At 42.4% G+C, this 288,358-nt stretch overlaps 2 protein-coding genes across 3 annotated transcripts; both read left to right on the forward strand.

Moving 5' to 3' along the window:
- Positions 1-7,185: 7,185 nt before the first annotated feature.
- LOC126236368 (lipopolysaccharide-induced tumor necrosis factor-alpha factor homolog) lies at positions 7,186-19,127 on the forward strand. 2 transcript variants are annotated; one of them, XM_049945614.1, is made up of 4 exons: positions 7,186-7,227; positions 9,362-9,513; positions 14,598-14,742; positions 18,531-19,127. In XM_049945614.1, the coding sequence occupies exons 2-4, from the start codon at positions 9,363-9,365 to the stop codon at positions 18,631-18,633; spliced, it is 399 nt and encodes a 132-aa protein (XP_049801571.1). In that variant the 5' UTR covers positions 7,186-7,227; position 9,362; the 3' UTR covers positions 18,634-19,127. The 2 variants fall into 2 exon arrangements, with proteins under 2 accessions (XP_049801571.1, XP_049801581.1); XM_049945624.1 differs by having other exon boundaries at positions 14,601-14,742.
- A 21,701-nt stretch (positions 19,128-40,828) lies between these two features.
- Positions 40,829-195,100, forward strand: LOC126254498 (lipopolysaccharide-induced tumor necrosis factor-alpha factor homolog). The gene is made up of 6 exons (XM_049955316.1): positions 40,829-40,934; positions 95,928-96,073; positions 99,274-99,418; positions 183,251-183,387; positions 186,442-186,586; positions 194,390-195,100. The coding sequence occupies exons 2-6, from the start codon at positions 95,929-95,931 to the stop codon at positions 194,499-194,501; spliced, it is 684 nt and encodes a 227-aa protein (XP_049811273.1). The 5' UTR covers positions 40,829-40,934; position 95,928; the 3' UTR covers positions 194,502-195,100.
- The last annotated feature ends 93,258 nt before the right edge of the window (positions 195,101-288,358 follow it).

Here is a 288,358-nt window from a genome sequence, read left to right on the forward strand (position 1 = left end):
ACCTTTTTGACCACCCCACGTAATACTATATGGGGGCTTAAGGATACCCATACGTAAGTGTGCTGCCACTCCTATGCAATGTAGAAATTTTTCCCCCAAGTAAAACATTCCCTGTTACCTGCTTGTGCATGTGTTATGGACATTTTCGTCCTTCATTAACTCACGAATTTTCAACACTTTCGTGACAGTCACTATAGAACTTTATGGGTCCCTGCGGAATTGATTTATTTCTGTAATTTTGCATACCATTCTTAACTCTTGTTTCAACAGTAACCTGCCTATCCAATCTTCGTCTTGATCATATTACTGAATTTATTTACGATTCTTGACATACAACAGGCACAATTTTTTATTGTATGCTTCTGGTAGTCTACACTGTTTCTCTACTTACCGTTACATTGGATAACGTCCAATTGGAACGATGGTCTGCATGGAGTCACTTGTTCTACACCGCTTCACTTGACCCTTCTATGAGGCAGTATTTAGCTATCTGAGCTGGTCTGACCATGAAAATTACCATGCCCTTTACCTCTTCTGTAACACGCAAATCGACCCCTTTGTGTCTCCATGGTTCAAATGGCTCTGAGCACTATGGGACTCAACTTCTGTGGTCATTAGTCCCCTAGAACTTAGAACTAGTTAAACCTAAGGACATCACAAACATCCATGCCCGAGGCAGGATTCGAACCTGCGACCGTAGCGGTCTTGCGGTTCCAGACTGCAGCGCCTTTAACCGCACGGCCACTTCGGCCGGCTGTGTCTCCATGGTTTGCATACTTTAGCTGTTTTGCTGGAATCGTTGACGTGTTTGATTATGAAACCTTTATGATTCATTTGTTTTGAATCGAAATGAATCGTCCGCTTAATCTACTTGACTTGAAAACGTCTCTAAGTTAGTACCAAATATACTCTTGGTTTTCTGAACTTCCCTGGGTAATTTGTGGCATAATTCATCAAGAACTCTCCCGTACATTGAGTGGCTCTAAGTATTCTAATTTATGAATATACGTTCAAAAAAGCCTTCATTTTCTCTCGAGAATTATAAGCATAGTTTGGGGCACCTGTGAATTCCCACTTTGCCATTGTTTTGACCAACGTCTGGCCATCATTTTAGCGAAAAATTCTTCAATGGTTTTACACTCGTCTAAGAATTGGTAACCTATTACCGATTATCCCCTGAAAGCAGTTCTAAGACGATCTTTTCTGACATTATCTTCTTTATTTCTTTATCATTTTCTTATAAACAAAAGTAAACACTACAGCATGCAATTCATCTGTCGGATAGATATTTTTATCGGCAGAAACCCGAATACTGCAGCGTGAAATTGCGCTGAATGTACCGGGCCCTTCGTTAATTCTTTGTCCGAGATTTTTACGCTATTCTTGTGTGGCCTCCTCAATTATTGACATACTTTCACATTCTTCTTATGTTTGAACTTTGTTAGATGCATACTTCCTAATTTGTAAATTAACTTTGCCACTAATTTTAATAACTTCCTCACTTCCTTTGCTTTTAAACCGTTGATATTTCTCCCTCATTATCAACCAGTCTTATATAGTTTTCTTTTAAACTATTTGAATTGTTTGACCATCTTATAAAATTTCTTGATGAACTCCACTAATCCTGCTTTCGATAAGCTTTCTATACGTTCTTTTAAACCTTTATACAATAGTTCCATACTTTGTAGTATTTCACCAGAGCGTGCTGAAAAGTAATTCCTCCGAATGACTATTCTTAAAGCCTTTTAAATGAAACAAACTTCATTAACATTCTGTATCTTTATTCTTCATGTCTTCATAGTTATTCATCAACATAGTCATCCTGGCGACGAACAAATTTCTCCCAACGAGATACCAGTTTGTTGATATCTTCACTGTGGACTGTCTGAGTTCATTGATGGAGCCACAACCTCACTTCTAGTTGCACCGCTTCATCATTATCAAAGTGAAGTCCTCGAAGTTATTCTGTAACTTTTGGCAATAGATGAATAGCGGATGGATTCGAGATGGGACTGTATGGAGGACGATCGATGACAGTGCACCCAAGGCGTCGGATAGTTGCAGATGTGGCAGCGTACGTGTCTGGTCTGGCACTGTTATGTATGATGGTGCTCCATGCGAGGAGGAAATCTTCGAATTCGGGCTTTCATTTTGCCGAGAGCCTCGCAGTACTTTGCAGAGTTTATGGTGCAGCCCTTAGGCGTGTATTCCGAGTGAACTTCTTGAACATCTGAGGAAACTGTATGACTTCGCCTGCTGATGGCATGGTGTTGAACTACTTTGGCGTCGGTGATACTTTGTGGCGGAACTCCATCGATGCTCTCTTGTTTTCATGCCAGGAGAGAACATTCGAGACATTCGTTTATACTGTTTTCTGTACTGCATGTACGGGCGTGTTCATACTCTCGTGATATGCCACACTTCGTTGAGAGCTGTTTCTGTGTTACCCGACGATTTTCTCTGATGACTTGATGAACCCGATCCCGATGTGTCTTGTCGGTTGCCGTACGCGGTCGTCCACTCGGAGCTCTGCCACACACCATCTCCTGCATTACGAGCATGAAAAGTCCAATACCGCACTGATGTTGATACAACCATCACAGTACAGATCTTTATTCTCCTACGGATTTCGATTGGAGGTACGTTTTCTGCGGTTAGAAAATCGACTACAGCAAGTTGTTTCTCATCAACGATTTAGTTATGCTACACACCGCCATGTTACACACTACAACTCTGAGACCTGTAGCAGTGGATGGTTGAAACCTGCTTCAGCGAAGAGGAAAAGTCGACCGAGTATTACGCATGGCATTTAGTGTCTCAACCAGCATTGAGAACAGAATAAAAAAACTAGGAGACACTACTTTCGGCACGTCCTCGTATTTGAAATTGAATTTTTCCTTTAACTAAGGAAATACTTTGGCCAGTTACTAAATGCTTGTCCTTATTCGTTGCACTCATATCCTCCTTCATGTTTATCAATAAATTCATTAAATGACTCAATGTATCATAATTAATAATTAACATTCTAGCACCAAATTATTACAGTGACAAAGTTAGTCGCGCAAAGGGTAACTGAGGTAGTGATGTTTGTTGTTTGAAAGTGTACTCGTCTCAGTTCTACATAGCCCAAAACTTTCACTTACTAACTCGTCCTAAACGAACTTTATGCTCGCTTTGGCACTGAACTTACAGTTCTATGTCGACAGTTTATTCCGTTAAGTGTAACAGATGATCTGAAGATGGGCAATTGGCCTGAAAACTGTTGTCTGAAAATAAAGAAGTTGAACAGTTTTGTGTAAATAAGGATCACGGACACTACCTAATGATGAATATGTCTAGTTTTGATTTCGAACATTAGTAATAAATCAACCACTGGTGTGATCTAATCGCTTGACTTACAGAATGAAAGCTGATAACGTCAGTAAACACCACAACAAGCTGCTTTTCAAATCAGTTATGTGTATAAAGATTCAAATGGTTCAAATGGCTCTAAGCACTATGGGGCTTAATATCTGAGGTCATCAGTCCCCTGAACTTAAAAATACTTAAACCTAACTAACCTAAGGACATCACACACATCCATGCCCGCGGCAGGATTCGAACCTGTGACCGTAGCGGTCGCGCGGTCCCAGAATTAAGCGTCTAGAACCGCTCGGCCACACCGGCTGGCTGTATATAAAGAATTACAGATGAGTTTATTAGAAGTTCCTATGCAAAGGAGCCAACATCGTCATATGGTCCACAGGACACTGGAATGATGACAACATGTGTTTGTTACGCCTTTATCTAACCTTCTTACTGGATGAACGTGGACAGTATATTATTTGAAATGCATTTATTGTTTGGTTTTGTAAATAGCCATAAATATAATTGTATTAAACCGCCATTACGTGAGAATTGTGGTGATTAAAAATGGTTCAAATGGCGCTGAGCACTATGGGACTTAACATCTATGATCATCAGTCCCCTAGAACTTAGAACTACTTAAACCTAACTAACCTAAGGACATCACACAACACCCAGTCATCACGAGGCAGAGAAAATCCCTGACCCCGTCGGGAACCGAACCCGGTTGGTGATTAAAATTTGAAGGTGAAAGACACTCCCAGTAAATAACAGAAGCAAACTCAATAAGTTTCCTTTAATTTACGTCTATGGTCACAAACATTTTGTTAACAGATTACCGGTTTCGGTCTATATTGACCATCATCAGATTTGTTTTATAAAAACGAAGTCCTAATGTACTGCAGCCATAGTGCCATGGTCAAATGTTAAATGAACATTAGGACTTTGTTTTTATAAAACAGATCTGATGATGGTCATTATGGACCGAAACCGGTAATCTGTTAAAAAAAGGTTTGTGACCATAGACGTAAATTAAAGGAAACTTATTGTATATACGGGTACTGTTTTATTACACCAGCATCATAAATCAAAAGCCCATCTCCTTTCTCAAATATATTCTGACAGTTGCAACTTCTTTCATCTATACATTACACTAACCGAACAGCGTGTACTCTCTCGCCCAACAGAACAACAGCAGCCCTCGACATCGTCTGGACTACTACTGCACCAGTGGAGGCGGCGGAATCTCTGGCGCTGTGACTCAGTGTAGCCACCTTTCACCTATCTCCCACACATTCTAAACGTTTCTGTGAAAATAGGAATATTTAAACTGTGCTTTCTTTCTGCATCAAAAAACTTGGCGCTTCTAGGATCAGTCAACGACAGAGCTGCTCTAGGCAGGTGTTTATAAGGCTCCGTGTTAGTGCAGCGAATCATACACTGATAAGCCAAAATGTCATGACCACTGTCCACCGCGGCGTCGAATGCCGCCTTGTCGTGGTGAGGGGAAGTGACTGGGTAGCATGTGTATGTAAACGGAGCAGACGGGGATGGGGGATCACCCTAGCGAAAATACGGGCTGCAAATGGAGAAATCCATTGAGATAAGCGACTTTAAGAAAGGGCAGATGATTTTTACGCAGAGCCTGTGAACGAGTATCTCGAAAACGGCGAATCTGGTAGAATGTTCACGTGCTACTGACGTGAGTATCTACGGAACAAGGTTGAAGGACAGTGAAACTACTACTAGTTGTTAAGTGGTTGGATATCCACGACTCTTCGCAGAACGTGAGCTTCGGAGGCTTCTCTGCTCTGTAAATTAGGATAGATGGCGATCTGTGGCATCTCCGCCAAAAGAGCACAATGCTGGTGCACGCACAAGTGTGTCGCAGTACACCATTTTTCGTACATTGTGGAATATGGAGCTCCTCAGCAGACCACATAGTGACCCAAAGATATCCTCACTATTGCAGTGAACACAGGGCCGTGGAGATTCGACCGTCGATCAACGGAAACGTGTCGGCTCTTCGGGTGAATCATAGTGTTGTACAGTAGGTCTATGGTGGTCCCTACAAACGCCATAATCGAAGTGAACGGCGGCTCGAAACGTGCCGCACGCCACGGACGCTGGCTGGTGGGAACAGTATTATTCTATAGGATACACTCTTGCGCTTGCATGGGGCCTTTGATAGTGACCGAAGACACGCTGATAGCTGCGAACCACCTGCATCCCTTCAAGCTTGTTGTCTTCCACGATGGCGATATCATCCTTCAGCGGTATAATTATGCGTGTCTCGGAGTCGGATCCGTGCTATAGCTATTTGAGGATCGTTGTAGTGAACTCACCTTCATGTATCGGCGGCCAAATTTGCCTGATGTAAGTCATATGGAATCTATGTGGGTCGCTATGGCGCGACATCAACATGTACACAAATCAACGGCCCGGTATTTAAGCGAATCACATGACCTGTGCGTAGACATCTAATGCTACACACCTCCACAAATCTACCAACAAACTGGCAGTTCCCTCATAAGCAGAATCAGTGATGTATTTTGTTCCAAAGACGGACAAGCAAGCTATGAAGCAGGTGATCATAATGTTTTGGCTACTCAGTGTATTTGGGGAAAACTACGCGCAGTGTTCAGGAGCGTATTGTGGAACACCAGTGGCATATTCGCCTCCTACAAGCCAGAAAATCCCCTATCGTAGAGTGCTATTTCTACTGTCAGTTCGATAAACTACAATGAAACCAAATATGTGGTCCATACTTCAAACTTTTGGAACTGGAATTAATGAAAATAAGATTGATGTCGTTACAGTCGAGAAGACCGTTGCCAGATAATGCATGGCATCCTGTCGTAGAAAGACTTCGTGCTCTGCGTATCCGGTGACGTTATGTGATTTTCCTGTGTGAAGACGATCGACCTGATGTCGATGAGGCCAGCTTTCGTATCACGGAGTGCGCTCACAACAGTGCAAAAAAAAAATGGTTCAAATGGCTCTGAGCACTATGCGACTCAACTTCTGAGGTCATTAGTCGCCTAGAACTTAGAACTAATTAAACCTAACTAACCTAAGGACATCACACACATCCATGCCCGAGGCAGGATTCGAACCTGCGACCGTAGCAGTCGCGCGGTTCCAGACTGTAATGCCCAGAACCGCACGGCCACTCCGGCCGGCCAACAGTGCACAGACTTGCAACAGGAGTGCACGCGCTCTAGCAACGCATGCGCAGTGTCAACTGCGAACAACCAGTGTGCGCCGGAGAGGTCTTAAATAGGAAGAGCTCGGTGTACTGTCCCTAGAGTATACCTGAAAATTTCCAAAACATTATGCACCGAAATACCGTGGCAACACGTTATTAACGTGGAACAAAATTCCGGTGCATCGATTAGAAATGGGGCTGATACTAGGTAACAGTAGTTCTGAAATGTTGATGATAGTCCTTTCATGATAAGATCACTGAACTTTGTGAATGAAACTGTCTAAATTTACCTGATTCTTAGAAATAATAACATACAACGCCACTAGAGGACCGGATGTTCTTTCTTCGTTATCATTTTTCCACGTGAATTTGACGTTGGTGACAGGTAAGCTATTCAAGATTGCGAAACTCATTGAGATATATCGTCTCAGTGTCATACAACGCCACTAGAGGACCGGATGTCCTTTCTTCGTTATCATTTTTCCACGTGAATTTGACGTTGGTGACAGGTAAGCTATTCAAGATTGCGAAACTCATTGAGATATATCGTCTCAGTGTCAAGAACGATAACTTATCGAGCCGATAATAATCCATTTATATCAAGACTGAAAAATAAGGGACACTAGTGTAAAATCTGAAACAACTGCGAAGCACTGTTGGTCACGTGTATGAAAGTAAGTAAATGAATTGTTGGCAATAGTTTAGAATAGCTGCCAAATAAGTAAATAATCTAGACAGTTTTTTTACATTTTACTCGTGCGAGGTTGAGTATTTGCAAAGAGTGAGGACTGAGCTATTTTCATGTCGTTATATATTTTGCTATTGTAACGAGAACCGTAGTGTTTGACGTCATCCTTCATTTTCCTTCATAATGAGTCATCACCCAAAACCCTTTTTCAAAATTATAAATTGTTTCTGTCTTTCCAACAAAAAGTAGGATCCAAGGGCTAAGGTATTCGTTTTTTTAGGCGTTGTTCTTTTATACAGTAAACATTTTTCACTTAAAAGTGTATTTGGTTATCAGTTTATATCGTTAGTGTTGTGTATCGAACCGGGGACCTAGTAACGACGGAGAGGCTTCGTCCCGCCGTAGCCTTCAGTGGTTCTCAACCCCACAACAGGCCACAGCAGTCCACCACCCACAAACGCCCCACCGAACCCAGAGTTATTGTGTGGTTCGGCTCCCAGGGGACACCCCCCGGACCCCCCCAGAGAACGTCTCATACTAGACGAGTGTTACCCAAATGTTTGAACGGTAGACTAATTATGGTGTAAGCGTACGGGGAGACTGTTTGCGCAGCAGACGCTGACATAGTGTAACTGAGGCGTAGTAAGGGGAACCAGCCCGCATTCGCCGAGGCAGATGGAAAACCGCCTTAAAAACCATCCACAGGCTGCCCGGCACACCGGACCTCGACACTAATCCGCCAGGTGGACTCGTGCCGAGGACCGGCATGCCTTCCCGCTAGGGAAGCAGCGCGTTGGACCGCGCGGCTAGCTGGGTGGGCATCGTTCTAATAACTCGTAAATACTTCGGTATTCCGGAGGAGAATTACGGAATCTGTGTGACTGGCTAAATGCTTAATAATTGGGCTACAAAGGCCGTTCCACGATATAAAATCTTAGCGGCTTCTGTACCATGAGGGAATATAAGTAAAGGAAAAAAGTGACAGCTAAATAGATGACTTGTTAGTCAGTGAATAGGAATTGATGTCGAGAAACTCCCACAGCGTAAATATCCGAGCAGAGATGGGCAAACGCCACAGTGATTCGATTTACCCGATAATGAATTATTAGAATCTATTCGTGTGGTCAGTCACGAAGTATACGTTCTTTAATATACGTGCACTGTTGAACTTGACAGAGAAAGCGTTAATATTGACGAAACAAAAGATAACATCACACTTTTGGCGTACAACGTCAGCATCATTTAAAACGATTCTTTGGTGTATAAATACATCTAGACGATAATACAGTAAAGCCAATGAGGCGTGTGATCGTGGCACTTCACAAATGCCAAGTACTGTGATTTGAGACCTAATTCTGTAACTCCCTATAACTTCTCGTTATCTTGTCAAGATGAACACATGGCAACAGTGCATCAACCAAGTTCAGATGCCTTAAATCCAGCCGTCTCGGTGTATCCTGCGACATCTATATCTTCACTCTCCATTACTCAAGTTATAAATTAATTTTTGACCTGACAGTGTCACTGACTTGCCGACAATGTAACACTTTTGAGATCTGTTGGGAACATCAGACACCTGATGAAGCGCCGAATAATTTATATAAATGTTAGTGGGACGCGTCTCAGAACTTCCGAGTCCCCTTCGACAAGGAGCTAACAATAAAAAAACTCGTCATCTGTGCCATTAGCATGAGTAATTCACGGTAAGGACCTGTCAGTGAAATTCTTTTAATCATCTAAATAATCCCGCTGCTATGGGGAGAGAGGTGACCAACTGGAGAAAGTGAGAAGGGTTTGTGTGGTTAGCAGCCCTGGGTAATGTCGCTGTTTAGTCAGAACACCTCCGAAGCGTACAGTAACTGCCACGAATAATGAGTCGTACGAAACTAATGCACGATCATGCCTCTGTAGTACCCACCATGGTCAGTCGGCAGACTATACATATGTCTAAATCCCGTCAACACTGTTCCTTTCGTATTCTTAATTCATGATAGCTCCACAATTCATTTTCATGTGTGTCATCATTTTCATATATTCTACTGGAACTACACATTGATATATAAGTTTTTTTCTACAATTACACACCGCAATACATAGTGATAAGCATGCTTATGTTACAGAATGGAAAAGTGTAAAGACAGCGTGCCACAGCCAGAAAAGAACGGAGCAGCACCAACTGACAAAACCTCGTCAGGGTATCCAGCACAAGCTGGACATCCGTATGGTGGGGTACCAGCTGGAAACGTCACTGCAGGATATCCTGCACAGCCTGGTATGTACGAGCATCTGTATTTCACGAAAATAATCTTACTATCCTGTACTAACATAGCGATTTAAATCCAAAATTATCGGTTTCGGACGTCATCTGACAATAAATTATTTTCAAATCAAATAATTACCGGAGTCTCCATTACGAATGGAATGTCGTTCTTTCCAAAACTTGTATGTCTGTTTAACTGTATGTACCTGTCAGTAGTGAGCGAAAGGTTGACATTTCGCTGTGAAGATACGTTTTATCACATTACTGCTACGTTATGTCCAAGGCTCTGTCACATATATACATATTATTTTGAAATGCTGTGAACTGTTTGGCTCTGATGAATAATATATGTAGTCTAACATTCGTATACCTGACGGTATGTAGTGTGTGGTGTCACCGCTAGACACCACACTTGCTAGATGGTAACTTAAATCGGCCGCGGTCCTTAGTACATGTCGGACCCGCGTGTCGCCACTGTGTGATCGCAAACCTAGCGCCACCACAAGGCAGGTCTCGAGAGACTGAGGAGACCTCGCCCCAGTTGTACGGACGACCTAGCAAGGCGCAGTTAATCCATATCTGGAGAGAGATTCATTTGTATTACCATAAGATGTACAAGAACAAGACAGTAAAGTTAAGTATTATTCCAGCTCCGTTCTTGTCTTCATAGCATTAATTACTTATCCTGTTCCAGTACTTCAAGCCCGTCTGCGTTAGTTTAGCGTGCATTTACCACCTCTATCTACAAGGTGTTGGCCCAGCTGCCGACACATCATAGTGTATTGATAGACAGTATTGAGGTATGATTGTAATGAATATCTTATTCCTCAGGCGTCTTTCAACATTTATCATTTGTATGAGATTTCACAGTGATATTTATTTGTTCTGTTACAAACTCTTGAATCTTAATTTCCATTTTTGTTATTATTCCTGGTGGTACACATTAATTTTATTAGTTAATACCAATTTTTATCATCGTTAAAAATATCTAGCCTTACATCCAGAGGGGAAATACAATACAGTCCCAAACGAGATGTAATTGCAGATAATTTCCACTCACCTGGTATTATTTCTGTCCCAGATTACGGCTAATAAGTAGTCTGGATATTGTTAGGGGAGGTATGTATAACATTAACTTGTTGGCAATGAGGCGAGACGGGTTAGGCCTGTGGTGTAAATGTTTGATCACTGTCTCTCGTCGTACTGTGCACTACGCAGGTCCCACGTACCTCAGTCCGGCGTCTGATCGCCAGTCCGTTTCCCTGCATACTTAGATACTGTCCAGACGATGTTAGAAGCAGCGTTGAAGAGAAACACTGTCAATACTTACGTTTGCAAAGTCCACGTAAACTCTGGTTTCATACTATTCTGTAATATCTTATAACAATTATCGGATGGAGGGCGATTGCTTCATCTCTTTAGAAAAATGTCAAAATTCTGCAACAAGTTCTTTTATTTCTTTAAGTTCAAAATAAAACTTGCCATCAGCTCGTATTTAATTAACGAATAATATCACTGTCCTCAGCTCACAGTTCATACAACCCAGTACACACACAAGGCAGCCGCGAATGTACTTAAGTCCAACCGGAATTATAACGCTATTTACAGTCATTACTCTGCTACACTATACGAGTTCTACATTTGGTCCTTTCTCAGTGTATATCTAATAAAGAAATTGCTCGCCAAATATTCCATAGATGAACATGAAACATGCTACGTGGAATTGTACAAAGGCTGAAAGTTCACATGCGGTTCTCTTTCCAACAGCCAGCATCTCGTGGTCGTGCGGTAGCGTTCTCGCTTCCCACGCCCGGGTTCCCGGGTTCGATTCCCGGCGGGGTCAGGAATTTTCTCTGCATCGTGATGGCTGGGTGTTGTGTGATGTCCTTAGGTTAGTTAGGTTTAAGTAGTTCTAAGTTGTAGGGGACTGATGACCATAGCTGTTAAGTCCCATAGTGCTCAGAGCCATTTGAACCGTTTTCTCTTTCCAACAAAACAATCCAAAAACTTCCAAACTTCACAAAACTATCTGTAAATGCAACTGCTATTACGGCCACACAATATGGACGCAAGAAACGAATTATTTCTTCATTTTACACATAATAAAGACAGAAGCGTTCAACATGACCTGCACGTCCGATAGCTGACTAACGACTCCTCTTCAGTCTCCTTCTCTCCCAGTATAACTACTCAGCAGTGCGTGGGAACTGCTTAACTCTGATTGATTGATCAAAATGACCAGCCAATCAGAACTATCCTTAGAGATTATCCTCGCACCAAAACTGAACTACGCCAGTCACTATTCCCAGATGCATTTACGTTATTTCAATATGCAAATGTTAATATACTGTTTAACAAAACCAAACGAAAGGAAAACGAAACTTGAAATAAATTTAAAAACTAATTACTCTGCAAACGGCCATTCTGGCTGTCTCCTTACAACAGCAAGTACACTTAGACATACGTCATCAGCAATGTGGGTAAAACACAACTTTCCCACGATACAGTTACGTAATGGTGTAACATGAGGTAATATTGAATTTTTTCGTTTGTTCCACAAACACACTATCACTCATTCTCATTTACTCACACAACAACATATTAAATAAATACTGATCTTTTCTGAATTTTATATTACGAAAAATGCCAAATAGTTAAAACTTCTAATTATGAAACTCTAAACAAATTTAATATTTTTTTTCCTAATGCAGGGCCACAGTCATAATATATTTCTTTAAAGTAACTACCACAATTAGACTGTTTTTTATTTGCAGTGTTACATTTACACGATCATGATTTCGGCTTCAAAGTTCCATTATCAAGTGTCTTCTGAAAGCATATTAGACAATAACAGTGAAATACATAACCAAATACATAAACAAATTTACCTAATGTGCTGTGAGCTTCAGAAATGATTCCACATGATACTGAAAGACAAAATCTTATGAATACTAACTAACGTTAATCTTACAAGTGTCGGTTTGAGGTGTTTTAGGTAACTCTGAAAGTATGCCAGGTAGAAAGATGAGATTTTTACACAATCTTCTTTTGAAAAACAAAGGGCAGTATATTGACTTTTAACTAAACTGAGTAATATTTAATATAGTTTATTTAGATTCTTAGGGGCGTGAATATTCTGTCGCTCGCATTGACACAGGTACCGCTTCTCACGGATAGGCTAGCGACAGGTGCGAATGAGTCACGCTAAGATACAAGCAGGCTGTTTCCATCACCGCCAACGGCTCCAAAGCTGCGAGCCATACTGCAAAGTAGTGCAATAAATGCTATTGCGTATTGACTCGCGACGTTACAGCACTATATCTTTCTTCTGTTCCCTAGCTTATCATCTGAAGCACGTGATATAATACCATGGCTACGTTCTAAAAGTACTTCTTTCTGTTTGCTAGATACTGCAGTTTGCACATCAGAGTTTGCAGCTCTTTCATGCTGTTATGTCCAAAGAGGGACAGTGAAATGAAAACCCAACATCCGCGAAAACAGGTCCGTGGAAGGTTTCCATTCAAAAGTAGCCAGCGCATGCGTTAAGACATTCATCCTTCTGGAAGCTGAAGATTATCAGTTCTTATTTTGTAGAAAGCGGTCGGCTGCTGACGGATCCACAACCGTACCCACTCCTGCACTTCCTCGTCCCACTAAAACTGACGTCCCATGCACGACTTCCTTCTCGTCGTCAAGTATGTGAAGACCACACAGTGAAATATGCGGGTACTACGGAGGAACCGCAGTGTTTCCCAACCAAATCGCTGAAGCACAGGCTTCATCCATTTGTCAGTGTGGGGGCGGTAGTCATTGTGTAATGGAATGATTCCGTTCGACGGCTTTCCTGGGCGTTTTGGCTTTATAGCGCGTAGCAGTTTCTGCAACGTGTCTTCGAAGCGTTGCGTATTGATTGTGGTTCCACGCTCGAGCCTCTGCAGTCGGAGGAGGTTGCGATAACGCCCACCCCCACACCGCCCATCGGACGAAGGCTACACTTCAGCGATTTGGTTGGGAAACACTGCAACATCCTCCGTACTGCCCGTATCTTTCACTGTGAGATTTTAACATTTTTGGCGACCTGAAGAAGGACATGCGTGGACATTGGTTTCAGTCGGACAGAAAGTGAAAGAGGGTGTCCGGTTGTGGATCCGTCAGTGGCCGATCTACTTATACAAAATAGAAAGTAATCGTCTTGTCTCCCAGTGGGATAAATGTCTTAACGAGTATGGTGATTACTTTTGAATGGAACCATTCCATGGTCGCGTTGTCGCGTATGTTCGGTTTCCATTTGACTGCCCCTTATAGTATTCTCTTTACAGTATACAGTTCATAATATCTACACTCAAGTAACTATAAATTTAAAAACTTAGATTGATCATGGAGATAAGCATCTATTGTGAGGTGTTCTTTCTAGTTCTCCTGTTATCATTCTCTCAGAATTCATTAATTTTTGTCAGTTACTTTTTCCGCTTGATTGGCCTTTCTATATTGTTGCTCTACTATTATCTTAGTATCGACTCGAACTGCAATAAAGTTGCTTTTGTTTATATGCTTTTCTTGGAATGTTAGTGGGTCTCATATCTTTCAGTCTTCTTTGGAATATTTAAGAATTATACTTAGGTACAATATTTACACTCAAAACATTAATAAAGACACACTCTGATAATAGAAGATTTCGAGAAAGTGACACAAAAAATCAACCAGTGACAGTCATTACAAAGCAATGGTATCTGTAGCATATAGAAGATTCAACACGAGCTGTAAGATCAATGAGTGAAAAATTGAAAACTAATTACAGTGGTACATGCAGCAAAGTAAAGGAATAATGACGATTGTAGAGACTTACTCCAAATGTGCAAACTCCCCAAAGTTGAATGAGGGAAAATGTAATCCATTAGACACAGTAATAAAGTTACGAATTGTTGCGATACCTCGGAATTGTTGACCGTCGTTCAGCGTTTAAAGTGTGCCTGTGCGTCTAACGCAAGAAGTATTTCTTCATTGCGTATCTCATTTCTTATTTTCTTCCTTAATTTACGCCCCTTTGACAGTAAGTTGGGAGACCACTGACTGATTTCCTCTGTGTTCCTGTCCAGCAGGCGTGGTGATACTGCCACTGACAGTGGGTCCAGACTCGTGCACTGTTGTATGTCCTACGTGTCACCAAACCGTACAGACAGACGTCAGGGTCGTGTCAACTACCAAGACGCACCTATCGGCCGTCCTACTAGCCGCCTTTGGGTGAGTATGAGTTACCTGAAGGTAACATAGAAATAAAGTGTGTATGTAGCATGTGATTTAGTTTCTGCTTAATGAGTGTAATAGTAGATCTAAGTGAACCCGGACGAAGATCCCTCATGTTTTCTGTGTGCCTCTATGTACCTGTTACCTCTTAGATGATTTAATATTGGTTTTCCCGTGTGTCTCAAAAATGGTTCAAATGGTTCAAATGGCTCTGAGCACTATGGGACATAACATCTGAGGTCATCAGTGCCATAGAACATTGAACTACTTAAACCTAACTACCCTAAGGACGTCACACACATCCATGCCCGAGGCAGGATTCGAACCTGCGACCGTAGCGGTCGCGTGGCTCCAGACTGAAGCTTCTAGAACCGCTCGGCCACAGCGGCCGGCTCTGTGTGTCCCAGATAATAAGAATAACCACATGATAAATTTGTGACTTGTTATTTTCAGAACGTATATTGCTTCCAGCAAGAGCGTTGACATCTTTCATCCCTATTTTTATAGTCTGGTATTATACATCCCTCATATTATTTCAAACTTCATATCTGAAATCACTTCAAGTGAGTGTTTACTGTAGAACACACTTATTACTCTGAACAAAATTTTAACATAAAATTTCCACTGTAATATCTTTCTTTCCAATGATTTGTGCTTCCAATACACTGTTGGACTGGATTGATTTGGTGGGAGAGACCAAACAGCGAGGTCATCGGTCTCATCGGATTAAGGATGGATGGGGAAGGAAGTCGGCCGTGCCCTTTCAAAGGAACCATCCCGGCATTTGCCTGAAGCGATTTAGGGATATCACGAAACCTATATCAGGATGACCAGACGCGGGACTGAACCGTCGTCCTCCCGAATGCGAGTCCATTATGCTAAGAACTGAGCCACCACGCTCGGTCCCAATATGCTGTCTTTGATACTGGGCACTGATAATGGGTGAGGATTTGTACATCAACCATAGATATACAGGATATCCCAGGAGGAATGGTCGATATCCAGGTATACGACTGGAACGAGGATTCGAAGCAAAAATGTCTAGTATACATGGGCTGTAAAATGCATACCTTAAGAGCTGAGAGCACTTCTTCATCTTCGATATTGTGAAACAAAGCTTTTCTTCTGCAAACTCTTTGCTTTCCATATTTTAGCCGGGCGGGGTAGCCGCGCGGTCGGGCATGCGTGCGTGTGTGTGTGTGTGTGTGTGTGTGTGTGTGTGTGTGTGTGTGTGTGTGTGTGTGTGTAAGTTAGTTAGAGTTAGATTAAGTAGTGGGACCGATGACCTCAGCAGTTTGGTCTCATAAAACCTTACCACAAATTTCCAAATTTTTTCTATATTTTAGGAGGAAGTAGCATGGACCAGGAAAGAGCTGTGAGCACTTATTGAGTAGGAGAGATATATTAAAAAACTAGAAACCCGCCTCGGTTGCGAAAAAAGCACCTAGTGTTAACCTAGGTTTCGGCGTAGATAACTACACCTTCTTCAGAACAATAAAACCCACAAGTGCCTAAGAAGACCTTTGTCAATGATTAAAAAAACACCATAGCTATACATTTATAAACGAAAAACAGGGGACACAAACAGTACATATGTACAAAGTCTAAACCACTACTTAACTTAATGGTGTACGCTCCACCTCACACCGGCTTATGTTCGATGGGCCATGACCCGCCATAAACTGCAGCTACGTTTATAAATGTATAGCTATGGTGTTTTTTTAATAATTGACAAAGGTCTTCTTAGGCACTTGTGGGTTTTATTGTTCTGAAGAAGGTGTAGTTATCTACGCCGAAACCTAGGCTAACACTAGGTGCTTCTTTCGCAATCGAGGCGGGTTTCTAGTTTTTTAATATATTAAACAACGATTGCTGTCGCGCTGCGATGTTGAAGGTTCTAGGAGAGATATGTTTGCAGTAGCGAAGATGAACAAATGCTCATTGCTCTTAAGGGCATTATAGAATCCTTGTTTGTCAGATTCCGTGCTTCGAATGATCGTTCCCGAGATTTCTCAGTATATTGACCATTCCTCCTGGGACAACCAGTATGGCATAAAAAATGCTGGCAAATATCCACGTGTTTATCTTTGCATTCTAATATTAATTCTCAATACAATTAGGTCGTATTCTGAAAGAGTTACTCTGTCATCACGGTTCAAGGTGGCCTTAGACAGTCATTTTAACACACAGTTTTCGGAATATGTGCATGTTAGTTGAAGTAAATGTGAAAATGCTGCAACAGATTCCGACATAAGGGTAAAACAAAACGGTAGGTAGACGTTAAAGCTGTTCACATATTTTATTTGTCGTGATCAGAAAAATATACAAATCACCATTTTCAGACACGCAAGGGAGAGATGCAGTTTAGTTCCGTCACCAACGCCCAAGATTAAGTACCCAGCAGTTCTCGTGATTCGACTATGTGCTACTCTACAGGAACTACAGTATACAGAGTGCTGTTGTCATACAATAGTTCGGACTATGTCTATGTTTAGTTCCTCTTACTCGTTGCTGTTGGCCGAAAACAGTACGATAAGCTACTGTGGTGGACCCCACCTTAATCCTCCCTTCTTATCTACATTTAATCAAACAATACAAAGACAACAGACAACTGTAGAAGCCTCTACAGAGTCATCCACACGCCACACACACACACACACACACACACACACACACACACACACACACACTAACTTAAACACGCCCAGGCGTAAGCGACACACTCCGCTGAAGTAAAGGAGGGACACTTCCTTAGAACTGCTGTTAAGTCGAATCGCCCATAAAAATAACTCAAATGTTTGTTAATAACCACAGTCCAGCAGAGTGACAGCAGCTCTCAATTTTCCAAATTGAGGATACCGATGGATTGTTAGTTCTTATGTTAATGTATTAATGTAAAGGATAATTGAGTCAAAGACAGTCACTGTATAGAATTAAAAAATTATTAAGGTTGTTGTTATACAAAAGTTGTTGATGATAGCATCCTTCGCTTTTGATGTAAGAAGAGAGTATCAAAATGTAACACCTGCTTCATCGGCAGGGATCTCTGCAAATTCGATTTTTCTTAGCGTAACAAAGTTTTGGTAAAAGAAAAAAAAGGTGAATAATGCTTATCAGAAGCATGTGTTGGGCTTACACCATTCCTTTCAAATGTTCAAATGTGCGTGAATTCCTAAGGGTCCAAATTGCTGAGGTCATCGGTCCCTAGACTGACACACTACTTAAACTAACTTATGCTAAGAGCGACACGCGCGCGCGCGCACACACACACACACACACACACATACACACACACACATGCCCGAGGGAGGACTCAAACCTCCGGCGGGAGGGTCCGCGCAATCAGTGACATGGCGCCTCTAACCATTCCTTTATTGTGGAACTTACATGAAACATTTACACTCAGGAAACCAAAGTGTAGGCCATATAGTACTACTTTATAACGGAAATCCAACTAACGCAGAGAGTAAAAGAAGGAAAAGGATTAGCTATTCCATTTCATTTGCCGCCAATGAAATTAGAAAATCAAAGTGCCTTTATATAAACCAAGGAGGGCCAACCAGCTATGTACACATATTTCCGTGTGTTCTCAATTTATTTATTTAATTTCGTGTGTTTCTATCTCATGTGTACATATCTTTCATAACAAACGCGGTACTGTCTGATGGTAGAACGGTTGTTGAAGACAACTGTTTGTAAAGTTAGAAATTTTGTGTGGATTAGGCGATCTTGCCTGACGACGTTTCCCCTCCATCTTATATTAAGAAATTTCTTTTCTGTTTCAGATGCTGCTTATGCTGCTGGGTCCCGTACTATGTGGACAGCTTGAGAGCGAAGCACCACTACTGTCCGAACTGTAAGGCTTTCATAGCCGCTTACGACAGATAGCTGCCCTGTGAATCTAATTATTATATGCTTTGTTACCAGGAGACGATCTGATAATTTATGACTTCATGCACAAACTACCTCATAATGTCATCGTTAGGAAACGCTGTTATGTTAGGTAGAGACAGCAAAACACTGTATCACTTCAAAACATATCGAAGTAACGATGTGGAGAAAAAATCTCAATGGAACTATCATGACAAAGTTCATCTCTGTTGAGGTACTTACTTAGTAACTGGTGACTGCTGATGTTTACCTGTAGGTCATTTCAATGGCTACTTTCAGCAACGTGTGACCACCAGCAGTTGCTTCAGGTGTCATTCGCAGCGTAATAAAGTTTTTTCACAAATTTCTTATATTTCTTATGTGATCAACGCTACAGTTTTTGATCTTTTTCAGATGTTTATCACAAATAACGTAAAGCTGAATTACTAAACGGAATCAATTGATTGTTAATATTGTTATACATTTATCATTAAGGATAAAAGCTATTTGATACAGACATAAAATATGCTGATGTATTTATTATTATTGTTATTAAATATTGTGAAATACATTGAAAAAGATCTGCACCTTTGAACGTATTTCATTGTACTTTAGAAAATAGGAAATCAGAAATGCCTTACCAGCGATTTTAAACCTCAGCTGTTGTTGTCGAAAATGGTCGGCCATTCTGTGCGCCATTCTTCTTAACGTAATACCATTGTCAGTTATCTGCAAGTACACACGAGACTGGGTTCGCTGCTCTGAGCAAACGTCGGCAGTGGCCTAGTTGGCAGCAGGTCAGCAGCGATGTAGGGGGGGATGTGATTTAACTAGCGAAACATTCACATTATTTTCATTATATTTCCAGTGATTCCATGCTCATTAATTAATATGAATATACATACAGGTGTACGGCAAAAATGTGGAAACACCGCGAGAAATGCGTGTTTCAACATAAATTCAGATGCTAGCCAGGCCTACGGGTGGCGCTGTTGTATTTGACCTCGAACGGCACCTGTGCAATGTCCTTAATACACTACTGGCCATTAAAATTGCTACACCAAGAAGAAATGCAGATTATAAACGGGTATTCATTGGACAAATATATTATACTAGAACTGATATGTGATTACATTTTCACGCAATTTGGGTGCATAGATCCTGAGAAATCAGTACCCAGAACAACCACGTCTGGCCGTAAAAACGGTCTTGATACGCCTCGGCATTGAGTCAAACAGTGCTTGGATGGTGTGTACAGGTACAGCTGCCCATGCAGCGTCAACACGATACCACAGTTCATCAAGAGTACCGACTGGCGTATTGTGACGAGCCAGTTGCTCGGCCACCATTGACCAGACGTTTTCAATTGGTGAGAGATCTGGAGAATGTGCTGGCCAGGGCAGCAGTCGAACATTTTCTGTATCCAGAAAGGCCCCTACAGGACCTGCAACATGCGGTCGTGCATTATCCTGTTTAAATGTAGGGTTTCGCATGGATCAAAAAATGGCTCTGAGCACTATGGGACTTAACTTCTAAGATCATCAGTCCCTTAGTTCTTAGAACTACTTAAACTTAACTAACCTAAGGTCACATGGTTCCAGACTGTAGCGGCTAGAACCCGTCGGCCACACCGGCCAGCTCGCAGTGATCCAATGAAGGTTAGAGCCACGAGTTGTAACACGTCTGAAATGTAACGTCCACTGTTCAAAGTGCCGTCAATGCGAACAAGAGGTGACCGAGACGTGTACCCAATGGAATCCCATACCATCACACCAGGTGATACGCCAGTATGGCGATGACGAATACACGCTTCCAATGTGTCGCCAAACACGGATGCGACCATCATGATGCTGTAAACAGAACCTGGATTCATCCGAAAAAATGACGTTTTGCCATTCGTGCACCCACGTTCGTCGTTGAGTACACCATCGCAGGCGCTCCTGTATGTGATGCAGAGTCAATGGTAACCGCAGCCATGGTCTCCGAGCTGATAGTCCATGCTCCTGCAAACGTCGTCGAACCGTTCGTGAAGATGGTTGTTGTCTTGCAAACGTCCCCATCTGTTGACTCAGAGATCGAGATGTGGCTGCACGATCCGTAACTGCCATGTGGATAAGATGCCTGTCATCACGACTGCTAGTGATACGAGGCCATTGGGATCCAGCACGGCGTTCAGTATTACCCTCCTGAACCCACCGATTCCATATTCTGTTAACAGTCATTGGATCTCGGCCAACGCGAGCAGTAATGTCGCGATACGATAAACCGCAATCGCGGTAGGCTACAATTCGACCTTTATCAAAGTCGGAAACGTGATGGTACGTATTTCTCCTCCTTACACGAGGCATCACAACGTTTCACCAGGCAACGCCGGTCAACTGCTGTTTGTGTATGAGAAATCGTTGGAAACTTTCCTCATTTCAGCACGTTGTAAGTGTCACCACGGGCGCCAACTTTGTGTGAATGCTCTAAAAAGCTAATCATTTGCATATCACAGCATCTTCTTCCTGTCGGTAAAGGCCTATAGTGTATTTTCAAGACATTTACATGAAGACTACAATACACTGACAGAAAAAAGTCGCAGTATCAAGATGGAGTTTCGTGACTTGAAAAAAAGTTGGTGGGCGTGTTTCTAAATCTGAAATATGTTGTCTGTTCAAATTTCGCGACAGTCGCATAAGTGTGGTGTTAGTAGCGCCATTATGAAGATGCTAATCAGCTTTGCTTTAAATACACGCTGTAAGGGTCTTGAGCGTTAGTTACCTTTCAGACTGGACGTGGTGATTTCAGGTGTGCCGCAGGGGAGTGTCGTAGGTCCGTTGCTATTCACAATATATATATATATATATATATATATATATATATATATATATATATATATATATATATATATATATATGACCTTGTGGCCCGTGTGAGGTTGATAGATCCTCCATCGGGCGCCTCCCCAGGTGGCGGATAGGGGAAAGCCTCCCAGATATGGGTGGCACCGAGGAAATCAAATACTCGGGGCGGACCAAAACTATCACATCCTCGAGGATAAGTACCCGGAGTAAAAACCGGCGAAACGAAGAAAACTAACACAAAAGCCCAGACACGTCTGTTTGGTAACCACCGGTACTCTGGCCAGCGTCTGTCACCAATGGTGCGGCTGATACGAGCTCCAGGAACGGAAAATCCCTGGTTCTACCAAACTGGCGCAAGCCAGACGAATTACAAGCATAATGGCAAGTACACCTAAAAACAACATTACCCCAGGTGGACGATCCACCCGTCGCAAGACGGCAACCAGGTACTCGGATTCTGGGGGACCTGGAGATGTACTAAAGGGCGAGTCGGAGCGCTCTGGCAAACTACCCAAGAAAACACACACATACTTTGGCACCTTCAACATACAGACACTAATACAAATGGGAAAATTACACAATCTAACAACGGAATTCACCAGTCAAAAGATCTCGATCCTAGCGCTACAAGAAACAAGATACACGGATTCAGACACAATAGACTACGGAAACTACAGATTCTTCAAGAGTGGAACCAACAGGAAAATCGGCAAAGGAGGAGCACTCCTCGGCATGGCCTTCGCAGTAAACAAAAACATCCTAGACTCAGTAAAAGAAGTCAACGCGATCAACAACAGGCTCATGACCATGCGAATCAAACACGCCAACAAGAACTACACCCTCATCAACGTACATGCCCCCACGAACGCAGACAACAAGGACAAACCGGAAGAAACAGACAAATTCTGGGACAAACTCGAAACCACCCTGGCAAAAATACCCCAAGACAACGCGAAAATTCTACTAGGCGATTTCAACGCACAAATCGGTAGAGAAAAACGCTATAGAAAAACAGTAGGAAATTTCCCTGCACACAAATTCACCAACAAAAACGGCACCAGACTGATCGAACTCTGCCAGCAAAACAACCTCAAAATCATGTCAACCTCCCTGATGAAAAAGCCCAAGAAACAAAAGACGTGGCGATCACCAGTCCACTCACTAGGCGAATTCCAGATAGATCACGTGGCAATCTCCTATGAATACCAGAAAGAAATCCACGACGTCCAAGTGAGAAAAGGCGCCAACATAGATTCGGACCACTACCTAACAAGAATCAAAATCAAACTCACACCAAGAAGACAACACAAAAAGAAATTGACCTCACCGAAATTTGATACAAGAAAGATCAGAGAATCGAACATCACAGAACACTGGTAAAAACAAGAGGCGAAAGATTGGACCAGCTTTAAACAAAAAATTGTGAACACAGCCAAAGAACTGATCCCGCTGACTAGAAAACCCAGGCACCCTTGGTGGAACACTACCTGCGAAATCGCCCTACAAAATCGAAGAACAGCTTTAACAAACTACAACAGCAACAAAACACAAGAAACACAGGACAACTTCTATGAAATTCGAAGACAAACATCGAAAACAATAAGACAAGAGAAACGCAAATACATAAACGATCAGCTAAACTCCATCGAAGAAGACTTCAGAAATTTCAACACACGGGATTTCTACAGGACGTTCGCCAACCAAGTCAAAGGATACTCACCACAGAACCTCTGCTTCAGAAAAGAAGACGGAAAACTGGCACTTACCAACAAAGAAAACTGTGAAGAGCTCGCGAAGTACTTTTCAAAATTACTAAATTGCCCGGAACCTAACTCAACCTTCGAACCCCGAGAACCGGCCAACGCACCGGAAGACTCACCATCACCAACAAAAGAAGAAATCCTCCACTGCATAAAGAAACTGAAAAACAACAAGGCAGCCGGTGAAGACGGAATAACGGCAGAACTGCTGAAGAACCTGGGACCAAACTCGCTAAACGAAATCACACAAATCATACAGAACACCTGGACAACCGAAATCATACCTGACGACTGGAAGACCGCACTCATTCACCCGCTACACAAGAAAGGTGACAGGACAGACACAAACAATTATAGAGGAATTTCCCTGCTACCGGTCATCTACAAAATTCTATCAACCTGCCTTCTCACAGGAACGCAAGGACAACTGGAACCCGCCATCTCGGAATACCAAGCGGGTTTCAGACCCAACAGAGCCTGCCCCGAACAAATCTTCAACCTGAAATCAATCATAAAATCCCACATGACAAGCCCCAAAAAAGTCATCTGCACTTTCGTCGACTTCAAAAAGGCTTACGACTCGATCGACAGAAAGTCCCTCATCCAAATCCTCAGAGAAAAAGGCCTAGACCAAAAGACCCGAAGAATAATCGAACAGACACTAACCAATACAAAATCCAAAGTCAAATTCATGGGCGAAATCTCGGACCCCTTTGAAATCCACACTGGCCTAAGACAAGGAGATGGACTATCCCCGCTATTGTTCAACATCGTCCTGGACAAAGTAATGAGCGAATGGGAAGCTGAAGTCAGGAGACAAAACACCTGGAGACCAGTCACATTAGGAAGGAAAAGACTGGAAATCCCTTACCTAGCATTCGCAGACGACCTAGCGATACTGACCTATGACCCAACATCAGCAAAAACACAGATCGAAATCCTGAAAGAATGCGCCGAGAAAGTCGGCCTACAAATCTCTTTTGAAAAAACGCAAGTCCTAACAAGAGAAGGCGACGACATCACAACCAAGTACGGCAAAATTAAAGGGGTCACACACTTCAGATACCTAGGCGAAATCATCGAACCGACCGGAACAGAGAAACTGGCTTACGAAGACAGACAACAGAAGACACGGAAATCACTAGGCATGGTACGAAACGTCTACAACAAACAATGCATTTCCAGAAACACCAAGATCAGACACTATAACACAGCGATGAAACCCGCCGTACTGTATGCCAGCGAAACACTAGCACTCAACAGGAAAATCAAAATTGAAGAAATCAAAAAAGAAGAACGCAAAATCATGAGGAAAATTTTAGGAGGAAGACCCACACCAGATGGCTACAGACTACAGAAGAACTCAACAGTAGAAGCATATTCGAACATCGAGAACGATATGAGAAAAAGGCGCCTTAAATTCTACGGACATTTAGATAGACTCCCTGAAACAAGACTCACCAAGAAAATTCTAGAACACATCAAGACACTTAAAGTCTCGACACCCTGGATGGAAGGAGTCCGAAAAGACCTACAAGCAATTGGCACCACAAACACCACAGACAGAAGCACCTTCCGAAAACACATAGACAATTGGGAAGTAAAGTCAGAAGCGCTAAAACAGCGGACCAAACAAGAATGGTCTGAGGAGAGAAAAGAGGCCCTCTCCAAGAGAATGAAGGAGTACTGGAAGGACAAGAAGAACAAGCCTTCAAAGTCATAAGCTTAACGATTTCCTTTTAGGGAAAATCCGCCAACAATAAACAATAATAAAAGACCTTGTGGATAACATCGGAAGTTCTCTGAGGCTGTTTGCAGATGATTCTGTTGTTATCGAGAGGTTGTAACAATGGAAAATTGTGCTGAAATGCAGGACGATCTGCAACGAATTGACGCATGGTGCAGGGAATGGCAATTGACTCTCAATGTAGACAAGTGTAATGTGCTGCAAATACATCGAAAGAAAGAGCCTACAATATAGCAGGTCAGCAACTGGAAGCAGTTAATTCCATAAATTATCTGGGAGTATGCATTAGGAGTGATTTAAAATGAAATGACCATATAAAATTAATCGTCGGTAAAGCAGATACCAGACTGAGATTCATTGGAAGAATCCTAAGGAAATGCAGTCCGAAAACAAAGGAAATAGGTTACAGTACACTTGTTCGCCCACTGCTTGAATACTGCTCACCGGTGTGTGATATGTACCAGATAGAGTTGATAGAAGAGATAGAGAAGATCCAACGAAGAGCAGCGCGCTTCGTTACAGGATCATTTAGTAATCGCGAAAGCGTTACGCTGATGATAGATACAGGGTGTTTCAAAAATGACTGGTATATTTGAAACGGCAATAAAAACAAAACGAGCAGCGATAGAAATACATCGTTTGTTGCAATATGCTTGGGACAACAGTACATTTTCAGGCAGACAAACTTTCGAAATTACAGTAGTTACAATTTTCAACAACACATGGCGCTGCAAGTGATGTGAAAGATATAGAAGACAACGCAGTCTGTGGGTGCGCCATTCTGTGCGTCGTCTTTCTGCTGTAAGCGTGTGCTGTTCACAACGTGCAAGTGTGCTGTACACAACATGGTTTATTCCTTAGAACAGAGGATTTTTCTGGTGTTGGAATTCCACCGCCTGGAACACAGTGTTGTTGCAACAAGACGAAGTTTTCAACGGAGGTTTAATGTAACCAAAGGACCGAAAAGCGATACAATAAAGGATCTGTTTGAAAAATTTCAACGGACTGGGAACGTGACGGATGAACGTGCTGGAAAGGTAGGGCGACCGCGTACAGCAACCACAGAGGGCAACGCGCAGCTAGTGTAGCAGGTGATCCAAGAGCGGCCTCGGGTTTCCGTTCGCCGTGTTGCAGCTGCGGTCCAAATGACGCCAACGTCCACGTATCGTCTCATGCGCCAGAGTTTACACCTCTATCCATACGAAATTCAAACGCGGCAACCCCTCAGCGCCGCTACCATTGCTGCACGAGAGACATTCGCTAACGATATAGTGCACAGGATTGATGACGGCGATATGCATGTGGGCAGCATTTGGTTTACTGACGAAGCTTATTTTTACCTGGACGGCTTCGTCAATAAACAGAACTGGCGCATATGGGGAACCGAAAAGCCCCATGTTGCAGTCCCATCGTCCCTGCATCCTCAAAAAGTACTGGTCTGGGCCGCCATTTCTTCCAAAGGAATCATTGGCCCATTTTTCAGATCCGAAACGATTACTGCATCACGCTATCTGGACATTCTTCGTGAATTTGTGGCGGTACAAACTGCCTTAGACGACACTGCGAACACCTCGTGGTTTATGCAAGATGGTGCCCGGCCACATCGCACGGCCGACGTATTTAATTTCCTGAATGAATATTTCGATGATCGTGTGATTGCTTTGGGCTATCCGAAACATACAGGAGGCGGCGTGGATTGGCCTCCCTATTCGCCAGACATGAACCCCTGTGACTTCTTTCTGTGGGGACACTTGAAAGACCAGGTGTACCGCCAGAATCCAGAAACAATTGAACAGCTGAAGCAGTACATCTCATCTGCATGTGAAGCCATTCCGCCGGACACGTTGTCAAAGGTTTCGGGTAATTTCATTCAGAGACTACGCCATATTATTGCTACGCATTGTGGATATGTGGAAAATATCGTACTATAGAGTTTCCCAGACCGCAGCGCCATCTGTTGTTGAAAATTGTAACTACTGTAATTTCGAAAGTTTGTCTGCCTGAAAATGTACTGTTGTCCCAAGCATATTGCAACAAACGGTGTATTTCTATCTCTGCTCGTTTAGTTTTTATTGCCGTTTCAAATATACCGGTCATTTTTGAAACACCCTGTAAATTCCAGTGGAAGACTCTGCAAGAGAGATGCTCAGTAGCTCGGTACGGGCTTTTGTTGAAGTTTCGAGAACATACCTTCACCGAGGATTCAAGCAGTATATTGCTCCCTCCTACGTACATCTCGCGAAGAGTCCATGAGGATAAAATCAGAGAGATTAGAGCCCACACAGAGGCATACCGACAATCTTTGTTTCCACGAACAATACGAGACTGGAACAGAAGGGAGAACCGGCAGGGGTACTCAAGGTACCCTCCGCCACACACCGTCAGGTGGCTTGCGGAGTATGGATGTAGATGTAGATGCTAGTCAAGTACGCCTTTAAGAGGACGAAGACCCTACTATGTACACCTCACTTTGTTTCAACTAGGTCGTGTAATAGGGCTACGAAAATCCGGACGTTTCTCTCGCGATACTGCAGAAAGACTTGGCAGGCAGCGGAGATCACGAGAATGTATGGTCAGAAGAAGGCCGAGCTTCTGACGGTGACGTGGCACTACCGAGAGGGGTGACCATCGCGTTCGTTGTATACCTCTGGTGCATGGTACTGCAACTGAAGCAGCAATTTGAGCAGCAGTTGGCACCAAAATGACACAAAGCAGTGTTGCAGGTCGGTAACTTCATGGACAGCTCCTGAGCCAGACGCCCTGTAGCATGCATTCCACTGATCCAAAACCACAGCCATTTGCGAAGTCAGGGGTGTCATTGAAGGGCAGGGTAGAGGTTTGTTCTGTCTGTTGATGGAAGCTGATTCTGCCTCTGCGCCAGTGATGGCTGTGTGTTGGTTATGAGGAGACTAGCTTAGGGTATTCAACCAACCCGTTTTCGTATGACAGCAAGAGCGCTCTTGCGGCTGTCTCACGCGCCCTGACTTTACAACTTAATGATTCGATCTGTTGTCCTGACATTCATGAGCAGCATTCCATGGGGTGTTTTCCAACAGGATAACGCTCGCCCACATACCGCTGTTGTAACTGAACGTGCTCCACTGAGCATCGACATGTTTCCTCGGCCTGCTCGATCACCAGATCTGTCTCCAATCGAGCACATATGGGACATCAGACGGCTCCAGCGTCATCTACAACCAGCATTAACCGTCCCTGCATTGACCGACCAAGAGCAACAGGAATGGAACTCCATCCCACAATCTGACATCCGTCACCTTCACAACACAATGTACGCACATTTGCGGGCTTGCATTCCAATATTCTGGAGGTTACACAGTTATTAATGTGCCAGTATTGCAATTTTTTATCTCGCGCGTACATCACCAAGTGATCATTCAAATGTGTTACCTAGACAAATGTCTTCCCGAAGCTTCATTACTCTACCTTAATTAATTTTTGGTGTTGCAATTTTTTCTGTTAGTGTACATTGTAACGCCTCGTGAAAAAATCCCTGAAGGTTATTTATAGCCCCTATCGCAGGTTCTCTTTGGTAAAATGTTTTTAATGGAACTGGTTCAAAAATGGTTGAAATGGCTCTAAGCACCATGCTCATGCGCTGCCTGCAATAGGCAAGGTATAGGAGAATCTCTGACCAGAGAGCAGTGTTGACTGCTGTAGGAACTGTGTAGCTGTAAAGGTACGTTTACACTGGGATACATGTATCGCGACATGTATGAGCGACATGTCAATTTGACATGTCGCGATACATCACCTCATACAAAAATTCACGGAACTTGTATGCGGACCCTCGAGCTCATACATGTCGCGTATACATTTTGTATATCGCTTTTTGGCCATATACGCGACATGTATGAGCGACATTTGAAGAACTCGCGCATGCGCAGTACTATCATTTCCTGTCGTCTTGTCGACTGCCGCTTATTTCGACGATTAGCGCATGCGTAGTACCAAGCTCTTCGGCGGCTGTTTGAGTTTTGAAGGTGCCGACTGTCGTTTCGACGTTAATGTATCTGCATAGAATATCAAAGAGTGCCATATGCAACATTATTCTTCGTGTTTGCGAGGCCATTGTGCAAGTTTTATCCCAAGAAGTGAAGGTAAAAGTTTTATATATATATCAGAGTATGTAATACATTATATAATTTTTTCATGCATCTGGCACGTATATCAATGTTTTGCTATTATTCCGGCGGCCTCACGTGATAATGTTGACAACGGATGCCGACAATCGTGTGTGAGACGTTGGCATTAGCAATCGCGCGACAATGCAAATGTTTTGTCATGAAATCTTCGTTTTACGAGGAATCCCCAGTGGCTAAAAAACGGAGTGTTACTGCCAACTGATCCTCTGGTGGAATCGCTTCCCGAAAGTTTGTGTTGGTTTTGGACACAAGAGGAGCCACAAGTGATAACAAACCGCGGAAATCCTCCATACTCATCCTAACATAATTTCTAAAATATGCGCCATCCTCTAGCGTTAATTCGCGAGAAACTCTCTGTGCCACCATCTAATCTTCCTCCGCCTTTTCTTCCTATCATCTTCCAAAAGAGCAAGTGTATCAGCACATAAAAATGTGAAATCTTCCAAATCGTCGTCGGAAGCTATCGCACAGTGATCATATCAAACAGTGTAAACGCACGCTCATACATGTATGAGGTTGATACTTGTCAACTCATACAAGTCGCGATACATGCCGCAAAGTCGCATATACATGTATCTCATACATGTGCCGATACAAATCGCAGTGTAAACGCACCTTAACAGTAAGTTGTTGCTAGTCTGGAGTCTGCTCTGGTCTGGTCTGGTGTATCGTGTTGGCTGGCCCGGTCGCGGTGCAGCGATGCCGGAGCCTGAGTATTATTGTATAAGGTAAAAAGCAGCCTCGCGCATATGTAGTAATGTTATCTCAAGTCGCATGTAAATGTTTTAAAACTCTCGTAATAATAATCTTCCTCGTAAAAAGTAACTTTTAACAACCATTCATTTCAATTTAAAGAATTTACTAATTTCTCCCATCCATGATCATCCCGATTATTGCAATAGAAAAATCAGTTGCTTCCTTTCATAAATGACAGATAGGTCGGCCAGCATTGCAGAGAGCTGTGCCGGAAAAATTTATTGTAAGAGCAGATATATCCGGCGACTTCATTGAGGTAAGAATTTTTCCTTTTTTATTCAGAATGATCTTTCAGGGCCATGACGCAGCACTGCTGTCGTCCAAAATTTACCAGGTTAAATTCACAGTGAATTATTGAAAAGTCATAAGTGAGCGACAATTTAATTGAGAGGTTAGTTACATTGTTTTATTACCAGGTTACTGAATTTTTTTTTATTGGCACGTTACATTGAATGTGAACGACATAATTATAATTTTTACTGTTGAGAGGTTTAGGAATTTTTCTGTTTTGAGGTTACGCTAAATGTGAATGAATTTTGAGCTTAGATTAAATCAGAAAGAATTTTGTGTGGAGGTTAATGTGAAAAGAATTTTTTAGGGAGGTTATAAATGTAAATGAATTTTGTTTTGAGGTTACACTAAATTACAATCATATTCATATTATTTATTTTATTTCGTGGGGAGGTCACACTTGGCGACAACCGGCCAGGAATGTATTTCTTTGTGAATCTCTGAGAAGTAGTCATATATCTGCTCTTATTTACTTAAATGTAGTTTGCATCTGGCGCAACGCATTTACTAATTTGTCACTCTTTCTTTCACAGATCATCGACAATTTATTGGTCTTTGTTGTATTTGTTCCATTTTTGCTTTGACTTTGTTTCATTTTGTGCTTAATTTTGATTTGTGAAAAATGCCGCGAGAAACTGTTAACAGTACATCGCGATGTGCAATGAGTGAAATAGCCGACTCGAATAGTTTGACCGACAATATTTGCGACACTCAGTGTAATAGTGACAGTCCCCTAATTAGAGATAATCAGTGCGTGCCGATCACTAGTAATGATTTTGACCCTAATGATGAACAAACAAAATCAATTATGTCCACAGTAAATGTAACAAATGATGACGCGGCACGTTCCGATACAATGAACGCTGCCCAATTTGACACACCCGGTTTGCAAAATTTGAATAGTGAACAGATAAATTTTTCTCACGAAGATAAACAATGTAGTCAGAATACGTCAGATTTATTTGATTCCAGTGTAGTGACCAAAAGTGCACATCCGATGGGCAAACCTTTTTGTGAATCAGAGAATGACCAAATGGCTACACAAAACGTGACAAATACAGATACGTCATCAAATAGCACAGAGAATAGAGTAGGTAATATTGGCTGGGATCAAGTTATGGCAGTATTGCTACAAATTAATGAATCGTACAAACACCTTAATGAATCGTACAAACAACTTAATGAATGTTTCAAACAGCGGAATGAAAAATTCGACAACCATTTCAAACAACTTAATGAAAAAAACTAGACAACAATTCCAAAGAGTTGGATGAAAAACACGACAACCTTAACGAACAGAACAAACAACTTAACAGATTACAGCCGTTACCGTGCAACGTCATGATAATAAAGAACAATTACGTGAGGAAATTAAGGCTTGTGCTAGGAACAGTAGTGAAGAAATTAGATCTGTAGCACAAGAATTAAGTAGTACACATGTAGCCACAACGAAATTACTTAGAGGTGAAAGTAGTGCAGTCACTGAACAATGTTCTGCAAAAGCAACACAGTTACGCGACGAGTTTAAATTAATGTCAGCAGAACTTTCACATACGCTGGATGCGAAAGTCGATAAGAAATTTGAACCACAGATCAGCCAAATTGACGAACGTTTTAAAGTGACAGAAATGAAAAATGTTTCAGTCACTAACACGTCACAGCATACGCCAGTTTCCGAACATTTGTCAGACTCACACAGCCAGTATAATTTAGGTAATTCACAGAGACTACGTGACGTAGAATCCGAACAGACACAGATAAATAGATTCTCATGCAATCCTGAACCTGTTCACACATTCAGAGACGATAACGTTGATTATAAGCAGAACACAAATACATCCTTTGGACTGGGTACGACAATTTGCTTTTGTATTTTTATCAGCTTGGCCTGTAATGCAGAAACTAGAATTGGACTGGATACAGCAACTTGCTTTTGAATTTTCACCGCCATTGCCTGTAACGCAGACACTAAAATTTATTTGCAGCGCGTAATAGACCTCAGGGGATTCATTACGCTTCGATGAATATGTGCCGTAGCGTGCACAGGGCCCCGAGCCATAGTAGTGCTATTTCATCTTTAGTTTTCTGCGCTGCTGCCTTCTCTTTTACTATCCTTTATATCTGTCAAAACAGCTCTTCAACTATCACCGAGCGAGGTGGCGCAGTGGTTAGCACACTGGACTCGCATTCGGGAGGACGATGGTTCAATCCCGCGTCTGGCCATCCTGATTTAGGTTTTCCGTGATTTCCCTAGATCGCTCCAGGCAAATGCCGGGATGGTTCCTCTGAAAGGGCACGGCCGACTTCCTTCCCCATCCTTCCCTAATCCGATGAGACCGATGACCTCGCTGTTTGGTCTCTTTCTCCCAAACAACCCCAACCCAACCCCTCTTCAACTATCGATCTATCTAGAATTAAGAATGAGTAAAGAAAACCTGATACGACAAGTTTTACCTGAAAGTGACAGTTATTATACGCTCCAGAAATACCAGCATAATTTTAATAACAGACAAAATTTTAATCATCAGTATGTACAAAATTATCAGCAACAGCAGACACATTTTGATAACAATAGAGGTTTTTGCCCGCAACAGCATCAAAGCCAGCCGCGTATAGCGTCGGCTCCGCCAAATAGTAACGCACAGCTACAAGGAAATCAGTACATACAGAAAACACACCATTTCAAATCATATCGCAATGCACCGTATAGAAATGACCATCACGACAGGCGTAAAAGTAATGAGCACAATTTTCAGCGTACGTTTAATAACAGTCGGTCTTACCAGCAGCAAAATCATCAGCAACAACAGATTATCATGAATGAACCAGACAGTCGGTATCATCCCGAACATAATGCGTCAGGACGAAATAACAGAACAGTACAAATAGTTGAAATGCCACAGCATCCTCCCGCAAATAATAGCACGTCAGATAGAATTTGACTAGATACAGTACAGGTTGCATCTTCCAGCAACGCAAGCAATACTTTTGACACACAGAATCTTATTCACGAAAATGTTGTGACTTTTGACGACATCCGAGACACTCTTTTGCAGGAAAAACAAGTTATTGAAAAAACCATTTCACACCCTGTCATTGAAGTAAAGATTGGATCATTCAAATTTTCAGCAGTTACCGATTCCGGATCACCTATGTCAGTTATAAATGAGGAAACTTTCAACGAATGTAACAAAGAGAATACCTATCCTACATTACCATTAGGCAAAACTAAAGTAAAAGGAGCAGTATCTGGTAAAGGAGTAGATGTAAAGTTATAGACACACTTATCGTTCTATATTGCAGGCGATACGTTTCACTCAAATTTTTGGATTGTTCCCTTATTGACAACAGACGTTATTTTAGGTACGAATTTTCTGGTACAACATGACGAAATTATTGACTTTCAAAATTCCTATTTAAAGTTAAAGGATGAAAATGTATAACTGGCATTAGAATTTCAGCACTCTTTATATGCAGAAGAACAAACAATTAATCGGACAGAGGTCATTTCTGCATCACGTAACACGGACTGTCATTCCACATTGTTCACAGATACGTATGTTCACAACTATTATACACCAGACGAAGCCGACTATGACGTTATACAGATGATTTCTGATAAAATTAAACAGAGCAGTGCAAATACAGACGTCGAACGTTCAGAGTTACGCAAAATTATTTTACAGCAAGCTCCAGTTTTTGACAACGTCCCTGGTACTATGTCCGGTTTTATGTATGAATTTCAAGTTAAACAGAACGATACATTTAAAGCCAAACATTATCCCATTCCATACATTCACAGAGATCAAGTTAAGAAAGAATTGCAAGCTATGCTTGACCAAGTAATTATTGAACCGACAGTTAGTCCGTGCATAAACCCGCTCCATATTGTTAAGAAAAAGGAGCAGAGCAAAGACAACGTATGGAAAGAAATTAAACACCTTTGCAAGATAGGAATAATGTTACCATTAGAAACTATTACACTGTACGCAATAATATTCTGTTTCGCCGCTCTCACCCTGACAGCAACAATTGGTTACTATGTATTCCTGACGAGCTTGTTAACAAATTAATTTGGTATACTCATTTAAGTTACGCACGTTATGGAGCCAGAAAATATTTTCTTATACTGAGACAGAACTGTTACTTTGCCAACATGGAGAAACGTATTCGACGACTTTTTGCGTCATGTAAAATCTGCCAGAAAGCTAAGTCAGACACGACTTCACATGTTCCTCCGTTACATCCCATAATACCCGTTAAATTGAGACACATGGCCGCTGTAGACATTTTTGGTCCGATTCCCAGAACTAATAGAGGTTTTTGTTACATCTTTGTCACTGTTGAACTCACTTCGAAATTTGTTACCTTCACTCCGTTACGCAAAGCTACTGCTAAATCTGTTTCGAAAGCATTTGTAAAACATTTTCTATTTCATGTAGGGCATGTATTGAAAGAAATTTCCGACAATGGACAACAGTTTCGATCTGCTATATGGACACGTATGTTACAAACAAGAAACATTTCTCCGATCTATATATCCAAGTATCACGCTTCTTCGAACCCTTGTAAACGACTAATGAAAGAAACTGGTAAACTATGTAGAATATACTGCTATAAAAAACACACTGATTGGGATACACACATACTGTCATTCCAGGATGTAATTAACTCAATACCAAATGAATCTACTATGTTATCTCCGACTTTTATACTGAAAAATGTTGAACCACCTAACAAAATTAAAGAATTAGTATCCTTTCCTACATCTCGTCGACTGCGACACCATGAAATAATTGACATTGCGCTGAACAACATCAAACGTGCCGCAGAGCGACGGAGAAGACAGCAAAAACAGGTTTGTACACGCAGTGACTTTCACGTTGGACAGAAGATATTAATTCGCAGCATTCCTCACCCCAATGTAGTATACGTCGAAACTTTGAGAAACAGAAAAAGTAAAGGCAATCACCATGTCTCCAATATTAAACCCTTTATTGAATGAACATACTTTATGATTTGTCGCACTGTAATGCCATTTGCAGATATTTATATGAACACTTACTGATGATTATCATATTTTTTTCTTGGCAAGTGCCCGTCAAGGTAAGGTTAGTAGGTCGCTTTTCTTGTCGTTATATATCAGACCGTGCACATTTTCCATTTTTTGTGTATGTATGATTGTTTTCCTGTTTAGTTTGTATGCACTACGAAATCTTTAAGATATAACAAACACCAGTTGACTTTAACATTTTTCCTTATGATATCTCAATATCTTGACTATTCTACACTTTTGGCTACTGCATTATGAGACTGTGTGTACATTTTTGTACTTGAAAACTGTCTATGTTTTTGACATAATACGTTTTCTGTCATGCTATGCTGTATGCTTAATTGTATCACTAGAAACCAGTTTTTATTTAATGGGTATATGATTTAAATGCAAGATATTAATCCTTATTCATCATTTTCAGAAAGCAATAACGCGTAAAAAAAATAACTTAAATAAACCACAGTGGATTACTATGAAATGGGAATTTCACCTTCGGAATGAACGAAAGAAAATGCAATACCTCGTCATGAAGAGTATATGGATCAGAATTAACAAGCATTAACAAGAATATACTATACACATCGTATGATAGCAGTCTTAAATAATTATTTTTCTTTCAGAATACGAGGCGATTGATGCAGGCTGTCAGACAGAATTACACATCTTAGTTTTAGTGATGAAATATGCTAGAAATAAGAAACTCTATACTATGAATAGTTGTATGAAGTAAATGGTAATATGAATAATGAATAATGAATTGTCTTTTTTGCAGATGATAATGATTGATGATGAATAGTTACATGAAGAATATCCTAATATGAATAATGAAGTTATTCTTTGCAGCTGATGATAGTGATGAAGTTATGGTAATATGAATAATGAAGTTTTTCTTTGCAGATGAGGATAATGATGAAGTTTATATATTTACTGTTAGTTAAGAAATGCTATGTAGTTATTTAAGTATTTGTTGCAGTTCGTTTTGACAGTATGTCTTATATCGCATAGTATAATGACTGAATGTTTTGGAAAGGACAGCTAGAGTATGTACATATTGAGTACACGTTTCATTACCTGTTAATTCGAAGTTCACTACTTTTCAGAATAATATGCGTTTCTTCTTTCAGCTTAATAATCCATTTTGTATTTTTTCCAGGTGAAGCTATTCATGAAATTAATGTGCTATAAGCAGTTAGTTATTAAACCTGTTCTAGTACTTGCATTTTTTTTACCCATTTGTGTGTGTCATTCATGAATGTGATCACATATACTCTACTTGTTTCATAACCTTGCTACAGCTGACTCATGACAAATGACGTTACTAATCCTTTTTTGCAGCAATAAGTCAAAAGCAAATATTTTCATGCCCCAGCAATTAATTATCGATCCCAACGCAATGCATTGCTAGCACAAAAAAATGTATTACCAGTCCCAAATAATGCTACTAGTTTAAGAGATATTTATAGTACTAAATATAATGCAGATTTCTCAGATGTATTGAATCCATTATATCTATGTATTATTGGAACACAGACCTTGAGTAATAGTTACAGTGTGTTACATTTTAAATATGTCTTATGTCACTTGAATGATGAGTTCTGAGTAATACTGAATGATGTTTTCTAGCCACAGACCTTGAGTAATAGTTATAGTGTGTTACATTTTAAATATGTCTTATGTCACTTGAATGATGAGTACTGGGTAATACTGAATGATGTTTGTAATAATGCATAAATTCTATGCCAATAATTTCTGTAAATAATATTTTTGTTATACTCTATAAATGCTATGCCAATAATTAACTCTTGTTTTGAATGATGACTTCTGAATAATGCATAAAAATGGTTGTAACTGGCCAATGAGTGCCAATGATTACTATAATTAGATGAATTATGTAAATACTATGCCATTAATTAACTCTTGTTTTGAGTGATGACTTCTGAACAATGCATAAAAATGGTTTGTAACTGGCCAATGAGTGCCAATGATTACTATAATTAGATGAATTATGTAAATACTATGCCATTAATTAACACTTGTTTTGAATGATGACTTCTGAACAACGCATAAAAATTGTTTGCAACTGGCCAATGAGTGCCAATATTTAGTGTAATCAGATGACTTATGAATAATGTTCTGTAATACTCCATACACAGTACAGAAATGTTTAGTAACTAGGCAATGAGTGCCAACAATTACTCAAATCGGTTGATAGACTAGTGTAGTTCTCAATGATGACTAGCATAAGACTTAATGTCCTTCACCTTCTGACCTAATTACCAGAAATTACTGCAATATCCGTTTGTCCTGTCCATCCTCATGATCATGGAGCACTATATTTGGTTTTTGCACTAATTCTACGTTGATGAAAGAGTATGGATTGTGCAAGAATGTGGTGTTGACACATCATGCTGTCCACCACCTTGAACGATGGAGATGTTATTATGGTCCCACTGTTTGGTGTACCTAATATACTACCAAAATGATAATATTGGCTACACTGATTAATACTTCAGGGAAGATAACTTCAGATTGTTTCACTTGGTGTTGTGCTTCTGTAGAAAGATATGGACTTTCAGTGCAGCTACGTGGAACCTACAGTGCTACAACCATGATGCAATCCTTCCCTTTCCTTTCCTAGTTCTTATAAAATGGTATATATATATATATATATATATATATATATAGTGCATGTGCACTTTATGTCATTTATTAATATCTTTTGTACTCATTGCGTATCCTAGTTCTTGTAAAATGGTAAAAAACATATGCAGTGTGTGTGCACTTTATGTCATTTGTTAATGTGTTTTGTACTCATTGCGTATACATTTTGTCATTGCTTGATATGTTCTGTACTCAGTGCATGTGCACTCTATTTCATTTCATGTGCTGCACTTATATATATATATATATATATATATATATATATATATATATATATATATATATACTCTGTGACTGTAAACTTAGTTAATTAAGTAGATTTTAGAAAAAAATTGTTGCTCATGGCAAGTCCAATTGACTCACCATCGCTGCCAAATTTTTGCCCCCCCCCCCCCCCCCCCCAGTTGAGGGTTATGTAAGAGGTCCGAGCAGATGTAATTTCGATGTATTGCTCATGTGCTGCCTGCAATAGGCAAGGTATAAGAGAATCTCTGATCAGAGAGCAGTGTTGACTGCAGTAGGAACTGTGTAGCTGTAGCAGTAAGTTGTTGCTAGTCTGGAGTCTGCTCTGGTCTGGTATGGTGTATCGTGTTGGCTGGCCCGGTCGCGGTGCAGCGATGCCGGAGCCTGAGTGTTATTGTATAAGGTAAAAAGCAGCCTCGCGCATATGTAGTAATGTTATCTCAAGTCACATGTAAATGTTTTAAAACTCTCGTAATAATAATCTTCCTCATAAAAAGTAACTTTTAACAACCATTCATTTCAATTTAAAGAATTTACTAATTTCTCCCATCCATGATCATCCCGATTATTGCAATAGAAAAATCAGTTGCTTCCTTTCATAAATGACAGATAGGTCGGCCAGCATTGCAGAGAGCTGTGCCGGAAAAATTTATTGTAAGAGCAGATATATCCGGCGACGTCATTGAGGTAAGAATTTTTCCTTTTTTATTGAGAATGATCTTTCAGGGCCATGACGCAGCACTGCTGTCGTCCAAAATTTACCAGGTTAAATTCACAGTGAATTATTGAAAAGTCATAAGTGGGCGACAATTTAATTGAGAGGTTAGTTACATTGTTTTATTACCAGGTTACTGAAATTTTTTTTTAATTGGCGCGTTACACTGAATGTGAGCGACATAATTATAATTTTTACTGTTGAGAGGTTTAGGAATTTTTCTGCTTTGAGGTTACGCTAAATGTGAATGATTTTGAGCTTAGATTAAATCAGAATTTTGTAGGGAGGCTACAAATGGGAACGAATTTTGTGGGGACGTTACACTGTGAAAGAATTTTGTTTTGAGGTTACACTAAATTAGAATCATATTCATATTATTTAAATGTATTTTGTGGTGAGGTTACACCGCTTTTTTTTTAATCCATTTTGTTCGGTATTGTTCGTTGCGTTTCGTCTGGGCGGACTCACATGACACCCGTTCATGTTGATCGTTGATTCCTTTACTCATTTTTTTTTTTTTTTACAGATGGCAGCGCCTCTGGGACCCAACACGCTGAGCTACCGTGCCGGTAAACCGCTCGGTCACAGCGGCCGGCATGGAACTGCTGTTATATACCACAGCAACTGTTATTGCTTCTGAAATTCATAAGTTTATGAAGTGTTCAAAAGAAGAACAGGCTAATCGTGATATTAGGCAACGGCTGTGCCTCGATGTTTACACCGGCTCCCGCCTCATCATCGGAGCTAACAAGGAACCTCCCCATCGCACCCCCCTCAGATTTAGTTATAAGTTGGCACAGTGGATAGGCCTTGATAAACTGAACACAGATCATTCGAGAAAACAGGAACAAGTTGTGTGGAACTATGAAAAAAATAAGCAAAGTATACAAACTGAGTAGTCCATGTGTAACATAGGCAACATTAAGAGTGATTTCAGCACAGGAGCGCCGTGGTCCCGTGGTTAGCGTGAGCAGCTGCGGAGCGAGAGGTCCTTGGTTTCAAGTCTTCCCTCGAGCGGAAGTTTTATTTACTTTATTTTTGCCAAGTTATGATCTGTCCTTTCGTTCATTGATGTCTCTGTTCACTGTAATAAGTTTAGCGTCTGTGTGCTGCGACCGCACCGCAAAACCGTGCGATTAGTAGACAAAAGGACGTGCCTCTCCAATGGGAACCGAAAATATTTGATCGCAAGGTCATAGGTCAACCGATTCCTCCACAGGAAAACACGTCTGATGTATTCTATACGACACTGGTGACGGCATGTGCGTCACATGACAGGAATATGTTGTCGACCCACCTAACTCGCACACTTGGTGAATGGGTAAAAAGATTCTTCCACCTTGCCCGATTTAGGTTTTCTTGTGGATGTGATAATCATTTTCAAAAAAGTGATGAAAACATAAGAGTGTATCACATAAACTGCAACAAATGAATGCAACAGTTTCACAGTCGCACAGTTTTCTCTGTGCTCTTTCAAAACATATGTTTTTAACGTTTTCAAATTTTTGCGTGTGTAGACCGTCAAATCCTGCATATGTCCAAGCAAATCTGAACATGTCCTAGAATTTCGGAGAGCGAAGTTGATTATGTATGAGTGCCTGAACTTTGATAATTGTCTGAAAATAAAAAATTAAAATTTCTTCTCGAAGGTAGATTTGAACCAAGGACCTCTCGGTCCGCAGCTGCTCACGCTAACCACGGGACCACAACGCTCCTGTGCTTCCGTCCTTCTTAATGTTGCCTATCTTACGCATGGACTACTCAGTTTGTATATTTTGCTTATTTTTTCATAGTTTCACACAACTTCTTCCTGTTTTCTCGATTGATCTGTGTTCAGTTTTTCAAGGCCTATCCACTGTGCCAACTTATAACTAAATCTGAGGGGGGTGCGATGGGGAGGTTCCCTTGTAAGCAACGTTGGACGCAGTTACTAGTTGGCTAGCAGCCCGCCTCTGCACACTGCGGCGCAGCCGTCGCCAGGCCATTTTGTTTTTGTTGTGGACCGGCAGTCGCCTTCGGCGGAGCGCACCGTGTACGTAGCGGAGCTTGCGACGCTGTTCTTGTGTTCGTGTATTCCAGTAACTGTAAGTAAACATGGAAGGCAATAACCGTTCCAACACCGTGCGCATGGTGTTCGCTTCAGTAGGGATGCTGTGCTTTCATCGGTTGACGAGATTTCTGACTGGATAATAAATGGCCTTGGATTAACTGATAATGATACTTACGCTGTGTGGTGGTATTATTTATGAAATTGCTAGATTCTGATTCTTGCGAAAGGACTATGTCTGAAAGCGGACGCTGTCGAAAATTTAAGTATTGTGACGGGGGAGTGTGTGATTTATGAGGCTGTGCTGAAAAGTAATGGTTCCGAATTTTTATGTGAAAACTCTTAACGGTCTTAAAATAAATCAGTTAGTATTCTACATCTTTAGTCTTCATGTCTACATATTTATTTCTCAACTTAGCCACCCTGGCGCCCAACGCATTTCTCTAAACGAGAGACCAGTTTTTTTTATACTGTCATTGTTGAACGTTTGACTTATTTTAATTGAGTCAAACTGTGGGTTCCTGATTCGTGCTTAACAAAACTGTTTTTTGCCTTGTTTCACAAACCTATACACAATCTATTTTTAGGGTTATAAGCCCATTTTCAAATACATGCTTTGCCTGTTTTGCTTTATCACCTTTGGAATCAGTAATGTATTTGAAAAAGAGCTTATAGCCCGAAACCTAGGTTGTGCGGTAACCATAATAAAATTTGCGAAACAAGGCAAAAACTGCGTTTGTTTAGTTAATGTTTGGCATAGTTGACAGAGCCGCAACTTCATGGCTGCTTCCACCACTTCATCATTATCAAAGGTGTTCTTTAACTATTGAAAACAGATGTAGAAAATCGGACGGTCGCCAATTCGGGACTGCATGGAGGATGATCGGTGACAGAGATGTCGCAACGCTCGTGTGAGTTCTTGTGTTGTCATGCTGAAGGGGAAAGTGCTTATATGTCCATGTGACGAATAACTCTTCGGATTCTTGCTTTCAGTTTTCTAAGTGTCTCGCAGTACACCGACAGATTTACGTTACCAACGACCACGTTACACGCTAGAATTCGGAGCCCTTTCGCAGCAGAGGGTTGCAACTTGCGTCACCGAGGCGGGAAAGACGACTGAGTAATATGAGTGACGTGTAATATCTTAACCGACCTTGAGAACAGAATAAAAAATTCGGAGGAATTACTTTTCAGGACGCCCTCGTATCTATTAAGAGCATGGTCAACTATTTTTCTAAACCAGAACCAAAGTTCTTTTACATGCATCTGTCCACAGCTGAATGTCCTAGTTCTTTATAGAAATACTGAAATACTACACTATTGCCTCTTTATCCAATTAACTGTACATATAACTCCTTCCATTTGTTCTAGTCACCCTTGTGTGGACGGTTCGAAACTCTATTACAATTTGCTGTTTCTCACTTACTATCACGGTTACGTGATCGTGCTAGTAGCGCCCCAGGAGACTTTGATATTAATTGAGGATATTTGGTGTTTTGCCTTTTTGCTGCACGTTGTTGGTCGCTTGAGCACTAGAAATCAATTGTCAACTATCTGACTGCGAGTTTTAAAATATTCTCCCACGTCTTCTAACAACTGTTCCGCAATGTTCCTGTATGCAACAGACAACTTACCTCGTGTTGCCACTACAACTGCGTGATCAGCAACATGCTAAAATATTTCAAAAGCAATACTACGATCGATGCAAAGTGCAATGTATGGACTAATTGCAGCAACTACTGCCATATTTGTATACATAGAAATTCACTTTCGATTCCCTTATACAACTGTTCGCTCTCTATTAATCGCGACAATAATATCTCAGACTCAGAGTTTTCACATGTACACAGCAGAATCATAGACGTCCAACTTTCAACTACTCTAGGAATTCCGAATGGAATGAATACTCGCGCCCTGGTTTCTTATGGAACAGTATTTTGTATTTCAAATGAAACGTCGGTTAGTGGCTTTAAACTGCAAGTTTACAACACGGAAGTGTTACCCTCGAGTTGAAATGACATATTCCTTCCCTTGTCATTGGCGGTTACAGTGCATTTGTTTCGTACCACGGCCAACCTGAGACATGCTCTTTCTGCAAAGCGAGGGACAATTTGAGGAAAAATTATCCGAAATGACGGTGCCCTGTGCGGCTTATTCTTGGAGTTGCGTCACGTCATCAGCACACCGGCGTTGTGTGACCCCGAGGCACAATCGCGGCACGCGGCAGCTGCCGCAGTCGAGGAAGCTTAAACAGCGGTCTCCAGGGCAAAGGGTGAACGCCCTGAAACCGCTGTCTCCGCTGAAATTGCAACAACCGCTCCTCTGCGAGATGAAGTATAATAGCACGGTACTGTAGATGCAGAAAATGTCGCCGTAGTTCAGTCGGGGTCCCGCAACCGGCTTGCAATCAGACCTAACACCTCACGCAGTCCGTGAGGTTGGCACCGTGCCAGTGGCTCGATTGTTTCAGCTTCCTCCCAGCTTTCTCAGAAATCGCTGTCCGCCACGTTGTCAGACACTGACACAACGTTCTTTGAAAACATTGGTGTCGGAGTGCTGGCGCGCAGTGCCGGAGAGAACAACCAAGCTCCTCGGCTACTGCTTTCGTGGAGAAGTACATGATTGATTGACAGTTCACACAGTACACAGTTTTTTTTACAGGTGTTAAAATTATTGAATACAGAACTTAATGAATAGTCCATTAGTCACCTGTAGCTGTATTTATTCAAATCAGTTATAGACCACACAACTGGTTTCTTAACTTTTAAGTTGCATCTTCTGGCGTTTATCTGTAGAGAAAAGTTTTTTAAATTAACCCTTTCCTAATGAGGAATTGAAGTTATCTGAGATATCTTAATGTACCAAATGAGTAGACTTAATCATGGAAGAAAATATTACGCATCAAGTTCGGATATTACAAATCGTGTTTATTAGATATGTATAAGCCCGTGCTTTGTGGGGCGTAAGTGATCCACACCTAATTTCCGAACTTGATGCATAAAATTTTCTTCCATGTTTAAGTCTAGTCATCCAGTATTTTAAGATATTTCAGATAACTTCAGTTCCTCATTATCAAAGGATTAATTTAAAAAAAAATTCTCTACAGATATACATCAGAAGGTGCAACTTAAAAATTGAGAAACCGGTTGTGTGGTCTAAAATTGATTTGAATAAATACAGCTACAGGTGACTACTGGACTTTTCATTCAGTTTTATATTTAATAATTTTAACTCCTCTATTAAAAAATTGTTTACTGCATGAATTTTCAATCAGTCATGCATACTATTATAGCTGTGGTTTCACCAGTTTGAAATTATCTGTAGAGAAAGACTCAGCAACTGCATTGCCCCGAAGCACCGCAATGGAGCGAAAGCTGAAGGAAGTCCTGGGTCAACAGGAAAAGGAACAGCTTCCAAAATCACTCGTTCGTGAAAAAAAAAAAGAAGATGATTAATGGAACCACGTTGAACAAGTAAGGACCTAGGATCTGGTAATAGTAACGTGCTGAGCGTGAATAAAGTAATTCCAAGAAATACATAGGACTATCTTGCAAGCACCAAAACAGGTAAATCTGATTCGCTGCTACGGGAAAAATTATGTTTACAACGAACAGCAAACTGAAAACAAATTTTTAGATTCTGGTAAATGCACAAAACTTTATCAGAGATTTTAACACTAGTACCTGTAATAAACAGTGACAGGTAGCTGACACCATTGTGAAGCAGAGAGTGAAACATTAATTCAAAGTTTTTAAAAGAGAACATTTTGTACACGTCTGTGAAAGAGACAAGGTAGGATGTTGTACGATCAGTACTGAAACGAATTGGTAAAGCAATCAAACGTTTAAAAAAGAAACAAACGAAACACGTTTGTTAAGAAGAGAGTGGAGGATGTTAAAAAAATATTTTAAACTAAAGTAAATGAGGCCTGCCCGTGAAGCGACGGAGCAGAATTCTGTAATAGCACTTAAACTTTTCGATTACTAACAACAGCTTTCCTTTTAGGATCTCAAGCGGTTGCTAGATTCACAACAGATTGTAGAACATAAAGAATACAAATTATATCCACACACCATGCGACCAGTCTCTTAAACACAACACTGACATGAGAACGTGTAACACATGTCATTTTTGAGCCAGAAATAGTGAACCAAAGGAAGTACTTTAACCGAGTGAAGCTTTTTCTAGATTAGAAAATAAACGCGCTAGTAGCCCAAATTACAATTTTTTAAAAAAATGGACTTGCTGCAAGTAGCCAGAAGAGACCGTTACGCTAGACGACGAACTAGCAAATTACGAAAAGTCGTTACTGCCTGATTTCGTGAACACAGTAAGGGACCAGTATGTGTACTAAAACACTCGGAACGCATATCAGCAAGAGAAAGACCGTTCAGCCTCCGCGCCCCCCCCCCCCCCCCCCCCAACCCACCCAAAAAAAAAAAAAGGAAAACACCACGGAAAAATGAACACAAGTGTTAAATTTGAGTGGAAGTGTTTAACTTGAGGAATGCAAAATACTTAACTTTAAAAATCCACGCCCCATAACTGCAACGCGAGAATTGCAATTAAATGAGCATTACGCTAAATGACGTTCAGCCTGCTGATCCACGGCCACTAGAATGATCGGGAAAGAACAGCAAACGACACTTAATGGTTACAGAGTTGAAGTTATTCTCGCTAACCGTCCAAATATGGAGCAAATCGCACCATGGCTCCTGCAGAAGTTAGTCTCGCTAACCGTCAAAAAACAAGAGAACGCCCGCCAAATATGGAACACACCATACCACAGCTCCTGTACTAGATCGAAGTAAATCATATATGAGGTACGCTACCACGCCCACCAGCCAAGGCAGCAGGGAACTCCCCAAAACGAACTGAAGCGTGTGGCCTCGTCATGTCGCAGACAGAGTAAGGCGTCAGTTCTCCAGAAGGTGAAGGCGCGGATCGTGAGGTAAACACTAGCGATTCCAACCAATGGAGTAGCCCACTACGACACTTCGGCACAAGTCACGATTCTAGGGTCGAGTCCGTCCAACGGCCAACCCCCGCCGACCTCCTACCAACGGCCTCACGAGCAGACCCTCCCCCATGCAGCGAGATGTGCGCCAACTTACGCGTACATCGTCCTCGCGTTGCTGCAAAAACTTCACCACAGGAGATACCCGATAATCCGTAACTTATCAACGCAGTCCGAGAGGTTCAACGAGTACCAGAATTGATATCAGGCCGCACCGGCGGCTCACACATGAACACACCGCTCACCTCATGATCCAAGCACCGGAAACTGGCACTTCCCTCATCCCTCCCCCCTACTCACCGCTGACTGTGAAATTCAGGTGGACGCACAGTCGGTTACATAGACAGACACAAGGATGGAAGAACGGACGCTACAGACCATCCCATCGAGCGATTGGCCGTAGGATGTGAAAACGTAAAATGACTTCGTTCAAATTTTTGATGTCAGTGCACCATTCTCTCCAATTGCGGGCAGGCGCCCAGTGTCTCACTAACAACGATTAATATAAATAGGATCACTTCGAGGATAAAAGTTACTGTTTTGATTTTTTTACACTATGTTCAGTCTGATACTGTTTCTCCAAGAGGTTTCTACTAAGGATGTGCAATATACCGGGTGATCAAAAAGTCAGTATAAATTTGAAAACTTAATAAACCACGGAATAATGTAGAGAGAGAGGTAAAAATTGACATACATGCTTGGAATGACATGGGGTTTTATTAGAACCAAAAAAAAAAAAGTTCACAAAATGTCCGACAGATGCGCGTCATGCTTGGCCTCCCAGATCCCCAGACCTCAGTCCATGCGATTATTGGCTTTGGGGTTACCTGAAGTCTCAAGTGTATCGTGATGGACCGACATCTCTAGGGATGCTGAAAGACAACATCCGACGCCAATGCCTCACCATAACTCCGGACATGCTTTACAGTGCTGCTCACAACATTATTCCTCGACTACAGCTATTGTTGAGGAATGATGGTGGACATATTGAGCATTTCCTGCAAAGAACATCATCTTTGCTTTGTCTTTCTTTGTTATGCTAATTATTGCTATTCTGATCAGATGAAGAGCCATCTGTCGGACATTTTTTGAACTTTTGTATTCTTTTGGTTCTAATAAAAGCCCATGTTATTCTAATCATGTGTGTCAATTTGTACCTCTCTATCTACATTATTCCGTGATTTATTCAGTTTTCAAATTTATACTGACTTTTTGATCACCCGGTTCATCAGGCACTGTCAATTTTAAACGTCGATGTAGAATTCAAGGGTGGCACATCTGTTTCAATTGAAACTCCTTTGAAAAATTAATAATGACTGTGCTGGAAAACTTCGACGTTATTTGTTTTTCAAACAGCTGAGCAAAACTCAACGCAGTCAGATAGTTTTCTCTTTACTTATTCTGATCATCACAAATCTGACACACAATATTTTAGCGCAACGCAATCTGACTTTCAGTAATCTCTACAAAAGAATGGCCCTGACTAACAATAACTTATACCTTTCATGAATCACTTACCTCACAAAAATCTTCGTGACTCGAACTACTACAATATAGCGAGCGCCAATACTGCCAGCTAAATAAAAGTTTCTAACTACGGAAGGCACTAACTACTGATAGGCATAGTTAGCAAATGAAAGATTTTGATAGAGAACAACCTTAACAGCGTTCAAAAGTCATAATATATATATAATTTTGTGACATCGAAGTAAACAAATTTCCTTTTTCTGACGGACACGCGTCCAATCGTCTGCTCATAGCAACCTCTCAAAACTCTGGCATATCTCTTCCCACTGCTGGCGGCTCACCTCGAACTGCCCAACGCTACGCGCTGTTCACATCCAACTGCCCAACACTACACAAGCGAATATTCCAACAGTGAGTCCAAGCAGCCACAGACTGCACACAGAGCAGTCAGCGATTTTCATACAAAGCACTACGTGGCGTTACCAACATAAAAACCTAAACAGCCTACTTACACAATTAAGAAGAAATAAGAGATTTGTTACGTCTCTACCACACCAAGTGGGAGCGGCGTGGCATGCACTGTGAACGATCGGTTTATCAATGTCTACTCTTCATCTGACACTCCTGAAAAGCGCTTTAGAAGCGTTTCTTTTCACTGTGAACTTTGTCACGTGCTTCATGGACACAATCTACCTCTTATCCTTGGTGAGGATTTAAATCATCTCGCACAAAGTAGGACGCCAGTTTGAAATTAATGAAGACGTCAGTCTGTAACCGGTGTTTGCATTAAATTTGCTGGAATGCGAACACCGAGTGTCTTCCGTTCGTCCTTCTTGGTGAGCCAAGGATCATCCTATGTCGATTTCTGATGTGCGCTGATGACTGGAAAGAGCACCGTTTTCCGAGGATTGATGGAGGCACCCGATGGTGGATGAGTGTGGACAAGAAAATGGCGAGGTCGTCAGCATATGCCCGACAGAAGCGTCGTGTCTCTCCGATTTGCAAACAACCCATGCTTATATGAGAGGTTCCATGGGGGTGAGAGAAAGCGTCATGGAGAGAGGAACGCTTTTAAGAGGTATCGGTTCAGAGAAGAGGCTGCTAATTGATGCGCGCGAGCTTGAGTTGCGCAATATATTGAAGATTGTACCCGGAAATTTTGTAGGAAAACCCAATTTTTGCATAAATTCCCGTAGATAAATACGGTTCAGCCCGTCAAACGCCTTTTCTAAGTCAATGGAAAAGATGCTCAGTGCCGTTTTGATGTCTGTGGCAAAACTAGTAGTCACGACATGACAAGGCATTACGAATATTTCGAGGAGAACAGCGCAACGTTCCAGATCATTAATGATTCTTTTCTATTATTCGGAGGAGGACGCGAAATAGGAGGGCTGGAATAGCATAAGCGTCCCTTGCTGCTTCTGATCACGCTCAAATTTCGCCGAATGGTTTTGAACGATCTCTAGTGGTTCCAGCCCGTGCACGAAATTGCAATCATGTTGCACCAGAGGGGTGCGATGACTTTCAATGGGGATGGAGCCACGCAATGTCCTTAGGGTATTGAAACGTGCGAGTGTGGCAGGAGTGTCAAAAGTTGTCAAGAGCATCGCCCTGTTGCTCATCGCACTGCCAACTGTCGTTTTCGTCCGCGAAATGTGTGGGAATCAATGCACGAGAGAAAAGGGTAGTTTCATTGACGCGCTTTATGCCATCCCATGAGATCTTTCCGTGCCGGTTCCCAGCGGCAGTTTTTCTGGACTGTTTTCCTCGGCCTCTCGTAAGAAAACACACCGAGCGAGGTGGCGCAGTGGTTAGACACTGGACTCGCATTCGGGAGGACGACGGTTCAATCCCGCGTGCGGCCATCCTGATTTAGGTTTTCCGTGATTTCCCTAAATCACTCCAGGCAAATGCCGGGATGGTTCCTCTGAAAGGGCACAGCCGACTTCCTTTCCCATCCTTCCCTAATCCGATGGGACCGATGACCACGCTGTCTGGTCTCCTTCCCCAAAACCAACCAACCAACCGTAAGAAAACAGCGTTATTGTTCACAGAGGAACCAAAAGAAGAGGTGAAATGTGGGTAAGAGGAACTGTGCTGACCTTTCCATAGGGTAACATGAACACGGTGGCGTTTGTACATAATTGTGTTGAAATTTGGTGGCAATGCGACATAATATTCCGCTTTATACGTCATAAGAACTCCTGAGGAGTGGCCTTTTTTCACCAGTATCGACGTCTTGCTCATTGAAACGTCGTCGAGTCTGAGAGTGGCGTCGCAGGGCGTCACGCTTTTGCATCAAAATGGTGCAAATGGCTCTGAGCACTATGGGACTCAACTGCTGTGGTCATCAGTCCCCTAGAACTTAGAACTACTTAAACCTAACTAACCTAAGGACATCACACAACACCCAGCCATCATGAGGCAGAGAAAATCCCCGACCCCGCCGGGAATCAAACCCGCTTTTGCATCATTACAGAGGAATGTCCTAGGCACATTTGAGTGAAATTCAAAACTTATTCGTCCGAATGGGAGACAATAACTGGGTTTCGAAAAAATTATCCCTTCTCATCCGCAGTGTACTATAAAGAGAGTAAGAGCGATCCTATCACACCTCTCCGGACATTCCCGACGATATATATTTTCCTGATGATCACTCGTTGATACTACTTTAAAAGTCTTCGAGGCAATCACACATCTGGAAAAGTAAACTGTTTGCTGGGACCCACATCAACAGTCTGCAGTGGGGCACAGTGTAGAACGGTTGCCGGAAATCGAAGAATATGGAATCTGCCTGTTGCCCTGCAAACGTGGTTTGTAGGCTACCATATGAGAAAACGGGAAGCTGAATTTCGCAAGAGCGATGCTTTCTAAATCCATGATGATTTGTGGACAGAAACTTCTCCGTCTCAACGAAATTTATTATATTCGAACTCAGAATGTGTTCAAGAGTTCTGCAGCAAACCGATATGAAGAATATTGATCTGTGATTCTGCAGGTCCCTTCTTTTACCTTCCTTATACAGGGTGTTACAAAAAGGTACGGCCAAACTTTCAGGAAACATTCCTCACACACAAATAAAGAAAAGATGTTATGTGGACATGTGTCCGGAAACGCTTAATTTCCATGTTAGGATGTACTGTACTTCCTCGATTCACCGCCAGTTGGCCCAGTTGAAGGAAGGTAATTGACTTCGGTGCTTGTGTTGACATGCGACTCATTGCTCTACAGTACTAGCATCAAGCACATCAGTACGTAGCATCAACAGGTTAGTGTTCATCACGAACGTGGTTTTGCAGTCAGTGCAATGTTTACAAATGCGGAGTTGGCAGATGCCCATTTGATGTATGGATTAGCACAGGGCAATAGCCGTGGCGCGGTACGTTTGTATCGAGACAGATTTCCAGAACGAAGGTGTCCCGACAGGAAGACGTTCTAAGCAATTGATCGGCGTCTTAGGGAGCACGGAATATTCCAGCCTATGACACGCGACTGGGGAAGACCTAGAACGACGAGGACACCTGCAATGGACGAGGCAATTCTTCGTGCAGTTGACGATAACCCTAATGTCAGCGTCAGAGAAGTTGCTGCTGTACAAGTTAACGTTGACCATGTCACTGTATGGAGAGTGCTACGGGAGAACCAGTTGTTTCCGTACCATGTACAGCGTGTGCAGGCACTATCAGCAGCTGATTGGCCTCCACGGGTACACTTCTGCGAATGGTTCTTCCAACAATGTGTCAATCCTCATTTCAATGCAAATGTTCTCTTTACGGATGAGGCTTCATTCCAACGTGATCAAATTGTAAATTTCACAATCAACATGTGTGGGCTGACGAGAATCCGTACGCAATAGTGCAATCACATCATCAACACAGATTTTCTGCGAACGTTTGGGCAGGCATTGTTGGTGATTTCTTGATTGGGCCCCATGTTCTTCCACCTACGCTCAATGGAGCACGTTATCATGATTTCATACGGGATACTCTACCTGTGCTGCTAGAACATGTGCCTTTACAAGTACGACACAACATGTGGTTCATGCACGATGGAGCTCCTGCACATTTCAGTCGAAGTGTTCGTACGCTTCTCAACAACAGATTCGGTGACCGTTGGATTGGTAGATGCAGACCAATTCCATGGCCTCTACGCTCTCCTGACCTCAACCCTCTTGACTTTTATTTATGGGGGCATTTGAAAGCTCTTGTCTACGCAACCCAGGCACCAAATGTAGAGACTCTTCGTGCTCGTATTGTGGACGGCTGTGATACAATCCGCCATTCACCAGGGCTGCATCAGCGCATCAGGGATTCCATGCGACGGAGGGTGGATGCATGTATCCTCGCTAACGGAGGACATTTTGAACATTTCCTGTAACAAAGTGTTTGAAGTCACGCTGGTACGTTCTGTTGCTGTGTGTTTCCATTCCATGATTAATGTGATTTGAAGAGAAGTAATAAAATGAACTCTAACATGGAAAGTAAGCGTTTCCGGACACATGTCCACATAACATATTTTCTTTCTTTGTGTGTGAGGAATGTTTCCTGAAAGTTTGGCCGTACCTTTTTGTAACATCCTGTATACAGGAGTCACCTGCGCTTTTTTCCAGTCGCTTGCGACTTTGCACTGGGTGAGAGATTCGCTATAAATTCAAGCTAAATAAGAAGCCGCAGGGACTCCCTGTAAAACCGAAGTGGGATTCCACCTGTACCTCGCGACTTATTTACTTTTATGCAGATGCCAAGAGAAGAAGAGATTGGATCTATGTCATTAAATATTACAAGAACTGGATTAGCACGACTGATGTCTACCTAGTAGTTTTCTCTGATCATTTTGCCAATGCCTCTCATTTCAATTTGGCTTAGGAAACAGCAGTAACACGATTTCGTGGAAAAATAATTCGCATCAGCTTTGCGACCTCACCTTAAAATCGCTGGTAATTAACTTTGCAGAAATGGGGTCAGTGTACGACGACGTTGTCTTGATGGACAGAATAGGCGTAGTCTGTGCTGCGCGAAACACTGCAAGATTACAGCAACCAGACACATTCTGGGCAAGCTCTGTGCAAAATATTGACCAGCGTTGTTTGGAGGATTCAGTCACGTCACAGCTAGACGCTCTACCCAACTTCTTCAAATCAAAAAAGTGAAAAGTAGCCTACTGGCAATAAGAAGAGCAGAATTAGGAAGGTATATCGAGGGCGGTCAGACCTTTGGTCACATGGCAGGTGAGGAACCTTCCCTGTTACATCAGATGCGGGAGTGCAAAAGATGGATGGGAAAAACCTGCGGCTAAAACCGACACCAGTGTTTTAGTTTTGAATAACCGGTAATATTCGATATTAGTTTGGTGTCAGTTATAACAGTTTTTTTTTTAAATACAGGGCTATTACAAATGATTGAAGCGATTTCATAAATTCACTGTAGCTCCATTCATTGACATAGGGTCACGACACACTACAGATACGTGGAAAAACTCATAAAGTTTTGTTCGGCTGAAGCCGCACTTCAGGTTTCTGCCGACAGAGCGCCCGAGAGCGCAGTGAGACAAAATGGCGACAGGAGTCGAGAAAGCGTATGTCATGCTTGAAATGCACTCACATCAGTCAGTCGTAACAGTGTAACGACACTTCAGGACGGAGTTCAACAAAGATCCACCAACTGCTAACTCCATTCGACGATGGTATGCGCAGTTTAAAGCTTCTGGATGCCTCTGTAAGGGGAAATCAACGGGTCGGCCTGCAGTGAGCGAAGAAACGGTTGAACGCGTGCGGGCAAGTTTCACGCGTAGCCCGCGGAAGTCGACGAATAAAGCAAGCAGGGAGCTTAACGTACCACAGCCGACGGTTTGGAAAATCTTACGGAAAAGGCTAAAGCAGAAGCCTTACCGTTTACAATTGCTACAAGCCCTGACACCCGATTACAAAGTCAAACGCTTTGAATTTTCGGCGCGGTTGCAACAGCTCATGGAAGAGGATGCGTTCAGTGCGAAACTTGTTTTCAGTGATGAAGCAACATTTTTTCTTAATGGTGAAGTGAACAGACACAATGTGCCAATCTGGGCGGTAGAGAATCCTCACGCATTCGTGCAGCAAATTTGCAATTCACCAAAAGTTAACGTGTTTTGTGCAGTCTCGCGGTTTAAAGTTTATGGCTCCTTTTTCTTCTGCGAAAGAAACGTTACAGGACACGTGTATCTGGACAAGCTGGAAAATTGGCTCATGCCACAACTGGAGACCGACAGTGCCGACTTCATCTTTCAACAGGATGGTGCTCCACCGCACTTTCATCATGATGTTCGGCATTTCTTAAACAGGAGATTGGAAAACCGATGGATCGGTCGTGGTGGAGATCATGATCAGCAATTCATGTCATGGCCTCCACGCTCTCCCAACTTAACCCCATGCGATTTCTTTCTGTGGGGTTATGTGAAAGATTCAGTGTTTAAACCTCCTCTACCAAGAAACGTGCCAGAACTGCGAGCTCGCATCAACGATGCTTTCGAACTCATTGATGGGGACATGCTGCGCCGAGTGTGGGAGGAACTTGATTATCGGCTTGATGTCTGCCGAATCACTAAAGGGCACATATCGAACATTTGTGAATGCCTAAAAAAACTTTTTGAGTTTTTGTATGTGTGTGCAAAGCATTGTGAAAATATCTCAAATAATAAAGTTATTGTAGAGCTGTGAAATCGCTTCAATCATTTGTAATAACCCTGTATTTGTGGAATATTCCCTCGGTTCTTGGAGGATCGTAGACGTATTAATAACTAGAATATACCATATTAGTGTTCCACAGTTATTTATATAACAGTTCGTTATAAACTGGCTTTCGGCTTCTTGTGCCATCGTCAGATTACTTAAACAGATAGTCCACACGACTTAAGTGAAAATCCATAGCTGTAGAAAGATTGTTGAACAAAAATATTGATGTTCTATGACTATATCGATACAAAACACAAGCGTAACGTAATACCTGAAGAGACTCTGATGAAATAGATCTCACATTACTGTATATTCAAGCTGAAAATTTTATACAAGTGAGTAATGGCCCAGGCTACTATGTCATACGGATAAACTGGTGGATGTGAGGAACAGACCGAAGAAAGGAAGGTGGGGGTTGAGGGGCGAGAAAGAAGTCTATAGAATGTGTGTGTGGAAGTTATAACAAGCTTATTGTCTAATGGGGAGAGTAATAACAACTGGCTGGTGCTACTTTGATGAGGGTGAGTAACGGAACCGTGTTTGGTCTTTAACGATCAGGTCAGGATTCTTTGACTGGCGTTTATTAATGGCTATAATTTCTAATAATTAAGTTTTCTGCATTTAGTTCCTTTATGGGGAACATCACCTTTCACATTATATGATTGACGTTCGTTCTAAACATGTTCAGCAAAGGTAGAATCCTTCTTTTTCAGTCTGCAACTCCTTTCATTCTCAGTCAGTTTAGTAGTTAATGCCCTTCCTGACTGAGCTACATATAATTTGTCACACAGATTACAGGAAATTATATAAATTCCACTCTGTTCCAAAGGTGGGAACATTATTCCTAGCGTAAAAAGCTGCCAAGAACCTATGAAGTCCTACCCCCATATAATATACGGGCCCATTGGTTATCATTGTGGTTTTTTGCTGTCTACGGTGGATAAAGGAGTGCTGTCTCTTCTGTCTCTTCTCTTTGCGAAGTATGTTGTCCGTTAGGGTAGGCCTATAACCATTGCTGTATGCTATTTCTTTAATTATTTCAACTGTTTTTTTCTAAATCTGGTTTGGTTTGTTGTGTAGATAGTAAGTGGTGCACCATGGAGTGGAAGGCTGTAGGTTTGTGTTATGGGATTCTGGGAACTGGCTGTTATTACGGTGTCTGTTGAAGTTACTTTTCTGTACATCTTAAATAAATGCTGTTACTTAATGATTTCAATGGTGGGTTCTGAAAAGTTGATAGAATATCCTCCCAACCCCATGGTAAATTTGATTTTTACTGTGGTGTGAATTCAAATGTTGAAAAAATTTACTTAATTGTCTTTTGGTACATGTCCACAAGCACCACACATCATTCACATACCCCTTAGTACTGTATTTTAGAGCTTAGAACCTCTTCATATAGAAATGTTTGCTCAAAATTATCCATAAACGATTCAGCTTATAAGGGGCTTAATGGGGGCAACACATCTGGCTGATTGTACAGAGACTGTTGAAATTGGAAATAATTTTGCTTTATCATGTTTCTGTTGCCGTCCTTATATCTTATGTCTCCAATGGATTTGTTCTGGTTTTATGTAACATATTCTGCAGAAAGAAGAGACAGAAGATAACAGCATTCCTACATCCACCTCAGACAGCACAAAATGATGCCGATAACAAATGGGCCCCCACCCTAAATGTGGGAAGGACTTCACAGATTCTCGCCAGGAAACTAAAATCCAGGAAATATACTCCGGTTTTTTACACTAGGAATACGGTTGCCCACTTGCTGGTAGAATTTATAGAATTTTCTGCGATCTGTGAGGCAAATTACGTGTAGCTCAGTCAGGTAGAGCTATAACTACTAGACTGACTGAGTATGAAAGTAGTTGGAGACTGAAAAAGAAAGATTCCACCTTCACTGAACATGTTCAAAATGAATGTCGTTCACATGATGTGAAATGCGATGTTCTCCATAAACCAGTTAAAGGCGGAAAACGTATATTATTAGAAATTATGGCCATTAATAAACATCAATCAAAGAATCCTGACCTGGTTGTTAACGACCAAAGACCATTCCATCACTCACCCTCATTAGAGTGGCAGCAGCCAGTAATTATTTCTCTCAACATTAGGTAACAAGCTTGTTATAACTGTTCCACACCCACATTCCATAAAGATATTTCTCCATCCCCCACCCCTTTTTTCGGTCTGTTCATCACATCCACCAGTTTGTCCATATGACATAGTAATCTGGGTCATTACTCACTTGCACAACATTTTTGGCTTGTTCATTCATGTAGTTTTAATACTTGAATACACAGCAATATAAGATTTATTTGTTCAGAGTCTCTTTTGGTATTACATTATGCTCTTGTTTTCTATCGATGTAGTCATAAAATGTCACGTATCTATGGAAAAAAATCTTTGTACAGCTGTGAATTTCCACTCAAGTCGATCTCTTTAGCATTAAGTTGTCTGACGACGGCCTAAGAAGCCACAGCAGATTTGTAACTATTAAATATATAATTGTGGAACGTTAAATCTGTGTATTCAAGTTTTTAACAGTGTTTTTCATTTTTTATTAATAACTGGGTAGTAAACATGTATATTAACTCATCATAGCAGTACTGCCAAAAAATTTTTTTTAAACTTTTTTAAAAAAACGAGTAATGTTTACTTGTAATATTTTCATTACTTTGAGTTGCTAATGAAAATGGGAAAAGCGATGCGTCCTGTTTTAGAGGCAATGTCGATAGCCAGATACGGGCCACAGTTACATGACGTATGAATCGGTACAGCATTGCTGAGACGATAATGTTCCTTTTGCCATGTGGGCTGGGCTATTAGACGGTACGCACCATCCTTGGCCTAGAAGCATTTTGCGATGTGCAGTAGCAATGAAGAACATTTGCTTTAAAAGATTAAAAACGGGAAGCTGCACATCAAACGTGCGACATATAAGAAGCAAACATCCCCAATGTTTTTTGGGAGAGAAGATAAATTTGGTTGATGTTGATATACATATAAACTTGGAATAGTTACTGAAACCTTAGTTCTTGTGTTCTTGACGTTGAGAAACTGATAGCGTTCGAAAGTGACGATGCAGGAACATCAACTTGTGGCCTTTACTTCTTGCCATCACCGCACGCCTCTCCTTCACCTATGTCATTTTTCTGCAGATACCAAAACCGATTTTAGTTCATTAATTAATTCATTAAAGTAAAAACAAAAAAATAAAAAATAAAGTAGCTGATCTGTTGGATGCTTCTACACAATATGCCTTTATTTGCTGATAGCCTTTGGAAACGGGCGAAGTATCACGATAGATACGTTTCTCATCTCAGTTTTCACGCGTCAGCATTGACTATTCGTAATGCCCAAATAGTGGTACGATCCTCGATTACAACATGATTTTTGAGCGGTTTCAAAAAGTAGAATCAATGGGAGAACAATGGCGATTTTGTATAGTATTCAACTCTTCATTACTTTTGAGAAAGTAGCGAAGCATGGAAAGAGTAAGCCTTTCTTTATTTAACTACTTTATTCGATATTTTGATGGTACGTATCTTGAAACGTATAACGTAAAAGTAAGAGGGGAGTCCTAGAACTTTTCAGTCTTTGATCGATGCGTATATTTGTTCCTGGGAATACCAATAATAAAAATCGAGAACCGCTTATATCAGAAATCGGTTATTTTGGGCGGTTTTAACAGTAAGTTTAAAATGGAAATGAAAAAATATCTATGTTAACGGAAATTGGTTGCTTTGGCGACAACCCCTGTCCCTAGTACAAAACAGCCCAGCAGAGGACTATTGTCGATGCTGAACCGGGTGCTGGTATGTGTGGGAGATTCAGGCCGAGATGCGCCGCCATTTTTCACAATTATACCAGAAGGCTGACGCTGACTACATCGCGATATCAGAGTTTTCACAAATGATCTCCCAGCTTCTTACGAGAAACGACCGACAGCATGTTAGTGATCTCTTTACTCCAGGTGACTGAAAGACATCTTAAAAACTTTTTCAAGGGACAAATCGCCGGGTAATGAGGGTTGCCAGTCGAATTTTATCACACCTACTTGGATGTTACAGGCAATATAACACGACATATCAAACGTAATTAAAATTGATAGCGCAATCCCTCCTGCCTTTTGTTTTAGTTCCGAAACGACGGGAGCACTTACGTAACATACGAGTCATTACACTCCTAAACGGTGACTGTAAAATAACTGCTAAACGTATTTCGAGAGCAGAGTCTTTAATTCAACGATGAAACATCTCATTGTCAGATCATTAGTCTATCAACCAAAAGATAGAAATGGCTTACAACACATTTTTGACAAAGAAACTTGTCTAGATGAGCAAGATCGGGTTATAGGATTTATTTGTAGGCATACTATGGTGTCTGTTCGCAAGCCAGAAATTACATCTGGTTCACGAGCGACGAGAGTCGATAAAGTAGCAGTAACATTAATTGCATATTAAGTATTAAAATTAATTGCACATTTTCCAAAATGGCATTAAAATATTTTCTTTTCGTTAATGATATTTTTGGAGGGAGAAGAGGAGTAGGCGATTCGAGTTTAACGTCCCGTAGACAGTGAGATCATTAGAGACGGAACAGTAGCTTGAATTACGGGTGGTTAGGAAAGGGTTTTCAAAGGAACCATCCCGAAAGTTGCCTGGAGACATTTAGCAAAATCACGGAAAACTTAAGTGTGGGTGCCCGGACGGGGATTTGAACCGTCATCCTCTAGAATGCGGGTCCAGTGTGCTAACCACTGCACCACCTCGCTCGGTATGATTTTGATGAAGATTTCATATTAATTAATTCTTTGTTTTAAGAGGATATCCCTAATAATTTCAACGTTTATTCAATAATTTCACGAAAGGTACCTTAACGCATTCCGCTCCGTGTGTAGGGCAGAACGGGAAATATGTAAGCATTTCTTTGAAAAAACGTAAAAAAGACGCAACATACATTTTTTGTGATTTTCAAGTAAGTTACTTTAGGTTACAGCACGCAGTGATTTTTCATACCTTTGACAATGTTTTCTTATGTTCACTAGCTTACAAAAAAATGGTTTAACGTTAAATGTCGCCCCCTCCCGTGAGTTCCTCTACCAATGGTTAAGGGGAATAGAAAAGAAATTTCCGACTCGAGGACACAATAAACATCCCCGTTTTTACCTTTCGACATAAGGACGACCTGGTATAGAAGTATCTATCAAACCAAACCAACGAAAGCGAAGTTGCACCGAGTCAGTCTCACATCTACCAGGTCGTGGGATTTACGCCAGGAGGACAACACTTAGGAGCAGAAGCTGGTGTTGGACACCACACACTGGGCGTGTTTGTTATGATTAATCAGACGATTCCCGGACGTTTCAGCTCGGATGCAGCCCTACTAACAGATTACTGGTGTCCACCCACAAAACATCTGGCGACTACGTACATTATCGCCCACATGGTGCATGCCTTGGTCGAGCTATGCATCAGAGCATCAGCAGTATCTAGTGCGCATATGGACTGGAAACTCCATCGCTCAACAACATCGTAACTGTGCAGATATTAGCGAACTTTCTGTATTTCACTCAGTAATGGGCGTATTCTAATAGTGGCAACTAAATCCCAATGATTAAACCAGCAACCAGCACGAATTTAATTTTGTTCTGTGTGCCTCAAGGTTTGTTGTTATAGTTGTAATTCAGAAACCTTTTTAATTTCATTGTACTTCAGAAACATAACTCACTAGATAGCCACTGAAGAAGTGACACTTAATTTGATTATTCTCTTTCTGTAATTTTCTCTACGAGCAGAGATAGTTTTTTTCTGTTTTCATTATTCATTTTTTGGAATAATTATCTCCACATGAAAACATAGACACTTATTCTTCGTGCAGAGGAGAAGAAATACCAATTAATTTTCGAAGATGCTTGAAACACCGTACTTCATTTCTTCAGAAGGATTCAATTTCCCATCTCAAAACTCAAGATATTTCTTCTTGTTATCGAAAAAAAAGTCTTCTAATTTTATTTTTATTTAATACAGCGTTCTCCAGTTTCCAACGACAGTAATAACTGCCTTACACTACCACCAAACCAGAACTTTTTATCAGTTCCTTACATTTAGAAACGAGTGCTTATTGACTGCGTTTACAATAACTCTTTACGACGTAACGGTTTCTTAGTTTCAAAGAAAAATTGTGTAGCATATACTGGCGAGAATGAGAAGTGTGTCTCAGTGAGAATTTGCATAGTGGAAAGAGAGAGGTATAGTCTGGAACGTCTAGAATGAGAGGGAGTGAGAAAGAAAGAACGTACAAAAAGAGACCAGAGCCTAAGAAAGAAAGAAAACGCCTGTCTCAGACAATTTTTCACTGGGAATCAGGATAGTGTTGGTCGTCAGTCCTGTACAACGGTTTATCCCAGCTTCTTAGTACTGGCTCCCAAAAATTAACCCTGATCCCTCACTATTGTTATATCCACTAACAACTGAATACCAGGCAAAGTACGTAACTACATTCCAACTCAGACTATAGCCCAACTCTTCGGTTTTTGCATTCAAATGTGTATCAAACCGATATATCTTTGAATATGCAGGGTGTTGGGGAATAAGTGCAGATATTTCTACTGATGACTGAGGACAGTGTACTGAAAAATCCATTTGCGTACTAATAATTGCAACTACTACGAGTAGTATGTTTTTAGCGTCGTTAATACTTCTAATTATAAATGGCACAAGCAAGCCATTAATGTTTATTTTCCCCTTAGCAGCAGGTCAGGACCTGGCGTGTGGGTACGTGGACGCAAAATGGATAGTCCACGCTGACAGGTGTAGCCCACTTTGCGTCGCAGTTGCAACTGCGCAAAAAATATCAGGTAACAAATTATGCAGTATGTTTTCGAAAGGACATAGACCCACAGAAAAACAACTAACACACTGACTTGGGTACATATTTAAGGTACCAATTATAACAATATCTGTCCCTGTACTTGTAACGACCTGCATCTTTATAATAGTCCTAACTTTTCACACTCCATAACCTTACGGAATTTATGAATAAACACCATTATCAGTAAATAAGTACTCTCCGAACCTTCGACAGATTAAATCCGGAATTGCCGCTTTGAAAATCTAAACCAGGGTAAAAATTATGGAAAAAGCTTACTCTACTAGGACGGGCATTTTAATTGCGCTTCATTGAGTCCCTGGCTTCAGTAATATCAGTAGCCACTTACTGACCCAAAATAAAATCTACAATTTTTTGTAGGCCTTTGGTCTCCTTCCTTCTATTTCAAATTCCTCCGATTTTCGTCTCTGTATTCTAATCACAAGTAACACAACGAGATCTGTCATTTCCATAGCAGCACAGTAATTAATTTTGTATTTTGTAAAATCTACTAATCTCATCTCTAAGTTATTTCTGTCTCTGTCCACATAAAATAAACATATTTTACTAAAAAGCTATACACACAGTCCTCAAATACATTCGGTACACTTTCTGTTTCTGTCTCTTTATTATCATAATCAATATTACTACACTCAATATTGGTTCTATCTCTGCACATATTTCTTTCGGTTTATAATGCACATCAAAGGTGTTCAGAGAGTAGTCTATCCTTCCACATTTAGTTACACTTTGGACTTCCTCATCTAAGGACTGAGTTTGAAAACGAACAGTTACATAGTTTCCTAAAGGATGGAAATGCAACTTCCCTATCATGATATTTGAAAGCACTTCCTTTAACGTGAATGTAGTAGGATGTGGAACATATTGTGTTACAAATGGACCTACATAAAGATAGAATAATTTTTGTATGTGCTGCCTCTAGAACTTCTAACATTATCTCTAACCAAAACATGATCCTCTGTCTGAAGCTTAGGATAAGCAATTTTCTGGTCAGACTTAACCACAGCCTATTCTTCAGAATTTCTATTCTCCACTTCTGCCTCACATAAAAATACTTCATAGCTACCAGTTTCACATACCATGATAGCCTCGTCCTCTGCTACTTTTTCATCTTCACTTGTTAATACCTTCTTGCTAACAGCTTCCTCTAATGCTATATTGTGACCCACCGATCCACACACTTTGCAACATACATGAGTTATCCGTCTCTGCTACTACTAAGTCAGCACTAACATTAACGCCTGATAAGGCTTCTCCAGAACGGATTATTTCTTGCTCCTGTCCCGCATCCTCCACTTCGATTATTAGATTTTTATCATCTTTCTCCTTTTGAACAGAGTAAGTATCTCCTTCTTTAAATTTTCTTTACCATCTGTAAATTCTTTCTTTATCTAAATCATCCTACCCCTTTCTTATGTCTTTTCGTCCCTCTAATAGCTGGGCCAAATAAGGCTTTTACAGTTTCATCCATTTTGTAGCTCACTATACAGGGTGTTACAAATAGGCACGACCAAAGTTTCAGGAAACATTCCTCACACACAAAGAAAGAAAATATGTTATGTGGACATGTGTCCGGAAGCGCTTACTTTCCATGTTAGAGCTCATTGTACACTCCTGGAAATGGAAAAAAGAACACATTGACACCGGTGTGTCAGACCCACCATACTTGCTCCGGACACTGCGAGAGGGCTGTACAAGCAATGATCACACGCACGGCACAGCGGACACACCAGGAACCGCGGTGTTGGCCGTCGAATGGCGCTAGCTGCGCAGCATTTGTGCACCGCCGCCGTCAGTGTCAGCCAGTTTGCCGTGGCATACGGAGCTCCATCGCAGTCTTTAACACTGGTAGCATGCCGCGACAGCGTGGACGTGAACCGTATGTGCAGTTGACGGACTTTGAGCGAGGGCGTATAGTGGGCATGCGGGAGGCCGGGTGGACGTACCGCCGAATTGCTCAACACGTGGGGCGTGAGGTCTCCACAGTACATCGATGTTGTCGCCAGTGGTCGGCGGAAGGTGCACGTGCCCGTCGACCTGGGACCGGACCGCAGCGACACACGGATGCACGCCAAGACCGTAGGATCCTACGCAGTGCCGTAGGGGACCGCACCGCCACTTCCCAGCAAATTAGGGACACTGTTGCTCCTGGGGTATCGGCGAGGACCATTCGCAACCGTCTCCATGAAGCTGGGCTACGGTCCCGCACACCGTTAGGCCGTCTTCCGCTCACGCCCCAACATCGTGCAGCCCGCCTCCAGTGGTGTCGCGACAGGCGTGAATGGAGGGACGAATGGAGACGTGTCGTCTTCAGCGATGAGGTGGATATACACTGTACTAGTGCCGACATTGTGCATGCTCTGTTGCCTGCGTCTATGTGCCTGTGGTTCTGTCAGTGTGATCATGTGATGTATCTGACCCCAGGAATGTGTCAATAAAGTTTCCCCTTCCTGGGACAATGAATTCACGGTGTTCTTATTTCAATTTCCAGGAGTGTATATCCTTGTAGAAAGAGATCTACAGATCAATAAAGCTGCTGCTGCTACTACTACTACTACTACTACTACTACTGCTACTAACATTCGCTGGGGTTCTGTGGATTAGCTGTGTTGGCACATCTCGGTTCTTCCACCATTGAAGACATTGAAATAATGTTTGCTATTGAGTATTGCCTGTTATTAGTTTTCTTCTGACATTTCACACGTTTTTTGAACACCTTTCCACTAGCCCCTGCCATCTTCACACAAAAATTCAAACAATACTCGAGCATTTTCTTCGTGTATTCACGACACGTAAACAAACACTGAAGTCAAATACATAAGCAGAAAACAAGGGAGCATCTTTTCCACACCGGCAAATAGTGAAGCTGCGAATACGCCACGTAACACAAATTAATCACTAGAAACTAGCAGTCTTAAAATCACAGTGGAAGACTGACAGATCGGTAGTCGGCCATGACTGGGAAAAAAACTGAGCGCACCACTTCGGAAAAATGGTGAATTGGTTAGAGTTTTAGTACAACAACGTGCAATACATCAATTTGAGGAGGAAGTCCCGTAGAATATTTTAAGACAGTAAAAAATCGATATTTTCATGAAAATACGATTCTACGGTCCCTTAACTGGCTAGAATATACGCCACTCAAAATTCACAATTACAGCTTCAGGACATGCTTATATTTGAACATAATCTGGAAACCCTGGGTCGGCCCTTCTTGCACTGTGAGGAAGAATACTTACGTAATTACGTTCCAGATGATTGCTATTTTATGCACTGGAAACTAAGGATCACCACATTTTGAAATGTGGCTAATTGCACAATCCAGGCCGCAGTCAACAGTTCTTGCAGTGCTTTACAGCAAGTATATCCCGGTAGCGAACGATGATTCACAAGCTGAAACGAAAGCAACGCTTTATTATATATATATATATATATATATATATATATATATATATATATATATGCTCGCAAATTTGATGTTATTCCATTCTAACACAAGTTTAGTTTTTATTTAATTTAAATTTTGTACAAGCAACTGTGCGTAATATTGCTTTTGGACATTTGAACATCTGAACCGTCTATTAATCATTAGCACAAGGTATCGTTAGGTAGCTGCAAGTAGTCTACGTAGTTGTAGGTGGACGTTTAAATAACGAGTAGATGACATTCATTACTATTAAGTGCTATACTGAATGACGTGAAACCTTTGATTTCTTGTTCTACGAAACAGCATACAGTGATAAGCAATCTGCATATATAATAGGATGCAACACAATACATGGCTGTGTTTTAGAATTATTTGTACTCAACATAATTATTCATGAATGATTTCTATTCTGCAGTAATAATACGTAGCCTTACGTTATTCATTTAGAGTAATAACTGATTAAAATTTATTATAATTAATACTGAATTTTTTCTTTGAATCAAACTTTAATAAAAACGTGGCTCTTAATCCACAGTTCAACAGTCCTTGTAACTTTGCCTTTCGTGAACCTCACATCACGAACGTAGATATCTCTCTAATTAAATACAAAATCCAGCAAACATCTATCACTCAAAGTTTATTAATCCTGAGCTGACCTACCGCTTAACGAATTTCCTTTACTTGCGATGCACTATAATATATAATGGCACAGTTTGTTCTTAGCTTGAGAATTAATAGCGACCACTTTAAACTTAAGAAATAGCTGAAAACTAAGCAAGCGATGCAGTTTTTATCGACAACGTTTATCTCTGTTTCGTTTCGGTATAAAATAATTGTTTTCTTTCTTTTTTATTTTCTATTAGATTTTTCTATGAAATATTTTTTGAGATACTACTCACCTATAAGGATAATGTTTCTTTCTTCAGTTTTTTATTTTTTATGAAATTTTATTCAAATAATATCATCAAGTCAGTCGTAATACTAAATCATTGCACCTCTGAACTTTGTTTCTCTCGGGTAACGTTCGTTCCACAACACTTCCTGCAAACGTGACGACACTTTGACGTCACGCGCAATATCGACGACCGCATGATCGGCTATCGACTTTGTTACAAGGAAGAATGTGAATTTTAATTCTCCTCGTTTCACTCGCAGCAATTTAAGCTGTCCTCTTAGGTTCCTGCTAAACCATCCATTCGGATAACGCTAAATATTTATTTCATTCTTCGTTCTCAAATCAGACGGCATGTGAATAACATCGTTTACTGTAGAAGATACTTGTATTACGTTCACAAGAAATTTCCAGAACGTGTTAACAACGCCAATATGAAAATAAAAAATATTTCCATGTGACAGGACGCGAACCCACAACTTTTGAATCTCAAAACCACGACATTATCCATTACCATAGAATTTAATTATATGGTGGTAGCCTCATGTCTTGATTATAACATTCTCTATTGAAGGTCTATATCGTTGATGCCTTATTAAGTGACATTTAGCGATTACGGTGACGTATTTGTAATAAATTTTCAATGTTCCGTCTCCTTGAAACTGTGTACTGCAGATTATAAAACAAGCGTGTTTCGTGCTTAATTTGTAAAGTACTGACAATAATAATTCACTTCTGAGAGACCACTCTTACATGAAGGCATTAACCGTCGATAAATCATTATGTGGCATGTTATTATAACAATAATTATAATAAATCATTTCAAGAATGACGTGTTTTCGTAAATTTCTGGTACGCGCGCATGAACACTTGTGAGAGGCCCATATCGAACGCTGACGAAAGGTGATCATGCGGTCGTCGATATTGAGTGTGATGTCAAAATGACGTTACGCTTGCGGGAAGTTTGTTAAACGTGCATTACCCGTTTCTTTAGTTCCAGAACTAGTAGCAAACCAATAATATCCTAGTATTTAAATCTCTTTTACGAACTTCAGAAAATTTCCTCCTATTAAATTAATTCTACTAATGTTTTATTTTTTAGTTCAACTCATGTAACTTCTGTGGAGAATTCATTTATTTTAAAATATTATTGGGGACATCTTTATTTTTGGTTGACGTACCGAACTTTACTTGTTTTGCAAATGAAACTGCCTTTTCCTGCTGCTATTTATTTTATTTAATCCATACTCGTTTCGCCTTCTACTGTTTTAAGGCATCATCAGTGGCATCTATAATGACACGGTTTGTTAGTTATAGATTATCAAACAGTTCACTTCGCGATTTTTTGTAAAATATGTAATTACTTACGATTTGTTGATCTGCGTTTGGTCTTTGGTATGTTTACCTATGTGTCGCCAACCTAACGAAGTGTATGTCCGTTAATAACTTCTGTTTATGCTGTTTATACCGTCTGTGTGCGTATGAGTGCGAGAGAGAGGGGGGGATAGAGCCGTTTTTGTGTGTGTGTGTGGGGGGGGGGGGGGGGGGGGGGGTTGTACAAGCTGTTAGTGAGTGGCTGAAACTTTGGTGACAGCTGTTTTGACTTTCCGTTTCAATATTCTGGGGAGGGGTCATGGATGAGTGAGTGTAAAGATGTTGGATTCTATTACTATCACATTGAACACTGCTTTTATATTTATCCTTTTTGCGTACATTATTCTATTATTTTATCTATTAGTGTAAATAATGAATTGTTTGGCATGTGTACTTGGTCATTCAACAGGATTTTCCCCTCTGCTTTGGTTTTATGTATGTGGTAATTTTCTTGAATGGTCAGAAGGTGCTTTTCATTGTTGATTCTAATTATTCTCATGTCATCTTCTCTAGTCGTTGGCTTGTGGTCATTTTCTCTCAGGTGTTCTGCAAATGTGGAGTGGTTTGTCACATATTTCCATGCCCTCATGTGTTCCTTGTATCTGACATAAAATGTTCTCCCTGTTAGCCGTATGTATGTGCCTTCACATGTGTTACATTGTAACTGGTCTATACCCGCTTTCTGGTATTTGTCTCTGTTTTTTTGTCAATTTTGGGGTGTATGTTTGTATAGAATTGTCTGTTGTGTATGCTATGTTTATTCCCTGTCTTTTGAAAATGTTGGTGATTTTATGGGCGAGTTTGTGTTTGTATGTCATTGTGTACCATCTTGTGTTTTCTTTCATTTTTTTCTGATTATCCCGTGTAGTTGTTATGGGACTGTGTGTTTGTGATTGGTTCTGTTGTGTTGTTATCTGTGGTTTGGAGCTTTCTGCTTTTATTTTACTTTTAATTTTGTTGTTTAGTTTTGTGACTGTGTTATTATTGTAACCATTATTTTGTGCTATCTGCATTATTATGTCCAGTTCTTTTTGGTGGCTTTCTTTGGTGAGTGGTACTGTGTTGAGTCTATGGAGCATGTGTTGAAATGCTGATTGCTTTTGTGCATGTGGGTGGTTCGAGGATTGGGGAATGATAATAGCCATTGCTGTGGGTTTACGGTAAATTTCAAACATATGCTTATTGTTTTCTTTTTTGATTGTTATATCCAGAAAGTTAATTTGGTTGTTCTGTTCTCTTTCAGTTGTGAATTTTATATTTTTATGTATCTTGTTGATGCCAGTATGTAGTTTTTCAATTTTTGTTTGTGGTTCATCTATTAAGCAAAGGATGTCATCCATATACCGGAACCAATATAATATATTGTATTGTTTTGCTACTATTTCTGTGAAAATGATCTGTTCAATGTGGTTTACAAAAATATTTGCTAAGGCTCCTGAAACTGGGGAACCCATTGGCAATCCATCTTCTTGTAAATAAAATTCATTATTGAACCGGAAGTAATTTTGTTCTGTTATGAGCTTTATTAGCGTGCATATTTCCTTAATCTGTTCATCATGGAGTTGACTATAGGTTTTCAGATTCTTATGTATAATTTCTATTGTTTCTGGTACTGCTATTTTGGAATACATGTTTTCTATATCAAATGAGAGGAGTGTTACTGTGTGTGGGATTTTTATGTCCTTTATTTGTTGTATTAGCTGTGTAGTGTTTTTAATGGTTCTGTCTTCTTGTACTTTGATACTTTCAAATGGCTCTGAGCACTATGGGACTTAATTCTGAGGTCATCAGTCCCCTAGAACTTAGAACTACTTAAACCTAACTAACCTAAGGACATCAGACACATCCATGCCTGAAGCAGGATTCGAACCTGCGACCGTAGCGGTCACGCGGCTCCAGACTGTAGTGCCTAGAACTGCACGGCCACTCCGGCCGCCTTTGAAACTTTCAGACAGTACTTTTAACATGTATCCTGCCAGCTTGTAAGTGGGGGATTTTCTGAAATCCAGTATTGGCCTTACAGGAAGGTTTGGTTTGTGGATTTTTGGTTGGCTTTGGAGGACTGGTGCAGTGGGACTGATCTGTGTCAATTTCCTTTTCTCTGTGTTATCCAGTATGATGTCAATATTTTTCAGAGTGTTTTTCACTTTGTCTAGAATCTGTCTGTTGGGTCTGATATTAGTTTTGTAATGTTATTCTGTGGGATGACTTCTTGTGTTTTTCAATGTGTTGTTCTTGTCTTTCAGTACTATTGTGTTCCTCTTGTCTGCTTTTGAAAGCATAACATTTTCATTTTGAAGTTTTCTCATAAATTTTCTGAGTGTTGCACCCTGTGTGTTTTTGTTGTTGTTGTGTTTTCATACTGGTTTCTATATTCTTGATTTCTTTTTTTACTAGCTCTCTAGTTAATCCAATGTTGACACTACTGTTTTCATTCTTATCTTCCCGTGTCAAAACACTTTCTACTTCTGTAATTATATTTTGTAAGAAATCTTCATCTGTTTCTGAATTTACGTTGTATTTTAATCCATTCTCCAACAGCTGTCTTTCTTTATCGATTAACTGTATGTCTGTAAGGTTCATAAATCTTGGGTAGAATTTGTGTGTGTGTCTTTCATGGCTGTGTGCAAAGGTACTATGTTGTGAGTGGAGTTTTTTGAGTTGGTTGATTTTTCTTCTATGAACTGTTTGCATTCTTTGTACAGCAGTTTTTGTGTGCTTTTCGACCTTGTTGACCAGATGGGAGAAAACTGTCATATTATTTATGGTGTCTGCGAATTGTAAATCTGTCTTATACAACTCGCAATTTAAGTCTTGTTTTTTAGAGTATAGGGATTTGATCCTGTATTTTAACCATATTTTCTGAACAGCATGCATTGCTTTTTGGGGGCTGGGTGAACTGTTTTTAATCTTTACATTGATATATTTGGTTACAAGATCGTTACATTTGCATGTGGTGTTGAATTTTATGTGTTGTATGGTTTTATGGATGTTCAGATGATGTCTTCTGAATTTCTGGTGTAGGACACCTGGAAATGCCTGGCATGGCGTGAATAACACGTTTGTTTGTGTGGATTTTTGTTCTATATTCACCCCTTCGTGTTTTCGCCATCCACACACAGTTCAGCTTGTTTGTCACTCTTTTTTGTGGTGGACTGTCGTTCTTCTGTCACTCGATACAACTATTTCGCAAAAGAATACAATATATTATATTGGTTCGGGTATATGGATGACATCCTTTGCTTAATAGATGAACCACAAACAAAAATTGAAAAACTACATACTGGCATCAACAAGATACATAAAAATATAAAATTCACAACTGAAAGAGAACAGAACAACCAAATTAACTTTCTGGATATAACAATCAAAAAAGAAAACAATAAGCATATGTTTGAAATTTACCGTAAACCCACAGCAATGGCTATTATCATTCCCCAATCCTCGAACCACCCACATGCACAAAAGCAAGCAGCATTTCAACACATGCTCCATAGACTCAACACAGTACCATTCACCAAAGAAAGCCACCAAAAAGAACTGGACATAATAATGCTGATAGCACAAAATAATGGTTACAATAATAACACAGTCACAAAGCTAAACAACAAAATTAAAAGTAAAATAAAAGCAGAAAGCTCCAAACCACAGATAACAACACAACAGAACCAATCACAAACACACAGTCCCATAACAACTACACGGGATAATCAGAAAAAAATGAAAGAAAACACAAGATGGTACACAATGACATACAAACACAAACTCGCCCATAAAATCACCAACATTTTCAAAAGACAGGGAATAAACATAGCATACACAACAGACAATTCTATACAAACATACACCCCAAAATTGACAAAAAAACAGAGACAAATACCAGAAAGCGGGTATAGACCAGTTACAATGTAACACATGTGAAGGCACATACATACAGCTAACAGGGAGAACATTTTATGTCAGATACAAGGAACACATGAGGGCATGGAAATATGTGACAAACCACTCCACATTTGCAGAACACCTGAGAGAAAATGACCACAAGCCAACGACTAGAGAAGATGACATGAGAATAATTAGAATCAACAATAAAAAGCACCTTCTGACCATTCAAGAAAATTACCACATACATAAAACCAAAGCAGAGGGGGAAATCCTGTTGAATGACCAAGTACACATGCCAAACAATTCATTATTTACACTAATAGATAAAATAATAGAATAATGTTCGCAAAAAGGATAAATATAAAAACAGTGTTCAATGTGATAGTAAAAGAATCCAACATCTTTACACTCACTCATCCATGACCCCTCCCCAGAATATTGAAACGGAAAGTCAAAACAGCTGTCACCAAAGTTTCAGCCACTCACTAACAGCTTGTACAACCCCCCCCCCCCCCACACACACACACCCAAAAAAACGGCTCTATCCCCCCCTCTCTCTCGCACTCATACGCACACAGACGGTCTAAACAGCATAAACAGAAGTTATTAACGGACATACACTTCGTTAGGTTGGCGACACATAGGTAAACATACCAAAGACCATGACACACGTAATGGAGTTGCAATATTTACGCTGTGAAAAGAAGTGTACGACGAAATACTTGTATCGAGTGACAGAAGAACGATAGTCCACCACAAAGAAGTGTGACAAACATGCTGAACAGTGTGTGGATGGCGAAAACATAAAGAGGTGAATATAGATCAGTGATGAAAGTGGTAGTGCGACCTCCAGACCAGATGTGAGGAAACGCAAATCAACAAATCGCAAGTAATTACATTTTTTTACAAAAAATCGCGTAGTGAACTGTTTGATAATATATAACTAACAAACCGTGTCATTATAGATGCCACTGATAATGTCTTAAAACAGTAGAAGGCGGAACGAGTATGGATTGAATAAAATAAATAGCAGCAGGAAAAGGCAGTTTGGTTTTCAAAACAAGTATTTATATGCTTGCTGCGGAGGATGGGCACACAAGCAAACGTGTTACCGAACTTTAGTTTATCCTTTCTTGCACATCAGAAGTCGACGGCAGTGAACGAGAGCCAATATTCTCTATTCCCCAGTATAACGACGGAAGATCCATAAAGAAAAATGCAAACAAAAAACCAACGTGCCACCAACACTTTGAGCCCCGAAGTTATGCAATTCAAACAAAATTTAAATCTCTTCTGGTGTTCGCAAATCACGGCCAACTATCTTCACCTGTTTTAATGGTCACTCACCACTACAACGCTGTAACGAATGCTAATACTGTGACGTGCCTTTAAGTGTTTTAAATGGCTTACTGCTTAACACTACGGGGAAGATGCTGGCAGTTCAAGGGCGATCAACACTATACGACCAATGTGTAGCTTCGTTCAGAAATTCCCAGTGACTGTTAAACAAAGTACGTTACAAATTCAGTCACTGTTGGCCAATGCAACCACTCATCCGTTCTCTACAACAGCGTGATACAAAATTGCAGCAATACTCAGTTGCATCTGAACTTGCCAAACATGAACACTAGCTAGAAAACATATATATAACAAGTGATTTTTCTTAGTGGAGCACTCGCTAAGAAATATTTATATCTTCCAAAAAACCAATAAAGTCCATTCTTTACCGTTAAACACCCAGATGTCCGTTACTAGTCGTTTAGTGATTCACAATGGGAACCACTAGACAGTATTTCACTAGTGGAAACTTACGCAGTTAAACCGGTCAATTATTTTGAGTCAGTAATTATTCTGGTCTTTAAGTATTCAGACTATACTACCACTACAAGTTCCACTACTCCTCTACAGCAGTATTGTAACTGTCAGCTTCTCATCAATTCTGAGAATGCCCTTGTGTGAACTTCACTGTCCAATGCAATTCGGGCAGGATAAATGCCGTAAGACCAAAGTTAAACCATTTACGCACCAGTTGCACAAACAAACGTAAAGCGATACCATTACTTTTAACAATTAAGTCATTATTTCAGATGTCGTCGATTCTTCTTCTCGCGGCCGGTTGCTACTATTGCGAGATATTTGCTGCTCAAACTGCTACTGCTGTCGCGCCACCTGTTCATATCTTTGTTGCTCGAAGCATGATTATAGTTCATCTCTTCTCCATTGCTGCTCTGCAGTATTTTTGAATAATCCTTTATAAGCAGCATTACAATAATCAACCATGAATATTCAACCTATTTATCTTAAATTGAACTACTGCACCAATGGATTAAGACGACAAAAATACTACGACGACGACGACGACAACAAAACTTCCTTTGACCAGTCAAACAGTCTCCTGCCGAAGCGGGGATTTTGCCTTTTCAGTTTCGACGGTACCAATACTTGCTGTCATATGTGATCGTCATTCGACAATTCTCTGATCATCCAACGTATCCTATCCTTTCTGCATATGATGGGCGCTGACCTACTGACACGCACCCTCGGGCGGGATTACCAGCTGCAATGTGCCTCGTAGCCCTCTGCCAGGACCTCCGCCTGGGTTGGTAACCATGCCACAAATTAGTACCGATCTATTTAAAGGACCTAAGGCAGCGGTGGTCAAACTGCGGACCGAGGGCCGCAGGCGACCCGAATCAATTATTCGTCCAGTTCGCGGTTCTCAACCGCATTTCACAGCGTCAGCCTGAAAAGTTCGTTGAATGGTCACGGAAAATCAAGAAACAAAAATGTGTGGTCAAATGTGTGTGAAATCTTATGGGACTTAACTGCTAACGTCAACAGTCCCTAAGCTTACACAGTACTTAACCTAAATTATCCTAAGGACAAACACACACACCCATGCCCGAGGGAGGACTCGAACCTCCGCCGGGAGCAGCCGCACAGTCCACGAGTGCAGCCCCTCAGACCGCCTGGCTAAACCCGCACGGCAAATCAAGAAACAAGAGTTACAAACAAGATACCTTTACAGGCCGTCAGAGTTATCACCATTAGCTGGAACACAGCTCTGGCATCGGCTGTGAAGCTCTTGGAAACCGTTAGGAAACACTAATTGTGGAATCGCTCGAAATACCGTGGTAACGGACAACATCTGGGAAGTGTAAGGCTTTCAGAGCTAATTTAAGGCGTAGAAATGAAAAGAAGTCTACCGGCGCCAAATCTGGAGATTTGTGAGGCTGTTAAAGAACAGCCACATTTCGTTGAGCGAGAAAGTTGAGCACACAGACGTGGTGACCATGGTGCTACACGCGATTCCACGAAAGGGTGTTTGCTGACAGTTTCCAACAGCTTTACAACTGATACCAGAAGTTTGTTCTGGTGGTCGCTTTGAAGGCTAGTAAGGTTATTTTTTTGTAATTGTTTCGTTTATTTTCCGAGATCATTTAACCGAACTCTTCAGATGCTCCTCGTATTGTAATATGTACCTAGCAACCGGCAGACTTTCGTCTACTAACGTTAGGCCGGCCGTAATGACCGAGCGGTTCTAGGCGCTACAGTCTGGAACCGCGCGACCGCTACGGTCGCAGGTTCGAATCCTGCCTCGAGCATGGATGTGTGTGATGTCCTTAGGTTAGTTAGGTTTAAGTAGTTTAAGTCCCATAGTGCCCAGACCCATTTGAACCATTTTTTTTACTAACGTTAAGAGATTCTTAAGAGCTTGGATTTCCTGCTCAGTAACAAACAAATACAGACACAGTAATATATTAAGATGTGCTCAGTTGTAGTTGACGGGGGCAGAGGAGACAGTAGTGCGCCCAGTGCAGGGTTGGAGTACGTGGCAATGGGAATGTTTTGCTGTTTGTTCTCCTGTACTGATGACTCACAGGCGTGCGTACCTCGTACTGATCAACTGCCATGGAATAAATTTCAAATGAAACTAACATGGATTCGTGAAAGCGCGTTGCAGAGACGGTCATCTTCAAATGCGGTTCGTATTTCTGGCAAGGAATATGAAGTTAAATTACGTCTTTTGTAATACAATGTAATTAGCAGAAGACAAATGACATTCTAAACGTTTAGTAAAATTTTGTGATATGTCTCATATTGCACAAAGCACTGAAATGTAAATACAATTACTGTTATTAATCATTCATCCGCTCACACAGACAACGCTTCGTCAAGCTTATAGCGTCAAAACTTTGGGATCGCCGGTGGCAGCAGTAATCTGGAACACAGAACAGTCGATAGGAAGTGTTGTGAATAGTGCAGATTTTTAACGATCAGTACTTGGGGACCGGCGGCCAACTTTTTGCGTCCTTACTATAGCCAGTCTGTTCGAAGCTCATAACATACTGTTTTATGTAGGTTACCAATCAAAAATAAGATCGGTAGGTCGGTAGATACGCGGCCCGAAATGCCGCCCCACAGTGTCAATATTCGCTCTTGAGCAAAAAAGTTTGACGACCATTGACCTAAAAGTCTCTGTATGTTCACGTTTTTTTGCGATGATGGCGGGACTCGTCTGTTCGATTGAGCATGTCAAATGAAATACCTTTCAGCCGTCAATTTGCAACCTTATTTTATTAGGCAACCAGTTTCAGCGGTTTATGATGTTTGAAGTGGTCGCTGTAGCAAGTAGACTTCTACTAAGACCAGTGTTGCTGGCCGCTGCTTCGATCACAAGCGAGGTAGATTATTCCTACACGTCGATCAGAGGCCTGAAGATGGCGTAATAAAGCGCTGAAACTGGTTGTCTAGTAAAATAAGGTCGAAAATAGACGGCTGAAAGGTGTTTAATTTGACATTGACCTAAGATGTCAGTAGTCGCATGACCTTTCGGCGTCTGTTCCTCTCATTTATTTCGGAGTTCCAGTATACTGCCGTCTTTTACACTGACGTCTCTAAAACCACTGGCGGACTATGCTTTTACATCCGCCAGGCAGAACCACTATTCATAGCCAGCGGCATTAGTGCCTTTACGGCAGAGCTGACGGCCATTAAGAGCCCTCCGTCGTATTAAACAGGCCTGTACTGACCGCATTTTAATATGTAGTTATTGTTTGAGCACTCTCCAGGTCACTGACCGATGTTTCTCTTCACCCTGTGACATCTACTATTCGCGACCCTCTCGCTGAAAGACTGACTGCTCGGTTGTCTTTCTCAGGTCCCAAGTCGCCAAGTCATGTAGATATCCCAGGCAATGAAATGGCCAACCATTTGGCTAGAGTAGCGATTACGCGCGCCCCTGGTGCGGATTTGCGGGTGCATCTAAGGCCAACTACACTCGTATCCAAAATTAAAGCAACATACTGCTATTTCCCTATCCTTTGTCTAATTAACGATATAATCATACCAACTGTCAACCAGATGTCAGTACGAATGTGTCATGCATGGAAGATGCCATTCTCGTCAACGGACAACCAAGCCAATGATGACGTCAGGGCACCTATGAAACAGATACTGCTTGCCTGGTAGCTCGAAATCCGCAATCATTGTGTACATAGACGCAGACGGTGCAATATGGCGCAGAGAAGATACCTGCCAGATTCTCTGCAGTGGAGGGCAATAGAAAGAAAGGAAGCAGAACAGTCGCAAACTGATTAGCCCCGATGGCTTAATGTGGATCGTTCTGTTGTTTCCCGGCTGTGGCGAGAGTTTATAGAAACCGAAGCTGTATCCCAAAGCCGGCCGGAGTGGCCGTGCGGTTCTAGGCGCTACAGTCTGGAACCGAGCGACCGCTACGTTCGCAGGTTCTAATCCTGCCTCGGGCATGGATGTGTGTGATGTCCTTCGGTTAGGTTTAATTAGTTCTAAGTCCTAGGCGACTGATGACCTCAGAAGTCGCATAGTGCTCAGAGCCATTTGAACCATTTTGTATCCCAAAGACCAGGCCATGTCCTACCATATGTGACTTCAGAAGTGAGACCGTTATTCGGCTGTACCGACACGACAATACCGCCTTAGTACTGCACGACAACTGGCATGTGAGATCGCAGCATCCACTGGACGGGTTGTATCGAGACAAATGGTGTCCAGAAGGCTTTGTCAGAGTGACCTTCATTGTCGGAGCCCTGCTGTATGTCTATCTCTGTCGCGTCTTCACACAAGGGAAGGTCTAGATTGAAGTCATCGACGTGCTACCTGGATGGTCGGAGAGTAGACCAATGTTGTTCTCACACATGAGTCCCGATTTACTCTGGAGAGTGATTCTCGATGAATGGAAAGTGCAACATGATCCCGGTACACAAACATTGTGGAAAGAAACCGAAATAGAGGAGGATCCCGAATGGTGTCGACAGGGATTAGGCTTACCAGTCGAACCCCTCTTCATGAAACTCTACGGGTGAATCAGCAAGGTTTAACTGCTGTCAGGTACAAGATGAGATCTTGGGACCTCATTTGCGGTTGTTGTGAGGTGCTGTGAGTCCAGACTTCGTACTGATGGACGATAATGCTGGACCTCTTAGAGCACGGGTGATTGTTATTTTCTTGGAAGATATAGACGGATGGCGTGACCTGCTCGTTCTACCGATTTGAATCCCATAGAGCTTCTTTGTAAAGCATTAGGGAGACGGTTTGCATCACGTCAGAACCCACTAGCCCCTCTCCAAGACTGCGAGCAGCTCTGTAGGAAGAATGGGCGTTGTTGCCTTAACAAGAGGTTGATGACATCATTCACAGCGTGGCCCGTTGTTGTCAGGTCTGGTTCAAATGGCTCTGAGCACTATGGGACTTAACTTCTGAGGTCATCAGCCCCCTAGAACATAGAACTACTTAAAAGCTAACTAACCAAGGACATCACACACACCCATGCCCGAGGCAGGATTCGAACCTGCAACCGTAGCGGGTTGTCGGACTGAGTGTGCAAATCCATGACGTTAGAAAAAACGTAATGCATGTTGCAGTTGTTTACGTTCTGTATGCTTTACATTATTTCTAGTTCACTATCGGCTGTTTATACTGTTTTATGGCAAAATAAACACAACCTACACAACCTTGCAAAATTTCCGTTTGTTGCTTAGATTTGGACACCAGTGTAGTTCCGGGGCGGGGAACGGCCTGGTTAGGTTTTTGGGACATCTCCTGCAACGTACCGGGTCAGAGGGACCCCTCTGTCCTGAATCCTTTGCCTTTTCCTCTGTGTTCCCTTCTTTCCTTGTTTTAATTGTTTTAAGTGCAGTGCCTCTATTATTGGCACACCCTGCTTTCCCTTTTAGGAGTAGCACTCTGTTGATTAGTGGGCGCTATCCACTTGAGCAAGCAGTAAAGGAAACAAAAGAAAAATTCGGAGTAGGAATTAAAATCCATGGAGAAGAAATAAAAACTTTGAGGTAATTCTGTCAGAGACAGAAAAGGACCTGGAAGAGCAGTTGAACGGAATGGACAGTGTCTTGAAAGGAGGGTATAAGATGAACATCAACAAAAGCAAAACGAGGATAATGGAATGTAGTAGAATTAAGTCGGGTGATGCTGAGGGAATTAGATCAGGAAATGAGACACTTAAAGTAGTAAAGGAGTTTTGCTATTTGGGGAGCAAAATAACTGATGATGGTCGAAGTAGATAGGATATAAAATGTAGAGTGGCAATGGCAAGAAAAGCGTTTCTGAAGAAGAAAAATTTATTAACATCGAGTATAGATTTAAATATCAGGAAGTCGTTTCTGAAAGTATTTGTATGGAGTGTAGCCATGTATGGAAGTGAAACATGGACGATAAATAATCTGGACAAGAAGAGAATAGAAGCTTTCGAAATGTGGTGCTACAGAAGAATGCTGAAGATTAGATGGGTAGATCACATAACTAATGAGGAGGTATTGAGTAGAATTGGGGAGAAGAGGAGTTTGTGGCACAACTTGACCAGAAGAAGGGATCGGTTGGTAGGACATGTTCTGAGGCATCAAGGGATCACCAATTTAGTATTGGAGGGCAGCGTGGAGGGTAAAAATCGTAGAGGGAGACCAAAAGATGAATACACTAAGCAGATTCAGAAGTATGTAGGTTGCAGTAGGTACTGGGAGATGAAGAAGCTTGCACAGAATAGAGTAGCATGGAGAGCCGCATCAAACCAGTCTCAGGACTGAAGACCACAACAACAACATCGCCTCTTTAACGCTTTGCCTGTGATGGATCGTGGATGGGACGGTTATAGGAGGGCTTGCCCCCCTTCACATGGTTCAAATGGCTCTGAGCACTATGGGATGGAACATCTGAGGTATCAGTCCCCTAGACTTAGAACTACCTAAACCTAACTAACCTAAGGACATCACCCGCAGCCATACCCGAGGCAGGATTCGAACCTGCGACCGTAGCAGCAGCGCGGTTCCGGACTGAAGCGCCTAGAACCGCTTGGCCACAGCGGCCGCCTCCCTTCAAATGCATAGCCTCGAGGACGCCCATGTGCAGGCTCAACTACCTCATGTACCTAGTTTCATTACTGACGGTCCAACTAATTTCCATTACGTGTTTAGCCTTTTACTTTCTTCCATCTCTTGACTAGAATGCATTCTTTATTCTGTAGTTTCTTCGCCCTTAATCGGGTTGGCGGCCATCAGATGCAGGTGGAACTGAGCCCTGAGAGAGCACTTGTCTGCTCTAACCTATTCATATACAAGGTTAGTAAAATAAAAGAACGAATTTCAGTTGTTTATTGCAGACAAACTACTGGACAAAGAAAAGTTCAATGTTTTATTATGTTCGCATAGACACTACACCATACACTCAACATGTGCACCATGCTTTTTTCGAGAACATGGAAACGATAGTCCTCTTCATTCCACATACGAATCAACAGGTCCTTGTTTACCGAATTGACAGCTGCAACAGTTCGATTTCTCAGCTCTTGAAGAGTACCTGCCATAGGTGAGACAAAGAATCTGTCTTTTATTCACCCCACAGAAAAAAATCGCATGGTATTAAGACTGGTGACCAGAGAGGCTAAAAGTTACTAACAAGCTCTTGCTGTCCACTTTTTCCAACCGATCGTCGTAGGCTGGTGTTGTTAAGATAACGCCGCACATCATGGTGAAATGGAGGCGGGGCGCCGTTGTGCAGAAAATTGAAATAATTGGAGGCTTTGTGAACTTAACATTCTTGGTGGACGTCACCACCTCCAGATGAACGAACCCTTGAGCGAGGGATTAACGACCTAACTGTTTAGTCACTTAAACCTAACCAACTGACACGCTCATGAATCATCAGCTTCCATTGAATAGATAAAAATAGAGAAAAGGTAGTGAACGGCATAACAGGCTACAGCTACCATTCAGCAGAAATTTAACGTCACTGCAGTAGGTAGCGCAGTCTAAAGTCGTTGTCGATACTCTACGTTGCACGAATGAAAGTGTAAGATAACGTAAATGGGCTTGTGGAAACTAGCTAAATCCGCAATAGAGTCAGTGATATCAGGATTGCGTATCCTTTTTTGCGTTAGTGATAGGTGCTCCACTCAAAGTTCAGCGAATCTTTGAGATATACATCTTCAACAAGCAAGTGTACGGTATATAATGTACAATTGTGGTTTAGAGGGTTTCCGGGTGTGTGGTTGCTTTTAAGTTATCTGGATTCGTAGATCAGCTAGGGAAAAACGAACGCATCTGTCGCAACACCCTATCAAGTGTTAAATAGTTTATATAAATGCAGGCCGGATTTAAAGTGCGTTGTTAAAAATGCAAGTAACATAATCATTAATTTGGTTTACTGATTGCCTCTTATAGTTGAATTATCACAATGATTTTATAGATCTGAGCAACTCAACGCATCATTACGATTCAGTAGTTCCAGTAACCTAACAATCATTATTATAAGGCCAAGCGCTTGGGTTCAGAATCAACTTTCCACACCAGATAACCAGCAAGGAATTGTTACAAGACCGAGCACTTACTAAAATATTCTACGAATTTTCTCCAAACATCTTGTAAACCTTTCGCCACGAGCTAACGAGATTTTCTGAAGTAACCTAACGCGTACATAAAAAAATTTCCGAACACTTCAGACTGCGGCTTTCTCGCACCTCATAGATACGTTCGTCTTCTCTGCTCCAGCCCTTGAGACCACGACTGCCCGCCACTATATATGCCCTCGGTCTGTCGTTGCCAAAATTCTCATACAATATTTCCTATACTTCTTGACACACTTGTTGTATTACAATTGTATAGAACAAACCACCACGACTGCCCGCCACTATATATGCCCTCGGTCTGTCGTTGCCAAAATTCTCATACAATATTTCCTATACTTCTTGACACACTTGTTGTATTACAATTGTATAGAACAAACCAAATCAGACAGAAATTTTCACTGTTTTCTGTAGCGTCCTCAGTTTTCTGCTGAGTTTTTTTAGTTTTCTTGTAAATTGTGATTTTGTCAGTACAAAAGTTCATTTAAGGTATTACGCTGTTTAACAATAACAAACATGTAGAAATCTTTATTGTTGTAGAGAAATATCTTAACTTCATTAATTATGCTGCCGCTACTGCTTGTATCAATTCATTTTTATTTTTGTGAGTACTTTACGTTTTTATAGCTCCGAATACGTTTTTCGGCATGCAGTTAAAATTATACACTGATGAGCCAAACATGATGACCACCTGCTTAATAGCTTATTTGTCCGTCCTTGGGGAACGAAATACATCACTGATTCTGCGTGTCAGGGATCTGAGAGTTTGTTGGTAGATCTATGTCTATGCACAGGTCATGTAACGGGCCGCTGATTTGCGTAATCGGTGATAGAGCCCGATTTTGGGTTCAGTAGGATTTACACCAGGCGAATTTGGTCGCTGAGACATTAGCGCGAGTTCACTATAATGCTGCTCAAACCTCTGGAGCACAGTTCTGGCTCCAAGACACGGAAGATGACGTCGCCCTCGGGGAAGGCATCAAGCATGAAGGGATGCAGGTGGTTCGCAGCTTTTAGAGTGTCTTCGATTACTACCACAGGTCCCATGCAAGCGCAGGAGAATGTCTCCCATGGCAAAATATTGCTCCCACCAGCCTGCGCCCGTGGCGTGCTACATGTTTCGAGCCACTGTTCCCCTCGATGACGGCGTTTGTGGAGGCGACCATCGACCTATAATAGCTAAAATGTGATTCACTCCACGTTTCCACTGGTAGACGGTCGAATCCCGATGGCCCCGTGCCCACTGCGAACGTAACTGATGATGATGTTGTGTCAATAAGTGAAAACGTAGGGGTGGTTTGCTGCTGAGCTCAGTGATGTACGATGAACGATGTGCTCCTCCGACACATTTGTGCGTGGACCAGCATTGTGCTCTTTCGGTAGAGATGCCACAGATTACTAGATAGTGATCCTACTTTACAGAGCAGATAAGCCTCCGAACTTCCATGTTCTATGAAGAGTCGTGGGCGTCCAATCATTTACAGCCTAATGGTAGTTTGTAACGTCCCTTTAGAAAAATTGTAATTGACTGTGCTGGTAAACTTCTTACGTTATTTGATTTTCAAACAGCTGAGCAAAACTGAACGTACTCAGACATTTCTCTCTTTACTTATTCTGATTATCACTAAACTGACACACAATATTTTTTTATTTTTTTTATTTTTAGCGCAACGCAATCTGACTTTGAATAATCCCTACAAAAGAATGGACCTGACTAACAATACCCTATACCTTTCATGAATCACCTACCTCACAAAAATCTTCGTTACTGTAACTACTGCAATACAGCGAGCGCCAATACTACCAGCTAAATAAAAGATTCTAACTACTGAAGGCACTAACTACTAATAGGCATAGTTAGCAAATGAAAGATTTTGATAGAGAACAAACAATGTATTTACCTTAATAGTGTTCAAATGTTATAATATATATATCAGTTCATGACATCCAGTCTTACAAGTTTCCTTTTTCTGACGGACACACGTCCAAATCGTCCGTTCTCAAAACTCTACTATCTCTATCCCCACATCCACCACTGTTGGCGGCTCACCTCCAACTGCGCAACGCTACGCGCTGTTCACATCCAACTGCCCAACACTACACAAGCGAATATTCCAACAATGAGTCCAACCAGCCACAGACTGCACACAGCACAGTCAGTGATTTTCATGTTGGCGTTACCAACATAAAACCTAAACAGCCTACTTACAAGTTTAATTGTTCTTTTGTCTCTTTCCGTAAATATTCACGACAGTAGCTCGTGAACATTCGATCATATTCGCCGGTTTCGAGATCGTCGTTCATAGGATCTGCGTAATAATAATCTGCCTTTTGTCAAAGTCACTTATCTCCATGGATTGCACCAGCCCAGATCTTCGCTAGTGTGGTTCCCCGTCCGTGTCTGCTCCGCTTACATATTATTGCTACCGCTTCACGTGACCCCAGCGCCACCAGGGGGCAACCAACACGTTGTCGGCGGTGGTCATAATATTTTTGGCTGATCAATGTACACTCCTGGAAATGGAAAAAAGAACACATTGACACCGGTGTGTCAGACCCACCATACTTGCTCCGGACACTGCGAGAGGGCTGTACAAGCAATGATCACACGCACGGCACAGCGGACACACCAGAAACCGCGGTGTTGGCCGTCGAATGGCGCTAGCTGCGCAGCATTTGTGCACCGCCGCCGTCAGTGTCAGCCAGTTTGCCGTGGCATACGGAGCTCCATCGCAGTCTTTAACACTGGTAGCATGCCGCGACAGCGTGGACGTGAACCGTATGTGCAGTTGACGGACTTTGAGCGAGGGCGTATAGTGGGCATGCGGGAGGCCGGGTGGACGTACCGCCGAAATGCTCAACACGTGGGGCGTGAGGTCTCCACAGTACATCGATGTTGTCACCAGTGGTCGGCGGAAGGTGCACGTGCCCGGCGACCTGGGACCGGACCGCAGCGACGCACTGATGCACGCCAAGACCGTAGGATCCTACGCAGTGCCGTAGGGGATCGCACCGCCACTTCCCAGCAAATTAGGGACACTGTTGCTCCTGGGGTATCGGCGAGGACCATTCGCAACCGTCTCCATGAAGCTGGGCTACGGTCCCGGACACCGTTAGGCCGTCTTCCGCTCACGCCCCAACATCGTGCAGCCCGCCTCCAGTGGTGTCGCGACAGGCGTGAATGGAGGGACGAATGGAGACGTGTCGTCTTCAGCGATGAGAGTCGCTTCTGCCTTGGTGCCAATGATGGTCGTATGCGTGTTTGGCGCCGTGCAGGTGAGCGCCACAATCAGGACTGCATACGACCAAGGCACACAGGGCCAACACCCGGCATCATGGTGTGGGGAGCGATCTCCTACACTGGCCGTACACCACTGGTGATCGTCGAGGGGACACTGAATAGTGCACGGTACATCCAAACCGTCATCGAACCCATCGTTCTACCATTCCTAGACCGGCAAGGGAACTTGCTGTTCCAACAGGACAATGCACGTCCGCATGTATCCCGTGCCACCCAACGTGCTCTAGAAGGTGTAAGTCAACTACCCTGGCCAGCAATATCTCCGGATCTGTCCCCCATTGAGCATGTTTGGGACTGGATGAAGCGTCGTCTCACGCGGTCTGCACGTCCAGCACGAACGCTGGTCCAACTGAGGCGCCAGGTGGAAATGGCATGGCAAGCCATTCCACAGGACTACATCCAGAATCTCTACGATAGTCTCCATGGGAGAATAGCAGCCTGCATTGCTGCGAAAGGTGGATATACACTGTACTAGTGCCGACATTGTGCATGCTCTGTTGCCTGTGTCTATGTCAGTGTGATCATGTGATGTATCTGACCCCAGGAATGTGTCAATAAAGTTTCCCCTTCCTGGGACAATGAATTCACGGTGTTCTTATTTCAATTTCCAGGAGTGTATAACATTTACAAACCTCTATTTCTATGTTCCGATGAGGTTCCCCGACCTCTATTTGTTGACACATAGTTTACCATAACTACCCAAGAAGATCGAAATATATTCATTTTTAAAACTCCGTTTTATTTACAAAACTTAGATAAGAAATAACTCAGAAACTACTGGTCTGTTGGAGGGCACTTTTACATATACCGATTCGTATTATATCCCCTTCCTGTGAATGTACTTGGTTATTTTATACCGTTCTTCGATAGGGTTTTACAGGATATTAGTCTATTAAGTGAATGTAGTAGGGGGGTATGTGAGTCAAACCAGATACCTTCAGATCACTGTGACTAGCTATGACATTGATCTGATAACGGTCCGAACTGCTAGCAACCACCATTTCATGGAGTTGTAGATAATCGTCATTAGCGGATCCCTGTTTGTTTACCTTCTAGACTTTTTTAATGTTTTTGTTGAAATTTTCTTTGATATTGACGTTTCTTGGAGCAGTGTTTTACTAAAAAACATTACCCTATAAGATATAGGTAAGTAATTTAGTCTGTTAAGCAAGCTTGTCAGCGTATTTCAATGTTTGTGTGATAAACATAATGTGAATGCTAACTTTCCAACGCCAAGGTTTTTTCACTTTTGCACTGTGTGACAAACTGGGTGCACAAGGAAGGCCAAATATGGGTCGACCAAGAAAAGAAAAGAACCGCAAGGCAGAACACCACAAGAGGAAGTACCACTGCAAGATGGCGTACCTCAAGCCATTGTGCTCCAGGACAAAGTTTATCAATCTTCTACAACAGAAAAATTTCAAGAACCACAAGATTAATTGGTTGCTGGTCTTGGGATTTTGGAAATGACATCAGACGTATTGGTTGCGATTGATTTAACTTCTGGTAGTCCACCGCCATTGTATGTATCACCATAACTTCTAATGCCTGCTCCAAAGATTGATTTCATAGAAAGTACAAAGGAAATCACCAATACCGGAAGGACAAAACAGTAAAACTGATCTCCTCTCCATAAAAAGAAATTATTTGGAAGCTGAAGAGAAAGCAGAAAATAAGAAGAAGAAAAGTGAAACTCAGTGCTATTAATAACGTTTATTGTTATTATTATTATTATTACTATTATTATTAGGAATAATTACTGAAACTTTGCATGTATTAGTCTAATATTTTGAAAATTTGGACATTTTTGTCAAAAATCAGTTTTGGTACTAAAAATAGATTTATGGTATCCCTTGGTAGTATTTTTAAGGGTTAATGTACGCTTTCATGTATTTTTTGCAGTAGCATAAAACTTTTTTCTTTTTTGTTTTCATGTTTTTCTATTCGTTTAAATGGGTATCCATTTTAACCCTCGGGTGTCGTTACTCGTCTGCTCAAATAACTTATGCGGGTTTCGACACCAGCTCATGGCGATTGCTCCTACCATGGCGCAGTCCGTCTCTGAGTGTAACCTATCACTAACTTTGTTACACCTTACGCGTTCCAGTGTTACGTCATCCTCAAAGGATTAGATACGTAACACAGTGTCTTTCTGAGCAACATATAGCAAACATGAATCTGTCCAACGTATATACATACAGCGTCTTGTCGCTCTTAATGTTGTGACATGCAGATACAGGCTTTGCACTTGTATCGCTTAACATTGTTGGGTAGATTCAATTTAGATACTGTTTGGTCCATAAGACATTGTATGTTACATATTTGATCCTTTTAAAATGACTTAACGCCGAAACGTGTAAGGTGTAACAAAGTCAACAAAAACCCTCGTAAGACAAAAGTCTTATTATATTAGAACTAAATGACAAAACATATCATAAAGCAACTGCGCAACTTACATCATTACATTAAGTTTCTGTTAAATGATTCCCTAAGTTTAAAAGTTTGTTTTCGTACAGATTTTCTTTCATAATACCTTTATTTATTATTTCTGCTTTCATAAAAGGTTAAAGATTCGAGGATCAATGAGTACAATATTTGGGGGATGCTGAGCTATTTAGAATTATAAAAAATGTATTTTTACTTAAAAAAACTAAATTGTTTTGTATTAAATTTTATCATTTAAGCATGGTGATAATTGGTTTGCTCAAAGGACCAAAGACATGGTTTGAGGATTATAATAATTCATGAATACTTCACAATACTAGTGTGTCATAAGAGAGCATGTCTGACTGGTAAAATGTCTGACTGCACAAACTACAATGTAGTATACTACGATTAGGGAAAGAAACTACTTCTGGTGCTATGAAATATTGTAGGATAAGAAACAATATAATGATAGACAGCTGAACATTTCGTCCATAAGAGACGGCAGTATGAGGGCAACGGCTGTTTATCAATACAAATAAAACAGTTTCTGCGTCAGTCACTTGTTTATTTTGCCACCACGCGTTTCGAATGTTCACACTATTAGCTTCAGGTGGAGAATTTTTTACTTACGTGGCTGGTGTTGGATGAAGAGTACAGACGTCTTTGCACAGCCGCAGATCAAGGGCAATGTAGGTTGTTTTGCGTCCTTTGCTAACGATAAAAATTGTTGATTTAGAAAAAGGCACTTTAGAAGTTTAATAAAAATGAATTTGTGACAGTCAATTGTGCTTACCAGTCCGGTAAGGCTGCCAGTTGCCTGTCCTCTCCACTGCACACCACCCTGGGTATAAAATTCTACAGAAACTCAACAAGATCTTACAGGATACCTTTATGTTTGAAAATAACTTCTCAATAAGAAATAGCCTCTCATTTGCCAGCGATCTCAAAGGCGTACACGGTATTAACAAACGCCAAATGATCTCTCTAAATGTAACAAACCTGCATACTAACATCCCATTCATGATAATTTAGCTGTTATTAAACAAAACCTAATAAATTACAAGGAATTCTCCCCAGCAAAAATCACAGAATTCATAAACCTTCTGGAACTGGAACTGAAATATAATTACTTCTTCTTCAATGAAAAAATCTACAAACAAACGAATAGGCTAGCTATGGATGCCAGCATATCAGGAACTATAGCTGAAATATTCCTCCACCACCCTTTCACAAAAAAAGACAACATGCATTCAATAACTTCAGCTCTGCAGAAGATATGCAGTCGATACATTTTTGATCATTGGTGAGGAAAACAAAGATGATGTCCTAGACATGCATAAGAATATTAAATTCATCTGTGAACAAGAAGTAAATAACAACGTTAACTTCCTCGATTTAAGCATCTGCACACAAGATAACAAATATGTCTTCCAAATTTACAGGAAACCAACCGCCACAGACATAAACATAGATGCTTCCTCCTGCCACCCCAACATGCACAAATTAGCAGCGTCCGCTCAATGATCAATAGAGCTCTAAAAATTCACTGAATGAAGAGAGCCTCCAGAATGAAATACAAATCACAGATGTAGCTAACCGTTATAAACCCACGCTAGTAGACAATGTAGTTAAAAAATAAAAAAGTGAACAAAATAACCACCAAGAACCAAGAAAATACACCAGTAACATGTATCCCCTTCCTCACTAACATCTCCCAGAAAATATCTTGAAGTGACACAAAATATGAATTGCATTCCAAACAAACAGTAAAACATACCAAAGAATTCTTCACAATTTAAAAAACAGTCAAGATAAATTTTCGTCCTCTGGCATATATAAAATGACACGTGGTAAATGCCGTAATTTTCACATCAGATTCAAAGAACAAGTCAACGCCGTCTGATGCAACACACCACACAAATCTCCGATAGCCTGCCATACAAAAGATTCAGGACATCCATTGACAAAGTAGAAAGTAACCTTGAAATACTACTTACACTGAACAAAGGACACAGAATGTCTCTATATCAAGAACTAGAAATCTATACACACAGAAAAAATCTTGGGAACAACTACTCAATGATAATAGTGAAACAGGCTCAATCAACTTTCTCAAAAGCTCTGACTAAATATTTAAAGCATTCTCATAATTTACAGTTTCAGTGCACAGTAATTAATGTTGTCATTCTCTTTCATCCCTCAGTAAGTTCAACCTACAATATATATGTATGATCTGTTGTAATCTTTTTATATACAAGAAATTAATATAATAATCTTTAATATAATAATCTTTTCAGAATGAGATTTTCACTCTGCAGCGGAGTGTGCGCTGATATGAAACTTCCTGGCAGATTAAAACTGTGTGCCCGACCGAGACTCGAACTCGGGACCTTTGCCTTTCGCGGGCAAGTGCTCTACCATCTGAGCTACCGAAGCACGACTTACGCCCGGTACTCACAGCTCCGCTGCAGAGTGAAAATCTCATTCTGGAAACATCCCCCACGCTGTGGCTAAGCCATGTCTCCGCAGTATCCTTTCTTTCAGGAGTGCTAGTTCTGCAAGGTTCGCAGGAGAGCTTCTGTAAAGTTTGGAAGGTAGGAGACGAGATACTGGCAGAAGTTAGGCTGTGAGTACCGGGCGTGAGTCGTGCTTCGGTAGCTCAGATGGTAGAGCACTTGCCCGCGAAAGGCAAAGGTCCCGAGTTCGAGTCTCGGTCGGGCACACAGTTTTAATCTGCCAGGAAGTTTCATATCAGCGCACACTCCGCTGCAGAGTGCAAATCTCATTCTGGAAGCATCCCCCAGGCTGTGGCTAAGCCATGTCTCCGCAGTATCCTTTCTTTCAGGAGTGCTAGTTCTGCAAGGTTCGAAGGAGAGCTTCTGTAAAGTTTGGAAGGTAGGAGACGAGATACTGGCAGAAGTAAAGCTGTGAGTACCGGGCGTGAGTCGTGCTTCGGTAGCTTAGATGGTAGAGCACTTGCCCGCGAAAGGCGAAGGTCCCGAGTTCGAGTCTCGGTCGGGCACACAGTTTTAATCTGCCAGGAAGTTTCATAATAATCTTTATTCAAGAGCAGACATTAACACATTTTAAAACAAAAGGAAAACATATTTATGAACATAATTGTAACGGAATTCCGAACATGTGAGTATTCTAATGTAGCCCATACATATATTTGAAAAAGAAAAACGTATCCAATGTAAATAAACATATCTGTAACATGTACAACTTCTTTAAAACGACAGTGTAAATGTGATTTTCATTGGAGAGGACATACATCAGACAACAGTATGCAGACGTTTTATATCTCTGCCGTCCCTGTAAGTACAATTCACTGTCAGAAATTCATGTTTTTAAGGTCTAAAGTGCCTTTTCTGAAACAACAGTTTTTATCATTAGCAAAAGACGGAAAATAACCTACACTGCCCTTGGTCTGCGATTGTTAAAAGACGTCTGTACTCTTCCCCAACACCAGCCATGTAAATAAACAACTCTCCACCTAAAGATGATGGTGAGAACCATCGAAACGCGTAGTGGTAAAATAAATAAGTTACTGGCTCAAAAGCTGTTTTATTTGCGATGCTAGACAGCTTATTATTTACTTGCGGGTAAATGCAGTAGCAGCCGGTGATAATTTGCAAATGTGCTACAGCACACTGTAAATGTCACACTAAATCATGCCATTTCTCTTTGACTGCAAACCATAAATTGCACTAAAATTACGCTATTCCTCTTTGAATGCGAGCTGGTAATCACACCTAAATTTCACCAGATCGCTTCGAATGAATGATGGTATTCAAATAACACGGACAAAAACAAGTTTTGTAGCGCTCTCAGTGATAAATAGAGTCCAGTATCGAGAGCTGAAATTATCACCGTGCTACGATGGCCTCAGAGACGGGATACAGCATTATGTTTCCGACTGCGTTTGCTCTCATGTGACATCATCCTTGCTGGCATTGAGGATGCTATATTGCTCACAGCACCAATGAATACATTTCTTTGAATGTTGGATGTGCAGTATTGTGCAAGTATAAAGTATAAGGGATTTTAGTGGCTTAGCTGATATGTCGATAGCATAGGCCAGTGGCTAAGTACAGCGAATGGCAATTTGACAGGTCGAGCTCGATTCCCACTGCTATTATTTTTGTTTTTCCTTTTTTTTTAGTCCTCGTAATGTTAAACTATTAACTATAAAACTTAAACCTTGGACTGCTACAAACATCTTACTTACATTTCGTGCTGACAGCAACTTTGTTGTCACTTACTGCTCACCTAATGCTGCTGATTGTACCGGGAGGTGGTGTTCTATTGAGCGAAAGAACTTTATTTTTGCACATCTTACAGTACGATATCTTCGCACGATAAAGGACTGCATTTCTTTTTGTTATCCATCATACACTGCTCATCATTAGAATAAACCATATGTAAGCAGTTACGCCATGTATTCTTCTGCGTTTGCTTGAATCTCGGATTTCGTCTCACGTGGAGCGGAAGCCAAGCTGTGACCAGTACAGTCAAGTACGATCATAAGGATACGTTTATGCTGTGTTACATGCACATAGACTGGGCGATAATGGCCGGCCGAAGTGGCCGTGCGGTTAAAGGCGCTGCAGTCTGGAACCGCAAGACCGCTACGGTCGCAGGTTCGAATCCTGCCTCGGGCATGGATGTTTGTGATGTCCTTAGGTTAGTTAGGTTTAACTAGTTCTAAGTTCTAGGGGACTAATGACCTCAGCAGTTGAGTCCCATAGTGCTCAGAGCCATTTGAACCATTTTTTTGGGCGATAATGCGAGACAACAGCTTTACCGGCGCATTAAACTTGGACAACACTAACGGGCTGGCCAGCGGTCCAAAGCCGGCAAGGTAGTTGTAACAGTTCGGTCAGAGTTCTGGCTGCCCTCTGTAATTAAAAAAACTGAGAGAAGCGATCAACAACAAACTTCAGGGGATGTCATGTGACGTCCACTACGAGCAAATATGACGAACGAAATAAAAAAAAATTACCTGCAATGATGTGAGTAGTTGCAGTTCAGAAGTAAGAAGAGACGAACAATGAAACGCTATAATCTCAAATGGCACTTAATTTTTAAAGAGAATGAAATAATAATCGGCAAAACTCCAGCACTACTGTGCGCTTCTTAGGTGACCAGGCGTAAAGTATAAAATGATCTCGTTCTCACCTGACACAGTATTCCAATTACAAACAAGAGTGATGAAAGTTCCTAACTTAAACACAGGATAATTTTTCTGAGCGAGCTATGTCTGATGCAAAAGTATACTGCAGGGATTTCACCGTACTGTTGAATACTGAAGCCAGTGAAGGTATTAATTACAGTCAGCTGTCTGGTAATCTCTTAGCTCCTTCCTTCTCCGAATCCGAGAAATACATTTCAGTTCTGGAACTGTCATCTGTTACGTTGATAGTGAATCGACCAACAACAGAATCCACGAAGCCATCCAGGAGCCGCATTTGCTATTCTTCTTTTATGATGTGCCGTTCTAAATTCCACCAGCGTTGGGCAGTGACATTTGAAAAAGCTGCGTGCGTTATTTCCAGTACGTATGGAAACAAAAGAAAAATTCGGAGTAGGAATTAAAATCCATGGAGAAGAAATAAAAACATTGAGGTTGGCCGACGATACTGTAATTCTGTCAGAGACAGCAAAGGACCTGGAATAGCAGCTGAACGGAATGGATAGTGTCATGAAAGGAGGATATAAGATGAACATCAACTAAAGCAAAACGAGGATAATGGAATGTAGTCGAATTAAATCACGTGATGCTGCGGGAATTAGATTAGGAAATGAGACACTTAAAGTAGTAAATGAGTTTTGCAATTTGGGGAGCAAAATAACTGATGATGGTCGAAGTAGAGAGGATATAAAATGTAGACTGGCAATGGCAAGAAAAGCGTTTCTGAAGAAGAAAAATTTATTAACATCGAGTATAGATTTAAATATCAGGAAGTCGTTTCTGAAAGTATTTGTATGGAGTGTAGCCTTGTATGGAAGTGAAACGTGGACGATAAATAGTTCGGACAAGAAGAGAACAGAAGCTTTCGAAATGTGGTGTTACAGAAGAATGCTGAAGATTGGGTAGATGACATAACTAATGAGGAGGTATTGAAGAGAATTGGAGAGTAGAGGAGTTTGTGCCACAACTTGACTAGAAGAAGGGATCGGTTGGTAGGGCATATTCCGAGACGTCAAGGGATCACCAATTTAGCTTAGGAGGGATGCGTGGAGGGTAAATATCGTAGAGGGAGACCAAGAGATGAATACACTAAATAGATTCAGAAGGATGTAGGTTGCAGTAGGTACTGGAAGATGAAGAAGCTTGCACAGAATAGAGTAGCATGGAGAACTGCATCAGACCTGTCTCTGGATTGAAGACCACAACAGCAACATGACAGCTTAACTGTCTTGTCATTTCTCGGGCCAAATCCCTTAACTTGGCTCCCGATAAGTTCTGTTGGGTTCATATTGTAACGGTACAGTGGCAAATGTAAACATGTAGCATTTTTGTGGTGTGCTCGATGCTGTGAAAATGATGGTTTTTCATGTTTCTACTACACTTACATTCATGTATGGTATAAAACAATGGACGTAGTCCTCTTTGCCTTGGAAAATTAAACTGTTACGTTTTCTTAAGTCAAGCAACATTTGTTAACAGCCTTTCGTAAAATGTCTCTCATTAAGAATTTATATTTGAAATGAAAAAAGGAATTTCGCGTGCGATATGTTATTAGAGACAAGATTTGCATTATTCATACAAAATGATGATGAATTTTATAATTGCGAGCGGTAGGTATTTCAAGTTGAAGGAGGAAAAAAGTGAAGCTGGCGAAATTTGAACCAGCGAATCAAAAATTGCAGATTGTTGTCAGTCAACTACGTTACCATTTCTGCTGGACACATGATTCGCATTAATATGTCAAATTTATGTTATACAGCACGTCGGAAAACTTCAAAGTCGATTATCTCAATAAATTTATGAAAAACATTGAGAACAACGTATTTCTCTGCACTTTCTAACCGTGTTTCACATTCCTGTTTCACTACGGAGCAGGAAGTAAACTCATCCATTTTCATACAGCATATTAACAGTGCGACAACAGGAGCACAACAGTGCAGAGGCTGTGACTGGACACGATTTTTGAAATAAAAACTACATAGCTAAAGCGCGATTAAGAAAAACGTTGATGGCTGTTAATACATTTGAATTCTTCAAGTTGCATTTAATGTAACTTAGTAATAATATATCTAATAAGTAGGACCTACTCCCAAGAGCGTAACAACACCAGTGTAAGTGTACTATGGCTTCTGACCAATCACCGCGTTTGTGATTGTTTGCATCACGGTTACTCTTATGATGAACGGAGTATAGTTACTGTGCTGCGTAAGATTAAGTGGAGTATTTCAAGAAATTTTCAAGGCTTTACAGAGGTGAAAACGCATTGTGTAATCTTTTCTTATGGTTGAATTTAGCCCACACATTGCTGTGTATGGAATTTAGATAAGATATCGAAATTTTATTTAACACTGAGAACAGAACGGCATCTCATTTCGTTCTCCAGCTATTGGGCTTTATGCCCGACAGTCGACTGTGCACTTCCATCCCTGTACATCGGGAATCATGTGGTCAAACAATCGTCATAGTTCATAAACGGTTCAAGATATCGAAACGAGGTATTTACAAATGATAATACGCAAATAATATGATAAACACTCGAAACTTTTATATTCAGTGAGATATGGAAGTAACTCGTCCGCAGCAGTGAAAGGGTCAGCACAATCAATACCACATAAGTTCTCTAAAGATCTCCGAATGGAGTGTGTAGGATCTTCTAGCAGCCGTTCACGTATGAGTCCCATAGACCAGTGGCCAAGTGCACCAACCGCCAGTTCATTAGCTCGGGTCTGATACCTGCGCCTTTGTTGTCTTCATCTTACTTCGTTCCTCATAATGTTAAACGATTTAGTGCAAAATTTAAATATATTTAAACCGTTAACTTAAATAAATAAAATTTATATAATCAATTCAGTTAGTTAGTCAAATGGCTATAAGCCACCACATTATAGCATTTTGGTACAAATCTACATGGCCGGCTGGAGTGACCGAGCGGTTATAGGCGCTTCAGTCTGGAACCGCGCGACCGCTACGGTCGCAGGTTCGAATCCTGCCTCGGTCATGGATGTGTGTGATGTCCTTAGGTTAGTTAGGTTTACGTAGTTCTAAGTTCTAGGGGACTGATGACCTCAGATGTTGAGTCCCTTAGTGCTCAGAGCCATTTGAACCATTTGAAATCTACATGAGTGCCACTGAGTAAATGCTTACACGTAAGAGCTGAGATTCCAGAAGCATCCAACGTACAGTGAATATGACTACTTAGATACCAGTGTGCGAGTACAAGAAGCAATGCTACAGTGAGGTCATTTATTTGAAACTGAGGCTGTGCAAGCTATTCTTACGATGTAATGTAGTTAATCATATAGTGCTATTTTTCTGACAAATATTTATTCAGTATTGAACTTGACGGGCAAAGCGTTAATACTGGTGGAGTAGAAAACAACCCTACTCTTTCGTTGTGTAATAATCTAGTGGTGGATAACTGATGTGGTGCGCAGGTATACGAGAACGAGGCTGACCTCCACATTATCCAACGTGACGACGTGCAGTGAAGAATACAATAATACGGAAGAGACCTGCAAGCACCCCGATTCGCAATTGCTGCGTACTATGACTTGAGGATCAGGGTTTGTGACTACCCACAATCTCTTATGTTATGGTCATCATAAACACATCACAATAAGATTTCATCGAAGTTCTGCAGCCAGCCGGTGTGGCCGAGCGGTTCTAGGCGCTGCAGTCTGGAACCGCGCGACCGCTACGGTTGCAGGTTCGAATCCTGCCTCGGGCATGGATGTGTGTGATGTCCTTAGGGTAGTTAGGTTCAAGTAGTAGTTCTAAGTTCTAGGGGACTGATGACCTCAGATGTTAAGTCCCATAGTGCTCAGAGCCATTTGAACCGTTTTTGAAGTTGTGCAGCTCCAACTTCTGCCGTTACCATGTGCCCTGAAACGTATATATCATTATTCACTCGCCTCTATTCAAGTGGCTAAATTACGGTACAATATATGAGGGATATTCTTTTTTGTTATTTGGCACAGCTGGACGTATACATATATATTATGACGCGTTGAGGAGTCTGATGTGATTAAGAACACGAACCGAATAACGTAGACAGACTGTTCAACGTATGGTCGTCATAAACCATGCGACAGGGGCCTACTGCTATAGATGTTTTGTGCCATGCAGTGGTATCACAGAGACGTTCCTTTCTATATATACGCATTGGTGTGGCACATGAACTTGAACTGTGTATGAAAAGGCATCAGCCCTCATGTGTATATTTAGCATGTATATTTAGCACTTCGTACAGAAACAACCGTTCAGTCACTGTAGCTGCCTTTAGTAATGTGGTGGCAGTAATATAAGATTGCGTCGCTGCAGCACATACCTGCATCTTACACGAGCCCAAACCAACTTGAAGGTAACTTCTAAGACCCATCGATATTGTTCCCATATGTTCTTATGCTGGCTCCAGAACTGTTTCTTTGGTAATACCATACTAAGTTTGTTTCTGCAATTCGTTTTCAAATGTCGCGATTTTCAAGTGGTGTTGTAACTGTGAAGTGAGCAAGTGTTAAATATCACACTGGGTTCATAAGCAAACTTGTGTTTCAGAATGGGAAAATCCGAGGACAGTATGCCACAGCCAGCACCAAAGGACACAGTAGTAACTGGTTATGATGCGGAAAGGGATCCAGTTAGAAAGCCATACGGTGGGGCACCAACTGGAAACGTCACTGCAGAAGATCCTCTAATGCCCGGTACGACTGAGCAACTCTGTACTTGTCGCTATTAGGCCAAGTCTGTTTGGTATTCTAACGCAAATAGATGCACATTACTCATTCCCAATGCAATTGTCACATTATGTTAAAAATTCTGTGTCATCCATATCCTTGGTTCTGAAATTCTTTGGATTGTCACAAGAACTGTAGTTTTTTGACTACCACTCAAAGCCATCGGCTCTGGTGAATAATGTACGTGTTGCGAGATTGATATATGTGATGATCGGTGCTCTTATAATTCAAAGCCTTGCTCCCCTCAATGTAAAGACTTTCGATGAGCAGTAACTGAGATGACGAACTTCGTGTGCTGTAGACTTTTACTCCCAGACATCATATTTACCATTTGCCTACAAACTCAAACTGGCATTTCTTCACTTTCTTACGCATCTATCTAGCGTCTTTTCATCTTATTTTTATAGGCTGTCATAGTATGAGATACTTTATACAATTGATACTAATCTTCAGAATGAACCTTTCACTCTGCAGCGGGGTGTGCGCTGATATTAAACTTCCTAGCAGTTTAAAACTGTGTGCCGGACCGAGACTCGATTTCGGGACCTTTGCCTTTCGCGGGCAAGTGCTCTACCATCTCAGCTACCCAAGCACGACTCACGACCCGCCTCACAGATTTAATTCCGCCAGAACACTTGCCCGCTAAATGCAAAAGTCCCGAGTTCGAGTCTCGGACCGGCACACAGTTTTAAACTGCCAGGAAGTTTGATTCTAATCTTTATTACCATTTCAAAAAAATATGATATTTTATTCAATACTTAACCAGCGAGACTGGCCAATGAATCCTTCAGTGCAGATGCACATGACGCTCGAACTCTTGCGGCATCTAGCGAAACGCCGCGAGCAGTGAGGATAAAGGGAAAGGGGCACTATGTCAGTAGTGTGCGAATAAGTTGAGAATTTGGGTCTGACGGGAGGTGTGCTAGGGTAGTCCGTGCATTTGCGATGACAGATGTGTCCGGATGGCCCATTGGTCAGAGCGTCTGCAAAGTCAGTGAGAGACCGGGATTCGAACCCTGGTCCGGCACAAGTTTTCATTTTTTTCCCATTGATATAAATCGATGCCCACTAACAGCTGCATGTCGTCATTCCGTTGTGTTTTCCACTGTATTCTTTACATCACCGCAAACGGCGCTGCAAGGTCTTTTCTTTAAACAATTTTCGCAGAAGATATTTGCGGTTCATTTCTTTGAGCTTTTGGGGTACACTAAAAAAAGGAAAAAAAAACCTTAGCTAATATCGTTTCTCGTGAAGCATTAAGGTCACAAAGCTTTCGTTTCCATTGCACTCCCTTACTTGTAACAACATTTTGCTTTCCAGGTTTCAATTTTACTTTCCAACGAAGACTCTAAAATCTAGAAAACCGAGTTACATTGTAATCAGAAGATTTCGTGGAACTGAAACAGTCTGTAAATCCTTGACACTCCTAAGAAATGTGACATTTCAAAGACAGTAAAATTCTCCATAAAAATAGCAAGTCCGGCAATAAGAGAATCAAAAGGATAGTTATATTTGTATAAGTGGACAGCTGAGGGGATAATGATGATTAGACTTACATTAAAAGTCCACACTCGTCAAAGGCATATTAGGGTAAATATTCGGGCGATTATAAACAGTGCTGAAGTTGTAAATCACCCGCAAAAGCTTAGAAATGTAGAACATGTAGTGGCGTTCCGAGTACATTGTGGGGGGCTGTAAAGAAAGAGGTATTCTACACTCATGCTCATAAATTAAGGATAATTGCAGAATGTGGTGCCACACAACGTGGCACTACACAAAACTGGCGCTAATAGCATAGGCACATAGGGAACACACACGACACAGATCTGTAAGTCCACGGTATTGGTGATAAGTTGAGAAAACCGTCCCGAAACACGCCACTGTTTCCTGCGCATGTACCCTGATCAGGTGGTCGAGCGGCTGCTGGGGTATAGCCTCCCATTATTGCACCAGTGCCTGTCGGAGCTCCTGAAGTGTCGTAGGGGTTTGAAGACGTTCAGCGATACGTCGACCGAGAGCATCCCAGACGTGCTTGATGGGATTTAGTCTGGAGAACAGGCAGGCCACTCCATTCCCTTGATATCTTCTGTATCAAGATACTCCTCCACGATGGCAGCTCGGTGGGGCCGTGCGTTATCATCCGTGAAAAAGCGGATATAGTGGCGCAAAATGACGTCCCGATACATCTGACCTGTTACAGTTCCTCTGTCAAAGACGAGCAGGGGTGTACGTGCACCAATCATAATCCCACCCCACACCATCAAACCACGACCTCCATACAGGTCCCTTTCAAGGAAATTAAGGGGTTCGTACCTGGTTCCTGGTTCACGCCAGATGAAACCCCGGCGAGAATCACTGTTCAGACTATACCTGGACTCGTCCGTGAACATAACCTGAGACCACTGTTCCAATGACGATGTAATGTGTTCTTGACAACAGGCTTTACGGTCTCTCCTGTGACCAGGGGTCAGTGGAATGCACCTTGTAGGTCTCCGGCAGAATAAACCATGTCAGTCGTCTGCAGACTGTGTGCCCGGAGACAACGGTTCCAGTGGCTGCGTTAAGGTCCCGAGCAAGGGTACCTGCAGTACTCCGTGGCCCTTTGCGGGCACTGATGGTGAGATATCGGTCTTCTTGTGGTGTTATACAGTGTGGACGTCCCGTACTGTACCGCCTGGACACGTTTCCTATCTGCTGGAATCGTTGCCATAATCTTGAGATCACACTTTGTGGCACACGGAGGGCCCTTGCTATGACCTGCTGTGTTTGACCAGCCTCCAGTCGCCGTAGTACTCTTCCCCTCGTAACGTCATCAATATGTGTTCTTTGAGCCATTTTCAACACACAGTCACCATTATCACGACTGAAAACGTCTGCACACTTACTCGCTGCAACGTACTCTGACATGCACCAACACACCTCTGCGTATGTGGACTGCTGCCAGCGCCACCGTGCGACGACCACAGGTCAAATGCACCGCATGGGCATACCTCGAGGTGATTTAAACCCTCAAACCGCCCACCAGAGCATTGTTTCACCATATATCAGCATTATCCTTAATTTATGAGCATGAGTGTATGATGGAATTTTGTTTACTACGCCCTTGGAATACCATTTACGTCAGTTTTGGGAGACCACAGAGTGACTGTTCTGTACTCCTTGTGCAGGCGGCATGATGAAGGTGCCACTGACGCTGGGGCCGGAGTCGTGCACCGTCGTATGTCCAGCGTGTTACCAAACCATCCAGACAGACGTGGAGGTCAAAACAACATCCGAGCCAAACGTGCTTTCTATCCTATGCGATCTCCTTTCGTAAGTATGATTTAAATCTCATTAACATGTAAATAAGCTGTAGATGTAGACGTGATTCAGTTAATGTATGGTCTAAGTACAATGCTGGATCCAAACGATCCCATTTCAACATCCGTTCTCGACATTTCTGTCTAGAGTATTCCGTATCTTCTACCTACTGAGTAATGTAATACTGAGTTTGCATCTGTTTCTGTCAACAAGATCAACTGTACTCAATTACCAATCTCGTTAGTACTTTATTTCTTGCCGTGATGTCTTTTGCTGTTTGGGACTCCCTACTTCTCTCTTAGTACGGCATTAATTAAAACTTTCATATCTTCTGGTGACCGTATTGGTGTAAAAAATTTTGAAACTGCTCCCCAGTTTCTCATGAAGTCATCACGAGCAACAGCCATAGAACCCATCCTATACTGTACTATAGTCATTATCTTAAGCTGGGCGGTTTCCTTGACATCACCCTAAAATAACCGATACATTGCGGCACTGGCCTCCCCCTCCTTTGTTTCTGCTTTCTCAGGACACGGACAACACGAAGACATCGCAATACTAATTAAGAAGCTAGATGGTGCCTTAGAGTCGTTGGACGTCATAAAAACTCCAGAAATTAAGTATGAACTGCAGTGCATAACTACTACAATGTTGACTACTTGAGCATATCCAGCGACTCCTCTTTCATTTGAGCGTGCTAAATAAAATTTTTTTTTAGTCATCAGTCTTCTGAGTGGCGACCCACAGTGAGTTCCTCTCCTGCGTTAACCTTTTCATCTCAGAGGAGTACCTGCACCGTGAGTCCTCAGTTATTTTCTGGATGTATCCCAATCTCTGGCCTCCACTACAATTTTTACTCTCTACAGTTCTCTCTAGTACCATAGAAATTATTCCCTGACGCCGTAATACATGTCCTATCAACCTGTCCTTTTTTCTTGTCCATGTTTTCCATATGTTCCTGAACCGTGAATTTACTTTCGAAACTTTCTCTTAAGAATTTACTTTATTTCTAGCGATTCATCAACAACATTAACACATTTAATCACACTATGTGAGCGTGGAAGTAGTTGCCAGGGAGTAACTGATGAAATCAAAATGAAATTGCTTTTAACAAATGGGAATTTTATTCCTAAAAGTTTTTTTTTTTTTTTTAAGAAACAGATTTAAAATTATAAGCAGAAAGCACTCTCTAAATATCAACTTACAATTTATTCAGAGGCAGAAAGAAACAAATTTTTGAGTGTATGAGCTTTTGGGCTGAGAACCTTGCCACTCCATTTTGACACGGCCATAGTCACGACCGCTGACAACCTCTGAATGACTACGCAGGTGCAAATCTGCAACGCACCGGATTACCTTAAAGTAAAAGTTTTAACAATTCACACAAGCAAACAAACTATGCACCCCGTAGGAGGGATGGAAATGGTACAAAACACTAAAATTAAAAGAGTAACTTGCCACCGAAGGTGCAACTCGATTTTAACTTGTAAGAAAAGTCTTACGGTGGAAGGATGGCAACTTTATATACTAAAATGACCATTTAAGTAAAAGCCCATGAAATGCAATCTTACATAAAATTATACAAGGTTAGCCAAACATGCTCTACAGAACACATATACCGCCTCTCAAGATGATAGGCAAGATAAAGTATATTTCAGGAATTAGGCCGTTACACTTCAAGCAATAAATTCGTTAACACACCGAACCCGACAAACATGGCAGAAGCAGCTATTAACATACGGCAGATTGATAGGGAGATTACCGAACAACCCGAACCGCAGGTTGCTCTAACACGCCCCTACTCCTCAAGGGAAAAAACGGACCACTCAATTCATAAATAACCACCTTCCCACGGGTGGGCAAACGGAGAAGAATGGTGGGACACCTCAAAACAAAGCGGCTGGAGACCTCACCAAGAAAACAAGTAGAATTTAACAAGTAAATGAAACAACATATCACCAATCACTTAACTTCTAACAAACAGCGATTTCTAACAAACTCCCAAAACGCTCTCCCGAACCGTCCTTTGCCAGCCGCTTTAACGGACGCAGGAAGGCGCGCCGATCTGCCGTCTCATGGTGTCGCAGCTCGCCCCGGCCAGACCGATGTCGTGGGTTGACTCCTGTTGCTCTCGTGTCGGCCGCGAAGCCACTACCCCTCGCTATACGGCGCGGCCCAGTGGACTCACGTGGCAACCTCAAATGCGCCGACGCTCAAGGCGGACAAGTCATCTTATGTCTCAGTGCGCGACCGACCCATCGATCAATCCAACCGCCAATGACCGTTGCCTGAGCAACTCGAGCAGACTGGCGGCCTAACGCGCAGACTCAGATGCGACCTGGCGACCACTTGTTGAGTTCTCTCACTGCGCCACAAATTCGGACGATAGACAGACTAGCAAGCTGGGGACGAGAGACTGACCCCAGACTCGCCCAGACTGACCAACTGGCGAGCTCATAGCGCCCCTTAAATGCATGTGAACAGGAAACCTTTCCCACCAGAGGTAGACACCAAAGCTTCGATTGCCACAGCGGCGCCACCGCCAGAAATGGAGGACGACTGCTTCACACAACGCGCTGCGACGCTCTCTTCAAAACAGCAATTTTTACGGCTCAGTTCCTTTCTTCGTTGATTCTGCGGAGAACCTCTCCATTCCTTATCTTGTAAGTTCACCTGATTTTCAATATCTTCTGGAGCACCACATCCAAAACGCGTCGATTCTCTCGTGTTCCCACTGTCCACGATTCACTACCATAAAATTCTTTGCTCCAAACATAGATTCACAGAAATTTCTTCCTAAAATATGTTTGATACCAGTGAAGTTCTTTTGGCCATAAATGCCCTCTTTGCCTGTTCTAGTCTGCTTTTTATGTCATCCTCGTTTCGTCTGTAATGGCCTCTATTGCTTACAAGGTAGCAGAATTCCTGTTTCGTCGACTTCACGATCACTAATGTTGGTGTTACGTTTATCACTGTTCTCTTTCCTCAACTTCTCATTACTTTCGACTTGCTTTGATTTACTCTCAATCCACATTCTGTACTCATTAGACTGTTCATTCCATTCAATATTTCTTGTAATTCTTCTTCATATTCACTTCACTGCCTCTCTGGCGCCTTTGCCTTTGCTAAAGCCATTGTAATCATCATCTAACAGGCCCTCGATTTTCTTTTCCATTAATCTGTACATTTTTCTCCTCAACATTTTAAGTGAATGAGTTGTTAATCTGATTATGTGATAGTTTTCATGTCTATCTGCCTTCGGAATGTTCGAAATTGTGTGCCTGATATTTTCGGAAAGTCTCTCTCTTATATTCTGCAGGCTATCATTTCCCCCCATGCTTTTAGAAATTACAATGGGACATCATCTGTCCATTCTGCTTTCCCATGTCTTCCATAGACATTTAAATTCTAATACTGTCTGCCCTATGTCTTCCTTATCGACTCCAATTTCTTTTCCTATCAGAGTTATCAGACAAATCCTCCCCGTCATAGAGGCCTTTAATGTACTCTTTGCACCTATCTGCTCTCTCCTTTGCGCATAAAAATGGAACTCCCATTTCATTCTTAATGTTAGCAATCTAGCTTTTAGCTTTACCGAAGATTGTTTTGCTTTTTTATGTGCTGAGTCATTCCTCCCAATGATCATTCCTTTTTCGATTTCGTAACATTTTCCCTGCAACTATTTCGCCTTTGCTGCCCTGAACTTATTTATTTCATTCCTAGGGAATTGATATTGCTGTATTCCAATCTTGCCCTGATCATTTTCGTACTTCCTCCTTTCGACGATCATTTGGAGTATTTCTTCCGTTACCTACGGTTTCTTCGCAGTTACCTTTCTTGTACCCATATCAGACTGCCCAGCATCAGTGATTGCTCTTTTTAGAGTCGTTCACTTTTCTTCAACTCTACTGCGTACTGAGCTATTCATTATCGCAGTATCCACATCTTTAGCGAATTTCAGAAGAGTCTCACCATTCCTCTGTAGTTTAGTCTCCCACGGTAGTGAACCAGTGTATGTAGGGGCCCTGATAACGACCTTATCGCGTCCAGTGTCACGTCAGAAATCCAGTACCGGGTTACACATTTGGGCTCCTTGCTTCCCACACCCGCTTTCCCCCAGGCAACCACCGGAAACTGATCAAGGTTACCCAGGGGAATCACGCAGGCAATTGTGCTACTTATATCCAAGATCACGTAACATAAAAATGTTGGCAACCACCTCTCCTCCCCTCTGGACCAGTGAGGTTCATGTATACCCTCCACATCTTTATCTTTTGTAACTGGGACATTTGTTTGATAGGGGTTAATCAAACTCGTGCTGCTAGGTAATTTCGGCCGTGTGCCAATATCAAGTTCATTTTCTATATTACATATCTTGCTCGTCACGTTCTTTTATGTCAGGCTGCTGCACATAGGGCATGTTACGATGGAATACGACTTCTGATTTTATTTATGTTAGATAAAAGAATGTGATGAGCACGATACATTACACAGGAAATGTCCTCAATAATGTCTCACGGCCGTAATTAACTATAACACGACTTTAATAAGACACAATACAGCCGTATTTGTAAATACAAGTATTACATGACACCACCAGAGACCACGTCCAGACACAGACGTGTATGTAAGTACTCTCATTTTTGTGTATTTTCTCATATTTTTCGTAGTTTCCCCAGTTTTAAGTATTTTTCGCCCATTTTCCTATTTTATAACCGGATACACTCTGGAGCATAGGGAGAGGTTATCTCTATGTTTTTATAACAAATTACCTCATTCCAGGTCTGTTCGTTAAAAGATACATTATGAGGTACCCGTGGTCTATGGATACAGTCTTTCGTTAAAAATCAAAATGAGCTTGGTCGAGGGTTCGAACTCTCTGTGCTTAAATTTTGAATAAAAATCATCAGTAATGGCAGAAGAGTGTCGGCTTAAGAATTCACCCTCATCCCGCCAACGGTCTTGTCAGAGACGGCGGATAGAAGTTCAGGACACTCGGCTATCCTTGGGGTAGGAAACTTCACCTACAGGTGGAAGTATCAGCAATGATCAACTGCGTGAGGATGAAGAAAGCAATGGGAACCACTGAATTAAAGACACATAATGTGTATCCGCAGGACTTGTGGTCTGTAACTGAGAAAGATGTCATGATAATCTTTACATTGGCAAAAGATTCTGGAATAGCCCCCTTTCGCTTCTCCGGGAGGGAACTGCCATGGGGGAGGCGACCACAAGAAAATGACTGAGTAACCAACGAAAGGATAACGTTCTACGTGTCGGCTATGTAACGTCAGAAGTTAGAACGGGATAGGGAAGCTCTAACATCTGAAACGGGGAATGCTGGATATAGTAGGCGACAGTGACGTTAAATGGAAAGAAGACAAGGATTTCCGTGCAGATGAGTATGAGGTAAAATCAACAATAGCTGAAAATGGTATACCGACAATAGGATTCGTTATTAATAGGAAGATAGGACAGAGAGTGAGTTACTGTGAACAGTTCAGTGATACGGTTGTTCTTGTCAGAATCGATAGCGAACCAACACCAACAACAAAAGTTCGAGCGGAGGATGAGGAGGTAGAGAATGTATATGACGATATTGAATGGGTAATTCAGTAGGTAAAGGTAGATGAAAATCTAATCGTCACAGGGGACTGGAATGCGGTTGTAAGGGAAGGAGTAGAAGAAAGGTTTACGGGAGAACATTGGGCTTGCTAGTAAGACTGAGAGAGGAGAAATACTAATAGAGTTCTGCAATAAATTTCAGCTACTAATAGTGAATACTCTGTTCAAGAATCACACACACCATGAGCCTCTTGCACAGACCTACTACCCTGACTTCCACTGCGTCATGTATTCTACTTCAGGGCCTCTGAACCTCTTCTCTGTAGCCAAGTGTGTACCGAAATCACCCAAGAGAACAGTTACTGCTCTTTTATCTCCTTCTGTCACTACATAATCCAGCGTGTTCCAGAATTGGTTCATTTCCGCTTTGTCTGTTCTGCTTTAATTGTTTGTGGGTGCATTTGCAGTTATCTCTGTATCGGTATTGTCTCCTGTCTTCGTCGTCATCTCCTTCTCACCCTCCCACTCAGTAACATTAGCCAAGCTGTATATGTCTACCAAAAGTGCTGTGTCAGATATAAAAGCCTGTAGCTTAACCCTATAATATGGTGTTATCTTTAATATTGTACATTTTTCTGACTCCAGTGTGTTCCCATCCTTGAATCTTGTTTCTGGCAATGTCAGGACACCAATTTCATACTCCTTTATGCCGTCCAGGACTTTCATGCTTTGCCATTTCGATATGAAAAATTCTGTTTGTGTGTACCAATCATTTTTCAGCTATTCATGCTTTGCATATTCAGTGGTCTATAATACAAAGAAAATAATTTACATATATATTTTTGATATGAGATCTGTAGTGAGACTGAGTAGCCCAATTTGATCTATTGCTGTTTGCAACTCTGTGGCTATGTTTTTTATAGTTACATTTGTTTGTGTCACATTCATGCCTCAATTTATTGTCCTTCATGTGCTCTCTGTCTCTCTCTCTCTCTCTCTCTCTCTCTCTCTCTTATACCGGTTCTAGGCGCTCAGTCCGGAGCCGCCCGACTGCTACGGTCGCAGGTTCGAATCCTGCCTCAGGCATGGATGTGTGTGATGTCCTTAGGTTAGTTAGGTTTAAGTAGTAGTTCTAAGTTCTAGGGGACTGATGACCTCAGCTGTTAAGTCCCATAATGCTCAGAGCCATTTGAACCATTTGAATCTCTCTTATACCATAAGATTGCCGTGACTCTTTTATCCCAGTGTGTTGGTTATTTTCCTTTATTAGATGCTCTGAATATGTGGAGTGGCTACATTTGGCTTCAGTGCCCTTGTATGTTCTTTGTGCAGCCCAATATATTTAGAGTTGCAGCTGTTACATATTAATTCATATAGTTCTGAACTGTTGAATTTATCTTTCTCTATTTTCACAGTGTTTACTTTCTTTTGTATTGTTGTATTTATCTCTAAAGATGGATTAATTTAATGTTTTTTGAAGATGCTACTAATCTTCACAGTGAGATGGTTGTGGTATGTGTCTTTTGTGTTGAGGGACCTGTTTTCTGGTGTGAAAGTGCATTCTGTTATTGTTATGTATTGGCATATCTGTACTGTTTTCAGTTCTGCTGTCTTCTGTCTGTACTTTCCTTTTAATGGCATTACATAGTTTGTCTACTATGATTCTGTTGTATCCATTGTTTTGTGCTATGTTGATGAATATTATTAGTTGTTCTTGATTGTTCGTTTTGCTCAGAGGTATTCTGCCCAGTTTGCATCCTTTTTGAAGCTGTGTCTGCTGTTATATTTAGTAATTTTGAGGTCAAGGAACTATATTGTCCATTGTGTTTCCAGAATGGTGTATGTTATTTAGTTTTGTAGTTAGTTCATTTGTCAAATTCTGTGATGCGAAACGTGGGAATACTCTTGAAATTATAATAGATCTCCCACGAATATTGTCCCTACGTATTTTCTGGCTGGTTCTCAGCACCTTTTGTACAAAGTTTTTTCTGGTTATTGTATGTTTTTGACATCTTTCAATATGTTTTTCATTCTTGTTTCAAGATTTCAATCAGATATTCATTCCCCAGTACTTTTTTTGTAATAGCTCTTTTTGTTATTCATGTATTCCTGTTTATCCATGAACACTGCAGTATTACTTTTGTAGGAAATTCTCCCGTATCCTGAGTGTTTTCATTTATTGACTTAAATGTGAGTGCTTATTTGTTATCTTTCTTTTTGTTTCTATGAGTTTTCCTTGTTTTTTGATGATACCATTTACTTGTTTTGCTATCAGTTTGCATTAATCCTGGTTTCATCACCTTGTGCTACAATATGTTCTTTTTCTATTATGGTGTCCTAATGTCTGCATTTTTTAATTCAGTCTCATTAATAGTGTATTTGTGATTGGTGTGTGTGTGTGTGTGTGTGTGTGTGTGTGTGTGTGTGTGTGTGTTTTCTCCTGCAGTTGTTTCCTCATGACTGTATTTAATTTTCTATTTTGTATATTCAGTTGTTCTGTTGATACTTTCTGAGCTATCTGTTCTCCTTTATCTATCATCTGTCACACGACTATTCACGTAAATTTCTACCTACAGGTGCAAATGTAACAGGTTTTTGTTTAGCTCAAGTTTTTTTGCATATTGCTGCCAAATTTCATTATTTAATAAAGATCGTTGTGCTGTTAACTTGGATTTTTGTCCTGCTTGAAAATCACGACATTAATGTAATTTGAAAGCACTTGCTATTGTTCAAAACTTCTGTTGAATTTCATATTATTTCTTGTCTTGTGGAACTGGATGAGGGCCATCTTATATGTGATGTAGGCCTGTAAATTTTAAGTGTTATGTCAAGGACTTGTTTTAGTTTGCTAGCCTTCGTCATGGTATGTAAATGGTTTTTAATTTAAAGATCCCTTTTTAGGCTTATCTCTAATGTCTGATTCATTCTGGATGCTGTGCTACTCAGGAATTCTGTCTCTCCCTTCCATGGTGATGCTGGCTCCCTAGAATCAGATAGCCTGTTTGTGCCAGCCAGAGTCTATGCAGGGTTAAGTACCCTTGGGGTAAATTACTGTTTATTATGTGCTCCATGGCTACCTCCCAAGTAAAAGCATTAATTGAGCTACTACAGTTGCAGTAGTGGGATTACAACTGAGGTAGTGAGCTCTATAGGATATATAGAGGACAGTCCTGCAAAGGTGAACTTACCACCTTACCAAGCACTTTTCTGAAGCTCAGACAGGACACGTTTGTTCCTTTCACAGCCTCGACACTAGGTACCATGTATGGATTAATTTCAGTTTCAATCTGAAGACAAAGCCTCTACCTCCTCTGCCTTTGGGATTCTCACCTCCTTCCGCGATAGAAGGCGTTGATTTCCTTCACCTGTCACCCTCCTAGACATGGCTCTTTACTGAGCATTATCGTCCAGAGCCGGGACAAACTCAGGTTTTTCAGCAAAGTATTATTCTTCCAAAGACTGGCTAAACGGTATATATGTTTGTAGTTACCTGTATGTACCTTATTTTGTTTGATAAAAAATTTGGAAAAGACTTCGATGCACATTTGCACATACACAGGTCAGCCAGAACAACATGACAACCTGCATAATAACCATTATTTCCACCTTTCGCATGGATAACAGCAGCGTCACTTCATGGAAGCAATGAGGCCTTGGTAGGTCGCTGGAGCGAACTGGCACCATATCTACACGCAAAACTTACCTAATTCCAGTAAATTCCTGTGGGGGGGGGGGGGGGGACGATAAGATCTCATACCACGTTCAGTCGCTTTTCGTATGTGTTCGTATTTGATCCAGTTCAATTCGGGTGATTTGGGGGGTCAGCACATCTATTGAAACTCTCCAATGCGTTCCTCGAACCACTCCATCACACTCCTGATCTTGTGACATAACGCATTATCTTGCTGAAAAATGTCACTGCCTTTGGCAAATGTGATCCAGATGAGGAGGTGTACGTAGTCTGCAAACAGTGTACGATAGTGTTTGGCCATCATGGTGCCTTGCATGAGCTCCACTGGATCCATGGATGCCCATATGAATGTTCCTCAGAGCATAATGAAGCAGCCAAAAGTAATATGACGAGGTACGTGACATTGCTGCCAAATTTATTCAAGATGGTGGATCCAAGATGGCAGTGATAGATGCAGCAACGTCGTAATGGCGATAAGTTCAAATATTGGCGGGAAAATAGGTCAACTGGGCCACCTCCACTAACCTAACTCCCTCCTCCCCTCCCATCACCTCCCCAAGAAAATGGTGGGAAAATTTTGAGCTGAAATAACGGCGGGAAAAAAGGTCAGTTGGGCTACCTCCACTAACCTAAGTCATCCAACGACCATCTCTTCCTAGGAATTGGTGGGAAAAGGACTGTCTATGCTGGACTGCTGGATTTTGCATGCATTGTTTATTTATACAATTTGGGGACGCTGATGTACAGACACGTTCACTTCGCGTAAAACTGGCAAAATAATGCATGTGTAACGCTCTGCAAACACGTTAACAACGCTTAAACAGCCGAAATAATGCAGTGCACAAACACTCATTGCATATAAAAATGTAATAAAGATCTATTCCCTACAGGGGTCCTTGATTACGTGACGCGCTGATAATGGACTTTGACTCTGCAGGCAGCAGCGGACTGGTGTTATAACGAATGCGTGCTGTAGTACTTGGTGTACTTGCTGAGAAAGTAACTGGAGACATTGCTTTGTACTATAATTATTAATAAAGTGTGATCCTTGACGTCTGCAACCGCTAGACGTACATCCCGAACCGGGGGCTCAAGGATGCATCAGTTTGAAAAAATTCGAAAACATAGTGCTGCTCTACCCGCTGAGCGCCTAGCGAGTTGGTGACTCACGGGATAACTCCCGCCTGCAGAGTCTAAGTCCGTTATCAGCGCGTTACGTAATCAAGGGCACCCACTCTCTATATAAGCAGGCAGTGCACGCCAGCGGAACCATTCCGCTGGGAGCTCTGTCTGCAACAGCATTGAAGCACTATGCCTCGTCGACGTGTGTATCGTCAACGCCGCCACTGCATTCCAGTCTACAAACATATTATAAGCCTCGAAAATAAACTTGGAGGCAACGGAATAGCTCAAGCAGTAATCTTAAATGGACATATATTCTTCAGAGGCTGCAGGGTTAATTTTACTCTGGATGTCGCTACTGGAAATTCTGGTAGTGGTTGGTTTACCCTAGCCATTGTTCGTTGTGAAAACGCCTCACTTCCTGGACTCGAATCCTTCGCGTAATGATGACCAGATGTGTCGGGCGCGCATGCCGGTCCAACATGTCCCACATGCGAAACGCCTCTGGGCATGCATGTGTTTACCTAGCCACTGTCACTGGTGTGCTGGCACGTCGCCTTTTTACCTGTAGGTCCAGCGCCAGTCTAATTGCCAAGCGGAATGTTTGCCTAGTGACCCACCCTCGCACGCACAGCTAAAAGGTTTTCACTGTTGTACTGACGTCTCAAGTCTATGTAAGTCTCCCTCTAGACGCACCATAGAAATCTATTGCAATGCTTCCAGAAAATGTTTATGAAAATATCCCAGATTAACACAGGATGTATTCTTCCTAGCAATCCTAATGGGACAGCCCATTTGTCATGTGTAACTCCTCCTCGAAATTGTAAAGTGCTGCTTTCAACATATACACTCCTGGAAATTGAAATAAGAACACCGTGAATTCATTGTCCCAGGAAGGGGAAACTTTATTGACACATTCCTGGGGTCAGATACATCACATGATCACACTGACAGAACCACAGGCACATAGACACAGGCAACAGAGCATGCACAATGTCGGCACTAGTACAGTGTATATCCACCTTTCGCAGCAATGCAGGCTGCTATTCTCCCATGGAGACGATCGTAGAGATGCTGGATGTAGTCCTGTGGAACGGCTTGCCATGCCATTTCCACCTGGCGCCTCAGTTGGACCAGCGTTCGTGCTGGAAGTGCAGACCGCGTGAGACGACGCTTCATCCAGTCCCAAACATGCTCAATGGGGGGCAGATCCGGTGATCTTGCTGGCCAGGGTAGTTGACTTACACCTTCTAGAGCACGTTGGGTGGCACGGGATACATGCGGACGTGCATTGTCCTATTGGAACAGCAAGTTCCCTTGCCGGTCTAGGAATGGTAGAACGATGGGTTCGATGACGGTTTGGATGTACCGTGCACTATTCAGTGTCCCCTCGACGATCACCAGTGGTGTACGGCCAGTGTAGGAGATCGCTCCCCACACCATGATGCCGGGTGTTGGCCCTGTGTGCCTCGGTCGTATGCAGTCCTGATTGTGGCGCTCACCTGCACGGCGCCAAACACGCATACGACCATCATTGGCACCAAGGCAGAAGCGACTCTCATCGCTGAAGACGACACGTCTCCATTCGTCCCTCCATTCACGCCTGTCGCGACACCACTGGAGGCGGGCTGCACGATGTTGGGGCGTGAGCGGAAGACGGCCTAACGGTGTGCGGGACCGTAGCCCAGCTTCATGGAGACGGTTGCGAATGGTCCTCGCCGATACCCCAGGAGCAACAGTGTCCCTAATTTGCTGGGAAGTGGCGGTGCGGTCCCCTACGGCACTGCGTAGGATCCTACGGTCTTGGCGTGCATCCGTGCGTCGCTGCGGTCCGGTCCCAGGTCGACGGGCACGTGCACCTTCCGCCGACCACTGGCGACAACATCGATGTACTGTGGGGTCCTCACGCCCCACGTGTTGAGCAATTCGGCGGTACGTCCACCCGGCCTCCCGCATGCCCACTATACGCCCTCGCTCAAAGTCCGTCAACTGCACATACGGTTCACGTCCACGCTGTCGCGGCATGCTACCAGTGTTAAAGACTGCGATGGAGCTGCGTATGCCACGGCAAACTGGCTGACACTGACGGCGGCGGTGCACAAATGCTGCGCAGCTAGCGCCATTCGACGGCCAACACCGCGGTTCCTGGTGTGTCCGCTGTGCCGTGCGTGTGATCATTGCTTGTACAGCCCTCTCGCAGTGTCCGGAGCAAGTATGGTGGGTCTGACACACCGGTGTCAATGTGTTCTTTTTTCCATTTCCAGGAGTGTATATCTGAAACGATAAACGTTCGCTCCTGTTTTTACTAGAGATGGGCAAAACTGTTCTTTTCAGAGATTGGATCAGAACTGTTCACTCCCTGAAATGAATTAGCTCTTTTTCATGACTCACCACTCATTTACAATAGAAAATAAATGGAAGGCACATTGCCCTTTAAACTTGGTTTATTCCAGTACTATACCTGTATTTTGATCTTATTTGATCCTATTTTGAAGTAACACAGATAATGAGTAAAAATTTTGTATTGTTTATTGAAATTTCCACGATATGACAAAGTTTTTGATTATTGATTTATTTTGCACTATCGTGGTTTTTTGGGTGATCGGAAAATGTTGTAACTTGAGATTTACAGTAACAATATATTTGGCTATAATGTATTAAAATTTCATTAACCTCATACAAATACATCGGAAGCCATATATTTTTAAAGTGAACGTTTCCTTCCGAAGACGCCTAAAATCGCAAAATCCGTACCAGAATAAGAAAAAAATATATAAATTTGACTGTAAAACGAAAGTGCTGCATATAGCCTTACGCAGAATAAAACAAGGAAAATATTGGTGTATCACATTTTGCGATACGTTTATCGGTTCGCTCGTAATTAAAGCGTAAATTCGAGTGTGCATAATAAAAATCCTATGGTAAGAGGAGTCATCAGGAACCTAATCTAATCAGTTTAAACAAATAAAAATAAAATAAAAACGATTGATGTATACATAACATAATAATGTAATATACATAGCGGTATTACTACGAAGAACAATATCCAGTGGGGACAAACTCCGATGCAGAGGCGCTGAGTCGAGCAGGTCGAGCCGCGAGCTGTATTGCTGCGTGAGCTGAGACCGCAGAGACCAGAGTGACACCTGAGTCGCTTTGCTCAACGCTCTGGCTAGAGTCGAGACGGTGGGGTGAGCGTTGAGCGGGCGAGTTCCGAGGGTGGGGGGAGCGGTGAACTCACCCGCTCCGAGACAAATCGTCCGTTCCCTTGCGTGCAGGTTTTTGCAAGTAGTTCCTATTTTATCCGCTAGGTGGCTCTCTGTCCTGTTGCTCGCATCAACTGCCCAGAGGACAGGACGTGCGACTGAAACGAACGCCGACAGAGTGCGATGCGAAGTTAAGCTGCGCCAGACACTGCACATGGCAGACGACGCACAGAGACGGCACGGCATATGTGAAACACAAAATCCAATGGGGCACTGCACAATGCAGGCAGCCAAGGTAGAAGCAGGGCAGAGGCCGGCGCTGGCTGTGTTGTGTGGCGTGCACTGTGCACTGACCAGCAGAGGCGCTGCTGATATGCTCCGTCTCTCTCTCTCTCTCTCTCTCTCTCTCTCTCTCTCTCTCTCTCTGCCGTGGGAAACGTTTGGAGCTACCGTTCTTTTTTTCTGAATCACTGATTGTTCACTCCTTTGAAAGATTCAACTCTATGAATTAGTTCAAGAGCGGATCCCCCATCTCTAGTTTTTACCGTTAAAAGACTTCGTTATGTCTGTGTATGCATGTGAAAACACTGTTAATCATAAAAGCATTTTTGTTGTTTGGAAAGAGAGCAGTTTCTAGGCACAGACAAAAAAATCGGGACAATAATGCAAACAGAATGCGTAAAGAAAAAAAAAAAGGAATTTTTGGTGTCCTGCAGGTGCTGGTCTGGAGATATCCTAATGCCACAGTGGCAGACGAGGGACAGCATCCCACCAGAGATGAATAGTCTGTTTCAACTTGTCACTGAATACTTGAACAAAGATGATATCTGGTTAGTCTCAGAACTTTCCATAGCTATCTTTCTTCCATCTTGTTGAACCAATCTCTGAAAGATCCTTTGTCCCAGCACAAAGAATGTCTTGTGAACTAATGGATCATACTGATAGACTATTACTGAATTTACCCACCAAACTGCTGCTACTGCTGCTGCTGCCAGTATAGGAGCACTGTCTGCAATTTTTTTTCTTGAGACAAGACTTTCAGCAGCAAAACTATTTTGTGCTGATCGCCATATTGCACCGACAGTTAAAGGCTGCGAAAGTGGTCTACAGATCATTAAATATGGAAAGACTCTTCGTCAATTACACTACTCTGCTACTGCCGAGGAAAGCTTGAATATTTCAGCTTGAAGCTGATCTGCAACCTGGCGGTATCACCACATGTAATATCGATGCAGTACACACAAAAAACGGTTCAAATGGCTCTGAGCACTATGGGACTTCTGACGTCATCAGTCCCCTAGAACTTAGAACTGCTTAAACCTGACTAACCTAAGGACATCACACACATCCATGCCCGAGGCAGGATTCGAACCTGCGACCGTAGCAGTCCCGCGGTTCCGGACTGCAGCGCCAGAACCGCTAGACCACCGCGGCCGGCCCTAGTACACACACAATTCTTATCTAGCTCCATACCAAATCACCATTTCTGCATCCTGCGTATAGCTATCGACCTCCAGCCAGTCGTATATATACCATGAAGACAGACAGCATAAGCACAAGCACCATATATACTCTTCGCAGCAGTATATATTTCCCGCGAGGTTGGATGGTCATCCAGTGCAGCCAACGGTCCCAAATCATCTGTCCCCAAACAATGTCCAGTGCATGACCAGTGCACCCTCAGCAGACCAAGGTTACTCTCCGAACTGTTGTACAAAGGCTGGGTCAGTTCTCGTTGGCACAAAGGCGTTTCTGACCCGTACCTGCTTACTTGCTTGCTTTTTATACCCATCTCCAGACTCTGGGATTATAAGAACATATGTATTTTCATGTAGTTTACCACAATATCATACCATTTACGCGATACTTCTCGATATCCAGCACATATAAATATCCATTGCACAGCAGTATCGCTTTCACAGTATAATTCCGAAGTTACAGACTGCAAATTATTTCTCTAGAAACCTGAAACCTTAGCGAGGTGTAGCAAGGTGGGACGTGTTGTAAAACATGGAGAACGAGAACATATCTCCTCTGCGAAGACCTTTACGTGAAAACTTGAAAAAAATTGTGAAAACTGATAATTCCTCTCACGAATACCGATGACGGTGATATAACAGATTCCAAGCCATCCTCATAATGTACAAAGTCAACCAAGGTGTTTCTCATGCCTATAGAACCAGCAAACGTGTCTCTCACCCGTCCTTCACCTGCTAGATGCACACAACACACACCACAGTTGATGTTCTTCAACCAAATAAAGACGGGAAACGTGCAGTAGCAGCCAGCTGGACAATTTACATTGGAGGGAATAATGATCCAGCGCAAACAGACGTCCATATTGAATCTTCTCAAATTTCCATGGAGTGCACACGCAACAGCGAAGGCTCTCCAACACAAACTGAGTATTAATTCGTCTAGAGGGCGACATGGTTAGGTCAGCTACATTCCAGTACCCCACCCGCCCTCTCCATTTGGCCTGCTCCTGCCGTAAGCCAGGAACGTGATTCGTTATCGTCACAGCCACCGCCGCTGCGTGCCTAGCACCCCCAGACAGAATCGTCCTAGGAAACTGCCGAAATATACACTACTGGCCATTAAAATTGCTACACCATGAAGATGTCCTACAAACGCGAATTTAACCGACAGGAAGAAGATGCTGTGATATGCAAATGATTAGCTTTTCAGAGCATTCACACAAGGTTGGCGCCGGTGGCGACACCTACAACGTGCTGACATGAGGAAAGTTTCCAACCGATTTCTCATACACAAACAGCAGTTTACCGGCGTTGCCTGGTGAAACGTTGTTGTGATGCCTCGTGTAAGGAGGAGAAATGTGTACCATCACGTTTCCGACTTTGATAAAGGTCGGGTTGTAGCCTATCGCGATTGCGGTTTATCGTATCGCGACATTGCTGCTCGCGATGGTCGAGATCCAATGACTGTTAGCAGAATACGGAATCGGTGGGTTTAGGAGGGTAATACGGAACGCCGTGCTGGATCCCAACGGCCTCGTATCACTAGCACTCGAGATGACAGGCATCTTATCTGCATGGCTGTAACGGATCGTGCAGCCACGTCTCGATCCCTGAGTCAACAGATGGGAACGTTTGCAAGACAATAACCATCTGCACGAACAGTTCGACGACGTTTGCAGCAGCATGGACTATCAGCTCGGAGACCATGGCTGCTGTTACCCTTGACGCTGCATCACAGACAGGAGCGCCTGCGATGTTGTACTCAACGACGAACCTGGAAGCACGAACGGTAAAACGTCATTTTTTCGGATGAATCCAGGTTCTGTTTACAGCATCATGATGGTCGCCTCCGTGTTTGGTGACATCGCGGTGAACGCACACTGGAAGCGTGTATTCGTCATCGCCATACTGGCGTATCACCCGGGGCGATGGTATGGGGTGCCACTGGTTACACGTCTCGGCCACCTCTTGTTCGCACCGCGGCACTTTGAACAGTGGACGTTACATTTCAGATGTGTTACGACCCGTGGCTCTACCGTTCATTCGATCCCTGCGAAACCCTACATTTCAGCAGCATAATGCACGACCGCATGTTGCAGGTCCTGTACGGGCCTTTCTGGATACAGAAAATGTTCTACTGCTGCCCTGGCCAGCACATTCTCCAGATCTCTCACCAATTGAAAACGTCTGGTTAATGGTGGCCGAGCAACTGGCTCATCACAATACGCCAGTCACTACTCCTGATGAACTGTGGTGTCGTGTTGAAGCTGCATGGGCAGCTGTACCTGTACACGCCATCCAAGCTCTGTTTGACTCAATGCCGAGGCGTATCAAGGCCGTTATTACGGCTAGAGGTGGTTGTTCTGGGTACTGATTTCTCAGGATCTGTGCAGCCAAATTTGCTTGAAAATGTAATCACATGTCACTTCTAGTATAATATATTTGACCAGTGAATACCCGTTTATCATCTGCATTTCCTCATGATGTAACAATTTTAATGACCAGTAGTGGATATTTGATCGCTGTACTTACAATTAAATATTGCGATTGCAGTCTCAATCGGATGACTTTCAACAACGCGTGAAGTATTGGAAATACCCCCTCTAGACGACTGTGGGTCTGGAAACAGAAATATCTGCACCAGTCATATGACTTGACATAATTTTCCAAGTAAAAAAACAAAACCTTCATTCCCTTTGCGGCTATCTCAGTATTCAACGTCAAATCCATACCTTCCCTTACGACAGGGTATATCCATTTCCTTTGCACAGGTCGGAACACACAGACATATATCATAAGCCTGATGGTATGTATTTTCCGTCGGAACGAAAAGTGATGTCATGATCGCGTGTTTAGAAGTGACATAAAATCGACAGAATTACGAAAAAGTACGGAAAATATGCGTAAATTGACGAAAAACACATTAAAATGCGGGAAGTTGAGGAAGTACTTGCATGTCTTTCTGTTGGCGCAGAACAACTCTTGTACATGGGAACGCGTATGCGACAGAAAAAGGAAAACGAGAAAACGTTGACATGGAAGCACCGGGAACGAGAGAAAGAGTCATTTTTTTCGTTTTGGCAGCATTCTGTTGTATGTATTTTGAGGTAATAGTGGTACACACGAGTTGATTGCTGTCTCTGATGCTTTGCTGGGAAAAAATGACAATAGCAGAGCAGTGTAATTGAGGAAGTGTTTTTCTATATTTAATGATCTGTAGACCACTTTTGCAGACTTTAACTGCCAGTGCAGTATGGTGATCAGCACAAAATAGTTTTGCTGCTGAAAGTCTTGTCTCAAGAAAGAAAACTGCAGACAGTGCTCTCATACCGGTAGCAACAGCAGTTTGCTGGGTAAATTCAGTAAGAGTCAATCAGAATACTCCATTTGTTCGCTACACATCCTTTATGCAAAGCCATCGGAGCCTCTGCAGGCTGGTTAAAACAAGATGGGGGAACAGTATCTATGGAACGTTTTGAAAGTATCGTGATGTCTTCTTTGTACAAGTGTTCTAAAACAAGTTGAAACAGACTTTCCATCTCTGGTGGGATGCTGTCCCTCATCCGCATTAGGACATCTCCAGACCAGCAGCTGTAGGACACCGAAAATTCCAGCTATTTTTTTTCTCTTCTGTAGGACAGTGCTTCGAATTCTGTTTGCGTAATTGTTCTGATTTTTTCCATCTGTGCTTAGACAGTGCTCTCTTTCCAAATAACAATAATGCTTTTTTGTTTAACGGTGTTTTCGCAAGCATGCACAGATGTGATGAAGGCTTTTAGCGGTGAGAATAGGTGCGAATGTTTATCGTTTCTGAGACGTATGTTGAAAGCAGGACTTTACAAGTTCCAGGAAGAGTAACATGTCACGGATGGGCTGTCCCATTAGAATTACTAAGAAGAACGCATTCTGTTATTCAGGGATATTTTCGTAAACATTTTCTGAATGCATTGTAGCAGATTTCTATAGGATGTCCAGAGGGAGATTTACATAGACGTGAGACGTCAGTATAAAAGTGACAATCTTTTTAACTGCTCCTGTGAGGATGGGTCGCTAGGCAAACTTCTCACTGTTTCGCTGATAGCAACCCCCAGAAGGTGTCACCCATCCACAAAACTCAACCCCAACTCAAAAAAGCATTGTCAATCAATCATTATGTGGTAACAAACAGCGCACCAATGCACGGATGGGATGGAAAAGACACCACCAATGTACTGTAATAATAAGCAACACAACTGATAGCTCAAACAATCTTAGCAGTTTTACAATAACGTCATCAATGGCCAGTGATGTGACAGCATGTTTCGCCAGTTTCATTATCATAGCTAAACCGCCCCTTCTCTATTTTGCGAGTATCACTGCGAATGTAGATAGATGACTGCTCAGTATGTCCATTCGCTTTTATTTCTCTAACACACAAACCATCAAAGTATACCAGAAAGCACTCTACATATTTCTAACACCTCGAGCATAGTGCTTAATTTACGATCTATCTCTCCACGTATGAGAGTCAGAGAGCATCCTCACTGTCTAAGGTTAAAATTAGAGAATGAAAGACCCTCCTCACACTGTCATTGACCAACCCGCCCTGCAACAGCGTTACTAAATTAATATGCAACCGATCACAAGAAGACCGCTACACTCCACGTCTCACGAATGAATCGAGCTTTCTGAGTCCTAACCCATCCCAGTGCACGAGATTTATCGAAATGCGCCCATGTCGAGGACCTTAGCACTCCTTATCGATGTATAGTAACAGATTTCAAAGTGTTGTGATGTAACAGCAGACGGTTAAGAAGAATATGAAATGAATAATTTTTATGCACAATGGACCCTCAGACAGATGGAGTTCGATGCATTTTTACGTAAATCAACCAAGCTATCAATTCTAAAGTATTGTTCTAGAGCAGGGCTTAACAACTGGCCGGTTTTGAGCGCGAGTACTCGCGTCTGCTCAGGCACGTGCTCGCTAGCAGCTGCAAGGTCGCGGAGTAGGAGGGAGTGGAGGGAGGGTAAATGCGCGCGCACGTTTGAATAGGGCCGCAGCGTGCCTATTGAATTCACGCCAACTGTGTAACGTTTAAAGTTCTACGATCAGCTCTTAACAGTCACTTCGCTGGTTAAGAATCATGTGAAGTCGCCGTTGTGTAACCCCAACCATGCTTTCGCAGTTCAACCCACATTGGGGGTAATTGTATCTGTTTACAGAAAAAGATGGTGTTGCAAAATGTTTAGTACGTCACAAAACGCTGAATTCTGTTACGAAATTTAATTTGCAGCGACATTATATGTCGTACCATGCGAAGGACTACGGACATGGAAAATGTGATTGACCAGATCGTGCACAGGAAGTTATTAAACTTAAAAGGAAGCTATCCGAAGCAGCTCTGGACGACGAAGAAAAATCAACTGAGGCAGCTCTCAGAGTGGGTTACAAAATTGCTTTGCTTTTAGCAAAATCCCTGCGCCCCTCAACTGATGGCGATTTAATAAAGGAATGTTTGGTAGTTGCAGCGGAACATTTGTGTCCATCTCAAGTTGAACAGTTTCGGATTGTGCCATTATCTAACATGACCATTATGCGTTGCATACAGGACATGGCAGACGACGTCCAGAGCCAGCTTGCAAATATCTGTAAAGATTTTATGGCGTATTCTCTAGCTCTGGACGAAAGTGTTGATATCACTGGAACAGCGCAGCTTGCCATATTTATAAGAGGTGTTAATAGAGATCTTCAGGTGAGGGAGGAGCTCCTCAATGTAGTAGCCATGAAGAACACTACAACCAGAGGTGATATTTTAAGTAGTGTTGAAGAAAGTGTTGAAAATATAGGATTGTCTTGGAATTCTTTAGTTTCAGTGTCTACAGATGGTAGAGGCATACACTAAGCTAATAAAATTATGTGGCACATGTACATTCTCCTTTATTTGTTTCATTTGTCGCAGTAATAATTCGTGAGTGATATCCCTGCAGGTGGCCGCGCATTTACATCGACTGGCGGCAGCTGTTGTGTACCCCACGTGACTCCCCCCACTCTCCGCTCTGGTCCGGTAGTGGGGGTAGCGTGCTCGCGCTGCTCCGTGCTCGCGCCTTACTGCTCACACCTTGCTCCGCGAGCACGTATGTTGTGAAGCCCTGTTCTAGTGTCTAGGATCGGTACCTGAAAGGTATTTAAGAGTTAACACACGCTCCTAAGGCTACAACATTCTGCCGGTTCTCTAGACACAAGAAACATTTTAGTTGACCTTGTACATTATGGCGATGATTTGGAATCTACTACATCACCAACATCGGTATTCGAGAGTGGAAATATCAGTTTCCTCTATTTGTTTCGAGTTGGCGAATAAATGTCTTTGCAGACATGACAAGTTTCTAGTTATGCAATGGTTTATAGCGTGCCCCACCTAGCTAAGGTTTTGGGTTTGTAGAGAACTAATTTCCAGTCTATATCTTGGGATTTACGTTGCACTAGCGATCGGTAGGATGCTGCCTAGTGGTTGATATCGAGAAGTACCGAGAAAATGAGATAATTTTATGGTGAACCAAGCGAAAAAATACATGTGTTCTTGTAATCCCCGAGTTTGGCGATGTGTGTAGAAAATCGAGCAAGCAAGGAAGCAGGTTTGGAGCAGAAACAGTAACATGTTTGTGCCGAGGGGAAACAATCCCGAATTTGTAGAACAGTTCTGAGAGCGACTTCAGTCTGCTGTGCGTGTGCTGGTCGCACATGGGGGGGTGGATGACTTGTGATCATCGGCTGCGGCAAAATATGTAGTGCTGAGAGGAGTATATATATTGTACTGTCCATCTTCGTGGCATATGTAAGAATGCTGTAAAAGGTATGATGTTGTTTGGTGCAGGATACGAATTGTATGATTACTACACCGACATGGTATACGGTGATATATTGTTGGGTTGGAGATATGTTTCACGTTCTAATATTCAAGCTCATCTCCTCAGTGGGAGAGCAGTGTAAACAAGTAAGAGTCTTTCTGTATTTGACAATATGTCTGGTAGTTTGTAAGATTTAATTGCCAGTGCAATATGACGATCTGTGTTAAATAACCGCTGAAAGTCTCGTCTGCAGAAGGAAAAAAGGCAGATGGTGCTTCCAAACCAGCAGCATCAGTAATTCGGCGGGTAAATTCGATAAGAGCCAATCATAATGCTCGATTCATTCACATCCTTTGTGCTGGGATATAGGAGCCTCTACTTAGCAGAGGGAGCGTTTGTGTGTGTTGAAAGCGGGAAGGGTAACATGTGATGGATAGGATACCACATTAGGTCCATGACAAAGACTGCATTCGAAGTTATTCTGCGCTATTTTTGTTAACAGTTTCTGTTAGGGCAAGAATTTCCGTGCATACAATCTAAGCCATCAAGAAAGCGAGTGTTAACTATTTCTGGGCCACTATACAGTTTCCATGAGGTCGACTCGATTCTTATTTTTACATAGTCATGTGATATCGCCGGCCGAAGTGGCCGTGCGGTTAAAGGCGCTGCAGTCTGGAACCGCAAGACCGCTACGGTCGCAGGTTCGAATCCTGCCTCGGGCATGGATGTTTGTGATGTCCTTAGGTTAGTTAGGTTTAACTAGTTCTAAGTTCTAGGGGACTAATGACCTCAGAAGTTGAGTCCCATAGTGCTCAGAGCCAGCCATGTGATATCAGTATAAGATTGAGAACCTTGTTAGATGCACTTTCGAGGGTTTGTAGCTACACGCGCGCACTTCGTGGCATTGCATTAGTCACACAGGGCAGTTAAGCATGGTTAGATGCACCTCTCATGTTGCGCTAGTAACGATGCACTCTGTGCTACTCTGTCATCAATGGTAAAGACACTTGCTGCCCAGAGGCATCTCGCGTATGAGACTGGCATGACCGTGCCTTGGAGTTCCATGACATTGGTATAACACTGACTGTATACTTGAAAACAGAAATAACTGTCACCTGCATCTGCTGGGCGCGTCGCGACTGTCTGACGGCGCGCTCGCCCCTGGAGCGTCTGCGCTCCCGCCAGCTCACGTCAGCAACGGTGCCTATGTGAACACATTTTGAGAGGAAATTCTCCAGTATCAAGTATGAAAGGGATGTCACCGCCTCATGCTTGAGGGCAACTCTGCGTGGTTTAACAGCTGACAGGCGCGTCAATTTAATGGGGCTGCCTGTAGCTTCCTGTGTGGTCTAGTGTACTGGGGGTGGCGGAGGGTGCTTGTGCGTGTTGATTGTGTGTCTGTTGCATTATTTTGCGAGCGGATCTGTAGGCTGTACTATGCATTATTTGGACAGTTCACGAGCTGATTTCGTTTCTGCACATCAGTGTACTGCATTATTTAGCAGTAGTTTGCATGTCTGTGCTGAGATTATTTCGGTAAATTAGGCGTTGTTTACGTGTCTGATGACCGTTATTTAGAAGTAGGTTACAGGTCTGCAGACTGTGTATTATGACACCAAGAACATCAGGGTGAGTGTTTTGCGTCAGTGTGATAAATATACTCCATCCCTAAATAAAATGTTCCAAAATAAATAGAGTACACTCCTTCCTTACTCTACCCAGCAGCCCAGCGCAGGCTGCATCATTTTAGCGCCATTTTCCCCCTTCAGACCACTATCTTGGATTACGTCATGGGAGGGATGACAGTTCACTTCCGGTGGGCAATACTGTATACTAGGTTAGTTGGACTCTAGATTTCGTGGTGGAGAGGCTGCCTGCAAAATAAAGACTCATGTCCAGCACAGGCAGAGTCCTTTTTCCCGCCATCCCCCCCCCCACCATCTTGGATTACATCACGAAACGGACGACAGCGCTCTCTGGTGGTGGTACTGTTTACTAGGTGTAGATCTCGTGGTGAACACATTGTTTGTCGCCATCTTGGATAGTGGTACTTGTGTCATCAGCTGACGACATGGCTGCCATCGTTAATTACGTCACGGAATGGACGACAGTGCCCTCTTGTGGCGGTACTGCCTCTAATTGTTTAAATAACGACTGGTGCATGATTTTGACAGTTGCTGCACAGGATTAGCCGAGAACGGCTAAGGTGCTGCAGATGTGGACTGTGTAGCTGGTCCCGGCGGAGGTTCGAGTCCTCCCTCGGGCATTGGTGTGTGTGTTTGTCCTTAGGATAATTTAGGTTAAGTAGTGTGTAAGCTTAGGGACTGATGACCTTAGCAGTTTACAATTAGCAAGCACGTGTGTAGAGCATTATACATGAGTTGTTTAGGAGTAGTTTGCAGGTCTGTGTGCTGTGTGGCATGTCAGAGCAGGTGTTCTGTATCACTGTGATAAATATACTCCATCCCTAAATAAGTTGTTCCAAATAAATAAAGTACACTCCTTCCTCTCTCCAGCAGCCCAGTGCAGGCTGAGTCCTTTTCTCACCAATCCCTAGGAAAAGGTGGCAGTTGGGTGACTTGGTTAGTGGAGGTGAGCTTTGTTTCCTGCAATATTCTTAGGTTGGTAGAGAAACCTCAAGTGACCTTTCTTTGCCACCAAAACTCAAACTTGGCGCCAGTTCCTAGGACAAGGTGGCAGTCAGGAGACATAGGTTAGTGGAGGTAGTCCAAGTGTCCTATATTTCGCACTATTTTCTTAGCTTAGTAGAAATACATTAATTGACCTTTCTTTTCCACCAAAATTCGAACTTGGTGTCAGCTCCTAGGAGGAGGTGGCGGTCGGGTGGCTTAGGTTAGTGGGGGTAGTAGCCCATATGACCTATCTTCTTGCGATTTTCTTAGGTTAGTAGAGGTAACCATAGTGTGATGCATTATCCTGTTGGAATTTGAACTTTCCGCCATTTTTCTGGGGGAGGAGATGGAAGGGGGAGGGGTTAGGTTAGTGGAGGTAGCCGCAGTGAGCTATCTTCCCACCAAAATTCAAACTTCCCGCCAAAAGCCGCCATCTTGGATGACGTCATCTCCGCCATCTTGGATAACGATACTTTGCCGTAGAATCACCCTTGCCCCAATAGTGTCATGTACGAGGGTCAGTCAAAAAGTAATGCCTCCTATTTTTTTTTCTACGTTTAATTGTCAGGAAATTTAAATGCAATTACATAGGTTGAAAACCACAACATTGAGGATCATTTTGTCATTTTTCAATGTAATCTCCACCCATCTCTACAGTTTTGGTCCATCTTTGAACAAGGGCATGTATCCCAGCACGGTAAAAATCACAGCTCTGCTTCCTAAGCCATTGACGCACGGATGTTTTGACGGCCTCCTCATCTTCAAAATGAATCCCACGATGAGCTTCTTTTAGTGGCCCGAACAGATGGAAGTCTGATGGTGCCAGGTCAGGGCTGTATGGGGGATGAGGCAAAACTTCCCATCCAATTTTGACAATCTCGTCAGAGGTGTGACGACTGGTGTGTGGTCTTGCATTGTCATGCAAAAGAAGAACATCTGCCATTGATTTTGTTGGGCGAACTCGCTGAAGACGTGCTTTAAGTTTTTTGAGGGTTGTGACGTATTGAACAGAATTTATTTTGCATCCCTGCTCCAAAAAATCAACCAGAATCACACCCTCTGTATCCCAGAAAACTGTTGCCATAACTTTCCCTGCCGATCGCACAGTTTTGAATTTTTTCTTCCTCGGCGAGCTTGTGTGACGCCACTCCATTGACTGCCTCTTTGATTCGGGTTCAAAAAAATGCACCCATGTTTCGTCCCCGGTCACAATTTTTTTCAGAAACTCATCTCCCTCCAAACGGAAGCGCTGCAAGTGTTGGGAGGCTATTGTTTTCCTTGCCTCTTTATTCTGATCGGTTATTCTTGGAACCCACCGTGCACAAACTTTTGAGTACCCCAATTGTTTAATAATCGTGATCACACTGCCTTTACTAAGAGAAATAATGCGACACACTTCATCTGCAGTCACCCGACGGTCACCACAAATGATGTCATCAACTTGCTGAATGTTGTGTGGAGTCACTGCACTCACCGGCCTGCCGCTCCGCTTTTCGTCAGTCAACGGTGTTTGCCCTTCAGCTTCCTTACAACGACGAACCCATCGTCTAACAGTGCTGACATCCACTGACACAACACCATACACCTTCTTCAGTCTTTCATGAATGCGTATGGGCGTTTCACCTTCTGCATTCAAGAATTCAATCACACAACGCTGTCTCAAACGAACATCGATGTCGGCCATCTTACAAACTTCTGCTGTGCTGCCACCTGTTGACACAGAAAGTTACTACTGCAGTGGATTGCAGAAGAAGGTTTGAGGAATGGCGCCAAATTCAAATTTTTCACTTAACTTAATTTCTTTAAGTAGAAAAAAAATGGGAGGCATTACTTTTTGACCGACCCTCGTAATAATCGCTGTATATCCTGGGGACTGACTGCTTAATCAGAATGCATGCCACAAACAGCAGGCAGTTACCCCTCATGACATTTCACCTCACAATTTAAGATTTTTCTTTTATCTTAGGTGCTGCTGCTGTTGCTTTATGCTGTTTCTGTGGTTTGAAAACTACAATCATGACCACTCCGTCGACTCCTGCTGTTGCCCCGACTGTGAGGGCAGCTATGAGGATACCCATGAAGTGATGCAACACTACTGCCCCAGCTGTAAAGCTTTCATTGGGGCTTACGAGAAATAGCTGTCCAATGAGTCCACTTGTTCAATACTCTGTTGCTACGAGCTGAACTAACCAGCTCGAGTATGAACTCCGTCGACGGCACCCACAAAAAAATACACTCCACCTATGTGATGGTTTGAACTAACAGTGAAGATTAACTTCATTTTAACCATCAAATCACCGAAGTACCAAAAATGTTACGTTAGTACAGTTGCAGATTTTCTTTTTCTAAGTTTACCAATACGAGTTCCACTGTGTAATGCAAGACAAGAAATAAGAGACTGAAAAATGTCATTTGAATTATTATGTTTGAATATTTACGTACTTTTCTCTCGCTTGGTGAGCTGTGGGATGCAGAGACTGCCTTAAACCTGCTGGCCTACTTAAGGCTTCACCAGTGGAGCCAAGAAGCTGTTCGCCATCTGCTGTCACGACGGGGAGCCACTGTTACTGCTTGCCCAATTGCTGCAGTGGACACTGATGCCGCCGGCCCCCGTCGCCTAATTGGGGACCACAGGTCGACATCTGCACGACAACGAATACCTCAGACTGGGCTGGAGGGCGAGTCACCTGGGTGCATGTGTTCGCCGTCAAGCAGAGGACATCGCAGGACAGCCTGCAGAGCTACTGGCTGGCTATAGGCCGCGCCGTCCACGACACCTGGAGGCCACCGACCGGTCATGAGATGAAGGCTGTCATACGAGTCGTCCTCTGTGCAGCAGTAGTGCTGGGTAGGCGTGTGCCTGCTGCTACTGCTCACAGGGCCCACACTCCACAAGGCTGACTGAGCAACCAGCGCCCTGCGAAGGCAATTCTGTGTTTGTGAATAGTAAATATGTCTCTGTGAATATTTTCTTGACGCATATGAGCGTGAACAGATCGTCCTCACTGCACCTTGCTTGGTACAGTTCGAACGACAGTCTGTTTCAAGACTGTGATATGTTTTGCAAATTTTGTAAACAGCTGCTCAGGTTTAAGTAAAATGCTAAATTTTAGGTGAATTTATTGATTTTATTAATCATTTTCTCATACAATACGTTTCGGTTTTCGTAATCGTCATTCATCAAAAGAAAATGGTATCTGTTGCACATACCCCTTGGAAATGTTTTTACACTACTGGCATTAAAATTGCTACACCACGAAGATGACGTGCTACAGACGCGAAATTTAACCGACAGGAAGAAGATGCCGTGATATGCAAATGATTAGCTTTTCAGAGGATTCACACAAGGTTGGCGCCGGTGGCGACACCTACAACGTGCTGACATGAGGAAATTTTCCAATCGATATCTCATACACAAACAGCAGTTGACCGGCGTTGCCTGGTGAAACGTTGTTGTGATGCCTCGTGTAAGGAGGGCGTACCATCATGTTTCCGACTTTGATAAAGGTCGGGTTGTAGCCTATCGCGATTGCGGTTTGTCGTATCGCGACATTTCTGTTCGCGTTGGTCGAGATCCAATGACTGTTAGCAGAATACAGAATCGGTGGGTTTAGGAGGGTAATACGGAACGCCGTGCTGGATCCCAACGGCCTCGTATCACTAGCACTCGAGATGACAGGCATCTTATCTGCATGGCTGTAACGGATCGTGTAGCCACGTCTCGATCCCTGAGTCAACAGATGGGGACGTTTGCAAGACAACAACCATCTGCACGAACAGTTCGACGACGTTTGCAGCAGCATGGACTATCAACTCAGAGACCATGGCTGCGGTTACCCTTCAAGCTGCATCACACACAAGAGCTCCTGCGATGGTGTACTCAACGACGAACCTGGGTGCACGAATGGTAAAACGTCATTTTTTCGGATGAATCCAGGTTCTGTTTACAGCATCATGACGGTCGCCTCCGTGTTTGGTGACATCGCGGTGAACGCACATTGGAAGAGTGTATTCGTCATCACTATACTGGCGTATCACCTGGGGTGATGGTATGGGGTGTTATTGGTTACACGTCACGGTCAACTCTTGTTCCCATTGACGGCATTTTGAACAGTGGACGTTACATTTCAGATGTGTTACGACCTGTGCCTCTAACATTCATTTGATTCCTGCGAAACCCTACACTTCAGCAGGATAATGCACGACCGCATGTTGCAGGTCCTGTACGGGCCTTTCTGGATACAGAAAATGTTCTACTGCTGCCCTGGCCAGCACATTCTCCAGACCTCTCACCAATTCAAAACGTCTGGTCAATTGTGGCCGAGCAACTGGCTCGTCACAATACGCCAATCACTACTCTTGATGAACTGTGGTATCGTGTTAAAGCTGCATGGGCAGCTGTACCTGTACACGCCATCCAAGCTCTGTTTGACTCAATGCGCAGGCGTATCAAGGCCGTTATTACGGCCAGAGTTGGTTCTTGTGGGTACTGATTTCTCTGGATCTATGCAGCCAAATTTGCTTGAAAATGTAATAACATGTCACTTCTAGTATAATATATTTGTCCATTGAATACCCGTTTATTATCTGCATTTCTTCTTGGTGTAGCAATTTTAATCGTCAGTAGTGTAATTATCCCAGCTACAAATCAAGTACCAAGTGAATGTATTGAAAGCTATCCCTGAAACTCTGTTCCATTCCTCCTTCGCCAGGCTACGTCATGTGCAGCAGGCCGGCAGCGAGTCGTCATCAAACGTCACCCAGCAGCTCCAGAACAACAACTCATCGAGACTGCTCCATCAAAGCAGGCTGCAGTTCCTGGACAAGCTGCATGGGTCAACGGTCGTGTGATCTTTGCATGCTTTTAACAGAACCAAGTATTTTGCGTCATTTTGTGAACTGTAATTTGCAGATCGCGTTTTACAACAAAATACGTGATAAATTCTCTGCGTGATCCCTACAGTTGTTTCTTAACTGAGGTACACTTCTTTATTGGTATTATCTACAAAGATTAACACTATTGTCCTAAAATATTTTCGTTGCACATAGAATAAATACACACGTGCACACACACACACACACACACACACACACACACACACACACACACACACACATATATATATATATATATATATATATATATATATATATATATATATATATATATATATATATACAGGGTGAGTCACCTAACGTTACCACATCAAATACTGATGAACCGATTCCACAGACCGAACGTGAGGAGAGGGGCTAGTGTAATTGTGTAATACGAACCATACAAAAATGCACGGAAGTATGTTTTTTAACACAAACCTACGTTTTTTTTAAATGGAACCACGTTAGTTTTGTTAGCACATCTGAACATATAAACAAATACGTAATCAGTGCCGTTTGTTGCATTGTAAAATGTTAATTACATCCGGAGATATTGTAACCTAAAGTTGACGCTTGAAACCTCCGACGTTCAGTTGCGTGTTGTAACAAACACGGGCCACGGTCGGCGAGCAGCACCTGCAGGGACATGTTTACGATGACGACCGTGTTTACGAGTGTGGCTGAAGTGCACTGTTGTGGTTTGGTCTAGCTGTCGCAGTGTCCGCATGTAGCGCTTGCTGCTATTGTTACTCTGCATTCATCTCCGCACGCAGACCAACTGTAGTACACCGTGTTACCAGACGTCTGTGATAGTGTAGTGTTGTAGGAACTGTGACCATCGTGTATTCGAACTCTGAAAAGGCGGAGATGATACTCATCTATGGCGAGTGTCGACGAAATGCAGCTGAAGCCTGCAGGTTGTATGCAGAACGGTACCCGGACAGAGAGCATCCAACGTGCCGCACATTGCAAAACATCTACCGCCAACTGTATGCAGCAGGTATGGTCGTAGCACGCAAACGGGTCCATAACAGGCCCGTCACAGGAGAAGCGGGTACAGTTGGTGTGTTAGCTGATGTTGCCATGAACCCACACATGAGTACACGGGACATTGCGAGAGCCGGTGGACTGAGTCAAAGTAGTGTCATGTGCATACTGCATCGTCACCGCTTTCACCCGTTTCATGTGTCGCTACATCAGCAATTTCATGGTGATGACTTAAATCATCGAGTGCAATTCTGTCAATGGGCATTAACAGAGAATGCGTTGCAGTTCTACCTGTTTACCGATAAAGCGGGTTTCGCAAACCACGGGGCAGTGAATCTACGGAACATTACTGGTCCGTGGACAATCCTCGCTGGCTCAGACAGGTAGAGCGACAGCGACCGTGGACAGTAAATGTATGGTGCGAAATCATTGACGACCACCTCGTTGGTCCTCACTTCATTGCAGGGGCCAAAACAGCTGCAACATACATCGCGTTTCTACTGAATGATCTGCGAATGTTGCTCGAAAATGTCCCACTGGAAACGCGTCGACGTATGTGGTATCAGCATGATGGTGCACCTGCATATTCCGCAATTAACACTAGGCTGACCCTTGACAGGATGTTCGACGGGCGTTTCATAGGACGTGGAGGACGCATAAATTGGCCAGCCCGTTCTCCTGATCTCACACCTCTGGACTTCTTTCTGTGGGGTACGTTAATGGAGAATGTGTACCGTTATGTGCCTACAACCCCAGAGGATATGAAACAACGTATTGTGGCAGCCTGCGGCGACATTATACCAGATGTACTGCGGCGTGTACGACATTGATTACGCCAGAGATTGCAATTGTGTGCAGCAAATGATGGCCACCACATTGAACATCTATTGGCCTGACATGTCGGGACACACTCTATTCCACTCCGTAATTGAAAACGGAAACCACGTGTGTACGTGTACCTCACCCCTCATGGTAATGTATACGTGCATCAGTGAAAAAGACCAATAAAAAGGTGTTAGCATGTGGACGTAATGTGCTGTTCCAGTCTCTTCTGTACCTTAGGTCCATCACCGTTCCCTTTGGATCCCTACGTAATTCGGTGCTCTCCGATACACACGATCGAACAGCGGAGGAGTGGTACTCAAGCGTCAACTTTAGGTTACAATATCTCCGGATGTAATTAACATTTTACAATGCAACCAACGGCACTGATTACGTATTTGTTTATATGTTCAGATGTGCTAACAAAACTAATGGGGTTCCGTTTAAAAAAACGTAGGTTTGTGTTAAAAAACATACTTCCGTGCATTTTTTTATGGTTTGTATTAACCAATTACACTAGCCCGTATCCTCACGTTCTGTCTGTGGAATCGATTCGTCAGTATTTGATGTGGTTTACGAAATATATCCAGCGGTAATGTTAGGTGACCCACCCTGTATATAGGGTTGGCCATTGATCACGACCGGGCCAAATATCTCACGAAATAAGCGTCAAACGAAAAAACTATAAAAAACGAAACTTGTCTAGCTTGAAGGAGGAACCAGATGGCGCTATGGTTGGCCCGCTAGATGGCGCTGCCATAGGTCAAACTGATATCAATTGCGTTTTTAAAAATAGGAACCCCCATTTTTTATTACGTATTCGTGTAGTACGTAAAGAAATATGAATGTTTTATTTGGACCACTTTTTTCGCTTTGTGATAGATGGCGCTGTAATAGTCACAAACACATGGCTCACAATTTTAGACGAACAGTTGGTAACAGGTAGGTATTTAAATTAAAATACAGAACGTAGGTACGTTTGAACATTTTATTTCGGTTGTTCCAATATGATACATGTACCTTTGTAAACTTATCATATCTGAGAACGCATACTGTTACAGCGTCATTACCTGTAAATACCACATTAATGCAATAAATGCTCAAAATGATGTCCGTCAACCTCAGTGTATTTGGCAATACGTGTAACGACATTCATCTCAACAGCGAGTAGTTCGCCTTCCGTAATGTCCGCTCATGCACTGACAAAGCGCTGACACGTGTTGTCAGGCGTTGTCGGTACATCACGATAGCAAATATCCTTCAACTTTCCCCACAGAAAGAAACCCGGGGACGTCAGATCCGGTGAATGTGCGGGCCATGGTATGGTGCTTCGACGACCAATCCACCTGCCATGAAATACGCTATTCAATACCGCTTCAACCGCACGCGAGCGCCAGCTATGTGCCGGACATCCATCATGTTGGAAGTACATCGCCATTCTGTCATGCAGTGAAACATCTTGTAGTAACATCGGTGGAACATTACGTAGGAAATCAGCATACATTGCACCATTTAGATTGCCATCGATAAAATCCTTCCTCCCATAATGCCGCAACATACATTGACAGGCCAAGGTCGCTGATGTTCCGCTTGTCGCAGCCATCGTGGATTTTCCGTTGCCCAGTAGTGCATATTATGCCGGTTTACGTTACCGCTGCTGGTGAATGACGTTTCGTCGCTAAATAGAACGCGTGCAAAAAATTTGTCATCGTCCCGTAATTTCTCTTGTGCCCAGTGGCAGAATTGTACACGAGGTTTTAAGTCGTCGCCATGCAATTACTGGTGCATAGAAATATGGTACGGGTGCAATCGATGTTGATGTAGCATTCTCAACACCGACGTTTTTGAGATTCCTGATTCTCGCGCAATTTGTCTGCTGCTGGTGTGCGGTTTAGCCGCGACAGGAGCTAAAATACGTACTTGGGCATCATCATTTGTTGCAGGTGGTGGTTGACGTTTGACATGTAGCTGAACACTTCCTGTTTCCTCAACTAACGTAACTATCCGGCGAACGGTCCGAACACTTGGATGATGTCGTCCAGGATACCGAGCAGCATACGTAGCACACGCCCGTTGGGCATTTTGATCACAATAGCCATACATCAACACGATATCGACCTTTCCACAATTGGTAAACGGTTCATTTTAACACGGGTAATGTATCACGAAGCAGATACCATCCGCACTGGCGGAATGTTACGTGATACCACGTACTTACACATTTGTAACTATTACAGCGCCATCTATCACAAAGCGAAAAAGTGGTCCAACTAAAACATTCATATTTCTTTACGTACTACACGAATATGTAATAAAAATGGGGGTTCCTATTTTAGAAAACGCAGTTGATATCCGTTTGACCTATGACAGCGCCATCTACCGGGCCAACCAAAGCGGCATCTTGTTTCCCCCTTCAAGCTAGACAACTTTCGTTCTTTGTGATTTTTTTCGTTTGATGGTTATTTCGTGAGATATTTGGCTCGGTCACTATTAATGGACCACCCTGTATATACCGGGTGATCAAAAAGTCAGTATAAATTTGAAAACTTAATAAAGCACGGAATAATGTAGATAGAGAGGTAAAAATTGACACACATTCTTGGAATGACATGGGGTTTTATTAGAACCAAAATGCAGGATGGCGCTCCACCCCATCATTTAGAGGGTTGGATCCCCTCCTTCGAAAGCGTCAGATTGCAAAGCCTGGGCTACTCTCAGGGTGGAATCTCCGTCTTCGAAGATTGTGTTTGTCTGTCTGTCTGTCTATCTGCCCGCCGCTTGCTGCTGTCGCTGTTCGTCCGTCCGTCCGCCTGCCTGTTCGCTGTCCATAGCCGTCGTCGTAACCGCTGCCGCTGCCGCTGCCGCCGACGCCGCCGCTGCTGCCACCGCCGCCTCCTGCAGCTGCACGTCCGTCTGTCCGTCGCCGTTCGTCTGCAATGAGTACTCCCACCTCCACCGTCATCTACACCTCCCCCTCCCCCTCTCCCACAGTCACTTCCTGGAGTGCCGCCCCTGGCCTCCCACCTTACACCTCCCCTTCCCTTCCCCCACTCACTCATCCCCCTATCTTCTCCCCTGCTGTATACCCACACCTCTACACCCTCCCTCCGGCCTCCACACCCTCAACAGCTCTCACTACTACTCCCGCCCTCACGTACGCCTATGTTGCCGCCTCTGCTGCCGCCCCTCAGGTGGTTGGCTTCCCCTCTCTCACCGACCCCGTCGCTTCGTCATCTGCATCTCCCGCACGCATCACGTCGCGCCGAGCCACCATCGCCACCACTGAACCAGCTGCTTCTCCCGGTGCTTCCACTATGCCGCAGGGATCTGCCACCCGCCACCTCCCTCTCCTCCCCTCCCAGCCTCCAGTCTCCAAAAAACCCCAAAAGCGCGTCCTTACCGACTCTGCTCCCGCCACTTGCCACAAAAAATCAACACCACCTCCCCTTCCCCCTGCCGTCACCATGGACACCACCCCTCCTCCTGCCATCCATACCTTGGCCCCCACCCTCCACACCTTTGTCCTGTCAACTCCCGATCCTATGTTCCTCGACGCTCGTACCCTCACCAAGGAAATACGAAAGTACTTACCTGGTGCTCCCAACTCATTCTCCGCAGGGACTCAGTCCTTATCAAGTCCCCATCCCCATCCTTTCACACAGATCTCCTGCGAAAACTCCCACGAGTTATGTTTGGCCCCCACGCCTCTCTGACACCCTTCCTTTCCGCTTCCACTCCTCGTCAGCCCCAGCCTCCCTGTCGCCCCCCCCACCTACACCGCTGTGATCACCAAGCTTAGCCCGGTGATCACAGAGGATGAAGTGTTGGTAGAACTGAACTCACACCCAGACTTGGAAATCCGCTCTGCCCGCCGTATCCACAATGCCTCTGGTCCCACCTACCTCATGCGGGTATTCTCTGAGTCCGCCCCATTCATAGACCATCTCCTCACCCAGGGTGCCCTGATATACCACCATCGCCACCCTGTTGAATCCTCCAAATCCCCTCCCCAATCCTACCGTTGCCAGCGGTGTCTTATGTACAATGACCACCTGACTCCCAACTGCAAACCCCCCCCCCCCCGCATCTGTCCCCATTGCAAGGCCTCCCACTTTCTTAAGAACTGCCCCAACCTCGCTGCTCCTCCTTCCTGTAACACCTGTAATGGCCCCCACCTCACATACTCCTAAAAGTGTAAAGCTAAACCCCCTCCAGCCACCCCTGAACTTACAGTCCCAGTTCGTCCTGTTGATCCCCCTGTCCATCCCAACAATTCCCTCCATCCACCCCCCACGGCCGAGGACATCATCCGGTTCATTACCGTTGTACTCCAAAACATTCACCCTTTTCAGCACCCCCACACCTTCCAACAAATCTCCCTTGTTGCTCGCTCTGTTTTCCACCTGCACACCTTCGCCACTTACTCCCACAAACAAGCCCACTTCACGTTCACCCGCCTCGACACCCTAGTTTAAGTCTCTTCCCTCTCTTCCCCCCCCCCTCCTTCCCGTCATGGCGCGGCACGAGTCTCGCATCCTCTTCCAGAACATACGCTCCTTCCGCTCCAACAAATACCTCCTCACATACACCCTCTCCCACCACCAGGTCGACACCTTCCTCTTGAACGATACCTTTCTCCAGCCCCACCATTCTATCCACACCTCCCCCTATATCCTCCACCGCACCGACGCTCCTGGTCCTTGTGCGCAGGGTGGAGTCGCGATTGGCCACCTTAAGCATATCCCCGTCCGGCCACAACCTCTCCTCAATGACCCCACTGAACACTTTATTCTTAGTGTCTTCTTCCTCTCCCTCACCATTACCTGTGCTACCATCTATGTCCGCTCCACTGCTCCTCTTCCTTACGACTTCATCTCACACATTGACCACACCTTCTCCACCTATGTGATTGCCACCGACCTCAACATCCATAGCCGCACTCCTGCTGCCCTTCGGCGGTGGCATCAGTTCCTCTCCACAATCCAAGGTGACCTTGTTCCCCTTCCCGAGCACACCCAACCCGAAAGTGACACCACCCCCGATGTTGTCATTGCCTCCGCCAACCTCCTTGGGCGTATCGCTGTCGCCGTCCTTGACCCAACAGGTAGCGATCACCTCCTTGTCCTTCTCACCATAACGTCTGCTCACCGCCCCCCTCCGGCTCCGCACCCTGCACCCCCTCCCAAGGTCTTCCATGACTATCGCCATGCCAACTGGGATGCCTACCGGGACTCCATCTCCACCCAGGTCGAAAGCCACCCTCTTACCTATCGCCATCCTGGCGACATCATCGACGCCTCGTCCTTTCTTCAGAAGGTAATTACTGACGCCGTGGAGGCCCATGTTCCTACTAAAACCATCCACCCACACCGTCCCACTCTCCCTCTGCGGGCTGTCCTCCTCCTACGTGAATCCCGCCGCCTCTATCGATCCTTCCTGCGCACTCGTGACAGGGATACACTCCAACGCCACCGGCAAATACAGTGACACGTACGGAACCTTATTACAGCAACGAAACGCCGAGACTGGAGCCAGACCTGCACACGACTCAACGCCACCATCCCTATCAACTCCTCCAAGTACTGGTCCGCCTTCCATCGTCTTACTGGTTCCCTTTCCGCTCCCCACTACCCCCTTCTCCATAAAGATCACCCCATTCCCAACAACTTCAGTAAGGCCAACCACTTCGCTTCCCACCTTTCTGAGGTCTTCTCCATCCCTGATGATCCCCACTTTGATTATTCTCTTTTCCCCACCGTCATGGAACGTGCCGATACCTCAGTCGCTCCACTTGCTCCTAGTCTCCAGTACTTGGGGCAGTTGCCCCCCTCTGACGTCAACACTCCCATCACAGCGCAAGACATTAAACTTATCCTCCAGACTGTGTCACCTACCATAACCTTCGAGAAAGCCCCTATTCCTTCCTGACTGTCCTCGCCCATCTCTATAACGTCGTCCTCTCTACTGGCTTCTACCCTGACCTGTGGAAGACCTCCCGCGTCCTCTTATTCCTCAAACCCAACAAACCCCCTTCTGCCACCTCTTCCTATCGTCCCATCTGCCTCACCTCCGTCTGCAGTAAGGTCTTTGAATCCATCCTCTCCCACCGTATCCATCAGCACCTTGCTCAACACCACCTCCTCCCCCTTACCCAGTGTCGCTTCCGACCCTCCTTCTCTGCTGAAGACCAACTCCTCAACCTTGTTCACCTTCTGTCCCTCCACCTCAACTCCCGTCGCTCCGCCATTTTTTTCCCTTGACCTCCAAAATGCCTATGACCGTGTACGGCATCCCGGTCTCCTCTTTAAACTCCAAACCTACACCCTGCCTATCAATTTTGTCCGTCTGGTCGCTTCCTTCCTCTCACACTGTCCTTCCTATGTCACCCTCCACAACACCAACTCCCGTATCTTTTATCCCACGGCTGGCGTCCCCCAGGGTTCTGTCCTCTCCCCTCTCCTTTATCTCTTGTATACAGCTGATATGCCCAAGCCACCCCCACCAGTCCACCTTCTCCAGTATGCTGATGACACCGCCTTCCTGGCTCTCTATCCCACCCTTCAATGGTCTCAACGTACTCTCCAAACACACCTTAACCAGTTCACCACTTGGTGTAACCAGTGGTTCCTCCATCTCAACCCCTCCAAAACCCAGGCAATCATCATAGGCCGCACCACTCGCTCCTTTCGCCTCCATGATTTCTACCTCACCCTTTATGGTCGTCCTATCCAACTCACCCCCACCCTGAAATACCTTGGCCTCACCCTCAACCGACACCTCACCTGGACCCCTCATCTCCAGACCATCCAGCAGAAAGCCCATTCCCACCTCCGCCTTCTGAAACTCCTGTCTGACCGGACATGGGGATTGCATCCTTCTACCATCCTCCACACCTACAAATCCGTCATCCGTCCTATCCTCCGTTATGCCAGCGTTGCCTGGATCTCCGCTCCCACCCACTTTTACAAGGCCCTCCAAATCCTTGAACGCCATGCGCTCCGCCTTGCCTTCCGTATCCGCCTTCCTTCCCCCACACGGCTCCTGTATGAACTGATCCCTTTCCCCCACCTCCTCCTGTTCCTCCAACATCTCCGTATCCTTTACATTGTTCGCAGGCTTGATCCCCCCCACCCTCTGGTTTCCTCCTTCCTCTCCACCCCCCGCCCGTTGCCGCGCCTCTATTGCTGGATTCCTCCCTCTCTCCACCTCCACACCCTCCATCTCCTTCATGAGGGCAATTTCCAGCGCCTCCCCCTCCCGGATGACGAACTTCGCAGTGACATCTACCCTTCCATCCAACTGTAACCTGGCCTAGTTCCCCCCCCCCTCCCCAGGGCCCCCTTTTTCCTCTCCTTCCTCCTTCTCCCAGAGCGGATTTTCCTCCATCCCACCCTCCCCTGAGACCCTGCACCCCATACTTGCCTCTTTCCTTCCCACATCCCTCCCTACCTGGCCCTCTTCAGCGCGCCCCCCGCTCATCTCCCCCATCTCTTCCCCTCCCTCCCTTCTTCAGGTCTCCCTCATCTCCTAGCGCCTGGCAGATCCTCTGTATTGATTATCATCAGTATGCCACATCAGTGTTGTGCTTAGTGCTGTTTCTCCTGTGCGTCAAGAGGTGTGATCTTAATTGTGTACTGCCTTGAGGTTCGCCGTCAGTGTTACGTTATGTGCTATTCCATCCATCGATACCTTTTATGCTCCAGTCATACTGTGCCTTGTGTTCTTTTAATCTTAGCAGTGTGTGGCTTTTTGTGTGTGCTACTTTTAAACAGTTTTTTATCTCCATTTTACAGTCACCCCGTTTTTTGTCTATTGCCTTCCATGATGTTCCCCCTTTTTTATATCTATGTTCACCTTATTCTCTCCTTTGCTGTTTTTAAATGTCTTCTATTGTTTTGTTCTATGTCTTTCGGCTGAAGAGCAGCGCATGTGCTGCTGCCAGCCCGCCCCGATGGGGAATTGAAATACAATAAAGAAAAAAAAATCCACCCCATATTGCTAGACGCGTGAAAGATCTCTTGCGCGCGTCGTTTGGTGATGATCGTGTGCTCAGCCGCCACTTTCGTCATGTTTGGCCTCCCAGACCTCAGTCCGTGCTATTATTGGCTTTGGGGTTACCTGAAGTCGCAAGTGTATCGTGGTCGACCGACATCTCTAGGGAAGCTGAAAGACAACATCCGACGCCAATGCCTCACCATAACTCCGGACATGCTTTACAGTGCTGTTCACGACATTATTCCTCGACTAAAGCTATTGTTGAGGAATGATGGTGGACCTATTGAGCACTTCCTGTGAAGAACATCATCTGTGCTTTGTCTTATTTTGTTATGCTAATTATTGCTATTCTGATCAGATGAAGCGGCATCTGTCGGACATTTTTTTGAATTTTTGTATTTTTTGGTTCTAGTAAAACCCCATGTCATTGCAAGCATGTGTGGCAGTTTGTACCTCTCTATCTACATTATTCCGTTATTTATTCAATTTTTAAATTTATACTGACTTTTCGATCACCCGGTATATATATATATATATATATATATATATATATATATATATATATATATATAATGCTACTATATTGAGTTTATCGGTTTGTGGCTACTTCACGTCGTTAAAAGGTGAAACTGGTTTCCTTTCCGTGCAGCTTGGAGACAAGGGCCCGTTACACAAGTCACTGCCTGATGTTGCCTAAAGCATCAAAGTCAGCTCCTACTACAGATATGTTATGACCTTGTGTTCACAATAACGGTGGAGAGGATCAAATTTGATGATCAAGTAAGGACAGAAGGCAGTAGCACAACTCTACTTAAGTAATAGTCTACTGCAAACTCAGTTACAGACACAAAACTACATTAATAACGAAGCTCAGATGATTGAACAATGAGGCGAAGAACTACATGGCAAAATTATTTGGATAGAACACAATTATTACTGGATAGGAAGACACTTCTCAGACAATGATGAAAACCACACATACAAATAATCAGAATACGCTTTCAAAATGAAGAAATGAAACACACGACTGAGCGCGGAAAAAAGGGAAATGTCTTCTGTTGGAATATGGTTTGCCTATTACCTTAGCGCTGCACGGGGGTGGGGGGGTCAGTGCTCCAAATGCTATCTCAGCTACGAATAGCCATCGTAACTCCGGATGATGTCATTTTCCCAACTAGCCAGCAACAAGATTATAGTTTTAAGCAACTGACGCGGTTGGAAACCCGAGAACATTTTATTCAAGATTAATTTTGTTCGTCCAGTTAACTGCCAATCTTTTACTGATCTCGTGTTGCCTGTAGCAATCAATTTAACAGTCTCAACACCGAGGCAGAAGTCTTTGTCGCGGCGGCTAGTTGAAACTTCAGGTTTCGAAGAAAACAGCCAACTGAATACAGAGTCCTATTTCTCGTAGCCAACGTAACTGTGCTCATTTTCACAGTTTTGGGCAGTCTACTTAGTTACGTTAGGTTGCCAGAGACTGACTTGCTGTAATGACCAGTACCGCTTTTCTGGCTCTTCCTTGATGTTTCAGTTTGCAAATAACTGTTCAAATTTAGCATAAAGGGCTCCCCAGTATAACGCCACTTCCATTTTATTGGCAGGTCTGTGAGAAAATGTGGAGGAGTATGGCAACAGCTGCTGCTAGGTGGCGAGTGTACGGTTTCATTATTTCAGTTACAGCAACAGAGGTGGGAGCTGGTGAATTAGTGCGAGACTGCTCAACCTCGCCGCTCGTAACCTCCCAGCACTGGTAAGGAAATTTCTCCACCAATAGGTATCAGTGATGTTGCTGTGAACATGACTAGGGGGTGGCGGAGTGGCATAACAGGTGCGCTGCTAGCGAGTATAAATAGCTGTCATTTTCCTAGCAGATTCATTTTCGCCCAAGTAGTCTACCAGAAGTGGAGGGCCATGCCAGACTAGAGAACCACGCAGAATCGCCAGCAGCAGTCACGAGTTGGAATTTCCGTCGCAGTATCAGCTTGCAGTACTAAGTCAACCCTCCGGACTTAGTGCCACAGTGCAGCGGGTCTTCTGGGATCACTGCAGTAGCAGCTACAGTCTTGCCCAGGAGACGGCTTGTCGCATCCGATGCACTGCAGCCGTCTTCTACCAGCAAGATGGGCGCGCTCTCGCGCTTCGCACTACGGACCACTGGGACGCTGTCATCCACAGCAGAGGTGGCCACCACAGCAAGGCGGCCGATCGTCTTCACGCTAAGGCTGTTGATAAAATATCGGTATATCGACAGTTTTTCCAAAAAAGTATCTATATATATATCCGCAATATCTTTCCCCTGATAATATCAATACATCGATATGAAAATGGCAATATCGAGTGCCGATATTTTTAGTTTATATTTTTCCACAGTTTTCGTAAATAAAACCTCTGACAATACAGTTCGGTGAAAAGTCCTGTAACATTAACGTAGATGAACGATTAACTTCAGTTACCTTACTCTAATTCGAAATAGTCACCTCCCATAACTATGCGATACATGTCCTGGAAACTTGTACGAAGGCTTCCTTTGGGATGGTGTTCAAAAGGCGCATCATGGTTCGTTGGATGTCAGGAACATCCTCAAATCTCTTTCCTTTCAAAGCGAGTTTGAGTCGAGGGAATACAAGTAAGAAGAAGTCTGGAGGATTGAGATCCGGCGAGTATGGTGGATGTTCAAGTTGCACCACACCCTATTTTGCCAGGAACTGTTTGTCGATATTGGCTGTGTGTGGGCGAGGTTGTCGTGAACTAACAACCAGGAACCTTGTTGAGCATACGGGGGTCGTACCCTGCGTAGACATTGCATGAAACGGGTCAAAATTTCAACGTACCGCGCAGCGTTCAGCGTCGTTCCCGCAGGTAGAAATTCCTCGTGGATAATGCCTTGACTATCAAAAAAGGTGATGAGCATCGTTTCGATGCGTGATTTTGTGTTGGAGAACGCCATTCCATGCTTCGCCATTTCGTTTCAGGGTCGTACCGTAGACACCAGGTTTCATACTCAGTCACAAAATTCAAGAAGTTGGGTGTCGCTTCCATCGTTTCGACAAAATCCTCTGAAGCGTCTAAAAATGTGCCTGTTTCTGATCGTCAGTCAGGTGATGTGGCACAAGACGACCACACATTTACCTCTCCCCTAACTCCTGGGTAAGGATTTGTCGCACGGATTTACGTTTCATCTGCAGTTCATCCGCTGTCATGCGCACAGTTAATCGACTGTAGTTTGTGATTAATGTCCTCATTCTCCCAATGTTTTCGTCACTGACGGCGGTCGCCGGTCGTCCGCTACAGGGATTGCGAGAACCGCTTTCCCGGTCTCCTAGAAAACGGGCCAACAACTCATACACCCACTTGATGGACAGTGCTTTATCCCCATAAACACGTACCAGCATTGCATGCGTTTCTTTTGGTGGCTTGCCAAGCTCAAAACAAAAGTTTAAATTGATCCTTTGCTCGTTCATTGTCCCGTTCTCAGTTCAGAACCAACGCACTAAACAAGCACTTCGTCCAACAGGTCTAACATGGAACACACACGATGCTCAAGTGAGCTACGGTGGGCCGCGCGGGGTAGTCGCGCGGTCTCAGGAGCCTTGTCACGGTCCCTGCGGCTCCCCTCGTCGGAGGTTCGAGTCCTCCCTCGAGCATGGATGTGTGTGTGGTCCATAGTGTAAGTTAGATTAAGTAATGTGTAAACTTAGGGACCATGACCTAAGTAGTTTGGTCCCATAAGATCTTACCGCAAATTTCCAACTACGGTAGCGGCAGGTTGTCAACACGGCCGCTTTGCAAGTGCAGCGTTGTCAGTCGCCAGCGTTGCCCGATTGACCAAATGGTTCAAATGGCTCTGAGCACTATGGGACTTAACTCTTGAGGTCATCAGTCCTCTAGAACTTAGAACTACTTAAACCCAACTAACCTAAGGACATCACGCACACCCATGCCCGAGGTAGGATTCGAACATGCGACCATAGCGGTGGCGCGATTCTAGACTGTAGCGCCTAGAACCGCCCGGCCACCCCGGCTGCCCCCGATCGACCGTTCTGACTTCATTCAGTGTATTTCATTGTCAGAGGTTGTATTTGAAGTTGTCCTTTTGGAATTGCAATGGAACATAATTTTACAATGTAATGAATACCCTTAGCTGCATACAGGCGTTGATATGAGTCAACGGGGACAGTTGAAAATGTGTGCCCCGATCGAGACTCGAAGCCGGGATCTCCTGCTAACATGGCAGACGCTCTATCCATCTGAGCCACCGAGGACACAGAGAATAGTGCGACTGCAGGGACTTATCTCTGGCATGCCTCCCGTGGGACCCACATTCACGATTTATCGTCCCGCACTATATTCATAGTGCCCTGCCCATCATACTCATTACTCGCGGCTTTACCACCGATTCCCGTAAGAGTTCGGGCACTGCTTGTGCATCCACGCAGAAGAAGATGGTCAAATGGTCGGTGAGCCTTAAATACATATATATGAACATAATTTCACTTCCTATTTTTTTGAAATTTCATCACGTCCAATCTTTCACATCGACTATGTGAAGTAAGTATATGTGGCACAAAAGAAGAAAGAAGAAGTAGTCAGACTGCACCTGGGGGAATGGGGGGGGGGGGCGGGGGGTTTAATGCAATAACAAGATTTCCGATATGAAGAAGCAGCACACCAGTGGCGTTAAGAATCGTTTTTTAAAGTAACTAGCGTGCTGTTTCTTCACTTAAACTGCAACGTTTAGCTTCACCATGTGATTTTGGCGCAACAACTGGTAGGTCACCGTTTTATTTAATTGCACGACGCGTTTCAAATGTTTAAACCTCCATCTTCGGGTGGATTAACATAAGTTAGTATGACATTTGTGTGTGTGTTGTGTTACGCTTTTTTGGAGGAACTTGTGACACTGGCTAGTGGAGAAACAAGACACTATTTCAGAACATGGTTTTGGATAACTTGTGACAAAAAATTAAGCTGATGTCTAATGGTAAACATAAAATAAGTAAACTAGAGTACCTCCAGTGGTCACAGATTCCTTTCGCTGTCGTAACACATCACATGTATACTGTCACATTTGTAAACAAATGTGGCGTGTGGAATCTACTGGGTGCAAAGTTCGTATAGCAGAAGAGAAGACATAATCGCAAAGTGCAAGGAATATACATCGTAACAACATTACTATAGAATAATTGTTTAAAGCATTTGGAGGTGTTTGTTTTGAGGTGTCGAATATATGTGTGTGTACTTCAGGTGGCATATAAATCCAATTTTGACAAGTTAAAACAGCTTAACATTCGTACTCGTTTATACAATCACGTGAAATGTTAAAATGGCTTAAACGTCACACCATGTTAAAAACACAAGTATTAGCATCCTACACATCCAACCAAAAGGCAGAAAACTATACATCCTCGAAACACTCCAAATATACAAACACCAAACGAGACAACTGGAATCCATCTAAAATGCCAAAAATGACAATATTTACAATAGTATCATCTCTGTTTTCAGCAACTGCCTACGTTCTTAAAATGCGCGCGCGCACACACACACACACACACACACATACACACACACACACACACGCACACACACACACACACACACACACACACACACACACACACACACGCACACGCAAACCTTAATATTTACCATAAATTCTGACAGCCACTAAGAGTACAAGAGATTGACATCATTTACAGATAAATCATCACACCAACAACTTGTACCCCTTGTCAGCTTGAAACCGTATGTACACCAAATACTGGCACAAATTGTATATCTGTCTGCATATTTTATAGCATTAACCAATGTATTGCCCCAACCTTTAGGCAGCTAATATATGTAACATGTAATCTTAGGACCCCTTGCCATGTAAATGTTTGCTCTCATATAATCACTCCTTCCACCCTCTCTCTCTCCCTCCCTCCCTCCCTCTCTCTCTCTCTCTCTCTCACTCTCTCTCACACACACACTTTCTCTTCCTCTCATTCTGCCTCCAGCCTCTCACATCTGTCTATTAATCCCAATCGTATAGTGTCATCTATGCATGTTCGTATGATTTTACTGCTGTAACCAATATGATTATTGTACTTCAAGTCTGTAACATTTCACCTGATTGTTATTAACAAGTATGAAGTTTAAGCCATTTCAACATTTCACGTGATTGTATAAACGAGTACGAATGTTAAGCTGTTTTAACTTGTCAAAATTGGATTTATATACCAACTGAAGTACACACACATATATTCGACACCTCAAACCAACACCTCCAAATGCTTTAAACAATTATTCTGTAATAATGTTGTTACGATGTATATCCCTTGCACTTTGCGATTGTGTCTTCTCTTCTGATATACGAATCTTGCACCCAGCAGATTCCAGACGCCACATTTGTTTACAAATGTGACAGTATACATGTGATGTGTTACGACAGCGAAAGGAACCTGTGACCACTGGAGGTACGCTAGTTTACATATTTTATGTTTACCATTAGACATCAGCTTAATATTTTGTCAGAAGTTATCCAAAACCATGTTCTGAAACAGTGTCTTGTTTCTCCACTAGGCAGTGCCACAAGTTCCTCCAAAAAAGCGTAACACAACACACACACAAATTTCATACTAAATAATGTTAATCCACCCGACGATGGAGGTTTAAAACTTTGAAACGCGTCGTGGAAATAAATAAAACGGTCACTGGTAACAGAAAACTTGTTGTTTTATTTAATGTCAATAACAGTCACGGAAAGCCTAACCTAAAATGTCTGCATTTAAAGTAAAACTGCTAGGTCACTGGCGTTGACAGAAATGAAAAAAAAAAAAAATAAAATAAAAGGGAAGTCGACATTAAGTGTTCCGGAGAAATCCGATATGTGACGAAACCGAACGATGGACCCATCGAACACCTCTTACTGTGCTACATACTTACATTTACCATTGTTAGCAAAGTGGTTATCGCCAAGCGTGAACGTGCATCGTTTTCCTTTCAGTTCTTGCTCTAAGGGGGACAGGCAGGCTGCTAGCTTGTTGATGCACAGAATATTTAATAATAAAACAATACTTAAATATACAGCTCTAGAGCTGGCAGTATATTTAGAATGTGCAGCCGATATTTTTATAGGCAGGCACGTCAATATTTTTTCCGTCAGTGTACTAATACACTCCTGGAAATTGAAATAAGAACACCGTGAATTCATTGTCCCAGGAAGGGGAAACTTTATTGACACATTCCTGGGGTCAGATACATCACATGATCACACTGACAGAACCACAGGCACATAGACACAGGCAACAGAGCATGCACAATGTCGGCACTAGTACAGTGTATATCCACCTTTCGCAGCAATGCAGGCTGCTATTCTCCCATGGAGACGATCGTAGAGATGCTGGATGTAGTCCTGTGGAACGGCTTGCCATGCCATTTCCACCTGGCGCCTCAGTTGGACCAGCGTTCGTGCTGGACGTGCAGACCGCGTGAGACGACGCTTCATCCAGTCCCAAACATGCTCAATGGGGGACAGATCCGGAGATCTTGCTGGCCAGGGTAGTTGACTTACACCTTCTAGAGCACGTTGGGTGGCACGGGATACATGCGGACGTGCATTGTCCTGTTGGAACAGCAAGTTCCCTTGCCGGTCTAGGAATGGTAGAACGATGGGTTCGATGACGGTTTGGATGTACCGTGCACTATTCAGTGTCCCCTCGACGATCACCAGTGGTGTACGGCCAGTGTAGGAGATCGCTCCCCACACCATGATGCCGGGTGTTGGCCCTGTGTGCCTCGGTCGTATGCAGTCCTGATTGTGGCGCTCACCTGCACGGCGCCAAACACGCATACGACCATCATTGGCACCAAGGCAGAAGCGACTCTCATCGCTGAAGACGACACGTCTCCATTCGTCCCTCCATTCACGCCTGTCGCGACACCACTGGAGGCGGGCTGCACGATGTTGGGGCGTGAGCGGAAGACGGCCTAACGGTGTGCGGGACCGTAGCCCAGCTTCATGGAGACGGTTGCGAATGGTCCTCGCCGATACCCCAGGAGCAACAGTGTCCCTAATTTGCTGGGAAGTGGCGGTGCGGTCCCCTACGGCACTGCGTAGGATCCTACGGTCTTGGCGTGCATCCGTGCGTCGCTGCGGTCCGGTCCCAGGTCGACGGGCACGTGCACCTTCCGCCGACCACTGGCGACAACATCGATGTACTGTGGAGACCTCACGCCCCACGTGTTGAGCAATTCGGCGGTACGTCCACCCGGCCTCCCGCATGCCCACTATACGCCCTCGCTCAAAGTCCGTCAACTGCACATACGGTTCACGTCCACGCTGTCGCGGCATGCTACCAGTGTTAAAGACTGCGATGGAGCTCCGTATGCCACGGCAAACTGGCTGACACTGACGGCGGCGGTGCACAAATGCTGCGCAGCTAGCGCCATTCGACGGCCAACACCGCGTTTCCTGGTGTGTCCGCTGTGCCGTGCGTGTGATCATTGCTTGTACAAGCCCTCTCGCAGTGTCCGGAGCAAGTATGGTAGGTCTGACACACCGATGTCAATGTGTTCTTTTTTCCATTTCCAGGAGTGTATATCGATTATATCGATACTTAGTTTCGATATATCGATGGCCGATAATGATACTTTCGTGTATTTTTAAAAATATCAACAGTCCTACTTCATGCTCCTCTGACGCCAAATGTTAGTGGCGCAATTCAGGCAACAAGGACGAGTGCTTCAAGCCCTCACCCCCGTAATTTCAATATGTCTGACTGTGTTCCTAGTGGTTTGTAATGATTATGAGGAGAGAGAGAGACTCACTTTAGCCGTGATCGCATAAAAAAATTAAACTGTGTGGCGTAACTGTAATTATTCACTAATAATCAAAAAGGGTGAAGTCGATCTTAAATTAAAAAAATTACATCCTTTAACTTAATCATAGTATCCTTGCATCCCCACAGTTAATAGTTTTACAAAATGCAAATTTTGGGAAAGTAACAGCTCAAAAATCGCATTACTATTACAAACTCTCTACGTATAAGCTGTAGTCAAATGAAAACAAGACAAATGGAAAAAAATGTATCTAAGCTGTTTATTATTTCAAAAGTAATTGTCATAGCTGTTACTACATTTGTCCCACTGTGGGACAACACGATCTGTGCCTTCATGTAAAAATGTTTGCATTTGCCTGCGGAACCATGACTGTATCCACGCGTGCATCTATACACTCGAAGTAAATCGACAGCCATGCATTTTTCCTTCAGGTCTCCAAAACGATGAGGAGACATAGGTAATGTATGTAGGATGTGCAAAGGATTCCTGGCGAAAGATCTACAGCGTAGTCGAAACAAACTTGGTAAGATGTAGATGGGCTATTTATTGACAGGTTGTATCGACTACTTTTCAGAAGATTCGCTGCGAAGTCATTACACATCCTGCATACAGTTTGGATCTCTTCAGTGCGATTTCCCTATTTCTGGAGCACTGAAGGAAGAAATTCGTGGCCGTCGATTTGCTTCGGACGACGGCCTGCATGCTTACTTCTGTAGGCACCTGCAGAGACTTTTCCATTCTCGAAAAGCGGATAGGACGAGATAACCCACTGAAGAAAATCTGTAAATATAGTGTATGAGTAAATAATGAAAGGTATATTTTTGCATGATTGTCTTCAGAAAGATGAATAGACCGACATTGATCCAAGCCCTAACACAAAGTCTAAGGCTCGAATAAATTGAGCTACAGAAATATTTGATCCAAAAGGAATAATTCTTCGGCGGTAGCATCTACCACTATAGAGGAACCCAATGTACTTCCTAGAACCAACAGCCAGTGGCACTTGACAGAATCCACATATAAGATCGACGATAGCATGAACCAAGTACTCTCAGTAAGAGTCACTTTTGCCGGAAAATGACCTCCATGGTGCCGAAAAATTAAATTTACTGTCTCTGTTTGACTTACTGAGTATTAGACAGTTTCAGTGATACTAACAGTCTGACAGTCTTTTGCAGTGAATTAGGTTTGCAAGCGCACCGGCCTGGTATGGCAACAGAAGCCAGCAAAACTAAAGCTCAAGACCAAAGCTCCAGTCTTAAATAGTTTAAGAAAGAGAATCAGCTGAAAAAGGTGAAATCAAATAAGTCGCCAGAACCCGACAGAAAACCCAGTTTGGCTTTACAGACAGTACTCTACAGCATTGGCCCTTATTTAGCTTGCATTTATCGCGAATCCCTCGCCTAGCGCAAAGTCGTATACGACTGGAAAAACACACAGATGACTCCTGTATAAAAGAAGGGCAAAAGAACGTAGCCCAAAATTACAGATCCATATCCTTAACATGGATGTGCTACACAACACGATCTACGAGTGCGTGATGAAAAGTAATGCCTCCGAATTTTTTATGTGAAAACTCTTTAAGCTTTTGAAATAAAACAAGTCTAATTAACATTCTACATATTTATTTTTCGTATTTACATATTTGCAGCCTCCTGCTACTAGAGGACTTCGAACTGAGCCCTGTATCATGGCGGTGTGAAACGTAGTTATTTAGGAGCGTGAGAAACAGAGTGCTGCAATCGAGTTTCGAATTAGAAGACTTCGTCCACACTTGAAACAGCCTCTCCTTCAGAATGACAATGCCAGACCACACACGAGTGCTGCGACATCCACAACAATCCTACGCCTTGAATTCACTGTCATCGATCATCTTCCATACTGTCCCGACTTGGCCCCATCTGATTTTCATCTGTTTTCAGAACTTAAAGAACGCCTTCGAGGACTCCAATTTGATAATGATAAAGCGTTGCAAGCAGAGGTGAGTTTGTGGCTCCATCAACAAAGTCAAACATTCTACAGTGACGGTATCAACAAAGTGATCTCTCATCATACTTTGACTAAAGTTCAGTCTTGATCACACCATTTATGTTTCAATGATATAGGTAACCGGTTTCGGTTATTTTCACATAACCATACGAAGTCAACTTCGTAGCAGTTGAGGAGAGCTCCGCCTACCATCCTAAGGGAGCCATGGGTCTGATGATGGTTATGTGAAAATAGCCGAAACCGGTTACCTATATCATTGAAACATAAATGGTGTGATCAAGACTGAACTTTAGTCAAAATATAATAATCTATTGATCACTGTATTCCAAAAATGTTTACCAAAATTGTACAAAGTGCTCTCTCGTTGGGAGAAATGGGTTCGTCGCCAGGTCGACTACGTTGAGAAATAAATATGTAGACGTGAGAAATAAAAATGTAAAATGTGAATAGTATTAGTTTTGTTTGAAAAACTTCAAGAGTTTTCATACAAAAAATTGGAAGCCTTACTTTTCAGCACGCTGGCGTAAGATAGAATATAATAAATTTTCGTGAGACAAAAACCTTATTCCCACATTTGCGGAAAGCGTTTCTGTGCCCTAGTGCTGACTGCTAACGGTGGTCAGAGCACACGAATAGTTCTCAGACTTGCGATTGGCTAGATGCCCCAGTCAGCGGCACTATAAGACTCCGTCTGTTGCCCTCAGCAAGGCTCGACAACCAGAGTGATGGTCTGGGGTGCCATTTCTTTTCATAGCAGAATTCCTTTGGTTGTCATCTGTGGCGTCTAAGGGAGCACAACGGTACGTCGACGATATTCTACGCCCCGTTTTGTTGCCCTTCTTGGCAAGCCATCCTAGGCTTGCATTTCAGCAAGATAACGCCCACCCGGACACGGCGAAAGTTTCTACTGCTTGTCTTCGTGCTTCCAAACTTTATCTTGGCTAGCTACCTCTTTACAGTTGAGAGCGTTTGGAGTATTATGGGTACTGGGTAGGGCCTTCAAACCACCTCGGGATTTTGACGATCTAGCGCGCCAATTGGACAGAATTTATCACGATGTCCTTCAGGAGGACATCCGACAACTCTGTCAATCAAAGCCAAGCCAAATAACTGTTTGCATAAGGGCCAGAGGTTTCTCTCTACATGTACATCACACCTACCTATTTCCGTCCCGTTTAGATATTTCCTTCTTGATGCGTCGGCCTTTTTTGTGATAGAGTGTACATAAATTATCTGATGAACAGGATGAGCAGCAATCTGCGACTTTTGGTACACGGGAAAGAATCGTCTTTGAGTGATTGTAGTATGATATGGATTACTTACAAATTCTGTTTGGTACGAATAATGTCGTGTTGCTCTAAATATAAAAATTCTGATGAGTTTAAAAAAATAAATCTGTATTGTACAAATACAGTACCAGTGATGTATTGTTTGACACATTCACGTTGATGAAATATCTATGCATAACATTGCAAAGCAATTTAAAATGGTTCGAGCACGTAAGTACGGTAGTGGGGAAGGTGAATATTCGACTTCGTTTTATTGGTAGAGTTTTAGCCCTTCTACAAAAGAGAATGTGCATAAAAGACTTCCCCTCCCCATTTTTCAGTACTGTTTGTGTGTCTGGGATCCCCACTAAGTCGCATTAAAGGAAGACACCGAAGCAGTTCAGAAGCGTGTTATTAGATTTGTTACCCTTATGTTTGATCAACAAATGAGCACAGACCAAGGTGGAGCAGTGGGTAGTACACTGGACTCGCATTCGGGAGGACGACGGTTCGAACCCGCTTCGGGCGCTCCTGATTTAGTTTTTCCGCGATTACCCTAAATCGCTTCAGGCAAATTCCGGGATGGTTCTTTTGAAAGGGCACCGCCGACTTCCTTTCCCATCCTTCCCTCATCTGATGGGCCCGATGACCTCGCTGTCTGGTCCCTTGCCCCAAATGAACCAACCAACCAACAAACGAGTTTTACAGAGATGCTCCGTACATAATACCCTTCGCCTTACACCGTAAGATTGCTTGTTTACTATGTGTGTAGATGTAGATGTAGACTCATTCTATAATACGAGGGCTATTCAGAAAGTAAGGAACTATAGATGGCGAAATGGAAACAACAGTGAAAATCAAAACTGTTTTATTTACAAAGGTTAGCTACATCTTCCAGTTACTTCTCTACACAGTCGCCGCTCGACTTGGGCCGACCGTTGTGGCCGAGCGGTTCTAGGCGCTTCAGTCCGGAACCGCGCTGCTGCTACGGTCGCAGGTTCTAATCCTGCCTCGGGCATGGATGTGTGTGATGTCCTTAGCTTAGTTAGGTTTAAGTAGTTCCAAGTTCTAGGGGACTGATGACCTCAGATGTTAAGTCCCATAGTGCTCAGAGCCATTTGAGCCGCTCGACTTAGACATCTGTCGTAGCGTTGTACTAACTTTTCAATTCCCTTGTTATACAAGACAGCTGCCGCGCGGGATTAGCCGAGTGGTCTAGGGCGCTGCAGTCATGGACTGTGCGGCTGGTCCCGGCGGAGGTTCGAGTCCTCCCTGGGGCATGGGTGTGTGTGTTTGTCCTTAGCATAATTTAGGTTAAGTAGTGTGTAAACTTAGGAACTGATGACCTTAGCAGTTATGTCCCGTAAGATTTCACACACATTTGAACAAATAGAAAACAGCTGCCAGTGCTTTTCGACAATTTTCTACTGTGGACTGCAGCTCGTTGTCTGTGTCAAAATATTGTCTTCATAACGAGTGGTTCATTTGAGCAGAGATGAACCTCAGGGGTAGCCAATTACAGGCTGTATTGTGGGTGATCAAACGCTGCATGAGCATCTTCATTGCCCCTGCAGAGTGCGGCTGAGAATTGTAGTGTAGAACAAACCGCATGACAGTTATGCTATGTGGATTGCATAGCTTCAGGTGAAATCTTTCGCCAGGCCCTCATACTTGGCGGGTGACGCTAATTTCTAGCCATCTTTACGTTCTCACTGTGACCTCAGAACTGAAAAGAGCGACATGATGGGATCGACGGGCGTACTAGACACATTGCCCAACGCATCTGTGCAAAGCTTCATCAGATTTTCACTGTATTTTCCATTTCGCTGCCGACCGTTCCTTACTTTCCGAATAACCCTCGTAGCCAATGTCAGGACACGTGCAAAGCCGAATTCCTGTGCCTTGTCACATCGTCAACAGGCAATACGTACTCGCGTAATTGCTCTTGTGGAGAAAGGGAATTTTATGGGCCAGAGGCCGGAACACGACGTGGCATTACTGAGTCCGCTGCACAACGATGGATAAAATGTTATCGAGTTGGTGCAGAATCCAGTAGGCATGCGGGAACTGGACTTCGCCGTGTAGCAACATCTGCTCAAAATTATTAACTCGACGTCCTGTCGCACCAAAGCATTGCAACTGAAACGTACTTCTACGTTTCCGGTTCGATGGATACGGCTCGTCACCGGTTTTAGGGAGGCCGGACTACTTAGCAGACGGAATTATAAATCAAACACCTTTCAGCCGTCTAGATTAGGCGGCTGAACTGCCGAGGTCCCGCAACCATCTCTGAAATAATAAACAGACAGAGACTTAGCAGACAGATGCTCTTCAGAAAGAGGATCCCTGGTGATCATCGACTCTGCTGATAAGCGTTTACAGAGGACAATGTCAGTCGTCACGGCGGAACGTGATATTCTCTGACGAATCGGTATCGGCGTCAGCGAATGATGGTACAGTACGAGTATATAAGCCACAAAGTGCCGCTTCGACCCCAAATGAATTCATTAGTTATCTTGCAGTGGCCGTCCGTTGTCGGGCAGTTTATGGCTAGACGTGTTCCCGTGGACTTGGAATGCTTCACTATTGAGATGCTCGACTTGTTGCTGCCTAGGATACTCATATTATCAGTAATATTTTGGTCCGCTATATACTGAGGGAGTAATCTTGTACGTCAGCAACGGTGCAGCAGTGATTTGAAGAACAAAATTTTATTTCTCTCCTCGAATGGTCTCCTTCTGCACAAGATCTAAACCCTATTGAAAAAAGAATGGGCAGAGACGAAACGGACCGTGTGAGAAAATTGGCCTGATCCGCGCCAAGAACACGTGACGAATTTTGGAACATCACCCTAGCTGGGTGGGAGGTGGTGGCAGAAAATGAGATTTATTTCCCACCTCATAGACTTTCTTGCTCGCAGAGTGCAAACAGCCATTGAAGGCCTTTGGACGGGATGTTAAGGTATAAAGAAGGCTCACGCTATACCCTTTTGAGGGCCGATAATATCTTAATAAGAACCATGAACTGATGTATTAATTTCGTGATCTCTATTGGTTAAATAAATTAACGGAGTAACGCAAAAAACTTGCACTAAACCGGAAAAGAACCAGACCTTGTCGCCAGGTAGTTCTCCACTAACTGCCGAGTATGGCGAAGAGCTATGAATGCGTTAAGCTACGGCTGCTGTCATTTAGATACTTCTTACCGCGCCAATTCGCAAAATGATGTGTCTTTTAGGTCTGCTAACAACGACACCACGCTGTTTTCTTGCATGTTTTTAGAAATGCGTTCTAACGCTAAATGTCAAAAAGATATTAATATTTCTGCTGCTCTCACAGGTGCAAGAGTTATTTGCTTTTATGAGCAGTGCCGTACACACCGTAGTGTAATTGGCTTCTGCGTAATATTGCACCTAATTCAAACTTCAGTCATGCTCATTTTTGTGCTGTCAAGTGTACGTTTCTGAGGTGTATACAGTTGAAGGAGTTGGAATGATTCTCGTGGGAGCAGCACTCCTGCGTAACGTCTATGTGTCGTTTTTGTGGTCTGCAGCTCGAAAACGAGTTTCATGCTAGTCTGCTCTATGCAGGCTCCTTCATCTCTCCATAACACCTGCACTTCCTTTGATCCTGCTTGTAGTTGTTTTGCTTTGGTATACGTGTACAATTTTTATCTCCCCCCCCCCCTTCCCAGTCACCATGTTTCCCACCATTACCAAATTGCCGATTCTTTGATGCCTTAAGATGTGTTGTATCACTTCTTTTAGTCAGGTTGTTCCATAAATTTCTTTTTTCTCCAGTTCTTCATTAGGTATTCGATGTACCCATCTAATCATCAGCATTTTCTATAGCGGAAATTTCGAATGTATCTGTACTCTTCTTACCTGATCTGTCTGCAATCCTCACCGTCCAGACACATACCATCAGAAACGACTGTCTAAAATTTAAATTTATATTCCACGTTAACAGATTTGTCTCTCCATACGTGTCGTGATTTAGCCCTTTGCATTTTTCATTAGTCTAGAGGTTAATGAGTTAATAATCGACGTTAAGTGTAGTGCTCCATAACTTCGTTACATTCACATTACCGCGTGGCGTACGAAGTTCTGTGAATGCTCGAGATTAAGATTTTCTCACTATGACGGTACTGAGGTGCGATCTGTTTTAATTGTTGATAACCATTCAAAAGTCAAGATCGCACGAAACATTTTTTTTTTATTCAAGACAACCGGTTTCAACAGTCTTAGCTGTCATCTTCAGGCCTTAAACATTCTTGGCAGTAAAACTTGTTCATTTTACGCTGAAACTCACTGCAAAAGGTTTCAAGTGGATAAAACTCAGCACGTTGTGTGTTTTTAAATATTTTAGCGATGACAAACTTTTACAATGTGTTGAGTTTTATCCAGCGTAAAATGAATGCGTTTTACAAGAAAAAATGTTTAATACCTGAAGATAACAGCTAAGAGTGTTGAAACCGGTTGTCCTGAATAAAAAAAATATTTTTTGCAATATTGCCTTTTGAATGGTTTTTAACAATTAAGAGTTTTATTTTTCTAGTAAGGGACCATACTGTGTTACTTCCAAATATTACCGAGCTCCTCATCCAGGCCTTAGACGCCTAAAGAACGTTGACCGGCCGTAATGTTATCGGCGCGATTCGGCATCATGCAGATGCGATATGGAGGATCGTGTTGTAAGGACGCCGTTCCCCCGGGCGTTTTGCCAACTTTCCAGACCTTGGAGCCGCTACTTACCATTCAAGCAGCTCCTCAATTGGCATGGCGAGGCTGATTGTACCCCGTACCTGTGCTCCCAACAAGGGAAAATACTTGGCGGTACCGGGAATCGAACTTGGGTCCGCTACCTGGCAACCGTCTACACTGACCGTTAGCTACGCAGAGGGACTCCAAATATTACGAGTACTGTATCTCTGTAAATAAATTTTCACACGCTATTACTGAAAACATTATTTTATGGCAGCATGCCTTAGTGCGATGACGATGTGGTGATGCAGGCGGTATTAGGCCTCCGTATATCAGAAGATTTTCTCTTTTCGTTCTTAACTGTTTAGTATCTCATTAGCGAATTCGAGACAGTTTGGCTCAGTTTCGTATGGTGACGCGTTTTTGGAATGTTAATATGGCGTTGAAATCCCCTGCTTTTGTTTGCCACAAAATGAGAAATGTGGATATAACTGTAAAATAAGGAGTAGATTCAGTTTAAGTCAAGTAAATAACACGAACATGTGCGATTCCTCGAAAATATTGTAGTGTATCTGAAGATAAATGCCATATTTCGAGGTCAAACCAGACTGTTGGGACGGAAGACGATACACAGTAGCTGTTGTTGTTGTTGTTGGTTTTGGGGAAAGAGACCGGACAGCGACGTCATCGGTCTCGTCGGATTACGGAAGGATGGGGAAGGAAGTCGGCCGTGCCCTTTCAGAGGAACCATCCCGGCATTTGCCTGGAGTGATTTAGGGAAATCACGGAAAACCTAAATCAGGATGGCCGGACGCGGGATTGAACCGTCGTCCTCCCGAATGCGAGTCCAGTACACAGTAGCGTCGCAGCTATTACGCGACTGCAGATTTTTGCAATAAGTTTTGTTACGTTATGGCCAGTTGTTTTGGAAGCCTGCAATATAGTAGCATTCGGCTGCGGACAACTTGAGGCCTACCGTATGCCTCATAGCCACACCTATCACTAAAGCCGACTGTGGGAATGCTCACTGTGGCACATACTAAAATCACGCACTCCCCTCACTTAAGAAACTAAATAACTATGTTAAATATTATCTGTTTTATTCCAAATATGGTACATGACCTTTTGTTATTCAGTTGAACTTTGTGTCAAAATTTGAAACCGCTACGTATAACACTTTCGGAGATATATAAAATCCATTAAAAAAGTACATAACCGACACTTAAGAAAATAAATTCAGATAGGAACAATAAAAGTTTGTATTTCTTTTGTTATTTGAAAACAGTAAAAGCACTCTCATTGTGCTGATTTATTTTATAAAGATTTTTCTTTCGTAATGAAAATAACAGTTTAAAAGTTAATATTTATATTTTATGTTAGGGTGAGAGTAAATGAGAGTGAATGTGAGTGTGTATGTGGGACATACGTCAAATTTCAATTCTATATTGTATTACACCTTACATAACTAGCAAGTGTTACACCACTAGGGTGTCATGAAAACTGTAAATCCCCGTAACTGGCAGATGATGTATGCCTACGAGTGTTTTCTTTTGTAATAAGGCAGTCAGAAAGGTAATGAGAGGATAATCAGTTCTGAAATATATTTAAAGCATACTTTTCCCTTAGTTTTCGTTTGGTTTGGTTTGGTGGAACATTTTGTTAAACCTTGCAACATGAATGACGTAAATGCATCCGCGAATGTTGATAGGAGTAAAACAGTTTAAGCGTGAATATTATCTTGAAATATTGGTCTGATTGGCTGTTCATTTTCATCAACCAATCAGAGTAAAGTCTTTCCTACGCATTGGAATGAGTAATATACCCTGAAAGCAACAGCGTTCTGAGAGTCGTGGATTATCTGCCAGACGAGAAGGTCATGTTACACGTGTCCGAAAAATTGTTTCTAAAATGAAGAAGTGACTGTTATTTCACGTTAGGTTTATATCGCCATGCAAGCAGCTGCATTTACGGACAATTCTGTGAAGTTTGGGAGATTTTGGTGTGTTCGTTGTAGAGAAAACCGCGTGTGATACTATCGGCCATTGTGAATAATTCTGCTTGGCGTGTTCAGTATCATTTACAGAACATTTTTGGCGAGCATTTTACTTTGAAGAATCCACTGAAAAGGACCGAGTGTGAAACTCATTTCGTAGCAGAGTATTGACTGTATTAATCTCGTAATATGTCGGGTTCGACTTAGTACATTTCTGGCTGTTTTGCTTATGATATAAGCTGCATGAACTAGTAGTAGATGTGCTATCGACGTAAATGTGGGCTCGTTGCCACCATAACTAAAAATCAATAAAAAAAACATTAGTATTGGGAAGCGGACATTTTCAATGAAGGGAGGGAGCATCCACTTTTGCCCATTATTACTAGAGATCTACAGGTTTATTTTGTAACCTAAGTTACGCGGACTATGTAATCGTAAGCATGGGCGATGGTTTTCTTCAACACTGCTTTTAACATCGTAGCCGGCCGCGGTGTCCGAGCGGTTCTAGGCGCTTCAGTCTGGAACCGCGTGACTGCTACGGTAGCAGGTTCGAATCCTGCCTCGGGCATGGATGTGTGTGATGTCCTTAGGTTAGTTAGGTTTAAGTAGTTCTAAGTTCTGGGGGACTGATGACCTCAGATGATAAGTCCCATAGTGCTCAGAGCCATTTTTTAACATCGTCTACATAGTACCTACGAATGCAGAGCAACGAATGGTGAACGAATGCTGTACTGAGGTAGGTGTACATTTATTTGCAGCTTGCTTCATTCAGTGTTAGCGGACCTTTTATCACCGCTCCGTCTCAATTGGTGCTTTATTGGCCCGGAATTGTCAATGTAGATTTCGGAAGAGTAGGAACTGTATACAAAAAAGTAGCAGTGTTTAATTCAACTCGTAAAGTGTTCACTGGCACGTGAAAAAAAAAGGAACTGGAATGTAGGTCCAAAGACACGTGTGCAATTGAACGTGCATCGAAAATACGACAACGAGAGGAACGAGGTGATGAGTGGAACGCGGCGGCAGACTTCGTCAGCGTTAGCGGAGCTACGGAAGGTAAAGTCGCACTACGGCAGACAACCAGCCGCTGGGGCGGCTGCAGCCGGAATGGAAACGGTGGCCCGTAAACTGGCGTAGGCGAAGTTTGGGGGACGGGCCTGCTGTATCGCCTCGCCGTGCAGATCGCAAGGAAGGAAAGATAAGTATTGTTCTACTTTATTGCCTGTGTGCGTGTGCTAAGAAAGTGTGCAGAATGGCTGAAAACAATCAGGAAATTGTAGATGAGAAACTGGAGGTAGATTTGGGGAGAGTTAAAGCTGAAAATGATTCCATAAGCAGTGGTTTCAGTTTTGATATGTCACAAGGTAATACGAGTAACAGTTTGACAGATTCAATGTTTGCTGATTATGGAACGGATAGTGAACACAATGTATCAGAACCTAGTGTCCCATTTACAATTGGTAATGTTAGAGAAATAAATCAGGAGCCAATGTCAGCTGTTAGGGATCAGAAGGGTAATGCGTCAAATATGTTGGCAAACGTCGTGCAACATATGGGACAAATAAATGCTAATACGTGTAAAATGGGATCGGATATTGATGGTAATATGAATAGTTTGCGTTCTGAAATTAAAATGTCGTTAAGTTCTGATATTGAGGATAAAAGTAATTAAATGGGTACTAACCTTGGTGCTAAAATGAATAAATTAGGGTTGGAAATAAACAATGTACACACTGAAGTTGTCAAAATGGAATCCAAAATCGAAATTAAAATTTCGAATTTGAGGGATTCGTGGAAAAATGACCTGACTTCGTTTGGTAATAATATTAAAGGAGAAATTAATCAAGTAAAATTCGAATTACTGCTATTGTAACAGTGAAAAGTGAACTAACTCCACACATTCAGCAAGTTACTGAGAACAACCTGCGGGTAGAGCTACAATTAAATTCAGAAATAAGTAAAGTTCAGGAACAGATACACTAGGTAGAAAAATGCTGTGAGGAAAGTTACACTGTATTAGCAAATAAAATCGAAGAAGGAAAAGATGTGTGTGATAAGTTTGATATGCAAGCTGCTAGTAAGATTACTAACATTGAAACTAACGCTAATGTGAATGAGCAACTGTGTAACCATGAAAGTAGACTAACAAAAGTTGAGCAAAATGGTAGTAACAATAACGTTTGTTCAGTGTCTAATTGTGATATGGAATCTTCAGAAATTGCCTATGTTATGTATCGCCAGTTTTTGAAATTCGATCCAAATAAGAATATTCACCCTGCAAGTAGGCTATTTAGGTTTTCTTATTGGTAACGCCACGTAGCACTCTGTATCAAAATCACTGGCTGTGCTGTGTGCAGTCTGTGGCTAGTTTGCATTGTTGTCTGCCATTGTAGTGTTGGGCAGCTGGATGTTAACAGCGTGTAGCGTTGCGCAGTTGGAGGTGAGCCGCCAGCAGTGGTGGATGTGGGGAAGTGAGATGGCGGATTTTTGAGAATGGATAATCTGGAGGTGTGTCCATCAGAAACAGTAGATTTGTAAGAATGGATGTCATGAACTGCTATATATATATTATGACTATTAAGGTAAATACATTGTTTGTTCTCTATTAAAATCTTTCATTTGCTAACTATGCCTATCAGTAGTTAGTGCCTTCCGTAGTTTGAATCTTTTATTTAGCTGGCAGTAGTGGCGCTCGCTCTATTGCAGTAGTTTGAGTAACGAAGATTTTTGTGAGGTAAGTGATTCATGAAAGGTATAGGTTAATGTTAGTCAGGGCCACTCTTTTGTAGGGATTATTGAAAGTCAGATTGCGTTGCGCTAAAAATATTTTGTGTCAGTTTAAGCACAGTCTTGTATAATTTTTCTAAGGGGACGTTTCAACCCTAAACAGTTTTGGAGTGATTTCGAAGATATGTTACCTAAAGTGGGGAACGACAAGCAAAAGATTGGCTTCATCATTTCTAATCTAATGGGAGAAGCTGGAATCTGGGGTAATTTAGCTTCAGAAAAATACGGTAGACTACTAGATTTCAAACAGGCCTTTTTCGAAGAGTACTGGGGAAAGAGGAAGCAGATGGAAGTTTTGAACAAATTTTGGTCGGGGGAAAAATATGACCTAAAGAAAGACAACATTAAGAGATTTGTACAAAAGTTGATTATGCGTTTGTCATATTTAAATGCAAAAGTAGAATCATAGCAGATCATTATGGGGATTGAGAACAAGTTGCCGTTATACTGACGAAATAAAATCATTTCTGTTCCCAGGGATGACATTGACCGTTTTGTTCATTATTTGGAAAGAGTTGAGAACCTTTTAAAAGAAGAAGAGAAAAGAATATAGGCCTCCCACTAGATCCAGTGAAAACTGAGCGGACGTCAATATAAACATGGTTTCAGTGCTGCAGGCAAACAGTTATAGAGGAAGGGGAAGTGCCGACCGAAGTGGCCGTGCGGTTAATGGCGCTGCAGTCTGGAGCCGCAAGACCGCTACGGTCGCAGGTTCGAATCCTGCCTCGGGCATGGATGTTTGTGATGTCCTTAGGTTAGTTAGGTTTAACTAGTTCTAAGTTCTAGGGGACTAATGACCTCGGCAGTTGAGTCCCATAGTGCTCAGAGCCATTTGAACCATTTTTGAAGAAGGGGAAGTGCCTGTAGGGCAGGTTCATTAACCCGGACCGGCATACCAACTGCAGTCAGCTGAGAGACAGTGATGTAATGGATACGCGACATCTGTCAGGTGGTAGCTACGTCACAGGCATTAATATCACACGTCAGGGAAACACTTAATACCAGAGGTCTGTGAGGAGGCTGGCGTTTACAGACTGCAACCGTATGGACTAAACCGGCTAGCAACGCCCTTTGTAAAGAAGGCACCTCCTAAGCAGTGTTTTGCAAATAATATTAACCAAAACAGGAGGGCTAAGGAGAGTGACAACAATTTGTTTCTTTAGAAAAGGAAGTAGCATTTAGTGAGAGTGAGAGTTAAGACATATATCAGCAGAACCATTTTAAAGATGAACTTATTTCAGAAAGTAAATATGTAGGTCAGGAGGTGGGAGTGGAACAGCACTGCAGAACAGATGAAAGGCTACCTGGAGACTGTGGAATTAATATTATGGAAACTCAGGAGGAAGAGGATGACAATTTTGAGGAGTTTTTGAATAAAGTAAGTGGAATTATTCCAGAAAGTGAAGATGAGGAATCAGGAGAGGAAGAAGAAGTGGGTAATATAGATAATTCTGTCAGTTTTTCATAATTTTATTTTATCCAGTAACTCCAAGTAAAACAGCCTGCTCAGAGATGTGAGTAACAAAGGCCACCAAAAATGAACAATATTTCCTGAAAACATGTACAGTCTAAACTTAAATTTGATAGCAATTCCTTTGCGGGTGCAACTTGTTCCAACATCTCCTAAAGAGTAACCGTCGCGCCTGGAATTAACATATTAGATATCAGTCATTGTGCACAGGGGACCTCACTCTTCAATGAAAAAGTAGTTATAATAACTGTCTTAAAATAGAGTCAGCTGTTAAAACCTCTTGGATTCTAAAACAAGGGAACATCTTACACATAATCCCTTTTGTAACAGACAGTAAACCTTCACTCTTGAATATTGCAAGGAACTGTGCAACTTTCCAGTCCATAGGTACGGATCTTTCGTCGAGGAAGAGTTTCTATTTGATTATTAAAGACAGAGCTATTATATTAGCACACTCTGAAGCGAAACTAATTGGAATACGATATGGACTGGAGGACTTGTCTCTAGTGATTCAAGTTGCTTCGCTACACCGAGGATGTCTACTTCTAAGTTACCCATGTTAGCCGGAGTTCTTGATTCGAATTCTGTAGTAGGGTACACCAGGGAGCTAATCCGCCTGAAATAAGCAATGTTGCAACAGTGCACTAGTTGCCCACAGAGTGAAGGGCGTTTTGCCTTCAGTGTGTGCCAATCAATATCTGTGCGTCACCGCATGTGGGTGTAGTAAGAGTGTCTTCTGTTACATAATTGACAAGAGAGAGGAACAAACTCTAGAGATAAGTGAATTGCCATAGTTAAGAAATACACTCTAACAAATTGAGGTGTACCATGCACAATAACGTGAAATTTTAGACTCTTATTACCACTTGTACAAGAACACAGGTATACAGTGCTTGTATCAACAAATATTGCTGGCTTTTTCCACGAAAGTCTGCACATGGCGCTATTGCGCCTCGTAAAAGTGGGGCCTTTTCCGCTCAGTCATATTAGTAGTTTCATTGGTGATAAAATCTTCTCGGGTTGACAGCCGAGTGGGTAGATGGCAATACTAGATGGCAATACCTTCGCCTCCAGTGAACTGTGCAAGCGGAAGGCCACCACGAAAGAACAAAACAATTTCTAACGACTACCAGGGGCACAAATACAGGAGGCCGACATCGAGGATTCGAGGATCGTCGTCAACTTGCCCGGCAAGTAATTGGATGAGGCGACAACTTCCGTGTTATCCAAAGGATTAAACTCCGTAATTCTCCTGCATATGGTATAGCCAAACACCTGGAACAACTACTCAAGCCTCTTGTGGGAAAACGTCCCCACCACATCAAGAAGCTTGTTAACACTCAAGCAGTGGCGTCTGGAGAAAAATGATATTATGGTCAGCTCTGACGTCACGTCCCTCTTCAGGAGGGTACCGGAATCATTTCGACAAAGACTCAGCGGAATTATTCCGCCATGTACTTATTTCCAGTGTGGGGGCTTTACCAACAGGTGGATGGAGACGCTATGGGATCCCCACTGACAACATGTATCGCCAGTCTGTGCTTGGAATACTTTGAGGATATCGCCTTGGAAACAGCACGCCTTAAACCCAAGGTCTTTTATCGGTACGCGGACGATACTTTCGCTGTCTGGCCGCACGGCGAGCACACCCTAAAAGAATTTCTCAATCATCTAAACAGCATACGTAAGAACATCAAGTTCACAATGAAATGCCTACCCTTCCTCGATATCCTAATAAAGAAGAAAACGGACGGCACACTGAGACACTCTGTCTGCCGAAAGAAAACACACACAGACCTTTACCTCAACGCCAACACTTGCCATCACCCAGCACAACGGAAATCCGTGCTCACTACCTGAGCTGTGCTGCGGCTTGTGTTGGTGCTGTTTGTAGTTTCCGTCCTCTGTTGGAGGCCAGAATGTATCGTTTAGTTGACATAGTTGCGATTCCAGAATGAGATTTTCACTCTGCAGCGGAGTGTGCGCTGATACGAAACTTCCTGGCAGATTAAAACTGTGTGCCGGACCGAGACTCGAACTCGGGACCTTTGCCTTTCGCGGGCAAGTGCTCTACCAACTGAGCTATCCGTGGACGACTCACGCCCCGTCCTCACAGCTTTACTTCTGCCAGTATCTCATCTCCTCTCTCACGGTCCGGCACACAGTTTTAATCTGCCATGAAGTTTCGTAGTAGCGCACACTCCGCTGCAGAGTGAAAATCTCATTCTGGAAACATCCCCCAGGCTGTGGCTAAGCCATGTCTCCGCAATATCCTTTCTTTCAGGAGTGCTAGTTCTGCAGGGTTAGCAGGAGAGCTTCTGTAAAGTTTGGAAGGTGGGAGACGAGATACTGGCAGAAGTAAAGCTGTGAGGACGGGGCGTGAGTCGTGCACGGGTAGCTCAGTTGGTAGAGCACTTGCCCGCGAAAGGCAAAGGTCCCGAGTTCGAGTCTCGGTCCAGCACACAGTTTTAATCTGCCAGGAAGTTTAGTTGCGGTTGTTTGTATTCTTCTTGTGTTGACTGACGCCACTTGGTTTCGAAAGCGTTGCCTATCCGCTAGTGGCAGCAGCGTCGTTATCGATATGTAGTAACTGTGGCCCTATCTTTAGAGTGAGGTCATTGTTCTTCAGGGTCGTGGGAGTGAGGAGTTCTATGGGAAATCCAGAGGAGCCAAGAGGGCAGTGAGAGAACACACCGGGACTGCTGGTGGCACGTATGCACTGCTGGATCGAAGGGATGTGGCCGACGAACTAGTCGTCAACAGGATCCAACAAACTTTAAGTTGAGCCGATTTTACTCCTAGCAGTGAAACCTCCACCATTGTGAGATCTCGCGATTCGCCAGTAAGTTAGATCTGTATTGCTGCTCGCAGACGAAGAGCAGCGAGTGGAGTGCTTGAGGAAGGCGGATCTAATTAGCTTTCCTCGACCTCTTGTTACTAATTGCTGCATTCTATGTGTTACTATTTGTTAAGTTCAACCAGCAGTATTTTCCTGCCTGGTGGCCGCTAACGCCCCAGTGACCTGAGCTGGAGGTTAGTGTATGTAACGGCAGTGTACGTTTCCTCGCCTTGCCGCTGCTGTCCGGTAAGGCGTGTAGTTTTGACAGTTTCCTTTATTTGTAGATCGGTTGGTTTCTTCTACTCTGGTAGTTGTGGTTCCTTTCTCCTTTCGGACTCTCTAAACACAAAATTCTGAGGATGTAGTGCTGACCACCAGTTCCGGCTTTGGCGTGGTGTTCCATTGCTGCATTTTTTATCGGACGTTAGGTAGCTTTAGCAGATTATCATTAGTCATTCGTTAGACTGCCACTAGTCTGAGTTACCATCGTGTGAAGTGAATGCAACTCTTGGCTGCCTTTCTCATCGCTCGCGAAGATGTTTTTGGCCGCACCTACTCAGAGGTCGATTCCTGGAGCACCATCTGGGACTAGCCCTTGTGTTATATTATTGTGTCATTAATTAATTAATGTATTACAAAGTTACCATCATTTGTCTCACCTGTTTGGTGATCAGTTGTTTGTCGTTTTGAACTAACCTTGTTAATATATTTGCTGTTTTATTGTATGTTTCCAAATTGTTTGAATATAATTGCCATTGTTGGCGTTACAGCAAGTTTAAACGGTTGTGCTACCAAGTTTACTATCATTTTGTCTCACCTGTTTGGTGATCAGTTGCCTGTCTTTTAAATTAACTTTTGCTACTGCCTTGCTGTTTGACAGTATGTTTGTTAAATTTTCTTAATAATTGCCATTCTTGGCGCTAAAGGCCTTCTGCCGTGACTGTCGCTACTTGTCTTAAAATTCTAATGTGGTAATTGTATTTTAGCAGTTAACCTTTAAGACCTTGGTGATTTGTTTTCAATATTTTAGTAATTGTAGTTTGTAAGTTGCAACAAGTTAAACAGTTTTTAATTTATTGTCATTAAGGCCTTCAGCCGTGAGTGTCGTTACTTGTCTTAAAATTTTAATTTGGTAATTGTATTTTTGCAGCGAGCTTTAAGACCTTGTCACTTGTGTTTTATATTTCAATAACTGTAATTATAAGTTGCAGTAAGTTTAATCAATTCTCAATTTATTGCCATTAAGGCCTTCTTCAGTAGTGAAACAATTCTTAAATTATTGCCATTGTTTTCATTAGTTGTTGATTTTAAATAAATTGTGTGTGATTAAAAGAAAATCCAACCAATAGTAACTGATTACGGCCCCGGCTACAATCGTTGCCGAGTCCTGCCTTCTTTGACCGTCAGATCTCACTACCCTTGTCTGCAGAACTCACGACATACGCGACAAGGACAGTCTACCTACGGAGATGCAGCACCTGAAGAAAACCTGCCAGAATACTGGCTACACTGAAACGCAGAGTAGACGCGCTCTCCAGATGAGCAAGAATAAGAAGGAGGACCTTTAGGAATAATAAGACAACAAGGGCATGGCCTTCCTCCCGTATGCGGGGCCACTCATGGCGAAGATTGCCACGACACTGGAGAAGAACAAAATAAAAACCATCTTCCGGTCCTCCAGTAAAAATCAGGAATATGATGTGCTCAATGAAGGACAACTTGGGTCTGAGAACACCGGGTGTCTGCTGCATTTCCTGTGAATGTGGACAACAATATATCGGACAAACGCTGCATTGCACCACACAGCCCATCTCTGAACATGTGAGAAGCATTCGGCTCGGACAAAAGCAAAAATTCACGTTATCGGAGCACAGCCTCAATGAAGAACACACGTTTCAATTTGAACAAACCTAGGTGCTGTGTAGAGCGAAAGGTTTCTGGAACTCTGTTATTAAAGAGGAAGTGGAGATACGAGTCAATGGTAACCTGGTAAACTGGGATAGCGGCTTCCAACTCAGCATCGCGTGGGACACAACATTAGCAAGAATACGACGAGATCGCGCCGATGAAGGCAGGTCGGTGGCGGCGGATGGAATAAACAGGCCGCACTGAGACGAGACGCCGGCACCCGGAGCCCGCGGCTCGCCATCCTCCCCCCCCCCCCCCCACCGCACCCCACCGCTGCTGCTCTCATCTTTTGCTTTCCCCTCTTTGGGGAAGTGTGAGGGGGGAGTTTGTAGCCTTTCGGCTTTTACTCCCCTGTGAACGTGTGTGTGTGATTTTTCTATAGTTTTTTGGTGTCTGTGATATGTGATGATTGTTCTGTCTGTGTCTGGTACTTGCCTGAGGTAGGCGAGTTGATTGGTGTTATATAGGAAGGAACAGGATTAGGGATTGGGTGTTGGGATTTTCTCTTCGACTTAACCCACCGCACCCTCTACCACCACGCCCACCCACGCGCAGCCGCGCCGATTCCGATCGCGCGTGATTGGTCCCTACGGCGGTGAGATGCACAAAAGCCCGTGGTCCAGCTGCTACAAGGGCCTGAGCGAGACGTGAACCCGACTCTTGGCCTGAAGATTGCAAGTATGAAACTTGCTTAAACGTTGCCGCAGAACTACGCATTGACTCGGCTGTCAACCCGAGAAGATTTTATCATCGAGATTCGCCGAGAAAGCCTGCACTCTCATGTAGTTTCAGTGACCTTTTACTACGAAATTCTGGAGAACACGATGGCTTGGTTACTTTTCAGATTATCCTTACATGCAAAAGGAAAAGCCAAGTGCTTCATAGTCCGAGGAAGATATGAAACAAGCAGTGACAAGTGCTATAGGGAACTTCTCTGGATAAAGTGCCACGAAATGTGAGTGGGTGCAAAAGGACGAAAACAATTACTTGTGGCCGGCCGGCGTGGCCGTGCGGTTCTACGCGCTTCAGTCTGGAACCGCGTGACCGCTACGGTTGCAGGTTCGAATCCTGCCTCGGGTATGGATGTGTGTGATGTCCTTACGTTAGTTAGGTTTAAGTAGTTCTAAGTTCTAGGGTACTGATGACCACAGATGTTAAGTCCCATAGTGCTCAGAGACGATTAATTGTGATTTTGACAGTGAATACCCTCTTGACTGGGTGGAATAGCCCCACAATTTTAAATATTGCCTTCAGATGTTTAATAATTTGTTCGTGTAAAAGAATTACGAACTTTCATGTACTGTAATGTATTCACAATTAACGTACCATAATTGTATCACATTGATCGTTTTTTTTAAAGCTTCATATCATATTAAATAGGGCTTACAGTTAAAATTGGCGAAATAGTCCCTCTGTACCCTACTTACTTCGTCTTCTTCGGTTTAGATGAACTGTCAACGGCAACAATCAGACTTTGTTAGTCTGTGATCTTCAAAACACTAGATCAATGATGCACACGGAAACACAAATCATGTTTTGTTCTTATAAAGCGAGTTAGATTGAAGCCCGCACAGAAGGCCCTTCGCTTAATCAACTAACACGTCATTTATGGCGCTATTACCCTCTTTCCATGTTTCTTACGAAAATTTAATAGTCATGGGTGACTGGAATTCGAGAGTAGGAAAAGGGAGAGAAGGATACATAGTAGGTGAATATGGATTGGGGGAAAGAAATGAAAGAGGAAGCCGTCTGGTAGAATTTTGCACAGAGCATAACTTAATCATAGCTAACACTTGGTTCAAGAATCATAAAAGAAGGTTGTACACATGAAAGAATCCTGGAAATACTAGAAGGTATGAGATAGATTATATAATGGTAAGACAGAGATTTAGGAACCAGGTATTAAATTGTAAGACATTTCCAGGGGCAGATGTGGACTCTGACCACAATCTATTGGTTATGAGCTGTAGATTAAAACTGAAGAAACTGCAAAAAGGTGGGAATTTAAGGAGATGGGATCTGGACAAACTGATTAAACCCGAGGTTGTACAGAGTTTCAGGGAGACCATAAGGGAACAATTGTCACAAATGGGGGAAAGAAATACAGTAGAAGAAGAATGGGTAGCTTTGTGAGATGAAATACTGAAAGTAACAGAGGATCAAGTAGGTAAAAAGACTAGGGCTAGTAGAAATCCTTGGATAACAGAAGAAATATTGAATTTAATTGATGACAGGAGAAAATGTAAAAATGAAGTAAATGAAGCAGGCAAAAAGGAATACAAATGTCTCAAAAATGAGATCGACAGGAAATGCAAAATGGCTAAGCAGGGATGGCTAGAGAACAAATGTAAGGATGTAAAGGCTTATCTCACTAGGGGTAAGATAGATACTGCCTACAGTAAAAGAGACCTTTGGAGAAAAGAGAACCACTTGTATGCATATCAAGAGTTCAGATGGAAACCCAGTTCTAAGCAAAGAAGGGAAAGCAGAAAGGTGGAAGGAGTATATAGAGGGTCTATACAAGGGCGATGTACTTGAGGACAATATTCTGGAAATGGAAGAGAATGTAGATGAAGACGAAATGGAAGATACAATACTGCGTGAAGAGGTTGACAGAGCACTGAAAGACATGATTCGAAACAAGGCCCAGCGAGTATACAACATTCCATTAGAACTACTGACGGCCTTGGGAGGGCCTGTCCTGACAAAACTCTACCATCTGGTGAGCAAGATGTATGAGACAGGCGAAATACCCTCAGACTTCAAGAAGAATATAATAATTCCAATCCCAAAGAAAGCAGGTGTTGACAGCTGTGAAAATTACCGCACAATCAGTTTAATAAGCCACAGCTGCAAAATACTAACGCGAATTCTTTACAGACGAATGGAAAAACTGGTAGAAGCCGACCTCGGGGAAGATCAGTTTGGATTCCGTAGAAATGTTGGAACACTTGAGGCAATACTGACCCTACGACTTATCTTAGAAGAAAGATTAAGGAAAGGAAAACCTACGTTTCTAGCATTTGTAGACTTAGAGAAAGCGTCTGACAATGTTGACTGGAATACTCTGTTTCAAATCTGAAGGTGTCAGGGGTAAAATACAGGGAGCGAAAGGGTATTTACAATTTGTATGGAAACCAGATGGCAGTTATAAGAGTCGAGGGACATGAAAGCGAAGCAGCGGTTGGGAAGGGAGTGAGACAGGGCTGTAGCCTCTCCACGATGTTATTCAATCTGTACATTGAGCAAGCAGTAAAGGAAACAAAAGAAAAATTCGGAGTAGGTATTAAAATCCATGGAGAAGAAATAAAAACTTTGAGGTTCGCCGATGACATTGTAATTCTGTCCATCGGGCCCCACGGCAGAACGTAGTAAATCTCTTCGTGGAAGAGCAGTTGAATGGAATGGACAGTGTCTTGAAAGGAGGATATAAGATGAAATTCAACAAAAGCAAAACGAGGACAATGGAATGCAGTCGAATTAAGTCGGGTGATGCTGAGGGAATTATATTAGGAAATGAGACACTTAAAGTATTAAAGGAGTTTTGCTATTTGGGGAGCAAAATAACTGATGATGGTCGAAGTAGAGAGGATATAAAATGTAGACTGGCAATGGCAAGAAAAACGTTTCTGAAGAAGAGAAATTTGTTAACATCGAGTATAGATTTAAATGTAAGGAAGTCGTTTCTGAAAGTATTTGTAAGGAGTGTAGCCATGTATGGAAGTGAAACATGGACGATAAATAGTTTGGACAAGAAGAAAATAGAAGCTTTCGAGATGTGGTGCTACAGAAGAATGCTGAAGATTAGATGGGTAGATCACAAAACTAATGAGGAGGTATTGAATAGAATTGGGGAGAAGAGGAGTTTCTGGCAGAACTTGACAAGAAGAAGGGACCGGTTGGTAGGACTTTTTCTGAGGCATCAAGGGATCACAAATTTAGCCTTGGAGGGCAGTGTGGAAGGTAAAAATCATAGAGGGAGACCAAGAGATGAATACACTAAGTAGATTCAAAAGGACGTAGGTTGCAGTAAGTACTGGGAGATGAAGAAGCTTGCACGGGATAGAGTAGCATGGAGAGCTGCATCAAACCAGTCTCAGGACTGAAGACCACAACAACGTTGTTGACATATGCAATAGCCACCGCCCCCTCCCCAGCCGGCCGTTGTGGCCGAGCGGTTCTAGGCGCTTCAGTCCGGAACCGCGCTGCTGCTACGGTCGCAGGTTCCAATCCTACCTCAGTCATGGATGTGTGTGATTTCTTACGTTGTTGTCATATGCAATAGCCCCTCCCCCCCCCCCCCCACCCCCAGCGAGCCGATGTGGCCGAGCGGTTCTAGGCGCTTCAGTCCAGAACCGTGCTGTTGCTACGGTCGCAGGTTCCAATCCTGCCTCAGGCATGTATGTGTGTGATGTCCTTAGGTTAGTTAGGTTGAAGTAGTTCTTAGTCTAGGGGACTGATGACCTCAGATGTTGAGTCCCATAGTGCTTAGAGCCACTTGAACCCCCTCCCCACAATCTTACCTAACAACGATTAACATCTTTTCAGTAACGTTTAGGGAGTTCTCTGTTCAAAGTCAAGGGATATTTGACTCTCCGTGAAGCAGTATGTAGCAGGCTTGCTCCTATTATTAACTGAGAAGTTGTGCAACGGTTTCTTCGACCTTTAAGTGGGCGAAGTGATACGTGCTGGTAAACCAACATTCCATCATTTTGCTAATGAAAACAAAGTGCGAGGAGAATGACTGTACAATGAGCTTATACGTTATACTACAAGATCTACTGAACGAACTTTGGTGAAATTCCTATTCTTTTATGCACATTATGTGGTGTCCATCGGGCCCCACGGCAGAACGTAGTAAATCTCTTCGTGGAATGTGTTCAGAACGAACCCTCGACGTCGGTATGAAGAACAGGGGGTTAAACACGCTGCTTTCTTGTTGTCTTGTTGCGTAGATACCGTTGATAGCTTTCGAGGGCAAAGAGACATTGGAAATAGTGGTTCACTTCAGTCACAAACATTTAAATTAATACACCCTTTAGTAGGAAATTTCAGGGAGTTAGAAAGTTAGTGTCCCCTCTCTTCCCACAATGACACTTGTTGTTGTTGTGGTCTTCAGTCCAGAGACTGGTTTCTGCAGCACTCCATGCTACTCTGTCTTGTGCAAGTTTCTTCATCTCCAAGTAACTACTGCAACCTACAACCTCTCTGAATCTGCTTAGTGTATTCATCTCTTGGTCTCCCTCTACGATTATTACCCTCCACGCTGCCCTCCAATACTAAATTTGTGATAGCTTGATGCCTCAGAACATGCCCTACCAACCAATCCCTTCTTCTAGTCAAGTTGTGTCACAAATTCCTCTTCTCCCCAATTCTGTTCAGTACCTCCTCATTAGTTACGTGATCTACCCATCTAATCTTCAGAATCCTTCTGTAGCACCACATTTCGAAGGCTTCTATTCTATTCTTGTCTAAACTATTTATCGTCCATGTTTCACTTCCATACATGGCTACACTTCACACAAATACATACAGAATAGACTTTCTGACACTTAAATCGATACTCGATGTTAACAAATTTCTCTTCTTCAGAGACGCTTTCCATGCCATTGCCAGTCTACATTTTATATCCTCTCCACTTAAACCATCATCAGTTGTTTAGCTCCCCAAATAGCATAACTCATTTATTACTTTAAGTGTCTCATTTCCTAATCTAATTCCCACAGGTCACCTGATTTAATTTGACTACATTCCAATATCCTCGTTTTTCTTTTGTTGATGTTCATCTTATATCCTCCATTCAAGACACTGCCCATATCATCCAACTGCTCTACCACGTCCTTTGTCGCCTCCGACAGAATCACAATGTTTATTTCTTCTCCGTGGATTTTAATTCCTTCTCCAAATTATTCATTTGTTTCCTTTACTGCTTGCTCAATATACAGATTGAATAACGTCGGGGATAAGCTACAACCCCGTCTCACTCCCTTCCGAACAACAGCTTCCCTTTCATGCTCTTCCTCTCTCTTAACTGCCATCTGGTGTCTTTCGCTCCCTATATTTTACCCCTGCCACCTTCAGAATCTGAAAGAGAGTATTCAAGTCAACATTGTCAAAAGCTTTCTCTAAGTACCAACTGCTAGAAACGTAGGTTTGCCTTTCCTTACTCTATCTTCTAAGATAATTCGTAGCGTCAGTATTGCCTCACGTGTTCCAACATTTCTCCGGAATCCAAACTGATCTTCCTCGAGGTCGGCTTCTACCAGTTTTTCCATTCGTCTCTAAGGAATTCGTGTTAGTATTTTGCAGACGTGACTTATTAAAATGATAGTTCGGTAATTTTTACACCTGTCAACACCTGCTTTCTTCGGGATTGGAATTATTATATTGTTTTTGAAGTCTGAAAGTGTTCTTGCCTGTCTAATGCATCTTGCTCACAAGATGGTAGAGTTTTGTCAGGACTGGCTTTCCCAAGGCTATCAGTAGTTCTAATGGAATGTTCTCTACACCTGATTCCTTTTTTCGACTTCGGTCTTCCAGTACTCTGTCAAATTCTTCACGCAGTATTATATCTCCCATCTCATCTTCCTCTACGTCCTGTTCCATTTCCATAATACCGCCCTCAAGTACATCGCTCTTGTACAGACACTCTACATACTCCTTCCACCTTTCTGCTTTCCCTTCTTTGCTTAGAACTGGTTTTCCATCTGAGCTCTTGATATTCATACAAGGGGTTCTGTTCTCCAAAGGTCTCTTTAAGTTTTCTGTAGGCAGTATCTATCCTACCCCTACTGATATACGCCTCTACATCCTTACATTTGTGCTCTAGCTAACCCTGTTTAGCCATTTTGTACTTCCTGTCTATCTCATTTTTTTAGACGTTTGTATTCCACTTTGCCTGATTAATTTACTGCATTTTTATATTTTCTCCTTTCATCAATTAAATTCAATATTTCTTCTGTTACCCAAGGATTTCTACTACCCCTCATCTTTTTACCTACTTGATCCACTGCTGCCTTCACTATTTCATCTCTCAAAGCTACCCATTCTTCTTCTACTGTATTTCCTACCCCCATTCTTGTCAATCGTTCCCTAATGCTCTCTCTGAAACTCTACAATCTTTGGTTCTGTCTGTTTATCCAGGTCCCATCTCCTTACATTCCCACCTTTTTGCAGTTTCTTCAGCTTTAATCTACAGTTCACAACCAATAGATTATAGTCAGAGTCGACATCTGCCCCTGGAAATGTCCTGCAATTTGAAACCTGGTTCCTACATCTCTGTCTTACCATAATATAATCAATCTGATACCTTTCGGTGTCTCCAGGTCTCTCCCACGTATACAACTTTCCCTCATGATTCTTAAACCAAGTGTTAGCTATGATTAAATTATGCTCTGTGCAAAATTCTACCAGACGGTTTCCTCTTTCATTCCTTACCCGCATTCCATATTCATCTACAACATTTCCTTCTCTTCCTTTTCCTACTATCGAATTCCAGTCCCCATGACTCTTAAGTTTTCGTCTCCCTTCACTATCTCAATAATTTATTTTATCTCAACATGCATTTCTGCAATCGGTTCATCATCTGCGGAGCTAGTTGGCATATATACCTGTACTACTGTGGTAAGCGTGGGCTTCGTGTCTATATTGGCTACAATAATGCGTTTACTATGCTGTTCGTAGTAGCTTACCAACACTCCTATTTTTTTATTCATTATTATACCTACGCCTCGATTACTATTTGATTTTGTGTTATAGCCCTGTATTCACCTGACCAGAAGTCTTGTTCCTCCTGCCACCAAACTTCATTAATTCCCACTACATCTAACTTTAACCTATCCATTTCCCTTCTTAAATTTTCTAACCTACGTACCCGATTAAGGGATCTGACATTCCACACTCCGATCCGTAGATCGCCAGTTTTGTTTTTCCTGATGACGACGTTCTCCTGAGTAGTCCCCGCCCGGAGATCCGAAGGGGGGGGGGACTATTTTACTTCTGGAATATTTTACCCAAGAGAACAACATCATCATTTAACCATACAGTAAAGCTGCATGCCCTCGGCAAAAATTACGGCTGTACTTTCCCCTTTCTTTCAGCTGCGCGCAGTACCAGCACAGCAAGGTGATTGTGGTTAATATTACAAGGCCAGATCAGTCAATCATCCAGACTGTTGACCGTGCAACTACTGAAGATGTTGCTACCCCTTTTCAGGAACCACACGTATGTCTGGCCTCTCATTAGATACCCCTCCGCTGTGGTTGCACCTGCGGTACGACTATCTGTGTCGCTGAGGCACGCAAGCCTCCCCACCAGCGGCACAGTTGACGAGATGGTGGTGGTGGTGGTGGGGGGGGGGGCAATGACACTTATTACTCACTATTTTCAATTAAAGAGAAAAACTATTCACTTGCTCTAATATGTTAAAATGAATTAAGGGTATTACGATATCGAATAAAACAGCAAGTTTTTTGTTACCAGGCTCTATTTATTTAGATGCAAAGCGCGTTTGAGGTTTAAACCTCAATCATAAATTGGGTTTATACATGTTAATATGACATGTGTGTGACTTTGGTGTATCCTGTGGCACTGTCTATTGGAGAAACATAGCACTATTTCAGAAAATAGCACCGTAGAAGTTTTTGACTAAAAACTGAACGTATATGTGAGTTTGAAATTAAACAACTAAAATAAACTGAAGAGCCAAAGAAACTGGAACACCTGCCTAATATCGTGAAGGGCCCCCACGAGCACGAAGAAGTGCCGCAGCACGACGTGGCATGAATTCGACTACTGTCTGAAGTAGTGCTGGAAGGAACTGACGCCATGAATCCTGCTCAGCTGTCCGTAAATCCCTAAGAGTACGAGGGGCTGAAGATCTCTTCTGAACAGCAGGCTGCAAGGCATCCCAGGTGTGCTCGATAATGTTCATGTGTGGGGAGTTTGGTTGCCAGTGGAAGTGTTTAAACTCAGAAGAGTGTTCTTGGAGCCACTGTGTAGCAATTCTGGGCGATTGGGGTGTCGCATTGTCCTGCTGGAATTGCCCAAGTCGGTCGTAATGTATAATGGACACGAATGGATGCAGATGATCAGGCAGGATGCTTACGTACATGTCACCTGACAGAGTCGTATCTAGACGTATCAGTGGTCCCATGTTTCCAACTGCTCACGCCCCACACACCATTACAGAACCTCCACCAGCTTGAACAGTCCCTTGCTGACATGTAAGGTCCATGGATTCATGAAGTTGTCTCGATACCTGTACACACCCATCTACTCGATTCAATTTTAAACGAGACTCGTCCGACCAGACATCATGTTTCCAGTCATCAACACACCAATGTCGGTGTTGACGGGCCCAGGCGAGGCGTAAAGCTTTATGTCGTGCAGTCATCATGGGTACAAGAGTGGGCCTTCGTCTCAGAAAGCCCATATCAGTGACATTTCGTTGAATGGTTCGCACGCTGACACTTGTTGATGGCCGAGCACTGAAGTCTGCAGCAGTTTGCGGAAGGTTTGCGCTTCTGTCACGTTGAACGATTCTCTTCAGTCGTCGTTGGTCCCGTTCTTGCAGGTTCTTTTTCCGACCGCAGCGATGACGGAGATTTTATGTTTTAACGAATTCCTGATATTCCTGGTACACGCGTGAAATTGTCGTACGGGATAATCTCCATCGCTACCTCGGAGATGCTGTGTCCCACCGCTCGTGCGCCGACTATAGCATCACGTTCAAACCCACTTAAATCTTGATAACCTACCATTGTAGCAGTAGTAACCGATCTATCAACTGCAACAGACACTTGTTGTCTTATATAGGCGATGCCGACCGCTGCGCCTTATTCTGCCTCTTTATATAGCTCTGTATTTCAACACGCATGCCAACACCAGTTTCCTTGGCGCTTCAGTATAGAATACCTCCAGTGGCCAGGGGCTCATTTCTCTGCCGTAAGCTAAGATGTTGTTTGGAAACTAGGCCTACATCGGTACATATACCCCTGTTCCCTTGTACCGATTGAAACCCATCTATGTCTACACTAGATGCACAAGTTTTGAGGTATCAAAAAAAAGGCCGGTACAATATTTTTCTTTTTAAGCTGTTTGCCTACGTTTCCTGATTATATACCGTAATAGATCATCTGTAGGCATCTAACTTTATTGATGTTAGTGTTTGCCGGTGTCAAAGTCGTGGAGAAGCTAGAGGGGTTATTGTACTTCTTAATATTTCGTTGTTGATATTATTGACATAGTTGTCGTTGTAACAGTGTGACTCGGATGAAGTTATATTCGCGCTCGAAAGTGGTAGACGATGTTGGCGTGCTGTGCATTCAGTGTAAAACTGAACCAAACGCCACTTTTTTTGTATTTTTCGGGTGACTGGGAGCTTAACGTATTTCCGTGTGGCACTAACAGCAGGCTACGCTTTGGACGGTAATTCCCTAGTCTGGCTACTGCGATTCTCCGAGCAATGGTGCAGGAAGACTCAGCGTATTGCAGGATAGATGAGAGCAGATGTGAAGGGGTTACGATGTACTTGGTGCGCAATACGGCGAGCCTCTCTTGTGGTTGTCGAGCCTAGTCGGCCGGAACGTCTACGAGACGTGTGTTAATGCACGTCCTAAGCACGTTCCTAAGCTCTCCAACATCTGACTACTGTCACTTCTGAATGCGCCACATAATTCGATCAGCTGGCCATGTGGGTGCTTTACTTTTGCTGTCAGGTGATGTGTAATACTGATTACATGGACTAACAGTCGCCATTGTGAATATTGCACAACGTTTATCTGAACTCTGTTTTGAGATAGGATGGCAGACATCTCATCAACGTGTTAATCTGCTTTAACGCAATTGTGAACGTGTACTCACTCGAAAAAATCCTTGTGATCTCCCTTAAAAGAGCACATCTGTCCCTTTGTAAATTGTTGTTTATATTGTGGTTGCCTCTAAGAACGGAGGTATTGACGTTCGTAACATTTCCTGCATTCTTCCATAAAACAGTTCAAACAGCAATTTTAAAAATAATTGAAGATGTAAAATAAAATTTAAAAAAAGAAATTATGAAAAGCAGAAATACACGAAACGCTCAGAAGCGAGTAATTTGGTATTTTGAAATCATTCCGGTATCACGTCTCAGATATATTAGAGTTCATCCACGACATGAGAGCCACAGTATCAGGTTTATGTCTGAAGGGAGTGAAATGTTCCATTTCCATCAATTTCAGTTATTAATCTGTTTTATGCTACATAGTGTTACGCAACATAGGGGCTACCGGTAAAAAAAGAGGAATGGATTTGGATCCAACCGTGGATTTTGCAAAAAGCACCGCCCTCTGTTCGCCATAAACGTTTACGTTGAAACGAAATAAAATTAAACGAGGATGAGAGGCCGTGGATTTGAGCTTCGCTTCTCCGGAATGTCTATCGTCAGTCGGATGTTCCCTAAAGCGTTAAAGGTGGCATAGTCAGAGGGAATCGGTTTATGCCCTTAACGTGCTCCTAAAACTTACCCCAAGCTCTAATCGACCATATATTGGATGGAATGTCGAAAGATTATAACAACAAATATCGATTTTCTAGTACCTGACTCGTAGATTTTATGTCTTGACTTGTGTAACTGATGTCTTGACCTCATGGTGGCAACGTAAATGACGCATTTTTTACGCACACAGAAACTCCTTGTGCTTACTTTTGGCGCCATTACTCACACATGGTATTTTACCGAGAATGGTAAAAGACGTGTTAAAATTTTGTTTGAACCGTATAGAAAAATAAAGAACACACTGCCACTTAATGTGTCTTCCACGTCGACCAATGCTTTTCAATGCATCGGACAAATAAAAGCGTCCCGGAGAGCAGAGTTCCAGAGTACAAAGAAACACAGCAAGGAAAGGAAATGCAGTATTAAACTGACTATTGAAGATGTTGATAGTGACTACCATTAACCTGTTAGGACTTTAGGACCCTGTTCAGCAGGTTGTTGAAGGTGGATCGAAGATGGACTACTTGATTTGCTGCAGTCTCATCCCAAATGTTTTGCTGCAGTTCTTGAAGACTATGAAAGTTGTTGTGATACACCTTAGACTTGACGACTCCGCACGCAAAACAGTCGCAAACCGACAGATCGGGTGTCCTGGGTGGCCAGCTAGGGCGACGACCAGACTGACCTCTGCTAACAACTGTCAGGCATGACTATTATGTAAACGTTCTCCAAGTTTCGGCCGGCCGTATGGGCAGTTGCTCCACCCTGTTGGAAACAACTGTAGATCTTTTCCTCCTCCGTTAATGCTGCCATAAATACAGGGTGTTTCAAAAATGACCGGTATATTTGAAACGGCAATAAAAACTAAACGAGCAGCGATAGAAATACACCGTTTGTTGCAATATGCTTGGGACAACAGTACATTTTCAGGCGGACAAACTTTCGAAATTACAGTAGTTACAATTTTCAACAACAGGTGGCGCTGCAAGTGATGTGAAAGATATAGAAGACAACGCAGTCTGTGGGTGCGCCATTCTGTACGTCGTCTTTCTGCTGTAAGCGTGTGCTGTTCACAACGTGCAAGTGTGCTGTAGACAACATGGTTTATTCCTTAGAACAGAGGATTTTTCTGGTGTTGGAATTCCACCGCCTAGAACACAGTGTTGTTGCAACAAGACGAAGTTTTCAACGGAGGTTTAATGTAACCAAAGGACCGAAAAGCGATACAATAAAGGATCTGTTTGAAAAATTTCAACGGACTGGGAACGTGACGGATGAACGTGCTGGTAAGGTAGGGCGACCGCGTACGGCTACCACAGAGGGCAACGCGCAGCTAGTGCAGCAGGTGATCCAACAGCGGCCTCGGGTTTCCGTTCGCCGTGTTGCAGCTGCGGTCCAAATGACGCCAACGTCCACGTATCGTCTCATGCGCCAGAGTTTACACCTCTATCCATACACAATTCAAACGCAGCAACCCCTCAGCGCCGCTACCATTGCTGCACGAGAGACATTCGCTAACGATATAGTGCACAGGATTGATGACGGCGATATGCATGTGGGCGGCATTTGGTTTACTGACGAAGCTTATTTTTACCTGGACGGCTTCGTCAATAAACAGAACTGGCGCATATGGGGAACCGAAAGGCCCCATGTTGCAGTCCCATCGTCCCTGCATCCTCAAAAAGTACTGGTCTGGGCCGCCATTTCTTCCAAAGGAATCATTGGCCCATTTTTCAGATCCGAAACGATTACTGCATCACGCTATCTGGACATTCTTCGTGAATCTGTGGCGGTACAAACTGCCTTAGACGACACTGCGAACACCTCGTGGTTTATGCAAGATGGTGCCCGGCCACATCGCACGGCCGACGTCTTTAATTTCCTGAATGAATATTTCGATGATCGTGTGATTGCTTTGGGCTATCCGAAACATACAGGAGGCGGCGTGGATTGGCCTCCCTATTCGCCAGACATGAACCCCTGTGACTTCTTTCTGTGGGGACACGTGAAAGACCAGGTGTACCGCCAGAATCCAGAAACAATTGAACAGCTGAAGCAGTACATCTCATCTGCATGTGAAGCCATTCCGCCAGACACGTTGTCAAAGGTTTCGGGTAATTTCATTCAGAGACTACGCCATATTATTGCTACGCATGGTGGATATGTGGAAAATATCGTACTATAGAGTTTCCCAGACCGCAGCGCCATCTGTTGTTGAAAATTGTAACTACTGTAATTTCGAAAGTTTGTCTGCCTGAAAATATACTGTTGTCCCAAGCATATTGCAACAAACGGTGTATTTCTATCGCTGCTCGTTTAGTTTTTATTGCCGTTTCAAATATACCGGTCATTTTTGAAACACCCTGTAGTTTCAAAATGTAGACAATGTAAAGCGTCGAAGTCAGCATCTGACGAAAGAAGACAGGACCAATGATGCGGCGTGCAGACACTGCACACGAAACCCCAACCTTCTGATCATGTAATGGTGTTTTGTGGAAGTTATGCGGATTCTCCGCTGTCCAGAACCTGTGATTCCTTGAGCTGACGCTCAAGTGAAACCAGGTTTCACCAGACAAAAGAAAAGATCCGTGTCCAAGCGATTCAGCGTTATTTCAGTGAACAGCCACTCACAAAACTGCAGGCTCTGAGGAGCATCTGCTGGTTTTAATGCATGAACAACAGATACTAGGTTGGGAAGCACGTATAGGTCCAGGTGTGGAGTATTCGTCCGGATGATCGATGTGATATGCCGGTCTCTTGTGACAGGCGTCAGATTGATTTGGTAGGACTCTGAAGTATTTTCTAGTGAACTGCAGCCACATTTTCTGCTGCGTGGGCACGTTTCCGAATGTTTTTTGACTTGTTCGAGTCGGATCCTGCCTGACGCCATTTTCGGACGAAGCGTTGCATGGCACTCTCTGCTGTTACTCTGACACCATTAAACTTCTCAACTAACAACCAACCTCACCGTTTCCATCACTTTGTTATAGCGTAATTTTCGTCAACGAACACCTGCTCCTCCACTGTGAGTACCATCGCCCCCTTTCGATTGCAGCGCTCACACTGACAGGGCTCGCGCTACGCTCTCAACGGTCGTGGTTCCCAAGGCGAGCGTACACGTGGTGGGCGCGTCACAGGGTGTGGTTATATGCATGCATTCACGTCCAGCCGTATCCACTCATGCGGGCCACTTTTATTTGCCCCACGCTGCACCAGACTCACAAGGAGAACTCTAAGGTTACCGAAAATTATGAATGAAAAATGTGACTGACCTTTTGGAAACTAGTTAAATCCTTGTAGTTCTTGGAAATAATAATTCGCTATCTACGTTGCTGTTATAGAAGTAACGATAACAGGATCGTATGTTCATTCATCAGTATCGTTTCTCCGCGTTAATGACAGGTACTCCATCAAAACTTGCGCAAATCGTTGAGATATACAGCTTCAGCGTCAATAATGATAAGCTATCGCGGCGATAGCTGCACATTTATATGAAGGGCGAGAAACAGGGTACAGCAGTTAACAGTCCACATCCACTGCGGAATACTGCTGATCAGGCAAACCAAAGTAAGTGAATTATTTATTGGGTACGAGGAATGACATACGAAGTATCTGTTAGTATTATTTTACTACAGCAAAATGAGAGAACGATCTCGTCAGTCTTTGATATTCTTCCGAGCGAGGTAGATTACGCGCAATGGATGAACACTGGACTGTATAGCACCGTAATATTAAGTTATAACATGTGTCTATTAAATTATTCTCGAAGTATAAAGTTTGACTTTCGCCTTATTTTCTTTAAAAGTCCTTATATTTCAGTCTTCAGACTGAAAAATTAAGGATTCAAGAATAAATAGATACATTTTTTTCAGGTGATATTCGTTTTTTGTACACTGGTAAACATGTGTTTTGATTTAAAAACTAAACTTCTAAGAATTTAAGTTAATCTCTTTTGTACGGTGGTAAATGGTTTACTCAAAAGGGTGAAAACATGGTTTGAGGATTGTAATAAATCCTGATTACTTCATAACACTAGTGTTTCATAACAGGGCCTGTCCAACTGGCGACTTGCCTCATTATACAATCTACAATGCAGTGCATTACCAAAAGAAACTAAAACTTCCTCTGGGGAAATGAAGTGCTATAGGATGAGAAACAGAGTACTGCTAAACAGATTACTTACTTGTAGATAAATGTATGAGACTTAAGATGCAGAATAATCCAATACACGATGTAAATGTCAATTTCGGTACGAGTGCACGACGCAACGCTATGGTGGTATAGTTAGTCGCAGTGTTATTTTTCTGACAAATATTTTTTCAGTGTTGAATATGACAGCCAAGTACTGATGGACTAGCCGACTACCCTACTATTTTGGTGAGCAACAGAGTACAGTGGTGGATAACTGGTATGGGACGCATGTATGGTCAAACGAAACAGACCTCCACACCACCCCAAACGATTTTTTGGTGAATAACGACATGCGGAGGAGAATACAACAATACGGAAGTACGTGAATGCAATGCTCTACACATATGATTCATACTGTGATTTGAAAATCAGTTATGACTTTAGTTTTCTTGTCACCATGAATATATGACAGTAATATTTCAAAGAAGTTGTGCAGTGCCATCTTCTGCTGTTTCCTTGTGCCCTGAGACCTCTTTATCGTTATGCACACGCCCATACACAGGTAAACAAATTACACTACAATATACGGGAGATGTTGCGTGTCCTCAAAACACACTCTTGATGACAACTGAACACTTTCGTGCTGGGAACATTAGATACAAGGTCAGACACGTAATGTCGTAAACATATATTCTATCAGGCTGAGGACTCGGATGGGCGTCAGGATACAGTGGAATAACTTGGATAAACTGTCTTTTCGCATGATTGCCAAAAATATTTCAATACGTAACGTGTCTTCATGGAGCTCTATTTTCGGCCATATAGTAATGCCACACAGAAGTTCCTTTATATATTAACGTATGGCGTGGCACGTGATTATGAGCTGGGTGTGAAATAGTATGAGCCCTTGTGTATGTGTTAAGCACTTCGAATTGAAGCTACAGGCAGTAACGACATCTCCCAAACTTACTGTAGATGCCATTAATAATGGGGCGACGATATTACACGGCTACGCCTGTGAGGTGCTTATCTTCATCCTTCGCCATTCCAAACCAACAAGCGGGTAACTTCGTTCTAAGACCCTCCGATATTGTTCCACACATCTTCTTAACCCAGGCTTGTTCCTGCATTGTTTCTATGCTCGTACCTTACTACCTTTATTTCTGCAATTCGTTTTTAAGTGTGTCATGATTTTCAAAGTGAGCAATAACGAAACATCTCATTGAATCAAGCACGAAACGTGTTTCAGAATAGGAGAACCCAAGGACAGTATGCCACAACCAGCACCACACGTCGCAGCGCCAGTTGACCACAAATCTGCAGGGTATCCAGCACAACATGGAGCACCAACTGCGAACGTCCCTGGAGTATATACTACACGACCAGGTACGTGTGAGCTTTTCTACGTTTGAGGCTGTCGTTTGTTGCCCAAAAGCTGAGGATTCACATTTTCTATTCCCAACAATTTTCTCACATTATGTTCAAAACTCTTTACCATGTACATCTTTGACCTGAAATTCTTTCGATTGCCACAAGACCTGTAGTTTATGACAATTGCCAAGGCCTTTGGCTCTGATCAGTAGAAACTAAACAAGTGTCTTTTTATAAATAGTAATGTGGGCCAACAAGAATAGGACAGGATGTAGTTAAAAGCGACATCGAGAGCGAACCATAACGTAAACCATAATCTCGCAAGATACGGGTAATAAAGAATAAAAATGGCCATTTGCGCAACTGTCCTGCGTAATTTGTCAAGAATTATGTAAAATTTCCAAATATAAACTCCCCAACTAGGATAGCTAATTACTCAAACACAGTAACTGATAATGTCTTTAGAGAAAATTCTAATGAACAAAATAGTTTTGGAAAAGCAATAATCACTGGTCTCTCACACAGTCCCTTTCGTTAAATGTTAATACTGAAAAGGATATAACAGCCACCAAATCTCAGTTAAAGGGAGTAGTCAGTAAGACAAAAATTAATTATCTTAGAACTCCTCAAAGACAAGAACAAGAGTGATGTATACAGCGCTCAGAGCAATAATCGGTAAGTACAGTACTTTCATTAACAATGTCCTTACCTTCTCTGAATACTGTTTGCTTCCAAAATTAATCCAGATTAGACCAAAGTCCACAAAGAAACCATGGAGTACTCAGGGAATATATCTATCTTATAAAACACAAACGAAACTGATTCCGGCGGAGGTTCGAGTCCTCCCTCGGGCATGGGTGTGTGTGTTTGTCCTTAGGATAATTTAGGTTAAGTAGTGTGTAAGCTTAGGGACTGATGACCTTAGCAGTTAAGTCCCCTAAGATTTCACATACATTTGAATATTTTTGAAAATGATTTTATAAACCAGAAGCTCTGATGCTGATGCTATTGCTCATTAAAAGTTGTACTCTGAAATATTAAATGATATCAAACGAAGTTAGTTACAAGAAAACGATAATCGCATCAGATAACAAAATAAAGACAATATGGGATTAGTGAAGGAGGAGATCGGTAGAAACAGAAATGGAGAAGAGCAGATAGCATTAAGAGTGGATGATAAATTGCTAACAGATGTATGAGTGTTGCAAAATTTTTTGACAAGCATTTCACAACTATTAGTCAAACGATTGCGTTGTTAGGTACAGTAGGTACTGCCTTTGAATATCTCAAACCAGTCATTAGAATTAAGTTCAGTAATATGAATATGACGCTTACTCAATGGAACATTTCATGAATGGTTGAAATATGTTGAAGTTAAGCATTTGTTGACGAAAGGAGACAAACAAATATCGTCAAAATTCCGCCCAATTTCACTTTTTCCACCATTCTAGGAAGTTTTAGAAGAAAGTAAGATACTGTTAACTTCTCAACCATCTGACGAAAAATTGTAATTTATTATCAAAAACACAGTTCGTATTTCAAAAGCGTTCCGATATTGAGAACGTACAATAAATTATAGACTACTAGTATATTTTGTGATCTGACAAAGCCATCTGACTGTGAAAATCACAGTATCCCTTTGAGTAAATTACATTGTTATGGCGTAACAGGAAATACTGCAATATGGTTCAAATCCTGTATCTCGTATAGGAAACAAAGGGTGTCAACAGACTGAGACGTGCATTAAGCTATCAGGCACCATCAGAGTGGGAACTAGTTACATCTGGTCTCCCACAAGGCCCATTTCAGGGCACTCAACTTTTCTTGTGTATGTAAATGACATTCCATCAGTAACTTTACCAAATATCAATATTGTTATGTTTACAGATGATACAGACATAGCGATAAATGGTCAGGTAGTAGAAAGATCGCTTAGTGAAATTGTCATGGACATTAACAAATTGTTCCTAGCCAATTCTTCGTCACTGAACTTCGAAAAAAAAACACACTATATCCATTTCAGACGTTGTAAGTGGTTTCCCGCTGTTATATGCCTAATATTAGGCGAAAAGAGATAGAAGAAGTTTACGGTGTTGGAGTCTTTGGATTACAGCTTGATAATAAATTCAGTACAAGCTTGTACTGACATTATCTTACATATTTTCTACCTTTTTGATCGGAGCACCACAACAACCTTGAGTATCAGGCGTTGTCTATCGTGAAAGGTCTATTTCCACAGTGCAGATTATTTAGCACAGTTTGTTAATAAAACATGTTCACAATAAGAAAGTTGTCTGAACCACGGAAAGTCTTACATTAAGTTTACTGTTGTTCATGGAAATGGGATTATAATATTTCCAATTTCCGGAAACAGCATATTTTAGGATAATTTCCACTACGTTGTTAACAACAGCACGAACTGCATTCCAGTTGGTGTACTTTAAATTACTTCATAGAAGGTTGTTGCGGCAGTTTTTTTGGAATACTTACAAAAACACTTACGTATTATCTTAGGAAGTGTAACATTAACATTACTATGCTGTCGATGGCTCACATTCCTTTACATATAACAAAATTTTTAAATTCAGTTTTCAGTCTTATTGTCCATCAAAGACTGGTTTTTTAAGAATTTAGATACATTTTAATCGTATAATATACTGTGCACTATCTGGCGATCTAAGCTATTCCTAAAAATATTGTGGTATTCATAAGATGATCCTCTAAAGGAATGGCAACTTCAACGATAAAAAATATCAGTAGACGAGATATATTCGAAAATAAGCCAACTGAGGAAACAATGATGATTAGACATACATTAAAACTGCGTACTCCTCAAAGAGAATATTACAGAAAGTATGTGGGCAAATCTGAACTGAAATAAAATCGTAAAGTTACACCTCAGAAAAATAAAACGTCTGCTGGGGTTACGAGCACTTTTTCTGGGCTTGTAACGAAAGAGGTATTTTGTGTTAGTACATTATTTACTTCCTAAGTAATTTGCTCTCCCTGACTGGCATTCACTTCAGATGCTGGTGAGCACTGAGTGATTTCTCTGTATTCGCTGTCTAGGCGGTATGGTGGCGCTGCCACTGACCCTCGGCCCTCAACCGTGCAACGTCGTGTGCCCAGCGTGTCACCAAACCATACAGACGGCTGTGCAGACCAAGGCGACCACGAAGACGCACTTAATGGCCCTCCTATTGCTCGTCGTTGGGTAAGTAAGAGTTGTTGTTGTTGTTGTTGTCTTCAGTCCTGAGACTGGTTTGATGCAGCTCTCCATGCTACTCTATCCTGTGCAAGCTTCTTCATTTCCCAGTACCTACTACAACCTACATCCTTCTGCATCTGTTTATTGTATTCATCTGTTGGTCTCCCTCTACGATTTTTAACCTCCACGCTGTCCTCCAATACTAAATTGGTGATCCCTTGATGCCTCAGAAAATGCCCTACCAACCGATCCCTTCTCCTAGTCAAGTTGTGCCACATATTCCTCTTCTCCCCAATTCTGTTCAGTACCTCCTCATTACTTATGTGATCTACCCACCTAATCTTCAGCATTCTTCTGTAGCACCACATTTCGAAAGCTTCTATTCTCTTCTTGTCCAAACTATTTATCGTCCATGTTTCACTTCCATACATGGCTACACTTCATACAAATACATTCAAAAAAATTTTTCAGACACTTAAACCTATATTCGATGCTAACAAATTTATCTTCTTCAGAAACGCTTTCCTTGCCATTGCCAGTCTACATTTTATATCCTCTTTACTTCGACCGTCATCAGTTGTTTTGCTCCCCAAATAGCAAAACTCATTTACTACTTTAAGTGTCTCATTTCCTAATCCAATTCCCTCAGCATCACCCGACTTAATTCGACTACATTCCATTATTCTCGTTTTGCTTTTGTTGGTGTCCATCTTATATCCTCCTTTCAAGACTGTCCATTCCGTTCAGCTGTTCTTCCAAGTCCTTTGCTGTCTCTGACAGAATTACAATGTCATCGGCCAATCTAAAAGTTTTTATTTCTTCTCCATGGATCTTAACTCCTACTCCGAATTTTCCTTTACTGTTTGCTCGATATACAGATTGAATAACATCTGGAATAGGCTACAACCCTGTCTCACTCCCTTCGCAACCACTGCTTCCCTTTCATGCCCCTCGAGTCTTATAACTGCTATCTGGTTTCCATACAAATTGTAAATACCCTTTCGCTCCCTGTATTTTACCCCTGACACCTTCAGATTTGAAACAGAGTATTCCAGTCAACATTGTCAGACGCTTTCTCTAAGTCTACAAATGCTAGAAACGTAGGTTTGCCTTTCCTTAATCTTTCTTCTAAGATAAGTCGTAGGGTCAGTATTGCCTCACGTGTTCCAACATTTCTACGGAATCCAAACTGATCTTCCCCGAGGTCGGCTTCTACCAGTTTTTCCATTCGTCTATAAAGAATTCGCGTTAGTATTTTGCAGCCGTGGCTTATTAAACTGATAGTTCGGTAATTTTCACATCTGTCAATACCTGTTTTCTTTGGGATTGGAATTATTATATTCTTCTTGAAGTCTGAGGGTATTTCGCCTGTCTCAGACATCTTGCTCACTAGATGGTAGAGTTAGAGTTTTGTTAGGTCTGGCTCTCCCAAGACTGTCAGTAGTTCTAATGGAATGTTGTCTACTCCTGGGGCCTTGTTTCGACTTAGGTCTTCCAGTGCTCTGTCAAACTCTTCACACAGTATCATATCTCCTATTTTATCTTCATCTACATCCTCTTGCATTTCTATAATATTGTCCTCAAGAACATAGCCCTTGTATAGACCCTCTATATACTCCCTCCACCTTTCTGCTTTCCCTTCTTTGCTTAGAACTGGGTTTCCATCTGAGCACTTGATATTCATGCAAGTGGTTCTCTTTTCTCCAAAGGTCTCTTTAATTTTTCTGTACGCAGTATCTATCTTACCCCCAGTGATATGCACCTCTACATCCATACATTTGTCCTCTGCACTTCCTGTCGATCTCATTTCTGAGACGTTTGTAATCCTTTTTGCCTGTTTCATTTACTGCATTTTTATATTTCCTCCTTTCATCAATTAAATTCAATATCTCTTCTGTTACCCAAGGATTTCTATTAGCCCTCGTCGTTTTACCTACTTGATCCTCTGCTACTTTCAGTATTTCATCTCTCTAAGCTACCCATTCTTCTTCTACTGTACTTCTTTCCCCCATTCTTGTCAATCGTTCCCTAATGCTCTCCCTGAAGCTCTCTACAACCTCTGGTTATCCAGGTCCCATCTCCTCAAATTCCCACCTTTTTGCAGTTTCTTCAGTTTTAATCTACAGTTCATAACCAATAGATTGTGATCAGAGTCCACATCTGCCCCTGGAAATGTCTTACAATTTAAAACCTGGTTCCTGAATCTCTGCCTTACCATTATATAATCTACCTGAGACCTTCCAGTATCTCCAGGCTTCTTCCACGTATACAACCTTCTTTTATGATTCTTGAACCAAGTGTTAGCTATGACTAAGTTATGCTCTGTCCAATATTCTACCAGGCGGCTTCCTCTTTCATTCCTTAATCCCATTCCATATTCACCTACTACGTTTCCCTCTCTTCCTTTTCCTACAATCGAGTTCCAGTCACAGTGAGAGTTGCATGTCATTAACATGTAAGAAAAATGAGTTACAATGTAATTCACATGCTGCGAAATCTTAGTGCAATGCTGGACCTAAGTACCCCCAGTCCAACATCCGTTCTCAGGTTTTCTGTCTAGATTATTATGTGTCTCTCACCTACTGAGTGCGTCAATATTGGGTTTTGTTGTGTTCTGTTCAACAAGAATAGTTGCACCAGATTAACAGCAGCTTGGTTTCTGCAGTAGTGTCTTTTTACTGTCCGACAACTCACGTCTCTCTTAGCAGGTCAATATTTAATGCTACTTTCTCTTCCGGTCATCGTAAAACGTCTGAAATCATTCTCCGTTTCTCGTTAAGAGATGAAATGTGGCCATAGAAGCTATACTGACGCCACTGAAGTTAAACTGCGCTGTAGTTTCTGTGGTGGCTAATTTGGCGTCTTCCCTGACGTTACCCGAAAATAATGAGATGCTGTGACATTGGACTCCACTCTCTCCAGGAGGACATAAATTCAAAGGAGCGACACTGCTTTGAGTCCCTGTACCTCACACGAAGAACCAAAAAATTAACTAGCAAAACTAGGGAACTAACAAATGACTATAGTAATAATTGCAGAGAAATAGCTGCTCTAATGGTCACTAACTGAGCAAATCCTTTAACTATTCTTTTTTGTGATAATGATAAGTGAAGATACATTATAATGTGTTGAAGGTAGAACCCTGAGCTTTGATGAGTGTGAGGAGTGTGTGGAAATGTAACCTTTATTGAACGGATAGTGATTAGTCTTGGCTTTACAGAAATTTATCAAGGTTATGATTATGAACTGCAAGATTAGAACTGAAGAAATTTGATAAAAGTAGAAAAGAAGCAGTGGATGTTGGAAGAGTCAACGGGAATACTGATAACAACTTACTGATGCAGTGGAAACAAATACAATAGCAACAAACGGATAGCTTCGATAGATGAAACAATTCAGGTGACAGACGACCAAAATGCAAAAGGCAAGGCCCAGTAGAAAACCGTGAAAACGCACGACATATTTAATTTTGTTGATGAAAGGACAAAATATGAAAGTGCAAGAAATAAGATATGCAAATGGGAAAATACAAGTCTGCGGCCGCGGCGGCAGAGCGGTTCTGGACGCTTCAGTCCGGAACCACGCGGCTGCTACGGTCGTAGGTTCGAATCCTGCCTCGGGCATGGATGTATGTGATCTCCTTAGGTTAGTTAGGTTTACGTAGTTCTAAGTCTAGGGGACTCATGACCTCAGATGTTAAGTCCCATAGTACTTAGAGCCATCTGAACCATTTGAAAATTCAAGTCTAAATATGGAAAACAGGGAAAACCGAAATGGCTAGTGAAGAAACGCCAAACTGCAGAAGTACGCGTGATTATGGGCAAGATCTAATCCACTTATATTAAAATTGAAGAATCTTTAATGAAAAACTGGCGAAATATGAAGAGCTCAGTTGGCAAGCCAGTACTGTGGAAAAAAGGGAAGGCTTAATTCGGTAAGTAACGTTGACAAAACAGATAAAAGTTTTTTTTTTAAAAACATGGTGTTACAGAAGAATGCTGTGGATTAGATGGGTAGACTGCATAATTAATGAAAAGTAATGAACCAGATTATGGTGAAAAGAAACTTGTGGAACGACTTGCTTTAAAAGAAGAAATCGGTTATAGGACTCATCCTAAAGACATTAAGTAAAGGGCAAATTGGCAGTGGAAGGAATTGTGTGTGTGTATTAAGAGGGGGGGGGGGGGAGCTATAAAGGGGAAACAAGACTGCTTGCTCGGTCTCGAATACATGTAGATTGCAGCAGTTATGAAGATATGGAGAGCTGCATCAAACCAGACGTTAAGCTGAAGAGCTCAACAACAGCCCAAGGGAAAAGGAGGACAGGGAATGAAAATCGCAAATTTTTAAAATGCCGTTTTTTCTCTAAGAATATAATTTTACAAGAGATTAAAAACATCTTATATCCAAAAAGACTAATACTATTTACACAGTATTTTCTGTAAGTTGGATACTTTGATGTCCAAAAGGTAGACACTATGTTCATAGTACACACAATATACGTATTTTTATAATACCAATCATTGTAATCAACTGTAAGGAGTTTCTTGTCAGATAATGGAACGATAATTTCAATACAAATTACCCTTTAATTGGGACTTCGATGGTTATGTGCTCCTGTCAAGATTTTTGTAATTGACGTTAGTGTACATTTGAGATTAGTAACCCGTGAACGTTGCGCATTTGTACTTGTAACGAGTTGTCTTATAACCGTCACGCTTAACGAAGGGAGAATATTAATTTCGTGAGCAGGCAGATGAGATTGGTAATGGACGCTTTTTCGAAACGTGTTTCCTGTGAGGTGAATGCCGAGTTGCCCAAGCTCTGCTTCTGTTTGTCGTTGCGCTGCTAAGACACTATCCGTAGCATCACAAATCCAGGATCAAGATAGACTAAGATTTGCTCGTACACCAGGCCAGGAAGAATGACTTCAATACAGCGCCCAGGCCAGGAAGAATGAGTTCAATAGAGCGCCGTAGAAGATCTAGATTCAACATAAGGAGGATAATTCAGTTGGAGATTACGTATCCGTATTCTGTTCCACAGGTGTGGAATCTTTCACTTGATCTTAACCGATCGTTAGAAAACTTTTGCAAACTTCCAATGTGTTATTTTTATCTCCAGCGTTGTTTACATTTGGAAGCGATAAAACACAGCCACTTCCTGCAGACAAATGAAAATTATCATGGTTCAACTAGGCTAGGATTCAGTAGCAGTTTTAGATTAATATTTGGTCTAGAATCACAGGTGACTTTTCGTAGTTCCATATATTCTTCCACCACGTCATATAGGCTCTCTCTAGAAGGAATTTATTTATAACACTCATCCAGACAAGCTACTGGATGATAGGTGGAGCGTGTGGTTCATGCGTGAAAATGTTATAATACATTTCTGATGACATATGGATAAGTAGCGGTGGATCTGTAACATGGTTTTGAAACCGTCCCGACCTCAGAACTTTGGAGTGTTATCTGTGAGGCCATCTAAGACAACCGATTCATTCAGCTGTTATTCCGTACGCAGAAACAATCATAGAGTCGCGGAAGCCAGGGACATATAGTCAATAAACTTTTATATATTTTTTTGGATTTTTCTTTAGTTTCAGGAATGTACCATATTTCTCAGAGGCTGTAAAATCATTTCGTCCACATCCTGCCTAACATTTCGTTTACTTCCATGTCTTTGTTTTTATAACGAGATTGTAATTAATTAAGGTTGCAAAATGTGTATTGAAAACTACATGTTTTGAGTTGATCTTGTGAAGTCTAACCCAGAACTAGCATTAGTATAGAATGACGAAGTAAACCTAATGAAATTACAGTATGATTAGTCGGTATAACCAGCTCTTCACGACTTGTAGTCCTCTTGTCCCCAGTTTGACGAGCTGTTATACGGCCATGACAGTGAGTTACGTGCTCAAAGATGTAGCCGTGCTATCGGAATCGAGCAACTGTGGATGACAGTTGTTTGAATTTTAAGAAAAGTACACGCTGTTTTTTGTTTTCTCTTTTCTCCTTTGGCGCAGAAAATTGTGTGTTACATTTCGAGATGACGTATTTGATTTTACTGTATATCATGACCATGTTGCCCAACGTCTTCTGCAATCACTATGGTCCCTAAGGCTGAATATAGTTTCCGCAAGCTGGCAGAAGTCAAGATCACGTACAGACAGAGGGTTGGTATTAGAATCATCACGTTGAGTGCACATAAAAAGAGGCATGTCTGGCCAAAACACATGTCCTTTGCTTGAGGACGAAATTTCTGAGAATGTACGACTGGAGCATAGAATTGTATGGTAGTGAATCATGGATTGATGGTGTGGTGTCACAGCCAGACACCACACGTGCTAGGTGGTAGCTTAAATCGGCCGCGGTCCTGTAGTACATGTCGGACCCGCGTGTCGCCACTGTGTGATCGCAAACCTAGCGCCACCACAAGGCAGGTCTCGAGAGACTGACTCGAACTCAGCCCAGTTGTACGGACGACAGAGCTAGCGACTAGACGTACGAAGCCTTTCTCTCTCATTAGCCGAGAGACAGAATAGCCTTCAGCTAAGTTAATGGCTACGAACTAGCAAGGCGCCATTAGCCTTACAGTGATTGTAATTAAAGTCTCCTTTGTGCGATGTACCACAATGCTTGAGTAAAGATAAGTATTATACCAGCTACGTACTTTTCTTCATAGCATTAATTACGTATCCTGTTCCAGTACTTCACGCCGTCTGCGTTAGTCTAGCGTGCCTTTTAAGCCACCTCTATCTACAAGGTGTTGGCCCAGCTGCCGACACATCAGATGGCAAACCTCAAAAGGAGAGAATCGAAGGGCTTGAAATGTGGTGCTATAGAGAGATTTTGCAAATTAGGTAGACCCATAAGAAATAAGGAGGATATCTGTAGAATTGGCGAGGTAAAAGATATGAGGAGTACACAAACATAAAGCGAGACAGGGAGGGGATGCTAAAACATGTCTTACGACACAGGGCAATAACTTCCATAATACTGGAGTGAGCTGTAGAGGGAGGCTGGCACAGGAAAGAGAGATAAAGGGAGGGAGCAGGGAGTGCTCCTCTGGGCATTGGGGACGAACCAGTGCTAGATATAATGCAGCTATATTTATGATGTGTACGTCAGGAGGAGCCAGTGAATAGCCAGCAGACAGCGTGGAATGCAGAGAGAGATCTGCAATGTTCCGCGGATCGAACGATCCTTGTAGAATCGAAGCCAGATGTATCCTGTCTTCATTGTAGAACGACGCCAAAACACCGCCGAGTCGTAGGAAACTGTATGGTTTAGTGCAAAGATATGTAGAGACGGCTAAAAGCTACAGTGTTTCCAATGGCACTGAGAACTGTAATTCAAAACAAGGCTACCCACGAACTTCAGTAAAATCACTTGTTACAGCTACTGTAATAGCACAAGAATTCTGCAGCATGGATAAATTCTGCACTCGGGTGATGTCAAGTGGTTCCTCTTCCACGACCCCCACTCCCCCCTCCCTTAGTGGATGCCTACGACTGCAGTATCAGTTCTACCAAGAAGGATAAGAGGTGGCTGAAGTCTCCTTAGAAGTTTTCATATAATTCTGAATACGCATTTTACTTGCCTTGACTTTTTAATTTTATTTATTTGTATCTCATTCCATCATCATCACTGATCTTTCCTAGTAATAGCTGTATATCTTGATGACTGAATACTTCACCAGAACACGCATCGTAAACAAAGATGAGGGATTTTTTTTTTTTTTTTTTTTGTCAGTAGGTGGGTATGCTTTGTGATACGTCACCGCACATGTATTTAGACTTGCACAAAGATTTTTTCCCTGTTTCAGGTGCTGCTGCATCCCGTACTGTGTAGACAGCTGCCAGGGGAAACACCACTATTGCCCCAACTGTAAAGCTTTCATTGGAGCTTACGATCGATAGTTGTCTCGTGACTCTCCGTATTCAGCACTTTGTTCTGCAAGCCGAGGTGATAATCACCAGTTCCAGTACAGACTCCATACATGTCACCTGTAAGAAAATACACTCTGCCTGAGTGATGTTGTGAACTGGTACCAAATCACAGCTGCTCTTTTAAACTACCGATGGTGCGAAGTGCTGAAAACATAACGTGAGTGCAGTTACAACGTTCTCTTTCCATCCATACCAACACATGTTCTTCGACGTAACGCAAATTATCGGTAAATTTAAGAAAAATCTCGTTGGTATCATGAAGTCTACGGATATTTACGTGATTTTCTACTGTTTAGTGAGAGATTGTATCGGTATATCAGCCACTGCACTGGTTTCACTGTGTGAAATGTGACAGTGAGCACTTCTACCAAACTTCATAAGAGGCAAGATCACCTTTTTTCACAAACTTATTGGCCACTTCATTGATTTCATTATGTGAAATGTGAAAGTGACCAGTTCCTCCAGGCTTCATTAGCGGCGAGATTTTTCAGTGATTTCTTACAATGTGCATCAACTGTACTGTTTTAACGATTCTGGCAGAAAATAAAAAGCCATGTGACTGAAAAACATCAGCCTGCTTTTAAAACTGTGATATGTCTCATAACTTTTGTAAACAAATGTTCAGGTATTACAGAGAAATGCTAAACTTCAGATGCATTTATTGCTGCTGTTAAAGGCCTTGCCATACAATACCGTTGGATATTGGTGACTGTCGTTAATGAAAAAAGTATATTTCCGTTGGAGATGTCCTTTCACAGCCATTTTTCAGTGCTCCACACTAAAAACTAAGTATAACCCGTAGGTACTTAAAACTGCCTATGAAAGTCTATGCTATTTTCATAAATGTTACACAGTTTTCAGTTCTACACAAAGACGTATATAAGTTAGTTGGATGCTCTCACCCAACAGCCTCATTGCCAGCAGACAGCCAGCGAGTCATTGTCAGATGTCATTCAGCAGCTCTTTGATAATGAGTTATGAATCAAAGCAGGCTGCAGTATCTCGACAATCTTTGTATGTAATTAACAATACCAAGCAATGCACATGTATTATCTATACTAAGTTTCAATTTATAGATCGCATTTTACAATAAAATATTTGAACATTTCTGTGTGAACCTACAGTTATTTCCACTATTTGAGGCATGGAATTCTTCCAAAGTAGAGGAAGGTGACGGTTCAGATTTCACACAAATTGCGATTAGGTTGTAGTCATAATCACACATTGCTTTATTTCATGTTACATGTCTCGAAAAAATTGTCGTCAAACGTAAGCTGTGGAATTTTCTTTTTTTTTTCTTTATTGTGATTTAATTCCCTGCCCCTTATGGGCAGGGGAGGCCTGGCAGTGGCACAATCTGCCACTCCTCAGCCAATGGACATGACAATTAAGAAAAGGGGAAGACTACACATATGAAGGCGATAAAAAGGGGGACATAAAAACAGAATAAGTGGAGATAATGGGGGTTAAAATATACACTGACACAGAGACACTCATTGTGGGACAGTTAAAAAAGTCGACATATAGTTAAAAGACACAGTTGGCGAATCGTGTAACACATAAAATACACGGAATTCACACGCACAGGTTAAAAGTTGGCCACAGTATTAAAACACTCCAGAACAAAGACACTTTAAAACCACTGTAAGAGACGGAGCACACATGATGAAGAATAAAAACTGCCGGGATGGACCTGCTGAGGCAGAGGCCTGAGAGGAGGGAAAAAGAGGGGAGAGCAAGGTGCAGTGCGGGAGGGGGCGGGATGAGAAGAAAAGGGGGGGTCAGCGGGCGCACCAAGGGTAGGAGATGGGCAGGGTGGGAGATGGAGAGGGAAAGCAAGGTGGAAGGGAGGACAGAGACGCAGAAGGGGTGCAATGGAAAGGGATAGGAGTGGAGGAGGGAGAAAAACCGCTCAGGGGAAGGGAAGAGGAGGGGAGAGGGAGTTATGAGGAGTGGGAGGGGGGGAAGGTAACGTTAAAGTTGGTAGGAGGAGTAGATGTCAGGGTGAAGATCATCATCTGGGAGGGGTTGGTGCTGGAAAATGTGTTGAGATAGGAGGTGGAGTGTAAGTCATGGGAGAATGTACAGACGTTATAAACAAATAAGTAACGCGTAGGCCACCAATATAATGCATGATCGTGACAAAGACTGAATGCACAGTTATTTCAGTTCTTCATATAGCTCAACAAATTGAACACATGGACTGTGTATAGTAATTCAAAGATCATGTTACACAACTGCGTATGGTAGCGCAGTTTGTCAGTTCAACAAATCCAAGTGTCAAACTTGCATAGCGTATTAATGTTTCAAAGAAGTGAACTACTCCAACAGATGGTGTAAGCATTAATGAAAGACATCGACGGTTAAATAACTTGGATTATTTTCTTTGCAAAACTAAGTTATCTCTGTCATTGCTATATTTCGATGCACAATGTATTGTCACTTAACTTTTATTTTGTCAGAAGAATAAAAATCTTTTTCGTACAAGTTCTTATGGCGTTTTGCAGGGAAAGTAATCTAAGTATATTTACTCTAAATGTCTTCGGTTAATGCTTACATTTTCTGTCGATGTAGTTTATTTCTTTGACAGTTTAATACGCTACAGACACGTTGACATTTGGATTCATTGAACTGACTACTGTACTACAATACGCAGTTTTATAACATGACCATTGTGTTACTACAAACAAACCACGTGCTCAGTTTGTTGAGCCTAAAACTAGATCTACATACAAGTGTGAAACAATTGCACGTAAAGTGTTTGTCATTATCATGCATTATACTGGTAGACTATGTGCTACTTATTTTTTATACATTCTGTACATTGTCCCATAGCTGATGCCAGACGATGGTTTTCTGAAACGTGTAAAGTGTGATAAAGAACTGTGCGAGCATGACTTTTTTGTAATTACAATTTGTGTCACATAGTTGTTTGTCATGAGTGGTATACAGGCTGAAAAGTATTTAAACCGACAAACTCTGGGAGGTTGTAGGGGACATCAAAACAAATATTTTTCCCTAATGTCATTTTTTCCTATGAGGATTATTTAAACCGCTGGAGGCCGTATTACGCTCTTCAGTTGATAGAGGCCGTATTACGATCTTCAGTAGTTTGATGCCGTATTCGCTCTTCAGTTGTAGGCAAATGCTGTAGTAGTGCATTGTCTCTGTTTACTAATGGAGCGACACTCTTGGAGTGAGTGCGTACTACATAGCGCACCACAACGGACGAGCTGCACAGCGGGTTTATCGACAATAATATCCTAATCGCCGTATCCCGCATCATACGACTTTTGATGCTGTGTACCAACGTCTGTGTGAGACCGGGTCATTTAGCACATAACCTGGACAGGGGTGCCGTCGCACGGGAACAACGTTGCAATTTTAGGAAGCTGTCTTGCAGCATGTGGAGCGGGATCCTTCAATCAGCACTCGTGCAATTGCACGTAACATGGGGAGGAATCAGACGAATGTAAGAACAGTCCTTCGAGAGCAATTGTTACGTCCATTTCACTTACAGCGTGTCCACAACTTGGAACCAGTTGATTATCCACCCAGAGCACAGTTTTCGCAGTTGTACCTGGAACAGTGTGAAATGCATCCTACATTTCCATTTTCTGTATTGTTTACCGATGAAGCAACGTTCGGGCGTGATGGAGTCTATAACTAGGTTTATCTCCTTCTGATCTTGTTAACAGCTGAAACTGCGTTTTCAAACGTGTGGCTCGGAAACAACATGCACCCGCTGCCACACTCCTTGCCCTGACGATGCCTAAAGCATCTAATTCATTTCTTACTACAAGTTTGTCTGCACTGTAACTATGGAGGAGATCAGATGTGATGATAGAGTATGGACGAAAGGGGGTAGCACAACTCTATGTAAGTAAAAATTGGCCACAGACGTACTTAAGTGTTTGTATTTTGATAAAGACACACAAATAGATTAATAATGAAGCTCACATAACTGAACGAGGTAAAAAGGCACAAAAATAAGTGACAAAAATGTTATAATACGAGATAGTTATTACTGGACAGGAAGACGACATTCTCTGACAGGAAAAACCACTCGTATACCCAAAAGTATACGGGATGAAGACATAAAAGATGTAATTGGTGCGAGCATCTGTCTAGTGATGGCTCATGGGTGTAGAACATGGAATAGTACCTTAGTGGCTGTATATAGGCATCAGTGATTCAAATCTGATCGCAGATGCGAGTTGCCATCGTAATTCCAGAAGATTTTAATGTTGCAAGTAGCGAGCAACCTCTGCATCCACATCCTCTACTCCACGAGCTACCTTACGATGTGTTGCAATAGCTGCTTTTTGTATCATTCTCACGTCCCCATTTTCTGTTCCAGTCGTATTTAGTTCGCGGGAATAGTGATTACTGATACGCCTCTTTGTCGGCTCGAATCTCTCTGATTTTATCTTCAAGACCTTTTCATGATATATACATAGGGGAGGAGTAGTATGTTGGTCGACTCTTCTGAGAACTTACGCTTTCGAAACATTAACAGTAGACCATACCATGATACAGAACGCCTCTCTTGCAGCGTCTGCCAATGCAGTAGGCGAAGCATCTCCGTTTCAGGCTTAGTAAGTGAATCTGCAACGAAGCGTGCTGCTCTTCTTTATTTCTTCTCTGTTTTCTCTGTCAGTCCTGTTATCTATGGATCCCAGACTGACAAGATTGTGAACTGTTACTTCAAATAAAAGGCAATTTTTGATGACATTCTGAATAATGAGACAAAGGGGTTTCTGAGACAATTTTTACATCAAACTAATTATGCAAATTATATAGCTGACCAATTAATTACCCCCACATCCAGATGACGTCATGGGGTTTCTCCAACTGGCACAGGTCCCTGCCCCTAGTCAGCTGGCCGGAGTGGCCGAGAGGTTGTAGGCGCTTCAGTCTGGAACCGCACGACCGCTATGGTCGCAGGTTCGAATCCTGCCCCAGGCATGGACGTGTGTGATGTCCTTAGGTTAGTTGGGTTTAAGTAGTTCTAAGTTCCAAGGGACTGATGACCTCACCTGTTAAGTCCCATAGTGTTCAGAGCCATTTGAACCATTTTTTTGCCCATAGTCATCCCTCCCCACCTCTCCTCTCCTCACCCCTACCAACCCATACTAACCTCTCCTCTACCCTCCCCTCCCCCACCTTTCCTCTCCCTCTCTCCTCTCCCCTCCCTCTACCCTCGCCATCCACTCACCCTTCCCCTACAACCCACCCACAACCACACCCATGCATATGGTCGGAAATTGAAATTTTGAGGAAAAAATTCAAAATGGCGGGAAATTCAAATTCATTTGGCAGGAATATCAAATTTTATGCGTTCATCTTGAGGTCTGGAGACCAACTGACCTAGTTCACAACACAATCACCTCCACTCCCCTCCCCTCTCCCCCATCCTCCATTTGGTCAGTCTGTGCTGAGATGTTGGACTGATGCAAGTCTTTATTTTGTACATAGTGCGATATATTGTTTACTTAAACAATTTGAGCTATCTTTAATCGAGCAGTAGACACTAACTCCATCTTGTTTCGTTGATAACTGCTAGATATCGAGTGGATATTTTCGCTATTAGTCTAGCACTGGACAGTTGCTCCAGCCCATCTGGCCAATAGCCCTCTATGGGTAATAATGATAGGGCAGCAAGCAATCACTAAAGTACAGAAGACTGGTCTCCTGCCAATCTACAAATGAATAGTTGCTGCTGGGAGGAACATAAGGATGTGTAACAATAATATTAGAACAGCAACCCACTGTCCCACTGTGCCTCTTTTCTTTTTTCATACCTCTGTCCCATATGAGCAGCATTGGGCTGGCAGCAGGACAATTCGCCGCTGTTCGTCCAAGAGACTACATAAAACAACACAGGAGGACGCTATATACGTAGAATACAGGGATAAAAGATGAAGTTTACACCTCAGAAGGGGAGACAATGGGAATTAAAATACATAAAAAAAGCTTAGTTTCACGAGGCACGTTTACATAAAATCCACACTCGACAAAGACGTAGCACATGAACACTGACGGCACGAAGAGGACAATTAAAAACGGTAATGAGAGCTACACGGAACGACGACACTGAACACACATTGCACTTATGTTATATACACAGCGAGCCACTGCGCCTCTACCGTACTGCCTCTATATGCACGACTCCTGTAGCAGCATCATTGGAGCATGAGAAACGCTTATACCTATTTCCGAATCTCAAGCCACATCCTAGCCAACAGAAACTCGGGAAATACATCGTACGTTATTTTTTACGAATGTAGTGCTCTTTAAATTACCTGAACGCAGTGTTTCAATATGAAAGAGAAAACTGATCAACAACCTCCAGACACCTCCAGTCTAGTCCTGTGCCATCTACCGAGTGCATTGTCTGTCTGAAGAGACGACCGGCCAGAGAACTGCCGCTTGCCGGAGGCCAAGCCAATCCACAACTTCTGGTAGCCCGAACACTCTAGCGACCGTCTGCGGTACACCATGAGTCAAGCACCAGAAGCTGGGCTGTGTACGGCAGGTCAATTCCTGATACAGGCTCCTCAGTTTAAAAAATCCCGAACGGGTATGTTGTTTTGTCAATACACCTCGAACATCTCACACGCAATGTAGATTCCTCCCTTTCATGCGAATAATTTTCGAAGATAGAAGAAATCGGACCATACATGCGTTTTCACATCGCAAAAGAAACGTTACTTGTTGTGTGAATGCTATTCAACACTATGGCATAGGCTATATTTCCTCTAAGTCAGGGCCGGCGCAAGGCAGGTGCGAAACGTGCGGCCGCACGGGGCGGCAAATCTGCCGCCCCGGGCGGCAAATCTGCCGCCCCCCCCCCCTCTTTTTTTAGGACAAACTCAACATTCATGCCCAAGAGGGGATTCGAAACCAAACCTCGGAGGGAGCGGCTTCGGGAACTGTGGTATGGCGCCTCGGCTACCTGCCGGCCACTCTGTTGAACACGGGGAGGGAGGAGGACTAATTTCTTCCTCGCCACTGGGGCACGCCGGAGGAGCAGAGAGGGGGAAGCAGTCTGGCGTACACGCCAGTATTCTTATGAGCGGAGCGCTACCAGCCTATATTTACGCACCGTGCGTTTACTCACAACTAATTTTGCAGAAGACGAAATCTAATTTGGAAATTCGAATGCAGTTTTCGATACTGTGGTTACATGTTAAGCCTGAAGCAATTTTGCTAAGGCCTTCAATGGCAGTTTCCGAGTGTTTTATTCTTCCCACATTATGGAGAAAAAAATGGTTGAACGTTACTACAGCCAAACATGTCCAACACCTACAATGGCTAGAAGTATTCTGAATGGGTAAATACGTTGCGAGTAATTACAAGGGATAAAGACATTGCTAATAAGCTTGGCGTAAGTTGGGTTTCGACTTACTTTTGAAAATGTTTGCTATCCTTTTCTGAGTGATAGTCGGACGTTTTGGTTTTTGAGCCATGAAACACCTGTCTCCGCCTGCGTGAACAACAATTAAACTCTGACCGGTACTTTTGTTTGACAATACTACTCGCACACTATAACTTTGCAAACATTTATTTACTCTATGATGCGTGTGAATCCATGTTTCATCTTAGTAAAGTACTGGTCGCTTTGATTCTGACGAAAACCTGAGAAAGTATGGTCTTTTAGCAACAATGTCCTCTCGTCCACACAAAACAAAACGTTAATTTTGACCCCTTCTAAAACGAAAATCCATAGACAGAACATTGCTTCTAAGGGTTTCCTTGCTAGCTTTGAAGCTCATTTCTGTTTGACAAAAACTGTGCAGTTTTCGCAAAGTTCGTATTTCTTTCTACTGTTCGTAATGCCATAGAAACTGCTGCCTGATAATACATTTATCCATAACATCGGTCACATACTTATTGTGAGCTTCTTGCTTCTTTTCTTGGGCGCTAGTTTAACCTAGCCTCATTGTACCTCGTCACGTGACCTAGTTCCTGACACTGCTGAATTTGCGAGTAGAATAGGAAAGAGAATGACTATTAATGGTACAGGAAACCTTCCGCCATACACCGTACCAAGGCTTGCGAAGTAAGCATTTAGATATAAATTTAGTTTGCTAGTAAAATGGCAGTCCATCCTTTTACAGGCACATAAAACTCACGGAAGAATGTTGTCTCTTCTTTATCGAGAAACCAAAACACCGAACTTCTGTTGCTGATTGTCCCTCTGTAGAAACCTTCGTATTGGCCCCTAATTTTCTCACTGCGGTCACTTCGCGATGCATATGGGAGTGGCTGCAATATGTTTGCCTGCAATACTTACGAGAAATGGTGTAGAGCTCATCTCTCAACAGCCCTTCCCATCGTCCTAGTATCGCTTCCCTGCTGTATTCTCACCTATCTTCCAGTTTTCGGTATGTAGCGTTTGAATCCATCTGATTTCAATGAGTAAGAGATGTCGCCTGCCAAGTTGAAGACCCTTTCTAATTCTCTCGAAATCCCATCACCTTCCGACAGCACAGTTCCGTGAATTAGAAGACTGACAGTTAGAGAGCTATCACAACGAGAAAAATTAACATACAGGAAGTAATTTATACCCATGCAAAGTATACATGGACTGAACAAAGAAATTCAGAAGCGTAACACCAATAATTCATCGATATCGTATGACTCACCGTAAATGTTCCTCCTGCACATGACCTGATATCCTTTAGCGTATTCATGTGATTACCACGCTAAACGTACAACAGTGTTAGGGTGTCTGAGTCTTAATTGTCAGCATAGTGACTCTCTCTCCATTATTTTTGCAACACACAACTGACTAAAACTACGAAAAATAAAAATTTCAGTAACTTCATCTCGTAGAGAACTCAGTAAAATTTTATCCTGTCTCTCTCTCTTCCGATATATCAAGAAACAAATACCGTCTGCGTGTTTACTTCATCATATGTGATGATCTTGGCCCTCTGGAAAAAGCGACAAGCGATCGTAGACTTCTACGGTCTTGTGTAAGGTTTTGTTACCTGTACAAAATACTACTACCAATACACTGGTTTTTCAGATCTATAGTAGTACAATTTCTGGTATAAATGTTGTCTGCGATTTGGAATGAAGACTTTCCATTCAGCCACATTCTTGCGTTTGATCCTATGGAGATGTCTTTTAATTATTACAGCCACTGGTGAGTCACATTTGTGGTATTCTCACACCTCGAAACGAGTCATCTTTTTCGCATCTCTCTGCTAAGGATCCCAGGTAGCAAAACTCCAATGTAGTTTTCGACAGTTCGCCAGTTGTCTTTAGTGCATCAAAATATTCGAGGGATTAGAAGTAAAATTAATGAACTACTTATGTGCATTGATCAATTGGAGTCATCGAACCCAATTGATATAATCTGCCTCTCTGAACATCATGTGACCACTGGTATAGATATGTTAAACCTTACAGAATTTAAGTTAGCCTCCTACTTCTGTAGACAAAAGATTGAGAAAGGAGGAGTTGCCACATTTGTTGAAAACAGTTCTAAATTTAAGAATACTGACATTAATCAATTTTGCTTAGAGCAACACTTTGAAGCATGTACAACAGAGATAGAATTTCATAATAGGTCCTTTATAATAGTAACCATATACAGAGCCTCTTCAGGAAATTTCAACCTGTTTATAAACGGTCTTGAAGATTTATTATCTCATCTAAAATTAAAAAACAAAGAACTAGTGGTTGCTGATGATTTTAATATAGATGTCCTGACAAACACTGTCAGTGAACGGTTACTGAAATCAGTTACATTGTCATTCAATTTAATTTCTACTGTAAATTTCCTAACTAGGGTATACAAATGTTCTAAGACTGCCATTGATAATATATTTATAGACAATTCTAGGCAACTAAGCCACATTACAACAAAACCAGTAGTAAATGAGCTATCTGACCATGACCTGTAACACCTAACATTAAATTTTGAAAATTGTCAGGGTAAAACATATATCAGAACTGAGTACAGAAGGCCAATAAAACAGTCAAAAACTGAGAAATGTAGGAGATTGCTTAAAGAAATTAATTGGATGGACGTTTACAGCATACAAGACACAAATGGAAATACAAAACATTCATTAATAATGTTAGCACCTTACTTGAAAATTGTTTTCCCCTGAAGGTAACTCAAATTAAGCAGAAGTCTAATAAGAAACCATGGCTCACACATGCGATAAAGATAGCATATGAGACAAAAAGTAAACTCTATCTGACACGTAGGGACACCTTTGATACTAGCCTTATAGCTCATTACAAAAATTACTGCAAAATATTGAAGAAGGTTATCCAGAAATCTAAACACCTGCATTATGAGAAGAAGATAAATACATCCAGCAATAAAATAAAAACAATATGGGATATAGTTACGCAAGAGACAGGTAGGGCCAGAAATGAGGAGGAACAAATAGCTCTAAAAATAAATGAAACCCTGGCAACAAAACGGATGTTGTGTTGCAAACCATTAAAACAAGAATTTTGTCTCTGTTACTAATAGAATGAGGTGTCAGGTTCAGTAAATAATGCAATGGAATATCTGAGACCAGTGCACACAAGCAATCTCAGTAAAATGGAACTGACACTTACTTCACACAAAGAAATAGAATCCATCATAAGTCCTTGAAATCAAAGCATTGTAGTGACTATGATAACATATCAACAAAGTTAATAAAAGAGTGTTCATGTGAGCTTAGTCATGTTGTTGATGTTGTAGTCAGTCCTGAGACTGGTTTGATGTAGCTCTCGATGCTACTCTATCCTGTGCAAGCTTCTTCATCTACCAGTACTTACTGCAACCTACATCCTTCTGAATCTGCTTAGTGTATTCACCTCTTGGTCTCCCTCTACGATTTTTGCCCTCCACACTGCCCTCCAATGCTAAATTTGTGATCCCTTCATGCCTCAGAACATGTTCTACCAACCGGTCCCTTCTTCTTGTCAAGTTGTGCCACAAACTCCTCTTCTCCCCAATTCTATTCAAAACCTCCTCATTAGTTACGTGATCAACCCATCTAATCTTCAGCATTCTTCTGTAGCACCACATTTCAAAAGCTTCTATTCTCTTCTTGTCAAAACTATTTGTCGTCCATGTTTCACTTCCATACATGGCTACACTCCATACAAATACTTTCAGAAACGACTTCCTGACACTTAAATCTGTACTCAATGTTAAGAAATTTCTCTTCTTCAGAAACGCTTTCCTTGCCATTGCCAGTCTACATTTTATATCCTCTCTACTTCGACCATCATCAGTTATTTTGCTCCCCAAATAGCCAAACTCTTTTACTACTTTAAGTGTCTCATTTCCTAATCTAATTCCCTCAGCATCACCCGATTTAATTCGACTACATTCCATTATCCTCGTTTTGCTTTTGTTGATATCCATCTTATATCCTCCCTTCAAGACACTATCCATTCCGTTCAACTGCTCTACCAAGTCCTTTGCTGTCTCTGACAGAATTACAATGTCATCGGCGAACCTCAACGTTTTTATTTCTTCTCCATGGATTTTAATACCTACTCCGAATTTTTCTTGTGTTTCCTTTACTGCTTGCTCAATATACACATTGAATAACATCGGAGACAGGCTACAAACCTGTCCCACTCCCTTCCCAACGGCTGCTTCCCTTTCATGCCCCTCGACTCTCATAACTGCCATCTGGTTTCTGTACAAACTGTAAATAGCCTTTCGCTCCCTGTATTTTACACCTACCATCTTTAGAATTTTAAAGAGAGTATTTTGCAGCTGTGACTTATTAAACTGATAGTTCGGTATCTTTCAAATCTGTCAACACCTGCTTTCTTTGGGATTGGAGTTATTATATTCTTCTTGAAGTCTGAGGGTATTTCGCCTGTCTCATACATCTTGCTCACCAGACAATACAGTTGTGTCAGGACTGGCTCTCCCAAGGTCGTCAGTAGTTCTAATGGAATGTTGACTACTCCTGGGGCCTTGTCTCGACTCAGGTCTTTCAGTGCTCTGTCAAACTCTTCACGTAGTATTATATCTCCTATTTCATCTTCAAATGGTTCAAATGGCTCTGAGCACTATGGGACTTAACATTTGTGGTCATCAGTCCCCTAGAACTTAGAACTACTTAAACCTAACTAACCTAAGAAGATCACACACATCCACGCCCGAGGCAGGATTCGAGCCTGTGATCGTAGCAGCTGCGTGGTTCCGGACTGAGCGCCTAGAATATTTCATCTTCATCTACATCCTCTTCCATTTCCATAACATTGTCATCATGTACATCGCCCTTGTATAGACCCTCTATATACTCCTTCCACCTTTTTGCTTTCCCTTCTTTGCTTAGAACTGGGTTTCCATCTGAGCTCTTGACATTCATACAAGTGGTTCTCTTTTCTCCAAAGGTCTCTTTAATTTTTCTGTAGGCAGTATCTATCTTACCCCTAGTGAGATAAGCCTCTACATCCTTACATTTGTCCTCTAGCCATCCCTGCTTAGCCCATTTGCACTTCCTATCGATCTCATTTTTGAGACTTTTGGATTCCTTTTTGCCTGCTTCATTTATTGCATTTTTATATTCTCCCCCTTCATCAATTAAACTCAATATTTCTTCTGTTACCCAAGGATTTCTACTAGCCCTCGTCTCTTTACCTACTTGATCCTCTGCTGCCTTCACTACTACATCCCTCAAAGCTACCCATTCTTCTTCTACTGTATTTCTTTCCCCCATTCCTGTCAATTGTTCCCTTGTGCTCTCCCTCAAACTCTGTACAACCTCTGGTTTAGTCAGTTTATCCAGGTCCCATCTCCTTAAATTCCCACCATTTTGCAGTTTCTTCAGTTTTAATCTACAGTTCATAACCAATAGATTATGATCAGAGTCCACATCTGCCCCTGGAAATGTCATACAATTTAAAACCTGGTTCCTAAATCTCTGTCTTACCATTATATAATCTATCTGATACCTTCTAGTATCTCCAGGATTCTTCCATGTATACAACCTTCTTTTATGATTCTTGAACCAAGTGTTAGCTATGATTAAGTTATGCTCTGTGCAAAATTCTACCAGACGGTTTCCTCTTTCGTTTCTCTCCCCCAATCCATATTCACCCACTGTCTCCTTCTTTCCTTTTCCTACTCTCGAATTCCAGTCACCCATGACTATTAAATTTTCGTCTCCCTTCACTACCTGAATAATTTCTTTTATATCATCATACATTTCATCAATTTCTTCATCTTCTGCAGAGCCAGTTGGCATATAAACTTGAACTACCGTAGTAGGCATGGGTTTTGTGTCTATCTTGGCCACAATAATGCGTTCACTATGCTGTTTGTAGTAGCTTACCCCCACTCCTATTTTTTTATTCATTATTAAACCTACTCCTGCATTACCCCTATTTGATTTTGTATTTATAACCCTGTATTCATATGACTAGAAGTCTTGTTCCTCCTGACATCGAACTTCACTAATTCCCACTATATCTAACTTTAATCTATTCATTTATCTTTTTAAATTTTCTAACCTACCTGCCCGATTAAGGGATCTGACATTCCACACTCCGATCCGTAGAACGCCAGTTTTATTTCTCCTGATAATGACATCCTCTTGAGTAGTCCCTGCCCGGAGATCCAAATGGGGGACTATTTTACCTCTGGAATTTTTTACACAAGAGGACGCCATCATTATTTAACCATACAGTAGAGCTGCATGCCCTCGGGAAAAATTACGGCTGTAGTTTCCCCTTGCTTTCAGCCATTTGCAGTACCAGCACAGCAAGGCCGTTTTGGTTAGTGTTACAAGGCCAGATCAATCATCCAGACTGTTGCCCCTGCAACTACTGAAAAGGCTGCTGCCCCTCTTCAGGAACCACACGTTTGTCTGGCCTCTCAACACGTACCCCTCCATTGTGGTTGCACCTACGGTACGGCCATCTGTATCGTTGAGGCACGCAAGCCTACCCACCAACGGCAAGGTCCATGGTTCATGGTGGTAGGAGCTTAGTCATATCTTAAGTTACTTGTGTAATCCATCACTTGTCACAGGAATATTCCCAGACTGGCTTAAATATGCTGAAGTTATACCTCTCCACAAGAAAGGGGACAAAGAAATGCCATCAAATCACCGACCAATCACACTTTTGCCAGCTTTTTCAAAAATCCTTGAAAACGTTATGTTCAGGCGTCTTCTTAAGCACCTTAGTGAAAATAACATACTGTCAAAGTCACAGTTTGGGTTTCTTAAGGGTTCTGATATTGAGAAAGCTATTTACACTTACCGCGAAAAGTCCTTAATTCATTGAGCACCAAATTAGAGGCAACTGGCATATTCTGTGATCTGTCAAAAGCGTTTGACTATGTGAATCACAGCATTCTTTTAAGTAAATTAAAATATTATGGCGTCACTGGTAGTGCTGCAAAGTGGTTTCCGTCATATTTTACTAATAGAAAACAAAGGGTGTCCTTGCATAACACTTTAGCCGTAGGCAATTAGACATCATCTGACTGGGAAGAAATGACATATGGTGTTCCCCAAGGTTCCATACTAGGTCTGCTACTGTTTCTTGTGTATATTATTGACCTGTCATCTGTTACATTACCAGACGCCAAGTTTGTCTTATTTGCAGATGATACAAACATTGCAATAAATAATAAATCAAATTTAAATTTAGAAAGGGCAACTAATCAAATTTTTATTGAGATTACTGTTTATAGCCAATTCACTGTCATTAAACTTTGAAAAGACCCACTATATGCAGTTCAAAACTTCCAAGAGATTTCCGTCTGGTGTGTGTATAAAATATGACGACATGGAAATAGGAGAAATTGAGAGTGTAAAATTCTTGGGATTACAACTTGATAATAAATTCAGTTGGGAGCAACATACTAACGAACTGCTAAAGCACTTAAACAAGTCTATGTTTGCAATGCGAATGATGTCAGAAATAGGAGATATAAATATAAAAAAACTGGCACATTTTGCTTATTTTCACTCCATTATGTCATATTTTGGGGTAACTCCACAAACAGAGAAAAAATTTTTAGAGTACAGAAGCGTATAATAAGAGTAAGGAGTAGTGTAAATCCAAGAACATCATGTCGAAACCTATTCAAAGAATTGGGCATATTAACCACAGCTTCTCAGTGTATTTATTCCTTAATGAAGTTTGTTGTAAATAATACATCTCTTTTTCCAACTAACTGCTTAGTAAACAGTATCAATACAAGGAGTAAGAACAATGTACATAAAGATTTAAAATCACTTACTCTTGCTCATAAAGGAGTCCAATATTCGGCAACACATATTTTCAATAAGTTGCCAGCAGCCATTAAGAGTTTAGTTTCAGACAAGGCACAATTTAAACATAATTTAAAAGAATTTTTGATGGCCAACTCCTTCTATTCCATCCATGAGTTTCTCAACAAGTGCAGTAGACCATTTTAATGAAATTTTATTATACTTTAATTTTTGACAATACTTGGTTGTAACAGCCAAGTAGCTACCTACTGTGTGAATGATGGATGTATGGAAAGCAGATATAAATCTTAAATCAGTAAATAGTGGAAGTTTAATTTTAAATCTTGTACATAATCTTGTACATAATTCTTAACTGAGGATCGCTGACATGAATAATTTACTTTAATTTTTGACAATACTTGGTTGTAATAGCCAAGAAACTAGGAATGTCTGAATGATGGATTTAATGAAAGCAGATGTAAGTATTAAACCTGTAAATATTAGAAGCTTAAATTTAATTCATGTACATAATTTTACTTTTTATTGATTGAGGATCATTAAAATTAATGAAACTCAAGTTTTTCTAATTACATTTTTGTAATGTGTTTATCTGACATGTTCCACACCCAGGAGGATTCCCTCTTTTGTGGGTCTATGGAATGAATAATTAATCTAATCTAATCTAATCTAATCTAATCATATAACTGTTCCTCTGTCTCTACCCCATTCTCCCTGCAGGTTAGTCCATGAGATCGTCCCATTAGAGAACTTGGTAAGATACTACTGTGTTCCTCTCTTCGAAAATAAATACCATCTGTGTGCTGATATCGAGCATATGTGGTGATCTAATTAAACTTACAGGTGTTGGTCTATTGGAGTGGGTGACCAATGGTCGAAGTCGCTAACACAGACCAGTGTAAAGTTTCAACTCCCATACTTTAGGAAGACCATATCCCATAGACTAACAATCGCAAGACAGAGTCATTGTTCTTTCATAATCCGTTCGATACATTGGCTCTCACAGAAAGCTGGACATCTCAAGGTTTCAAACTATGCTGCTTCCACAGCACACAGGATTGTTCAAATAAAAGACATAGGTGGTGTTACTTATTGAAAGATATGTAGAAGACGCCAGAACATATGGAAACTGGAATATTTGCAGCGTTGTGGAGCGCTTCCAAATAGCTGTCTGAAGGTGATGACATGTACATTCAATCTCATCTTTCACAGTGACAATGTAGCAAATGACTGTGTGTTCCGTTTTGAAGAGACTAAAAGCATGTCAGTGCTGGTCATTCCCAGAAGGTGTTGCATCAACCATGATCCTTTCCATTGAAAACAAGTGGTATTAGTCAGTCGTTATGTGGTAATCAACAGCGTACCAGTGGACAAATGGGGTGGAAAAGACACCATTGATATGGGATAATGTTCTGTAATAAGTACTATAGTTGATAGTGCAATTAATTTTAGGTGTTTCACCAGAATTTCCGTACCTTCAACGTGGACCAATGACACGGCAGCATGCTTCACAATTTCAGTATCATCGCTAAACTGCAACCCCACTACTTTGCTTGTAACGTATACTAGATTTCGAATAAAGATAGAAGGCTGGTCAGTATGTCCATTCATGGTTAAACCTGAACACATACACAAAAGTATACCAGACAGTGTCCTATACCAATGCAGTTAGGTTATCTACATATTTCTAGCACTTCGATCATAGTGTGTAGTTTACATTACGATTGCCCATCTGTCTCTATGTGTACGGGCGACATAGAGCATTCTCACATTCCTAGACCTCCACACATTGGCATTGACGAACCGCCCCTCTCCCCCCCTACACAGACTTACTTTGCAGCTGACCACAAGTAGAAGGGTATCATACTTGCAAAATTCCACACTTCATGAAGATACAGAGCGAGATGAGTCAATAACCGCTATTCAGCGAAGACTGTTCCACACCAGTCTTACTCAAAGCACCCACCCAAGTACAGAAGACCTCTCCAGATGCGCGCATGTTGTGGGGTTTAGCAACCCTTGTTGGGGTATAGTAGATATGAGAGTGTTGTGATGTTATAATAGATGATTAAGAAGAAACGTGTTGTTTATGCATGATGGAGTTTGAATGATTTTTATGTAAATCAACTGTGCTATCAATGATAAAGTGACACCACCGCTGTATTTCATTTGAAACATCCTGTGTACTGGGGGAGCAGCATAGTTTGAATCCCTGAAATGTCCAGCATACTGTGAGAACCATTGGATCAAAACACGTTAAAGTCGGTTTATGACCTGACACATACTTTGAGGTCGTGGTGAAAAAACAAAAGGTATCGTGGTGTACAAAGCTGTACTCATGCACTGATTTTATGTGTTACAGCATGAAAACAATGTATCAGACTAATTATGGAAGATCAACACAACACCCCCCCCCCTCTTGCAATTGAAAGTCTGTAGAATATGGTCTTCCAACAGTACAGGCGATGAACCTTCTTTACACGGGTCTATGTTAGCGACTTCGATCACTGCTCATGCAGTCCAATGGACCAACACATGTGCTCGTTGTCAGCACACAGACGGTATTTGTTCTTACTACATCGGAAAAGAGGAACTCAGTAGTATTTTACCGAGTTCTGTATTGGGTGGTGTTAGTGGAGTTTCTATAATTCATAGTTTTTCTTTGTTGGATGGCACAAAATAACAAGGACAGAGAAAATGCACCCTGAAGGACATGAATTTCCTTTAGACTGCAGTGCCTGCATGTTGTTTGGAAATGCACGACAGTGCAGTAGCAAAATCCTTATCCTTCTCCCAGATCCTGTACGATGTGGATTCTTACTAACGTTTCTGAGAAGAAACACCACAGTAATTGCTCATACTGGCTTTTCTACAACCTCCTGTTGTAGTAGAAAGCTTTGTTTGTTGCTGGTCTTACACACTGTAAATGACTGGTGGAGCTATGACAACATGTTTCCATTTCCACAAATTGGTCAAAACATGCTCCTGTCACATTAACTCAGATCTTTCTTCACGGATTGCAGAAGATGGTAGATATAGCACTCTCCAACTACCGTTCAGTGCCGACCTAAATTGGGATGGTCACATGGACAAATCTGCAGGGACTACAGGGAAGAGACTGAGGAACAGTTATAAGACGCAGAGGAACTGTCAAGAACTATTTGGAGTTTTACTATATGGGATCCGTAGTAGAGAGCCGTGAAAAAGCTGACGCTTTTCTAGTTATGAGTATGCCACGCATCTGATTCCCCAGTGGCTGTAATCATTAAAAGACATCTCCATAGGATCCAATGCAAGAATCGCGTGGAATGGAAAATCTCGATTCCAAACCACAGAGAAATCGTAATACTGTAGATCTGAAAAACCAGTGTATTGGTCATAGGATTTTGTACACTTCATAGTCGATATGTTCTTCCTCCAGTACAGGCAACAAAACCTTACACAGGTCTGTGGAAGCCACTTTAATCACTGGTGCCTTCTACAGTCGACCGATCGGATCGCCACATATAATGTATACGATATTGCAGTCCTTCTGTTATTCTTATTGAGATGAAATTGCGAATAGGAACAACCAGCATCTGTAGAATGGAATGACGACATTGAAAATTCGTGCAGGATTGGAACTAGAAACCAGATTTCCCATTTTTCCCGAGCAGTCGCCTTACTATTTGGCCCTCCATGCTTGACTCATGGTTAGACCCAAATTTCCGTATGTTGTCAACCATCGGTCTTCGACCTCTCCTTGTACTCGCAGTATGTGTATTCCTGTGCGGGTCAGATATTGTATGTGTAGGTTGCTTGCCCAGTATTGGCACGTAAATACGATGTGTTTGGCACGGCGATCGATGGGTTATCAGCTAGGAGCAGTACAGCCATGATGCGCAGATGAAGGTTCACGCCCTGGTGGCAGCTGTTCATATGCAGTCTGGGGGTAGAGGAGAGAATCAAACACCTACTGCCCCCATAGACCGACAGGTCTCAGCAGGGTTAGTTCAAGAGCAGTTTACAAGATTTCTAAGTGCCTTACTTCCACCAGCATGACAAGACAACTGAGAGACAGAACACAAATAGCGTTGGATGTCTTCAGATACTTGACTATGGTTACCACCCATTCCGGTATCAGAGGAAGTGATTACCTAGCCTGTGGGAAGCCTCCAGAGACGTCACGGAAGTGTCTGTAATGGTTACCTGGTGATTGAAATCTGACTGCAGGAAAAAAATTACCTGCCATGCAAAGGGGGCTCTTGTGACCACATTAATTAGCTAACCTATCATTTTGATATAAGTGACACGTCACCGGCGGGTAAAATTGAGGGTGAGAGTACCACAAATATGATTCGTGAGTTGGAGCGTTAATCAGGCGTTTTTTCGTTGTGATGAGATCATTCAATGGAAACTACACAGGACGAGATGATCATCATAATGAAATCAGCTATATTATCGAATTTGTAAAGTGACATGTAGTATAAACCTGGTATTCACAACATCTCTGTGCTGTTACCTTGAGAGAATTTGTATGTGACGAGACCTTTGTTCACTTTAAGAGAGTTCGAAAGTGAGGAGGCATCCTGTGATAGCGCTAGAGTACTCCATCATGAGCCAAAAATGAGTTTAATATTCTAGTCCAGTGATGCAGGATATAGCTGATAAGAACAGATTTTTCTACCTGATGAAAGAATACTTAGAGGAAATATAGTCTATGCCATAGTGTTGTACAGGATGTCCACAACCAGTAACGTTACTTTAGCGATTTGAAAACGCATGTATGGTCCGATTTCCTCTTTTTTTGAAAATAATTCGGACAAAAAGGGAGGAATCTACATTTAACATGAGATATTCGAGATGTATTCACAAAACAACATACCCGTTTTTATAAACTGAGGAGTCTGTGTCAGGGATTGACCTACTGTGCACATCCCAGCTGCTGGTGCTTGACTCATAGCGTACTGCACACAGTGGAGGGAGGGTTTGGCCTACCAGAAGTTGTGGATTAGCTTTGCCTCCTGCGAGTGGCAGTTCTCTGGCTGGTAATCTTTCCAGATCAACAATACGCCCAGTAGATGGCACTGGACTAGATGGAGGTGACTGGAGGTGGCTGATCAGTTTTCTGCTTAGTCTTGAGACACTGTGTTCAGGTAAGTTAATGAGCACTGCATTTTTAAAAGGTATCACATGATATATTTCCCATATTTCTGTTGGTTGGGATGTGACTTGCGACTCGTGAAGAGGTTTAATTGTGTTTCATTCTCAAATGATGTTGCTGTAGAAGTTATGTACATAGGTGCAGGATGCTAGAGACGCAGTGGGGGTTGAACTCCTCTACCATCCTCCACACCTACAAATCCTTAATCCACCCCATCCTCTGTTATGCCAGTCCCGCCTGTACATCGGCCTCCCCCAAATTCTATAAGTCCCTCCAGATCCTCGAGCGCCATGCACTCCGCCTCGCCTTCCGTATAAGCCTCCCGTCCCCCACACAGATTCTCTACGACCTGATACCTTTCCCCCATCTGCTCCTATTCCTCGAACATATCCGCATACTCTACACCTCCCGCCGTCTTGATCCCCCTCATCCCCTGGTTGCTCCTCTCCTCTCCAACCCCCACCCTCTGCCGCACCTTCACTGTTGTGTCCCCCCTACCCTCCATCTCTACACCCTTCACCTCCTTTTCCAAGGTGGCTTCCGTCAACCTTGCCACCTGGATGATGCCATCTCTCACTCCACTTATCCCTCCTATCAACTCTGATCCGCACCTCCCCCTCCCCCTCCCTTCCTGGGCTCCCTCTCCAGTCCTTTTGGGTTTCCCTCCTCTGCCTTTCCCATTCCCTCTCACGTCTGCCCTGCCACCCCGTTATGAGTCCTCTCCCTCCATCAGTTGCCCCCCTTTCGTTTCTCCTCTCCTCTCCCTTTTTCCCCCCTCATCTTTCCAGGTTACCTCCCCCCGCCCTACCCCACCATCAGCCCTTGGCTGTGGTGTGTCATCTTCGTGCCGACTTTTTAGTGCAGTGTTTACAGTGATTCTTAAGTGTTGTGCATCTTTTCCGAAGTGTTGCGAATGGACATCATGCTGTTGCTGGGTGAGATTTTTATATCTCTTGCGAACAGAAACCAGACTGTGGCCATGTATTTTAATTGTCTGTCTACTATTTTACCTGTCTGCTTCCTGTGTATTTTATTAGCATCGCCCACCCTTTGTTTTATGTTTTAACTTTCCACAATTATCCGCCGTTTTACAATTTACGTCACCGTTTTATCATCTGCTTTTTTTGTTTCTTATCTTCTTATGCTTTAAAAATTCTGTAGGCTGAAGAGCAGCGTACTAAGCTGCTGCCAGCACGCCCCCATCGGGGCGAATCAAAATTCAATAAAGGAAAAAAAGGAGATGCAGTGGGACAATGGGTTGTTTTATTATTTTTTTAACCATCCTTATGCTCCTCCCAGCAGCAGCTATTCATCCGCACATCAGTGATAGTTTGCTGTTTTATCATTATTACCCATATAAGACTATTGGTTAGACTGACTGGAACAACTGTCCAGTGCTACACTAATAGCGAAAATATCCACTCTACATGTAGCAGTTACTGACGAAACTGGAGTGCTACTGTCTAGTGCTGGATACATGGCAGCTTAGGTCGTTTAAATAAAGAATATACCGCACTGAATACAAAATAAAAAGTTATGTGACTTCTGTCCAGTGGCTGAGCACTGACCGAAAACATCTCAGACATGGAGGGTGATAGGGGAGAAATCCATGACATCATCTTTGGGCGCAGGTTTGATTAATTGAACAATTAATAAATTTCCATAATTAATTTGATATGAATTTGATATCAAAATTTTCCCATAAACCCCCTTGTCCTACTTCCGTTCTGGCGACTGTAGCAGCCAGTTAAACAGTCGCAATCTGGTGCCTAAACAGTAGGACCGTATAGTCTGGAGAGTCACTACAGTAGTCATCGTAAACGTTCCGGGTCCCAGTGAGGCAGGACTCTTCGCTGTGGGGGCTGTTAGGAAATTTGGGTTTTGAAGTAAATGGCCGGCTTCGAAGAGGGCTCTATTTCTCATAGCAAACGTAACTGTGCTCATTTTGACATTTATGGAGAGACTGCTTCGTTACGTTAGGCTGCCAGACATTGAAATCTTGTAATGACCAGAACCGCTTCGCTGGCCTCTCCCTGATGTTTTTATTTGCAAAGGTCTATTGCAACTTAGCATAAAGGGCTTTGTTCAATGTAAAATACTATTTCAGTGAAATTATGGACTTCTGAATTATCTGAAATTATGACCAGTAAAAATTAAGGACAATAGATGTATGTCAACACATCATTATTATCTATTAAGTATCTCTCCTTGCAGCACACAAAATCACGACTGAAAGTAGATACAATTAATTGTGCCATAGAGGACAAATATTGCCAGCCTCAAAGGATTGTTAATCTCTAAGTAACGTAATTCTGATGTGGCAATAATAGGTTGCCATCCCTGCAGTGAGTGTCATCACAGCTTTAGTTTACTAATGCTAGTTCGTATTAAGAACTCCATATCATCATTCAGCTGAGAATTCTAAGTAATACGTCAACTAATTCAGTGAATGTATATTGAAAATAGTTCCTTTCAGTTCATTAGTCTTTACGTTTCGTCACTGGACTCAAAACGTAATGCCGGCTGGGGTGGCCGAGCGGTTCTAGGCGCTACAGTCTGGAACCGCGCGACCGCTACGGTCGCAGGTTCGAATCCTGCCTCGGGCATGGATGTGTGTGATGTCCTTAGGTTAGTTAGGTTTAAGTAGTTCTAAGTTCTAGGGGACTGATGACCTCAGAAGTTAAGTCCCATAGTGCTCAGAGCCATTTGAACCATTTTTTTCAAAACGTATTCCGACCACAAATTTTCTTTGGTGTGGGAACAGATGTATGTCAGTGGGTGCCAATTTCACTTCTTGCTCCATAAATTCAAGTTTTGCAATTTTTAATGTCATCCCCCTGTTCTGGGAGCCTACAACTACACTTCGTTTCCATGTTACTGTAATGTAACTCGTACTCACCTAAGGGTAGATATCAGGACGTGTGTTTCGGTGGTTGACACGACCTTGACATCTGTCTGGACGATTTGGTGACACGTGGAAAATCCAATGGTGCACGACTTGGTCCACGGTTGGTGTTAGTATCACGATGCTTGTTGGACAGGGAATACAGAGAAATCGCTCAGTGGTCCCCCGTAATAATTGACTAGCGTTACTGTCAAAGGCATATATATTAACGAAGAAAATTTAAAAAATGGAAACCACAATGAAAAAATACTTATTGTCTCATGGAGGGATTACATCTGGTAGGAGGGGTAGATGGAAGACACGAGGACATCATCTGGGAGGGGGGTTGGCAGAAGCCACCTTGGGTGAAGGTATGGAGCATGTGGAGATGGAGACGATGCGGGACACTGTGGTATAGGTGTGGCAGTGGGCTAGGATGGAATAGGATTGGGGAAACCAAAGGATGGGGAGGGGATCTAGTTTGCGGGAGACATATAGGATCCATACTTGTTCTAGGAGCAGGAGGAGAGGGGGGAAGGGAATCAGATCATAAAGGATCTGCATGGGGGATGGGAGATGGATGTGATAAGTGAGGCAGAGTGCATGACGCTCAAGGATTTGGAGGGATTTGTAGTAGGTGGGGGAGGGGCGGGAATCGAAGCGGGATGGGCATAACATAGGATGGGGCAGATGAGGGACTTATAGGTATGTAGAATAGTGGAAGGATCTAATCCCAATGTTTGACCAGAGAGGAGTTTGAGGAGCCGGAGACGGTTATGTGCCTTGGCTTGGACTGTGAGGAGATGGGGGGTCCAGGAAAGATGGTAGTCGAGGGTGATGCCAAGGTACTTGAGGGTGGGAGTGAGGGAAATGGGGCGGCCATAGATAGTAAGGTAGAAATCTAGGAGGCAGAAGGAGGGGGTGGTGTGGCCTAGGATGATTGCCTGGGTCTTGGAAGGATTGATCTTAAGGAGCCATTGGTTGCACCATGCAGTGAACAGGTCAAGGTGGGACTGGAGGAGGCGCTGGGAACGTGGGAGGGAGGGGGCAAGAGCAAGGAAGACGGTGTCATCGGCATATTGCAGGATATGGACAGGTGGTGGGGGCTGCCGCATGTCCGCCGTGTGTAAGAGGTAGAGAAGAGGGGAAAGGACAGAGCCTTGGGGCAGGCCAGTGGAGGAGTAGAAGGTGTAAGAGTTGTGGATGGTAACATAGGAGGGGCGGTGAGGGAGCAAGGAGGCTATCAGGAGAACATAGTTGATGGGGAGGGCGTAAGTCTGGAGTTTGAACAGGAGGCTGGGATGCCATACAAGGTAATAGGCACGTTCGAGGACAAGGGACACAAAGATGACGGAGTGACGGGAATTGAGGTAGGTGGAAAGGAGGTGTGTCAGGTGGAGCAGATCATCCTCAGAGAAGGAAGGTCGGAAGCCACATTGGGTCAAGGGAAGGAGGCGGTGCTGGTGGAGGTGGTGGTGAATGCGGCAGGTAAGGATGGAGACGAAGACGTTCTCTGCTCCATCTTATATAGTGCACTGATAGTACTGCTGCGCATGCATTGCAGTCATGGAGACAGAAGGGCCACACCACCCAGTAACAGTGCCCTCGCTGGTGGAACTGCAATACTCACCTGCCATAGGTATTGTTGCTGGCCGCAGCTATCGAAGTCTTCTGGCGTCTTCGCCTCGAGCAAGTTTCGGAGATGACGGGATTCCATGTGTTATTCAATTGGTAACCACTGTCATGGTTCATTAGATTTCCCGCAATGCGTATTTCAACGGATTCTTTGATAATGGAGTTCCAAAAAGTTGTTGCTGTGGCCAACATCGAAATTTTGTCGTACTCCATTGAACGTCCGTTAGAAATACAATGTTCCGCAACTGCAGACTTACTGGATTGCAGTAGGCGAGTGCAGCGTTGATGTTCTGTACAACGCTCTTCCACTATATGCGTTGTCTGGCCATACCACATTGACACGGTATTTTGTAAATTCCCGCCTTCCGCAGTAACAAATCATCCTTCACCGACCCCAGCAAATTCGAGATCTTAGAAGGCGGACGAAAAACCACTTTCACATGAAAATTATTAAGAATCCTCGCTATGTTGAAGGAGATATTTCCAACGAAGGGAAGAAAAGCTAGGGACTTGGCTGGCGCGTTCTCCTCTTTATCCACTTCCTGGTTCCTGGCTCTAGTTGAGAAGGCCCTGTTAATTTGCCGGGTCAAGTATCCAACGTCTCTGAACACCGTCCTTAAATGTGCAAGTTCCTTAGGCAAATTCTCTGCATCTAACACTGTATGTGCCCTGTGCACAAAGGTTTTAAGTACACTCGTGGTCTAGGATGGGTGATGGCAACTTGAAGAATTCAAGTACAAATCAGTGTGAATATGTTTACGATAAGCAGAATGTCCCACCAAGCCGACACTCTTCCATTTAACCAAAACACCCAGGAATGGAAAGCAGCCATCTTTCCTAGTTCCATAGTAAATAGAATATTCTCATGGGTGGAGTTAAGATGATGAAAAAACTCCATTAACTTTTCTTCTCCGTGGGGCCACACTATGAAAGTATCATCGACGTATCTCCAAAAAACAGTTGGCTTACAAACCACTGAGTCAAGTGCTCTCTCCTCAAAATCCTCCATAAAAAGGTTGGCCACCAGAGGAGACAGAGGGCTGCTCATGGTGACACCGTCAGACTGTTCAAAATATTCCTGGTTAAACATAAAATAAGTTGAGGAAAGAACATGTCGAAACAAAGCAGTGATATCCAATTCAAACTGTTGACCAATTAGAATCAAGGAATCCACAAGAGGTACTTTTGTGAAAAGGGAAACTACATCAAAACTCACTAGAAGATCCGAACTACTTAAGTGGAGAGCCCCCAGTCTGTTGATAAAATCAGCAGAGTTCCAAATATGATGTGAAAATTATCCAACAAATGGTCTCAACAAAGAAGCTAGATGTTTGGCTAAATCATATGTGGGTGTGTCAGTGTTACTCACTATAGGCCGTAAAGGCAGACCTTCTTAATGCACTTTAGGAAGACCATACAGTCTCGGTGGTACGCTGCTATGTGGTGTTAACCGCTTGATGGTCTCTGGAACTAACGAGGAAGGGTTCGAAAGTGCACACGTCTTCCATTGCACATGTGCTGTTGGGACTTGATCAATTCTCCTATACATAGTATCACTAAGTAGACTATACATCTTCTCCAGATACAACTCACGAGGTAAAAAAACGGTAGAACTACCTTTATCAGCCTTCAGAACCACTATTTCCGGATCTTCTCGAAGGTTCCGTAGTGCAGCCCTACCTTCAGTGGTTATATTACTTCGTTGGGGAGGAGCTTTCAGAAGAACCCGACCAGTTTCCCTTCTTATTTCTTCAGCAGCGTCCATAGGAAGACGACGTACAGCGTGTTCAACACCACTTAAGATACTTATAAGAGGTACTGAACTTGGTGTAGGTGCAAAGTTAAGACCTTTGCCCAAAACTGACAGCGTCGCATCGTCTAAAATCTTCTCCATGAAGTTAACCATGGAAAGCCCTGCAGTTATTTCCTGTGGCGTCGGCTGTTGTGGCACCAAGCGATCAAATTTCGACATCTGCCAGGAACTAGCAGCCTTATATACCCAATCGAACTTGGCTGCAGTCACTCCATCCACCGAGTCCCATGATATAGGAGAAAGAAGTGCTGTAATCTTAAAAAGTAGGTGGAACATCTCTTCTGAGATGGCATCCAACCTTCGTCTCGCATAACAAATTCTCTCCTTATCAATAGCACGGCTCGCCTTCTCCATTATTTTCCGTGCAGTGGTCGTCTAAATAAAATGTGTTGATTCGCTGGGAAAATTTCAAATTCTACATCAAACATCTTTATGGGGAGGAGATGGCCTCAAATGTAAGATGGGTCGACAAGCCTTGTGTTAAGAGAGCAAAACTTTTAAGTTCCTTAAGTTATTTAAACAGATGTCGGGACCATGGCATAATAACCAAATTTGCCAGTGCCACATGCGCAGCAGTACTATCAGCGCACTATATAAGACAGAGTGGAGAGAGTCGTCGTCAGTCCTCGTTTGGCTCACCTGAAGATGGCTGGCAGTTGTACAGGTGAAATATCGTGCAATGAAGTTTATGACGACCGGCTGCAAGCCCGAAATCTTTCTGAACAGATGAGAGCAATGTCGTACTATCTTTGGAGCGACCGCTAGTATTTCCGGGTCGTCATGTATCAGGAGTTCAGTCGGGACGAAGCAGCATTGAGGTCCGGACAGCTATACATCGCCCTACCATTGTTGACACACATGACTTGAGTGGGGACGACCTTGGTTGGTTGTTCGGTCGGTCGTCTCGTCGGACGACGTGTATTTGGTCGCCAACCACTTCTGGGTTCTCTGTGTGTTTCGACTTGTTATTTGTCTTTGTTGTTCCTCAGTCACTGGTAATAGTATTGCTCGAGTTGTTTGTGGAAGTGTTTTCGTGAAGCTGTGTGTAGCTTGTGTGGTATTGACTGAGCAGCTATTTTAATGCTGTCTGTGTGCTGCATGTAGTTGGGACGTAGCAGCGAGGAACTCTCTGCAGCGCGAGGTCAGGCCAGGACCGCTGGTGGCGTGCAAGCACTGTCGGATCGTGAGGCGCTAGCTGCGAGAGCGACAAAGTTAGTTGCCCATCAAACCTGGATGCTGAAGTTGAGTGATCAGTTAACCTGTTATGAAGCCTCAACTATTGTAACATCTCTTCATTTGTTTGCGGGTTGTTGCTACCTGGGCCGTTTGGGCCTAGCAGCAACGTATGATGTGTTGGGGTCGGCGAAATCTTGCAGCCGTCTTCCTATATTGTGATTAATTATTAAACTGACTGCTACTTACCAGTGAAGCGCACCAGCGGTACTTTCTGCCCTGTGGCTGTTAACGCCCCAGTTACCTGCCCTGGTCGTTAGTGTACTTTTCCAGCAGTGTGACTTTCCTCGTTGTGTTGATGCTGTCTAGAACAGTGTGTAGTTCAACAGCCTTTTAAGTTGTTTGATTCATATTTGCTTAGAGTGGTTATTGTTCCCTTGGCTGTTTTTTTTTTTTTTTTTTGAACGTCAATTTCTGAACTCATAATGCTGTTCATATCCTCATCCTCGGCCGATATTTTCCATCGTTGTGCCATTGGTCGAACTGAAGGGAATTAGTTAAATTGTTGGTCGGTCCTTGGGCCATCTGTAGTTTGGGTAGCCATCCGATTATTTAACTTCAACTCTTGGCTGCCTGTCTCACCTCAGTTTACGTTTCAGCTAACTTCTCAGGCTGACCCTTTGAACACTTACGAGCACTAGTTGTTCTGTTTGCTTTAGATTGTGAGTTTCATTTTAGTTTGAAGTATTGTGCGAGGCCTTCAGCCATGTATTAATTTAGTTCTTTTAAATTTTATATAAAGGCCTTCAGGTGTGTTAAAATAAAATTTGATGACTGATTTCATTTTAAAAAAAATTTTCCTTAAATTTGTTCTATTTGAAATTGTTGGTAATACAGGCTCTAAGCCGTTAGTTGTTCGATGTGTCATGTGTGGGCTTCAGCCAAGGATCTATGTGAACCCCTTTTAATAAGACCTTTAGCTGTGTGTATTCTTTAAAGGAAAAATTTTTAATAAGAAGGAAGAGGTCTGTTTCAAATTGTTTGTCTGACTTGTTGTTCAGGCTTTCAGCCGTTGTTTCAAATTTCTTTGAGGCCTTCAGATGTGCAATGAGTTAATATTTCTTTAATTAGGCTTTCGGCCGTTCTCTAGTAAGTTAAAAGGAAATTTCTTTCTTAGAAAAATTGTTTATTACGGTGTTTTAATTACAGTCGTCCTTCAGATGTGTAGTATAGGCCTTCAGCCGCTAATTGTTTTCAATTGCAAGTCTTTTTTTAAAGGCAAAGCAATTTTTACCTTCGATTTTTAATTGTTTTTGATTTCTAAGGCAGACCTTCAGCTGTTCTTGTTTTTGGTGTGGTTTTGGACCTTCAGCGCAGAAAGCATCTCAAGTTCTTTAACTAGGCCTTCAACTGTATTGTTTATTTGTGATCTTTTAAAGAAATGTGTAAATGAGTGCGTTCTCTGAGTACCTACCACCCAGATTTCAGTGTCCTCCTTGCCACTGGAGAGTGTAGTGAAGAAAAGAATCTAGGAAGAAGATGTTTTTTGGTGGCTAGTATCCTCTTTCTACAACTGCACACATGTATTAACAGGGTTCTTTATTTACAAGAACAGAGAACTACTTATTTTTAAGAGAGTCCATGTGTTGTTGTACAATCTCTCCCGTAACAGTCCATGTTAGGCTCACTGCTGGTGAAGTAAAAGTCCCACTATGTGATGAATGACAGACGCCAAACTGGAGTGCGAGTTGGTGCGTCAGTGACTGAGCTAGTGACTGAGTGACTGCACTAGTGACTGAAACTGCGACTGAGCCCTCCAGTCCATGGCGGCGATCTAAATATTTGTGGTCGATAGGATGCTGGCGGCGTTTTTCTTGCGATTCAGTCTTTGGCCTCCTTCCTGATGGGCCCGCTGGATATAGCGCCTTCTATCGACCTTCTTGGTACATCTTTGCTGACCGGTGTGCTGGCAACAGCTTACGCCAGCATAAAGTGGCGATTTTCCCGTATGACCATTTCACGGGTGTACTGTGAATATCAGGAATACGTTAAAATATCAAACCTCTGACATCGCTGCGGCCAAAAAATGATCCTACAAGACTGGGACCAACAAAGACTGAGGAGGCGGCTCCTGTGGCCGAGCGGTTCTAGGCGCTTCAGTCCGAAACTGCGCTGCTGCTATGGTCGCAGGTTCGAATCCTGCCTCGAGCATGAATGTGTGTGATGTCCTTAGGTTGGTTAGGTTTAAGTAGTTCTAGGTCTAGGGGACTGATGACCTCAGACGTTGAGTCCCATGGTGCTTAGAGCCATTTCAACCATTTGAAGACTGAGGAGAATCGTTCAACGTGACAGAAGTGCAACCCTTCTGCAAATTGCTGCAGATTTCCATGCTGGGCCATCAACAAGTGTCAGCGTGCGAACCATTCAACAAAACATAATCGATATGGGTTTTTGGAGTCAAAGGCCCACTCATGTACCCTTGATGACTGTACGACACAAAGCTTTACACCTCGTCTGGGCGCATCAACACCGACATTGTACTGTTGATAACTGGAAAAATGTTGCCTGGTCAGACGAGTCTCTGTATCGAGTGGATAGACGTGTGTGAGTATGGAGACAACCTCATGAATCAATGGCCTTGCATGTCTGCAGGAGCTGTTCAAGCTGGTGGAGGTTCTGTAATAGTGGGGCGTGTGCAGTTGGAGTGATGTGGGACCCCTGATAGGTCTAGATATGACACTGACAGGTGACACGCACATAAGCATCCTGTCTGATCACCCCCATCCATTCATGTCCATTGTGCATTCCGACGCACTTGGGCAATACCAGCAGGACAATGCGACACCCCACACGTCCATAATTGCTTCAGAGTGACTCCAGGAACACTCTTCTGAGATTAAACACTTCCGCTGGCTACCAAACTCCCCAGTCATGAACATTATTGAGCCTATCTGGGTTGCCTTACAACGTGCTGTGCAGAAGAGATCTCGACCGTCTCGTACTCTTACGGATTTATGGACAGCCCTGCAAGATTCATGGTGTCAGTTCTCTCCAGCACTATTTGAGACATTAGTCGAGTCCATTCCACGTCAGGTTGCGGCACTTCTGCCTACTAGCTGGGGGCCTATACGATATTAGAAAGTGTACCAGTTTCTTTGGCTCTTTAGTGTATTAGAGTTGATGTTTATATCGTGGGCATTTTGTCTATCTCCCTGGTTAGTCTTGTAGTTAAGAGTTAACGATCATGTAAAACTTTGTAAATAAATGACTTGTACAGTCAAATCCATCTATGATAACACATATACAGGGTGAGTCACTAACTACTGCCACCAAGAATAAATGCAAAAGTGTGATAGGAGGTGAAACGTTTGTGGGATAAAAGTTTCATGGGGTAACGGGGCCATAATATGACGTTGGTTTTTTGTTGCGAAGTGAGGTCGCTCCAGAGATATGAAGCTCAACTTTCTTTCTTTGTTTTTCAAATGAGATACTGTAGTTTGTTGCTTATTTCCTGATAGCGGCTATCGAGACGAATCCAATGCTGTGTAACAATAAGGTCTTTGAGGACCAACGAAGGTCACGAATGTGACATGAACGTCCATTTACAGAAGGTGTCTGAAGTGATGACCATTGGTATCAATGCAGTGCTGCAATCATCTTACCATGGATTGAGTGGTATTCCTTACCATATCGGCAAGTATCGAAACACATGCTCTGACAACCTCTCTCGCATTTCTTCAGGCGTAGTTGGAACTTCTCTATAAACAATGTCTTTTACGAATCCCCACAAGAAAAAAATCCAAAGGCGTCAAGTCTCGCGAACAAGCCGACCACGACACATATCCTCCGCGTCCAATCCAACGATTTGGCAATTGTCTCTGCAACTCCTTTCTAGCCATCAGCGATAAATGTGCCGGACTTGCATCGTGTTCATACCACGTTCTGTTCCTTGTTCCTAAAGGTATTTCTACCGATAACATCTACATTTATACTCCGCAAGCCACCCAACGGTGTGTGGCGGAGGGCACTTTACGTGCCACTGTCATTACCTCCCTTTCCTGTTCCAGTCGCGTATGGTTCGCGGGAAGAACGACTGTCTGAAAGCCTCCGTGCGCGCTCTAATCTCTCTAATTTTACATTCGTGATCTCCTCGGGAGGTATAAGTAGGGGGAAGCAATATATTCAATACCTCATCCAGAAACGCACCCTCTCGAAACCTGGCGAGCAAGCTACACCGCGATGCAGAGCGCCTCTCTTGCAGAGTCTGCCACTTGAGTTTATTAAACATCTCCATAACGCTATCACGGTTACCAAATAACCCTGTGACGAAACGCGCCGCTCTTCTTTGGATCTTCTCTATCTCCTCCGTCAACTCGATCTGGTACGGATCCCACATTGATGAACAATACTCAAGTATAGGTCGAACGAGTGTTTTGTAAGCCACCTCCTTTGTTGATGGACTACTTTTTCTAAGCACTCTCCCATTGAATCTCAACCTGGTACCCACCTTACCTATCCGCTGCAGATCTTCCTGCATTTCGCTACAATTTTCTAATGCTGCAACTTCTCTGTATACTACAGCATCATCCGCGAAAAGCCGCATGGAACTTCCGACACTATCTACTAGGTCATTTACATATGATGTGAAAAGCAATGGTCCCATAACACTCCCCTGTGGCACGCCAGAGGTTACCTTAACGTCTGTAGACGTCTCTCCATTGATAGCAACATGCTGTGTTCTGTTTGCTAAAAACTCTTCAGTTCAGCCACACAGCTGGTCTGATATTCCGTAGGCTCTTACTTTGTTTATCAGGGGACAGTGCGGAACTGTATCGAACGCCTTCCGTAAGTCAAGAAAAATAGCATCTACCTGGGAGCCTGTATGTAATATTTTCTGGGTCTCATGAACAAATAAAGCGAGTTGGGTCTCACACGATCGCTGTTTCCGGAATCCATGTTGATTCCTACATAGTAGATTCTGGGTTTCCAAAAACGACATGATACTCGAGCAAAAAACATGTTCTAAAATTCTACAACAGATCGACGTCAGAGATATAGGTCTATAGTTTTGCGCATCTGCTCGACGACCCTTCTTGAAGACTGGGACTACCTGTGCTCTTTTCCAATCATTTGGAACCCTCCGTTCCTCTAGAGACTTGCGGTACACGGCTGTTAGAAGGGGGGCAAGTTCTTTCGCGTACTCTGTGTAGAATCGAATTGGTATCCCGTCAGGTCCAGTGGACTTTCCTCTGTAGAGTGATTCCAGTTGCTTTTCTATTCCTTGGACACTTATTTCGATGTCAGCCATTTTTTCGTTTGTGCGAGGATTTAGAGAAGGAACTGCAGTGCGGTCTTCCTCTGTGAAACAGCTTTGGAGAAAGGTGTTTAGTATTTCAGCTTTACGCGTGTCATCCTCTGTTTCAATGCCATCATCATCCCGGAGTGTGTGGATATGCTGTTTCGAGCCACTTACTGATTTAACGTAAGACCAGAACTTCCTAGGATTTTCTGTCAAGTCGGTACATAGTACTTTAGAATTCATTGAACGCTTCACGCATAGCCCTCCTTACGCTAACTTTGACATCGTTTAGCTTCTGTTTGTCTGAGAGGTTTTGGGTGCGTTTAAACTTGGAGTGAAGCTCTCTTTGCTTTCGCAGTAGTTTCCTAACTTCGTTGTTGTACCACGGTGGGTTTTTCCCGTCCCTCACAGTTTTACTTGGCACGTACCTGTCTAAAACGCATTTTACGATTGCCTTGAACTTTTTCCATAAACACTCAACATTGTCAGTGTCGGAACAGAAATATTCCTTTTGATCTGTTAGGTAGTCTGAAATCTGCCTTTTATTACTCTTGCTAAACAGATAAACCTTCCTCCCTTTTTTTTTATTCCTATTAACTTCCATATTCAGGGCTGCTGCAACGGCCTTATGATCACTGATTCCCTGTTCTGCACATACAGAGTCGAAAAGTTCGGGTCTGTTTGTTATCAGTAGGTCCAAGTATAACACTACTAGGACTGCGTGGTGGCGCAATGTTTACGTAGCTTGCGTAATCAAATACCAAGTTTGGTATATTACTTATTATGTCCCAACAGAACAAGTAATCCTGTCAAAGAAAAGCCACATATAACACTACACTCTGCTACTATTACACCATAACCCCAAAGTAGGAGTCAGTTTACAAAACAAAATTATTTTGTTATAATAAATATGGTATTACGCAATCAGAACAGTGTTACCCTCTGAGAGGAATTTTGTTGTTTGACCATGTTGTACCTAATGGAAGTGGCTTATCGGAAATGAAAGTCAGAATTACGTAACTAATTAAACAGTGACTAACGAAGAAATTGCCTTCCTGCACTGTTAAACTGATAATGGTAAAACGGCCGCCAGCCTAACTAGGCAAAAGAATGATCAACATTCTCGTTGAAGAAAATAGTAATTAATAATTTTAACAGATAAACACAACCTATACTTGACCACAAGCGAGTGCAATTAACTCTGATACATATATATACATATGATAAGGTTGAAACCAACAACTAGAGCAGCAGAAGCAATTTGCAAAATTATAACAGCTACCAAAACACACTATTACTTTACACAAAGTGACTTGTCTTTATAACGTTATTATTAATATGCACTTCTAATACACGAGAGAGAGAGAGAGAGTAAACCTGAATATATAATTTCCTACTATTGCAGTTTTCCACTTTTACTGCAGTGAGACACAAAATTAACATATATGCAAGACACTGACTCACCTTCTGCGATTTGCAATAATAAGCAGTAATGTAATCATTTACTAAGCAAGAAACATTATAAGCCTCAGTCTTAAGAACTTTTACTTGAAGTTGGCAACAACACGTTAATAAGCAGTTTTCACTAGGAAAATTATTTTTCAGTTCAAGAGGCTTTAATTAATAAAATCACTCTAGGCTCCAATGTACTTTCAGTAAGGACACTCGGTAATCAGTATAGTCCAAACGGTGAGGATCCTAAGAGGTTATGATGAGGAGAAAAGTCAAGGTAGATACACAAATTCAGATTTAAATTACCTTATATTTCAGCACATTAGCACATCCTTTAAGCTGATCCTTCACCGTACATCATAATGTCACTATGAAGCAATGATTGCGCAATGTGGTGGCAACTGCATGCAGGTAGGTGGAATTGCAGGCCGATTTCTTGATGGCGATGATAGAGACAAATTCCAGAATATTTCCAACTATTCGAGCCCTTGGAGAGAAGCATGAAAATCCTCTCTCGGAAATCAGCACAATATGCGTCTTTCCCATGGAATAGCACGGACTCGTAACTCGTGTCCGTCTGGTGGCTCGTCTCCGACGGCTTCCGTCTTCGTCTCCGTGTGTTTTCCGACTGACTTCCTCGTCTACTTCCGTGTCCGTCTCCGACCGGTGGCTACCAGTCCCACCTTTTTCCGCAAGGCCAAACACAATTTGCGCATTCTGATGCAATACCGTTCCCGTGGGGAACCACTACACCTTATGGTGCAATAATTGCTAAGATTCCTAAGTGAGGATCAGCAGTTTACATAACAACAAACAAACGCATTGGATAACACAGAACATTTACACATATTAACAAATAAAGAAATATACAGTTATGTGTTACCCATTCAATCACACACATTTACAGAAGTAACATTAATTAAATAAAAGCAAAATAAATCAGTAGATCATTAGAGCTATGGTGTTACACATGCCCCATGTTTCGTTGAAGTTTCCTGTAAGGGACACTTCAAGGAAACATCCATAACACCTAAGTGGTGGTGGCTACAGAAAAAAAATTATACCATCCAACTTCAGTTGGGAAGAAAAAAATACATATTACAGACATACAGCATATACATTAAGAAATTTTATACTTTTTTTTTTTTAAGAAAAAACATTTTAAAATTGAGACATTTACACCAATTTTCATCCACAGACTGGTTTAAAGAAATTAATTTTCATCATTACATAGGATACCTTTAAGCATGTTCATTTCACACACATATAGTTTAAATAAAAGACAAACAGTACACAAAATAATCTATACATTAGTAGAATAGGTATAGCTTTCAAAAAAAATAAACACACATACAATAGCACAGAACATTTTTACTTAACAAAGCAGAAATTCATCATTCAATATTTTTAAAGGAATGTAAATATTCAAACACACAAGCATGTTAATGATTATAGTACTTTTTCAAGGTTTTCTCAAAATAGTTAACTTTAAAGCTGCTCTTCATTAATAGCAGTCCAAAATGTTTGTTGCACATAAACACATTAACCTATTCAGATCCTATCTTTAATCATCACTGTTGTAATTTTAAAACAAGGCAGTCCAAAACAAACATCTACGTCCATTTGAATTATAATCCATTTTTATTTTATAATAAGTTCTCACTGACTGCAGAAAGAATAGTCAGTTCATAGCTCATTGAGCAAAAAAAAACCTAACTTACTTCACTGCTTGCCTCAGCACTAGCAGTCCAAGTTATACACATTCTGCCCATTTTTGTTTTGGCAGTCTTTATAAACATTTAGGCACAAAAACACACTTTAGGTTTGGCAGTTCATGCCCACGTATCAGCTCCTTGCCCCACAATGGCAAGTCCTTTGGCTACTGCTCAACACAGCATATTTGGTAGTCCTTAATTTCAGGACCACAGCATTTTTATTCATTTATCTTGTTTCATTGCCCAACAACATATTTTTGAGCAGTTCATTATCATCATCTTCATGTTTTTCATCATTCTGTCACACTTTTGGTACAAATTGTATTAATGGTATAAAACATGATACCTGCAACTTTGAAACAGTTATTAGACACTGGAAACAAAAAAATTTCTTTTCAAATGACAACTTCAGAAAATATATACATTGGTCAAGAAAATTTTAAATCACTTTTTTGGCATAATGACAATGTTCAGGGATTATTTAAGTCCCTGATTTATAGTTTTTCTCCCCTCTTTCTTACTCATCAATATTTCTTCTAAAGTCAGTATTCAGTATAATTACACATTTAGGTTATCAAATATGTCAAAATCAGAACAGTAACTTTACGTCCTTCTGTAAGTGACTTCTGCCTACTCTTTGTGGCACTAGACACATATATCTCATATCTACTTTACACATATTAATCAGGTTTCTCTCCTCAATTTTGACACAGAACATTTTTCAAAACATTTACATTTAGTCATATTGTGGCATTTATTTACCTTGTTTTCAATATTCTTACCATTTCTCATCCATATTTTTCCTTTTACAATATCCACAATACATACATTCATATTGGTCATTTTCTAGTGTGCCCAATATACTTGTCCACAACCAATACACAGTATCTTACATTATTTCTACACTTTTCATTTTACTCTGATAGAGAAGAAAGAAAGAAGATAGTAAAAGTTCTGAATGATGAAGAGGAAGATTGGCAGCACGAAAAGAAACGGAAGTAGTGCTGGCAACAACTCGGGTCCCTGGTGCTCGTCAGGCACCTGACAATGCAAAGAGTGCATGTCCCCTGAGGCTTACTACATTTTATTCATCATTGGTTTCTGTGTACATACAATTTCAGGTCGACTATATTTCTAACTCCTAAAGGCTTCCTTGACCTAGGGTACACAAGAAAATAAGCATTTGCATGTGGAGTTCCTTGCACTTCAAAAGGCCCATTGTAAACGTATTTGAATTTAGAAATTTCATTATTAATTTCGCTAGATTTTTCATGTGTCTTCACTAAAACATAATCTCCAAGCTTAAATTTAGTTGTTTTGAGATTATTATCATGCCTTTTAGATCTAGTGGTCGCTTTATCTTTCATTCTTTTCTTAACTAACTCTTTTTTATCATGCAGGTTAATTCCTACAATAGGTGGGAATTGCAAGATCTCTTCAATAATACTTTTACTTTTACGGTCCAACAGAATTTCTTCAGGGGTAAAACCGGTGGTTTCATGGTATAAGGTGTTCATGGTCTTTTCAAAGTCCTTTACAAATCTGCCCCAAGCCTTATGGTTACGGTGACAGTAGGTTCTACCTAACCTTCCTAATTCACGCATATACCTTTCGACAGGGTTACTAGCCGGGTGGTAAGCTGAAATATATTTAACTTGAACATCATGTTGCTTCATGCCTTCCTTCCAGATTTTTGAAATAAACTGTGGTCCATTATCAGACAAAACAGCTTTAGGTTTACCAATGGTGTTAAAATACTCAATCATTTTGCCAAAGACTGCTTTAGCAGTGGCTTTCCTAATTGGATATAATTTAACAAATTTGGAGAAAACTTCCAACACTACAACAATGTAAGACCAATTACCTGACGTTTTAGGTAAAGGACCATACAAATCCACTGACAGCAATTCTAATGTGTCCTCTGGTACTGTATTCTGCATGAAACCTTGATTTACTTTATTTGTCACTTTTGCCCTCTGACATACATCACAAGATCTTATTCTCTCAGTAATTTTCTTAGTAGCACCTACATTAATTATAACCACATCAGTCAACTTTTCAATACACTTCTTGGGACCACAATGCCCTAAGGCAAGATGAAAATAATCAATCACTTCAGTCTCAAATTGCCTAGGCCAACACACTTTCCATTCTTCTGTACTGGTATTCTTTCTCCTGTACAAAACTCCATTAAATATCTTATAAAATTTATTTATTTGTGGAAAATTAGGGTTACTAAAATTAACTTTCACTGATTTCCAAATTTCATCTTCATTCTGGTGGAATCTCATACTTTTACAAATTTGCTCAATTCTTTTTCTACCTGGAACCTCCTTAATATATCTTATATAAAATTTGCCATCTTCATTACATTCCCTTGGTAAGTTGTTCATACCCTCAGGCAATCGTGATAGAGCATCAGCTACATAATTGTAACTACCTTTAATGTATAATATCTCATAATCAAACTGTTGTAAGTACAGGGCCCATCGACTCAACCTGCCGGTAAACAGTCGACAGTTTTTTAAAAAGGTTAATGCCTTGTGGTCTGTATGAATTATGGTTTTATGCCCCCATAAATAAATCCTAAATTTCTTTAATGCCCAAATGATTGCTAAGGCCTCTTTCTCTGAAATAGTATAGTTTTTCTCATATTTAGTTAAAGTCCTACTAGCAAAAGCAATAGTCTTATGTTCTGTTTCCCCAGTTTCTGTGTTTTCCTGAAATAATTCAACACCAATACCATAAGCACTACTGTCTGTAATGATGTGGAAAGGCTCACTTAAAACTGGGTGATATAAAATGTTTTCCCTTACTAACTCAGTTTTCAAATTTTCAAAATCTTTCTGACATTCAGATGTCCAAATATATACACTATTTTTCTTCAACAAGCTATTCAAATGTGGGCTGTTGAAAGCTTGCCCCTTCGCAAATTTGCGGTAAAACCCACAAAGACCTAAAAACGCTTTCAACTGTTTCTTATTCTTTGGAGGAGGGCACTTTTCAATAGCATTAAGCTTTTCTGGGTCCTTGGTAATCCCAGATGTGGTTACTATGTGCCCTAAAAACTTAATTTCTTGTCTCACAAATTCACACTTTTTAAACTTTAAAGTCATGCCCCCTGCTTGAAGAGCAATAAGGGTTTTGTTTAACAGGTCACAATGCTCCTCCCAGTTATCAGTAGCAATCAATAGGTCATCTACATATACAGTCAATCTGGCACAAAGTTCTTTTCCTAATACAGAATCCAAAGCCCTAATGAAAACAGAAACAGAAGTATTCAAACCAAATGGTACAACTTTGTATTGGTAACATTTTCCTGCAAACAAAAAAGCTGTATATTTCCTAGAATCTTTGTGTAATGGGATCTGCCAATATCCAGCAGTAAGGTCTAAACTGGTTAGATATTTTACATTATGGAACTTTTGTAATAAATCATCTAAATTTTCAGGCCTGTCTACTTCCTTCCTGACAATTTTATTCAAAGTTCGTGCATCAACAACTACTCTTACACCTCCATCCTTTTTATTGACTATTATAAGTGGACTATTGTATTCGCTATTGCTTCTTTCTATTACCCCCCATTCCAACATTTTATCAATCTCAGCTTGTACTGCTTCTTTCTTAGCTATAGGTATTGGATATGGTCTGACAAAGAATGGTTCATGTTCTAGGATATCCATACGGTATTCAAAGTTAGTTATGACACCTGGTTTATCAGAGAAAACTTTCTTATTATTATTCAAGATATTAAATAAATCACCTTTCTGTTCACATGATATTCCTTGGATAACATCAACAATTTCCCTAAAGCTGTCAGTTTTTTGATCATCCTGCAATAATCCTCTCACATGGTATATTTCATATAGTTGGGATAAACCATCATTTTCAGATTCTATTTTTAACAAAATGGGTTCTACATTCACAGCTTGGACCTGGTTGTCACCTTCAAGTTTAATTTCTATTATTTTGGTTTCCCTATTAATCTTAACAGTTCCACTACTGCAATCTAAAATTACGTTCTCCTTGTCTAGCCAATCAATACCTAGAATCATTTCAGCACTTAATTCAGGGATCACTAAAAAATCATGTTCAAAGTTTTGGCTTCCTATTTCAAAGTCCATCAATACTTGTTTTTGAATAGGCTTGCTGGACCTACCAGTAGCTCCTATAATTTTCACTCCACTAACAGACATTATTACTAACCCTGGTTTACATGAAATATGATCAAAGAATGATTCTGATATGGCACTGATTTGGGATCCTGTGTCTAAAAGTACTTGCAGTTCAGTGTTACAAACATTTACAGGTATTATAGTTTGTTTAATCATCCTCTGTTCCTTTTCCTCCTGTTCTTCCCATAACAAATCCTGCTCAACCATAATGTCTTTCCAGGAAATATTACCTACTGATTTCAGTTGTATATCAGGTGGCTTTTTGGGTTTTGGAATTTCAAAGTCTTTAGCAAGGTACAACATCTCCTGCTCTGCTATTATTTTATCAGGTGGTCCTTTTTGTTCCTGTAATTCACACTCAGTTAAAACATTTATTAAAGCTTGCCCCAGTATAGTATCATCTGGGGGTTCCTGTAAATTATGCCCCTGTGTTACATTATTGAATAATTCATTCGGTTTTGACCCAGTTCTACTTTCTATATCTTGCTTTGGAAAAATGTCACTAATTTTCTCATACCCTCTTTCAGTAAAAGTATATTCACTTTCATTTACACCTGAAAATTCATCTTCACTGGAGTCATCACTACTCCCTTCCTCACCATCAGATTCACTTAAGTACCCAACTTTTGAACAATAGAGAAAGTTAGTATATTCATTTTGATCTATATTCATATACCCTTCATCATCTGAACTATCACTGATTTCATTTTCGTTATCAGATTCTAGTAGGAAAGCAACTTTTAAACAGTGAGGCAGATTATCACTAGATGTTTCAACCACTTCGTTTTTCGACTCATTTTCTACATAATGGACATCATTTGGACAGTCAGACACTTCGGTTGTATCACTTTGAACGATTTCAGCCTTAACTTCATATTTAGTATAATCGTCATATATTTCGATAACTTTCATTTCATTTTCTTCCATGCTATCAGTTTCAGGCAATCGTGCGAAATTACCACACCCTTCTACCTCAGAATCACAAAATACCTTTCCATCAACAACAATTTCGTCTGCACTGCTTATAATGTCATGTTCACTAACGTCCTCCTTTACATCATTTTCACCTATTTTTCGTTGTGCACACGTCTTTTGCGTGGCATATTCTACCTCCCTTGCCTCTTTATTCATCATAACTTCCCTCATATCTACGTCTTTTACCTCACACACATCAATAGCAGTGCCAATATTTCCCTTTTTACTCGCCTTTTCTACCTCCCTTTCATTCTTTAATAAAGTCTTTTCGCACGATTCCGATACTAAGTTATCCTTATTATATGACATATTAACTTTATTTTCATTTTTACACTCATCTACTACTGAAACCGGCCATCGGAAGTGTCCGATCCCGCCTCTCCTGTTTCTCTCTACGGCAGGCATCTTGTTCTGACGTCTGCTGTTTGTGTCTGCTGCCAAATACAATGTACGCTGCTCCGGCAACCGCTGGCCCGAGGACGAACGGTCACGCAACTGCGCACTGGGAATGCCACTACGTAACACTCCGCGCCCGTCTGCTATAGGCGCGCCCTTAAACTTCCTGCCCCGTAGTTTACATCTTTCCTTCTCGAATCTAATATTTGACATCTTTTCTTTGGGTCCAAAACCGGTTTCCGCGTGAATCCGACCCGTAACACACGCGGTTTTCAGTTTTCCATTTCGTCTCTAGTTTGGAAATTCCGCGTCATGTACCCTCTGCCACGCATCGTATAATTTCCTCTACCTCTCGCGCGACCTCTTTGAACCGTATTTACACGAAATTTATCATTTTCGTGTCGTTCAGCTTGGTCATTACTTTCTCGCGAATAATTGTTGTTATTACGTGGACGGGAATCGCGATTTCTTCGCCAGTGATCTTCATCTTCTACCCTTTCCAGAAATACAGAAAAACTACTGTGGGTACTCCCAACATACCGTTTAGAATCCTCAGGTAGTTTCTGCCAAAGAACCCAAACGATCTCGGCTTCAGTCCTTCTTGCTTTCAAATGTATCAGTTTTCTGTACCACGATTCGCAAAACTCTTTCATAGTTTGTCTACCCCTGGTATCATACACCCTGGCCATTAGGAACTCACGCCACAACTGGTCTTGTTTTCGTTCTGACCAGTACTCATCAATAAATTTTTGTTTAAAGCTTTCAAAAGACATCTGGTTTGTATCCAGATTCAACCCCCACCTTTTTGCTTCTCCTGTTAATGCACTGATTACAACATTAATTTTTTCCTGGTCAGTCAAATATTCAGGAAAATTTCTTTCGCAATTCTTTACAAAATCAAGAGGGTGCCAACCGATATATCTCTTTGCAGGGTCGAATTTTTCCTCGCCCTCTAATATTTTACTGAAAGGCATTTTTTCAGTAAAATGTGTAGGTCCTGTTTGTATTTTTATTTCCAAGTCATGCATTTTGCCTTGGATTTGTGAAGTGTTATGTTCACACTTCTTTTCGCAAGTAACAACCTGTTTGGTTAATTCTCTACTTGTTTCTGTTACAGACTGTTTAATCTGCGCAAATTCCACGTTACATTCAGTTTGTATTTCGGATTTAATACCGAATACCTTTTCGTCCACTTTAGTGATGACTAAGGGTTCTATTTGATCTTGTATTTTAATTACTTCAGTGTCAAATCTTTCGTTAATGTCATCAATTTGTCCTTGTACATTGGCAATATTGCCATTGATGACAGTAATTTCGCTTTTAAGGTTTTTAATTTCATTACTCACAATGTCTACTTTTACATCAACCTTCTCAATCTGTTTACTAAGATTCTTTCCTTGCTCTTGCATTTGTTTACTAATATTGTCATTTTGCGCAGCATTTTGCTGTCCCTGTGCTGCAATTAGCTGTCCCTGTGTTGCCATTAGTTGTCTTTGTTCTGCCATTTGTGCAGACAACATTTTTAACAATTCTATCATATCTGAATTCTTTTCACTTTTAGGTTCTGCTACATTTTCGTGTTCAAGATCTACTTTCCTTTCAGCTTTTGGTGATTCAAACATATCCCGCGATTCATTAGCATAGCCACTGTCTTCCACAACGTCGCTCATACTGTCTTGCTTAGAACGCGCGACACACATAGCTTCGATCTGTTTATTGACGTCTGCGTGAGAACGTACGTAATTTAACTCGCGTGTAGTGGCATCTGTTGGTGTGCTGCCTGAACTGCTTTCGGTTACATTCTGATCTCGCGTATCTAGATTCATTTCTAGTTTCCTGTCCATTTTAATTACTGTTCAGTACTGATACCTTTTATTTTCGATTTAAACTGAACTTTCACTATCCGGTCTCTCAAATAATGCACAGGTTCGTGCCGCTGGACGTTTTATGTTCACTCTATGTTTGTAAAAGGCTAACTACTTATAATTTTTTTTCGTCTGTAGGTGCAGACTGAACAACGTCCTGTCACGCGGCGCCACATATAACACTACTAGGACTGCGTGGTGGCGCAATGTTTACGTAGCTTGCGTAATCAAATACCAAGTTTGGTATATTACTTATTATGTCCCAACAGAACAAGTAATCCTGTCAAAGAAAAGCCACATATAACACTACACTCTGCTACTATTACACCATAACCCCAAAGTAGGAGTCAGTTTACAAAACAAAATTATTTTGTTATAATAAATATGGTATTACGCAATCAGAACAGTGTTACCCTCTGAGAGGAATTTTGTTGTTTGACCATGTTGTACCTAATGGAAGTGGCTTATCGGAAATGAAAGTCAGAATTACGTAACTAATTAAACAGTGACTAACGAAGAAATTGCCTTCCTGCACTGTTAAACTGATAATGGTAAAACGGCCGCCAGCCTAACTAGGCAAAAGAATGATCAACATTCTCGTTGAAGAAAATAGTAATTAATAATTTTAACAGATAAACACAACCTATACTTGACCACAAGCGAGTGCAATTAACTCTGATACATATATATACATATGATAAGGTTGAAACCAACAACTAGAGCAGCAGAAGCAATTTGCAAAATTATAACAGCTACCAAAACACACTATTACTTTACACAAAGTGACTTGTCTTTATAACGTTATTATTAATATGCACTTCTAATACACGAGAGAGAGAGAGAGAGAGTAAACCTGAATATATAATTTCCTACTATTGCAGTTTTCCACTTTTACTGCAGTGAGACACAAAATTAACATATATGCAAGACACTGACTCACCTTCTGCGATTTGCAATAATAAGCAGTAATGTAATCATTTACTAAGCAAGAAACATTATAAGCCTCAGTCTTAAGAACTTTTACTTGAAGTTGGCAACAACACGTTAATAAGCAGTTTTCACTAGGAAAATTATTTTTCAGTTCAAGAGGCTTTAATTAATAAAATCACTCTAGGCTCCAATGTACTTTCAGTAAGGACACTCGGTAATCAGTATAGTCCAAACGGTGAGGATCCTAAGAGGTTATGATGAGGAGAAAAGTCAAGGTAGATACACAAATTCAGATTTAAATTACCTTATATTTCAGCACATTAGCACATCCTTTAAGCTGATCCTTCACCGTACATCATAATGTCACTATGAAGCAATGATTGCGCAATGTGGTGGCAACTGCATGCAGGTAGGTGGAATTGCAGGCCGATTTCTTGATGGCGATGATAGAGACAAATTCCAGAATATTTCCAACTATTCGAGCCCTTGGAGAGAAGCATGAAAATCCTCTCTCGGAAATCAGCACAATATGCGTCTTTCCCATGGAATAGCACGGACTCGTAACTCGTGTCCGTCTGGTGACTCGTCTCCGACGGCTTCCGTCTCCGTCTCTGTGTGCTTTCCGACTGACTTCCTCGTCTACTTCCGTGTCCGTCTCCGACCGGTGGCTACCAGTCCCACCTTTTTCCGCAAGGCCAAACACAATTTGCGCATTCTGATGCAATACCGTTCCCGTGGGGAACCACTACACCTTATGGTGCAATAATTGCTAAGATTCCTAAGTGAGGATCAGCAGTTTACATAACAACAAACAAACGCATTGGATAACACAGAACATTTACACATATTAACAAATAAAGAAATATACAGTTATGTGTTACCCATTCAATCACACACATTTACAGAAGTAACATTAATTAAATAAAAGCAAAATAAATCAGTAGATCATTAGAGCTATGGTGTTACACAAGATGTTATCTCCACGAGTCGGTTCTCTGTTTAATTGCTCGAGGTAATTTTCGGATAGTGCACTCAGTATAATGTCACTCGATGCTCTGTCCCTACCACCCGTCCTAAACATCTGAGTGTCCCAGTCTATATCTGGTAAATTGAAATCTCCACCTAAGACTATAACATGCTGAGAAAATTTATGTGAAATGTATTCCAAATTTTCTCTCGGTTGTTCTGCCACTAATGCTGCTGAGTCGGGAGGTCGGTAAAAGGAGCCAATTATTAACCTAGCTCGGTTGTTGAGTGTAACCTCCACCCATAATAATTCACAGGAACTATCCACTTCTACTTCACTACAGGATAAACTACTACTAACAGCGACGAACACTCCACCACCGGTTGCATGTAATCTATCCTTTCTAAATACCTCTGTACCTTTGTAAAAATTCGGCAGAATTTATCTCCGGGTTCTGCCAGCTTTCTGTACCTATAACGATTTCAGCTTCGGTGCTTTCTATCAGCGCTTGAAGTTCCGGTACTTTACCAACGCAGCTTCGACAGTTGACAATTACAATACCGATTGCTGCTTGGTCCCCGCATGTCCTGACTTTGCCCCGCCCCCGTTGAGGCTGTTGCCCTTTCTGTACTTGCCCAAGGCCATCTAACCTAAAAAACCGCCCAGCCCACGCCACACAACCCCTGCTACCCGTGTAGCCGCTTGTTGCGTGTAGTGGACTCCTGACCTATCCAGCAGAACCCGAAACCCCACCACCCTATGGCGCAAGTCGAGGAATCTGCAGCCCACACGGTCGCAGAACCGCCTCAGCCTCTGATTCAGACCCTCCACTCGGCACTGTACCAAAGGTCAGCAGTCAGTCCTGTCGACGATGCTGCAGATGGTGAGCTCTGCTTTCATCCCGCTAGCGAGACTGGCAGTCTTCACCAAATCAGATAGCCGCCGGAAGCCAGAGAGGATTTGCTCCGATCCATAGCGACACACATCATTGGTGCCGACATGAGCGACCACCTGCAGATGGGTGCACCTTGTACCCTTCATGGCATCCGGAAGGACCCTTTCCACATCTGGAATGACTCCCCCCAGTATGCACACGGAGTGCACATTGGTTTTCTTCCCCTCTCTTGCTGCCATTTCCCTAAGGGGCCCCATTACGCACCTGACGTTGGAGCTCCCAACTACCAGTAAGCCCACCCTCTGCGACCGCCCGGATATTGCAGACTGAGGGGCAACCTCTGGAACAGGATAAGCAGCCATGTCAGGCCGAAGATCAGTATCAGCCTGAGACAGAGCCTGAAACCGGTTCGTCAGACAAACTGGAGAGGCCTTCTGTTCAGCCCTCCGGAATGTCTTTCGCCCCTGCCACACCTTGAGACGACCTCCCACTCTACCACAGGTGAGGGATCAGCCTCAATGCGGGCAGTATCCCGGGCAACCACAGTCGTAGTCCGATCAGGGGATGCGTGGGACAAGCTGGCCGTCCCCGACAAACCCCCATCCGGACCCCCACAGCGATGTCCATTGGCAACAGCCTCAAGCTGTGTGACCGAAGCCAACACTGCCTGAAGCTGGGAGCGAAGGGATGCCAACTCAGCCTGCATCCGAACACAGCAGTTGCAGTCCCTATCCATGCTAAAAACTGTTGTGCAAAGAACGTCTGAACTAATCAACAGCCCGCATCTCGTGGTCGTGCGGTAGCGTTCTCGCTTCCCACGCCCGGATTCCCGGGTTCGATTCCCGGCGGGGTCAGGGATTTTCTCTGCCTCGTGATGGCTGAGTGTTGTGTGCTGTCCTTAGGTTAGTTAGGTTTAAGTAGTTCTAAATTCTAGGGGACTTATGACCACAGCAGTTGAGTCCCATAGTGCTCAGAGCCATTTGAACCATTTGAACTAATCAACAGAGAGCGCAAACAAATCGACACAAAATTTAAACGGTTATTAAAATACAAGATTGCCTAGTAAATGCAGTAATGCTGCTACTTGCGCACTGCTGACACACTTCTCGGCGGCGGAAGGAGACTACACGATTTTACACTATTCAGGTACTAAAACGCGATGCTACAACTCTCAAATACTATAATACGCCCGAAATTTATTAATTAAACAATGCAAGTACCAAAAACACGCAAAGAAATTAAGAATTAAACTATGTAACAAATGAGTGAGCTAGGAGTATACGACTTGCTGCTGCAGCTGCTTATCCAACGGCGGCAGGGAGCACGCTAATGTGCACAGACCAAATGTTTCTTGCAGGAATGTGGTGTACTTCCTATCATTAAGATTTCGTTCGATGAAATAGGGGCCTGTAATTCTGTCCTCCAGAAGCATAAACCATATATTTACCGACCACGGTTTTTGGTGTGCAACTTGCCGCAGCCAACATGGATTTTCAATTGCCCAATAATGCATGTTATGCAAATTAGCATTTCCATGGTTCGTGAATGTAGCCTCGTCAGTAAATAAAATCAAATTAATAAATGTGTCATCTCTCTGAATCTGAAGCTGAGCCCATCGGCAGAATTCAATACGAGCCGTACAATCGGTACCAGTTAATTCTTGGTGGAGACTGATATGGTAAGGATGAGATTTATGGCGATGCAGAACACGAATATCACTACTTTGGCTCATGCCAGATTCCCTTGCAATTTGACGCGAAGTAACACAATGATCTCTAACCACAGCGGCAAGAGTACCAATTCCCGTTTCATCGTTAGTAACTTTCCTTTGACGGATATGTTTCCGATGCGTTAAAGATCTAGTTGTTCTCAATTTATCATACACATATTTAAATGTACGACGTTTAGTGTGAGTACGTTGAGGATATCTTTCAGCGTATAAGTCTCTAGCTCTCACTGAATTTCGTTGGCATTCTCCGTAAATGAGAAGCATATTGACTTATTCTTCGAAGGAATACATAATTCACATTCGCTTGACACGACAATACTAGTCTAACCGTTCCTTTTAGTGTTGTATTGCGAAACCGTCGAATGGTGTTTACATGTCAATGGCACGTTAGATGGAGACGACGCATTCAGCGAATATGTACGATTTGCACGACATACGAGAGAGAATTGTCTAAGCATGTGCTTCTATAAGTGCCGAAGTGATAACGAATACCATTCAACCATGATAACAAGATTGCAGCACTGCACTGACATCAATGGTCGTCACTTCGAACACCTTCTGTAAAGAAATTTTCATGCCACCTTTTTGACCTTCGTTGGCCTTCAAAGATCTTACTGTTACATATCATTGGATTCGTCTCGATAGCCGCTATCAGAAAATAAGTACTAAACTATAGCATCCCATAAAAAAAAACAAAGTTGACCTTCATATGTCTGGTGCAATCCCACCTAGCAACAAAAAACCAACGACATATCATGGTCCCCGTTGCCACTTGCAACATTTGTCCCACAGACGTTTCAGTTACTATGATACTTTCGGAGTTATACTAGGTGGAAATAGTTGGTGACTCACCCTGTGCAGCATCATAGATGGCTTTGACTGTATACGCTATTTATTTACAAAATTTTACATGTTGGTGAACCCTTAACTACGAGACTAGAGATATAAGGCCCACATATCCATAATATGCACGTGTACGCTATTACTATGCAGAAGACACATCATTAACATGTGTCTGAGATGGAAAGACTACAAGATAATTGAAGATAAGTTTACTTCTCCATAAATATTTTGTCTGATATGGCAATAAAGATGAGCAGTTACATAAAGTATCTCACACATAAAGGGATCCGTTATGGATATAAATGTGATAACGCAGAAGTGGAGAAACATGTAGACAAATATCTGAGAGAATGAATGTCAGTTTCAGCTTCCACGCAATGGGTAGCTATGGTATGTGGAGAAACAACCGCACAACGTACAAGGTCCATCATCTCATCAATTGTGAAATTAAAAACCTTGCCAGCCAACAGATGATTGCATAAACGATATTTCGGCGTGAGTCTTCTGGCCATCTCCGTGTGAATACTGCACTAACGCACGTATTTAAGACACCGCCGGCACATCTGTGGCTTATCGAGTTGGTGATGCGCATGCGCTACTTGAGTGCATACGCTTTTGCTGCTTCTGGGTGTCATCCGTGGTGAAAGCTCGCCGCATCGATATCGTTTCAATGATCTTCGCACAATAGAATCGCAGAACGACGCCGGCTACGCAGAGCACAAAGTTTTTCTCCGACAGGATACCATTAAGAAAGTCACAGCGAACCGCCGTCTCGTTTTATAACCGGCTCAGGCAGTTGTATTTCTACTGATTCATGGGCAGTGGAGCACTAAATGTATGACGTTTGGGCACAGTGAATATAAAATGTTCGCCGATAGCGGACTTACTGGCTTGAACGAGGCGAGTACGCCGTTGATGTTCTACACTGCGATCCTGCAAAATGTTCTTCCTTTTTTCCTATCTAAGATTTGCCGCATTCACACAGACACTTGGAAACACCTGCCTTGGGCAACGCTTAAGTCGTCGTTGACAGAGCCCAGAAGCGCAGGGATTTTGGAATGATTTCTTTAACTTCATTTCTTCTTAATACCCTGCCTATTTTTAGTGGAACATTCGCAGTATACCGTAAGAAGGAGTCGTTTCGGAGGCCTGACCCTGGTCTTTGTTGTGCCGTTTGCACTTTTGTAGCGCTCTCTATACTTCCTGAGACAAATATCTGTTGTTTAGGTACACAGTTTGCAAGTGTTTCAGTTCCGTTTGCAGCCTATAAGTATCTGAGATGTATGGAGTTGGTGGATTAAGGTCTTCAGAATGACCTTCGTTTGTGGCGGATGCTGGCAACTAGTAGCTTGCCAATACCAGTCGAAAGCCCATTCACACAGACCTGCATTTTACAAAGTATTATTGGCGTCCGTATGTTTGCCTACTCCTCCACAACATGCCAGTTAATTATCACTATACTGTCTTACGCGTTAGAAATGTTCGATTGTCTTTTTTGCTGTCTATACTCAATAATAATAATAAATATTTATCAGAAAAGCTGCAGGGTTATTGACACATTAAATCCAGCGAATGGCATTATTTATCTTTAGTTGAACGAAGTATATATTTCCACCCAGCACTGGCTGATTTATAGATTTCCTCTCTTACCCATTTACCCGCCGACAAATCAGTTTTCTAGCTGTACTTTTATTTCTTTCTAGTACTCATGGCCCCATACGAGATTTTGCTTCGGCTGGTGGTACGCTAATTTGTATTTCCCGTAATCAGGCATTTCGCTAATCACACACGTCCTGTAATCGAACACTAGTATACTGATGGATTTACGAACTATCCTTACTGCGGATATTACATACGGCATTACAGGTCACACCACAGATTACGAAAGAAAATCATGGAGTAGCTCGAATTTCATATTACTGCTACATAACTGGCCTTGTGGAAACTAGCTAAATCACCGTACTTCTCAGGAATAATAACCTGTAGTGACGCGATTACAGGACAGGATGTTCTATCTTGATTCGGGTTTTTCTGCATGGATTTGTCGTGGTGACAGGTACTCCACACAGCCTTCCGCAATTCGTTGAGATATACATCTTCAATGCAAACTGCGATAAGCTATCACGCCGATAGCTAGCCTTTTATATGGAGGGCAAAAAATTGTGTATACCAGTCGAAAATCTACATTCATTGTGGAATACTGCTCATCACATAAATCAAAGTAAGTGGACGAATTTTTGAATATGAGAGATGGCTTCGGAACTATCAGTTCGCGTTATTTTACAGTAGCTAGCGAATAAAGAAATAAGTTGGTCAGTAGAACACATTTTATTCGTGCAAGGTAGATAATGTGAAATGTGTGTATACTGGGATATATGTGAAATGAGTGGATACTGGGATATCTTGCACGATTATATTATTATTAAAACAACGGCCGAGATCTCAGTAACATTTGTTTATTGAGACCGGACTCGGCCTACGTTAAAGCAATCTTCAGATGTTTTGGACGCCGTTTGGCTCGTGCGGGCGGCTCCTCGGTTTTTCACGTAATACCACGATAATACACAGTGTACGATCGTGGTATCACGTGGAAAACCGAGGAGCCACCAGCACCATCCATAGGGGGCTCAAAACATCTGAAAATGGCTTTAACGTAAGCCGAAACAGGTCATAACAAACAAATATCATTGCGATCTCGACTGTTGTTTTGATCAAAGAATAGCAGAAAAAAAAATTGGTTCAATTGGCTTTAAGCACTATGGGACTTAACATCTGAGGTCATGAGTACCCTAAACTTAGAACTACTTAAACCTAACTAACCTAAGGACATCACACATATCCATGCCCGAGGCAGGATTCGAACCTGGGACCGCAGCAGCCTCGTCGTTCCATACTAAAGCGCCTAGAACCGCTCGGCCACCGGCCCAAAGAATAGCACCAGATCGCTGAGCTCCACGGAAAATGTTATCTATATTTATTATATTACGTTTCTGTTTAATTTTTCTCTAAGCACCTTTGAGGACTTTATTTTGATAGGGATGAAGCTGTGCGAGCAAAGGTGAGGCTGTGGCTCCGTCAAAGAAGTCAAAGATTCTGCAGTGACGGTATCAGCAAACTGGTCTCTCGTTGGGAGAAATGTGTTCGTCGCCAGGGCGACTACATTGAATAATAATAAATATTAGACATTGTAATATTTCTGGCTTATTCAGCCATCATATTAGGCTCCAGAAAGCTATTCCCAGGGCAGTGGAGATGCAAGAAGCGTAGAGATGACGCAATGTGGGATGAGGTACCGGTGACAGATGTTAAATTCGGTACCATACCTGTGAGAAAGACCGCCTGCATGATGTTGCTGCTCTGTGATTGGCTGCTGTGTTCGGCGGTAGGGCGCCAAAACGTTAAACTTTAGTTGCTATTATTAATTAAACCTGTCATCCAAATTACTTCATTTTTTTAAAATAAACATCTCTCAACAGACAGCTATCAATCAGTCATTTCAAAATTATTAAAATCAAAGTATTACTGAAACAAAAGACTGACGATATTACTGCCGATGCACTTCGGTGGCGTTCGGGTCACGCCTTGCTGGCTTGGCGCGTGAAGTGTCTCCGGCAGTCCGGCTCTCCAGTTCTCACCGTTCCAGTAGACAGACATGTTGTCTGTTATAGCAGTATTGTTTTCATGCAATTTTATTTACTACAGTTCCGACCGTCGCTAGGTACAGACATGTTGTCTGTAATAGTAGTATTTGATTCATGTAATTTTATTCTCCAGTTCTGACGGTTTCAGTAGACAGATATGTTGTCTGTGGCAGGATGTTTTTCATGTTATTTTAGCCAGATATAATGACTGTGGAAAGATATGTTCAATACGTTGTGATCAAGAATATTTTCTCGTGTCTATATCAATAAAAACGCGAGTGGCATCCCAAATGAGTTATAGTTTATTCGTAGCAGCAGTTCCTTGCGAAGTTAATTTCAGCCTCAAGAAAAATAATCCACGACCTGCCTGCTGTTTTTTGCGCTGGGGACATCATCATGAAGACAGCAGGTTAGTGAAGTGTACAAGAACTTATGTATTCCACACAGGGCAGTGGAAACAAGTAGGCACCTCACGTGTTCTGCATGCACAGTAGAAATGTGCTCAGTGACACGTCATCTGCAGTAATGCAGAGGAGGTAAAGAAGGATGAAAGTATCATTACTATCTCTTTATTCCTTTTTTCTTGCCGTAACATGAAGAATAAATACGTATAACGTTAGTAACGTTTTATACCAACAGTGTCTCCTCAACGACTGTCCAGCTAATGTTGCTGCGCCGGACGGTGTGGCCGAGCGGTTCTAGGCGTTACAGTCTGGAACCGCGCGACCGGTACGGTCGCAGGTTCGAATCCTGCCTCGGGCATGGATGTGTGTGATGTCCTTTGGTCAGTTAGGTTGAAGTTGTTCTAAGTTCTAGGGGACTGATGACCGCAGATGTTAAGTCCCATAGTGCTCAGAGCCATTTGAACCAATGTTGCTGCGTATGGGCTTCTGCAGTAGATGCGTCATTCGTGTACCTTTGCTGACCGCTGTTCATGGGCCACGAAGGCTGAAATGTACGCGTCAGTACCGTAAGTGGACGTCCACTATTGTGGCCCAGCTGTCCTTTTCGAATTAATCACGTTTTACGCTCAGTCGGACAGATGTCCGCTAACGTAAACGGTGTGAAACGTCTGAAAGCAAACATCCTGCAATAATCGTCAGAAGGATCCAGGCTGGAGGGAATTGCCTGGGTGATCTGGTCATTCTGGAAGGCGCAATGGGTCAACATAATTATGCACCTCTCCTTGAGGACCATGTCCACCTCTCTATGCACTTCGTTTCTCCTCGACACTATGGCCTCTACCTGCAATTTGTTACACAGCTCACAGTGTACAGGCATGCTTCGAAGAGCACCAGAATAAGTTTACCGTACTCCCTCGGCCACCAAACTCCCCGGATTTAAACCCAGCCGAGAATCGGTGGGACCACATCGACCAGGCTGTTCGCGCCGTGGATCCTCAACTGAGAAACCTAGCGTAGCTGGCTGCGGCAGTGCAGTCGGCACGGCTCGATGCAAAAAGCTGGTATTCCGGCTTTTGACAAGTGGTAACATTAATGTGTCTGGACAGTGTATAATGGCCTGCAGAGAACAACACAGCAGTATGGAAGACGCGTGTATGCTATACACTATAACTGGAGGATCAGCAGCTGTGACTACCCATAGTTCCTCATTTTCTCTTCATCACAAACACAGCAGACTAAGATCTCAACGAAGTCCTGCATTACCTACTTCTGCCGTTTCATGTGCCACGAAACTTGTATGGCTTTATTCACTCGCCCTTTCTCAAATAACAAAGTTGTTGTCGTTGTTGTTGTGGTCTTCAGTCCTGATACTGGTTTGATGCAGCTCTCCATGCTACTCCATCCCGTGCAAGCTTCTTCATCTCCCAGTACTTACTGCAACCTACATCCTTCTGAATCTGCTTAGTGTATTCATCGCTCGGTCTCGCTCTACGATTTTCGATTTTTACCCTTCACGCTCCAATGCTAAATTTGTGATCCCTTGATGCCTCAGAACATGTCCTACCAACCGGTCCCTTCTTCTTGTCAAGTTGTACCACAAATTCCTCTTCTCCCCAATTCTATTCAATACCTCCTCATTAGTTATGTGATCTACCCATCTAATCTTCAGCATTCTTCTGTACCACCACATTTCGAAAGCTTCTATTCTCTTCTTGTCCAAACTATTTATCATCTATGTTTCACTTCCATACATGGCTACACTCGATACAAATACTTTCAGAAACGACTTCCTGACACTTAAATCTATACTCGATGTTAACAAATTTCCCTTGCTCAGAAACGCTTTCCTTGCCATTGCCAGTCTACATTTTATATCCTCTCTACTTCGACCATCATCAGTTATTTTGCTCCCCAAATAGCAAAACTCCTTTACTACTTTAAGTGTCTCATTTCCTAATCTAATTCCCTCAGCATCGCTCGACTTAATTCGACTACATTCCATTATCCTCGTTTTGCTTTTGTTGATGTTCATCTTATATCCTTCTTTCAAGACACTGTCCATTCCGTTCAACTGCTCTTCCAAGTCCTTTGCTGTCTCTGACAGAATTACAATGTCATCGGCGAACCTCAAAGTTTTTACTTCTTCTCCATGGATTTTAATTCCTACTACAAATTTTTCTTTCGTTTCCTTTACTGCTTACTCAATATACAGATTGCATAACATCGGGGAGAGGATACAACCCTGTCTCACTCCCTTCCCAACCACTGCTTCCCTTTCATGCCCCTCTACTCTTATAACTGCCATCTGGTTTCTGTACAAATTGTAAATAGCCTTTCGCTCCCTGTATTTTACCCCAGCCACCTTCAGAATTTCAAAGAGAGTATTCCAGTCAACATTGTCAAAAGCTTTCTCTAAATCTACAAATGCTAGAAACGTAGGTTTGCCTTTCCTTAATCTTTCTTCTAAGATAAGTTTTAAGGTCAGTATTGCCTCACGTGTTCCAACATTTCTACGGAATCCAAACTGATCTTGCCCGAGGTCGGCTTCTACTAATTTTTCCATTCATCTGTAAAGAATTCGCGTTAGTATTTTGCAGATGTGACTTATTAAACTATATGGCTGATATTGTTTGCTGTCGGCCCACACACTGGATGACAACTCAACACCTTCTTATTGGGAACATCAGATTCCATCCCAGACAAAGGATGATGTATACATATACTCTGTAGCAGTCACCCCTCTGGTCAGAATTTTTAATGGGGGTGGAAGTTGTGCAAGTGAGGTTGTGACACTACTGGTGCAGGAGGCTGAGAATAGGAGCTTGAGTAGATGGATGTCGTCTGCCCTATGGCGTCAGTACAACAGCAGTACTTGGAATAGAGATGCAACAAATGGTTAAATAAACTACTCATTGGTATTATGAAAAGCCGAGAAGCGATTCCTTCTTTTCATTTTTTAGGCACCATGGGCTCTCATCTCCGTATCCTGTACTCTGGGGATTTCTGTGAATTTAATGATTACATAACCTGTTGCAAAGCACTGCTGAGGACTGTTGACTTTGCCAGTGATAGCCGCAGCACGCTGCAACACTAGAGCTTCCTTGTAGGATATAATGGTCTGTGGCGCACGGCTGATAGTGTCATCCAGTTCTTGCTATACTATATAAGTAACCGCTCTTGATCGGGTGCTCATTCACTTAGATGCCTTTCCAATGTAGCAGGACTTAATAAAAAAGTAACTAAGTAACAAAAATGAGTATTAAAGAGATGTTCTTTTTATTATATAAATGAGAGTATACATCTACATAATAAATGCATTATATACTAAGTTGTGATACCTGAGGGCATAATTGTACAATATCATCTAGTTCCGAATATCAGCGTAATTAAACCGGCTTCCTACAGAGTATTTTTTCATACGGAACTGTTCTCTATTGTTACAAGTTTTGCTGATCAGTTATGACAGTACCTTGTACCTTTTACCTCTTATTTTGTCTAAGACGCGATGACATATGAATTTTTCGTTGTAACCTGTGTATTAGTTAGGTCGCCATGCAGTTATATCGACTTCATTTCCTTGTTACACAGTTCTTTTTCTGTAAGGCTCTTTCGGGACACAGCTTCAAATAATTTCTGATACAAACAGATGCTACGCCATACCCAAAATATTCCACAGTGGTATCTCAAGGTGTGGACATCACTGCAGACACTCAGGGTTTCTATGATGATGAGCATAGACAGTTAATATTTAAAGATGTTGCCTTTGTAGTGTACACTGAAGACACTGGAATAAAAGAAAGATTCTCAGTAAACATTACACCACCGAGTTCTTTCATGGATGTGTAGTGTGCCAAAACACGAAGAAGTGCAGAGTGTTTCTACAATGGAATTCACTGGGTTGACTGGCATACCCTATAAAAATATGGCGACGTCGCTTCGATTATTCGACCTCAAGGATACCATCATCTTTGTAAAGGGATAGGAGAACGTCGCTTGGATGCATCGACGCTTCAAATTTGCTGCTATTCAAGACCAGGAATTCTATTGCTGACCTGCTCTCCATCGATTTAAGATAAAGGTGCGTGAAAATAGTGATGCTGTGACTGCTTATAAAAATCTAAAATTACTTTTAAGATTGATAAGAAATAAATGAATTTTTTGCCTCAGAATCTGTGTGTACTTTTTTTTACTGATTTCACCCTGTTCCCACTTTGATAGTATACAATTTAGACCAGATTCTATATCTCTTCAAGCACAATAATTATAACTTTAGACATGTTTACTACACATCTTTCGAAGTGGTCATTGTCATGTGCTATATGCTCACATAAGCCAATACAGGCTTAGCTTCTTCCATCTTGAACTTCAACTCCTTAATAGCACTCATCTTCGGAAAAACTAATGTCATGTATGTCATGCACGTCCTTTATATACACACATCAAAAAAAATTTGCATCACCTCGGTTCCGAAAGTTCCGGTACCTGTACAGAAAATTGGAATAGAGATCAACATAAACATCATTTCCGCCCTTTTTATTGCTAATGAAAACCACACATTGCATGTTGTCCCACCATACAGCGAGACCTTCGGAGGTGGTGGTCCAGACTGCTGTACACACCGGTACCTCTAATACCCAGTAGGAAGTCCTCTTGCATTGATGCATACCTGTATTCGTCGCAGCATACTATCCAGAAGTTCATCGAGGCACTGTTGGTCCACATTGTCCAACTCCGCAACGGCGATTCGGGGTAAATCCCTGAGAGTGGTTGGTGGGCCACGCCGTCCATAAACAGCCCTTTTCAATCTTTCCCAGGCATGTTCGATAGGGTTCGTGTCTGGAGAACACGCTGGTCACTCTAGTCGAGCGATGTCGTTATCCTGAAGCAAGTCGTTCAGAAGATGTGTACGATGGGGGCGCGAATTGTTGTCCATGAAGACGAAGGCCTCTCCATTATGCCACCGATATTGTTGCACTATCGGTCGGAGGATGGCATTCATGTGTCGTACAGCCATTACGGCCCCTTCCATGACCACCAGCGGCGTACGTCGGCCCCACATAATGCCACCCCAAAACAGCAGGGAACCTCCACCTTGCTGCACTCGCTGGACAGTGTGTCTAAGGCGTTCAGCCTGACCGGGTTGCCTCCAAACACGTCTCCGACGATTGTCTGGTTGACGGCATATGTAACGCTCATCGGTGAAGAGAACGTGATGCCTATCCTGAGTGGTTCATTCGGCACGTTGTTGGGCCCATCTGTACCGCGCTGCATGGTGTCGTGGCTGCAAAGATGGACCTCGTCACGGATGTCAGGAGTGAAGTTGCTCATCTTACAGCTTATTGCGCACAGTTTGAGTCGTAACACGACGTCCTGTGACTGTACGAAAAGCATTTTTCAACATGGTGGCGTTACTGTCAGTGTTTCTCCGAGCCATAATCCGTAGGTAGCGGTCATCCACTGCAGTAGTAGCCCTTGGGCGGCCTGAACGAGACATGTTGTCGATAGTTCCTCTCTCTCTGTATCTCCTCCATGTCCGAACAACATCGCTTTGGTTCACTCCGAGACGCCTGGACACTTCCCTTGCTGAGAGCCCTTCCTGGCACAAAGTAACAATGTGGACGCGATCGAACTGCGGTATTGACCGTCTAGGCATGGCTGAACTACAGACAACATGAGCCGTGCACCGCCTTCCTGGTGGAATGACTGGAACTGATGGGCTGTCGGACCCCCTCCGTCTAATAGGCGGTGTCCATGCAAGGTTGTTTACATCTTTGGGCGTGTTTAGTGACATCTCTGAAAAATCAAATGGACTGTGTTTGTGATACAATATCCACAGTCAACGTCTATCTTCAGGAGTAGTGGGAGCTGGGATGATGCAAATCTTTTTTAATGTATATTCATTTGTGAGGGTATGGATTTGTAAAATAACAGCAAAGACGTATGGTAACAGTGTTCTCATTTATTCAGTTCATACAGACACTATTTGACTTTTGATATGCAATTCAGTTTTTAAGATACAATTATGTTCTTGAAGTACAGATCTGTTCTTAAAGTACAGTTCTTTTCTTGAGATAGAATGTGACTCCAATATTTCAATGCAAAGATAATTTTAACTAATACAAGGGTGACTCCAAAAGAAATACAATTTTTTTTTTAAATCCATCTTTTATTCTACATGTCTGAAAGTTATACAGTGTGTAGATACATCCTTTAGGAGCAATATTTTCATTTCTCCACATAATTTCCATCCCTCTCAACTGCCTTACGCCATCTTGGAACCAGCGTCTGTATACCCGCACAGTAAAATTCTGGACCAATCTGTTGGTGCCACTGTTTGGCAGCATGCACAAGGGAGTCATCATCTTCAAACCTTGTTCCACAAAGAGAGTCTTTCAGTTTCCCAAAGAGATGATAGTCACATGGAGCCAGGTCAGGACTGTATGGCGGGTGTTTCAGTGTTGTCCATCCGAGTTTTATGATCGCTTCCATGGTTCTTTGACTGACATGTGGCCGTGCATTGTCGTGCAACAGCAAAACGTCCTGCTTTTTCCGATGTGGTCGAACACGACTCAGTCGAGCTTGAAGTTTCTTCAGTGTCGTCACATATGCATCCGAATTTATGGTGGTTCCACTTGGCATGATGTCCACAAGCAAGAGTCCTTCAGAATCGAAAAACACCGTAGCCATAACTTTTCCAGCAGAAGGTGTTGTTTTGAATTTTTTTTTTCTTCGGTGAATTTGTATGATGCCATTCCATTGATTGCCTCTTGGTCTCTGGTGAAAAATGATGGAGCCATGGCCCGCATCTCGTGGTCGTGCGGTAGCGTTCTCGCTTCCCACGCCCGGGTTCCCGGGTTCGATTCCCGGCGGGGTCAGGGATTTTCTCTGCCTCGTGATGGCTGGGTGTTGTGTGCTGTCCTTAGGTTAGTTAGGTTTAAGTAGTTCTAAGTTCTAGGGGACTGATGACCATAGATGTTAAGTCCCATAGTGCTCAGAGCCATTTTTTTTTGATGGAGCCATGTTTCATCACTTGTCACAATTCTTCCAAGAAATTCATCTCCACCATTCTCGTACTGTTCCAAAAGTTCACTGCATACCGTTTTTCTTGTTTCTTTGTGAGCCACTGTCAACATCCTGGCAACCCACCTTTTTTAACGGCAACACTTTCATTAATCTGCAAACACTTCCTTCCCCTATCCCAACGTAGCGTGACAATTCGTTCACTGTGATGTGTCTGTCAGCAGTCACCAATTCGTTAACTCTCTGCACATTGTCTGGAGTGTGTGCAGTACGAGGCCTGCTGCTGCGAGGACAATCCTCAATATCGCCGTGCCTGCTTTCATCACGTAACCTGCTTGCCCACCGACTAACCGTACTGTGATCGGCAGCAGCATCTCCATACACGTTTTTCAACCTCTTGTCGATGTTTCCCACTGTCTGGTTTTCACAGCATAGGAATTCTATTACAGCACGTTGCTTCTGATGAACGTCAAGCGTAGCAGCCATCTTGAAGACATGCTGTAACGGTGCCACTCACCGAAACAGGTTGAACTAAGTTTGAAAACAAGCGGGAAGGATGTGTTTACACACTGTAAAACTTTCACACTTGCACAATGAAAACTGTATTTTTACATAAATAGTGTGCATTTCTTTTGGAGTGACCCTCGTATGCTGTTGCCAATAAGTAGGAAAAAAAGAATCTCTCAACAGTAACAATGGTTGACAACATTTTTACAGTTTTTTTCTTGTACGTCTAGACGAATGAATTTACAATTTTTTTTATCAATGTACGCTAAAAACTAATACACAGATACTTTTTTACTATGACTAAAATCCAATTTGTTGCACAATAATTCTGATGGATTGTGAGCTATACACACTTACAAACTAATCAGTCTTGGACAGCTAGCGGAAGGCGAAAATTAAAAACTATTCTATTTACATGAAACACGTGGTGCATAGATATATTCACATGTGTATACACAGTACACATACATCATGTATCAATAAAAAATATTTAAAAGCCATATATTTGTTTATGCTTTTTTACACTTTAAAACTTTTATCTTCTTATTTACATTCTTTCCAAATGACACACACAAACTCACATTATATATATATATATATATATATATATATATATATATATATATATATATATATATATATATATATATAAAATTGTGTATACATAGTACCCATTCCTCACAAAAATAAATAAATAAATATTTACACCAAACACGCACATTCTCTCTTTCTCTTTCTCTCTCTCTCTCTCTCTCTTTCTCTCAATTATTCTCCCACTCCCACTCAAACTGACTCAGTGACCCCTTCTCTCGCTACAAGTGAAAAGTGGCAGTATGGGGGAGTTTCAGTCCCATCGCACCAAATGACCCTTATCATGAGGCCACAATCCGATTTTACACTGCAACATAGTGTACACATCACATTCTCTCAATCGAACACTAGTTTGCTGTACCAAACGTTGCAGCTGCGGTGCAGCAGCACAAACTCCACTTTATAGGCACTACAGATAGTCTTCAACAGAGAGGGCTTCCGATGCCATACAGTACACACCCTTAGCCCACCTCTGGTTGGCATCTTCCAATGTGTGATGCACAAACATTTTTGATCGCACGCCAACAAACTCCACAATCGGCAATCCATTCACATCGTCTTTCTGTGGAAAGACCATGTATGAGGCTGTATCGAATTCACTACTGTGGTACCTCATTGCCAAACGGTTCACCCAATAGGTGAAGCAATCTGTGTTCATAAAAAGTAATTTAGGATCTGCGAAATGAGTTTTCAAAAACTGATTATTGAAGCAGGACACGTCCAGCGAGTTGGTACAGTGGTTAGCACACTGGACTCACATTCTGGAGGACGATGGTCAAACCCACGTCTGGCCATCCTGATTTAGGATTTCTGTGATTTCCGTAAATCGCTTAAGGTAAATGCTAGGATGGTTCCTTTGAAAGGGCATGGCTGACTTCATTACCCATCCTTCCTAATCCGACAGGGCCAATGACCTCACTGTTTGGGACCCCATCCCCCAAATCAGCAGCCAAAGCAGGACATGTGGAGTTTGGATAGGTCTAGTATGCATATCCCACGTAAAAAGGCTTCGTAAATTCTACTGGAGTCTTCGGCATCTCCACAGTAACAAAGTTCTTTTTGAATATGGTAACCTATTTGAAGTTTGGTCTGCCGATGCATTTTCTTACGCCATAACGCCCATCCCATTCGATTCTAATCAAAATTTCATGTCATACCGTCAAATTCTCCAGTGTTTTGTCGAAAATCGAAGTATTCATTAATTTATAAAAATCTTTCTCAAAGCCACATCTTGTGGAAGCTCTCTGTCTCGTATTGAAATCAATATACTCCTTCAATCAGCGGGACTTCTTGATGGAGACAACCCTGGCGATTCTGACCTGTTAACAGAATTTTATAAGTAAATGGGGTATCTTTTGCTGTGTAATTGACACTGATTTGAATTTCCCATCGTGAGATACTTCCCCTCCAGCACAGACTCCATTGCCAATTTCCAGTTTGGGGATGGGAGGGGGCTGAGGTATTTACTAGGAGGGAGGATTCATTAATTTATTGTTTTAATCAATCAGTCAATGAAATTGATAGAGTGGGAATAGCTCATGCCTGAAAGTGTGCCTGTATTGGTGAGGTGGAGGGGGGAGGGTTGGAGGTTTTCAGATAAATAGGAGAGTTGGAGGGGGAGGGGGAGGGGCAGGAACAATGAGTTTCTCAGAAGAATGGATTAACCCCAGCCAGTCGTAAATAAATTAACAGAATAATGCGTTAAGGGGAGGTTGATGGGGAGAAGTTACTGAAAAACCACTTAGCGGAACAATAGGTTAAAGCCATAGATCAGTCAGCAGTCACAATTTAATTAATATGTGTATCAATTTGATATCAAAAGTGGCGCAGAACCCAATTTGTCCCCCTACTCTCAGCTCGATATGGCAATGTGTTACGAGTGGTGCTCTGCGTTCTACAACAAAGCACTACTGGCAAGCCCCAGATGTCGGTTCTGGTATATGCTATAAATTGGACCAAATGTCCTGTCTTCCTTGCCATGTAACAACATCAAAAATCTATATGTGCACACAGGAATCGAATTTGCTAGTGAAGAGACAGTTATGAGTAAGGATACCAATGCAACAATTTAGATAAATAGTACGAGATCTTCCTTTATATATTTACGTATTGGTGTAGTATGTGATTGCGATCCGTGCGCAAAACAGTATGAACCCTTGTGTGTGTGTCGTTAGCACTTAGAACTAAAGCTATTGTTCACTCACAACATCTCCCAAACGTACTGTAGTGGCTATTAGCAACGGGGCAACAGTAATATAAGGCTATGTCGGTCTAGTACATACGTTTCCCTGTTGTCACTTCAGACCAAGGAGAGGGTAGCTTCTCACTTCTTTCCCACATTTTTTTAACTCTTACTCGCTCCAGCACTGATCCTCTGCTCATACTATCCTACGTTTGCTTCTGCAATTCCTTTTCAAGTGTGTCATAGGTTCAAGGTATTGTAGTTATAAAGTTAGCAACGATGAAACATCCATCACACGGCACTAGTAAGCAAAATTGTGTTTCAGAATGGAAAAATCCGCGGACAGTATGTCACAGTCAGTACCGTACGATACAGCAGCAGTTGGTTACGAGTCGTCGGGGAATCCAGATGGAGAGCCGTGCGGAGGGGCACCAAATGAAATGGTCACCGTAGAAGATTCTTTACAATCCGGTAAGAGTAAGCAATTCTATGTCTGTGGCTGTAAAGGATTCTCACTGTCCATTCCCAATACGTCTATCACATCGTTGTTACATTATATCAAAACCTTATGCCAAAGGTATCTGAATACCTGATATGCTTGCAGCCCACATAATGTAACTTCTTTGCAGACCTGTTTTCGGTACATTCATTTGACTAGACAATGTGGTTACTGCAACTGACGCATAGAGACCAATGCTTTCAATGGCAATAATTAATACCACGATACCGTAAATATCAAGGAACATCTAATTAGAGAGGGGTGGTTATGGAGTGGCAGTTGTAGCACTGGCAGATGTCCCTTTACTAATATTAACTTTTCACCTAGAACTTTTTTCTCGTACCATGAGTCTTTTTCGAGATATTTAACTGGGTCAAGTAAAAAAAAAAAAAAAAACACTCTGCATGTGCGACGCTATCTAAAATATGGTGGACCATATTTCAGTTTGCAGGATAAGATTTTGCAGATCTGCTGTTGTGTACTCTTATCGATACGACATTCTGAGTGACTCGTGGTGTGCATGAATTCGGGCAGTGCACTGTTCTTGTTCTCCTACATGTCAATCAAGTTTAAGCATTATGTATTCGAGTTCCGCAAAATCTTTAGGATGTGGTGTCTGATCTTTATGACAGGGCACGCAGTTATAGTCACCGCTGAAAATTATTTGTTCATAACCACTAAGCCACAGCCTTGATATGACAACAGCTGCTCAAAAATTCTTCATACTCTACGCGTAAATCCTTAGAAAGGGTTTTATCTTTTCCTGTGGCCCACTCAGGAGAAATATTCTAGGTACTTGAACGGGATATCGACTTGCTTCTACTCACGTAGCCTGAGCTAATTCAGTGGAAGCTGTCCCACGCCCTCCACTCGTTAGATTTAAATGTGAAGTAGGTCTACCTAACTATTTACCTCTCACTTTCTTCTCCAAAGAAGCACTGGAAAAGGGCCCCTTCAACAGATCATCTACAGAAGACACTTTCATTATACATTTCCTCCCTTTTTTGCCACTATGTATAGCCTATTGAATTACAAGAGTAGTTATCGTAACTAAACTGAACCTATTACATAGATTGAACTTACAATACATATTTGAATTTTGTAATTGATAGCCAAACATTGCGAGGAATAAAATAAAGCGAAAGAGACTAATTGAGTACCTGTAATGCGATTTCTAGCTCACATTCTAAGAGAAACGGTATAATTTAAGTTCGATATTTATAGCGAACTGTAGCGCATTAGGGCATGATTATCAGCCACCACTATGTATGTTGTACATGTGTTATGAAACTGAGCAACCCATAACGTATCCAGGAACATATCCCAGCGGGTTTCTTGTGGTCTATACCTATCATAACTGTTTGAACTTCCACAACAGAATATTCCACCTATTTAGGCATATATTCAGTTGGATAGATTATATCACGTGGTAGCTTTCAGAGAGTGCAAGCTCTTTGCTCTCTGCGACAGACATAGTATATACATCGCAGTATACAAGCAGCATCAATATTGAATGACAATGTCAAAATGGCTCTGAGCACTACGGGACTTAACTTCTGAGGTCATCAGTCCCCTAGAACTTAGAACTACTTAAACCTGACTAACCTAAGGACATCACACACATCCATGCCCGAGACAGGATTCGAACCTGCGACCGTAGCGGTCGCGCGGTTCCAGACTGTAGCGCCTAGAACCGCTCGGCCACCCCAGCCGGCCGAGAATGTCACTCCATATTTCCATACCCTTGACACAGGAAGCTCTCTGATTAGCATATTTCCAAGAAATGAAGTAGAAAACGGCAGAGTTGGAATGGCTGAAGAAAGAGTTGTGAAATCGGATTGTACAAGATGATATGACTAAATAAAATGCTAGGCCATGATTGAGAGACCAAAATGTGTCTGTCTGTTCTGAAAAATGGTGACAAAGCTGTGTGTGTTCTGAAAATTTTGGCAGAGATATGTGTGTTCTGAAAATTTTGGCAGATATATGTGTGTTCCGCAGTTTCTGACAATATGGCGGTTCTAGGGTATACAGGGTGGTCCATTGATCGTGACCGGGCCAAATATCTCACGAAATAAGCATCAAACGAAAAAACTACAAAGAACGAAACTTGTCTAGGTTGAAGGGGGAAACCAGATGGCGCTATGGTTGGCCCGCTAGATGGCGCTGCCATAGGTCAAACTGATATCAACTGCGTTTTTTAAAAATAGGAACCCCCTTTTTTTATTACATATTCGTGTAGTACGTAAAGAAATATGAATGTTTTAGTTGGACCACTTTTTTCGCTTTGTGATAGATGGCGCTGTAATAGTCACAAACATATGGCTCACAATTTTAGACGAACAGATGGTGAAAGGTAGGTTTTTTAAATTAATATAGAGAACGTAGGTACGTTTGAACATTTTATTTCGGCTGTTCCAATGTGATACATGTACCTCTGTTAACTTGTCATTTCTGAGAACTCATGCTGTTACAGCGTGATTACCTGTAAATACCACGTTAATGGCATAAATTCTCAAAATGATGTCCGTCAACCTCAATACATTTGGCAATATGTGTAACGACATTCCTCTCAACAGCGAGTAGTTCGCCTTCCGTAACGATCGCACATGCATTGACAATGCGCTGACGCATTTTGTTAGGCGTTGTAGGTGGATCACGATAGCAAACATCCTTCAACTTTCCCCACAGAAAGAAATCCGGGGGCGTCAGACCCGGTGAACGGCCCATCCACCCGTCATGAAATATGCTATTCAATACCGCTTCAACCGCACGCGAGCCATGTACTGGACATCCATCATGTTGGAAGCAAATCGCTATTTTGTAATGCAGTGAAACATCTCGTAGTAACATCGGTAGAACATTACGTAGGAAACCAGCATACATTGCACCATTTAGATTGCCATCGATAAAATCGGGGCCATTTATCCTTCCTCCCATAATGCCGCACCATACATACTTGTCGCAGCCATCGTGGATTTTCCGTTGCCCAATAGCGCATATTATGCCGGTTTACGTTACCGCTGTTGGTGAATGACGCTTCGTCGCTAAATAGAACGCGTGGAAAAAATCTGTCAACGTCCCGTAATTTCTCTTGTGCCCAGTGGCAGAACTGTAGACGACGTTCAAAGTCGTCGCCAAGCAATTCCGGGTGCATAGAAAAACGGTACCGTTGCAATCGATGTTGATGTAGCATTCTCAACACCGACGGTTCTGAGATTCCCCATTCTCGCGCAATTTGTCTGCTACTGATGTGCGGATTAGCCGCGACAGCAGCTAAAACACCTACTTGGGCATCATCATGTGTTGCAGGTCGTGGTTGACGTTTCACATGTGGCTGAACACTTCCTATTTCCTTAAATGACGTAACTATCCGGCGAACGGTCCGGACACTTGAATGATTTCGTCTAGGATACCGAGCAGCATACATAGCGCACGCCCGTTGGGCATTTGAGCGAGGTGGGGCAGTGGTTAGACACTGGACTCGCATTCGGGAGGACGACGGTTCAATCCCGCGTCCGGCCATCCTGATTTAGGTTTTCCGTGATTTCCCTACATCGCTCCAGGCAAATGCTGGGATGGTTCCTTTGGAAGGGCACGGCCGACTTCCTTCCCTAACCCGATGAGACCGATGACCTCGCTGTTTGGTCTCTTCCCCCAAAAAACAAACAAAAACGTTGGGCATTTTGATCACAGTAGCCATACATCAACACGATATCGACCTTTTCCGCAATTGGTAAACGGTCCATTTTAACACGGGTAATGTATCCGCACTGGCGGAATGTTACGTGATACCATGTACTTATACGTATGTGACTATTACAGCGCGATCTATCACAAAGCGAGAAAAGTGGTCCGACTAAAACATTCATATTGCTTTACGTACTACACAAATATGTAATAAAAAATGGGGGTTCCTATTTTAAAAAAACGCAATTGATATCCGTTTGACCTATGGCAGCGCCATCTAGTTGGCCAACCATAGCGACGTCTGGTTTCCCCCTTCAAGCTAGACGAGGTTCGTTCTTTGTAGTTTTTTCGTTTGAAGTTTATTTCGTGAGATATTTGGCCCGGTCACTATCAGTGGACCACCCTGCATAGCAACTGACTGTTTCATTTTAATGAACAGTAAAATACTGGTCTGTGATTGCTGGCAGATTTCCAAGAAAGGGGCGTGGCTTGGAAAGGGAGGGGCAGGAGGAGAGGTGGAGTATGATGACATAGTTTTGCCGCTACAGTTCTTGTCGCCGCAGTCTGCCATCTCCTCCACCCACACAGTCTGAGGAATGACCAGTGTTGATATTTCGTCCCAAAGCCCTGTTCCCCTCTTACCATTAAATGATTTTCATGGATGATGACTTTATTTCAGTCTTTTTGGGAATACTTACAAAAACATTTATGTAGTATATTTGTGTGTGAAACATAAATGTCACTATGCTGTTGTATACTTCACAATCACTTGCTTATCACAATTTTTTCTTTTCAGTTTCCAGTCTTACTACCCACCGAAGACTCCAAAATTTAGAAAATTGAGATACATTGCACTCATAGAGGATTTCGCGTTACTGCAACGGTCTTTCGACCTGTGAGGCTCCTTAAGAAATGGTGGAATTCCAGAAGTAATAAGATCCTGCACAGGAATAGCAAGTTCAGTGATACAAAAATCGAGAGCTAGAAGCATTTTAAAACCAGGATCGCATAAATATTTCTTCATTTAAAACAATCAGTTTCGATAGTCTTTGTCGGCCGCTGTGCCCGAGCAGTTCTAGGCTCTTCAGTATGGAACCGCACGTTCGCTACGGTCGCAGGTTCGAATCCCGGCTCGGGCATGGATGTGTATGATGTCTTTAGGTTAGTTAGGTTTAAGTAGTTCAAAGTTCTAGGGGACTGATGACCTCAGAAGTTAAGTCCCATAGTGCTCAGAGCCATTTGAACCATTTTTTTCGACAGACTTTGCTGTCATTTCAGGTCTTAAAAATTTTTCGTTATGAATCCTGTTCATTAAGTTGGACCTCACGCCAAATTGTCACGTTTTTAAATATTTTAGTTACAAAATTCCTTTTATAATGATCCGCTATTTATCCACATGACAATTTGGCATAAGGTCCAACTTAAAATGAACATGTTTTATGACAAAAGATTTTTTAAGACATGACAACTCTTTCTTTGTCCAACTTAAAACGAACACGTTTCGAAACTGAAGAATTTTTAAGACTTGAAGATGAGAGCAAGATGTGTCGAAACAAATTGTTTTAAATAAGTAAATATTTATGTTATCTTGGCTTTTGAATGCTTTTAGGACGCAAAGCAGATGGCTCGTTCTGTCTTCTCAAAATGAGAAAATTCAGTCAAAAATAGGAGAAACCGACACATTTGTATATGTGGGCAATTTATGGAATAATGACATTTAAACATACTTTAAATATGTTGTTGTTGTTGTTGCTGTGGTCTTCAGTCCTGAGACTGGTTTGATGCAGCTCTCCATGCAACTCTATCCTGTGCAAGCTTCTTCATCTCCCAGTACCTACTGCAACCTACATCCTTCTGAATCTGCTTAGTTTATTCATCTCTTGGTCTCCCTCTACGATTTTTACCCTCCACGTTGCCCTCCAATGCTAAATTTGTGATCAACTGATGCCTCAGAACATGTCCTACCAACCGGTCCCCTTTTCTTGTCAAGTTGTGCCACAAACTCCTCTTCTTCCCAATTCTATTCAATACCTACTCATTAGTTATGTGGTCTACCCATTTAATCTTCAGCGTTCTTCTGTAGCACCACATATCGAAAGCTTCTATTCTCTTCTTGTCCAAACTATTTATCGTCCACGTTTCACTTTCATACATGGCTACACTCCATACAAATACTTCCAGAAAGGACTTCCTGACACTTAAATCTATACTCGATGTTAACAAATTTCTCTTCTTCAGAAACGCTTTCCATACCATTGCCAGTCTACATTTTATATCCACTCTACTTCGACCATCATCAGTTATTTTGCTTCCCAAATAGCAGATCTCCTTTACTACTTTAAGTGTCTCATTTCCTAATCTAATTCCCTCAGCATCACCCGACTTAATTCGACTACATTCCATTATCCTCGTTTTGCATTTGTTGATTTACATCTTATATCCTCCTTTCAAGATTAAATATGTATAAATCTAAAAGAGGTATTAGGGAAATATCTTGGCGATTAGGACCTGTAACGAAGTTGTAATGGAAAACCTTAGGAATATAGAACATGTGCTGCAGTTGCGAGTACATTGTCTAGGCTTATAGAGAGAGAGTTGTTTCATGGTGGTATTTTATTTCCTAAATAATTTATGGCCTTGCACGACTATTCACGACGGCTATGTGTGTGCACTGAGTAATGTCTGTGTACTCCCTGTCCAGGTGATACGCTGGCGGCGCCACTGACGCTGGGTCCTAAGTCGAGCACCGTCGTGTGTCCGGCGTGCCACCAAACCGTCCAGACAGAAGTGAAGCTCAAGTCGACCACCAAGACACGCTTATTTTCCCTCTTTTTCTTTGTCGTTGGGTGAGTATGAGTTACACGACATTAACATGTACGCAGACTGCAGATATAGCATGTGATTCAGTTTCTACATAACCTGAGAGCCCCCAATCCATCATCTCTTTTGTCTACAATATTCCATATCTCTTACCTATTGAGTGATTTATTATATGTCCCAGTCAACAAGCCGGCCGCTGTGGCCGAGCGGTTCTAGGCGCTTTAGCCTGGAACCGCACGCTGCTGCTGTCGCAAGTTCGAATCCCGTCTGGGGAATGGATGTGTATGATGTCCTTAGGTTAAGTACAAGTAGTTCTAAGTCTAGGGGACTGATGAGCTCAGATGTTAAGTCCCATAGTGCTTAGAGCCATTTGAACCGTTCTGGACCAGTCAACAAGATTAAGTTTATCCAATTATCATTAGCTTCTTATAAGTAGTTTAGTTGTTACAGTAATGTATCTTTACTGTCTGACACTTCACATCTCTCTTAGTATGTCAATATCTAAAAGTTCATTCTCTTCTTACAGTCGTGTTACTGTAAAAAGTCTGAAATCTCCGCTGAGTTTCTCTTGAGCTGATGGCATGTGACGTCATGCTCTACTATAGTGCTATGCTATACTGCGTACGTTAAGCTCGGCGTGTTCCTTGACGTTACCCGAAAATAACACGATATGCCGCAGCGCTGGACTCCACCGACTTCGTTTGTACTTTTCCAGGATTCAGTCACCACAAAGATATGACAATACTAATTACAAAGAGCTGTACGTCACACGGAGAGTCATAATTATAAAAATTCGAGTTCTAACAAATGACTACAGTAACAACTCCAGTCCAACAGCTGCTATAATATTGACTAACTAAGCATATCTGCAACTCTTCTTTCTTGTTATCATGCTAAGTTAAAACAGCGATAGTATTCTAATGGACAGAGTCTAGTTATGTTTTTGAAGACAGCATTCTGAGGAGCTCTGACGAGTGCGACGAAAATGCACAAGAAAAGTAATAACTGTTGCATACGTAGTGCATTCTACAAAAATGGGCGTTTTCAGAAATTTATCAAGGTTATGATAATGAACTGCGGATTAAAACTGAAGCAACTGCATAAAAGTAAGGTAATCTGAAAAAATCAATGGTTTCTGGGAGAGTTAAAGGCAGTGTTAGACAATACTCTATTAAAACAATGGAAAGGAATACAGCAGAAGACGAATGGGTAGCTTTCAGTAATGAAATAGTAAAGGCGGCTGATCATCAAATAGGCAAAAAGACAAGTCCCAGTAGAAATTCGTGGATAACACACGAGGTAATTAATTCAATTAAGGAAAGGATAAAATATGGAAATGCAGGAAATTATGTAGAGAAACGGAATTAGAAGCGTCTAAAAAACTGGAGCTACAGAAAAAATAGTAAAATGGTGAAGCAGGAATGGCTGAAGGAGAAATGCCTTGCTGGAGAAGCATACATGGTCTACAGAAAGATAAAATTTGGGTATACCAAAGTTAAAGAAACCTTTGGTGAAGAGATAAGCAAAAGTAAAAATACAAGGATGGCGAAGTGCTTGAAAATTTGAAAAAATGTTATTTTTCATTTTTCGATTTATTCTTTATTAATTAGCACAACTCATTGGCAATACGTTATTGAAGTTTCATAATCCAAATTGCATCCTAAGTTTCATAAAAAAGGTAAATAACCAGTGTGTCGATCCCGCCATGACTACCTGGCGAAGAGACTCTTCAGTATTAGCTTTCGTGTTAGTCATACTGTACAATCAGAACACTTCGTTCAAGCAAAATTACAACTTGTTTTGCATATGGTCTGCGACTGTTGGGTATCTCCTTTAAAACAGTAGGAAAATGTAATATTTGCTTACAAAGTGTGATTATTTGTATTTGCTATCATAATTTGAAGAATTTAGACGTTAAGGCAGGTGAGGGATACAGCAGTCAGTCACAGTCCCATGGGATTGTGATTGATTGCAGTGGCCTCTTGCTCCTTGTTGTCTACGGTCGCTGTGCTCAACGATTCCTGATGGAATTAAAGTTGGTTAACTTTGACGTTGTATTTTGTTCTACTTTCTAATCATGCCACGACAGCTAAAAGTGTTCATGAAGGCGTACAAGAAACGTCTGCGTGCTTTATTAAATTGCAGACACGCTAAGGACGCCGGTAATGGAAAGGAGGTTATGACTGATGACACCACATGTTTTGAACATGTGAACTCACCGTCCATCAGCTCAAGACGGAAGACTATAAGTGTAATTATAGTGATAATAGTGATGAATATTAAAATAGCACTGGATACAGGTTGACTACCAGTGAGTCGTTGTCCAGTGCAGTGAAGTCGACATGTGCCTGTACGAAATGTGGTACGTGCAATCTTGATCTTTTCGTTGATGGTAATAGAGGTAATAATTGACGACGGGTGAAATAGAGAGGATGCAAAAGGCAGACTTGTAATACAAAGGAAAGCCTTACTAGAAGAGAAATGTTTTATTATGGAAATAAATTTTAAGTGTTTGCAAGTGTTTTCCAGAGAACATTTCTCTGGTTCTAGCTTTGCGTGAAAGTGAAACGTGAGCTACAAACAACACAGACAAGAATAGAAGCTTTTGAATGGCGATGCTACAGAAGAATGCTATAGATTAGAAGCGTAGACCGGATAATTAATAAAACGACAATGATTGGAGTCACGGAGTAACGAAATTTATGGCACAACTTGATTAAAAGAGAAATACGTTATACAACCTAACCTAGAGGCATTAAGGAAAGACCAAAGACTAATATTGTAGAAGGGGAACAAGATCTGACTATAGTAAGCGGAGTACATTACGCAGAGATGAAGCAGCTTGACAGTAGAGACTATCATGGTGGGCTGCATCAAGCCAGTCATCCGAATGAAGACCCCAATAACACCGCAACTCACGCGGAAAAGAGGGGTTAGGTGATGGGAAAGGGATCTACCTAAATTTGCCATGTTTTCTCTACGAATATAATTTTACAAGAGATATATAATTTATATATGAAGATGGTATCTGTTCTTTCGGACATGTCCGAGCTGGTTTTTTAGGTAAAATTACATACTATTAAAACTGACCGTATGTAATAAAGAAGTAAAGAAGAAAAGGAACGCCACTCAATAATTAAAAACGCATTGCAGTATCATATAGTAACATACCGTGAGGTAGTGACACAGTATCAGTAGGAAAATTAAGATAATGAACGGAGGTAATCAGGAGGAGCCTGAGAATGAAGTATTGGGTTGACAGAACATGTACTTATTAAGTCATCCGTGATCCTAGAGGGTCAGGCAGAAAAACGGAAAAGTCGGAGAAACAGTAAGAGATTTCAGTCGAATGATGAAGGATGTATGGAAAAAGGTTCAAAAATCTAATACAAAGGCTTTGGAACGACAGGAAAGATTAGGTAATACCCAAGCTAAATATCCAAATTACAAAATCGGTCAGTGGGTTATGCTTTCAACTCCTTATATTGCTAGAGGAAAAACGAAGAAATTTGTAACAAACTACAGAGGTCCTTACCAAATTATTGAGATCACGTCACCAGTCAACGTTAAATTGCAACTGCCCACCCGAACTACCATTGTGCATGCAAGTCGTTTAAAACCTTTCAAGGGCGCTCCAGATGTAATTCCTTCAACAATAGTGTCTGCTTTTCCGAAGGGTGGAGGAAGTACCCGAAAAGGAAAAAGAGTGGCCACGCCAGCACAACATACAGACATGGCACCATACAATCTTCGACCAAGAGTACGAATGTCCTAGTGGAATCTTAGTAGACTGTGGATAATATACAAATATAAATAATTAATACATGATAATGGTTTATTTTCTAAGAAAGAAAATTTGAACGTAGAAACAGGTAGATCTTGTAGTTAACAATGTATTCCTTCTTTTCTTTGTTTTTGTTTTTACTAGGTTGGTAGGTTCATAACCATGTTGTTTGCTTTTTTCAGAAAACGCCATGCAAGCATTTCCTACACAAAACCTATCCTACCTCAATGACTCCCTTGACAGTTCCCTTCTGAAGTAATTAGATATGTTCATAAACTCGCAGCAAGTCAAAATTGATGCCAATGTTATGATGCAACATGTCTTAAAATTAAAAGGTGAACGCAAAACTAAAATTATAATGCTAGGAACGGGTATATCTGGAACCTTTGTGTTGGTGTTTCTGCTTTGTACAGTTTCCTTTTATTTAAGACAAAAAATAAGCCAAATAATAATATACCACTTCATCAAATCCCTATTAATTGGATGCCACACTCTTAACTGGTGTACTTCAGTAGTTACTTTTCAGCACTAGTGTATTAATTTTGTTTATTGTACTTCATTCTTTATTAAACAGTCTCATGTTAAAATAAACAATACTGTAGAATAGATATTCTTGCATTAGTATAGGGTACATTAAACAGGTGTTGCTATGTTACTTTCTAAGTGAATAATCTATTTTTGTTCATTCATTGTCATAAAGATTTGTTACACTTATTACAACCATTTATGTGTGAACTATGTGATTCATGACCGTACAGTGCTTTAGTAAAGTGATAAAGTATTTTCCACATACTTAGTATGAAGCGTGTGTAATCTTTTAAGTCGAGAGTATTCATTGCTTGTGCTTTTGCCGTGTGAAGAGTGGAGGAATGTTGAGTGGTAAATTCGAGGGCGAATTTCTCCGAAGGGTGGAGGAATGTTGAGTGGTACTTAAGTAAATAAATTAGTGAAATCAAAGTGAACTAGAAATTAGGATATAAATGAAAAACTTGGTTTAGTTTAGGGAGTTACATACTCGCAAACAGCGGGCCGAACAGCAGAACAGAAGAGACAATGACCCTGAAGTCAGCAAATTCCACATAAGCGGGCGCTGTCGATTCAGCCGTCAGGGCATCGCCCGAACGGCTCACGTGTTTCTCAGTTGTCGTATGTGAGCAAAGGCCCTCGCCTACATCCCAAGAGCCAATGACCGACGTAAAGAAGATTCTTCGAGAAGCTATTCAACGTGACAGAAGAGGCAATGACCGGCTCACGTGTTTCTCAGTCGTCACATGGGATCAAAAGCCCTCACCTACATTCCAAGAGCCAACGACCGACGTTAAGAAGATTCTTCGAGAAGCTTTTGAACGTGACAGACGAGGCAATGACCGTGAAGTCGTTCACCTCCAGTAAACTGAAGTGAATAAATACACGAGACGCAGTGGGCCAGCCGGAGGAAGTCAGATGAAGACGGAGACGGAGACGGAGACGAAGACGGAGACGGAGAGAAGAGACGAAGAAGACGAAGAAGTTTTCAGTCAGTTTCGGTGCTGAAGACCGTCATGCAAGAAGAGACTGCATCATGCACAGACGCACCAAGTCCGCCGCTGTAATGGAATAGCAAGCAGCAGCCGCGGTGCCAGAAGACAGAAGTTAAAAGGTATTTGAAGTCTGGTTTTTACATACCCGGGTGGCTCGTGAGGACGGGAAGGAGACGGCCTCACGTCAGTAGTCACCTGTGAGCTGGGATGAAGACCTGACAGCCGAAGACTGGCAAGCAGGAGTCCGTGGTTCGAGTCCGCCACACTGGCCTTCCCCCGCCGCGCCGCTCCGCTGGTCGACGCGCAACACACGCGGCCGCATAGAGAAGAGAAACACTGGGACGCCACTCCCAAGGTATCATCCGACGCACGACTTCGCTCGCAATAATTAAACCGGCCTCCTCGCGCTGCGCGTCTCCCGTCAGCTGGGCGAGACGGCGACACGAGATACACACCGCTACGCGTAATCAGCCGCCGCCGCCGCCGCCGCCGCCGCCGCCGCTGCCGCAGCAGAAGACTTCACAAACGACACAGCTGCCGCTCTCCGAACCAGAACATCCCGTAAGATACAGTTGTACAAATCTTCAATAAAAGTTATCTTATGTAAAAATGATGTTTCATTCGACCTCATACCCGAGCCAAGGAAGAACCCACCCTGCCCACATGTTGTTAAAAGAGAAAAGTTAGATTATTTAATATTTTCACCCTGACAGAATGCTTTAGAATGCTCATCCTGACAATTGACTTGCATCAAAAGAGAAAACCCAGTTACATTTAGTGACAGAAGTGTCACATTTAGTATCACAACTGTTACATTTGGTATCAGAAGCCGTTTTAGTTGTTACAGTGAGCTACAAACAACACAGACAAGAATAGAAGCTTTTGAATGGCGATGCTACAGAAGAATGCTATAGATTAGAAGCGTAGACCGGATAATTAATAAAACGACAATGATTGGAGTCACGGAGTAACGAAATTTATGGCACAACTTGATTAAAAGAGAAATACGTTATACAACCTAACCTAGAGGCATTAAGGAAAGACCAAAGACTAATATTGTAGAAGGGGAACAAGATCTGACTATAGTAAGCGGAGTACATTACGCAGAGATGAAGCAGCTTGACAGTAGAGACTATCATGGTGGGCTGTATCAAGCCAGTCATCCGAATGAAGACCTCAATAACACCGCAACTCACGCGGAAAAGAGGGGTTAGGTGATGGGAAAGGGATCTACCTAAATTTGCCATGTTTTCTCTACGAATATAATTTTACAAGAGATATATAATTTATATATGAAGATGGTATCTGTTCTTTCGGACATGTCCGAGCTGGTTTTTTAGGTAAAATTACATACTATTAAAACTGACCGTATGTAATAAAGAAGTAAAGAAGAAAAGGAACGCCACTCAATAATTAAAAACGCATTGCAGTATCATATAGTAACATACCGTGAGGTAGTGACACAGTATCAGTAGGAAAATTAAGATAATGAACGGAGGTAATCAGGAGGAGCCTGAGAATGAAGACGTATTGGGTTGACAGAACATGTACTTATTAAGTCATCCGTGATCCTAGAGGGTCAAAACGAACCAAATAATAATAATAAAAAGATTAAATTATATATTAAAATGAAATGAAAACCCCTAGCTGCATACAGGCGTTGATATAAGTCATCGGGGACAGTTCAAAATGTGTGCCCCGCTGCTTACATGACAGACGCTCTATACATCTTTTATTTATTTTTCTTTTTTTTTTTTTTTGCCTTTTTGTTCGTTGTTGATCGTTGGGTTTGATCGTTGCGGACGTCACATGACATCCGTTTAAGTTCGTTTGTTGATCCTTCCACTCAGTTTTGTGTCTATGGATGATGATGTTTGGTTTGTGGGACGCTCAAATGCACAGTTATCAGCGCCCGTACAAATTCCCAACATTTGCTCAGTTCAGTCTCACCACTTTCATGAATGATGATGAAATGATGAATGCCAGTCATCTCGAGGCAGGGGAAAATTTCTGACCCCGCCAGCAATTGAACCCAGGACCCCGTGCTCGGGAAGCGAGAACGCGACCATGAGACCACGAGCTGCGGACGTTTATCTCTGGCACGCCTCCCGTGAGACCCACATTCCCAACTTATTGTCCCGCACTATATTCATTGAGCCCCTGCCCATTATACTCATTACTCGGGGCTTGCTGCCGATTCCTGTAAGAGCTCGGGCATTGTTTGTGCATCCGCACAGAAGAAGATGGTAAAATGGTCGGTGATAAAAACGAATAAAAACTATACATTTTATATAATAGACACACTGGCAATGTCAGGCATGTTGTTTTGCTTAGAGTCACTGATAGTGTCTGAGTGGGTGGAAGAAACATGGGACATCGGACATGTTTCTGCGTTTTTGGAAGTTCAACCACTAAGGGGATAAAATAGTGGGTGAAGGATTTTTGAAAACAAAACATAATTAAGGAACTACTAAAGCATTTTTAAAGCTACGTCTGTGAAAACTGGTATTTTGATTTCTCCGTTAAAAAAAAGAAAATATGTGTAGACAGTAGCGAATAGAGAGAGACGTGATTTAGATGTGAGTGAGAACGGCGTAGGAATGTGTGGCTCCGGCGCAGGGAGTATGCGCGCAGCAGTACCTTGTGGTTGCGAGAGCTAATGCAAGTTCCAATGGCCACAGCACAGTGGTGACTTACGATGAAGCTTTAAAAGGCTTAAAAGAAAAGTTATTGCTGGGCCATTGCACGCGTAAGGGAAGTCTGCATTTGGTGACGAAACAAGATTATTGCAATTGTTGCCGCCGAGTTACTATTTTGCGCCTACAGCGACTCATACTGTACGATCGGAATATTTCAAACTTTTAGTGCTGTAAAAGGTTTGCCAGTGTTTTGAGTTATTGGGACAGTATGATATTTGTGTGAACTTCAGTCACAAATTTATAATTGTCGTTAACGCAAGTGATTTCACCTCGAATAGTGTCCATGCCCTATTATTCTAAGTTCCGAACATCACATTATGAGTGAAAAAATCTATTTGTCCAAAATTTGGTAACTTTTTCGCAAAATGTAACTACATTTTTCTCTTATTTTGAAAGTCAGTTCCTTGTTAATGAATAAAAGCCATTACATAATTTTTGAGCTACGGTGATTATAAAAAACTTTTGAAAGCGATTTGTATGAAAACTGTTAAAACCATTGAATGTGTCAAGCCATAATGAATTATCTCGTTTATTCAATCATGCTGATTACTTTTATTTATTTTAATAAATTTTACGTCTTGATCATCGTATTTCGTCATTGTCATGGTATTTTGCTGTTGTTTGGAAATCTTTCACATAAAAATGTAATAATTTCATGAAAGAATTTTAATTATTTCGAAAGATTGGTTACTTAAAATTAGTAACAGTAAAGACAACAGTGAGGTTATGTTACGTAATTATTACCACATTGTATAATGCAGTAATTCATTGGTTTTGATTTTGTCGTTTCAGAAGAGATTTTCAGAAATTCCATCACCAAGGGGTGAAATAGGGGATGAAAATTGTTTTGAAAATAAGTCGCTATTAAGGCAATTTTGAAGCTAGACCTATAAAAGCTGAAATTTGGTTTTCCATTCAGAAATATAACAAATAAATGTTTCTGCATTTTTGGAAGTTCAACCACTATGGTGATAAAATAGTTGATGAAGGATTTTTGAAAATAAATCATAATTAAGGAACTACTAAAGCATTTTAAAGCTACGTCTGTGAAAACTGGTGTTTTGACTTCTCGGTTAAAAATAAAAAAAATATGTATTTGTGTTTTTGGAAATCCAAATTCAACTCAATAAGCGACGAAAATTTTTACGAAAATATTTCTTTATACTAGAACATTTTTAAAGCTAAACCTATGAAAACTGGTAGTTAACTTCTGAGTTAGATATAAAGAAGTATTTGTCAGGGGATGAAATTTTCTAAGGTAAAATCGCGACAGGAACGCAAAAGACAGGATTAACAAAACCCTTCGACTCCGTCTACCAGAATCGCTTTTTGGTCAGAAGAACATTCGGAAAATATCAAGCTTTATGGCCTTAATTAGCGTAAAAAATTTAGAAGGTGTTGCAATTTGTGAGCAACATAAAAATTTTATTAAAGGAAAACCAAAAAAAAGTCGGTGCACACCATACTGTCTGTGCGCTTGAGGCAGCGGACGTTGAGCTAGTTACAGGTATGTGCACTCAATCATTATTAGGGCAGTGTATTCTTTTATCACTTTTCCGCATCGTTTCGATCAATTTTCTTCAGAATCGATGCCTTTCCGACTAATCAGGAACACATACGGATATTCCAGTTGTTTGCTAATCCCCTCCCCCCGCCCTTCTCCCACCACATTTATTTAATAGACTTTTTTACTGATTTGCATGCTGCGTTCTTGGTCAACGTGTTGTCCTCCATTCGCATGAAGTGGGAAATCCCAATCTTCTTTCCGTAACCTGCGTGAAACTGGTTCAACACTCTCACACAGCTTCTGCGTTGACCTATGTATCCATGTTTCACCCGTTTTTTCCTGCCCTGTCCTCTCAAGATATTTTGTTCATCCTTCTCCAGCCATATATGGACTCCCTTGCCCAAGGTGGTCATCTCCGTTGGGTACAATGTCGTATTTCTGATTTTTAATATAATTTTAATGTTTCAGTTTAAGGTACTTTGATTGGTCTTCCATTCCCTAGGTTGCCTTTGTTTAATATTTCAGTTTCTGCATGTTTGTAACCTATGTCTTGTGCTGTTGTTGGTCTCTAACGTCAGCTGTTCTTATTCTCCATCTCTTGACCTTCATCCTTCCTGTTGGACTCTTCATACAACACTTTGCCTATCTTGAGGCCGGCGTCTGCTGCAACTACAACAATACTTATAATGCCGTCTTATCTGTTCTCTAGTAGCAATGGCACATCATCGTCAAAGTTTAGGCAGTGTACACTGTTGTTATGTTTATAACCAATTTGTATACCTTAAGTAGTCATAGTTTTGTTCGTCTCCACTGTTGGACCACTTTTATCCAGCAACCTATCCCCTTAAACTTTTGTCTTTATTTCAAAGATTTCCCATACTGAGCTTCGGTACCTGACCCTAGGGGTTGAGGTGTTCAGGGCGTCGTTTCTAATTCGTATGTTACACTATCCAATCCTATGGCACGAAGGGCATTTTTCACATTCGTATCTACATAACCATAAGCTTTCGTAAAATCACTACAGTCTTTTTACTTTTCATGTCACGATGTTCTAATATCCAATTGAGTCCAAAAATTTAATGGAAGCAACTCTTCCCATTTCGGAAACCTAACTGATAATTACCGATGCTTGACTCAAGCCACTCTTCCACCTTACTCAACAACAATCTAGAGGCAATATAGTACCCGACATGCAGTATTGAGATCTCTCTGTTGCTACCCAGTACATTTTCGCCACTCGTCGTATGTGCTGGAATAATGATGGCTTATTTCCAGTACTTGGTGTTTTCTGCTCATTCTGGTGTTCATTATTATTTTTACACATTGTCTTCTGACACCAGACCACTCCATTCTACTTCCTCAGCGTAAATGCCTTTGCTGCCTTATTGTTCTTGAGAGCTATATTTGCTTTTACCACCTCCATTCTGGTTGGTGTACGGCCTGTGTGGTTCACGCTGTTCTAGTGTAGCCTTAGACTTTCTGCAGATGTTTCGGTGTTCAGCAGATCGTTGAAATGCCTTGCCATTCTCTCACATACTACTTTTTCCTCTATTTTCAGTTAAGCACAAGCCACTTCAAACGGGTTTTCTCGCTTCATAGCATTTTCTCCTGTCCCCCATCTCATTAAAGAAGGCTCTGTCTTGTTTTTCTTCAATATGTTAGTTACTTCTTCCAACTTTTCTTTCCACTTGTTTCTCCTGGCATTTCTTGTTATTTTAGGGGTTGTTTTTCGGGTTGCCTCATAGATTTTCCAAGTCCTTCCCTTTTTTGCTTGTCTGCAATACCCTTCACGCTTTCTGTCTGTACTCAACTCTTCTTCACACTCATCTGTCCATTTTTTTCTTTTGTTGCTTGGGGCCAGTGGTTCCGCTTTCGTTTTTATCGTGTCCCTCACTTTTCCCCTTATGTTTTTAACTCTATGTTTACTTATAATTAATGTATCCTTGTGTTCGTTCAAAAGTTATTTTTTTCACTGTGTGCATGGTTTCCTTTTTCGATTTATATTCGGTAGGCATATGCCTTTAATTTCGGTGAGATAAAGTTCATATTCAATTTCACTATCCTTTTCCTCTCTTGTTGATAATCTCCCTGTGTTTCTTATCTTGAATCGCTACATTATTTGTCTTTCATCAATCCTATTATCTGGATACTCTCATGGTGGTTTCTTTTTTGATGTGACTTTATAGTGAGTGGGCATGATCCTTACATGTTGTACCTCCTGCACAGACATACTACTACCCTCTCTCCATTGTTGATAGTTCTCTGCGAGTTATGTATTCTCCTATAGGGCCTTTAAACCTCTGCTCTGTACCGGTGTGAGCTTTGAAATCAAGAAAACTGTTTCGTCCGTTTCTGTCACTCCCTAATCCAGCGTGTTCCAGAACTGGTACATTCCGGCACTGTCTGTTCTGCTTTTGTTGTGAATGGGTGCATTTGGAATTCTCAGGATTTTGTTTTCTGTCTTCATCACTATGTACAAAAGTCTCTCGAGACACTCTTCCATTCATTAACACTAGCTAAGCACTGTATGTCTACCAAGAGTTCCGCACCAAACGTAAAAGGCTGTTGCTGAGCCCTGCGACCTTTTCTTCCCTTTAACATGATATTTTCTCCTGACTCCGTTGTGTTCTCATCCTTGAATCTCGTTTCTGGCTATACCAGGGTTCCAGTTTCATATCCCTGCATACTGTGTAGTACTTGTTTCGTTTGCCAGTCTTGATCATGATCTGTATGCTAATGGTGCCCAATTTAAATGTCCCTTTCTGGGTTTATCTTTGATATTCGATTCATGGTGGCTGCTGAGGTACTGGGGAATTCCGACCCTCTCTTTGAACGCAATGAGGCTTCTCGAGAATCTGACAGCCTGCGTGTACCGACCAGAGTCTACTGGGATTAAATATGCTTGTGGTAAATTATTGTTTATCATGCGGTCGATGTTTACTTCTCAAGTCAAAATATTAGCTGAGTTGCCGCAGTAGTAGTTGCGGGATTACAACTGAGGTCGTGAGCCCCACAGTAAGCATGCTAGCCGCTCCTAACACGGAGACTCGACATCTTCTGCGGCCGATTGTCTGGAATACAGTCGCTTCACATTTGCTCCTTTCACAATCTCGACGCCGTAGAGGCCGTGTCTGGATTAAATTCAGATTTACGCTAGGGAAAATTCTTCCGCCTTTTCTGCCTTTGAGATTATCTCCCTCTTCCGCCATCGAAGCTGTTGGTTCCTTCATCTGTCACCCTAGACAGGCAAGACCTATTGGCCAGAGTTATGGAAAACTCACATTTTCTGTTGATGTTTTTCTCTTCCTTCTCCTTTTTCAACCAGCCTTGGGACCGACTATGGTGGAGTTAAAACTTCTTATATCCTAAACGACTGATGGTTATTCATTCAATATCTTCTGCAGATAGATTATTTTGATGTCCGAAAGGTGCTCGTGATCTCATCAGCATGCTGTCGTTCTGGTCTTCAGTCCGAAGACGGGTCTACTCTCCAAGTCTACTCTATCCTGGGCAAGTTTCTTCATCTCTGACTAGCTACTGAAACCTCCATCCACTTGAACCCTCTTAATGTGTTCGCCTCTTCGTCTCCGTCTACAATTTTTACCTTCCAACTTCCCTCCAGTACTTAACTGATAATTCCTTGATGGCTCAGAATGTCCTATCAACTGGCCCCTTCTTTTAGTCCACTACATCACAAATTTCTCTTCTCCCAATTCTGCTCAGTACTTATCCATTAATTTTGCGATCCACACATCTAATCTTCGGCATTTTTATGTAGCAACACATTTCAAAAACTTCTGAACAGCTTATCGCTGACAAATACCTTCAGAAAATACATGCTATCACTTACATTTTTACTCAACGTTGACAAATTTCTCTTCTTCAGAAATGTTCTTACCACTGCCTGTCTCCATTTTACATCCTCTCTATTTCGCCCATCGTCAGTTATTTTACTGCTTTAACAGCAAATATCAGTTGCTATATTTAGCGTCTTGATTCCTAATCTAATTTCTCATTATCGCCTGATTTAATTCGACAACATTCCATTATCCTGGTTTTGCTTTTCTTGATGTTCATCTTCTTTTTTTTTTTTTTTTTTTTTTCAATGCATTGTCTGTTCCACCCACCTGCACCTCCAAGCTCTTTTCTGTTTCTGACAGAATTACGATGTCGGTAAATCTCAACGTTTTTATTTCTTCTTCCTGAATTTTAAATCTTTCTCAAAAATTTTCTTTGGTTTCACTCGCAGCTGACTCAGGGTACAAACTGAATAACATCTGATATGGGCTATAACCCTGTCTCTCATTCTCTTATTAACCATAGTTTCTCTTTCATGCACTTCAATTCTTATAACTGTCGTCTGGTTTCTGTATAAGTTGTACATAACTTTTCGTTTCGCTTCGTGAGTTTTACCCCTGCTGTCTACAGAATTTCAAAGAGTGTATTCCACTCATCATTGTCAGAAGCTTTCTTTAACTCTACTAATGCTACAAATGTAGATTTATCTTTGTTAACCTCTGTCAGTATTGCCTCGCGTTTTCCTGCTCCCCTGAAACCCAATCTTATCTTCCCCGAGGTCGGCTTCTGTCAGTTTTTCCATCTTCTGTAAATAATTTGTGTCAATATTTTGCAACCATGATTTATTAAACTGACAGTCTGGTAATATTCGCACCCGTCAGAATCGTATTCAAGGGAATTGCAGTAAACATTTCTCTTGAAGTCTGCGGGTATTTCCCCTGTCTCATGCATCTTGCACACCTTGTAAAGTAATTTTTTTGCGACCGGTTCTCCTACGTATGTCAGTAGTTCTGGAGTAATGTCATCTACTTTCAGTGGTCTGTCAAATTCTTCTTGGAGTATCATATATCCCACCTCATCCTCATCTACTTTCTCTTCCCTTTCTATGATATTGCCTTCGAGTAAATTTCCCTTAGATAGGCCCTATATATACTGGTTCCACCTTTCAGCTGAAGAGGAGGTGTATTTTTCACTGGTCTCCTGAAGCTCAGGTCGTTGTGTGATAGTGGCGTCTATACCATACGACTCACGTAATACTAATTTTATTTTACTTCTCACAGAATTCGCCTTGTATTAAGTTTTGTTTTTTTGTTTTTTTGTTTGCTTGTTTCAGGTGCTGCTTGTCCTGCTTTGTGGCTGGCTGTGAGGACAGCTTCTTGGACTGCTGTGTGGACAGCCGCCTAGCAAGACACCACTACTGCCCCAGCTGTAAAGCTTTCATTGGAACTTATGACAAATAGCTGTCCATTGCGTTCACTTGTTCAACGCTTGAGCCAGATAGCCAGATAGCTCACCGGTTCAAGCACAAACTCGACACATGTCACCTGTAAAAGATATTCTGCCTGCGCGATATTGTGAACTGACAGTGAAGATTTGCTTCATTTTTAAACCCATAAAAGCTAGGAAGAGCAACTATGGACGTTCTTTTTCCATGTATACTAATATATATTCTGTGATGTAACGCAAATCATCGAGCAAATTAATGAAAAAATTCATTTTAATTATAATGTCCACGTGTATCTACGTACGTTTCTACTGTCTCCAGGAGATGGCATCGATATTTCAGCTACAACACTGGTTTCAAATGGCTCTGAGCGCTATGGGACTTAACATCTGAGGTCACCAGTCCCCTAGAACTTAGAACTACTTAAATCTAACTAACCTAAGGACAACTACTTAAATCTAACTAACCTAAGGACATCACACACATCCATGCCCGAGGCAGGATTCGAACTTGCGACCGTAGTGCTCGTGCGGTTCCAGACTGAAGCGCCTAGAACCGCTAGGCCACTCCGGCCGGCACACTGGTCTCATTATGCGACATTTGTACAGACTTCACTAGTGGCGAGATCGCACAAACTTATTTGGCCACTACACTTATTTCGTTATGCGGAACTTTACGATGACCGGTTCTTCCGGGCTTCTGTAGCACCATTTTTCAAGGACGTCTTATTATCTGGAATGAATGATGCTGACGAACAAGGAAAAAATCATATCACTAAACAATGTCCGCATATGAGATTTTCACTCTGCAGCGGAGTGTGCGCTGATATGAAACTTACTGGCAAATTATAACAGTGTGCCGGATCGAGACTCGAACTCAGGACCTTTGCCTTTCGCGAGCAAGTGCTCTATATCTGAGCTACACAAGTACGGGGCGAAAGTCGTGTTTGGGTAGCTCAGATGGTAGAGCACTTGCCCGTGAAAGGCAAAGGTCCTGAGTTCGAGTTTCGGTCCGGCACACAGTTTTAATCTGCCAGGAAGTTTAATATCAGCATATTTTTAAAACTGTGATACGTTTCATAACTTCCTGTAAATAACTGTACATATAAGGGGCGATCAAAAATTTTCCGTCTGATGGCGTGAGTGCAGCGGATATGCAACGCAGCGCGACTACGGCGCGCGTATGTAAGTACTGAGATGTAGTTAAGGAACTGATGTGGCATTTGTGTCATTCTGACGTGCGTGTGGTAAATGCGGAAAACGTGAACTATGGCTATGTCATTACCAAACGAATCCAAACAGGATTTTCTTGGTTATAGGAGGACAAACACCGGAATCATCGACCGCAGAATGAAGAATGTGTATAGGGCAGGTTGCCTGTCAAAAACCACCGTTGTGGATTGGTGAACAAATTCCGTGCTGGTCGCGATTCGACACAAAACGTCGGTCGATTTTTTTAATTTTTTTTAAATTTTTATTTTTAGGAAGCCCCTTAGGAAAATTGTAACTGCCAAAAAAAAAAATCCTAAGTGCCACCGACACTTTTCATCCTATAACAAAAAAATCTGATCCATTTTCGGCGTTGGCTCCTGACTAAACCTACCCCAGAGAGCTGCCTACAAACCAGGGGAAATATGGGAAATCAAGGTTAGGACTATCCTTAGAAACAAAAAAAAAATCTTCCTTTTTCTGAACTTTATTTTTATTGTTTTTTATCGGTTTTTTGTTTAGTTTTGTTATGTAATTGATCAGAGGCCTTCTGCGCACCGATGGTAATATGTTGAGTCACGTCTTCTCGAAATTGATGTATTCCGTTCAATTGTTCAGAAATGTTCATTGGTTCAAACAGGAAACCTTCTTCTCTCTTGGCATCACACATTCCAGCTGCGAGGCGGGTCGTGGAAAGCACTTGTAACGCCGGAAATGCATATCCTCCTATTTCCATCTACTGTACTATTTTTTCCCCTTATTTTTGTTACCTGAATATATGACATTTCTGTGTCTTTACATATTGTAATTGTTTTACTATTTGTATATATATATATATATATATATATATATATATATATATATGCATTTATGTCGATGTATAATTGGTTTGTTTCGTAAATATTATTTGTATTTTTACGCTGGGTCTTGCCTAGGGAAAACTGCTATCGAACGATTACATCGATAGGTCGTGTGAAGAATCAAAGTGTGTAGGATCTTTGGTAGTGTTAACTCTGCCGCGTGGAGCGCGGGCAGAGTAGAGAGAGAGTCTGGCTGCAGTAGTGAGTGGAGCAGGTGTGTTGTGTGACGCTCCCGCGAGTTGCTGCGCGTTCGGGGTTTGGCAGCATGTAATTGCGCTCGACTTGCTATGTTAGTTTCTGACACGGTGTCACGGACGGAAAGCATTAACTGGCGCACATCAAGAGCCTGTTTCGCCTGGTGACCGTGTCGAGAAGAAGGCGCGCCAACATCCAGCTTCTGCAACAGCGACGGCCGACAATGAGTGACTGTCGCCGCCTACTCGATCGACGGCTTCAAACCTTCAATCAACCAACAAGGAAGACTAAAAGCACGTAAAGTTTCAGAACTGTATGGCAGACCTCAGCTTTTCAAACTATTCCATTTGCCTCGCAAAATTACAGCAACTTAGCATGAACCTTTGTTGCTCATTGTCCCAAATGCATTACCAAGCAGGGTCCCTTCCTTTTCCGAAATGAACACGAGTGTCGTTGAAATTCAGACGCCAGCATTAAAGTACAGTCATTCGATGTCACTGCTTTAATTTCAAAGTTCAGTTAAAGTATTTATAGCTGGCTACAATATTTAGATTACACAAGCACAAATTAAGAGTGCGAGTTTTGTTACCATATTTTAGCTTACCTGTGACTGCAGCTCAGCTTGGTACGTACTAAATTTTACTATTGTTAATTGTTCAGAATCATTTAATTCAAGTTCAAAGTTAAATCTCTTATTTCTAAATTGCGTAGATTCAAGTAGCTTTTGAAATGATTGTTGAGGTAGTCCAAGACTAACCGTATTTTACTGAATTTCGATGTGCTTCACAAAGAAAGCTCACTATTAACTTCAGTCACTAAATTAACTTTCGATTTTCCGGTTTTATTAATTCTTTTGCTAAATTAAGTCAGAGTGTGGCGAAATTTATTACTTCTGACAAACTTTCAGTTTTCACACTACACATGTCAACCTTCAGTTGCCACGCTTCTAGTGCAAATTATATGTGTAATAACCTTTCTTTTTTCAGTTACTATAGTAATTGTCCTTAGGACTGGCGACCGTAATTTCCCCCAAATCTCAAATATCTAATTATCGCTAGTTAATTGTTAACGTAACGGCCGCACATTTACTTTCTTTATTAACTTTACCCCTTTTCAAAATTAATTTCCACCAGTTTCATTTGCATTTTTCCTTTCATTTAGATGTAACCCTTTCCTCCCTCTTTACCGACAGATTAACTTCGGTGACGATTGCTTTTCCCAAATTTCCATTAGGTACACGCGGTTTAATTTTTCACTGTCATTAACGTCGATAAGTGAGTGGGAGGTTACACACTCCCAAGGAAGTTCGAGAAAAATTGCCAGTATTTTGTGTGACGAACAACGACATAATGACGGTCATTGAGGTATGTCCAAAAATCGAGTACATAGTCTACAGTTTGTCCAAATAGGTAGTGAATGGCATGTCCGCGAATCCAATTCACAGCATTGGTCTTTGTCCGAGGAAAATAGTCATGTTCCTGAAATAATAATGAAAGGGGAGTATTCTGATCCGGAATGTCCCGCGTTAGAAAAGCCACAATACGACGAACCAAGTGCCAAACCTCCGCCGCCGGTCCGCAATCAAACCGGCGTTCGTCACTGTATGGCACTCCACACGTGGAACATAGAGGTTATTGGGCGAGGTGGATACGATGAAGGCGAAATTGGTTGATTTGCTTGCCATTGACAGTTAGATATCAGACAGATTGAACATTCGTGTCAAGGTAACAGGCGAACACGGCGCGCCCATACATGACGCCAGTCAACCTGGGGGAACTTTTGTTCTATCGGGTTAGGTGGACGACCTAACTGGAGAACATTGTATACTGCCTTTGTGTTGAGTAAAAGCTGTCTTGGTAAGATGAGGCGCAGATAACTGAGTTCAAGAAAGAAGTATCGTATAGAATGGAACTGGGCCGGAACATCCGAGATCATCACTGGGGCTGACAGGGAGACCGGCGAATATGCCGACAGGAGGAGACCAGTGAGGCTCGTTGGGCAACGTGTCCATATCCCGTCATCTGGGAGCTGACAAATAGGGCGCGAGCTCTATCCAGCACGTGAAACAGACGTATCCCACCTCGTTCACGGGGAAGAGTAAGGGTTGCATAATTAACTTTGAACAACAGCCCAGAGCTGACGAAAGATGCCATCGCTGCCAACATGCGACGTACCACAGTAAGCGGGAAAGGTAGAACTTGTGCTACATGGGGAACTCGGGATACGAGATATACACTCCTGGAAATTGAAATAAGAACACCGTGAATTCATTGTCCCAGGAAGGGGAAACTTTATTGACACATTCCTGGGGTCAGATACATCACATGATCACACTGACAGAACCACAGGCACATAGACACAGGCAACAGAGCATGCACAATGTTGGCACTAGTACAGTGTATATCCACCTTTCGCAGCAATGCAGGCTGCTATTCTCCCATGGAGACGATCGTAGAGATGCTGGATGTAGTCCTGTGGAATGGCTTGCCATGCCATTTCCACCTGGCGCCTCAGTTGGACCAGCGTTCGTGCTGGACGTGCAGACCGCGTGAGACGACGCTTCATCCAGTCCCAAACATGCTCAATGGGGGACAGATCCGGAGATCTTGCTGGCCAGGGTAGTTGACTTACACCTTCTAGAGCACGTTGGGTGGCACGGGATACATGCGGACGTGCATTGTCCTGTTGGAACAGCAAGTTCCCTTGCCGGTCTAGGAATGGTAGAACGATGGGTTCGATGACGGTTTGGATGTACCGTGCACTATTCAGTGTCCCCTCGACGATCACCAGTGGTGTACGGCCAGTTTAGGAGATCGCTCCCCACACCATGATGCCGGGTGTTGGCCCTGTGTGCCTCGGTCGTATGCAGTCCTGATTGTGGCGCTCACCTGCACGGCGCCAAACACGCATACGACCATCATTGGCACCAAGGCAGAAGCGACTCTCATCGCTGAAGATGACACGTCTCGATTCGTCCCTCCATTCACGCCTGTCGCGACACCACTGGAGGCGGGCTGCACGATGTTGGGGCGCGAGCAGAAGACGGCCTAACGGTGTGCGGGACCGTAGCCCAGCTTCATGGAGATGGTTGCGAATGGTCCTCGCCGATACCCCAGGAGCAACAGTGTCCCTAATTTGCTGGGAAGTGGCGGTGCGGTCCCCTACGGCACTGCGTAGGATCCTACGGTCTTGGCGTGCATCCGTGCGTCGCTGCGGTCCGGTCCCAGGTCGATGGGCACGTGCACCTTCCGCCGACCACTGGCGACAACATCAATGTACTGTGGAGACCTCACGCCCCACGTGTTGAGCAATTCGTCGGTACGTCCACCCGGCCTCCCGCATGCCCACTATACGCCCTCGCTCAAAGTCCGTCAAATGCACATACGGTTCACGTTCACGCTGTCGCGGCATGCTACCAGTGTTAAAGACTGCGATGGAGCTCCGTATGCCACGGCAAACTGGCTGACACTGACGGCGGCGGTGCACAAATGCTGCGCAGCTAGCGCCATTCGACGGCCAACACCGCGGTTCCTGGTGTGTCCGCTGTGCCGTGCGTGTGATCATTGCTTGTACAGCCCTCTCGCAGTGTCCGGAGCAAGTATGGTGGGTCTGACACACCGGTGTCAATGTGTTCTTTTTTCCATTTCCAGGAGTGTATATTGGCATATTGAGCTCGTTGGAGAATATCTATGGATCGACGGCGATGGTCCATAAGACCTCTTCTGATCATTAAAAGGAGGCGTCGGCAGCTGATGGTGGCTGAACGCCGGAGATCACATGAAAAATCTATTCCCAAACAGCGAATGGTATCAACGGTGGTGAGAGGTGTAACGCACTCCACGGGAAGTCCCGTGCCAATTAACGTAACTTGTGACTTTCGTACATTTAAAGAGCTACCCGACGCCTCACCATAAGTCGCTACCCACTTCAAAACAGCTCGAACCTAGGCATTACGTAAACAGATGACTACATCGTCAGCATAGGCAGTGCAACAGAATCGGTAGCGATCTATGGACAACCCTACCAACATAGCAAGGATTCCAAGGAAAAGGCGTACAAAATCGCTGTAGAGGGCAACCTTGACATACGGATCGACCTATTTTTATCGGAGGAGTGAGTCTGCCATTTTACATAATCCTGGATGAGACACCCCGCAGAAGGCGCATCACTACCGTGATAACGGCGACTGGGAAACCCATATGGTGGAGAACGGCCGTAAGGAACAAATGGTCAACCCTATCAAAAGCTTGACCAAAGTCCAAAGACGCAAGTGCCCCAGAGAGGCGTTGTACCTGGGTAACGGCGATCATATCCCTGCAGCGGCATAAAGCTGTGCGGATATTATTACCCCCCCCCCCCCAAAGATGCTTGGTATGGTGACACAACATATCGGGCAACGTTTTTAAGCCAAAAGGCGAGTGAAGATTTTCGTATCACTGTTAAGCAGGGTGATGGGCCGATAATCACTGATATTGTTGCCACCATGCGGTTTATGTACAGGAATAATAATTCCTTCCATGAAAGCGTCCGGCACAGGTACTTCCGGAGACATCAGTTCCCGACAGATGGAGGTGAAGGTGGACTATAACAAATCACGGAAGGTGCGATAAAATTCGAGGGGAAGACCGTCGGGTCCTGGGGAGCGACGATCGATGGTTCCTGCCCGGAACGCATCGCGGACTTCATCATCAGTCACCTCTCACATCAAGTCAATCGCCGCACCTCCTGGGATACCACCGAAGTTGAGCCGTGAGACTTCCACGATCAACTCTGGGGAATGTGGAATTGCGGCGTAGAGCTGCTGGTAGTGGGCGTGAAGCACATTCCCTATTGCAGATTGGGTTACGTAGCGACGCCCTTCTTGGTCTTTTAGGACGTGAATCTATTTTCGGCGTCGATTTTGGCTTTCTTGGATGATATGGAACATCGACGGATGTTCATGAGGCATGCGATCAGCAGTACGAGATCGTACTATCGCTCCTTCCAAATGCCTTCGCACGAGATTGGAGATTTGGGCCTTAGCATGGTTCATCCTTATATGGCGCTCAGGGGAGGCTGGCATCGTGGAGCATTCTCGTAGGATCCTGTAGTAAAAGTCCACAGTGCTCTTTCTCCAGGCGACATTTGGGAGAGCAGCACAAGTTACGCCAACTCAACTAAGAGACACCCGAGCACCCGCCCTATAGCCCTGATCACTCCCCGTGCGATTAACACGCCTTTGGTACCATAACAAAGGCCCTGAAACGTCGACGGTCCGTGTTGGTCTAGGATGGGGCAGTTATGGGATTTACACAGCAGAACAGAATCTTTTTCCAAAGGGGTATCTTCAACCTAGTGCGACGGTGGGATGGTTGCCTCAATGCTCACGGCGATTTTGCCTGATTGGCGTATCGATACTGGACTGTACGGCCTTCGAACGGAAACATTTTGTTGGCCCTTATAAAAAAGCTTAACTCCAGCTGCATTTATTGCTGTTGTTATAGATTTCATCCATGAAACTCTATGATTCTTGCGTAAATGTTACACAATTCTCACTCTTAAGCAAGCATCCTGGCGTGCAGTAGGCAGACGGCGAGTCCACATTGAACGTCATCCATTAGCATCTGGAGAATCCAGACACGTGGAAGGCCGCTCTTCCAAACCAAATCACAGTCACTCGACCATCACCTGGAGCCAAAGGTCGTGCATTTTCTGTACGTTTCTAGCAGCTCCAACCGTTGTATTTCCTTTTGTAAGCTGTAATCTGCAGTTTGTATTTTACAATAAAGTGTATAAAAAATTCTAAGTGTGAACGTATTCTGTATGCCTGAATTATTGCCCTAAAATACTGTCACTCTACACCTAGTTTATGTCTACTTCACCTTATTAAAATGTGAAGCTGTTTTCCTGTCTTGAAGAACGCTTGGAAACGTGCTCCCACTACTCTCCTTCTTGCATTTACCGTGCCTAAAGCACAGGAGTCATCTCCTACTGCAGCTGTCCTTCGACCATTCCTGCTCAGTAATTGTAGACTGGATTACATCAAGTGTGATGATAGAGTAATGACGGAAGGGGGTAGTACAGCTCCACTTGAATCGCTGACTGCAGAAACAAAACTAATCCACTTTTTGGTGTTGTTAAGTTATGGGCTGATTCCCATATTTTGACGCTCCCTGTATCGAGTGAATACGAAAAGAAAATTCGTTCTTTGCTCTTAACGAAAAAAATTAGATGGCGAAGCTAGGCGAATAGAAACAACACTTTCCAGGACTACTGCTATTTCTGAAGCCAATGTTGACAAGTCTGTTCTCTCAGTAGATGCAACAGTGTACCGTAAGGAAGAGTAATTGTGAAGTCTGT

Source organism: Schistocerca nitens, chromosome 1 (assembly GCF_023898315.1).
Source record: "Schistocerca nitens isolate TAMUIC-IGC-003100 chromosome 1, iqSchNite1.1, whole genome shotgun sequence".
NCBI lineage: Eukaryota > Metazoa > Arthropoda > Insecta > Orthoptera > Acrididae > Schistocerca > Schistocerca nitens.

What these genes read in the sequence shown, in the direction of transcription:
- LOC126254498 (XM_049955316.1), top strand. Translation starts at nt 95,929, where the DNA reads ATGGGAAAATCCGAGGACAGTATGCCACAGCCAGCACCAAAGGACACA. An exon ending in ATCCTATGCGATCTCCTTTC is followed by an intron (nt 99,419 to 183,250) that starts GTAAGTATGATT and finishes AACGTGTTTCAG; the next exon opens with AATAGGAGAACCCAAGGACA. An exon ending in AGTATATACTACACGACCAG is followed by an intron (nt 183,388 to 186,441) that starts GTACGTGTGAGC and finishes TTCGCTGTCTAG; the next exon opens with GCGGTATGGTGGCGCTGCCA.
- LOC126236368 (XM_049945614.1), top strand. Translation starts at nt 9,363, where the DNA reads ATGGAAAAGTGTAAAGACAGCGTGCCACAGCCAGAAAAGAACGGAGCA. An exon ending in AGGATATCCTGCACAGCCTG is followed by an intron (nt 9,514 to 14,597) that starts GTATGTACGAGC and finishes GTTCCTGTCCAG; the next exon opens with CAGGCGTGGTGATACTGCCA. An exon ending in GTCCTACTAGCCGCCTTTGG is followed by an intron (nt 14,743 to 18,530) that starts GTGAGTATGAGT and finishes TTTCTGTTTCAG; the next exon opens with ATGCTGCTTATGCTGCTGGG.